Here is a 286,497-nt window from a genome sequence, read left to right on the forward strand (position 1 = left end):
TTCAAGTGGGTCTCCGAGGCAGCAAGGGGTGGGAGAAAGCAGCTGTAAAATGGGCATCATACACCAGAGACAGGTCTGTGCCCCTAATTGTATTGGTGCGGGGGGGACCCCTGGGAACACTGCCCTCCTCAGCACAGGCATGGTTTGGGGCAGGACCTGGGATAGGGTCTCAGCAGGATTTGGGATGGGAGCTCTTGAAACACTCTGGTGATTCAGGCAAATCATCGCCTAATGATGACACATCTGTAAGTCAGTTTCTCTAAAAGTCCCTTGTAGGGGATGCCTGCTATCCGTTGCTAGATTTTTCTCTCTTTCCTTATATAACACGCAAAGACAATGGAATTCAATCTATCTCTTTTTTTTTTTTCTTTCCTTTTGATTAGATTAGTGCAGAAGAGGTTGTTCCAGTCTGGCACCTCTTGCAGTTACTGTGATTGTTTTGACTATAAAACACCCGTGTGATCCGTACATGCTTGAAATGGTTGCTTTTAATGAAAACTAAAAATAATAATACGAAAAATCTTAAAAAATTCCAAACAATTCACTTCCAGGCCAAAAAAATAAAAAATCTTCTCATTCGCCAAGGTCTACCTGCTGGATTTGGAAAGCACAGCACAAAACCCACCTGGAAGAAATCAAATGAGAGGCAGGTTTGCAATGGGGATGCAATTGCCGTGAATATAATCACAGAAGCACATAATCTTGGAGGTTGGATGGGATCTCTGGAGATCACCTAGTCCACTTGCTAATCATTAATCACGTTCATGTATTCACAGTCCCACAGAGGCTCAGTGCAGTCTCTTCTCATAGCTGGGATGCCCTAATCTGGGGTCTGCAAGAGGCAACTGATTTCCACTGATCTTTGTATTGTCTCACCAAAAGTTTTTTTGTACAAGTGTTTTAACTATTTTCCAGCTAACAGTGCCAGGAGGTCTGGGGACCTTCCTCCTCCATCCTGGCCATGTATATATCTCTGTTCCTGACACTGCTTTTGGTGAGGGATGGATGAACCTCCCTGGGACGGATGAACTTCATAAAGATGAATGGATGAATCACCCTCAGCTCTAATGGTTTGAGGCATTAAGTGGTTCTTTGTGGGGCTGAGCAACATTTAGACCTCCAGCCACTTCCCTGCAGCTCTGCAGGGGCATGCCAGTAAGAGGATGGGCTGAGGGCTGCCTACACTTTAAATGTGAGGTGTGAAATGTCCAGGGACCCTCCGGTCACTCCCAGTGTGAGCTCACCCCTCCATCCCTTTGAGGGAAACCGGTTGACCTTCTCACCCTTTACTGTGCACGTTTCTCTAACCAGAAATTATCACTGAGCTACTGATTGCGTTCCATGAAGCTGAAGACATCACAGAGCCTCCCAGGAGCCAATGGAGGAGGACACCTTGGTCCCACCATCACTCCAGCAAGCTGCAGCAATCAGGCTGCCTGTCCACTCCCCAAGAAAACACATTTATTTTCTTGCAGCCCACAGTGCTGCCAGGATGGTTCAGGTTGGAAAAGGGCCACCACGGTCAGGAGAAGACCAACAGTTGCCAGGCAGAGGACCGGCTCCTTTGCCAACACCTGCCTTTTGCAAGCAACACTTTTTCCAACAGAACCCTGTAAAATATTTTTTAATGAAGAACCGATAGGAAATTTTGTGGGGGAGAAAAAAGCCTAAACTTTTCTGGAAGTCTTCTTAGTCATTGCCTTTTTCCATTTGTAAAACTTTCCAGATTAAAGCCTCACACCCCACTTTTTTTTTTTTTTTTTTTTCAGCTAAAACCAGCTTTGATTAAATACAAAAGCAATACAGCTGCTCAGCTCCTTGGGCTGCTGAGCTGGAGCAGAGGACCTGGCTCCCCATGGTGCTGCTGCATCTCATGGGCTTTTCCAGAAGAGATCCTGGTGGCTGGAAGCCCAGCAGGATGTGGGGTGGCTTGCAGCGTGAGCTCCATATATGCACATGTAGAGCACACAGGGGAAGGCTTGTGGGGAAGGGGGGGGGGGGGGTCTCCTTCAGACGTAGACATATCTTGCACTGCAGTTTTCTTTAAACTGTGGGGAAGTTGGATTAGGTGAGGAATTCCACAATTTCTTAGCTTTTCAAATAACATGTCTGCGATATCACTCAGCCTGACCTGTGCTCCCACCTGCCTCGGGAGCTCAATTAACCCTTTGCCCATTGATTTCAGGGCTTCGTGGAGGGCTGGGAACACACTGGCCACACACACACTCAGGCTGCCGGCACACGGGATTAGCACCTCTGATGCTGACAGCAAGCAAAGTCCACCCTGTTCAGAGTCTGCCCTCCATAAACATACACAGGGAATGGAAATCTCTTTAGACCTTCCCCAGCTCTCTCTTGGGCTTATGCCCCATAGCAGGTATGGAGATGTTCAGGATTGTGCCTGTGCTTCCCATCACTGTGTCATTCCTCTTAGGATCTTCCAGATGCTGAAGCACACCAGGATCGGTGTATCCCAGTCGGAGTTGTCTTCAGCTGATGAAGAGATGTGGAGACAGCAAGTGAGTCACCCCGAGTGGCATCACTGAAATGGGGACAGAAATAGGGGTAGCATTTGAGTCACCTGCCATTTGGCTCTACCTACTTAGCCAAGAACTCTCTACCCCCTCAGCACAAAAATACATGCGTGCACACACGTGCTATGTGAGCCCACTATGTGCTCTTTTTAAAATCTATATGTATATTTTTGTGGGGGTTACTTGCCTAGTAATTAGCAATTAGCTTAGGGTAGGCACCCTATAAAGTCTCCTGCTCCAGGAGCACTGGGACATCTACAAATCCCTTGCATTTCTGTCCACAGACCTTTCCTCCATGCTGGAATGCAACCAGCACCATGAAAAAGCTTTCCCTATCACACAGGATCACACCATACCTATTTGTACCATGATACTACCTGGAGATCCCAACCCCATCTACAGACCACTCCTTGAAGCTCAAATGGCCAGCAGGAGACCGTAGAGGTGAGGCTTTTGAGTATGCGTGGTACCAATGGTTATCATGTCCCAGAAGCTCTCCCCAGACCATCCCTACACATTTCTGACCTTTAGGGGGTGCACTGCAGTCCCTCACTCCTCTGTCCTGAGGTGAACATCCCCTGCTAGGTGGGGATGGTGACACCACCACCACCTTTCCCTCTGCCCTAAGCCCACCCTGCCTGGGAACTGGCTCAACACAGCATCCTCTGCTCCGCCGGCGCCGTGCTGCTCTATCGCCACATTTCTCAGCGGTAGAGTATAAGTATAAACATTTCCAGGGAAGTGCACTTAGTGTAAATTTGTTTGCCAAGAGCTGTTGCCTCCCCTCCTGGGTTATGACTGTGAACATTTTGGTTGAGCCAGAAAACAAATCACCTACCCCATTCAGTGCACATCTTCTGCTTCCCTGTGAGGGTGCCTGTCACCCCTGGCATGGGCAATATGTTTTGGGACATGTGTCTCCATGTTACCTGTAATGGGAACCCTACTGCAAAGTCCCATGTGACTGCTTCCAGCTGTAGGTATCAGTAGGCTCAGTTCCAGCAAGGTCGGTCCCAGCCCCTAAGGAAGCAAGGCAAAAGGGAAAAGATGTATTCTCACACCTAACTGATGGATGAGGATGCAAAACACAGGGAAAATAAGTGACTTGCCCATACCTGTGGCAGAGGAATGCTGTTCATGGGTTATGTGAAACATGCACAACCTCCTTGCTCCTTTTCCCTGTATGCACAGCCACCTGCCCATGGGATCATGGTCCCATGCCCTTCCTTCTTCTGGGATCTTCACTGCATCTGCAATCCATTTCTCCCATCACAAAGCCCCTTGGCCTGAAAGAGTGATGGGGCAACCCTAGTTGGGGAAGGCAAGCAGAGGTGGTCATGGGGATCCCCAATATGGGAAGCCCTGGCCCTGAGAACCTCCCAACCCAATGCTCTGCCCCAAGACAATGCGAGCTGCAAACAAAGACCCACACTGAGGCACAGCAGCAATGTGAGGGGAAAAAAAAGGAAAAAAAAAAAAAAAAAAAAAAAAAGAGAGAGGAAGAAATGCCTGAAAGATACATAGCTGGGATTCCTGAACCCCTCAGAGGTATTCGGGCTTAGCCAACAGGCTGGGTTTTTTTTTTTTCAAGGTCATTAATTACACAACAGAGATGTAACTGCATCACTCCACCTCTCCACACTCAATAAGGGCCCCACATATATTCCCTACGATGCATCACTCTCTGAGAAGTAAAGGGGAGCTGCAAGTATGCACCTTTAAAGCACATCCGAAATTCATGAGCTGAACTGGTTGGGAGGGAAGGAGGTGGTGGCAGAGCTGGAAGGCTTCAGAGGGGCAAGGAGAAGATCTAAGGACCCATACCAAAGCACAGTCAGTGCATGGACAGCATAGGGACTTGCTCCAGAATAATTCCCTGTATTTGCACAATGTTGTGAAGAGCCAGTCTCATCTCCTGGAGCTTGGAAGAACCAGTTGTGCCTGCTGGAGCTCTCATTGGTTCTTCAAGGAGCTTGTACTTCTTCCTCCGTATGACATTCTTGTGAGCCTTTCCATGGAAATGTTTTCTTAAAAAAAAAAAGGGGGGGGGGGGGGGGAGGGGGGGGGAGCAGGAAATTGTGATGTGCTTAGCTGTGCTTAGCAGGCACAGACCCACAGACCCATTCTCCTTCTGCTACTGTATTTGTTGAACATTTTTGACATGAATAATCAGACAAAACTTGGAGCTTTCCAGGCTCCCTCTGCTAAAAAACCAAAACAACCAACAAGAAAACAGAGGAGGGGGGAAGCATTCTTCCTTGTCTACCCTATCCCACCCTTCTCAGAAATCCCTTTTAGGTGCCCACTCTGGCAGATAACCAAGAGATGCTTTCCCTTCCACAGAAGGTGGGGAGAGAGAGATGTGTCTCCTCTCTCCCTGGGATGACCTGACCCTCTAGTGCACCCAGCCCTCAGCCTCCTAGCTTTGGACATGCTACACACAGTGCCTTGAGTTTTAAAAGATGCTACAGAAATACCAAGTCTGTCCACTCTGAAGAAATGCAAGTTTGTCCTCCATATAAACAGGGGTGGAAACACCTATGCCTTTAACTGCTGTCACAAATTCTTCTGGCACAATGCAATAATATACCTCTGAAGAACTTCAGTTCTGCAGTGTTCAGCAGCATCCAGGTCCTTAGGGTGCATCTACTAGCAACCCTCGAGTACAACGAGTGCCCCAAGGCATCAGCAGAACAGGGCAGGATTTGCTCCAAGAGTCTCTTTTCCCCCTGAACATGCCAAAAAGATGAGCCTGCCCATATAACAACTCAGCAGCAGACACAAGGAGACCTGAACAGACCCTCCTGGCATCTACTCTTGTTTGCTCCTTGCTGACCATGGGCCCCAGGTGAATTATTTCTCCCACTCCAAGTTCCTTGACTTCAATTTCATGCAGGGACCTTACATATATCACATCCCCTGTCGCCAATGAATCTCTCCTGTTAAAACAGTTCCAGTTGCCCCAAGATCAATATATTTTAGCAGCACACAAGGACACTGTGTTATTGCCAATCTCCTGGGCTGTACAAAACAAAAGGTATCGCTTTCTTAAAGCCACTGAAAAACACTCTGGGCCAACTAAGATTACTTCTCTGCCATTAAATGGTTGCATTTAGGACTCATCCTGATCACCGTCCATTCTGTCTTGTGATGACATTTTCTGCTAGTCTTCAAGGACAGGAGATGCCAACTCAGGAACCATCCCCACCCTCCTGTGGTCTGATATCAGTAGCATAGCCTGGTTTCTCCCAGTTGTCCTCACCACTGACAAATGTGAATATGAGGTGCTTTACAAATAGGGGTACTCTCATAATGCTGCAGGCACCAAGCATCAACAGTGCGACTCAAATGTCAAGAAATCCCCTTCCTGCTCATTGGAAAATAAACCAAAGAGCATCAGCGGGTGCCTTGGTTCAGCTGGGATTAGGTGATCTCTCCCATCTCTGCTTGCAAGGTCTGGCCTGGCCCCTGCTTTCCTGTTCTTTCCTCCATCCCTGGATAGCTTGAGGCCCCTGACAATGTGTAGGTGGCCACCCAGATCTGCTTGGGTGGGCTCCGATGGTCAGTGTTATTGGGGGCTTTGCAGATGGACATCCCTTGGACATCTCAATGGATTCAGGTGGAACCCAAAAGCTTCCTATGATGCTGGGGGTGGAAGCTGTGTTCCTCCCTTCTTTCTCCATCTCTGCCTCTCTCTGCTGCAGGTCCAGCCATGCCCTCGGCTCTCCTTGTCCTCCTCCAGCTCAGGCCCTGCTGTCAGGCAATGCCAGGGGCTGGAGTTTGGGGTGGAGGCAGCTATTGTTCCAGCTATCTGCAGTGTAATGTTCCTTATGACTGTATTAAATGAAGGGCGGAGGTCACACATCCCTAGTTTAAATTAGGTTTGGGCTGACCTTTAACAATATTACACTCGTGGATCCTCTCATAACTCACGGCATAAACTCCCTGAGGGTTTTACCACCTCCCTCTCTCCTTCCTACTGTAAGGATGCCCGAGGCTTAATGCTCTTCTCTCCTATTTCGCTTTGATTTCTAATCCCATCCCCTTCTCCCCCTTCACCCCCCTAAATACAGATATATTCACTCCTTTAAAGGTGGGGGAAAGAACCTGTTCCTTTTCTCTTCTGGGCGACAGCTCTTTCTTTTGTGTCTCTTTCTTCCCTTCCCCGCCCCCCTCCTCTTTCTTGACACAATGCACTATTTATTTGCACTGAAGGATAACTAAGAAGCAATTAAAAGATCAAAAGGCACAAGCCCAAGTAGACCCAAGTCGGCAACTTGTGGGGTGCATTTTGCTGCTGCCGCCGAAGCTGCACGGAAAGGCTGCCTTGTTTGTCCCCCCAGCCAGAGGGACACCTCTCTTAATGGGTCACCTCTTCCCCCCTCAGAGCGGACTTTTTTATGATCGCTATTTTTCACCCCCATTGTTTGCTATTGCAGTTGTTTACTGGAAAATCACTTGTTTTTCTCAGGGAGATTAACCCCCTCCAAGCTTTCTTTTGTCTCCTTTCAGGAGGTCCTTGCGCTGGGCTGGGGGAAGGGAAGGGAGCCGACTCCTTCAGCTATTAACAGGGGCTTACAGCCCCCTGCCAAGGCTGAGTCCTTCCCTTTGATGGGGTTTTGCTTGCAGTGGGGAGAGGTGCTTGATCTTCCTCAAGGAGATGAGTAGAAAGCGAGGACCCGTGGTATGGATGTTCTAAGTCCTGGGCATCTCAGAGAAGCTCCTACAGCCAAACGTGGGCATCAATGAAGATGCCTCTTTGTGGAGAAGATGCCAGTGGGACTTCTCAAGAGCCCTTCTCTTTGACAGCCAGACCAATTCTTCACACTAGGAGCTAAGATCTAATGCCCACACTGGAGCATGCTGTGCACACAAGTGCTTTCCCAGCATCACGCTCCTCTCCCAGGTGTGCTGGCTGCTCACCACGCAACACCAGGGAGTCTGCTGGGCACAATGCGCAGTGACACAACCCAGGGACAGCCTGCAGAAGAGAATGATGGTGGGCAGGGGAGGACCTCCAAAGCTCAACAAGAAGGGATTGGTCCTACCCAAGCCTCACAATTTCCTTGGCATGTTTATGGCAATTCCAGCTGCTCAGAGAGGCACCAAGTTCTCTGTTCTCAAAAGAAAAAAAACCAAAAACACAAAAACACCGCACAAACATGAACATTTAGTTTTAAAAAGAGTTTTCTCAGCATGTCAGTGAGATTTGCTGAGCCCTCACCCCTTCGTGCCACTGCCTACTGCGAGCACTACCTGCGATGTGCAGCCCGCAGCGCAACGCTGGCAGCTCTGCCCCTGCCTGCTGTGGGTGGGTGCGCGCTTTGCGCTGCAACTCGAGCTGTGCATCCCTGCAAGCTGACAGCCACCCATGCGGTGCCTAGGATGCGAGTGCTCCAGGACTTTGCCTTTGCTGCTGGTGGAAAGCAAGTAGGGTCCTTGCAGTCAGCCCCTGGGGCAGCCACTACCCAGCGGGGCAGGTTTTGGGGAGGTGAACTGTGCACAACGCAGCCCGGTGTGATCACTGTGCAGCTCTGGTGGTGGAGCGGTGGCTGCAACGCGGGGGGAGTTGAATTCAGATCACACGCTGCTTCATGGCAAAGCCTTGGAAAAGTCCTTTTGGCTTAAAAGCAATTGCTTGCACAAGCTGGTGTGTAGCAGGGGCAGCCCAGAGAGCAGACGCTGCTGTCAGGAGGTGCTGTGGGGTGCCAAATCCAAACGTCCCCACGCAGCATGGGCATCCATGCTATTCCTAGAGATGTGTGCCGAAAAAGTGGGGCATGCATCTGCAAACACAGGGGTGTGTAACGCGGGGAAGGGCACCGGTGTGAACCTGGGGGGCTGTGCTCCAGCACCCCTGCATGCCTGCAACTGCCATGCAGATGTTGTGGGGCCGGCACAGAGAAGCCACCTGTGCCCTCCGTGCGGTCAGAGCGGGACCCAAAAGCAGGGCTGGTACGGACAGATCCCGCTGCTTCCGATCTCCCCACAGCGGTTTCGGTTCCCTGGAGGGTAGGGAGAGACGGCGCAGCACCTCGGGCAGGGGTTGGGGACTCAACCCCCAGCCGCCCGCCCTCACCTGCCGGGGGAGTCGGAGGATGCGCGGCCCCCAGCCCACCCAGCGGCCGGCAGGGGTGGGCTACAGCCCCCTCCCGGGCGGGGAAAGCCTGCGGCTTGAAACTTCCCGTCGCTCCCCGAGCTGGACTTCGCAGGGTTACGAAGAAGGGAGGGAGAAAGAGGGAGGGATCGCTCTGCAACATTATTGGCTGCGTGGCCGGGCTGGTGCTCGCTGGGGAAGTCAGAGCATGCCCATTGGGGGGGTATAAAAGGGGGGCAGCTAAAGCGCCTTGCCCGTCTCCTCGCTCGTGGGGCAGCCAGCCGGGAGCAGGGAGCAGCGGGCAGCAGGCAGCCGGCCCCTCCACCCCAGCCAGGGGACGCAGTCAGTAAACACCACAACAACCAAAAAGTGAGAGCCACCCAAGGGGCAGTCAAGGCAGGAGGAGAGAAAGAGGAGGAAAAAAAGGAAAAGGGGGGAAAACCAGAAGGAAAAAAAAAAAAAAAAAAAAAAGAGAAAAAAAAAAGAAAAAGAAAAAAAGGAGGGAAAAAGAAAAAGAAAGAAAAGGAGAAAGAAAGAAAAGGAAAGCGCTCGCCTGCTCTCTAGAATAACAAAATACCTGATCGTAACAAAATAACATCCTCCAGACCAAATCAAGCAGGGACTTGACATACCAAAAGGCAAAGCGAGGAGAGAGAGCCAGGGAGCGGGGAAGGCGAGCCAGAGCCGCGATCGCTGCCAGGGCCGGACAGCAGCATGGCAAGCGCCGGGGCACACACGGATGAGCGCTGCCGGCAGCCTGCCTTCCTCCCCGGCCCGCCGCCGACAGAAGTTGAGAGCGGCAGCGGCAGCGCCAAGGTAAGCGCCGAGCCGTGCCGTGCCGCGCCGGGCAGCGCCGCGCCGAACCGGGCAGCACCGCGCGGTGCCGCGATGCCGGTGCCGTGCCATGCCGAGCCGATCCGAGCCGCGCCGGCTCCGCCGCCCGCCCGCCCGCCGTCCCCACGCGTGTCGCTAGAGGGACCCCGAGAGCCGGCCCGCGCCGCGCTGCCCGCCGCCGACTTGCGAGCCGCGCTGCGGGGGTGCGGGGCAGCCCCGAGGGTGCGCTTGCTCGCGTCCTCCCCGTCGCTTGGGTTGTTTGGAGCGCGGGCCCGCGGACGCCGCGCACCTGGCGGGGGGACGATGGCGGCGGGAGCGCTGCGCGCCCTTTGCGCGCCCCTCTGCTCGCGGGGGGCGGCGCGGGGCGGTCCCGCGTGGGGGGCGGCCGGCAGGAGCGCGCGTGTGCGGGCAGCCGCGATCGTGCGTGGGCTGGGCTGGCCGCGGGGCCGGGGCTATGCGAGGTCGCGGCGCTGCGCGGCCCCCCGGCGCTGCGCTGCGCGATTTTGGAAGCGGGGAGACGGGGCGGCGCGGCGCGGGGAAGGGACGGGCCATTCCGCGGCTCCGAGAGCGGGGGGAATCGCTAAACTCTTCCGAAAAACAGCGCGGTGCGTTCGGTCTCGGAGGGATAAAAATACGGAGAGGAAAAACAAGAGAGCGAAGCCAAAATGGAGTGAGAGTTAATGGTTGGCATGGAGCCCTCGACTTTGTGTGATTTTTTATTTTTTTACTATTATTATTTTTTCCTCTCAATTGCTTTTCCCTACAGTAATTGTTTTAAGAGAGCAACTTGGAAGGATTTAGCACTCCATTGAGCAGTGGGGAATTGGGGCACACGAGGAAACGCAGATTCCGCACAACCGTACCAGCAGATGTGGCCGTGGTGCGCTGTGACAGTCAGGTTGGGGCGGGCACCTGGAGAGCAGCGCTGCCTTCCACCCTCCCATGGGAAACCCACGATCAATTCCCAATGCCGGGCTGAGCTTGGGAGGGCCCAGGCCTGGCTTTCTTTGTTTTTATTTGTTGTCAGTTTGCGTGTGCGGTTTCTTCTTTCGCTCCGTAGGGCTCAGTGTGTTGGGTTGGTTTCTCCTCCTCCTAGCATGATTTACAGCGGAGCTGAGGAGCCTGGGTCATGGGTTTTGTAGGGGTGACTTTCTGCTAAGGACATCTGGAGGAATAAAACTGACTGACACTTCTGATTTGAGCTCTGCTGAACTGTTTTGGACCCAACTTGACAATTTCGGTGGGGGTGAACGAGTCAGAGCTGTAAATCTCGCTTGGCGGTGTCGACACCCACACAAGTTCACTCAGCCTTTCAAAGGGGCTATCCCGGCTCCTGTGAAAATTCATTAAGGGATAAAAGATTTGACACCGCGGGTCCCCTCCCACCGCCGCATGAAATTGGAGAGCCTGAAGGCGGCTGCGTGTGTGTCCCGGGGCCCTTTCTGACAGGTGATCCTTTTTGCAGCCTGCCCATGGGGCTGCCGCTTTCACTGAGACGCTCGGAGGTGTCGGTGCGTGGCTTTCCATTGATTCCTATAGGCTTTGGAGCTGGCCTCACAAGGAAAAGCACTTCTGTACATCTTTTCTTTTTTTAAATAAAGCAAACACAGCAGGTGAGGTCTTATTTTTAGAGGGACTGAGGTGCTGGTGCAGCTCCAGAATCGCATATGAGTGCTGGAAGTGGCCCACCCTATCCCGCCTGTGTCCCGGAGCTGACCTCCCGCTCCTCTCCAGCTTGGCTCTGCTTTTTGAGGCTGTTGGGGATATCGGGGCAGGGAGATGCAGAATGAGGGGATCAGGAGGGATGGGGGAAGGAATCTGTGTGGGGGCCACGGTGTGGCTCCAAAAGGGTTAAGTTGTCTGTGCCAAGACATAAAGCAAGTTCAACGTGTTGTGGGAATATCAGTTGCCAGTAAACTCCAGTCACCACAATTTCTGATTTAACAGCTTAACTTGCTGTTAACTTTCCCTGATACGCTCCAGGTTTTCGACGTGGAGGCAGAAAGGAGAGAGGAACAATAAAGAAAGAAGTTAAGTGAGGCTACTAAAATGGACTTAAATCCCTTCCCTGGGTCCTGCCAGCTGTCTTTAGAAGAGTTAAGCAAGATTGCATTTCCTTTTTTTCATGCCATAAATCAAACGTTTCTGGGCCGCATACCAACATTTGTGCAATACTCCCCAGCGGGGTGAGTAAATGGTACTGAATACCCCATTCACCTTTCAGAGCCTGATTTTTCTGCAGCTCCGGCATTGCTGGCTATGGGGCACGGGCACAGAAAGGTGACCCCCGGCACGGGGCTGCTGATGGGGACAAGTCGTGAAGACAAAAAAGCAAGGGCTAAAAATAGAGGCGGCATTGCCAACCTCAGCCATATAAGTGTCATACGAGCCAGGTGCCAAGAATGGTGAGTTGTGTGGGGTTTTTTAATTTATTATTTATTTTTTCAATCCCAGTGATAAAAGCTGAGCAGCAAAACGCTCCAGCCTAGGTGGGTTTTATCTGCCTCAGCGGTTGAAAGTTTTGCCTCTTTCAGGCTGGGATTATACCCTTTCTTTTAGAAAGAAGTTTTGCAGCCTGGGGGCTCCAGGCATAAGGATTTGGGAAAGGTCAGGTGCACATGGCTGAGGCAGCAAGAGGGACCTGGGATGCTCCAGACTTAGACACAGCACATGGGCTCCTCTCCCTTGGGTACCATGGGCAGCTCCTCCACCCCAGCTGCCCCAGCTGCTTTCTGCCTGCCAAGGCACCTCCCTCTCCATGCTGGCCCTTGCTCTTTGGCTCTTGAGGGCATCACTGTGCCCGTGGGCAGAGCTGAGGGACTTGGTGTGACATGGTGATGCCTGCTTCCTGCCTTTCGAGAGCTGTGCCCTAATCCAGCTCAGCACCATGCTCTCTGAGGGATGTCTATGCCGTGCATCGCATCCCCTATCCACTCACAGCAGTAAATGCTCCATCTCACATTTGCAGGCAAAACCTGTATGGCCCCGTGCACACATTTCAGTATGCGAGGGATGCTGTGTCTCCAGCTGCATGCTAGGATGGAGATGCTCTGGCTGCGGGTGTTGCTTCCTGCACAAGCGTTGGGCATCTTCTGCAGCAGAAAGACGTCCAATCTTCCTGCTTTTTTGGAAGGGCAATGGAAGATAAGATGCAAAGTGTTGCTTTTCCCCCGGCCCTGCACACACCATTGGGTTTGGACTGAAAACTTTTTGCCATTTTAGATGCTCCACAAAGAGCAAGATTTTTTATTTTTACTGTCCAAATTTTGCAGACTGGGCCATCTGTCAATTCCCTCCTACATTGTTCTGTTCATATTAAATTGTAACGAAGGCCAGACTGAAGGAGGAATTAGGTCAGACAGGAGGTTCAGTATCCGTTTTTTGGGAGATGTTGCCCAAGAGAGAGGCACTGTGGTTTGTTTGGCTCAGCACAAGCCTGGATGTGAGGGATGCCTGAGCCTTCCTCTGAGATTTGGCAACTGGGCCTTTTGAGCACACTGTGGCCTCTTGGCTTCTGACTCCCCAGCAGCTGGACCACAGTCACCTCTCCAGCAGATAGTGAAGCAAAGCAAATCCTTCAGGCAGCTTCAGGCAGGAGGGCAGTTCCACTGCAGATCTGCTTTGGGCTCGCTCCCGTCACACTGGTGCTGCTCCAAGGGAACCCTCTCCATAGCTGTGTCACCACTGGTGTGACCTGTCACAGGGCTGCAGAGAGGTGCCCAAACACAAAGAGCACAGTGGGTGTATCACTGCATGTCCAGGGCAGTTTTCTGGTCCCAGACATGCCACTGTGGACAAGGGGAAGAACAGGAGTCTCCTTGTTTGCTGTCCTGGTTGAAAGTGTATGCAGAGATGCATGACATCCCTCTGTGCACTTACTGAGGGATGGCAGTCAGTATGACAGATTCAACTTACAAGGGTGAAACTTGGATTGATGTAGCATCCCTTTTAGCGTTGCAGGGACCTTATCCTTCAGAACTCCAGCACCACACTGTTTCCATTACCCGTTGCATGGGAAAGGCTTTGCAATAAATATGAAGGCTCAAAAGGCTTTGACTCCTGATGCTGGACGGAGCATAAGCCATTGTGATGGAAGATGTATGCGCATGCAAGGCTCAGAGGGCTTCACACTCTTGCCCCAAGGGGGCTGTGGAGGCACAGCACTGAGTACCCAATAGTTGAACTGCGAAGGAAGGGCTTATGACAGGTCTTCTTCAGTGTGGTGTCAGCACTGGGTCCATCACTATCCTCATGGCTTCGTCCCACATTGATAGCAAGAGGAGGGCTTCTTGGTTGGCATTTAAGGCTTGGACAACCAGTAAGAGCTGGAGGCAGGCAAGGCTTGCACCTGCAGCACAAGTTTTGCAGTAGTTGGTGTTCTGCAAAGAAGCAGAACATATCAGGTCTCCTCGGCATCAGATATCACCCTGCTTACAAAAAGCTTGAGCTAGGGGGTGCTGGGGCCACAGCAGTCCTGCTGCAGATGATGCACCCCAACGAATCCTCACCATAGCAGGGGCATTGCTAGAAAGGGGGAGGAGATGAGGTGGTGGAGTCCAGGCACATCCCCACAGTGCCTAGCTGGGGGGCAGAGAGTAGTCTGGGCATCACACATACATGAAAATAAAGGAAAAAGAAAGATAGAAAAAGAACAAAACCAGCATGGGATAAACACAGGCTTTTTGGGAGAGGATTGTGTTGCTGATGCTGCCATGACTCAAGCAGTGCAGTTGGTGCTGTGATGACAGTCTCCACTACTTTGGAAAGGCTTAAGACTTGGGACCTTGGCTTCATTCTGACACTACTGGAGTCCTGTGCTCACAGCATTTGGTGGCAAGGGTGGCTTTATTGCTGGCAGGGCCCCAGGGGAGCTGGGCTAATTTCCTGGCTGTGCTGCAGACTTCCCCTGTGACCTTGGGTGAGTCATTTAATCTATCCCGGGCTTCAGCTCCATCTCTGAGCATCCCGTGGGGGTGAGGTAATATTCATTAACTGATATTATTCTCGAGTTGCTCAGATGCTATGGTGATGAAAATGGGAGGTGAAACCCAGGGCCTTGGCTGAGCATCAGTGGGGAAAGGGGATGCTCTACTTGAGTTTTAGCAGCTGGTATGGGTAAATGCAGTTCTGATACAATTCCCCTCTTAGTTTTTTGCTGTCCTCTTGGCCACCGTGGTTATCTGGCTGTATAAATGCAGTGACGCTCATCGCTGAGGGACAGCATGCAGATGTTGCATCATGCAGTGCTGTGGTAGCATCCTCACGCTGATACCCCAATGGACCACTCTGCTTCTATGTTGTGTCTTTCCGGTTCCAGTCCTCACCAGTAAACACAGCTTGTGCAATCAGCTCTGTGATTGCCTGAGCAGTGCCTTCTCTGTGCGCGGGGAGAAGGCCAATATTTTCCCAGCCAAAGCCAGCTTTCACCAAAAGCAGGCAGAAAATTCCTTCATTTTAGCTTCGGGAAAGCACGTGCTCAGGTAGGACATGCCAGCCTTCCATCTAACACCCTGCTTCTTTCCCCAGGTGCAGAGGATGTGTGCAGCCAGGCAGATGCTGCTGCTACTGCTGGCCTTCCTGGCCTATGCATTGGATTCAGCTGCGGCATATGGCACGGCAGAGACCCTCTGTGGTGGGGAGCTGGTGGACACGCTGCAGTTCGTCTGCGGGGACAGGGGCTTCTACTTCAGTAAGTGCTATGTACTTATAGGATGCTCAGTACCCACCTCATGCTATGCCAAGATGATGCATGTGGAACTGGGTTGGGATGGGAAGGATGAGTTCTCCACCCCAGTGCTTTTTAAGGGGATATTGCACATGGTGAGAAGAGGAGCGAGAAGAGTGATGAGCTGAAGGATGGTCCAATGGGAAAGCTGACTCCTCTGTTCCATGCTCAGATATGGCTGGGCATTGGTGATAAGTGGTTGGTACACTGCTGATGGGGGGTAGGTCTTCAAAATAATGAGGATTTCCACTGAGCTGGGATTCTGGCTTGTTCTTAAACCCAGGCAGGCTCTGCTTGGATACATTCACTGGTTTTGAGCTGTTCCCACCTCTCTCCCAGGTAGCCTCCTGACTACTTGCTGATGACACTGATGTCTGACCTTCTAAACAGCATAGCCAGTGCCAAATCTGCAGTGTTGCTGTTGTCCACAGAGTCCAGGGGTCCTTGGGGGTGTTGCCTGAAACATGCTTTCCTTGAGTGTTTTTGAGGCTTGGACCACAGGTATTAAGAGCACAGGAGCTCAACTGGTAGATGAGGAAGAGTAAGGTGATGGATGTTTGTAATACATCAACAGATGAGGATGCCTTAGGTGTGATGCCTTCTGGTGGTGATGTTACAGTTTTCTCCTTGCATGGGAGAGGCAAGAGCCCATGTCCTGCAACCCATTGTTGACTGAACTCCATGATATACTACAGGAAAGATGCAAGGCAAAGCAGCAGGGAAAACAATGCAGGTAGCAGCTGCACCTGGCATCATTGCCTCTGCTTTGGAGAAACTTACATTACAGTAATATACAATCACTCTTGAGTAATGTAGTGAGTTACTTTTTAATGTAGTGATCTTTGAGAGCCATACTCCCTCTATTCCCAATCTAGCATTTACAGGGAGCAAGATGCTGCAAGCTTTGATGAAGACCCTTGTAACACAATGAAAAGAGAAGCAATGACAGCAGAATAGTAAGGTCCTAGGCTGCAACAAGTAAGAACTTGCTCAAATGCAACAGACATAGACACTGAAATAAAGAATCTGCTTACCTTCAGAGAGACTCAGGTAGACAGGGATCTCCAGCAAGATCCTCTTACCTCCACTGCCAGCCCTTAAATGAGGTCTGAGAAGGGGTGGATCCTGGCTTCACCACTTCCAGTCACTCAGATACATTGCATGCACCTGAGCTCCCCTGGGTTGGCCCTGCCTTCCTACCAGGTGCTCCATCATTGCTTCTTGGCTTGACTTCACATTTCCACTACAACCCTATACCTAACCAGACTGGACTGCAGTTGGCTGAAGGTTACTCCATCCATAGGCTGTGCAGGGACAGGCTGCATGGTTCAGCTACCACTGGGCTTCAGCCTGTCACTTCCCACAGGTGGTGGCATTGCAGGTGGCTTTCCTTCTAGTCAGGCCCTGCAGGTGATGGTTTTGTTCTGGTGATGTAATGTTTCTGGGAACACAGTTCCTTCATCTCTGAGCCCAGCTAGGGGTTTGCACTATAACTGTCCTTCCTCTCCTCATCAACCACTTTTCTCCTACTACTAAGCCACAATGGGGTGAGGGGACTGGGTTTTGCCTTCCATATCCATGGCAAGCTCCCATCCCACTCTCTCTATAGAGGAGCTCCCTCTTCCTCTCACTGTAGAGGAGCATCCACCTCCCTCCCCCTTGCTTCTCTTCTTTCCTCCCCCTCTCTGGGGATGAAAGGGAATGGGGCTTTTGTTTTACAGACAAACTGACCTCCTTTCACCTCGAATAACCCATCCTCTCAGTCCAAAATAAAAACACTTTTGAAGGCAGAAACATAGCTTTGCGCCAAATGACCAGTCTGGTGCTCACAAAGGGAGTCTTGCTCTTCTTTTTTCACCTGCCTCCTTCCTTCTTCTTGTTAAATGTTTCTGGAAAGTTCAAGCACCAGGGGATGAAGGAGACCCTCCCAGTCCCATATCTTCATCTCTTCAGCATCCATCAAGGCTGCAGTGAATGTACATTTGTTACTGGCTCTACTCGATGAAGGTCTTGGTCATCCCCAGCCCACCTCTTTCTTCCCTCTAGCTCCATCAGTTGGTCCAATGAAGACATTAATTCTTCTGCCCATATTAATCATCACTCCTGACCTCTCCTGGCAAATGTCATCCCCACTGCACAGACTCTATAGGGCATATTTATGTTTCACAGTCCTGGTTTATGTATTTAAAACTGAGGCTGGGATTGTCCTGACCAATTCTCTACCTGCTGTTGGCATGAGAAGTGCTACCTGAGGACAAACCTGTGCGAACAGTGTGTTTCATACATGTGGTAGATGTCTTTGATGGCCTTGTCTCACAAGTATAGGTGGCTTTGCATGTTGGAGAGGGCTTGCTTCAAGCAGATGCTTGGTGATCCTGAGAAAAACAGAAATGGCATGCAAATCTGCCACTGTTTTTCTGCTGCAGCAGTGATTTAAGCTAAGGTGTAGCTTCCCTATCCCAAGATGCAGCAGTTTGCATTTGGATGCAGTGTGTCTGCAGTGTTTTGCACCCCTGGTGTTCCAGGGTGGGGAAGTACACAGAGTAGACTGAGGAGGGTGCACCGTGATGATGGAGATGCCTGTCTGTCCATTAGCACAGAGCATGAACCCAGCTGCCAGGTGCCCTTGAAAATAACATGACGGCTGATGCTTGGGGCTCAGTATGTTGAAACTGCCTACCAGATCCCATAATGGTGGGTGTTTCATCTCTATTGGCACCCCACTGTAAGGCTTTCACTACTTAGACCTCCTTTAAGTCTTGAGGTAGCTGTTTTATGTGACTTGTTTGTGAAAGAGACAACACTTTGCATGGCACACCCTTGTGGATGAGTGCCACTGCTCCCATGGCAAGCCCTTGCCACATCCCCAGTTGCACCTGAGACCCGCAGCCACCAAGCACTGGGGCTGCAAAGGAAAAGCTCCAAGGAGGCTGGAGCCCTCAGCTGCAGGCACTGCATTGCTCTCCCTTTTCTGCAGCAATCCCCATGGATGTCTTAAAAGGTTTGCAGGTGCTGGCAAGGTGATTTTGACCTATGGCACAGCCATGGGGATGGATGCTGAGCATGGAAAAGAGAAATAGGAAAAAAAAAAAAAAGATAAAAAAAAGGGCAAGAGGAAGTCCCAGCGGCAAATTTGTTGTCATGAACCATCGGCAGGGAAGGGAGAAGGGGCTGTGGGGGGAGAGGCGTCCGACTTCTCTGTAAACAACAGCTCCTGTTTCCTCCTTTCCAACAGCTGATAAGAATTTAGCTCTTTGCGGCTGCTTATGCTGACGGGGCACATTCTTGCGTGCCGCCGCTCCTCCGAATAATACTAGGAAAAAGCAGGGGGGAAAGCGCAGTGCCGGGGCTAGGGGAGGGCCAGGCTGGGGGCACTGGGACGGGGACGGCACTGCACAAAGGCCCCCTTGTTGCTCCCGACATTCCTGCGTCAGGGGTGTGGGGACTGTTTGCACCCAAAGTCCCCTTCCACACGGCTTGCCGCCTGACGGACCGGAGGAGAGGGGAACTGAAGGTGAGGACATGCCTTGGTACCACAATCCAGGGACCCTCCTATCCCACTGGGTGCCCCCACCCCTGGGGTGTCCCAGGAGCACTGCTAGGATGCTCAGCAAGTCCCGTCAGGATGCTTGACCATCCCTATTGGAGTGCTCACCAGTTCCCACCAGGATGCTTGGTGCCTCCATCAGGATAGTGTGATGCCAAAGGGCACCAGCAGGCAGAGTTTTTTGGTGGAGCACAGTTTTTCAATGAGCACATCTGCTTCCCAAGCCCCCTGAGAAGGCCAGGAGGAAGCACGATGTCTTCGGGGAAGGCAGTAATGGCAGAAATGGGAAGTGGATGGGGAGCAGAGGAGGAGAAATGCTTCACCCCCTGTTTTGCCATGTCCTGGCTTTGGCAGTGATGCTCAAGTGAGATGCTGCTGGTGGGTGAAAGCCAAGGAATTCAACCTTTAGTCAGTGCATAAATTGTGCTATGGAACAAAACCCTTTCCCCAATCCAGGTCAGCAGCGATATCACTGTTAACTAGAAATATGCTGGCATCTTTTCCCCTGGGTTATTATCTCCAGGTGCTTTCTGAGGCCAAATCCCTGTTTGTTATGTTTGTCTGTTTTTTTCCTTTGCAGCAGTGTTCCCATAGAGGATGGGGTTGGCATTTGGCTCGATGGGTACGGACTATTATGTAATGGGAGATGTGCCCCCCCAGGGCCTTGCAGGGATGCTGGCAGCTGTGCCAGCAAGGGGAATGGCATGTAAGGACTTTATGCAACAGAGCAAGGGCACTGCTGAAGGGCAAGGGACACATCCATGGGTGGGCAAAGCAAGGGTTGCCAATAGCCCAGGGCTGGTTCTCTCAAACAGTGCCCTTGGTGTGGGGTGGTTGCATTGGTTTTGATGCATATGTATCATATACATACAGCATATATATAGAATCATAGAATTATTTGAGCTGGAAGGGAACCTTAAGAGTCATCTAGTCCAACTCCCCTGCAATGACATCTACGGTGGGCATACATATGTGAAGAATACATGCAAATAGCCTCAGGTTGTCTACCTTCCCCCCTCTCTTCTATACACTGCCACCCAGATTGCCTGCCCTGGAGTCACGTGTATGGCAGTGGGCACCCAAGTCACCCACCTGCATTGCAAGGGACGGCCCAACTTAGCATGCTTGCTGGCAATGAGCATTTTAAGGATAGAAAAACAGAAGCACTCCCAGCAGTGCTTCCATCATTGAGCCTTTGCTGAGATTGAACCATCCTTCTCACCTTCCTATCTAGCTGGCTAAAGGTTGCATCTGAAAGTTTTCCAGAGAAGTAAAAATGAAGAGTTAAAAATAAAATAAAAAAAAGAAAAAGGAGAGATAATTGCCAAAATGAGAAGTGGAATGGGGAAGAATGTGGAAAATCAAGCATTTAAATGACTGCCAAGGGTGGGCTGCACAGTATGAGTCAGTTGCTTTATTGCGATGCACCCGATACTGTGTTTGCTTTTGTGACCTCAGTACAGGGTGGTGATGCTCCAGAGCAGAGCAGAGGGCTCACTGCAAATGGAGCGAGGGCTGAGTTTGACAGATAGCAGGTGCTGTGCTGCCAGGGCCTTTGCTTTTGCAAAGTGTGTTGAGGTAAGGTCACAGGGTATTCTGCATGCTGGTGCTATACACATAGGGCTGTACTGCACATGCGTGCTTGCATTGCACACATGGGGCTGCACTGCACATGCAGAAAATGTTTTGGCTTTGCATCTTGTCCTGGGGCACTTTGGGTGGCCATCCGGATGGAGTTCCCCATGAGGAAATCAGTCAACACCTTGCAAGCCAAAGCCTGAAAGTCTTGAGTGCCTTCATGTGGAGCACATGGAGGGATCATGGGTTGTACACAGGGTCAAGGAAGCATTCCCTCAGCTGGTCTGTGGTACTGGGTCTTGTTTGCAACCCCACTGATCCTGGCCTCTGCTCCAGTGTGGGCACTGGTTCTCTCCTCTTCAGCTCTTTGCCTTGGCACTGTGTATGAAGGCCCAGAGAAAACTGTCTGGTTTGGGACTGTTACACATTTTGGAAGTTGCTGTTCCCAACCACTTTTGTTTTGAACCCAAAATCCAAATGTACCCGTTTATTTTCTTTCAAGAGGGGAAGGAACAAAATGAAGCTGATCTGAGCTTTCCTTCTGGAGTGTTTTGTCTATACTTAAATACTGACATGGGATGCGCTTGGTTGTTGCTGCACTGGACACTGGTTTTTGCATCCTTCTGCAGGAAGAAACGGGAGAGGAACCCTTATTAAAAGATTAAGTTTAATAGCTATTCTTGGCATGCCGTCATGGGCCTGTATTCTTTCTGCAGCTGTCTACGAACTGTCCCATCTGGTAAAATTTAGCCGCGTTGGTTCGCTTCACCTGCCCAAGCGTCAACACGGCAGAGGGAGGTTGGCAGCCGCAGTGCCGCGCTGCTTCTTTCTAATAAAACTCTCTTGCCAGGATCAACATCGCAGACATTTGTGGTAATCGGTGCGGCGTCTGCATCCGGACTGCCGCCCGCGCTGGGCTTGCTAAGGAGCAATAGGAAGGGAGTAAATTACAGCAATAGAAAGTGCCTTTAATTAGTGTCGTGCACACACCAGGAGCCCCGTTAGCATTGAGAGCGTTTGTCTAGGAAAGTCATCATGGGAAACTCAGGCATTTTGCAGGCATATGTTGAAGGAGATGAGTGTTTTGGGAGAAGTGCTGCTAGTTTTGAAATACAATGATCATGAGGCTATGGAGGTGCCAGCTTGGGACCCAGCAGTCTGTAGTCACTGCAGGAGACACGCCATCAAAGCAACGGGTAAAGGGTGACAAAGCTATGGTTTACATTGATGGCTAATGCTCAGGACTCTACCCCTACAGGTAGACCAGTGGGACGAAATAACAGGAGGATCAATCGTGGCATTGTGGAGGAGTGCTGCTTTCGGAGCTGCGACCTGGCTCTGCTGGAAACCTACTGTGCCAAGTCCGTCAAGTCAGAGCGTGACCTCTCCGCCACCTCCCTCACGGGTCTCCCAGCCCTCAACAAGGTAGGGCTGCACTCAGACTGCTAGCTACCTGAAGCAAGAAAGAGGAGAAAAGGGAAGCCATCAGTGGGGAAGGAATGCTGCTGGCTCTATGATCTGCTGCTTCTGCGGTCAAGGCAGCGTGCAGAGCCTTGAAGTGTTTATAGCTGTTGAGGAGTCAAAGAAATTGCAGAAAACAAACTTCTAACCATTGAATCATAGAACGGTTTGAGTTGGAAGGGCCCCCTAGTGATTATCTAGTCCATCCCTCTGCCATGGGCAGGGATAGATCCCACTCTTAGATCAGGTTGCCCAAAGGCCCATCCAGCCTGGTCTTGAATGCCTTCAGAGAGCAGGAACACAGAGCTCCTCTGGACAGCCTGTCCCAAGCATCTTGCCACCTTGCTGTGGAAAAGTTCCTCCTTATGTGCAGCTTCCTTCAGCATAAAACCATTGCCCCTTGGCCTGTCCCTACAGGTCCTGGTAAAAAGCTTTTCTCCAGCTTTAGCATATACTACAAAGCTGCAGCAAGGTCTCCCTGGGACCTTTTCCAGGCTCAACAACCTCAAGTCTCCCCACCTTTCCCCATAGGAGAGGTGTTCCAGCTTGCTAATAATTCTTGTGGCCCTTCTCTGTCCACAACCTCCTTGTGCTGCAGACTCAATAGAACCTGTAACATGGGCAACCAGCAATGGGTAGAGGAAGCCCCAGGGCAGTGTTGGTAACCCACCTTGTGTTGACACTGTGTTGTTCTCCCTTCACCAGGAGAGCTTCCAGAAGCCATCTCACGCCAAGTACTCCAAGTACAATGTGTGGCAGAAGAAGAGCTCGCAGCGGCTGCAGCGGGAAGTGCCTGGCATCCTGCGAGCCCGCCGGTACCGGTGGCAGGCAGAGGGGCTGCAAGCAGCCGAGGAAGCCAGGGCGATGCATCGTCCCCTCATCTCCTTGCCCAGCCAGCGGCCCCCGGAGCCGCGGGCATCCCCTGAAGCGACCGGCCCCCAGGAATGAACTGTGACCGGCCGGCTCGATTTATGATCTCCTGGGGAGAGACTGGCGAGACTCGGCCCCCCTGAGCCCCTCCGTCCCCGAGCCGAGGAGCGGGGCGGCAGGCACCATCACGCTGCTCCGGCCCCAACCAAACAACTGACACAAGCAAGGAGGGGATGGCAGCAGCTGTGTGCAGCGTCCTCCTTTTGGGGTGGGGGGGAGGGTTGTTTTGTTTCCCAGGCCTGTTTTGTTTCCCTCACGCACCCAGTATTTTTCAAGCCTTGTACTTACGAAGGGACTGTTGGGCACTTGAACTTTTTGCTGCCGGGCGCTGTGTGACATCCCCAGTGCCAACACTAGAAGACAAAAGAAAGAGCAAGAGGGAAAAAGGATATGAAGTTAACTTTTCTTTTAAGTTTTTTTTTTTGTGTGTTTTTTTTTTTTTTCCTCTCAAGAAGAAGAGTCCATTCCATGTCTTTCTTGACAATAAAGTGAAAAGCAAAAACAAATGGGGAGAAATGTTGAGGGATGTAACTTTTTTGCCTCATTCCCACCCAACTTCTTTTTTTTTTTTTTTCTTTCTTTCTTTTTCGTTGGTAACTTTTCTTATTTTTATAACTTTTTTTTTTTTTTTTTTTTTTTGCACCTTTAAAAAGAAAATGTAACTGAGATGAAGTTCCGAGGAGATCCATCTGCATTTTTTGTGTGTGTGCTTAATTACAAGATTCCAAATCGACTTGCACCTTTTTGAAACCATCGCTGACGGGAGAAAGAGAGGAAGAGAGAGAGAGAGAGAGAAGAAAAAGGAAAGGGGGGGGGAAAAAAAAGAAGTGAGCTGATGCTCACTTTAAATGGAGGAGGCGTCTGCATTGCACATTTGCCACGGATTTAGTTGATTTATATATATAATATATTATATAACTTTTTTGGCAAAAAAGCACTATTTTTATGGGACATTTTGTGTAGTATCTGAAGAGGGATTGTAATGTTTAAAATGTGTTATGGTGCTAAAGTAAGTTGGAAGGGAAAAAACCCAGAAATAGCAAGGGAGGGTGGGGAGGGAAGGACAAGATAGCGAATACTGAACTTGAAATTTTAGCTTTTCGTTTTAGGAAAAGTGTGATAAATGTGTTTCTTTTCTCTTCTGAAATATAGCTTGGTCATGACCATATGAGCTAGTTGGCTGTCACTCATGTACACAGATGCACGCACACACAGAAATACATCTACACGCATTCTTTTTTTTTTTTTTTTCTTTTTCTTTTCTTTTTTTTTTTTTAAGAAAAGAACAAAAAACAAAAAACAAGACGATTTAGACTAAAAGGGAACTGTTCTAGATACAAACCGTTCTGAATGGCGAAGGTATTGCTGGTTACAACTCCAGGCTCTGCTTCTGCGTGGACCCTGGTGAAGATCAGCTTCTCCATTTTCTCAACCCCGACGGCTTGCTCGCTGTGCGGAAGTGCCAGCCCCCTGTCCCTCCGTCTCCTTTTCCTTCTCTTGCCCCTTGCGTCCTTCTTGCAGAACCCCCTGCCCTCCTCCCCTTGCCCCATGCCCAAGGCTGTGGAGGATGTCCCTTTGGAATGATGGGGACCCTCTCCCCACCGTGGGGCAAGCGTCCTCCCCTGGCATAGTGGCCTCCACCAGTGCGATGGCTCCAGTCAGCATGGTGACTTCCATCAGCATGGTTACCTCAACCAGTGTGATGGCCTTGGTCAGCATGATGGACGGTCTCCGTCAACATGGTGGCTTCCATCAACATGATTTCCTCAATCAGTGTGATGGCCTCAGTCAGGATGATGGATGGCCTCTGTCAGCATGGATGGCCATCATGAACATGGATGGTCTTCATCAACATGGATGGCTTCTTTCATCACGGTGGCCTTTGCCAGCCTGGTGACCTCCATCAGTGTGGTGGCCTCCTTCTGCCTGATGGCTGGGATAGATTCACAGGCAGGGAAAAGGCAAGTCTCTTGCTTGAGGCTCAGGACTCAATGAGCAGATGGGTTGGAGAGGCGGGCAGAGGGCTGTAAAATAGGTTGGTTTTTAAAATAATATATATTATCTGTCTAGGAACCATAAAAAGGGGGGAATCAATTACATCTCCCTATGATATACTCTCACTTGCTAATAAAATGGGGACACTCTGTTAACCAGTTCTGTACTTACTTTGTCTTATATATCCATACATTTAAAACAAACAAACAAAAAAAAAAGACTACTTGAATTGTATTCTATTTCGTGGTTTTGAGGGGAGGGCTAGGGGAGTCTCGAGAGAGGGAGGATTTTAATGTATAATCATTTTGTTTGTTATTACCTTGCAATGTTGAGCCATGAAGCCTTTGTTTAAAAAAAAAAAATGGCACTGCAATACACAACAAAGAAAATCTTTTATTTATTTTATTAAATATATATGGAAAAGAATGAAAATTGGTCCAAATTAAAGGGGGGGGGGGGGGGGAGAAGGGGGGAAGGGAAGAGGGAGGGGTGGGAAGGCAGAACAAAAGCAACGATTGAAAATAATTGAGCTTTTTGGGTTTTTTTTTTCTTCCTTTCTATGTGTCTTTTTTTAAGAGAAACCTAATTTTTATTTTTTAAAAAGAGAAGTAAAAAGCTTTCCTGGATGCTTTGTACCAAAAAAAAAAAAAAAAAAAAAAAAAAAAAAAAAAAAGAAGAAGAAAATCTGTTAAGCAAATAAATATTCATCCAGAATATAAAGCCTGACTTTTTCTTTTAGTTTTGGTTTATTTTTGCTCTTGGGGTTGGAGTTGGGTGGGGATGAGGCCACACCAAACAACAGGGGACTTTAATCTCAAGTCCTTTCCAATTCATTGCAGGTGTAAAAAGTTTGGGTCTGTTCCTGTCCCCACCCCAGCACCTGTCACTGACCTTCAGGTTTTTTTGCAGGAACAGATGTCCTTCTGTGGGGTGAGGACTGACCTGATTGCAGCTTCTGGTGGCTGCTAATGGAAGTTTTGTTTGGTGTATTTGTTCCATTTATGCTGCTTCCCCCTCTTCCCTCCACTCCCCCTCCCCTCTCCCTCCCCCCCTTCCCCCCCCCGCATAAATCTTGGTCATGGGGGACATTCGGAGTTGGCTTAAAAACAGTTGAAATTCCAGCCACATCTCTTGCCTGCTTCCACAGCGAGCAAACAACTGGGGCTGGGAGCTCCATAAGGATGCCAATGCCATTTCCAAGCACTGCATTGATGCTGCTGGAAGTGTCCTCAGCTTTGAACAAAGCACTCAAAATTCCCTCTATTATGCAAAATGAAATGAGTCAGGGAATTTGGCACTTACACAGGTGCACTGAGCTCTCTTCCTTCCTGGGATGCCATCAACCTTGACACCTTCTTCATCCTGGTGCTTGTGGTGGTTGCATCAGTGGGACAAATGCACAGAAACACACTGAGGTTTGGGTAGTGAGGCCAGGGATGCTGGCAAGGACTGGGAGTACATCTGTCGCTGCATATCAGAAAGTGGCTGTTTTCCACCCCAACTGCCATGAGGCCAGAGCAGAGTGATAAATCTGGGCTCATTGTTTGGAAAACTGGGAAACTGTTTAAAATGTGCCCTCTGGCTCAGCGAAGAGCACACTGACTTACAAGGGTAGATCCAAGCAGCCCCAGGAAGCTCTGAGCCTGCTCTTGTCCAGCAAAGTCCCTTGAGTGGGTGAGACCGGCTGTGATGGGACCTTTGTTTCTTCTGAAGTTCCTCGAGTTACTTCTGTTGCCTGCAAATTTCCACTACAGGTCCATAAATAAATCACAGACATCGCTTGGAAATCCTTGGGGGGCATTTCCACAGCTTGGAGTGAGTCTGTACACCCAAAAACCTCCAGCTGGTCCCATCCAGCGACTTCTTGTGCTCTTCTGACATACACAAGGATGGAGAAGCAAAGAAGTACGTCAACAGAGAAATCTGTAATGGTGATCAGTGCCCCAGGAAAAAATCACTCCCTTGATCTCAGTGCTATTGTTGAGTTCTGCAGAAGGCAAAGGGCAAAGGACTTTTGCATAAGGCATCACCTCAGAGGGCATTTTTGCCATGAGATCCTCAGTGGGATAGAGGAAAGGAGGGAGTGTGCAGCCTGCTGCAGGGATGTGGCCACAGCCTTTTCAAGGTGTGTAAATCACTGTCTTGGCTTATTCTGGATATGGGGAGATTTGGGGGAAGGAAAAAAAAATACTAATTATGTACTTTTCTTCTTTTCCCATTCTTCTATGTTATTTCTGAGATCAGCTTTCATTTTTAAATCCAGAAAGCAGCTGAGCTGTTTTCTTAGTGTTCAACGAGTAGTGCCAATGCTGTCAGGATAGACTGAACCTACAGACTGATTTCTTTGCTTCCTTGTTCCCTCAAAGCTTCATCCATTTCATCCTTCTGCTCTGAAAAGCTCTTTTTCTTTGGTGATGTACCTAGTTGCACGAAACAAAGAGAAGAACTGTGTTTGTTTATTATTATTATTATTGTTATTATTATTATTTTGTATATATGGTTGTCCACTGATGTTTTATATGGCTGTGAGGAAGCCTGGGAAAGGCACTGATGCATCACTGACAGTGTCACTTGTCTGCACTCAGCAACAGGCAAGATGCACACTACCCAGGTTGTGCACCTATTGTACTTTCCGTTTGTAATACATTATCAATAAAGCAAATCAGCTATAAGAACCTTTCACATCTGGTGTCTTTTCTCTCCCCGCTTTGCTGCTGCACTCCCAGCTGTATGCATCCCAAGGAATGCTTTGCTCTTCAAAATCATGCCAGCTTTTACAGAGAGCCCTGCAAGATCCTCTTTCCCTGCCTTCTCCTGGTATCTGCCAACACTGATCTGAAAGCTAAGGTTTCCAGCCAGCTAGGTTCTTGCTTGGCAAAGAGAAAGGACACAGAGAAGGGAATCTTTTATTCTTCTATCAAAATAAACCAATACAAATGCAACTTATTCCATAGTTTTGAGGAGTACTGCAGTGGAATGTTAGAACTGGGGGAAAAAAAAAATGCACAAACTCAGTGGTCTTGGCTTTGACTTGTCACAGCTTAGTCTATGAAGCAGCCACTTGACCTCCAGTAATGAAGTGAGGGAAAGAGATTTTCAATGAGACATGGCTGGAAACATCACTGGTGTCATAGACACAGAAACATGAACTGTAAGCACATTTTGGATACAGATTTCGTAATTTCATGACAGGAGCACAGGGACCATTGAGGGTATTCTTCCAGCTTCTAGGACAGATTATGTCCCCATCATCCTCTCTCCTAAAGAAAATCATCTGTAATAGGAATTTTTGATACTCGATTATCCTTTCTCAAGCCACAAGGGCATGCTGATAATGGTAATCTTTGTATTCTTCACAGCTGGGGCATAGCTGCAAAGGGAGGGAGGCGATTAGGAGAATATTAAGTCTTCATCTTCCAAGACGTTGTTGCTTCTGTTCCTCCTCCCTCTCTCCTCTGTTCCTCGTGCTTAGCAAAGAAAGCGGCAGGAGTATTATTTCTCAAGGCCTATAATGACGTCAATACGTGGGGTATTTATTTATGAAATTGAATCTAACAGTGGGGGAGAGAGTAGTGGAGGAAGATGGACGCGCAGAGCCAGCAGCTGCCAAGCCAGAATAGAGCTGCAACCTCACAGTATTTTTCTACCCTTTTTCTGTGGGAGGGACGCAGTGTCCAGAGCTTCAGAGGCCCAGGAAAAGCAAAGAGAAGAGAGAGGAAAGGCAAACTTAATATTGGGAGCAGAGGAACGGCAGTAAGGGGATGTCCTTAAAGACACAAATAGCCTGTTTTTGATGCTGGGATATTCAGATTTAATCCTTCTCCAGGAAGGGTAGCACCGCAGACACCTGCCCTCAGGAAGGCTCTGGCCAGGCCTGAGCAGCCCTTTCCTCTAAGCCTGTTCAGTCTTCGTAGAGCAAAATCAGAGAGGGTTGAAATTCCAGTCCAGGGACTTAATTTCTCCTTTTGACTTCCCTTCCTCACTTGCTGCTTCAAGCTCAGGCAGCAAAACAACTATCTAGGAAGACCAGCATTAAAGTTAACATGAAGATTAAATTGTCCCTTGCAGTCAGTGGCAAGCAGCTCTCTAGACTAGAATCCATGTCTGTTGGTATCACCATGTGTTCAAGCATAAAAGGTGAAAGCCAAAAAAAGAGAGTAGTTTCTTCTCTACAAACTCAGGAGCAGAGCATCCCTAGGGGTTGCCAAGGAGCTTGAGGAGCACAGATAATAAAGTCATAAAGGTTGGAAAGACCATAAGATCACCTAGTCCAACCATCAGCCCATGCCTATGAAATGATGACTATGATGATGTGACAACTTTGGCTTCAGTTCCAACAAGCACTGGCAGAAGACATCTTTGGGCATCTCTCCCTTTGTTTAAGTGAAAGTTTGGCCAATAGGGTACAGGCTTTGGTTTCTCTGGTAGGGTTTGCCTCCAAAAGAGAGGAGGAAGCAGACTGAACATCATCCTCTGTGAGTAGGCAGTCCCTCACTGTCTTATAAGTTATGCATGGAATTGTTCTCTCATGGATGGGAATAGAAGAGGATGGCTTTTGCCCTTCCCAGGTAGCATAGAATAGTGATAGGAAATGAGAAGAGGGAAAGGAAAACTCACAAATACAAGCATAGAAATCAAACAGTGCTAAAGGAGCCACAAAATCTCAAGGTTGATTGTCAAAGCCCCAGGTTTCCTGGAATTGCCTGACTGACTTCCTATCAATGAGAACAAGAAGGTGATGCCCTGAGAAACTGCCCCCTGCAAAAGCTTTGTTCACCCCTGCCACTGTTTTATGTGCCCTTGCAAACAGCACCAAGGTATCATCAGCCAGCCTGGAACTTATTGTTTATCCAAAATAAGGCAAGACAGACATGCTCTGGAGATCTGTTTACAAGTCAGGCTATCTCCAGTTATATAATGACACAAGCCTCGCTGCCAGCAAATTGTTGCTGTGAGCAGGGGAAGACAATTAGATCGCCTCTCCGGGCAGCGAGCGCGGACAATGCAGGCTTTGTGCCACCCGGCCACCAGCCCCGGCATCTGCGGCATGTCTTCAGAGGAAGAGGTGGCCTGGGGAGGGCTTGGGGCGCCGGAGCCGGGCTGAGAGCGCCTTCCTGTCCTGGCAACGAGGGGATGACAGTAATGGGTCGTCGCGCCGCAGGGCAGAGTGGCTCTGACCCCTCGGCTGCACATGGGATGGGAAGCTTTGGTGTTTGGCTTCCTATGCTTCCTGGTGTGCTGATGGATTTAGGCACTCGCTGAAGCTCCTGGCACTGCTTGCGGAGTCAGTGGAAAAAATGTAGTATCAAGAGATGGGAAATACCAAAGCCTCTCAGAAATGCACTCGCTTAAAAGGGAAAGGTGGTTTCCGCGTGAAACTGCATTCCTATCCTCCATGGATGGAGAAGGGAGCAGGGCTTTAGAAAAGTCAGGAGTGCTGTAATGAAAGCTGTGATGAATGATAGCTTGTCTCTCAGAAATGGGCCACAACCTGTTTTTGGTAGGAGCCTGGGTAACCTGATATTGTCAACAGCCGTAGATTAACTCAATGAAATTGTCTGCAAGAGGTTAGGGGAAGAAGAAGTGACTGCTGTCTGCCTGTTGAATAAGGGCACAAATAGCTGCATTTGCGGGGAAGTATTGGCAAACATCAGTGAACCATCAGTGTTGGAGGAGCCGATGGCCAGGGGGGTAGAGGAAATTTCTGCTGGTACTCGCTGGGACAAGGCTGCCTGTGCTGGCCACTGTCATTCCATCCTCTACACTGCTGCCCATTTGCTTCATGACAAGCAGACTGTTTAAATAAATATACTGTTACTCCAAATCATTTGGGTGATTCCTGCTTTCCTGGGAACATGTGCCTCACAGGTTCATGTTATGTTGAGAACATAGTAGTACTTCTTGCAAAAGCTGTGTGTAAAACCACAATGCAGGTAAACTGATAAATCCTCCAGCTGCAGAGTTCTCTCAGTGTTAGAAAGCATACCTCACCTGCATGGCCATTGGACAGTATATTGAACCAGTCAACCTCCAGTCCATCCACATGGCAAGAAAAACTCACCTTTTGTAATGGCAACCACGTACCTGTCTAAGATACAATACTCCTCTCAGCCCAGCAGAAATAGTTCCTTCTGGAAGTGAGTCATTTTTCTTTATCTTTCAAACCACTTCAAGCAATTTGTCTTGCAGACTTTCTGACTACATTTACATAAAATGCATCCTTCCTTTCTTTCTCATGCATGCATGAAGTTATTTTGGATGGTGCTCTCAGAGGTCACAGTGACACACAGCCAGTAGTGAGCACGCAATGCTTCCAGTAGGTACTCAGCAAGACTTGGGCAGGTGGCAAGTTCCTGGTTTCTTTGGGTACTTAGAAGGGATTTACAAGCCAATACGATGAGAAAAAAGGGCTAAAGTGCTGGCTGCTGCCAAAGCCTTCACAAGTTTGCTTACAAAAAGCAGGTTGTAGACATGAATAACCTCACAAGACCCCTGGAAATGAAGCTGCGAGTATGGGTTACTGGCAAAGTTAGGAAGGTGCAAGTGAGGATGGAAAAGTGAAGAGGCTTCCAGGAATGGCTTGTGCAAGTACGGCATGGTTAGGAACAGTTCCTCCCTGAGACTGGAGTGTAGGCTATTATTTATATCCCTATAGCTCTGCCAAAGCATGCTGCTTGCAGCATTAGAGCTGGAACTCGGGCTCTCAGCAAGCTGGAGGCTTTCATTCATAACTACAAGATGCAACAAGACCCTTTGGAGTCTGAGGGTGAGCAAGGCCATGGGCAAAAATAGCACAAGTTCTCCATAAGATCTGTCCTGCAGCTCAGTTTCTTACCATGTAGAACATCTTCTGTATCTTTAGGGTACAGAAGAAACGACTGGGAGGTACACGAAAGAGGCCTCCAGGCTTGTGATGCATGGAGCAGGATGGAACAGGTTGTGCTGATCCTTCCTGTGCAAGAATGGGCAGCATTATTAAAACTAGGACTCAAGCTGAAAATCCAATAAAGAGAGATGGCCCTTAGTGCAACAAGTGCAACAGGTAGAAGAGCTGGGGGTCTTCTTACCAAGGGATGTGGTGGATATGAGATACTTACAGGGATTTAAGATGAGTACACTGCAGAGAAGCCTACTGAGAGTTACTGAAAACACAGAAAGCATATCTGGCTCAGGAAGTTCCTGAGCTGAAAATAGTTGGAGGCTGGGGGGGGGGGGCAGTGAGGGGAAGTACTGTACACATTTGCCATTGTTCTTACTCCTCCCTAGGCTTTGACTTGTGAGCTCGGTTGAGGACTTGATGTTAGGTTAGATGGACCTTTGGTCTGACATGATAAAGCTGTTTTCATATCCTTATGCATCTTTCTGTGAGCAGCACATTCGTCAAAATTATCTATGCTTAACATGATGTTATGATGTGGAATACTGATAGCAAAATAACAAAATTGCAAAACCATGACAAACTTTATATTCATAAAGGATGATTTTATCCTGTTCTTATACGATCAGCTCCAAAAGGTCACCACCTTCATGCACCCTCACCCACTAGACACCCCTTGCTTCAACTTGCCTAAATGAATTGGTGGATTATGACCAGGGAACTGTGTATGGAGGTGAATACCGCCTCCAGTGTACTAGAAATGAGAGCAGCAACATTGAACATTGCAAAGTTTGTGTCAAGTGGGATCCACAAATGCTCACAAAGGAACAGAAAGAACACTGTATGAAAGTTTGCCAGGACCTATTGAACCAATAAGAGGTCGAAGGTGACAGTTTCCCAGATTGCCACATATAAACAAAGAAATGAAGCTACTTACCTTTAGAAGTCTTCAGACAGCCACTGACAACCCTTAAATGAGGTCTGGGAAGGGGTGGATCCTGGCTCCACCCCCTCCAGTCACTCCGGTGCATTGCATTCAGCTGAGCTCCCCTAGGTTAGCATTGCCTTCCCACCAGGTGCTTAATCACCAGTTGAGGCCATGACTTAGCATTTCCACTACAGCTTCCCAGCAAACTCAAGCGTGTAAGATTTAATTCATCCTACCTGGGATCTGTTTTAAAAGGTTTATTTGCAGTTTCAAGAGTTTGAGCTATTCTCAGCTCTCTATTCCCTGAAAAGTGGCATTTAATGATGAGTCTCCAAATAACAACTGAGCGGCCTGTTTTAGCTTTCTCTTCATATCCTTCTAGCTGGTCTTTTGAAGCCTCCTGTCCTGGGTCTCCCACTCTGACTCTGAGAAACTGCTGAGAACCAAGAGCTATTGGGATGCCAGGGCCCCCTGAGAGATAGTTTGGGGAAAAAACAAACAAACAAAAAAAACCCACCACCACCAACAACATAAAAACCCAACATTATTTAGAGCTCCATTATCTTGCCCTCTCCAAGCAGTTAGAGAGCAAAGCATGCATGGCTACACCAGGAGCTACCTCCTGAGAATCCATCAGTTGAAGACTTGGTACACTTCATAGCAAGCCATCTGTTATGGAACAAAACATCCAGCTTGGTCAATGCCCTCTGGGGTTGGCAGTCTCTGATTATCAGCATGTTTGCAGTACTAGAGGAATTACTTGATGCAAAATGACTGCTCTCACTTTGCTCTCCCTTTTGTCACATCAACTGGGAATCCCACTGAGGAAGATACAAAATTAGCCAAGAGCCACCCGGAGACATATCAAAGTGGACTGTGTCGCGACGGGTGGAGTGGGATTTTTGCCTCCAGTGACATTCACATTGTTCACACTCTTTTTACATTTTGCTGCTGCTCACATAATCACAGAAGCTATTCTTAGCCACAGGGAGCTTAATCTAAAATAATAATAATAATAATAATAAAAAAATTAAAAAAGAATACAAACACACATGAAAAACACCTCTATGAACCATTTCTAAAACAATAACTTGTGGCAGGGAGGGAAAAGGGCTGGCCTAAACATGTAGCCCTCTTCACCAAATAAGGATCCTTGTAAATGTGGCTCCAAGTGCTGCAAGGCTTAGGAAATACTGGGAGGGCTTTGGAGTGCAAGAGTGAATCAGCACGGCCATCACGTCACACCCTCATGAATAATACCTCTTACTTCCCCTGAATTGTGCATTGTGATAAAGACCTAGCTGCCTTTTTTGGTATTCCAGTGTCTGCCCAAGAAGAGCTGGATATGAAATTAGGTTTCCTGTACCTTAATAGATTAATTTAGTTTGAACTAAAAATGAGGGCACATGTACTGTCGGGAGCCAATAAGCCTCAAAAGACATATGTTTCCTTTCTTTCCCCCTTCTTTTGTGCTTTGCTAGTTTAAATGTCAATTTTAACTGATTTTCTCCAAATTTTACTACTGTAACATCTTCATTTGGGAAGATAAGGCATGCTAAGTGGTGGATGTCTAATGATATTGCATTTCAGCAAGGCTAGACCCTGCAAAGTCATGCACATCAGCTGCTGGCTTTGCTCCATGTAGTGCAGCAAGTACATGCAGAACCAAAGGTGACATCTACACTGCTCTCTACTTTGGTTCTTGGGGCATAAGGTGTTTCTGTGGCACTGGAGAAGTATTAACTCCTTTCATTGCTCTTGAAGTTTTCTGTTTTAAGAGCTGTACTTGCCCAGAATTCATGAGTTCTACTGACCGTTTTCTGACCATGGGAAGGAGAACACCCTGCTGTTACTATTTCAGTGCATCTCGTGGCAGAAAAGAGGCAGACTGCATCATCTTATTTAGTGGTGGATATTACAGCAGAGATCATGGGTGACAACAGACAAATAGAGCCAAGGAGAGAACTGTGCTTCCAGTGGGAATTCACACACATTGCAAATTCCTCGTATGGCAATGTTTCCTTTTCCACCAGAGACCCATAACATGTTTCCCTCTCACACAGAGGACACAGACAGGAATTTCCATGGTGACTGTCAAGACAGCATCCTTATCTAAGGGAAACTTAAGATAAAACTTTCTGTGGAAAAAGTCTGTGACCTGGTGAAGGTTGCTAAGTGTCTCAGACAGCCCTGTCTGAACTTTCTGAAACTTCCAAGCCCTGTGTTGTTAAAAGAAGCCTTCACATTTTTACCACTGGATGAACACTGCCCCTCTAGTGCTACACATATAGGGCTGTGAAAGAAAGGTAATAGGGACACTGAGGACAGAGAAAAGGAACCCTGTCAAAATCTTTCTCAGATCCAGATGCCTTATTGTCTTCCTATCTTAAAAACCATCAGTTCTAGAAAATTCTGTCAGAATTGGTATAAAACTTTGATTCTCAGACAATGGTGTCTGCCATAAGGTCCTCCTGGAGTTTCCACACCTTGAAGGGAACAGAAACCAATATTTGTGATGATTTCAAGGCTTGTTGCCAATTTTTCTACCATCTCCTTTTTCACGTGCAAATCCCTACCACATTCAGTAGCTCAGTAGTACATTTGGCAGCTGACAAAAGGCTATATTCCTGCCAAGCAGAGTCTTGAAATCCTACATATTAAACACAAAACTTGTTTATCACACCAGCCCTGTATTTGGAAGGTGGCATTAGCTAATTCATCAGGCCTCATGGCACAGATTTATCATAGAATCACAGGATCATTTGAGTTGGAAGGGACCCTTAAAGGCCATCTAGTCCAATTCCCCTGCAATGGGAACTGCAAGGAAAACCTGCACTAGACCCATCAGAGCCCCATCCTGCCTGACCTTGGGTGTCTCCAGGGATGGGGCATCTACCATCTCTCTGGGAAACCTGCTCCAGTGCCTCACCAGTGCCTTTTGTGTAGGTTCTCCAACTGCACTCATAAAAAGCTTCCGTTACGCTGCTCATGTTATGACCAGCAGCATCTATCACCTAGTGCCACAGGTAAGGGCAATGCAAACAAATGGCAAAGCACTCACTGAAGAAGCATCTCCAGTCTTCTCAGGGCCATGCCATACATTTACGTCTTGGCACTTTCTCCTCAGAGATGGTAAACTCAAAATTGTGGTTTGTAGTAAAACGTGATTTCATGCTGCTAAGAAATACACCATCAGACTGTATCAACTTACTGCTTCAGACAGTTATCACAGAAGATAAAAAGGCCCAGCACTTGTGCTGAGTGCGGTTTTGGCTGCCTTTGTTATCTCCCCTGGTTTCTGTGCTGGAGTCCAAGACATTTTTGTGGTCACCCGCAGGCTGTGGTGCTAAGACCTTGGGGGAAAGGTCCCTCCACCTCTAGGGTGCCCCAACATAGTATGGAGCACAGCAGAATCCTCTGCCTGGTGCTACCCTCACTGTCACTGCCTCTCTGATGCTGGAAGGAGCTGAGCTTCCAGCCCTCTTGTCCTCCTTCCTTCCTAAAGAGGAATTTCAAAGAACTGTGTCAGGAACACCCTGGAATTTCCTAGTGATTGCTGATAGCAGATGAAAGCCACTGAAGAACAGCATCAATGATTATGATGATTAATGTTTCTTTCCATATGAATACTACTGAAAGAGGAGAGCCAGTGTGCCTTGAGAGAGCAAAATTCCTTTGTCTCGCTCATCTGCCCCTCTCAAAGACCTTTCCTTTCCTTTTTTTTTTTTTTTTTCTAATTTTTTTTTCTTTAAATCCAAAAATGGCTCATAAGAAAGTAAGTCCTCCCAGCCTCGCAGCTTGTGTTGCTATTCTAAGCATGTCCTCTGAAGGCTGGTCAAAGTTAAACCGACAATTTTTCAGGTCTTTTCCCTCCTCTTTATTCCTCTACACCCCCCCCCCCCCCCTACCTCTAAGGGGACCCCATTTTAATTATTATTTAGGAAAAGACAGCTGCTTCCTGTTTGTATCATTAATTTATTTTGTTTCCTGAAGGGAAGCTTTGGTGAAAAGAATCTGTGGATAGCTGGAACGTCTCACAGAATATCACTGGCTGCACGGGCCAAGGTTAAATACAATAGCTAGGTTTATTTTTAAATGATTATTCTTTTTCTTAGTTCATGCCAAAGCAGAGTCAAAAATTCTAGCACATGTAACTAAGCTTTTACAGTAAATTCTGCCTTACATACATAAGTCCCCAGAAGGGAGACAGGCATTCTTAGTTACAACAAAAGCTCAAACTCTGATTTCCCCCCAACTATTATGAAAACCAAGGCCAGAGGGAGATGAGGTGTGGCTCCCTTTCTCCGATTTCTCAAAACCTCGCACTCTGGTAAACTTGATATGCTAAAATCAGGTCTGACCATCATGACAGCCTTCCACAATGAGATGATTGCCTTGGTGCATGAGGGGGTAGCAGAGAATGTTGTTTATGCCATTTTTAACAAGGCTTTCAGTGCTGTCTGCCGTAACATCCTCACAGACAAACTGATGAAACATAGATGACATAAATGGACAGTGAGGTGGCTCAAAAGCTAGCCGAACTACTGAGCTCAAGTGGTTGTGATCAGTAGCATGAAGCCCATCTGGAGCCCATTCACTAGTGGTGCACCCCAGGAGTTAATACTGGGGCCAGCAGTGTTTGACATCTTCATTAATAACTTGGATGATGGGTATGACGACACCCTCAGCAAGTTTGCTTGTGATACAACACTGGGAGGAAAAGTTAAAAGAGCAGATGGCTGTGGTTCCAACTCAGAGGGACCTTAGCATATGGAGATATGGGTCAAATCCATACATCAAACCTCATAAAGTTCAAAGGGCAATGAAATGGGTAGGAATAACTCCAGAGCACCGCTAGGAGCTGGGAGCCAATTGGCTGACTACAGAGTTGCTTTACAGAAAAAGACCTTGGGTTCCTGGTGGGCAATGAGCTAATTGTAAGCCAGCAAAATGTCCTTATGACAAAGAAGGCCAAGAGCATCCTGGGCTAATAGGAAGGATTGAGGGAGGTGATCCTGTCGCTGTCCTCACTCAGCACTGGAGATCTAGGTACAGTTCTGGTTGCCTCAATACATAGCATAAATGTGCTGGAACGAGTTCAGCAAAGACTCAGAAAGATGATTAAGGGATTGCAGTATCTGGTGTGAGGAGAGGATGACAGCTGAGGCTGTTCATCCCAGAGAAGAAAAGGCTTAGGGATGGTCTTACCACTATACATAAATACCTTACTGGAGAAGGAAAGATGGAGTCAGGATCTTCCCAGTGATGTCCAATGACAGGATGGCAGGTGGTGGGCACAACTGGAAAGAAGAGAAATTCCATTTAAATACTAAAAAAATCTTTTTCTTTGTTTTGCTGTGAAGGTGGTTGAACAATGACAAAAGTTGCACAGAAAGGTGTGGAGTCTCCAGTCTTAGAGATAGTCAAAACCCAACTGGACATGGTCCTACATGATTCAATCTGGATTGAACCCAGAAGTTGGAATATATGATCTCATGAGGTGTCTTCCAGCCTCACCTATACTGAACCCGAGACTGTGACTAGAGATCCAAGAGCAAACAAGGTGCAAAGCTCTTCCAAGTCAGTCTCAGACTTAAGTCATATGACCAATATCATCAATGAACTACATGAGGAGCTGTGAGCTGCACTTTAAACAGAGGTCTTCTGGAGAACTTTCAAGAGCATTTAAGACAGACCATTCCCAAGCCCTGAGCAACCACCCCACTCAGCTCCCATTCAACATCTCACATTTTGTCTGTCTTGTTCTTCCCATTCATTATAGCAGAGAGGCACCCACTGGCCCTGGCAGCCTCACTGCTGTCCGGCATTCCTGCTGTGAGGAGTTATTTGGCACTAGCACTACTGACCTTTTCACAAGACCAAAGATTACAGGAGGTTTTATTTATTGCACATGAAGTAACCCCTCATCCCCCATCCTGTTTTTCCTGGTTTCCTTTCTTTCGTTTGGTTCTCCCCTTCATTAGGAGCTTTCACATGCCAAGCTGCTTTGATGGAAACCACTACTTGAGAAAGAAAAATTGCACATACTCTTTCTTCTACTCCCTCTTCATATAGCTTAAAATTGAATAATGACCTTTTTTCCTTTTCTTTTTTTCCCTTCTTTTTTTCTTTAAAAGAGTATTTCAAACAGCAAAGTCAGCCATGAAGGGTAGGATATGCTAAGATATGCTCAAAAGGATGGTAGAGAAGCTAAATAACAGTGGGCAAGCTTTTAAATGAAGAGAAAGCTACAATTTAATACTCACACTTTCACTGACTAAAATGACTGAAAAGCTTTCCACACCCTTCCCTTGGAAAGCAAGCTCTTCTTATAGTGAACACTTAGAAAAGTCAAAAACTACTGAAAAGCAACCTTTTAAGTAAGATATCACATAAACATATTTTGATCTATTACATTACATCTATACATATATTGATCTATAACATTATTGACAGTAAATTGGTGCAGGACTTTTGACAGAAACCGATTGCTGCACATAGACTTGCATTAAAAAAGGTAGGGTGAGCAATGCATTCAGCGCCTGAAAAGGCACGTCCTCCCGTGCTGCAGAAATGTGGTACCCCTCAGCTCTGCATGATGAGCAGAATGAATGAGTGCTGCAACCGCATGCAGAATTAATAATTCTGTCACATCCCAGGAAATGGTTCTTTCCCCGGGAAAGAAATAATATTACATTGTGCACTAATGAGCAGGCAAGAACCATCATTTGAAATTGTGATTGAATTTGAGGTTCGCCCCCCGGGGCTAACTGCAACCAGCTGAGATAGTTTTGCAGCTCGCATCTCACTGGTTAGCACACGCACCGTGTCTCAGTCATTTCCCACCAGTGCATGAGTCCAAGGCTGGGCTCCCACCACACGGCTGAGGCTGCATTAGGCAGAGCCCTTCAATTATAAAAGACTTGAACTTCCTTTTTATCCAGGAGATGGGTGGGAGTCTTTTGATGGTACCATTTCCTGCCGGAGGGACAGAATTGGGAAGAAAAATAAAACTTTAACCTCTTCACTCAACTATGGAGAAGATAGTCTCGCCATTGGGCAAGGTTTATTCTGCTGGGAAGCTTGGGCTATTCCCATCCCGGGTATAACACAAGGTCAACAGCAGCAGTCTCCAGGAATATTAATCTTTCACCCCTCAGACCGTGCCACGGGTAATTAATCACTTGATTGCATAACTTCTTGTAAGACAGGAAAAATAAGCTGCCTTTGCCAGCTTTTTGGACAAGTTATTTCACATACATTTGAACTTTCTTCCAGTACTTGTTGGGTTTTGATTGCAATGAATGAATCGCATCCAAACCCTTTCCCGGCCACAGAGGAGACAGACAGCATGGAGGCGCATTATGTCCCAAGGTGCCATCAGGGAGCGGGACACTCCTGCTGTTGTGGGGGGTTCCCTCCGACCTCCCAGGAGGTGGGAAGGTCCAGCTTTGCACAGAGCAGCTTGGCCTGGGGGAAATAGCAGAGTACTGCGTTTACCCTGCCTTTTACATCTGCATGTAATTGAAAGCAGGATCTGGCCAAGATGCCGTTAACTCCGGAGAGCTGGAACTCGCTTAGGAGCAGGGAAATCCTGAAGTTTAATCCTAGAAAGTTAAGTTTCGTGCTACAATCACCTGGGACATGATGCAGTGATGGGCCCAGCTGTGGGAGAGCTTCAGGCACTGGAGCTCACGTAAAGCTGTGAGAAACATTGAGCTAAATGCACTGCTAGAGTGGCTGAGCATCAGCTAAACCCACCTCCTCCTCCATGCTGTGGGACTCATTCTTCCCTTATTTGTTAAACAGGGATGAAAAAAAACAAGTTTTTAAAATTATTATTTATTTTTAATTGCTCTAAGTCACATGTGGTAATGAAACAGAAAACAAGGTGCCCAGAGGCTACCTCATTTCTCAGCTCATGTGGACAACAGCCAGCCCATTCCCAACCCTGAGTTTCTGACCTCAGGAGTGCTCCCTGGTGCTGGTGAGCCCTTTGGCAGCCCCAAGCATCCCACTTGCCTCCTACAGTAAAAAATCAGACAGAAACTTTACTTAGGCTTTTTGGATTGCCCCAGCTAAACAGTTGGTGAAGCTTCACACTCCCCTTCACACTCAGATTTCCTGAAGTGAGTTAGCCTGAGGCTGATGGTGATATAGAGGGGTTCAGAGGTAGTCACAAGTTAGGACAGTGCCCTCCCCAGTTCTGAAGTGAAGGGTTCTTGGTTCTGCATGAAGAAGAAAACTGGAAAAAAGTTTATTGGCCACAAGGATCAGAGCTGGTCAGGGCTGATGGATGAAAGCGCTATTCTTTAACAGATCTTGGAAAAGCAGTCAGGAAGCTCGGTTTGAAAGTGTTCCTGTGAAGATCACTTTATCCTTTGGCTCTACATAGTCCTTTGGTAAAAACAGAGAATCATTTCCCCATTTTAAGTGTTTTAAGATCTTTGCGGGAAAGATGCTAACAAAGCCGATAGCTTAGCACTGTGTGTTATTAAGTGTTGCTGCCTGCTACAGTGTCATGGGTGACACAGGGAACAGCACAGGCAAATGCAGCTTTACAAAGCCACACTAACTGAGTAAGGACAAGTGAGGAGAGTGGAAATCCTGTGAACAGGTTGTAGGCACATTGCACCCGCTGCTGTGTATGGGTTATGTTTGCATCTCTGCTTGCCGTGAAGCAACCTGGTGCCCCCCAGTGCATTCTCACACTGAACAGAGCCTCTCACATGCCCACAGTATCAGAGACCACCAAGAAAGATCCTGTACCTTTTCGGCTGATGGCTCTGGATCATGCTTTGTGTTGAAAAAGCATCTATCAAATGTGCTGTGATGAGAGCTCTGACATCTCAGCTGTACTTGCTAATGCATGCTCCTCAATATGCAGTGTGTGGCTACAGGCGGCTCACGCTCCATCTGGCCATAGTTATAGGGCTATCAAGAACAGGTCATCCAGATGAATTCCCTCCAAATCTGGTATTGCACCAATGTAATGACATGACGTTGCTGAAATACAGGCAAATTAAAAACAAGGCCAGACGCAGCTATTCCCCAGGTACCATTCACATGAATAAACAAGATAAAGCCTGGGAAGAAAAGCTCAGGAAATGGTTCTATTTACAGCTTGATCACAAATCTTCCAAAAGCAACTGAGCCAGCTGGACAACTTACTATCTTCAACCACTCTCCTGCTGCCCCTCTAGATTGGTTAGCAATGAACTGAAAATAACCACCCAGGCTGTTGAGACAGCAGCACAAAAAAAGATAATAACTTCCAACAGATGATGGTGAGATGAAGGTAAAGACAGAATAGAGGGGCAGATGTCTTCAACTGAAGGACAACTAAGTTACAGCAGGCAAGTAGATGATTTAGAGGCAGCAGCAGGAGAACCAGTAGGAACCAGTTCACTCAAATATGTCACAGCTCATGGACCATGAAGTATTCCAGTTTCCATCTGTGGAAACCCATTGCCAGCTCAGCTTCCTGCAAGAAGAGTCCGCTTAAACTGAAGTTTAGCTTGTCCTATGACAGGCAATGCAGAACCAGCTTAGGTTAGAAGTTAGAAGTCTCAGAGCAGCTGCAAAACTTAATAAGAAATAATACTTCCGGTCTGCCTGATCAGTACAGAAAAGCCTTACCCATCCTCTTCATAGAATCATAGAATCATTAAGGATGGAAAAGACCAATAAGATCACCAAGTCCAACCCCAACCCACCCCCGCCAATATTCCCCTTCGAACCACATCCCTCAGTGTCATATCTCCACATTTCCTGAACACCTCCAGAGACAGTGACTCCATCACTTCCCTGGGCAGTCTTTTCCAATACTTCTCCTTCTTCACTTCTTCCTCTTGCTCTACATCTAATGGCAGGGAAGAAAAAGAGAAGCAGCATAGTCTAATATGTTGGGAGCTCTCCTTATCGTGAATAACTACGGCAGATTTAGGACAACATTCTGCCAGAGACTGGTGCTAATCAACAAAGCTGTATTAAAAGGAAAGACATTTTTAGTGGACTGATTCAGGAGGCAGACATTTCAGTTCATACAGTTGCATACTTGCACTTGGAGCATCCAAGTTGAGCAAGCCAACAGTGTTCTCTTGAGCAAAATTCTAACTGACTTCTGAAGATGCATTTGCTGATCACTGTTGAGTGAACCCCTGTCCTTATCTTGACTTTTGTCCAGCGGTGGATAAGTGTGGTTTTCAGCAAGGTGTCCACCATCATCAGACCCCCTTGCCCCTTCTCCAGGTGTCTGAATGTCAAAGCTGGGTTTGGATGAATTGCCTTGCTAAAGTCAGAAACAATTTTTTTTTTTTTTCCCCTAAATGATTAAAAATCAAGCATTCCATTTTGATAAAGGTTAAATCACCCTAGATTTTGTACACACTTGTAAGAGTGTGAGAATGTGAAAATGTGGGCAGGAATTGTTGAGGACAGTATAATTAGGAAAGTTTCAGGTTGCATAATGTCTGGAGTCTGTAAGTTAATATGGGACTGCTGCTGCCTCATGCATTACAAATTTTCCTGAGCAACTTTGTAAGGCATTGGTGGGGTAAAGGAAGATTTTGTTTTTCCTATTTACAAAGCAGTTTAACCAATGAAACAACTAAATCAGTGGCTTTGGTGGGACACCCACTGCACATATCAATGTCCAAGAAATAAAAATGTCTCTGGAGCTCCTCTTGTAAATAAGATGAGAGACCTGTGAGTGCACTGGAATGCTTGTTTGTGGCTGAAGATTAAGATATAATACTGCATTTATTGATTTTGTTCTTTGTTCCCCTCTCCATCTCAAAGATGGTTACAAAGAAATTCCAAACTCTTTAAGTTATAGATGTCTAAATATCTGCCAAATATTTTCACTGCTACCAGTTTAGACAAAATATTTCGAGATTATTTCCATTCCAGACAACGTGAAGTTGGAAGTGAGTGCATGAAGAGCAGAAGTGTTTTAGTTAGGTGTCCAGATCTTATTTTCTTTCTATTCTTGTCTGCTTTGTTAGAGCTTCTAACACAGTATTTGTCCTATTCCTTCCAGAGTCTTTCTTCTCTTGGAGATTTTCACATAAAAATTAGGAATGAATAACCACCAGCAAACTGGTAGCACTAGACTGCGTGGAATCAAAATGGTTTTGCATGTAAGTAGAGGAAGGATTTTGATTGGACACTGAAGACTTCTAGAAAGTGAATGTGCCCATCATGTCAACATGAACATCATTTAAAAGAGCAAAACTGATAGAGCAAGACCTTCAAGAGTGTGTTGGTATACCAGAAAAGTGGTATTTTGGTTGTGATTTTCATTGCTAGTTTCCATTCCTAAGGCAAAACCTACAGCGAGCAATGGAATTCAAGAAGGTAGAAGAGGATTTCCAGGAACATGTGTCTTTCCAGGGATACCTATTAATTACCTTAGCTCCTATATATTCTAGGCCAAACAGCTGTAAATAACAACAAAAATAAAAATCCCTCATGGAACTTTGCTCAAAATGAGCCAGTTGCTGTGAAGACATCAATCCTCTGGGCTGGATGGGTGAGCTATGAATTTGGCTGCAGAAGTTCAGTAACCAAGAAGAATCAATATTGTTGTTGGGAAGCTTTCAAGTTGCTGGCTTGGTTGGAAGCAGTGGATATGCAGTGTTTCTGTTAGGTACCATTAACCCTCTCATCTGCCACACCTCAGGCTACTCCCACTTGAACTGGAGGCACAATTTGCAAGGCAGATGGGGCACAGCTGTGCCAAGAGCATAGAAGGTACGCTGTACTGAAAACTGCCTCGATAGTTTGGCCATGGTATTAGCGTTTGGGTGTATAAGGGTCTTCAAGTGATTCCACTGGCTTTGCTGGACTAGTATTCTGCAAAAGGAAATTTAGCCCACCAATACGACCTTTACTGAACAGCTGCTTCCTGTCTCCACCACTGGCTCCAAAATTGAAAAAAAAGCAACAACCAAACCTGTCTCTTGGCCCAGAGCTTTAGGTATTCATATGACAAAGTCAGTCATAAAATTCCCATGATGCCAATCAAGGGGAGCCTAAGATCTAACCTTAACCTTGGCACTGCACTCCCACCATAACACCCCCCCATCACTCCAGGGTGCGGTGCCTTTAGTTCCAGCTCTTTGCATGCCAGGAAAAGTAGAGACATGAAGTGTAAAAATAGATATTAAACAGAGGACCATTGTTGCCATTGCATGATAGCAACCTCGCCTCTCTGCTCTTGCAGCAATGGCGCACACTGGACACACAGGCTGTCTTGCAGACTTTCTTGAATCACTTTATAGATTGGTTGTATGTTTTGTGGAGTGATATGTACACTTTTCCAAGAAGAAAGTTTTTGTTTTCAGAAGTGCTTCTGAAGCCTATGCAAGACTTTCTATCAAACCAGGTTCTTACATACAAGCTCATACTGCTGTTCATGCCATCTGTCAGTCAACCCAACATCTGTAACATGAGGGGGAACTTGATGTGCTGGCTTTCAAACCCCAGATCCAACCTGAGAAGTTACCTTCAGCAGATGACTGCGGGGCTGACCTTCACCATCAGGCACTTGTCATCCTCTAGCTATGAGATCACAATCAACATGACTGCAAACACACGTGAAAAAAGAAGCTTACAATTCTTTTCAGGTGCTGAGAGAAGCTGAAAAGTGACCAGTGAAAAAGTAAAACTTCACTTGGCCAACGTGTTAAAAATGCTTTCCTGCACAAGGAGACTTCATACAAGGGAAAAGTAAAGTTGCAGCTTTCTAGAAATGGGACGTAGCGTTTTATAATTCCTTCCCCCTGTTACTTTGCGAAGCCACCCCACCCACAATTAACTGCTGTCTGACTCACTCTTGTGTCTCGTTTGGAAAGAAAGGCTTTCCACCAGTGGGGGCACCTGGTCAAGAACATGACATTCAGGGTGGTGTTCCATCTTTACACTTCAAACCACTTTAAGTAGCTTTATATCTATGACTACAGGGACCTTTGCTTAGACATATGCATTACCAGTGTAAGAGACATGTTGTCATATCCTTGCTGTAAGTAAAGAGATCAGGTCTTCTGGAAAATTAGTCTTCTTGGGCCAAGCTGACTCAATGGCAATAAGACATCTCTTCTGTATCAGTTCATTTGCCATGTTGTGCTCCTCTGGCAGTGTTACCCTCTACTATTCTGGGAACACATATTTGACCTTTGTTACAGGGGTTTATTGTCAACATGTGTCCACTGGGAGCCTCAGCAACTTCTTCTATTGTCTATTGTCTTATAAACAGTCTTATAAAAGCACTACCGGAAAGCCAATAATGCACCAAAATGGAAATTGCTGGTAACTCAAAAGCTTAACTTTCGACTTCTGCATCTTACGGTGGTAGAAGAGGTGAGACACAGGGAAGGGATGCAGCCTCCTCTCCTCTGTGTCCCTAAGCCTCAACATATAGCTGATTCCACACTGTGTGAGCTGGGGATACTAGTCTTCAGTGGCTTCAAGCGGAAAATAACAAAAAGAAGAGAGAAAAGCTGATGGGAATGATACTTTGCCGGCTGACTCTAAAGTGAAATGAATTTTCTTCTTGACCAAAACTCCCAGTTTGTGGCTGGGCTATTGTGGTAAGCACATAAAAGATGCTTTTTTATTGTTAACAACATTGAAGTGTCTCATCCTAAGACATGAATGACACAAAACCATTGGAGCACCTTCATCCAAGGGAAGGCTGATAGCATACTTAGGAAATGTCCCTGTGAGACCAGTTTAGTAGTCCTCAGTTTCATTTCCAAAATGCTATGTGCAGAGTCTGAATCCTCTCTGACTTTTGAGATGGTCCCACCACTTCCAATTTGTCATTCTGGCAGGCAAACAAAGTACATTTAGGGAAGAATCAGATCTCCTCTGTATGGAAAATTAAGCAGCTTCCAGTACCCAAGCAACAGGCAGGGATGGTTCAGCATTGACAATTAATGGTTTTTCCTGGTCCACAAGGCTGGGTGGAGCAGCAGGAAAAAAGAAAATGGGATAAGCAAAGACCTGTATCAGTGCTGCTGCCAGAGACATTCTATCATCTTTGGTGGTAGGGCAGGGGAAGAGGATATTGCATTCCTCAACAGTCATCAGTAGGTTCCAGAGCTAAGTTGGCTCCAGCTGGTAGGGTATGGTGTGCTGCCAACTGCTAATATTAAGTCAGGATGAAGTGAAGCTGTCAATATGACTGGGACTAAACAAGCTTGAAAGGAGCAGGATAAATAAATAAATAAATAAATAAAAATACGTGAAGAGAACAAATGAGGAACACAAAAGAGATACTGTGGGCTCTTCTGTGGACTTTTCTGCCCTCAGCAAAACCTTTTTCATGCTTTGACAACCATCAGTGCCAACACCATCCAGTGCTGAAGTAGGTATCTGCTTGATTGGTGTGTAAAGCACTATTTTCACAAAGGGGCACAGAAAGAACATCAGGGCATGTGCTAAGATGGATACAGCAGATCTATAAGGAAGACTATAGCATAAAATAATTTGCAGGCATCTGAGTTCTCAGAGATGGTATTAGTGATTGACTGTCCATCCCAGCACATAACCAATCTCTGAAGTACCACTCACCCCTCAAATACACAATTGTTTCTGCATACAAAACACCTCCAATAAATTAACACGATTAACACTCAGACATTTTCTAAAGTACCTCTTTTAGCCGTCATTAAGAGCTGAATTTTGGAATTACAAATGACCTGTTCTTTACTAATCTGAATGTGATGTTGCTTCTCAAAAGTGAGGTCAAATTTCTTAAATTGGGCAATTGCAGATGTGCCCTGAGCAGAGAGAACCATTATTAAATCTGAAAAGTTGTGGTGTTGCCAAAGAAAACCAACCAACCAACCAAAACAAAACAAAAAAAACATGAAAAACCAACCAAAACAGTAAAGAAAGAATAAACTCTAGATAAATCTGTATCATCATACCCCAGTGGACCTTTAGAGATGGAAGACTTCATTTTCTCCCTAAGCCTAAATGGCAAGAAACACACCTTGTGGGGCACATTCCTCTGGAAAAAAAAATGACTTCTTCACATCCAGCCTGAGAGGAAATGTATCTCTGTTGTGCTATAGGTGAGGAGAAGGGGCACAGACATTTGGAAGAGAGATACTGCCTGGTTTCAGGACTGCTCCCATCCTTATGACCAACCTTTCACGCTCCATTTAGTGGGTACTCAGCTTTGGCTCCACAACTGCATTATTCAGCCTATAGTCTCTCTGCTCTGATTTCACTTCTCCTTCAAATTGCATTGCTATTAAAACATGGAAGTAAAGCAGCTGTTTGGACCCTAAAGCTTGAAAACCTCAAGAGTCACAAATCTTCTATTTATGCCTTTCTTATGTGGTCCAGACACATTTTTCAGGCTTGTAGCATCGTCTGAGCCCTGTTTTCCTTTATTTTGCCTCTGAAATTGGCACTGAAGACTGTTTGCACTATGTAATCGAAAGGTATATTTGTTTCTGCAGCAATACATCTCGCATGGAAAATGGTCTCTCTCATTTCTTCCCCCTGTAATTCTCAGAGCAGCTTGGCACTGTCAGGGACAGGTGCTTAATAAATGCTGATATACAGCAATTTCACGTTATTGCGCAAAGCTGAAAGTTGTTTGCATACTAATATAACAGAGGACTACTACTGTGCTTCGACTAAACCTTGGATTTATTAACATCATGCAGGCTGGGAATGTGAATGGCTGGCAAACCTGCATGCTTGAGCATCTGTAGAAAGACATCATGAATTAAAAACCCTTATTCCATTAAGAAATGATTTTAGAAATCCGGAGTACAAGTGGAGAGTGCTGGTTGGCTACTGGTGATGTCAGACACATGTCAATAACATTACTTAATGGGTTTTCCTTGTCTTTATTCATAAGTTCCACTTCTTTGCCCTGAAGGGTAATTATTACACTTTTTGGGTGGTTTTGCTCTTTTGGCCTTTGGCCTCATGCCTCAGAAAGCCACCCAGGGTATCCAATCTCATAGAAAGGCTTTGTGGCCAGTTGTGTTTTCTGGAGTAAGGACTTTTTTTCCTAACTTAACTAAGCCACGTAAATGTTTCACAATCTCTTTGGTTTCCATCGGTCCTACAACGTCATTACCCACCCGAAGGGACAGCTACGCCCCGTGTCTCTGGCAGTATTGGGAGGATGCTCATTTTTCTTGGAGGAAAACAACATGTAAGAGATCATCTTTTAGGTGAAAGGACATTTTGGAGAAGCTGTTTTACTTAACATTGCACATTTACACCATTCTCGGGTCTTGAACCATATTGCTACCGGCACTGAAATTTACCTGTTTTAATACTTTGCAGCATACATTTGTTGTTGTTGTTGTTTATTCTGAAGCTGAATGACAAGACTCTTTACACATGCAATTTCAGTTTGCTACAGATTTGAAGCTGATTTTTATGCCATATTATAACCATATTTATTTAGGTTCCCACATTCTGTCAAAGTCTGTTTACACAAAGAACATTTGTTTTCACTACTGCTTGCGAGGAATGAATATAATAAGTGCCAAGGGATTTTGAGAAGTTGAGAGAATTAGTATTTGGAAACAATACATTCAGCTATTTCTTAGGGGGAGATTCGTGGAGCACAGACACATTCTCCACTAAATCTATCAGGATGAAGTAGTTCTCATGGAGACAAAGCATATCCAGCCTCTTCTCAAGTTTCAAGCATTTTATAAAATCAAGCGAGTTGCTGGAAAAAACAAGAGCATTTCTTTCTCAGAGAAAATGGATAAAGTAGGTTAAGATAATTTTCCTTGTTGAAATGAAAATCCAAAGCCTGGCACTGAGAACCAGCATCTGCCTGCTGCTGAGCAGCATCCTTTCTTCTTGCACTACATCGCCATGATGTGTGCTGAAGGAAGAGTTACAAGCAAATTACTTGTCAGAGGTGGTTTGCTGTAGCTTTAATGCACTTCCATAAATTTCAGCACACACTGGAAATGGTAATTCTGATTTTAAGACTATCATAAAGCATATTTTAGCTCACTGAATGTTGCTTGCGGCTCTGAATATGTAGGGATTTGCCTCAGCAGTTCAGTCTCGAAGGTTGATATTATGAACTGTCATAGATAATTCCAAAGCTTTGTTTTTTCAAAGGAGGAAAAGTTTTGGAGGAAGAGGATCCACCTATGCCTTGTTTTGTGGTATTATTTAGAAAATACACAGATCAACTCCTAGAAAAGAAATACTCCTCTCATTTGCTATTGGGGTGCAGTTTGAGTGATGGGCCCCAAAATCAGCATTAGCATAGCCGGCTGCAAGTGCTGACACTTCACCAAAATCCATGCAATTTAATTTTAGGTATTCTAATACCCTTTACATTTCAAATATTCCCAGGAGATTTTCTCTGCTCTTTAGAATAATGTATGTAATTGGTTGCTCCCTTCTTAGCAGTGTTCTAACAAGCTAGAAACACGGGGATATTTCCACAGAAGCACAATTAAAATGAAAATATAAACCCTTTTCACCAAGCCTTTGACGGCAGATTTCTTTTGATGTAAATGTACAGTTGAATTGGTACATTTAAGCTGTGAGTGAATACTGGAAAACACTTGTAATCTCTGATCTGCATGAATGTCTCCTAACATTACTGCAACATACTGTAATACATTTGTGCGCATTCTCATCTTGGTGGTTTAAAATTTTAAAGTACCTAAGCATCAGCCACACAAAAATATTTCTAGAGGTTTGTTGTTAGAAGCTAAGCTAGAATATATTTATAATCCATTTTGTTTCTCTGCCACCCATCACAAGCCCATTTTTTTGTTCCTGCAGAAACTACCCCAACATATGAGAGACGTGGACCTGTTGGAGCCTGTCCAGGGGAGGACCACAAAAAACAACCCAAGGGATGGAACACCTCCTTTACAAAGACAGGCTGAGAGAGCTGGGGCTGTTCAGCACAGAGGAGAGAAGGCTCCAGGGTAACCTGATAGACACCTTTTGGTATCTGAAGGGGAGATACAAGAAGAAAGACCCTTTAGCAGGGCCTGTGGTGACAGAACAAAGGGAAATGGTTTCAAGCTCCAAGAGGGTAGATTTAAGTTAGATATAAGGAAAAAATCTAGAATAGTAGAATCATGGAATGTTTTGGTTTGGAAAGGATACTTAAGATCATCTAGATCCAAATCTCTGCTATTGGCAGGCCACCTGCCAGTAGAGGTGGGAGGTGAACAACTCTCAAAATCTTTGCTACAAAACTAAGCTCAGATGCAACCACTTCTGATCATGAAGACACTGTGTTTTTTAAAGATGTTCAGAGACCAAATGAATCTGGCAATGCATTGACTTCTACAGGCTTCATAGAACTATAGAAATCATTAATGTTGGAAAAGACCTCTAAGATCATCGGGTCCAACCATCAAACCATCCTCACCATGTCATGTCCCTCAGTGCCATACCTCCTCAGTTCTTAAACACCTCCAGAAACAGTGACTTCACATTCTGTTCCAGTACCCCACCACTCCTTCTGAGAATAAGTCTTTCCTAACCCCCAGCCTGAACCTCCTCTGGCACAACTTAAGGCCATAATCACTCACCATTACTCAGGAGAAGAGGCCAACCCCCCACCTTGACACAACCTCCTGTTAGGTCACTGTAGAGAGCAATAAGGTCTCCCCTGAGCCTCTTCTTCTCCAGACTAAACAACACCAGTTTGCCCAGCTACCTCCTCGTAAGACTTGTGCTCCGGACACCTCATCAGCTTTGATGAATATTTATGATATTCAGCCACTGTTTCTGCTGCTGCAGGAAAGCATCAAGGAAAGTTCCTCTCTGTGCTCCAGCTCAAGACTTGTTCTCTCTCCTAACACACTCGCCTGGGCAATAAATTAGTGACAGTGAATACTTATCTCATTTTCTAATGGATAAGGAACATATACATTTGAAGGGTTTCCATTATAGGGTAAGAAGCTGGCTATGGCAAGCCTGCTTTCTCTGTGCTACCACTAAGCTTGCTTGGCCATTGTGCAAATTTAGAGATGATGAACAAGGAGGGAGCTGTGACCAGTGGGTACTGCATGGCTTCTTGTGGCCTTTGCTCCAGGGATTGCATTTAATGAAGTTTCACTGGGAAAACACCATCTCAAGACTCCCACCATCCCTGCCCTCCAGGATAGCCACAGTCCCCTCCCAGCTGCTGGCTGTTTATCCTACCAAGGGTGCAGAAACAGGCTGAAAAGCCTGGCTGGAGGAAAGCAAAGCATCAAGCTAAAATAAGAAAAGCTAGTCACAGAGAGGAGAGAGGCAGACACCTCTAGGTAATAATTCTCAGCATGGCCTAGAATAAGCTAAATTGAGGCAGTCGGGAGGCGTCCCCAGAGGTCTGTGCTGCCTCACTCTGCCGGCATGGAGATACAGGAGCAGCAGCCAAGAGGTTTTATCACTGGGCAAACCTAGCTTTCGCTTCCTTACATATTGCCAGAGGCTGTACTCCCCTGCTAGAAAAAGGGAAAGAAATTCAGGAAATCCCTTGATGGTGCATTCTCCAACCATCTGTAAAGCTACAGTTTCAGCTTCCCAAAATGGGGCAGCGATGCTCCAAGGTTTTTTTCTCAAGGGAAGGATGGGCAAAGGAAGTGCAACCACTTCAGTTTTTGGTAGGATTATTATTATTATTATTGTTATTTTTAAAAGGACAGTAAGTGCAGGAGCAGGTGAGAAGCAGCCTGAGCAGAAAGAAGGGGAGAGCGGGCCTCTTGTGACACTGCTGTTCCTCGAAATTGGAGGCAGCCACACCTCTTCCCGCACACAGCCAGAGGCTTCCTTCGCTTCCTGTTATTAGAAAACCCTGGGATGCTGCAGCAAGAGGCAGTCTTGTTAGCTAAGAGTTGACAGAGAAGGAAGTAAGAAGGATCAGATGCAATGCAAAGTGCTTTTTTTGTTGTTGTTGTTGTGGTTCTGATTGTTCTCTGGAAATCTGAGGCTACTTATTAGCTCCAGTTCCTCATTTAAGAGTGTATGGAGCATCCTATACTAAGGCTCTCTTGTTGAATACATCACATGGGATCAGTTTGGAAATGGAGAATTCAAAATTTTCTTCCTTTTTCCCTTTTCTCTCTTGCTGGATATGGACAGGACCCAAAAAGTGAGGAATGGGTGGGAATGGACAGTGGCCCAGTGCCTCCAGGCTGAGGTTGCTGCCATGCTCAAGCTGAGACCATTCATCTCATCTCACTTGTGGGCTTGTGTGAATGAATGCCCAGGGAAGCTGGGGGTGGGAAAGGAGGGAGAGAAATATCACAAAAAGAACTACAGGATGAATTTTCCATCTTTCTAGTTTTTGGGCAGAAAGACACACCGCACAGCCCAGAGCAGGGGAGCCCTGCAGAAGCAGGATTACACAAAACAACCACAAATTGCTAGAGGGGAAAATTATTACTGTTGCTATTATTATTACTATTATTATTGCTATTATTATTACTATTATTGCTGTTATTGCTATTATCATCATAATCATCATCGTTATTATTATTAATGAATAACATCGATGATGATGGACTACCCCTTCATCGGGTCAGTGGGAACCCCAAAGCTTTTTGTTGCATACACAAACAATAGCAGTGATGTTCTGAGCCCAGTAGCTGCTGCAGGGAGGGAAGACCCCAGCCCCATTCCCCCCGAGATGGGGCTGGGGGAGATGGCTGGGCTCCCTGGCTTCCCCCACCTCTCTCACTCATCGAGCGGCTGCTGAGCCCGCTCCTCCCTGTGGCCACACATTATCATCATTTATTCATTCCGTGACCTTGAAATCCCTCTCCCTCACCAGAAAAACAACGAATCCCCATCAGAAGGGTGGGCTTGACAAAAGAGAGGGGGAAGGAAAGAAAAAATAAAATAAAATAAAAATCGTGCAACCTCCCATGTTGCTTGTATTAGGTCAGATGGGAGAACTTATTTAATTAGTGACTTTTATAGGGCTTTATTTTTCGATGCCCAGTGGAGTAGTTAAGATTGGTAATAAGAAAGAAGTCTGGTCCCGTGCCAGTCCCCCTAAGACAATGGTGCAGGGAGGAAAGAGCAGAGCAATATATTCGAATGTTTTCAATGCCTTGGGGTTTCTTTCTTTTTTTTTTTTCTTTTCTTTTTTTTTTTATCTTTATTTTTCAGTGCCATGTTCTAAAACCATTTGAAGGGTGTGCACGGGGGCGAGGGGAAGGAAATTGTTCAGGGCGGCCCAAGGGGAGGATAACAATGAATAATGGAATGGCGAACCCAGGGAACTGCTGCTCTACTGTTGCTCTCTGCCATTTCTCCACAGCTGAGGAGGTTTCCCTGAAGGAGAACTGCTCCAGCATGGAATAGGGTGTCTGGGGGATGGCGAAGCACGAGGTGTTTGGGGTAGATGGTGGTGGCTCCATCAGGTGTATGGTCATGGTGAAGAGGAGTTTCCATTTCGCAGTTCACACGGGCATTGTAATGCTGGGGTCCTTGCCTGATGGCCTTGGACTGTGCAGCATGCATCCCAAGCAGCTCAGGGTTGCTCTCCCAGGATGACATGCCGTGCACATAGAGCATAAAGCAAACCAGATGCTGTGTTAGACACTGAACAGCTGCGGGGTTCTGCTCTCCTCGGGCCCATGAGCTGTGCTATCCACTCACTGCCCATTGATAGGGGAACGCCGGCGCCAACGGTCTGGATGCCAAGCCTTTGAAGGACATTCATAGGCCACCAGCTAAGACAGTAGCCTCACCAGTGGCCAAAAAGCCCCATGCAGTCTGATTGCTCAGTAGCCAAACTTCGCTACTTGGGAGGGGAGTCAGACAGTTTTCTGACAGCAAGAAGAATAATGTAACATCGTTCAATAAATTCCTAGCAAAAGTGAAGGGAAAAAAAAAAAAAAAAAAGAAATAATAATAATAAAAAAAAGAAATAAAAAATTGCCGTCCTGTTGAGCTTTGTCCTTTGCAAAATGAAAAATATGGCTGTTTTGCTCTGCTGGAGGAAAAGCGGAATCAGCTTTAAAACTGACAGCAGATTTGGCAGGGTGCCACAGCCCTTTTGGCTTCAGCTTCCTTCCAATAGCCATCTCCCTGCCAATTTGGAGTGCACGGGACACAGTTACACACCTGATGATACCCTGAGTAATGGCCTTGGCTTGCAGCTATCTGGTCCATGCAGCAGGGAAGTGGGAGGGCAGCCATTTATCAGAAGTTTTCATCTGAACGCTGGTGGCTCCCCTGGCATGGGAGCCAGCACTGCATCGTGCAGTAGGGATGTAAGCGTGTCTGAAGGACACATGGTGGTCTGATGGTCAGCAGGGAACTGGCGGCAGAGAAGACCCTGAAGGTCAGGGCTCTGCCTTGTTTTGCTCATGTTCAGGCTCAGAAATCACTTCAGTGGCTCTACCAGTATCTCAAAACTCCACAGGAAGGCAAAAAAGGGGAGATTTAGATGAGATGTTAGGAAGAAATTCTTTACTCAGAGAGTGGTGAGGCACTGGCACAGGCTGCCCAGAGAGCTGTGGATGCCCCATCCCTGGAGGTGCTCAGGGCCAGGCTGGATGGGGCCCTGGGCAGCCTGAGCTGGTAGAGGACAGTCCTGTCCATGGCAGGGGCTTGGAACCAGGTGATCTTTAAAGTCTGTACCAACCTAAGCCATTCTATGATTCTATGAAAACAGACATCCTGATATCTAAAATAGAGGTGAACTCATACTGCAGGTATGGTGTTTGGAAATCATGCAGGAGCTCATCCTCCTAGACACTCCGAGCTCCTGGGCTGATCTCTGCAATATTGGCTCAGCAACCCACTACCACAGATCCTTCCCCTTACTATATTAGAGATCAACAGGGCAAAGATGTGCTTGGCAGAGACATGGGAAAGTTGAGCACACTGCCCTGCTGCAGCAGCTGAGAGGCCGGGGGGAGCTCCTGTACAAGAGCCGAAACTGTAGGAGCATGCCCTGCTATCTGTACAGTTATTTGTATCAGAGCGCTGACAAGAAGAAGCTTTCAGCACCACAGCTTGGGCAACAATATTTCTTTCCTCACTTCTCCTGCCTTGATATCAGTAGGAGACTCAGACCTCCGCAAGGGCATCATGAGATAGAAAAGACAATTAGAACAAGTCAGAAATGGGAAAGGACATGTCAGAAAAGCCATTATCAATCCTTCCCTTCATTCCCTCCACATTTTTCATGGGGAAAAAAAGTTCCCTCTACAAAAAAGAAATTTGGAAAATTTCCACCTATTCTACTGGCTGCATCCATGAGGGTATTTCTGCCTCTGGCAGTCGCTTCTGCTCAAGCCTTGCCGTGCCGCTGAGACATACGGCTCCAACGTATGGCTCCGGTATCTTTCTTGAGCAAGGGCTGGTGTGAGCAATACAGCAGGAGGTGCTACAAATAGGCAGAAAGTTTTGCAGAAACATGGAGTGGGAAGACTGTGCTGTTGCAGCTGAAACCTGTGCACGCTACATCTAATGCAAACAGTGCTCTGCTTCCAAAAACGCACAAAGCCTGCAGCTAAAATAACTACTTTTTGAACTTCTTAACTCCTCCCATCTCTCTGAGCCTTGCTGTACTCCTTTCCCCAGCCACCTGCCTTTGTCATTGTCAATAACCGGCAGCAATTAAAAGGAGACATTTCATTGCCTGAGGTATTTTGGGCCAGGCTGAGGTTTGCGGAACACGCTGGCAGATGACAACAGCCATGCTGAAGTCCCCATGTTGCTCGTGCCAGCATTACGAGGCCTGCTGAGAGCAATGTGCCTGCACACGGCAGCTGGAGGCTGGGGACACCCAGCTGGATGCCAGCCAGGCTGCAGGGATACCACCTGGCAGCTGCTCCTGAACCAAGAACAGAGGGAAGAAAAAAAAACAGGGGAACCATGGCTGGAAACCAAACCCATGGGTGAGCAGTTTTGGTTGTACTGCCTGGAAAGAGAGAGAGGATTTCTCCACCAATGGACATGACACACAGGTCTCTGTGCATGGTCATTGGCATAGGCTTACACCTCTGTGCATAGGCTACGCAGGTAGATTGGTGTGTGCTCTGTCCCTGGAGACATTCAAGGTCAGGTTAGACAGGGCTGCGAGCACCCAATCTAGTGCAGGTAACCCTGTTTGTTGCAGGGGATTTGGACCAGATGGCCTCAAGGTTCCCTTCCAACTCAAATGATTCTATGATTCTATGATTCATGGGACATGCAGAAGATGCATCTTCTTGGGTGTTGGGGGCTGAAACTCTATGACTTCCCAGATTGATGGGAGGATGGGTCACCAGGGGGTGGGACAGAGGCACACAGCCTGTAGAAGTGCCTGCCACCCGCCCAACCCATCTGAGCTTCCTGCAGAGGTACCTTTAAGGCTCTGGGCCTCCGCCTGCTTTAGTCACGTTTTAAAAATAGGACAGGAGGCTTCTACTTCACTTAGGTATTTTGGAAAATTTTACTCAGCCTTTCTGCAGCTCCTGTCGATCCTTCTCAGCATGGTGCTGAGACACAGACATGGCATGTACGCAAATAGCACACCTCTCTGGCCCTCACTCATGTCCAGAGACACTGTGATGGGCTCCCTGGGCGCCCCGTGGAGAAGAAGGAACTGCCCTTCCTCCCTGCACCCCAGCAAGAAAGTTCCAGGGGTAAAGGATGCCTGTCTTTGCTGAGAGAAATGCCCCCGCGTCCTCTTGGTGCCAACCAGGATACCAAGAACCCCACAGCACCACATGATTGGTATCTCCTCCAGAACATGCCTGAAACTCCAGGGTAGAACTGCACACCAGAACATGAACATAATCATCCCATGCAACACTACATGTGGTTTCAACCCAAGCACATCCAAGAATTTCACCTCTCAGTCCCTGCCACAGCCATGAACACTGACAGCAGATGTCCATCTCCTGCAGAGATGTGGCGTAAGTGTGGTTTCCTGCATCACAAAGTCTGAGTGGAGGAGACCCAAAGTCAAAGCATTTTGAAGCTGAGGGATGTGGCTGGGATTCAGCAGCCTGATAAAGAATCAAGATACTTATGCATTTTACCCCCTGCCAAAATGACTTCTGTTACCTTTGCTGGGATAACAGTCATGTAGATGTTCCCAAACCTTCTCTTTCATTTATAATTTACCTATGAAGTGCTTCAACATGAGCAGGAGACCACAAGCCCCATTCTCCACCCATAAAGAAATCTACCTTGCGGTAACATCCTGCACACACTGACTAAATATCAGACTTCATGCTGTCAAATATAAGATTGCAGATAAGAAAGAAAAGTACAGTTCTGAGATTCATGTAAGAAACCCCGATCTGAGGCTTCAGCTCCCCTTTGACAGCTCTGTCAATGATAGGAGTTTAAGAAACCTTCAATTATCTCTGGTAGCTGATGCATGTTGGAGAGCAGAAACTAGTAGCAAACAAGCAAGGTGGACTTTTCACCTCATCACTTGTTTGAAGAGCAGTGAGTGGCCAAACCTGTGTCCGAAGCCACCCCTCAGGTCTGAAGTGTGGTACCAGAGGAGCTCTCCCTCTAACAGGAATCCCACAAGGCCACCCTCCTGTTATGCCAGTGCTCTGCAAACACAGAGGAAGTCACAGTCCTGGCACAAGGGCTGTACAACTCAAAAGGAAAAAATGAAAGAGAGCAGAAAGGGAGACCAGATTGTAGAAATAACGGGATGTGGGTGCTTTGCTGATGGGTTGGAACCTACAATCTTCCCTGATTCTGAAGGAAGACCCAATGCAGCTCAGCAGTTAGACATGGGATAGGCACAGTGGGACAACTGATGGTACGTGTGTTACCTACTAGCAAGCAGGAAGCTTTGGTAGGACATGCAAGTATAGTGCATGGCCCAAGACCCCACACAGTACCTCTGAAAGATGTAAATACAGGATGGGCAGGTTAAAACTTCAAATTGCCCCCAAAACCTGCCCTGCAGACAGGTTGTTGCCAGCCTGGCTGCTTTGTCAACAGGTTGATCTTATCTATTTGCTCCCCCAAGTTTCCCTTCTCCATCATTGCTGTAGCATCTGCCCCAGCACTGCAAAGTGCAGGGAACTGGCAGGGCAGAAGGATGTTTCCTATTTGGGCTTTGTCAGATCAGAAAGCTCTGCAAAGTTCAGCTCAGACAGTCCTATCCAGATTGTAGGGACTGTTTGTTCCCAGTTTTGGCAGGGTCGTGAATGATGCATGAATAACAGCATCCCTTAATTAGTGTAAGATGCTGTACCAGGTTAAAAAGCACTCTCTGGTTTTGTTTTTCCTTGGTGTATATGTGTATTCCTCTTTAAAGGAGAAGGGAATGAAGAGAAAACGTAGCAGTTGTGTTTTTGTCAGTTGGGGCACCGATAAGCCCTGTTCTGATTGAGCTGGTTGTGAATCACTGGAGAGTTGTACCCACACCAAACAGCGTAGCAGCCAACCTGATGTCTGCTTGGCAGCTGGGCTGAGGAAAAGCTTCTTAATTACTGCTTTTACTGCCTGAACCTTAGTGGCATAAAGAAAGAAAAAATGCATCCTTTGTTTCCTCTGCATTTCTGAGGCTGGATGCGTAGGTGTGCATATATGTATGTGTGCACCTGCGCGTGCACGCACACCCCAGCATACACATGCTTTGCTTTGGCCATTGGGGGAAAGCAGGAAGCTTCACCACCAGCTTCATTTTCCTTTGTCTGTCTGACTCCCTCTCTTTCCCCTCAGGCTGTTTTTGTCCGGGGCACTCACAACGTGCGCATCACACTCGGCGGCAGGAACGCTGTTTCCATTGCTGTGACCGCAGGGACATCGCCTGCCTACCCGCCCTTCCTCCCGCGGGGTTTCCCCTTGCTCTGCTTCTGCGTCCCAGGAGCTGCAGTGTGTCCTCAGCCACCCCCAGGCTCTGGGGAGGGACCTTCCCCTTCCTTGAGGAGCTGGAGGCACCCACTCCTTACCCAGTGCCACTAGCACCAGAATATCCACCAGCACCACGATGAGCGCTGCTGCCCACCCCGCAATCCACAGACTAGCCCTTCTCCTCTGACTCATGCCTCTTCCACCAAAGGATCCATCCAAGCTCCTTCCTTTTTCTCCTTTCCCCAATGGAGCCAGCAGAGAAGGTGATGCCGATGCAGCCAAGCCTCAGGTTGGCATCACGGCTGATGTGGGCACATCCTTTAAAGCTCCTCTGCTCATACAGGGCACATCTGTGGCACCGGAGGCTGAGGAGCAGAGTGGCACCGGGTCCAGGACCGGTGTGGAAAGAGAAAGCTCTCTCCCACTGGGTAACCCGTCAGCAACTGCTATTTCAGTAAACATATCATTTTGTGCTCAGTAAACACACATTCCAGAGGAATGCTCTCATTGTTTTTTTGCTCTGTAATGCATTAATGAAGAAATAAAGTTTAGGTTGTGTAATGGTGACAGCTTGAAGTCATTTTGCCTAGTGTTATTTCTCTGCGAAGGCTCAGCTCTCCCTGGAACGGGAGGAAGAAAAGAAGACCAGATTTCGCCTCGAACTCACCAACATGTGCAAAAAAAATCAAAACACGACAGCAATTAACTTCCCTCCACATGCCCCAATAAAACTACCTCTCTCGCCCGCTCTGAGCTTTGTCACGTATGGGGCTGTTTATGGAGGAGACAATACAAAGTGGGTTTATACAAGGCTCTTGTTTTAATTTTTGTTTTATGTCCACTGGAACCCTCAAGTAGTGAATTCATTTCCTGATATAGTAAACATTTCTGATGGCCAGGATTCTTTCTCTTTTCCCAAATGAACACAAACCCCTGCTCTAACTCACCAGCAGCGCAGTCTATACAAACAGACATATCAGCTACATTTTCAAAGAATGCATCTTAAGCGCACAGCTATGAAAATAAACAAACAGCAACGCTTTCACCAGAGCCTTTCCAACCCTGCTGCAAGGAGGAAGCAGGGACACTTCTCGCCCTGAAATTTGCTCAACTCCTCAATGGCATGTGGAAAAACTATCAGCTTTTCACCATATTCCAGGAAACAATCCCATTCTTGCAGTTGCACACCGACTGCTGCCTGCTCCCTGCTAACCAATCTACACATCCCCTCTGATTTGTGACCCCATTTGCACTATGCAAATGTCTTCTGACAGCTCTCTTTTCCTGTCATTAAAACAAACAATGGCCCCTGTAACCAAAAAGGAAATCAGTAACAGGCAAAAGCAGCTCTATTTCTTTTCTTTTCTTTCTTTTCTTTCTTTTCTTTCTTTTCTTTCTTTTCTTTCTTTTTTCTTTTTTTTTCTTTTTTTTTTTTTTTCTTTTTTTTTCTGGGACTGACCAGTAATTACCCTGAAATTAATTTAGTAATTACCCTGAAATATTCACCAACCTTTTCCTCCCACAAATTATTTTACCCATCAGCATATCTGATACAATTCCTCTCCTACTAGGCCTAAAAATGAAAAACAAGAAGAAAAAAACCTCTGGTCAACTACGTAAAAAGCACTTGCCTTTTCTCCTATCTACATATCTCCGTACATACTCATATAGACTACACAAATATGTCTAAAACAACAGGTTTGGGAGCTTTGGAAATCATAGAATCATTAAGGCTGGAAAAGACATCTTAGATCATCCAGTTCAACTGTCTGCATACCACCAGTACTGCTCACTGAACCACGTTCCTTTGTAACACATCTACATGTTTCCTCAAACACTTCCAGGGATGGTGACTCCAGGAGTTCCTGGTCTGCCAGGAATAATTTAAATACTCTTCTAAAACTAGAGAAACATTAAGCAATTAGAAGGTATTAGTGGCTTGGAGACGATGCATATAGGGAAGAAGACACTCCTCTCTGCTGTCATCCATCTGTTCTGAAGTGCCCATCCTCCAAGAACCATGGGTATGTGGCACTGAGGAATATGGCTCCATTGGCATGGTGGGGATGGTGGTTTGACTTGGTGATCTTAGTGGTCTTTTCCAACCTAAACGATTGTATGATCATTATCTAAATATGCATCTAGCCCAAAAAATGCACTGGTGGTGGCCGCCTTCCCTGGGGTGGCTGGGGAACCTAGTTTTACCCCCCTGTAATACACATCTGTTCTGATTGATTTCAGTGAGAAAGGGCTGCATTCAGAGCCTTCAGGGTGCTTACCCCCAGGAGCTGCTTTGTCTTTTGAATAATGCAATATACATAATCACTGACTAGGCCAGCTTTCCACCCCCATCACACCAGTCCCGTGCCTGTAGGGCTCAACTGAAGTCAATGGTGTTAATGTTGACATAAGACCATGATGATCAAGTGGGAAATTAGTCCCATAACTTGATTGTCTTCTACAAAAATTTACTAAATGGCCATAATGGTTTTGTTTGTGGTACGTGTTGCTCACTCCTGATTGCACTTCTGCCAAGTTGTATTTTCAACTGTAAACACTGGCCTCTCAGAAAATTTGAAGTAAAGAAAAACAGAAAAGATGTTCAAAATAACGTTACAACCTAATTTAATTTATCCCCTGGTAATTGCATTTGTAGGAAATGAACAATGCAAACAAAACAGAACCCGAGTCCTTCCAGCCATTGCAATTGCTTGCACATGCCGATACACAGGCTGTAGCCAGCACACAGTTAAGTCCCCGGCCATAGCAAGGCTGTGCAGCTGGGGTTACAAAGCCTGAGCATAGCTACAGGTCACTCCTCAGCCCTGTGCTGTGGATTCCTGCCCATCGGAGCCACCACTGGAATGCGAGCCCATGCTCCTATTGCTCTTCATTCCATGCCACCCCCACCCACAGTGCTCCCAGTATCCATGCATCTGCTTCAGACACCCACTCTGGAGGAAATCTGTCAGGACCACCGCTCACCAAACCCAATTAGCAGTGCAATTGAGTTCCATCTCCAAGCCCTGCTGCAGTAAGATATTTGCACCTTCACTAAATTTTAACTGTATCCAAGTAAATCCTGCAGAATTTGGGCCTCTGCTTGCAAAAGATGCGGAAACATTACAAACAAGTTCAACATTCAGCAATTACACGAATGGTTTTTGTGGCCATTTGTAGGTCTTGGGTTTGATTGTTAACCACACAGCCTGACTGTGTTTCAAGTATTTGATATTTGCCCTTTTTCTCCTTTGTGCTTTCTCAATGAGCTCATGTGTGTGCCGCTGTTTATCATGCAGCAGAGTTTCTCCACTTTGAAGAAACTCCAGACCCACAAGGAACTCATGCAAACCCCTCTCAGCACATATGCACATGAATACAGATTTGCATGTTCACCTTTGCACGAGTCTCTGCAACATGTCCCCATCCCATGAATATTTCAACAACTGCTGTACCTGCCCAGTCGCTGGCCAGCAGCAATCACTAGGAGGATCACTGCTGCTGCCAAAATAAACTCGTGGCTTTTATTTGCAGGAGGACTTGTAAACAGCATTTTTCTAGTGTTCACCCAGTTCTAAGTGGAACTCCCTGCGTGATGAATGCTGTTTACAGCACAGCTCTGTTTGTTGTGAAATGGGGGAAAAAAAAGGTAGTTTCTTGCATTTCCCTGCCGCACGCCAGTGCTGTGTGGAAGCTATAGCCCTATCCTGACACCACTCACACATAAAGCCATGCTCTGCCATGCTGAAAGTCCATACAGATTTTCATGCCTTCCGAATAGAAAGCTGTAAGAAAGGTAAACAGTGAAAGTCCTAATCTGGCTGGAGAACCTTTGGCACCTTCCCTGCCAGCTTCCCCATGGCTTTGCCACTCATGGAGCTGTTAATGGAGAGACTCAGCACATGCTGCAAGCAGTGACGAGCTGCATGTGTTAGTGGGTTCAGAGGCAGGGAAAGCTCATCCCTTGAGTAGGGGAAAAGCTGGAGGCTGAATAGGATCATGCAGGAATGCCAGCTTGATTAAGGCCACTGCCGTGAGAAATCCAGAGTGACTCTCGCAGTACAAATGACATCATTTCTGATTTCTGAGCCCTAAAGCTGCCTTTGTTCCCATCGTTTGATGCAGCCCCAAGGGCTGGTTCTCCCCAACAATGCTACAGGCTGGAAGGAGAGCTGGGGACTACAGGGCCCTACTGTGCTGGGAATCCTTTAGTCTCCAGCCTGCAAAAAGTTACTGACTTAAGAGACAATTAAGCACTCTTTTTCCACTTGAAGCATGTTTCCTTCCCTTTTCTCCCTTTCCCTTTCCCTTCTCTTCTTTTTATTTTTTTCTTAGAGTTTTCATTTTTGTTGTTGTTGCTCCCTTATTACAGGCAGATTAATTTGGATTCTAAATTAACCATTCCCCTGCTTTACCTGCTTCTGCAACTGAGGTATGGCTTAAACACTCTTTTGACACAGTCCCTCGAAAATGGGTTGCTCCACAAAAGTCAATGAACATAGCGTGGGAAAAATGCATTAATACTTCCACTGGTAACAGCGAGGATGGCTATAAATAAACCCCCTATTACAGTATTTATATATTATTACATCATGTAGCCACTTAAAACTGAGAGCAATTGGAAGTGTTGAATAATGTAAAGATAATCGCCTCTACATTAGTTCCACTGTCATTGGCATTATGCAGTGCCTGGTGACATCGCCGCACTCGCTCCTTCGCCCAGTGTTGCGTGACATCGGTGGAGGCGTTGGAATATCCACGAGCCCTCTGCAAATGACACACAGCACTTTGCAGAGCGCATGCAGCTCAGCATTATATAACAAGGTCACTTCCCTCGAGAGTTTTGTCAGTGTGTGCTTTTCTTTTGATGATTTCATTCAACTGAGGTGTCCATTTCCTGCAGGAGGTTTGCTTTCAAACAGCTGTCTAGGTGTCCATCGCACCAGGTATCAGCAACCTCACACATGCATAAGGGAGATTTGCAATGTGGTGGCCAACCACACACCCTACGAATCACTTCATGGTGTGCTGATGGAGCACATAGGTTGGCTCCTGCCTGCTTTGGAGGCTTCTCCACACAGGGATACGGTTGAGAAAATCTGAAAAATGAGATGCTCAGAGCTTGGCAAGAGTGCGTTAGAGTAGTGAGAGTCAAAATCATGTTGCCTGAATCTGGTTCTAGGCCACATGCAGGACTTCCTCCTGAAACAAATCACATTACTTAAAAATCCTAGTAAATCATACAAAAGTGTCATAATTCATTTTGTTGTTGTTGTTGCTCTTCCTCCTTTTGTGGGGGAAGGGGGAGAGGAGAGGAGCGGCTGGATTCATGCTTGGCGTGGCCCTGCTCAGACTGTGGCTCAGTTTCTTGCTGACTATGGGTTCCAATTTCTTCCGTTTTGATGAGCTTCCTCTGAAACCAGCCCAGCAAAACAAAAACCCTTTCTCTCAAGATGAATGCCTCACTGGTGGTTTTCATTGCAGGGATACCCATCTCGATTACATTGTGGTCAACAGCGATCCATGCCTCGTTGATCGTCACTTGTCAAACAAGCTCCTGTGTGGCATTTAGGACCAAGGACGGAGGAGCATCTCCACCACAGTGGAGCTTGGAAGGGGCCGTTCCAAAAAGCAGTCATTACAGATGTTGAGAAATCACTTCTCTGAGCCTTGTCCTCACATGACATATGACCAATTTCTGCGCAAAGATCTGCAGTCAACTTTTATTACAGTTCAGATTCAGCTGCTTCTTTGATTTATCACAACAATGCGCATTCAATATCTTTCTTCTGATCTGGAGGCCAGAAATATAACTCTACTCATATGTTTGTATTCTTAGAATTTGGGATTTCACAGATTCAGAAACTCATTCATAGATTCACAGGGTTTAAGGCCAGAAGGAATCATGAGAACATCTGGTATGACTTCCTATATTTCAAAGCCATTTGGTTGCAGCACATTAGCCCACTACTGAGTTTTGCTGCATCTTCCAGAAAAACATCCAGCTTCAGACATACTCAGATAAGGGGATGTGAACATATCAAAAGCTGGAGACTCACCACCTCACTTGATTTAGAAGCTCACAGTAATAAAAAAAAAAGTGCCTTCTTTCTAGCACACTTTTGTTCAGCTTCATGTCTAGCAATCAGTTCTGTACCTTTCCCTGCTTTACAACTGAACAGCATTGCCTGGCAAGCTACTTTGTGCAAACTCTAGAGGATTTTTTTGACTGTCACTGGGTCTACACATGAGAAACATTTGTAAGTCAACTCAGAATACTCTCATTCAGAAGAAAGATCAGAAAATGGACTTGTTGCTGCAAAACACAAAGGTTTGTTTCTTGATGAAACAAAGGTAGTGACTCGCCTTGCCAAAGGGTTTCTGAACACCTCACTCATCTCCCTACATAAGTGCATTGTACCTTCCTACTCTTTCCCCATCCCATTTTGACACGCAGATGGAGCTAGACCCATGTCTCACACCACAAAGTCATATCTGCCAACTCTGAATTAGTTGTGCAATCTTATTCTGCATTTTTCGTGTTTTTCAGCAGCTATACCATTCTGCTATTCTGTGGGACTCCCTATCTGAAAGGACTTGACCATTGTCACAGTTTGTCCTTCTGGCTATCTGCAGAGGACAGACTTTTCTCACTATTGACAATTTACACCACAAGCCTTTTCTTTTCTTTTCTTTTCTTTTCTTTTCTTTTCTTTTCTTTTCTTTTCTTTTCTTTTCTTTCCTTTCCTTTCCTTTCCTTTCCTTTCCTTTCCTTTCCTTTCCTTTCCTTTCCTTTCCTTTCCTTTCCTTTCCTTTCCTTTCCTTTCCTTTCCTTTCCTTTCCTTTCCTTTCCTTTCCTTTCCTTTCCTTTCCCCTTTTTTCTCTTTGTCTTTTTTCAGTGCTATCCTTCCTTCTTTCTGCATGGGCAGACATTTTAATGCTACATTAATAGCCTTCTGAAAGAGATTCATTTCAAATTCATTTTCTGAACTCTCTGACTTTCTCCTCTCCACCTTTTGGAATCCTTTGGGATTCATTTTTTAATGTATTTAATAAATAACAGTGGCAGAGCTGGGAAGAAGCAGATGTTTGTCTCACACAGAGATCTCCATCTTCCACAGTACATGAAATACAACCAAAACTCTCTCCAACTCCCCTTGAATTCTTCCCACTACTCTGCTGCCTCTGCCAGAATCCAACACCTCAGAACACAGATTTCCACCACCTCCACCTTTTGACTTAGTCTTGAGGTTAAAGTTTGAAGCACATGTATTTATCATTCGCCTTATGTAGATAATCACCTTGACTTCTGAAACGCCACAAAAACCAGAAAACCCAACATGTTAGCTTTGCAAAGAGTGGTAAGATAAGTAGTCATCCGTTTATTCCTCTCATTTTCATTCACATGCACATGACTTTTTATGACTGTCCCTTTATTCATTCACAAATAGCAAGCAGCACCTAGAACTGTGATGCCAATAGGTGATGTGGGGCAGCTACACCATGCCTATCTTGCATGCACAACAGTGGCAACCAGAGCTGGAGGAAGCTCTGGGGTTCCCTACACAACAGATGTCAGTGCCATGACATGAATCAAGGGTACCCAAATGCAACGTTAAGAGAAACAAGTCTTTGTCTCATTTCCACTGCTAGAAGGAGAACACTTGGACAGAGTCAGTCTTCCTGCCTGCAGAACAGGACAGGACTTGAAGCCCATGAGAAAGTCTATCTGGAAAATTCTGGATGTTTCTGCAGATCCACCTATCCACCTCTTTGTTTGACACTTGCACAACCCAAGTTGCTATTATACCATCCCCACGTACCTCCTATCAGTTTTACAGGTGGAAAGATGGGGCATCAAAGCAAAACAGAGGCTTTAGTCACAGGGGTAGCCTCTGGTAAAGGCAGGATTCCACTTCCCCCTGCCCATGCTGCCTCTTCCAGTCTTACAGCAGCCATGGGAGAGCCAAAGCCAAGAAGAGCAGCCAGCCCACTTCCAACGCACTTTGGTGTGGGTGCATAGGCTCAGCCTCTCCAAAAGAACAAAATAAATAAATAGATAGAGAAGCAGATAAATAAATAAATAAAAGGGATATAAAATTGCTGTGAAGGAGCCAAAAGTGTTTTTGTGTGTGTGTGTTTTTGTATTTTGTATTTTTTTTTTCTTGGCCTTCTCGCTACTTCTGTGGGAACCCAGTGGTATTGTTTCCAGAAGGCTCAGTCTCTGTCACCCTAGTCTTTGGCATGTTTGGGGACACCCTTACTACTTCCCTTTCCTTCCCTGCAGAAGAGTCCAACACAGCTTTGACCACAAAGCCCAGGAGGCCTTGGAGTTTGTCTGAAACAAAAGAAAAAGATTGCGAAAGGCGGTGGTGTCAAATAATGCTTCCATTTAGTAGGAATTTTGCTCCCCTTGCATTCCCAGGCAGCACCTGCTGTGTGAGGCTCTTGGCCAGCTCCTCTGAGCCTCTGTGGTAAAACAAACAAAAACAGCAGGGAAAAAAATTCCTCTTTATAACGCCTGTTATCCTCAGGCTACCTTCCAACATGGCCTCACCTCCCCATGTTAATGGTAACTCTCCCGGGAAGTACAATACAGCAGGGCCAGGAAGCCTTGTGCAAATGGGCAGTTGAGCAATGGAGGAACAGGCCCTGTCTTACTGAAAACAAGACAGTTTTCCTTATCTTCCTTCATGTCTAAATGCGGGAAGGTCCTTATTAGCGTCCCAGCCCCCCCAAAAAAAACAGAAGGGAAAGAATAATGACATGCTGTTCTTTGCGTGGCAGTAGCAATTGGGAACTCTCTTGCAGTATGGGAGAAACAGCTGGAAAGGACAGGGGTGGGTGATGCTGGAGATGTTAATATCACACTGCTCAGCCTTCCCATTGCAAATAGATGCACGCTGATCCTTTTCATGTGCTTTACTGTATCAGGATTGTTTGGAAGTTGTTTTGTACCTGGGAGCATGCAGCCAGCCAAGCTTGCTGTGGCTCAGTAATACCTAGTGCCCATCCCCAGCACTGTTGCACTGCTGAAGGTGCAAAAGGGACCTTCTAACATGTGGCCTTCAGGAGATGGGCTGATTTCTTACAGACAAATAATGATATCCCTGTCACCTACTCCCCGCACGACCTCTGCTTGCTCTACCCATGCTTTACGGAGGAAGAAAAAGCCTTTCAGGACATTGGTTTTGATACCTTTGCACCTTTCTAGTGAAAGATACTCTATAAATGGCTCCTGTTTCTTTTGCAGTCCCCCTTTCTGAGCAGCTCTGGTTGATGCTCCAACATGCTACTAAAAGCATCACAGAAGAAATTCAGCTGCCACCCAGAGATTCCCACAGTCCAAGTGTGAGGTATTGTTTCACTGCCTAGGTAGAGGCCTTCATTTCTGAACCTACACCATGAAACATCACTTGTGTACTGGCCAAATCCAGCAGTGGTGATGACAGAGCTGCAGCCTCTCAGGCATGGCTATTTCTCACCAAGATATGGGACAACTCCTCCAAGCAGGCAGAGCTGTCCATTATAGGATGACACAAATTGCTCTGCAAGCCCCTGCAAGTTGATCACCTGGACTACAGTGGGAGTTTGTTAGCACAGACCTACCCTGGAGGTAGTAGATGTGTGGCAGGATGAATAGTAGATGCTTGGTGATGGCATTTTCATTTCCAAACAGAAATCCAAGTGGGAATGACTTTTGAAAACCAGCACTGAGCTGCAGCCAGAAGTTTTAGATTTGGTAAGAACACCAGTAATTGACAGTGTGAATCCAAGCAGCCCCATCTGCCTGTGGCAGCTGTGACGCTTTGCTAGCACTATTTGCTCACATTTCCTTGAAACCCTCCTGTGCTGTTAACACAATCCTAATGATTTTGGTGCAGGTTGCGTTGCTCATCTGTCACTTCATTTTCTGCAGCAGAAAGCTTAACACTGGTATTAGCGCTGGAATTACCATGAGTGGCACAGCCAAGGAAGCTCCTAAGCCACCTGCCTGCAGGAGTAAACTTCCTGTGCTTGCACTACCCTAGTACACATGTCCTACATGCAGGGATCTCCACCAAACAGGCGTTATCTGGTCACAATTCCTTTTCCTGACCCTGTTCCCTCCCTCTACACGCCTAAATCCAGCCACGGCACATTTGCTCTGCTCCACAGCTCAGTAATTTCAGGCTAGAGTTAGCATTTAACCAGTCAGAATGGTGCAAGCCCGTATAATTACTGCTGGGATTGTGCTGCGTCGGCCCCGTGTAACGAACTCTCCTCAAATAACCCAGCTTGAATGTCAGAGCTCGTGCTGTATTGTGTTTCACATTCTGGCTGTGGGAGCCTTTCCACAGCAGGAGTCAGGGTAACAAATCCCTTGCTCTTGCGGGAGGGCCCCATAAAATGAATGATGCTGGATCTCACGCTCCTGAGGAGGTCTCGCCTGCTTCAGCCCTCGCCACACGGAGCAGGAGTGGCCAGAGGGAATGGAAGGAGAGAAAGGATGGATTCTGCTCTCCCCCTAAGTCTGATTTCTCACATAGATGCTTAACCAAAAAAATAAATGAATAAATAAAAACAGAGTGAACAAACACCCAGATTGAGCTTGCACTGAATGCATCTAATGGAAATTCTGCACAAGTACTACCAGCTGAGCTGCAAGAAGCACAGATCTCAGTACGTCTACGGCGTGGTGACAAACAGGACAGTGTTCCATGCACTACTTGTGCTGTGCCAGGCAGCCCTCCTGGAGCAGCTGCAGCCCCCTGCACCTGCCCCATCAGACAAGAATCCTGCACTCCCCACTCCTCCTTGCAGAGTGAAGCCGCTCCCCCAGCTATTGCCCGTCTCTTGTTATCTTGCTTCCCTCCTCAGCCAGTGAACTGTGAAGTGGCGGTGGAGAGAAAAATGAACTCTGACCTCATTTTCCCCCCCTTACAATTAGTCAGAACTGTGCTTTTTATTTTTATTTTCATTTTCCCCTCCCCACTTTCTAAATGATTAATAAGACAATTTGGTCCCTAGCTTCTGCAGTGAGGAGAGTGTGCTGACAAAGCACTGCGATGCCTCTTCCAGGTCACCCGGCAGCAGGCCATGTCTTTATGAAAACAGAAAAATTGGAGGGACTTATTTGAGGAATTTGGAGACTGAGACGCAGGAATTTAGCCCTTCAGACCCTGGCAACTGCCTGTCTGCAGTGGTCTCTGAGCACCAGAGCCTGCCATGGAAAAGAGCAGTGCTTAACAGCAACCTGCAAGCTTCAGAAAGAGAGATTTCTCTCTTATTTTCTTGCATTTATTTTAAATACACACCCACTGCTCTTAACCTGCTCTATGTGGTGTGAAACAAGCTGGGTCTGATGGCAAAACACAGCCCTGTAACCACCCTAGGCAGCAATCACAGAAACATCAAGGCTGGAAAACATCTGTAAGATCATCAGGTCAACCATCTATCAGTCAACAATACTGCTCACTGACCACGTCCCTCAGTGCCACATCTCCATGGTTCCTGAGCACCTCCAAGGGTAGTGACTCCACCACCTCCCTGGGCAGCCTGTGCCACTGCCTAACCACTCCTTCTGAGAAGATTTTCCTAATATCCAACCTGAACCTCTCCCTGTGCCCTATTCCTGACCATTGCACCTGCACCTCTATGTGTACCTCTTTTGAGTCTCCCAGGCTCCTGCTGCAGTGGAAAGAAGAGAACTAAGGTCAGATGGAGCCTGTTTCCCTGAACAGATCATCTTGTGCCTGTTGCATGGTGCATCGATTACCTTGGCTGAGAGACAGTACTGGGGGCTCATCGAGTGGAGAAGCCACCTGCAGAGCCTCAGAAACAGTGGCAAATGTTTCATTTCACCTCTGCTTACCATCCATATGGATTTCAATACTGTGACAATACTGTGCCTAAAGTAGTCAAGTACAGGGATTGAGGCTCTCGTGGCTTTACCCAAAGAGCACCATCCCTGTAGGGTTCTGATGGCCCTGGTTCCATTAGCCAGCGCTCAGCCCTGGGGTACAGGGCTGTGTCAGCCCACTTGCCCTCTGCCAGCCCTCTGCTCTCTGCTCCAAGGCTGGCCATTTCCCTGCCCTTTGCAGGAGGCCTCCCTGCTCCTTAAATCTTTCTTGGAAGAGCTGTTATCTGTCCAGATGTTCAGGAGGGGGAGGCTCCAAGAGGAGCCTTCTTCATTACCTCCAACAAACTCTCCTTGCTCCAGCAAACGCTCCCCACTCCTCCCACCACGCAGGTGCCACAATCTACAGGGCTGTTCAATGTGGCCTTCAGTGTGGCTGCAGGAAAGAGAAGCGGCAGCCGCTGCCCCTGGATCTCCAAAGTGCCAGAGACATCTCACTAATTCATGGTTGCCGCTCAATAATTCAAAGCTCGCGTACAATCGTTTATTAAATGCTAGTTTTTAACCATCATTATGAATTTTTTACTGTAGTACCTCCCAGGAGCAAGTCCAACCAGGCTCCCGTCATGCTCTGCAAACTGCAAGCAGCCAGGGAGGCTGAATTCCTTTCTCTAGGAGTTGACAGTCCAAATAAACAAGGCAGACAAAGGAGAGGAGGGGAAACAGAAGCTCAGGGGAGGTGAAGTAAGTTGTCCAAGGTCACGCAGCAGGTCAGTGCCAAAGCTGGGAGCAGAGCCCATGTTGCCAGCCCCTACTCTTGGGCCTTATCTCCCTGGGGAAGATGAGGTGAAAATAATTTATGAGACAAAGAGCTTCTATCACATTCCTCCTGGCACCACGAGGTTCTTCAGTTCATGCAAATAAAATACAGACAGACAAAGAGGCAACTGGGCACCAGTTGTAGTTTGGTTTTCTAGGTTTTTGTTTCTCCACATCTGTAATGTTAGAAGAATTCTTCACAAGCTCAACTAACCCACCATCTGGGCAGAGTATTGGGTGGAGTGAGAGCACTGATTTGGCTTACTGGTCTGGAGGTCTGGTCACTGGGTTTTGGGCTGGAGGTTCCCTCTCTCCCCTGAGGAATAAGAAGAGCCAGCAAGGAAGCAAAGCAGGATCCTTTGGGATGTCTGCTCTTTGCCTGGAGCAGAACTGTTGCGTATGGTGCTCTCTCAGTCCCAGTGGAGGCATCAGAGCTTTCATGCTCCATAGCTCACATTTCATCTCTTGCTAAAGAAAGGGTCCTACTATGTGCTGCATCCATCCAGAACAACACACCTCACCATGAAAATGCTATCAGCCAGCTCTCCCTTTACTTCCCCAGGCCATCGACCTGCCTGCACTAGGAGGCAGTAACCTCCCCAAAACCCATCTGCCCTCTCTTCCTGCACTGCTGTACTGACCATTCAAAGCTCAGGAGGTTCTGAGGGCATGACCAGGACAACAACATCACAGGAGTGTACTGTAGTAATACAGGGTTAGAAGGGGAGAAGATAGATAGCCCAAGAGTCCCTAGATATGCTCTGTGATGTCTTTGTGTGACAGAACACTTTTATCAGTCCTCCTCAGCACTCTGCACAATAAATGAGCAAAAAAAAAATAAAAAAAAATAAAAGCAGAGCAGTTTAGCAATGGACCTCCAGAAAGTCTCAGTGCTGGCCTGGAGGTTAGGCTATTAGGTGCCGCATCTTACTGGGGGCTGCCAAGATGGTCTGACACTGCCTCACCTCCACCAGGCTCAAGCAGAGGCAGAGATGTGGGCAGAAACTCATTCTGTCCTACGTCATGCTACATCAGGCTATTTTTCCTCATCCTGAAACGTGAGCACAAAGCACAGATTCCAATATATTTCCTGAAGCAATGACCTGGAAAGAAAAAAATGAATTGCATCCTAGCAAAAACTCAACTTTTGTTTAATTAGTTAATTGACCATAAGAAGGAAAAACAAACAGCCAAAAACATTTGACTGGAAAATCCACAGAACTCTGTTAAGAGTCCCAAAGCACGTGGTGGCCCTCTGTTTACAAGGTCAGACCTGAATGTACCTGCAGGCTTTTAGTCTAATTCTCGATTAGCTGGTGAAGTTGCCCTGCCCCATTAGCTCATCTCTGACAGTGCCAAGCACTCTGATAACCCTTGGTTAATGTGAAACATGAATGTTCGGCTACTTGGTGCAGATTAGTAATGAAAAGTGCTGGGATCATAATCTTCTGTCAGTGTAATCTGGCCTAGTGCCACTGAAGTCATCAGAGAGGCTTTTGACTGATCACCTGTGAACGAGAGCTCCTGGCCTGGATACTTGTTTGAACCTTGCCCATATGTTATGTAGGCCTGGAAATGGCAAGAGTTAACCAGAATCAGAAAGACCGGTTTGAGCAGGGTCAGAAGTACTGCAAGGCAGCATTCCTCAGGGTATTTCGGTGTCTCTACCTCCAGAATCAAATCCCAAAGAGGGCAGAGGAATGCAAAAGTTGGAAAAAATGCTAAGTGAACTTTTCAAACTCAACAGAAGGGTCAAGCATGGTTTGGTTCCAGCCTCAAGTGAGGAGTGGGTATGGACCTTCACCTGTGGAGCAAGTTCAGGTGTACTTGGTTCACATATAACGTCACGACTATCAGCCAGAAGGGACAGTGAGGCAGAAGGCTGAATCTAATCCTCACTAAACATCTGACAGCAACAGGAAAAAACATTTGGTTTAGCAAATGTGTGGCTCTCAGCAGTTTCAGTTCGGCAAAGGGCTGAGACACCCATTGCAGAGCAGTGTCATGGATATCTTCCTGCAGCCCCATCGTAAGTGAAGCGCCTGTGGCTGTAGCCACGCTGTTCTGGGGTACCTGTGGGACACAACCCCTGCTGTTAAATTTGGGGTGCACCGAAGGGGTTAATGATCCCTAGCAGCCACACATAGGGCAGGTCTGTAGGATCTGACATCCTCAGCTCAATTATCTCTGCTGCCAATGTGTGCTTTCAGCAAGGAGATATCTTATATCTTCAAGAGACTACAGGGATAAATAAGAAGAAAAGTGAGGCTCTTGGGTACTATGGAGGTAAGGGGAGGATGTCACATAGGTAAGAAGGATGAGAGTTGTGCAGAAATGTCCATTTGTCCATTTCAAGGCAAGGCTAAAGGCTCTTCCCATTCATGCGCTTCTAAATTCACACAGAAGTCCCTTAGCAGGAAAGCCAGTGCCTCTTGGAGGTAATGTGAGGCGCTGCTTTACACAGAGGAATACAAGCAAGTCTTTGGGATTGTTTCCCCTCCCTTGTTCGTTCTTCCCACTACTCGAGAAAGCCTGATTTAGCTTGAAACAGCAAGCAAGGACAGAAAGAGAGTTTAACCATTAATAAGTGTGGACAATAGTTAGGAAGGTAGCTAAGTCCCCTGGTTATACCTAACCAGCTGGCTTCTTGTCTCTCTGACATTTTGTTTTGGGGTGGGTTTTTGTTGTTGTTGTTTGTTTGTTTGTTTGTTTGGTGTGTGGTTTTTTTGCAAGCTGGCCCTGGCTAAAGTCTTTTTGGAAGTTAATGGGACAGGGGAGAGTCATCTCCTTGGCCATGTCTTGAGCCTGCAGCTTTTGTGATGTTCACAACATATAAAGGTCTCATCCTTTTGCTATCTGGCCATGGCCATGCAGGGAAAAGGACTACTAAGGACTAAAAGGACTACTTTGCTCCAACAAAACCATCCACGGGACTTCCCCTGTTTCTCAAAGAAACCTCTTCAGTAACAACTCATGGTCCATACAGCAGTGCATGTTTGTACTGAAACCTGTCTTTGTTCTTCAGCCATCAGTTTAGGATCCCCAGAGAGTAAAAGAGAAAGGAAAAAGGTGCTCTGATAATGCTCCTAGTTTGTGTCTGAGTTGCTAGTTTTCATATAATAACAAGAATAGAGATAACATCTGATTCATTGGCCAAATCAACAATATCTAACAGGGATAATAGCCAGAAACAGGGGTTGTGGAGAGTGGCTGGCAACTCCTTTGGGGCTTTCACTGAAACTGGCATTTTGGAGGCAGTGGTCAGAGCTTGCAGCCAGAGAAATTACTTTAACAAGTTCGTGCCCACTTCTTCTAGCCTCTTGTGTAACATGCAAGTGGCTTTGAGCACTGACATAAACAAGTTTTCACCAAGGTCAGCACTCCCAAGCTCATGCAATACTAAAAGAAGGAACTGCAGGCCCACCAGCAGGGCTTCCAGCTGGATCCTGACCTCAGCATCTTTTTGGTAGGTGACAGCTTAAAAGTGGAAAAGACAAGCAAGGGAATATGAATGCACCAAGAGCCACCTGAATCCTCAACTCAGATGTGAGCTGAAACCCATAGCCAACTGTTTCAGAAATTCCAGCAAAGTTCAGAGCTCTGACACGGTCCATATAGTCTGGAAACTCTTAAATAAACATCCTGGCTTCTGAATTACATAGAAGACTGGAAGCAACCTCACCTCTTGCTCAGATACCACGTGAGATTTTCAGTTCTGCCAGGTAGGGGAAAAAGCCTGCAGGCTGCACGTGGCTCACAAAAGCTCATAATGCAGCTCACCGCCTGCTCTTTGCCATCATGGCAACAGCTCTTCCCACTGAGTGGCCCACCTGAGCATGCACCATGATTCAGCAACAACCAAACCACCAATCTGCACACATGCTCTATCTCTGTCCCGCAGGTCTCAGCCTGCTTGGCAGCTGAATCTCAGGGAGCAGGGTTGCAGTTGGGACCAGGGCACTGGTCCCCATGTCCCCATGTGTGCACTGCCATGATGTGCAACGCGACGACAAAGAGATCATTGCTCTCTAAATAATCAATATGGCAAGTGGGAAACACTGTTTCCTAACCCTGTGAAAATCACCAAAACTGGGGAAATGCCAGGACTGGGAAAACTTTATCAAAGCCATAGTTAAAATGAATATGTCCAGAGATCAGCAGAAAGAAAATATTATGTTTCAGTGTTGACCTTTCCCAACTTGTTTTGTCTTTTTTTTTGACTTCACATTCACTCTGTTTATAACACTATTACTGAACCTAAAATACTTTCAGTGCAGGATTCAACAAAGCTGAAACAACCGAGACTGTTTGCATTTGCTGCTATCAAAACTCAGATTTTTCTTCTTCTGATACTTTGGCTCTGGGGTAACTGGTATTTTCAGGCTAAAATAGTGAACTGTTTTGATGAACTACGTTGGAGAACAAGTCCAAAGAAGGGTCTTGTGGCTCTTACGCTGCATCAGCCTGCACAGAGGCACATAGCTGGCTTGTAGAACAGCCCCCCTTGCTATGCCTATTGCCATCTCTGTTACTTACTCCAAAAAGGACCCTTTTCCTGGCTGGAGCAGACAGGTGCTGTGCTGCTAGGGGGAAGTAAGGGCAAATTTAAAGACACACACCAGCCCTTCAGCCATGAGGAACCTGTGGTGGGATACTGTGGGCTGCAGGATGTGCATGCCAGCAAGTCTCAGGTTCACTCTCCTTCCCTGTGCTCAGGGTGAGGGTCAAGGAATGCACTGAAATACCTCTTTTCCCCAAACCGTGCCATTTTCTGCTGCCCTGTATTCCCATCTTGATAAACAAAATGCAAATAGCACAAGCCAGTCTGATCGCTTCCTCCCTCTGACGGAGGAATGAGCTCAGCAAGCCCTGGTGTCTCAGCCAAATCCCGCAGGGGTAATTTAATCGCATTCCTGCTCTGTCTGCCTCAGTTCCCCCACTTGGCCATGTTATGTCTCCACGTTTCCTGTTGTGGCATCCTTGGCATTCCCTGTGGTGCTCACAGCTGCATTGCTTCTCCCCATACATCACTGCCCAGCTACCAGCCCCATGAACACGTGTGCTATTGGAGACATGGAGTGCATTCCTAGAATAGATAGGGAAAAAACATTTGGGTCTATCCTGACCAGGAGATGATTTGTGTGTTGGTGTCATACCAAGAGAAGGGAGTCCTGGGGAGACACTTAGATTTAGGACTGCCTTTGTGAGACGGATGGAATCTATGATCCAGGAGGATGACTCCCTCCTGGTGAGGTTTGCTAAGGAGGTTTAGTGAGAGTCTGAGAAAGCACAAAGCTCACAGGTGTTGGAGTTCATTGTAAAAAAAGCACCTTCTAATGAGCAAATTAACAGCACATTCCCCAGGCCTCATCAGCAAGAGTTCTGCACGGGACCCCAAACAATGGAAAAATCTATTTTAGGAATGTTCAGGGAACTTCTCAGGATGTGATTTACTATTTTTCTTCTTGATGCACTGAAATTTTGTACATTACTGCAGGAAGTACAGTGTCTGCTTGGTGCCCATGGTGCAGATACTACAAGACTGAAAGACAGTGGCTCGGGATCTTTAGGGGGAGTTGCAAGGAATGAGATCCTCTTTGGAAAAATCCAATTGCAGCCAGTATCAGTGTCTTGCCTCACTGGTGGGAATATATTGAACACAAAAGGCTCGATTTTCAAGATAAAACCAGACTGTGCCCACTGTGGGTCTCATTCACATAAGCAATAGCTGACTGCAATCTTTGCAGGCTGTTCTACGCCACTGGGAGATGAGGTGTCCTCGTGGGGCTGCAATCCACCACATCACTTCTGCAGTTGGGGTGTCAAGCAAAGCAGAAAAATGCTGTCCTTGCTGTGATGGAGAACTGCCTTCTTTTCATCCTATTTCTGATTGTGGGTTCTGAACTCTACCCAGTGTTCATAGAATCACAGAACGGCTTGGGTTGGAAAAGATCTCAAAGATCATCTAGCTCCAACCCCCTGCCAAGGGCAGGTTACACAATTTGCCTGGAGTTTTGGCTGAGTCCTATGAAATGATAAAATATTGCTGCACTCTGCCAAGCAAGTCATGGGTATCTTCCTGACACAATTCATTCACTCCATACTTTCTAATGGACGCCTTCAGGGTGAGATTGTTTTAGATTTAATCTCTTCCAAAACATGGATTTTTGTTCTGGAGAGCTTAGGATCACAGCAATGTCTATCAAAGGACCCTCTGCATTAGGGAGCCCTTCTAATAATGGATGCAGTGGAAGGAGGCAACCCTGCACAGAGCAGATAGCTGAGCTGCAGTGTGGATGGTCAGAGCTTCAAAGAGTGATGGGAAGGCTGAGAAGATTTACACCGAGCCTAGGGAACTTTAGGTTCTGGGAAAACTTTGCAAATAACCTCTCCAATGGATGTAAGCAAGAAGTCCTGCAGGAACTGAATGGACTTTCCTGACCTTGGCTCCACCAGCCATGTCTCCCATCACTATAAAGAACTCTAGAAGTGATCACAAAACTTTCCACATCCACATCACAGGAGCAGCACTGAAACAGACAGGACAGAGTTTTGGGGAAGGGAAGGGAGGCATAGGCATAGCTTGGCCTGAGATCTGTTTGATATTCTCTGTTACCATAAATCTAGCAAGACTAAATTAGCGTTGCCACAGGAGTCTTCAAAAGTAACAGACAGTTAAGAGACAATGTGTCAGCTTTATGTTAAATATCAACATATACTGTATAACTCCGGTACGAAGAGAGGCGCCAGGACACCAAGAAGGCAATGTCAAGCCTTCACAGGTCAGAGACTTGGAGAGTTGGGATGCGTGTGCATATCCCTCATTTCAACTTGCCAAGTACAAGATAAGAGAGTTTGGATGTGCAGCAGTAGTCAGCCTCTGGTACTGGACTTGAAGCTACTTAAAACAATGCTGAAGATGTGTAAAGAGCTACAAACAAGCTGAAGAGGACAATAAGTTTGTATATGACTCATACCAGAATATTTACATCACACTGATAATCTCTTTGTACCTCATTTCCCCCACTGCAGAATTAGGATAAGGGATTGCTCTTATCTCGCAGGTAAACCACAAAGATATGCTCATTAAAGGCTGTGTAACATTTCTAAAGCATGCAGACCCTACGGTGAGAGCATTGTGGGAACATGCAGAAACTAAAGCCAGAGTTATGACAACATTTTCTAAGTGGGAGATATTCTTCTTGTGACAGTGTTTATTTACTACGACTTTTATTTCTGACATGCCAATCAAGTCACTTAATTATTGCATTTGATGGATGCTGGGGCAGCACAGCCACAATTGCTCATTGTGGGGCTGATACAGGGGTCATGGGCTTTGCTAGGCTTGGGATCAAAATGCGAAAGAGCCCCCATCACATCCATCAGTAAAAGAATCATAAATTTACTAATTCGTCTTTGGTGTTGGCTAGTAGCTGGTGCCACCTTTATCTGTTTCTTCTGAGAAAACAAGCCCATCCCCACTGCAGCACAATCATGCTGCAATATGCCATTAATCTTCACAACGTGAGACAGAGCTTATGGGGGCAGCCAGCTTTGTGGGGTGTGTCAGAGGCCCTGCAACACCCCCACTTGCCTGAGTGGGAATGGCTTCATGGAAGTGGCCAGGTGATGCTGCTGAACCAGACCCAGAGAGCCTGCCACAGCTGTTATTTCAATGATAGGAGAAAAAAAAATAATGAATTGGCGTACCAGGGCTCACCCTTAATCCTTTAAAATTTAGTATCCTGTCTCCAGCACTAAATAGCCCACAGTTCAATAAAAGGGCAAGAAGAATCCAGGAGGGATGCTCAAGAAAGAGGCCAGAAAGAGGCTCTGATCCTAGCTGTAAATGCCAAAATATTTGCCATCAGCACACGAGTGTTCCCACTTTCCCTGCCCCACGTGCAGCACAGTGGGGCTCTCCTTCAGCCACTAGTCTGGGGCTGGCAGTGCAGAGCTGCAAAGAGTGAGATGCAACCACTGAACCACAGCCTGGAGATGGGCAGATAGGGGCCAGGAGGAAGCAGGAGGAGCAGATGGGATGTGCAATGGGAGGCCAGGGGGTGACCAGAGAGAGAGGGAGCAGTGTGGACTTTATTCTCTGGCTGCCAGAATGTGAACATTGAAATCTCTACTTGGATCTGGATTTGTTGACACAAAATCAACCGCCTGGATGTGGGGGGATGGAAGAGATTTACCTGCTGCATTCCCAGTGCTGTCTATCTCAGGAACATAACTCTACAGAGCAGTTGTATTGTATCAGTCTGTCTCTTATCTAATGTGTAACCTCCTGGACTGAAGACATAATGTACTGTCTATCCTTTCTGAGATAAAAATAAAGCATATAAAAACACACACACACACACAAGACCAGGCCAAAAATTCCCTTTGGGGAACATACTGTGACTAGATAAGAAGGTACTAGCTGGCACGTAGTTACCTCTTCTTTTCCTAACTGGGACACCCGGAGAAAAGTTGGAGCTGGGGCTGTTAGGGGGAAGAGGCTGCAGGGAAGCAGAGCCCAGGCCAGGCTCCCAGGTCAAGCAGAACCAACTGTGCTCTGCCTTCTGCTCCTTCTAGGTTCCCTCTGTATTTCCAAAACAACGTAATTGACAGTGGAGAACGACATCTTTCGCAATCAACATAGACAACAATTACATGGAAGCTGAAAAACAGTAAGAGCCACACCAGTGCTCCTTATTAGTATCTGATGGCTGATGGTTTGGCAACAAGCAAGGCAGCAGTAGTCCCCAGGCCGTGCCCTTATACCATTCTGCCTGCCCTGGAAGATGCTGACAGCTGAGAGGAACAACCCAAATCTGTCCTCAAAACAGCACTGACACTATCAGAAGCAGCTCCGCAAAACCCCACACCTTAGTCATAATCTCTCTGTTTTTTCAAGTAGCAGCAAAATAAGCCACACAAATTTCTCCCTCCCTTAACTCTTCTGGCCACTGACCATTTTCTGGGAGAACAATGTTTAGAAATCCAGCAACATTTGATTACATTTTCAGTTTGTTCCCTTTTGGACACGATGTGACAAGCCCAGTTGCATCCTGCCTCCGCCATGGCACTTTGGTACCATATCAAGGATGCGTTTCTATAGGCACATGCATGACAGAGTTGGCAGGAAACCATCCAAAGTTTGGCAGGTCTTGGTGAGGGCTCTTTGGAAACATCCTAAGGACAAACTGGCTCAGCCAGTGTGTAACACATACATCCCAAAAGAGGATATTTCATTTTTTCTTAGGTGACAAATAGGCTAAAGTCCTGGTTGGAGTAACAAGCTAAAATCCGTGGGAAGCTCGAGTTATTTTACTTAGCCATTTTCTAATATTCCTATGAAAAAGTTGGTTTAAATTTCAGGAATGAAGAGACAAAACATTTGGTTCAGAAAATGTCAATATTACATATTTGGACATTTTCTGTGTTGTCGGTATTTTTAAGAAACAAAACAAAATATTGAAATTTACACTGGCTTTGCCAAAAATGCTAGTTCCATCAATATGACATTTTGCAGTAGGAAACTGCTTTATGCCATTTTTATCCCCCTTTTGGCAAATGCTTGCACACAACTCTTCAGTTAACGAGCGGTCATCTGAGTTATGCTGGGAACTAACATGGTGTGCACACGTGGGTCTTTGCACATGCAAAAACACCTCCGGTTTTTGCATTGGGAAAAGGTGCTGAACACTTTTGCCTGCAACTTGCTGGGGCTGACATCTGTGATGCCAGCTCCATCCCTGGTGCTACCCAGTTCTGGTGCTGCCCCATAGGAAGCAGGTGGTCAGTGGACCCTTGGCACGGCCAGCTCCATGATCCTGCAGTGGGCTGTGAGAAAGGACAGCATGGAGACAATCATTAACATGGGCTGCACTGTGGGCACCGATCTTCAGACCATTGACTCGCTGAAGCGTACTTCCCCTGGGAACTCTTAGTCCTGGCTAAACTGAGGCAGTACTAATTAGAGCAGGCAGTAAATATATTTAACATGCTTATGAACATACATCTAAAGCTGTTTATACATGTTCTTTTGGACCAGTTAGCAACAAGAAGCTCCTTACAGCTGTTCCTCCTTCCCTTCTTCCTTCTCTCTCCATGCCACTTCAAAAATAAAGCTTACTGGCCTCACCTAACCCTTGCTGAATACACCTGCTCACTCCCGGGTCCATCGGATCTTGTGTCCCACCAATTCCACAGCTTGTTAGCTTCCTAAAGGTGCTAATAATGTAATAGGAGCCAGGAGGAAAAAGGTTTGCACATTTCCTTATTGCTGAGGAACTGGTATCTGGTACCCAGTCACCTTCGTCACCACCAGCCACCTTCGTCATCAGGCTGGAGTTTTGCATACACAGTGCATTTAACTGGCATGAATGGCATGCTGAAAGCTATTGCCCAGGCAATAACAGCACTGGGAAACTGCTATCTAATGAAGATGATCTCAGAGAACCGGGCCATGGCCACAGGGACAGTTTGCAGGCAACAGAGAACCCAGATTTCACATCTCAGCCCACTGCCCTACCCACATGATAGTTCCTCTTCCAAACTAACACCACGCTCCATTTGGTCTGTGTTGCGTGATCAGCCCCACTAGCCACCTGGTACTTTCCTGTTTTCCAGATAGGGACTGAACCTTTTGTAAGAGAACTGAACAACAGCAGTTACAAAGTAGAAACAGAGTTTGACCTCAGAGCAAAATCTTGTTGCTAATTTCCATAGCGGCCCAAGACTTTATTTCACTAAAATAAGTAAGGACTTGCACTGGAATTTGGTCTCACTCAAGATCAGAAAGATTTTCTCTCCCAAGTCAGGACAAAAACCCACATATGCCTAGATTCTCTGTGAAAAGAAAAATAAAAAAAACTCTTCATTTCAAATCTGGTCAAGACAGGTTGAATGTCTTTACTTCGTACTTCACACTATCTAATGCTCCACATTTTAAAAGTTATTTCAGGATATAAAAAGTAGGACTAAAAATGTTTCAAGACTTTGGGAATTTTAACAGAACTGCCTTCTCTGAAACAAAAAACTGTTCCTCCTGTGCTTCTCCTACCAGCCCTTATGTGAGTAAGCACACGGCACGAGAGAGGTGTTGGAGTGATGGGCCAATCAACGCAAGGCTCACACTGGCCAACACCAACGCATATGTCCACTTCCCAGTGCCAGTAATACAGGTATAACCAGGGAGCAGCAGCAAGGATGCATTTCATTCCTTAAGGATTGCATCTCCAGAGCAAAAGGATCTGGAAGAGGGAGAGATGCATCTCAAGCAGGTGAGAGGCATGGACAGGCCTTCTCTCCAAAGCTTTCTCCTACAATGGCAGCTGCCAGCTGAGCTGAACACCAGCTCAAGGAAAGTCACTAGGTGCTAAAGCCATGGGTCCAAGTTCCACCAACCTCAATAAGGCTGAGCCAGAGCACCTGGCTAAAACCCCTCCACACACATACAAACACTCAAAAAGGCAATTCTCAGAAATGGGCTCGGAGAGTATTTACTCAGAATATTTTAACGCTTAATTCCAGTGATCCCAGTGGCTTTGTGAGCATATCTTGCTAATGGGGCAGTTCCAGGCTTTATCTGATCAGCCCTCTTCACCTTTCCTCACGCTTGTACAGCAGAATGGAGCCTGATTAGCTGGATGTGATGCAAGGCCTCACTTTCTGCTCTGTAAAGTAGGAAGCCCATGGCATGGATAAGAACAAAGACATGCTCCTGTGTATATGACTGGAAGGGTAACAGCAGGCCAGGACTTGGTGTAAGGTTCAGATGTGCTTGAATGAGCAAAAAAGGATGATGCCGTGGTCAAAGTGCAGGACCAGTCACCTGCATTAACTTCTTGGTTTTGTCACAGATTGTTGCACATCTCAAGAGCAAATAAAGACCTGCACTACCACTTCAGGCAGGGTCTTGTCCTTGGCTTTATCTGTACAAACCCCCTGCTTAAGGTCTCAAGAATCCGGGAGGGCTCCCTCTATATTCACACAGTGCCTCTCAAAGGAGTGAAGACTACAGTCATGGTTCACATAGCCACAGCACAGTCCACACTGAAAGAAGGAAATAGCAACCAGATCAAGGTCTTTACTAAAAAGAATTTAAGCCATGCAATTCCACCTGACTTCCAAATAAATAATATCCTTTTTGAAACAATGCTTGAAGGCCCTCTGGATGAGCAGCCAGCCAGAAAATCCCACCCAGAAAGAAGGCCATTTTCACACATGTGCAAAGGGGTAGAAAAAGGAAGGCAGAGATGAGAAGTGAAGAGGATAAGCAGCAATCACTTGAGATGACTAGATATAGCAAGAAGGGAGTTCTAGATGAGACAACCAACTATGCTGAATAACAAGTCCTAAGGGGGCGGGAAGAGACTACCAACACAGTATAGAAAAGGAGGTGGCATGTATGCCACAGCAGACATCACAGCCATACTGCAGGAGCACCGCCACGATAAGGAAACCATTGTCACTGATAGTGAGTGTAAGCAAAGTGCAGTCTTGTTGGGAATCTAGACATTTAGTAAAACCCATGTATTCATAGTCATTATTGCCTTTACTTATAAATTTTTCAATTATTTTTCTTCTACTGGAAATCTGAAAAAGCCTTAAAATGAAAGATCTTCAACAGCTGAAAACACATCTTTCATTTTCCAATGGAACCTGTAAATTTCCATGGAAAAAGTCAACAAAAACAAACATTTTGTCATTGACATCAACATTTTCCAGGGAGGAGGGAGAGGAGAAGGGGAAACATTATTTTTGACAAGGTCTACTGATTGGCAGAGCTCTTTAATAAATAGATCAGGCCAGAGTGCAGGACTCCAGTCCACATGGCAGAGCTGCTGGTCCTTGAAAGGCTGATAGAGATCTTGTTGGCTGAGTTTCCCCCTGTGGTTGACAGAGCATTAGCTAAAGACAGGATACAGGCAACCAGTCCTGCTGAGAGGGACTGGATGCCAAACCAATGGCTGGCAAGATCTTTAAAGGCTTAATGACAGAAGGCAAATGCTCACATAGAGACCTTAGCAGTAGAGAATTTGTTAGTTGGGTAATGGCAGACCAGCCACATACCGTAACACTAGTTTTTTCTCAAGGAGTGAGAAAAAAAAATTAGGAAAAAAAAAAAGAAAAGAAAAAAAAGAGTAGCTCTGCTCTGTAAATATTTCCAAGGTGGCTATAACCTTCCTCCAAAGAGGCAAATCCAGCGTTAAACACCAGGAGAATAAATCAACTACAAAGACTGGCAAAAGGCTGAGAGTCTAAATTACAGCAAGCTCAAGAGGAAGCAGGGGGCTGCTCAGAGAGAGCCAGTGAGAAATCCAGCACATCTGGTAGGTACAAAGCAATGCCCTCTGGGCAAACTCAGTCCTCAGCCCACCCTATGCTGTGCTTAGAGCTCAGCAGAGAGGGGTCTGAGGGAAATCCGGCTGGGAGAGAAGGGGGAAAAACAAAAGCAGGTGAATGAATGAGAGACAGCAGCACAAGAGCGTGCAGCTGCTGCCTCCGCTGGCTCAGGGGATGCTCACCCACACCCATGCCTGCTCTAGAGCAGGAATGAGGGCTGGACACGGCACGTTCCTAGCTTGGCCAGCAATCCCACAAACCTCGCGTGAGAATGCTGGAGCAGTCATGCGCGGTTCTTCCATAAAGCTCAATGCACTTCGACAGTGCTCGACTTTGCAGGGCTCCCTGGGACCTAAAATCAATGTGGAGCATCCTTAAAGCTTCCCTAAATGTCCATGGGGAGGGGGCAGGTCTGATCGTTGGCTCAGAGAACAAGAGAGTCTGGAGAAGAAAATAAAAGTAGCGTGCAGTCGATTTTCCTGTTGATTTGGAGAGACTTGCCAATCAAGCGTCCCCTGGATGTATAACAGGGTGGGTTGCAGCCAAAAAACATATTTACAAGAAAATGTCCATAAAAAGAGTATAGGGCCTGAATGTACATGCAGAGACACTGCACGGAAAGTAAGCAGGAAATCAGGGCAAGAAGCTGCAAAAAGAAGAATCGGAAAGGTTTTGTTTAAAAGGAGTTGGAGACTAAAGTAGGTCAGGGACTGATAGAGCTTTGCGAGGATGTACGGAGGAACAAGTCGCTGGCACTGCAGAGAGTGTATCTCTGCTGAACCCACCTGGGTGTGGGGCCACCAACAGTGGCACGATTGGGCTTCTCTGGAAGTGTCATAGCAGTGTGGACAATGGTAGGGTTCACACAGGTAATTTCTTGGGGTTCAGTCATACACCTGTGCCAAAGGTTTCCCAGCACAGTAACACCTTACTTTCCTTTTGAGTTTGTAGGGTCTCAGACTAAACTTTTGACCTCTGTCTGGACTTAGGCTTGAGTTGGTCAGTATGCAAAACAAGAAATCCAAACACTGACTCCAAACACCCCCAGTTTCTATCAACACTTACAAGTACTCCAACAAAGTTTGAAGTATAAGTTCGAGACTGCCATTTGTAATTTAGCATAGAAGAGGGGAAAGGAAGCATGCTTTGAGGTGAACCTGGATGGAACAGAAAAAAAGGGACACATATTCAAGCTGGATCAAACCTGGTGGTCTTCTTAATGCAGTACCTTGTAACCAACAATGGCTGGGAAGGTGCAGGATCCCTGAGGATAGTTTTGTCCTAGACCCCTAGGAGAGCAAGCAGTGATGTTTTACATCCCTTCCACTTCTCCCTAAAGCCTGTGTTGGTACAGTGACAAACCTCTGCCACTCAGGCTGGCGTCACCCATCATGGACTGCCATCAGAAATAGGTTCACCCCCTGGTGCCTGTCCACACCAGCAGAAGGGGAGCAAGGAGGGAGGCTGAGGCACTCAGCGCTGCCAGGATGAAGCCAGTCAGGGTCAGAGTCCAGCTTGAAAAGCTCATAAAGAAGCATTTATAAGTTCTCCAGAGTGGATTTAAAGCTGGCTGTGGATACAGTGACTAAGGCTGCGATCCTCAAAGGTATTTAGGCATTTGACTCCCTAGGCAAGCCAAACCTTTGAGGATCTGGGCTCCTGCACAAGGGCTTTCTACCTAAACAAGCATGAATAATAGTTTGGGCAAAAAGCAATGTCCACGTGGCCCTTGAGCCAACCCTCCAAATGACGTGCTCCTAATTAATGGCTTAGATGCTCCAGGCAGGTGGGTTTGAAAGTCTCCCTGGGCTACTTGAGTTTCTCAGGCGTCCCAGTATTTGTGTGTCTCTGTGTTTCTGGGAACATGCAGGGAAACCTGGAGACTAAGAAAAGACCAGTTCAGCTAAGGGATCTGACCAAAGAGCTGCTTCAGTGCAGGACTGAAAGCGTATCTTGGGGGTGGGAAGAGCCTACAAAGCACATGGGAGAAGGAACATTTCAATTTGAGGTGACTACTGCCTCATTTGGTCAAATGTGCTGCTTGACTGGAGTTGACACATCCCTATGGAACATTTCAGCTTCAACCAGTTTTATCAGGAAGCTTTTCTTGGGGAAGAGGACTGACTGATGCTGTTTAGTTGGTGTTTAGGATGTTGGCCACACTTCAAATCCATGTTCTGCCTGATTCAGAACGATCTCAAAAACCTCTGCGAGCAGAAAAAAAAAAAAATGAGGCTGGGAGGTGATGGTTTGAAAACACTGCACTGGAATGTTTCAAATATGTCAAAACCTTTTCTTTCTTATTCTTTTTGAAAATAGGAAATTCATCAAACCTGACACTTCCCATGAAGAGTTCTGGCTCTGATGAATCGGTATATTTGGACACCCCTGAGCCCCCCGCCCACTTCCACCACCATTTCAGCCAAATATTCTTGGCTGGTTCTAATTATACAGCCATATATTTTTATGCACACATACACCCAGCGTGTCCACGGGAAGGCTCAGTAATCACAGCTCGGATGGGGAGGAAAATGTTGATAAGACCTTAGTTGCTCCACAGTGCAGATGAAAAATAGTCTAAAAGAAACAGTCTGAGAGTTCTTTTTTCTCCCTCGCTCTCCACCTCGCCCTCCCAGGGTCGGCACCAGAAGCTGTGCAGATGGCAGCCACATGCACTGCCACTCTGGCCCAATCTCACCCCTTCTGCACTTCTCTAGTGCCCTCCGCAGGCTTTGCAGGAGCTCACCTGCCTGCCTGGCTGACAGATACCCAGGGCTCAGGTTGGAAGGTGAGAAGTGTTCTCTGCAACTACCTGAAAGTAGGTTGTAGGGAGGTGGGAGTCAGCCTCTTCTCCTGGGTAACCAGAAGCCACTGCTTCTTGTTTTATCACTAGTTGTGCCGGAGGAGGTTCAGTTTGGACGTTAGGAGGAATGTATTCTCAGAAAGAGTGGTGAGGCACTGGCACAGGCTGCCCACAGAAGTGGTGGAGTCATTGTCCTTGGCAGTATTTAAGAACTCAGGATATGTAGCACTGAGGGACGCAGCCAGTGGGGCAGTATTAGTGGTAGGTGAACGGTTGGACTAGATGATCTTAGTGGCCTTTTCCAACCTTAAGGATTCTATCATTCTAAGTGGTCCTTTCCACACCTAACGGGAAGTGAGGGGATCCAAAAGTCCAGGGGAAGTTATTTACTTGATGATGAATTTCATCATCAGACTACAGGAGATGCTTCAGGATGCATGCATAACCCTGAAAAATGCTGAGAGCACCCGTGAAATGCAACATGCCTCAGATCCTGGGGTCACTGAGTGTGCTCAGCACACAGCAGAACATGACCAGCATCTCTTCGGATCAAATCTCTGCCTAAGGGCTGGTAGGAAGCGTTACCTGAGCCCAACTCCGTCAGCAGAGTTTCACTGAGGCTTCCTATGCCACATTCACCCTTAAAGGAAGGGGAGTAGGGGAAAGGGTTCTCTCTGAGAATGATGAAAAGGTTAAAGTCGAGAGCAAACAGGCCACCCAGCGCTGCCTTTAACCCTACTGCATCAGGAAAGAGCTGAGAGTCAGCCAAATCTACCAGTTCTAGGAAATTTCTTGAAAAAACTAACAGACATACACACAGAAAGGTGGTGGAGGGGAAGACCAACCTATTTTCACAAGAATCTGTCCTTGATTAGAGCAGCAACATGGCAATGGGGAAAGAACCGATTAATCAGCAGCGAGTGCAGAAGAACAAATACAAAGAAAAAAAAGCGTATTTGTTCAGGGTGTGATAGAGAGACTTCCAAAGCTCATGGAGACAATTGGAAATTAAGTCTATTGAAGCAGAGGCATTTGCCACTCGGGGTGAGGAATCAAAGGGCAGACCCAGGGAGGGAGGAGGGTGGGGTGGCCACCCCCGGGTAACCAGTGACAGACAGACTCGAGCGTGTGACCTCTCATAAAATCCTTCCAGGGGGCTTTCGCATATTGTCTGGAGCATAAGCTGATTTCCACACACAGAGGTTCCTAATGAAGACATCCTTCAGGAGGCAAGGGGAGGAGATGGGATAATGAAAGCAGCCTGTTTGCCAAGCAGATGCTTCCCCCCGCTCCAAAGGTGACATGGATGTATAACGGGTGATGGGATAGGAAAACATGCAGTTCTTCTAACTAAAGGACTGCCACGCCAGATGCATTAAATCCAAACTCCCCGAGGCTGAGGGCTGGAAGGAAGGTCAAGGGTCTGCACAGTCCTGGCTTCTCAGTGCAGACCAGACCTGGGCAGCTCCTACTGGCTGGTTCGCCTCTGCTTCAGCAGCAGTTATCATCTGCCTCAAATTGACCTGGCCAGAGTTTGAACCAGCCTGAAGAGAGATTTATTAACCCTCCCAGTCGGAGATCAATAAATAGCTTCCTCTCAATGGGCAAACTGCCTGGAATACAAAAACACAGAACGAGCCCACCACCAATCTGCTCCCACCCCCCTCCAATGAAAGGATGCTCTAATTCCCAAAGTGACAGCAATTTCTAATTTCTATATCGTTTTGAAGCCAACTGTAATATTCACATCTAATTACAAGGCTCTGGATAGCTGCCATGAAGAATATGGCTGTTAACAACATGATTTCTACACTTCTCTGGGGTCATTTGGAAACTCTGTGCACTTACACTTCCCTTTGCCTCTACCAAGCCTATGCTGGTTGCTCAGATACACCACACTGTAAAGAGCAAAGCACCCATCGGGTTCATGTAGGGGAGCTAAGAAAGATGCTCCTGAGGTATGGAGATACAGTGAATTTCACCCATTCAGCTCCGCCAGGGAGCGATACAGTTCAAAGTGAGGCTAAATGAATGATTAAAACCTGCAGTTTGGTGATTATTTTAATTGAAACTTCAGAGGAAGAAAGGGGGAAAATATCTTCTTTTTTTTTTTCAGTCAAAAGTTAAAAACACATTTGGTCTAGAAGGCAATCTGGGCATCAGTGAAAGGCAGGGAAAAGAAAGGACCGATGCCCTAATAACCACGTGCCACAAGACATTTTCTGTTAGCTCGGCAGACACTTCGACTCGAATCTGGATAAGTCACAAACACAAAATTTTCATCCAAATTTACAGTGTCTTTTCAGATTTGCTGGTCATGCCCATAAACCGGAAGGTGCCTCTTGTTTTGAGAAGACCTTGAGCTTCCAGCATCCTAAGGGCTATGCTTGAGATCTGCTCACCCTCTGCCTCACAGTTGCCCTGGACATTCACTGCCAGCCACGGAGGACCCTCACAGAGGATTTCACACTGAGTCACCCCAACTTCCAATCTCCCAGTCCTTTCGTGACATTGTTATTCTAAGGCTCCAGGGAGACTTCACTGTGGCCTTCCAGTACTTGAAGGGAGCTTATATACAGGAGGGGGAACAGCTGTTTACACAGGTAGATAGTGATAGGACAAGGAGAAATGGTTTTAAACTAAGATAGGGGAGGTTTAGGTTAGGGGGAAGTTTTTCACACAGAGGGTGGTGATGCACTGGAACAGGTTGCCCAGGGAGGTTGTGGATGCCCCATCCCTGGAGGCATTCAAGGCCAGGCTGGATGTGGCTTTGGGCAGCCTGGTCTGAAGGTTGACGACCCTGCACATAACAGGGGGGCTGAAACTCGATGATTATTGTGATCCTTTTCAACCCAAGCCATTCTATGATTCTGTGATTCACTGACTCCCACCTCACATCGCTCTGTTTACAAATGCTCCTGGTTGATTTGAGGCTCCTCACACAACTCCCTGTCCCAAAATATACTATACTTTATTTTAGAGATGTTTAAGAGCTCTTGCAGGTGGTAGCCATCAGGAATAGCTCCCTGTTACTCACTCCTCAGAGGCTATGCAGGGGTGTGACAACACAAGAAAACCCTCCCTGGTAAATCAGATCACAGCTTCTGACAGTCAGCGTTTTAAGACATACCCTATCCATAGCTAGAGCTTGGCAGGAAAGACTTTCCCTTTCTCATAAGAGATTTTGAAATTTCAAACAATGCTCCTCTCCACATCAGAAAAAAAAAAAAAAGCAACTGGAAGGAAACACTGCAAATGTTCACAGACCATTAGGCAAATAATAATAATAATGAATAAAAAACAGTACAGATAAAAATAATTTCCAATTACTTGATTTGGACTTTTCTCTGTTTCATCTCTTTTCTAGTAAAATATTAAGTCGAATTTAAAAACGAAATGTTATTTCAATGTTAAACAATAGATAAATAAATAAGCAGTGCCAAGCCTCTAATTAGTTAAAGAAAAAAAAAAGAGAGAGAAAAAGAGAAAATGGTTTTAGAAGACTTGTAACCTTTTCATAAGCTGGAAAATCTGTTAAAATAATCCCTTTTCCCATAATTTCAGTTTGCATATATTTGCTTCTTGTGGCAGAAAAAAAACACTAAACACACATATAAAATCATTTTTCCAACCAGTTCTAGCAATGACTTCACGGTTTGCAACACTTTGAAAAGTGAGATACATCCCAAAATAACTTCTGACCTTGCTCAGACCCTGAAACTGGTAGGATCTGGAGATTCTGGCCAGTACAGAGGAACCAGTGGACCCAAATGGGTTGACTGGGAAAGAGAGATGGTCTGAACTGGACCTGAGCAAAGTGCTTGTGGCAGCAAGGGAAATGTACCTCTTCTGTTCTGAACCTGGCTGGTCCTGCTGCAGAATGTATTCATCCACAAGGGATGTGGCACAGAGTGGGGAGTCAAGAGTGGCTGAGGGAACCTCAAGCAAGCCTCAAATTCAGCAGGGGCTCAAAGGAAAGCACAGGAGCCAGGACTTGTCTTGACACTGGCCATGGTGTAGTTTAGCAGTGGATAAATAATGCCACTGACAAGCAATATCCACCATCATTCAAGCATTTTTCGTCTGTGTTCAGTTCTTGATGGGATATATGACACTTTGTACATTCTGAACATCAATGCGATAAGGGTGGAAGGGCTAAGAAAAAGAAAATGGTTGGTGGATAGCGTGTGAGACAGCTGCTTTGTTGATGTAAAGGGGACATTGCCAAATAGCTGCTGAGGGATGGGACAGTGGTGTGACAGTCATTTCTCCAGCAGAGCTGGCAAATGAGGACAGAACATATCCAGACTTGTACATGAGAGCTTCAAGGATTCATTAGCCCTGACATCTTCGGCCAGAAATAGAGGGAGGCATTCTGAAAATCACATCCCTGTCGACAGGTCACTGCTGTACCAGTCCGGCTCCAGCACTTGCCTCTTCCCTTACCACTGCCCTGTTCTTCGACAAAGCCTCACAGAACAGCACAGAAACACCAAGGCTGGAAAGGACCTACAAGATCACCCAGTCCAACCATCCACCCATCACCAATACTCACTAAACCATGTCTCTCAGCACACCACCCAAACGTTCCTTGAACACCTCCAGGGTTGGTGACTCTACCATCTCCGTGGGCAGCCCATTCCACAGCCTGACCACTCTTTCAGAGAAGTAGTATTTCCTAACGTCCAGCCTAACCCTCCCCTGGCGCAGCTTGGAGCCATTCTCTTCAGTCCTATCACCAGTTACACAAGAGGCCAACCCCCAGCTCACTACAACCTCCCTTGAGGTAGTTACAGAGAGCAATAAGGTCACCCCTGAGCCTCCTCTTCTCCAGACTGAACATTCCCAGCTCCTTCAGCCTCTCCTCATATGGCCTGTGCTCCAGACACCTCACCAGCTTTGTTGCCCTTCTTTGAACACGTTCCAGGGCCTCAATGTCTTTCTTGGTCGTGAGGGAACCAAAACTGGACGCAGCACTCAAGGTGTGGCCTCACCAGAGCTGATTACACAGGGACAATCACTGCCCTGTTCCTGCTGGCAACACTGTTTCTGATGCAAACCTCTAACCCCTGGCCATTGTAGACTAGGTATCTACATGTCTCCTTCAACAAAAGCACAAGCAGCTGGAATCCAAGCAACAATTAACAGAATACATTTTGAGGCGATTTTACTTGGAAAATCAGATCTAATGATTGTTGCAGCTCCTTTTGGACATTACAAATGATCAGGGTTTTAAAGTATTCCATGTTTCACTTACACAACTTCTAATTACGCTAGTAAGCCTTGTGACTTCCTGATGAATGCACAACACGTACCTAGTAAACATTTTTTGGGTGGTTGGTAGAGTGTTCTGTCAACTGCCAACCTTGCTGGAGGCAGGATTTCATAGAAGAGAAAGTGATTAAGAGACACATTTGGCAAAAACACCAAAATTTCTGGGGTCATTTTGCATGTTGACTGCTCAGTAGAGACCACAATGAAAAACAGGAAAACTCCAAAACCTCATAAGACCATAAATGCCGTATTACATAAGACTAAATGTCCAAGTAGTGCAGTATTCTTGGCCTGACAGTAGCCAGTAGTGGGTATATGAGGAAGAACATAAGCAACAGGGCATGGACAGATTTTCAGCTTCTAGGAAATAGCATCGCAGAGACAAATGCATGTTGGGTCCCTTAGAGAAACCAGGACACATTTGGAAACCTCTTGCCCCGCAGAAAAAATCACCCAGGGAAATATGCCCTGTGGCAGCAAGGAAAACACTATAAAAGACTTGGAGCCAGACTTCAGACAACCACAGGGCAAGGCTTTTCATCTAGCCAATGCCTCAGTCCCCACCATGAGACAGAAATGTTACACCACTATGGAACAGAGACAGTAAAAGTATGTCATGATTGTGAAGTCCTGAGGTACGAAGGGCAAGGACCAGATGATGAACCAGGTTGTACAGGTGTCCCCTTTCAGTCATTTTCCCTTTGGCATATGGATTTTAGCCCCAGTGTTGTGGGAGTGTTGCGGGAGTGTTGCTAAGACATTATTCATTACACATATAACTTGCAATTGCCATCAACTGTATGTTATTTTAGCCATTATTTTTCTTTTTAAGAAAGATAGACACAGTTGCCCCCATCCAAGCAAGGGAAGGACACAAGACTTCTGCCATCTAGTCAAAAAGAGTCAGCCATGCTTGCACCTAAACTGCTAATAACCTGAGGCTGAAGCTCATCTGACAGGATAATTCAACACTGCACAGTGAATAAAATTCAGAAAGTTCCTCAAAGCACCTGAGCATATAAAGGGAAAAAATATCTGAAAAATGCCTCCCAACAAACATTTAACCCTGCTTGGATATCAGTTATTATCACACGAGACTGAGTTCATCCTATCCAGCTCTTTCCTCACAGAAAAGCATGATTCTTGATGCTTGATTTGCTCTTGGTGGGGAAAGTTGAGCTGTGAACACCATGTAGATAAAGGAGGAATCTCAATGCCATAAGAGCCCAGCCATTCTGTAAATTCTGCAACACTGCCAGACCCCTTTTCCATGAAGAAAAAGGGTGCTAGATTAAATCTGTCCAGCTATTACAGGAATCTCAGATCTGATATAGATAAAACCTAGCATCACTTTTTCTTTATAGGTGAACTATTCCAAGTGCTCTTAAACCAGCAGGCTTCAGCATCCCAAAATGCAATCCCTTTCCTGAGCATGCCTGGGTTAGCAATCCAACTTTGTGGTAACTGCAGAGGGGATGAGAAGAGCCAAGACCTCCTGAAAACTCCCAGACAACAGCTTCATTGTCTGAAACTACAGCACTCAAGATTTGAACTTGAGCCTTTTTTGAAGATGCTGTGGACAGTTTCAGTGTATTTGTCTCAATACAGCTGAATCAGAAGTTGATACAGATGAGATCAGACAGTTTAGTGATACCTTCCCAGTCTTAAAATCTATGAACTTATAGGAAGTGAGTATGAAGAAACTTAAAAGAACATACAGACATAGAATCCTCTGAGTTGGGAGAAATCCATAAAGACGATCAAGTCCAACTCCTGACTGTACATAGGACCACCCCAAAATCGGGCCACATAACTGAAAGCATTGTCCAGACAATTGTCAAGATCATTTGAGATGCCACGGTCAGGCACTGCATGAGACTGTTTTGAGGTTATGGCCATCTGAAATAGAAATCACATTCCACCACGGATGCTCTGGCCTCACCAATAGAAGACCCGGAAGAGGACAGACTAAAGGTTATTTTGATTGTACCTGTATATTTCCTACTTTTCAGAAGTTTAAATTTGCATTAATTTTTTCACTTCCAGCTAAGGATTAATCCTTCATGCATTCTGGAACAATACAAGACACCATTAGGCAACATTAACTTCCCGCTGAAGTTTTTGGCATGTGATGCCGTATGCTCTAATCTATTTGCAAATTAAAAGCCAATGCTTTGCACACTTCAGTGAAAAGCCAGAGGCAGCCTGCCCCACTAGAAAGGTCACCAGATTAGGACTCAAGGGAACTCTTCAAAGTTCTGCCACTGATTTACTGCTCAATCATCTTGGCCAAGTTCTCTCTTTTCTTTGTGCCTCTCATTCTTTCTGTTTTCTATTGAGGCTGCAAGTTCTTTAGGGCAGGAGCAGCCCTCTGGTTACGTGCTGGTCCTCTGCCTTGCACAGCAGGCCCACCCTCCTAGCTGAAGCATGCCTACTTGATGCTACTGAAACACAAAGAATTCAGAGCTTTAACATTTTAAAGGAGTTTGGCTTTCACTCTCAGGATCTTCGATCTCTCACTTGCTTCCTTGACATAAAGCTGTACAGAACAGCTGCCAGTCTCCAGGTAAGTGACAAAGTTCCCAGTCAAAGGGTTAAAAAAGTCAGCTTCAGTAGATAAAGAAGATGTAAGAGGAACTCAGATCATATGGCAAACCAGGTACTAGTTAATCAATAGTATTCAAAGGTGAAGGCCGTATGAAGGAGCCAGGAACCATTGCACAAGATAAGCAAAGTTTAGCAAAAAGCAAGCCTGATAAAGCAAAGCTTTAACTATTTTCTGTGAAAAGTTCCACCGTTCCCTTAACCTGGCTCTGGAACAGGGACCACATACACTGATCTTCTCTGTGACTGACTCATGCACTGAAGGGTTCAGTGGAAGTTTTGAGACCAACATATAGACAATACCTCTTTATTGGCCTAGCAGTTCCTATATGTTACATATAATTCCCTTATTCACTGGACTCTCGATCCAAACTCTTCTGGTAAAAGGGCTTGTGGGCAGTTTACTCTCTGTCCAATGACTTCATTGCAAAGGATTTTTTTTTCTCTGTTGAGCTTGCCATGTGCAAGTTTTCCTTCCTCTTGTTTCCCTCCTCTTGTTTCCCAGTTTCTGGAAATAATTTGTGGCTTGGAAATGGAAATGTCCTCATAGGCTTCAAAGAGCTTAAAGCTTGCCATACCAGATCAGTCCATTGGATCCATTTAATCTGCTCTCCTCTTTCCAGCCATGACTAACACCTGGTACTTCAGAAGACAGCACAACTTCATAGTGACAACAAGACAGTCCAGTTTCTGACACAGTCCCTTCTCTGAACAGATAAGAAGCTGCTTACTCATCATTCCCACTTCTGCCCTTGACTGCCCTAGATTTTCTAGGAGTGTTCCTCAAGGAATCAACCAAAGGGCAAGCAGAGATTGCCCCAAAAGGACAAAGAGAATTAAGGGGGCAAAGTACATCAACACATATCAAAAAAGGGCTTCACAAAACATAGCACAACAAACACAGCTCAGCCCCTTCCAGGACTGGCTTGGCTTGCTTTCGCTGTTCAAAGAAATTGGCAAGCAAATATTTATTGTAAGAGACAGAACAGAAGCCATAGGGGAAGTACTGAAATCTGGGGATAATTCACAAAATCCTGGCCTGCATTACGGAAGGAAGCTAGGGTTATGCTTCTTTCGTTTGCACTTCTTCTGTTATTGTTGCTAGCTTTAAATAGATAAAAACAACTTATTGATGATCACATCTCATTTTCAGCTAGCACCTTTCCCAGCTGCTTTTAAGTTAGTAGGAAGCAAGTATAAGAGGACATAAACACTTTTTTTGGCAAGTTCATTCACGTCAAGGTGGCCTTGTGCTTCACAGGTATCCCATATACTGCAGTAAGATTATTTGTTCAATAAAGTAAAATTCGGTATTACAAAGATAACAGATTCTGCCTCTTAAAATACTACAATTTTCCCCAGAGAGCACCGATATGCTGCTCCAGGCCTGATGTCTCCAATATGGTCATGGCAAGTCTCTTCCCACAGCCAACCAAGAGTGGCAAAGCCACATCACTGGACTTTGCTCTCTCTCTGGAGTCTTGATGTCACCTTGACAGAAAGCCACCAGACAGACTGCCTGCATCCACCTCTACCCAAGCTGGCCTGCACTCCCACATAGAATGGGTGTAGATACCCAATGGCACCATTCTTGGAATAAAGGAAACCCCAAGCAGATGACATCTTCCGGAGGAGAAGACAGAATGTGTGGTGTTACATTGCCATCTTGTGGAGAGCTCCCACTGGAAACAAAGAAATAAAGATGGCTGACTAACGAGTTGCGGCCCTACTGCCACCATGACGTTCTTCAAGGACACCCATTGAGAGCTCAGGCGTGGCTACACATAGCCACACTGAGGCTCAATAGACCACTATACACTGTTATTCCTTCTCCAAGTGGTGGAGTCTGGGACCTTCATGAGAGGCCTGAAGGTCCTATAGGTGGACATCATTGTCCCATTGCTTTACTGCCTGGATTTGCAGACTTAGCATTAAAAGCGTTCATGGACACAGCTGATGTGAAACAAGAGGCTGGTCTAGGCCTGTCTTCAGGATTAGGAGGCTGTGTTGCCACAGCTGCCACTGGCTCCTGCTGTGCTGCTATCTACAAAAGAAGAGCATGGCTCAGCTCTTTGAATCTGGGCTTCCACATGCTCGAGGAGAGAATGAAGGAAAATGCATTTCCTCTTGTTAAGTGCAGAAGAAGCCTCTGGTGGCAATGCTTTTTATATTAGCGATGTCCCCAGAGAGGGTCAAATATACAAACCCACAACATGCTCCTCCTGTTTGTATGATGGAGTACTGTGCTGACAGACTGGAGGAGAATTACTGACAAGTGCTACCATGTGGACTTTTACAGTGATGCCTTGTATTGATTCCCATCTGGTGATGATGTGCACTTTTGCGATTGCATTGACACTACGCTCCCTCTTAAGAATCTGCAGACTAAGTTTTTGGAACGAAGAGCATAAGAATTGTTTATTATTTATTCAGCTCTAAGGAGGTCTGTGACTTTGCAGGCCTTTACAATTACAGAGAAGGGAAAAAAAAAAAAAAAAAAAAAAAGAAAAAGAAAAAAAAAAAAGAAAAGGCAAAAAGAAATCACAGGTCCCTGCTTCAAGGCCCTTAGCAAGAGAAATTAAACGTGACACAGTAAGGAAGGCTAACCTGGAGAAGATGAGTATGTGAGTTCTAAGAGCAACAACACATGAAAAGCATGACATATGGATAACACCTTATTGTCTGAGCACCACTTCTGAGAACAGCACTGTCTCTGGAGGAGGGAAAATACATCCAGAACTGATTAGAAGGAGGAAGTTGTCCTTCCAGGTCATCGACTGCCAACCCAACTCTGCACTATCTGGAAGTAAATAAACCTAATCCCTCAGAATTGGGGAACATGGCAGATCACGCTTACAAGCATTTGAAGTGTGGGCTGAAGTTTTCAAGACCACAAGAGAGAACCATAGACTTTGAGTTCAAGGAAATGTGATACCTCCTCAAAGAAAGGGTCATGTTTTTTTGAAATGCAAGATATGGATAACTACGGAGATGCTGGCCAACAACAACCAGACACAAATGCCAACATCTCCCAATGGGACCAGAGGCAGTAAATTTGAGCTCCATATATTTCTGATGGGTCTTCTGCTAAACCCCAAGTGCCGGTAAATTAAATGTACTTTAGAATTAGACCTACAGAGATGCAGCAAAACCACTCTGGTACTCAGGTGAAGTGCAGACTGATACCTTTGTTTGGACAAAGCTCCATCTGATAGTGGCAGAGGTACAGGCAGAGCATATTTGTTTTTCTGCAGGCCATATGATTTAATATCTCATGAGATCATAGTTAAGAAGCAAATACTTAGCACTGTGTGGAAACAGTAAGGCATACATTAGACTAACCAAAATGTTTCAGTGACAGATCTCAGCTACAAATAACGCAGTCATTAATGGGAAGGGTGTTATACAAATGGGATCATTATTAGCAAGGTGCTTTAGGGAAGTGGTTGTTAGTTCAACAGTGTTTAACATTATCAACAACAACATAGAGAATACAAAACCTGTGATAGTGGTATTTGCAGATGATGTACAGATAACTAAGATAGTAAAGAACAAAGAAGACAGGTTGAATCAGGGGATATGTGAATTACCACCTGCTTCAATTACCACAGTCTAACACAAGCATATCACTGAAGGCATGTGAAATGAATCAGAGCTGGCAATGAAGGCTGAGATCCAACCCTACTCATCTCCTGCCCCTAAAAGAGAAATCCAAACTAAGAGCCTTGTTGACTTCAGCTTCCTCAGTGAAGAAAAAATGGCACCACAAGGAAGAAAATCTGGCTGAAGCTTGAAGGGCTTAATCTCAGGGTGAAAACATCTGTCTTGCAAAACACAGGTTTAGCAAACAGCATAAAGAAAGTAAAAAAGAACCAAATCAGCATGAGATTTCAGGGCAGTGTTTTGATATGTAATATTATTCACAGGTGTACAAAAAAGGAATTTTTGAGTAGAAACAGGGAAGTGGTTTTGCCCCCAGGTCAGACACTATTAAAATAATTAGAAGAATTGTATCTTCATTCTGGGCATCCCAAACTCTGGCACGATATGGATGTCTTAGAGTTCAAAGTAAAGCCACAAGAATGATCTTGTGAGAGAGAACAAGTTTTACAATGCAGTGAGCGAAAGCTTTCAGCTGAGTTCAGTCAAAATGTGACTGTATACTTCTACATGTAAGTACTTTCATGTAAAAAAGATGAATACAGCAGGATATGATTTCCTATCTGCACATGTAGTTTAACACTAGAGATGCAACGAAATCACAAGCCATTTGGAATTTGTCAGATGCAAGTGGACATTTTAGCACTCTGGCAGCTATGATGACATGAATCTGCTTGGGTTTAAGAGCACGTCCTTGGACAGTTATTGTGAAGCATTAAAGGCATGGTAACTCACTATCTGAAGGTAACCTATTCTTGGACCAATATACATTGTAAGATATTCACTCTATAGCAGCTCCCAAGAAGGAATCTGTAACCTATCTATGCCAGAGGAGAAAAAACAAAGAGGCTCGCCATAGTCTATTCCTACTTAGGGATCAAAGAAAAAGAATCCTCAAATAGAAATAGGAAAAGAGATAAAATAAACCTGCACATCTGTACACCAAAGCAGTAAGATTCACTTACTGAGAGAGATGGGATGGACAGCTCCATTATGAAAGGCTTAAAGGCTTCTGTACTACCACAGGAACTTCACCTTGTCCTGCAAAACTCTTCCAGGATGCCTAACTTTGACTTGTGATTTAGATACCCCTCCCAAACAGTTAAATAATGTCTGTCTGAAGAAACAGCTCTGAGGAACAGCAACTCTCTTTTGTCTGAGCCAAAATCTAAAGGCAAGTGGGGCATCCTTATGATTACCCTGGGAAAATTTAGCAGTTTTACATGATTTTCTCTGCCCTTATGCTGCTTCTTAAGCCCCTCAAGACTTGGGGGCCTTTCCAATTCTTCATAGCTAAGACTCCAGTTTTCTTCCAGATAGTCACTACAAAACAGTTCCACAAACCCTACACATAAATCTGTGCAACCTTGCAAGTCGATCATGCGGGGACAACATGAAATAAATGGAACTGAATATCAAGTCGACACAGAGGAGATTGTACTTGAGTGTATTATTCATTTCCATATTTAATTCATTACATTCTCCCATCTTTTCCTTTTTTTCCCCTTCTCAATTTATATGAAGTTGCAACACATTTTCCAGCCTGCTGTGTTGGAACACTGCAGCATCAAGGGATTCTGTGGTTAAATGTAAGACCTTGTTGTCATACTGTGCGCTGGGTCTTTGTCCTCAGGAAACTGACAGCTCCATGTTAGATAACAACTAGTAAATCATCATCTTTGCTACGGTGTTCAGGAAACCTTTCTTTCAAGGGATTAACAACTTATCTGGTCACCCATTTCAGAGGTCTCCTCCTAAATCTCTGTCCTTCCTGATACCACCATTTTTTTAACCTGCTTTTCAAGTTGGAAGAGGATATTTGTCTGAGCAGGGTGTGAAAGACAGAAGAGGAATAGATCAGAAAAAGATAGCTTTTCTGGTGGAAACCAGAAGCCAGCCTGATTTTGTACTTCAGCAACAGTCATTCATTATTCTCTAAGGATTAAACTTGCTTGGAAAGCCCAAGGGAGCAAGCTTACACTGGTTGGTGGCAGGGATCAAATAAGATGACTTAACACAATGTGTTTTCTTTCCCAGTCTTGATTCCCATTATTTTTTAATAAGCCAATCTTGAATGAGCTAATGAAATTTCCTTTCTCTGTTTTCTAACTCTTCTCTGAATTTACCCTAAGCATTAAGGGACTGACCCACAGTTTTATCTTCTTCCCTTGGAGAGAAACCATTTGACTTCTCCCCTGCCTGGGAGTTGGTGACACACCTCTACTTCAACCCTAAGCAGTTTCTACCTCAACACAGCTGAGGTTCCACTTGAACACTGGTAACTTATTTGTATTCATTTGTGTATGAAGCAACACAGTCCCGCAGTGGCACGTTGATGCATGTAGACAAGAAAAACAAAATATTTAATCCTAGCCAGATGAAAGAAAGGAGGAGAAATAATGGAGGGGGGAAAAAATGAAAACCAACAAAAAAAGCTTTGAGTTCCTCCACATCATCTCTTGGTAAGTTTTTCTTCTGAAGCCAGATGTTTGACAGATGACTTCAAAGTGAAGTTGTGCTTAACACCCCTAGATAGTCTCAGCATCCTGCCCCATACATTTTTGTTGTTGTTTGGAAAACTGCAGTAACAACTGGATGGGAGTCACCATAGGTTCATAACTTCACTGCTGTGAAGTTGTCCTCAAGACACAGAAGTCTGAATCTGAAAGCAGAGTAGGCTGGGCAGGAGAGGCAAGTCTGAACAGAGCCCTTTCATTGCCCTTCCTCTTCTGGAAATGTCCATAGGTTTGATGTTCAGATGGTACAAAGTGGGTGACAACTAAGATTCCTATCACCTTACAAATGATGTCATTCTCTGAAGCTTTTTGTTGTTGTTGTTTTACATTATCTCTGATGTTCTTTTTTCAAAGGAGAAGTGCTAAATCTCCATGCACTTTGCAAGGCTGCAAATTCTAGTTAGATCAGTTGAGTTGTGATGTATCAGTTGTGATGTTTCATTTCAATAATTCCAGAATGTTCTGCTTTGTTCTCAGAACTTAATTTCCCCATGGTTCCAGACACTGCCAGTTCTCTGCCACTTCCATTACTTCTGAACACTTGGTCACCCTCTTTATAGCATCCAGTCATTCCTACATGTCTTCCTAACAGTTCCGCTCCTTAGTGTGAACAACCATCACTCTGCATATATCCCCTTGCCCTCCTCTTCAACAGATCCCCCACAATCTTGTTTGAGGGAGCAATTAATCCAAGCCCACTTGCTCCTGCAGACTGCCCTGCAACACAGTAGCTGTGATTCACATCTAGTCACCAGCTAGTGCAAGTAGGATCATGAGATCCATGAGCGTCCCACACATTGTGAAGATGCAAGATGTTGGTTTCAGGAATAAGGACCCACAAAATTAATATTTCTACCCAGCACTGTATGGTGAACTATCACTTGGCCCACAGTAAAACAAGAGAACTGAGAAAACAATAGGACAACCCAATTTAGCTCTAGCGTTAAGGAAAGAAAGTACTCCTGGTCTTTTCCCTCTATTCAATCTGCTATTCATCCTAAAACAAGCAACTTTTTGAATCTGATGCATATTCTCCCCATTTCTGGTCTTTTCAGGGCAAATGCTATTAATTTGTACTTGTCATCTATCCAAAAGGCATTTCAGGGTCAGGAAACATCAGTGTAGTACCAATGTCATCGTGGAGATGGGAGGAACAAGAAGCAGTGGAAACAAAGAGGTCATGGATACTGTGTCTGAGATGAAGCAAGGATGGAGGTAGGAAAGAGAGAAAACAGGACAGAAAAGGGATGGTGGAAAGCTCTCTCAAAACAACCTGAACAGGTCTGTCCATACAGCCAGGGAGTGACAAGTGAAAGCTGCCCTATGGCCAGCCAACAGCAGTCACCATCCACGAAGGAAAAACACCACTAGATACAAGGTTAGAGCATGGATTTTGAAAGGGGGGGGAAGGAGGGGGGAATTCCTCTGCCCGCAATACTTTTTAAATTGCAAGATACCCTTTAATTATTGGCAACTGGAACCAGCAAAATATTGAAAAGACACACACATTTTGTTACAACTCCCTACCTTACTTTCAAAACATTCTCATAACTGTCTGAAAAGATACAACAAATCACTCTGAGAATATTAGGTGACAGTGAAATAATTATGACACAAGACTTGTTTCTAAATGGAATTCTTCCTCTTTTACACATCCTCAGTATTAGTAAACAATGTATTTTCTTGCTCGGTTGCTCACACAGAGCAAACACTGATCAAACCTGATTGGTGAATCTTGTTTAGCCTTTAACTGACCCACATACAGTTTACTGGCTGAAAGTCTATCATGAAGCAATAAAAATGTTACACAGGATCAGCTGTGCTTAAGAGCTTTGTGAAAGAAGCATATTTTGCAGGAAGTACTTGAAAGATGAGATAGAGATTGTTTAGCGTGCGAGGGATTTGCTCCAAAGCCCACTGAGGGTGATGGAATGACTTCAATTGATTCCAGTGGTCTTTGGATCAGAATCAAGAAGGGAAGAACTAGTGCCAGGCACAAAAGGGCAACATAAAAGAAGGCAGAAAATACAGAATTCAAATTCAAAACTAAATATGGTGGGAGAAGTCCTGGCCATACTGAAGACCTTTATTTCCCCCCATAACTTCAAAGTGTTAGGTCTCCTCCAAGCAAATTGTTAAATGATACCGTTACAAATCTATTGTTCAAATTATCTGCAGTGGTGGAAGGTCCCACATCCAGACATTCTCATGGCCACGATGAGTCATAGCACTTGCTCTTCAGCAACCAAGGAACTATGCCTAATTAGAAGAAAAATCATCTAGTGTGCCTGTGAGGTGGTGTCCCTGATGAGCCTGTGTGTGCCAGCTGTTGTGTTTTTCATCTGTCCCATTACACCGACATACTTGCTTAATACAGACCACTACCATCGGATACCAACGGCTATGGCTAATCGGCATATGGTTGTTTCTGATGAAAAGCTTTTCAGATCAGAACATGTCAATCCATCGAAACCCAAGACTTTTGATGGGGGATGTACTTAACCAACTCCTCCAGTTTCAAATTCCAAGTTTGTTTTTAAAATTAAGCCACTGGCAGTAAAAGGCTAAAAGACGAAGAAGCCGATATCAAAATCAAATGTTTTAGCTGATGCTAGAGGAAAAAAAATAAAAAATAATTCAAAACCTGGGTTTTCACTTTGTGAAATTTTTTAAATTTTGGCTGTTGGCCCGAGTTTAAAACACAGGTTCAGTTAAAAAAAAAAAAATTACTGAAAATGTTCACAGGATAGGAAAGCCATTTCCTGCCAACTCTATATTGGCTTACAGTTCTGACGCATGCAAGCTGGGTTTGAGTTAGCAGATTAGGCCCATATCCAAAAAGGGACCTAGGCACTTAAAGTGGGACTGAGGTATGCGAGTCCCAGACAAAGGTTCTCAGTCCCTGGAAACCACTGAGTTTTCAGAATTAACAATTCTACTTCGGAGCGTACCCCAGAGCACCTCAGACTCAACAGGCACCTCCACCTTTACCTCTCACCAGCATTTCCCCAACTACCCTTCAGTGTGCCCACTGAAATCGGGGCCCTTCAGACATGCGACAGCAACATCGTTTTCTTCCAAAAACACAAAGGGAGGAAGAGGTGGTACCACCTTATCGTACAATAACTCAGTGGAGTTATTGGAGCACACACCCAAGCAGAGTGAGGCGATTTCCATCTCCCGCCTGCCCCGCAGCCCAGCCGAAGGCTTCCCTCTCCTCCACTGTCCTTCAATCAAATGCAAGAGGGAATGAGAAGATGCCCTTTGGTCTCCTCTGGCAAGCTTTGTTTAAGCACTTGATCCCGTTATTTTCAACGCAGAAACACAGAAATCCATTTTAGAGGAAAGAGAAACCCAAAAGCCACACAATTTTCTCTTCAGGAGAGGTTTTTGCATTTAAGGCATTCCTGTGCTCTCAGCATTACCTTATCCTGTCTCAGGCAGCTCCACAACGAACACTGGCCCTTCTGCTTCCTATCTATCCCCTTTGGCAGCTGGTAGCCCCACTGAGAGGACTCAGTCTGCCACTGGTCCACGGAGGCCCACAGCCTCACTACTGCTGCATACCCAGAGCTTGTTTACATCTCCTCCTTTCTTTTTATCTTTTCCACCCCCTTGCTTCCCTCCCCCTCCCCCTCCTTAGTATAGAATGTTTTTTAAAAACAAGTGCCTGCATTTGAGCTGCTGCAAACTCTTGTTTCCTTGGAGAAATGTTTGTGCTTTTTAACTTAAAGAATTTCCGAAACATATAGGAAAGGAATTTCATAAACTACTCGTTGAAAAACATTCCATACATTCCCCTCTCATCCAGAGACACCCGTGTGTGGTCTCCGACAAGGTCAGGTTTGGGGCTACATAACGGGGACAGAGATTCCAGCGCTTGGAAAACAACAGATACCACAGAGCATGAGGCGGGGGGGGAGGGGGGAGTTGGGGGAAGACCTCATGACTCTCCTGTACTGGAGGATGGGAGACCACCGGAAAGCCAACAGACAGTAAACACCACACGTCGTTATCCCAGGGAGGAAAATCCCAGCAAGAACCTCCTGCAGATCTGTTGAGAGAGTGACATCAGCCTCTGTGCTGCTAAGGGAGGGAAAGAAAGAACGGGAAGTCAGAGGTCCCCAGTTATTACTTCACCTAAGAAAGATAAAGACACCCAAGGAGGTCCTTCAGAGGTGGATTAGATGCCAAGCACAAATACTGCAACCAGGTAAGGGAGATGGGATGAACACCCTTGCTGCAGATGGCCTTCCCTCCATGTTGAAATCAGGGACTATCCCTTGGGGGTGCTCTGAAGTTCTAGGAATGAGTGCTCTGCACATCTTCAGTTTACACTGTTTGCAGGAACCATAACGTTGTTATTTCCAAACCGAGTAATCTGAAACATGCCAAAGGCACCATTCCTAATCCTCTACGATGGACATGACTCATAGCAGGTCTTAAAACAAAATTATCCAAAGAAAAAAAAAAATACATAAGGAAAATCATCTCTTGGAGAAAGTCCTTCTCCAGTACCTGATGAAATGTCAACAAGATGTGTTTCATTACACAATTTTCCACTGAAGTCCTCATGCTATAATTGATTTCTGAGTTTAGATCAGCTGGAGATGTGTCAACTCACAGGAGGTATTCTAAGAAAGTCACATATACAAGTAAGTCTAAACTGAAAGCCTTTTAACTTTGAGGAAATCGATAAGCAAGTCCACGATTTTTGCTGCCCTGCTTATCTTGTATCAGTATGCACATTAGCACAGGTTATATACAACCAGTGGTGCTGTGCAGTGAGACTATTTCAGTTTGGTAGGGTACTGCTATTTTCTTAGGGTTTGTTAATAACCACAAGTCTTGCTCAATGTAATTGTGATCCAAACCTTTTTTACCTGCTCCCCATGTCATTCATGCAATTAAGTAAATCTGTCCTCCTCAGTCATCATTTACAAGACTTAAGCCTAGGTTATTTGTTCTTGCTTAGATCTTGCTCAGTTTCTCAGAATCATTTGAGTTAAAAGGGACCATTAGAGGCCATCTGGTCCAGCTCCCCTGTCCCCTGTAGGGATACCTAAACTAGATCCAGTGCTCAGAACCCCATCCAGCCTGACCTTGAATGTTAGGGACAGGGTTTTCACCACCTCTCTGGGGAACCTGTGCCAGTGCCCCATCACCCTTACTGTAGAACAAACAAACCAAAACACTTTCTTCCTCATACTCAGTCTAAATCTCTCATCTTCTAGTTTGGAACCATTTTCCCCTTCTCTTATCACAAAAGACCCTGCTAAAGAGCCTGTCCGCTTCTTTCTTACTGCTCCCCTTTAGATACCAAAAGGCTGCTAACAGGTCTCCCAACAGCATTCTCTTCTCCAGGCTGAACAGACCCAGCTCTCTCAGCCTGTCCTTGCAGGGGAGGTATGCCATCCCTTGGATCATTTTTGTGGCCCTCCTTTGGACACTGCCCAACAGGTCTATGTTTCCTCTGTATTGAGAGCTCCATATCTGGTTCCGGGTGAGTATGTGGGTGGAGGAGCTGGTGGGGAGCGGGGGGGAGGGAAAGGGAGGGAATGGAAGCTTAGGTGGGAAATACCAGCTCTTCAGTCACCTTTACAGACGTATCTTCTTGCAATAAACTGACCACAAACAATAGACTTTTTAGATTACTGTAGCAAATGACTAGGAATGAGGAATAGCCAGAAACAAACATGTGTTGACAATATTACAGTTGCTTAAATCCTTTAAATTTCAGATCCTGAGTCAGAAGAATGGAAATGCAAGGAATAATTACAAATATCCAACTTCACCTTGTGCATCACCTTGACTGGATGAAGCAGGTAGAAAGTTCTGCTAGTGAAGCACAACTGTTTGCCCTCATTGATGCTGCCATAGGTTGTCTCTGCTCCCCTGCTTGTTCTCTTGTAGCTCTTTATAAATTCAGACCAGCTATTAACAATATCCATTAGCTCCTCCAGAAGATTATCTCAGCTTTAGCAACTGGAATGCAGGGATTAGAAAAAAAACATTCCATTTTGTTTTTAATAAAAGTATATGTTGATTTAAACCGATGGCTTTTAACATCTGTTTTGCAAGTCTTTGTGGTAATAACCCTCAGAGATTGTTGGAGTGAGAGATAATTTAGTAGGTAATAAACATCAGTGACTTCATTAATAAAATATTCTACCATGGACATCACAAATGGGAAGAAGTGAGACATCCACCTGCTTAATAACTACATTGCTGAGACTGAAACTCTGGTTGTTGGCACAGTAGATGACCTGGTAACTTTCACCCAAACAGCAGCCATGGCTACTATATGCAGTGGAATAAGGGCTGCATCCAGGGCCCATCATGAAGCTTTTTACTACCACCATATGAGGCACTGATTTTGAAATGCCTTACCAACACAAAGATGTTCTCAGTTCCTGACATTGCTTTAACCCAGCTGACAACACTTTCTTGGAGTGCTGTGTGACTGTTAACTGGAAAATGGTGACATAGATTGAGCAGAGAGTACAGAAAGCCACTTTGCCAACTGCTGGGTCACTCAAGCAGGCCCAAAGAACCACAGCTCCTGGCAGAAGAGCTGAAAAACCTTCTGTAGGAATATTTTTTTGTCTTCCTCCACAAGGAAAGCTTTTGAACGCTGTTTCCAGCCAAAACCAAATTTCTTCTGGAAGTCGTTTTATTGATCATTTGCGTGTGTTGAGGGAGACCGGCTTTTAAGACAAAAAAAAAAAAGTTAAAAGCCTCCTAAAAATTTTCCAAGTCAAAAATGGTAACAGGGAAGGAGAGAAAATCATTTTGTGGATGAGGTTATCCTTCAGGCCTTCACAGATCCAGAGACCAAGTGATGGGGAATTGCCCCAGGCCACACAATGGTGGCCCTTCACACCAGCTTTTCTTTCCCTGCAGAACAATAATGATGGAAGAGTGCTGTGCACTTGGGTCCCAACCCAATATGAGATCTAGGATTGCATCTCAGCAGTTTGGGCACAGTTTTCATACACTGCTCCTTCTTCAGAAAGGGACAGAAGCTCTAGGGTGTCCTCCTCCAGCTTCAGCCCTGTCACGGAAGCCAGCCCTGCACGTGCAGTACTGTAGCAGGCATCCCAGCTCAATGCTCCTCAGCAAAAAAAAAAAAACAACAAAAACCAAAAAAACAGATGAAGGGAGAGTGGTTTGGGCCAGAGCGTGCTGAATTAAAAGCATCTGAAAAGTTGTCCTTCCTTGTGGCTTTGCGGCAAGCATAAACATAACAGCTTGGGAAACTCTTTTTGGGCTGTGCTGAAGGATCCCTTTGAGGCTTCCTGCCCGCAGCAGTTTCCTCTTCAGCAAAAGGCTGAGAGGGGCCTCTCAGTGCCGGCTCACCCAAGACACTGACTGCTCTTTGCTATCTGGGGTCAGGGAAGGGTGGCGTAGCAGGGTGGAGTTTTCCCTTCTTTCTGGTGACCAGGACCAGATGCAGGTTCTCCTACAAACCTAGAGCCATGCAGAAGAACGAGCTATGTAGCGATGCAAGGAGAAGGAGTACCTGCCCACACCCCCAGGTCTCTTTGGATGTGATCTCCAGCCAGTGGGATAGAAGACATTGATCTTTACTAGGAAAAAAACAAGAATTACCTAAGATTGATGAAGATGCGTTAGCATGACTGAGACCAAGTAAATTACCTGAGAGAACAGGATGGTTTATGCTTTCACAAATAAGCTCACAGACCAGTCTAATGGCAGCGCTACCTTGATCTGGAAAATCAGACATAAAATATGATTCCCATGAGTTCCCTGGAATTACATCTGTTTTGTTGTTGTTGTTTTTTTACTACAAACCTAGCATTTTCTCCCGGTGAAGACAAAGCCAGCTTTAGCCATTAAGACTACAGCTAGAGAAGAGAATGAGACAGATCACTTCCCTGGTTTAGCAAGATGTGACAAACCCTCAGTGGTCTCACTCCTTAGGAAAACTGTTTCCCAAGATGTTTCATTTACGTGCTGGGTCTTTGACTCGTTTGTCACACAGCCCTCAGGAAGAACAGGCTGTCCTTTAACTCAGAGATAGACCTATAGAGGCTGCATCTGAACTGGGTGGCCGACTTGTGCTATTATGCATCCTAAAGTTAAGGTGATCGTAGACATGCAGAACAGAACATGGCTGTAGCAGACCCAGCTGATTGTTTCCACTCCATGACCACAAGGTTGTGTGGAGAAGACTGCCTTCACAGAGGGATGAGGCACGGACCTAAATCCTCTAGTTAGGACAGTGTTTATCTAGCAAGCTTGTGTCCCTGACCGTCCTTCCCAAGGTTCTGGGCTTCCTAAACATCACCACAGACCACCCTATTGTAATATTGTCCGCTTTCCATGAAAGGGCAGTTGGAACACATAATGACTAGCAGAAACATTCTTTATCCATCAAAGTTTGATCCACTTGAGGATAGACCTAGTGTTACTCATAAAGCTGTCAAGAACTGTCCACAGATTTTATCAGGTATTCTAAGCAGGAGGAGTCACTCCTGAAGCTGTCTGGGAATGATTCAGGGAAGGAAACCCCCTCAATGGTTCTGATTGACCATATTCTGACATTTCAGAATGTGGAAAAAAGCATCACTTTCAGCAACAACATCGAGCATCGGTTAGAAGATGTGATTTTTGTTTGTTGGTTTGAAAAATTGTTTTGATTCTCTCTACAAGACTAAACACTTATTTAGCCATTGAGACCACGAATAAAATGTTGGTAAATATAGGAAAGATTAACTTATAACTTCTTTTGCCAGTAGCTAAATACCACAGCCGTTTTCACTATGGAAGTTATTACCAGGCAGGTCCCCAATTGCTCCTGTTAGCTTCTGCACTCAGCAACACAGGAAGCAACAGCACAAAATCCAAAGATATTTGCCATTTTACCAAGCCATTGAGAAAAAGTCACTGAAACGCAGCATTTTACCCCTCAACTACTCAAATTACAACTAAGCTGCCAATTTTCTTTCTTGATACCTATTGCTTTGCAACTGTTGCTTCCTTCCTGTTTCCACAGGGATGATCCCAAAGCTACAGAGACCCCCAAGCAAAGGGCAAGGTTGAGGCCAGACCCATTTCCTCAGCTCCCTGATGTGCTAACCTTCACACTTTACAGAAAGGAACCTACATCCAAGCAACCTATTTGCAGTTCAGTCAGTTACAAACCACACAGAAGAGAACAATAAAGTGAAATGGTGAAGAAGTTGTCAGTAACAAAGGGAGATCCACAAAAAAAACACCAACCCTTTGTTCTTTCAAGTGGACTGGACAAAGACCTTTGATCCAATATAACTTTAATGAGAAGGATGCCTTGGCTGTCCCCAGGCACACAACACCGCTGCTGCTGGTGGACTAAGATGCCTAGGGACACACACCACAAAAGAGAGAAGGAACCTCAGCAAACAGCAGTTGAGGAGGACATACAGTTTTGCTGCTTCTTTTATCTCCTCTTAACAGCCTAATTGGAGTGTAATGAATTTGGGGTTGGTGTTCTCTGCCAAACTTGCTTCTTTGATGTGTTTTTGGCCTCTGTGCTATAAAAATGTGATGGAAACCAAAACCAAGATATTACACCTCCATAAAGTGTCTCTGGGTTTACCATAAAATTCCACCGTTTGTTCCAAATGGCCAAAGCCACTAACAGGCCCCTGCTAGCCAAGATGCTTGGGTAATGAATAAGAAGCAGAAAGAGATGCCACTGTGAATCAGAACTAAGAATGTGTGCTAATGACAACAGAGGCGGATTCCAGGCTGTAATGTGGAACAGAAGAGCACTGTGATCATGATCCTCTAAAACTGTGTCCAGAAGGACCTGCTGGTGACATTTGAAAGCCTGCAGTGGGACAGGAGGATTTGGCAAGGTAGGTAGCATACCTACATCATGCCTACAGAGCAAATTGAGCTGGTCACACTACCACTGACCAGGTCACTTCTGTGCATAAGCACTTCTTGTGCTACTCAGAAGTTCAATTGGATCACAATTAGAAGGTCAGTGAGGAAAGCCATATGTGTTTATACCTGAAGAACCCCTTGCCTGAACATTAGTCTTTCTCCCACCTTGTGAATATTTTTCATCCTTATCCTGTGAGTTGTCCTGTGATAGAAGATGCCCACCATGCCATTTTCTAGCTCTCAATTGGGCTTTCCCATTAGCAAATATTAACCTGAATGCATACAGCTCTAACACACCCACTGCACTGGTTTGAACTTTAGGCTGCCACCACTGCCTGCCACAGCCCTCTGCCAGAGTCACCATCCTTGAGATGAGGGCAGAAGTGTAGATAGCATGAGGCTCTGAAAGGTCCCACACTGCAGAGGGGTCCTCATCACCTCATTTAAATCCCTCAGGTCCATGATACATGTCCCTGGGAACGCTTGAGAAACCTGCTGATGCTTTATGATCAAAATAGCAGAGGGCTTCACACACAGTTCTCTTCATGCAAATACATAAATCATGGAAAGTTGCTTTTGAAATTGCTCCATTAAATACGCACGCTCACCTGTTTCTATTCAAACATCAACTAAGCAAGTTCATGTTTGATGAGCCAACTTATCTACCCTGAAACTCAGAATCCAGAGAAAAATGCAACTCATATCTGTTTGCCTGTCTGCAGTGGTCTTGCTGATGATAAATAATTATGTGTGTGCTTGGAAAAATTCTGGACATTGACAGTTCACTTGCTTGCAGAGTGAGTATCTAGGGCTGAATTTCCACCCTATTTGAAGTAATAAAGCCACATCAGTTTTAGGGAAGCTGCCGTCAATTGACAGACACTGGGAACATGGCCCTCAGACTGATTCTTCCTAAAACAGGACTCACCCTGTAACTGCATGTTTGAGACACAGGCTGCTGATAAGATGTGCTCCTAGTTAAATACAGCCCTCGTTCTGCTATGATTCACATTGAAGAGTGGTTAACTGGTGCAGCTGTTCTGGACAGAAGCCTGCTTTTCACAAGAAAAGCATTTTTTGGACTAGGTGTACTTGCATAGCTTTGTCGATAAGCAGACTGTATCCTCAAATCTCAAGACAAACTATGGTCCCAGAGCTGACACTAGAAATGGCGACAATCCCTCTTTTTACCCTTCTGTGACTGCTTTCACCTTAGATCCATCAGATGCAAGCAGAGAGGCATTTTCTGCCTTGCTCATTCCTGAGGTGAGAGTCAGAGGAGAAACCAAGAGGCTACACAGCTGAATATTAACCCCATGTCTCCCCTGAGTCCCAGTGTCTTGCTCATTGCTTCCCGGGACTGTCACTTGCCCGGGGCCATGAGCACACCAGACCATACACGTGCAAGCAGGCGTACACAGCTGAAGGGCTGGAACAGCTCCTTTTACTGAACATCTGGACTTACACATATAAACTACTCAACACTCTCATCCAGAATTACAGAGTCTTTCATATCTTATCTCTCAAAAGCCACTTATCAGCCCACGGCTTTCAGACTGCAGCCTCTCCTGCCTGCCAAAGTGGAACCCGGCCACGCACAAACATGAACAACAGCAGCCCCTCTCTCCTCTCCCACGCTGAAAGCTGCAGCTACTCTGATGGGGGCTTGAACTTCAGGGACAGTGGGAATAACTCCATCCTACCCTACTGCCTTGGGCTGAAGGAGGAACTTTAGCAGAGTTTAACCACAGGGCAACAGATCACTGGTGAAAGAATGCCTCCTTACATCTCAGGTTGAAGAGGGTGACAAGTTAACAGTGCATATTTATCTTTCATAATGGTGATGGACAATAAGGAAATATTCATAAGCAAACACCGAAGCACGTTACATTGCTGCAGCACTCAGAGGCGTAAGGCATATATGTAGCCACCATGTGCTAGATGATGCTCAAACACAGACTGAAAAGACAGGTTTGTGCCCATAAATTGACAGTCAATAATGGGAACTAGCCTGTATTTTCATTTAGTAAAGGTTTCTTTCTAATAAAATATCCCTGTTGTTTCTATCTCTAACAAAATGCTCAAGACAAAGCCCCATTAGTGGGTTGACATTTTGCAACCTTAGTGAAGGAAGAAATACCTCTTTATTGCTTCTGCTCTCCCATTTCCTTTCAAAGGAAAGAAAGGAGCAAAAGAGGGAATGCAGAAAAAACTTTTCAGTTTCATAACTAGGAAAATACTCTGCTTTTAGCATTCATTGAGCAAAACTCTTACTCCTCTCACACCCCCAAAATTTTCAATTCTTTCCATTAAAATTCTGAAACAAAATGGAAAGTTCTTCCTCTGTGTCATAAGATACGACATCACCAGATTCTGCATTAAGCTAAAAACCCGTATTAATGCTGGAGGATGAGACAGAAGCTTAGACATTGCTGCAACAAGAACCACAGCATCCCTTTCCTTAGCAAGCAAATGGTGCAGGGGCCACGTAATATGGGAGGTGGACAGAAACGGGGCTGGAAGGAGAAAGGCAGTGACATTACTGTGGGGAAAAATATAAAATAAACCAAGATCACTGCTAGCTCCAGACTAGCCAAGCTAACACTGTATTTCTCGGCTGTATGGACTGCACATGGGCCGTACATGTTTTTGTTCAGTCCAAGAGAGGTCTGTCGCAAGAACAACTGTCTCTGCTGTTGTTATGAAACCAAAGTTCAGGCACAACTCTCAGCCGACGGGTCTCGTTCCAGCGGCCGATGATACAGCCCAGAGAACGAAGATAAACCAGATAATCAGGCACCCTTGGGGAAAACAGTGGAAATAACATCCTCAATAGTAGTGGCAGAAGGAGAGGGTACAGGTGCCGTGCTGTGCCTTCCCAATGCGTCCCCCAACCCACATGCACTTCAGCCCCATCAGGCAGTCCTTCTCTGGCAAAAAACATGCTTTCAGATGCTGCTGCCAAACCTCAGAAATGTATATTGCTGTTCTGGCTATGTTCAGGAGGAAGGGGAAGGGAAAGCAGTGCGCAATTTTCAACAGTTTCTCCTTGGAAAGGGGCCCCCTAATTTTCTGAAAGGGGCCATGGAGGAGGAGGAGAAAAAGAGAGAGTCTCTGTCCCACTTTAATCCCTTTTCCCAAAGTAGTTATACATGGAGAATTCATGATGGAGTTCCCCCTTTGGGCTTTGAGCCTCAAATCATTTCATAACACACAGAGCCCATCTGAAACCTTTTGATCACGTCACTTCTGAGGTCGCTGTGTTTATGGGTGTAGCCGCGCACACAGGCGGGTGGGACGGGGAGCAGAGGCACCGTGCACTCCACACACCATGCCGATGGACAAAAACAGTCCCAAACACAACAAAATTTAAAAAAAACAGATTAAAACAAAACACACAGAATGAAATGACTGCAGGACGAAGACCGTTGATACTGCTGGTTTCTGTAATGGGAACTCAGCACATTTCCATGCTGCTACCATGATGGCTCTACTTGGGACCTTGTGAACGGGCTATCGCACTCAACCTAACGTAGTGCAAGGACCCTCCGTTTGTTCAACTGGCAATTACCCAGGCTGCACAGAAGGAAGCCAAACGAAGGGCTCTGCTCAGCTCAATGGGCTGCTTTGACTTAAACAGGTCTTATTTCACCCCTTTGACACTGCATGCTAACTTTACTGTGGGGGGAACTGGAGTCTTTGGGATTTCGGCTACAACACTCTATAGACTCAATTCCCAAAAAATACTATTAATTGTTCCCGTACTTAAGTAATTTAGGATCCCATAGCTCAGCCAAAATCATTCAGCTGACCAAGAAGAGTAGAATCCTCCCCTCAGGCTAATAGGAATGAGGTGTACAAGCCAAGATCCTCAAAGTGATCAGATCTTCTTAAAATCATCAGTGTTTAGTCATATTAATATGAGCCTTCAAGGCTCTGGACCTAAACACCAATGCCCTAAAGAAAAATTAAGTGTCCAGGAAAGTTTACAAAGGTGACTGCTTTTCTGGGAGTCAAACAGGGATATCAGTCCATTGGCAAATTTCACTCACCGCTGGTTATTAAACCAGTACTTTGTTGGTTTAATTAAAATTCATGGTAAATAGATTTATTTTCTCCAATGCTCTGTATGAACATATTTAAATGCGTTTACTTCCATTTAGCTAAACTTGGTAACTGACTCTTCTAAATGTTTCCACATGGTGGCTTGGATTTTTTTTTTTTTCCCCCCAAACTAAATCAATTTTAAACCAATTTTCGTTACATTGGTGGTTTTGCATGTCCACAAGCCCTGCGGGCCTCTTGGATTGGAAAACCTGGCATGAAATCCAGCCCAAAAGGCCAAGTGCTGAAACTTGATGAAAATGAAACCACCTCAATCTATAGGGGAAGCTGTCTGCCCAGGCTGTGAGCACGTTCCTGGGGCATCAGTCCTACATGGATCGGGGGCAGACATGACCAAGACTTGCCTCTGGACCACTCAGCCCTCAGTAGGTCTGGAATTTGGCAGCATTGAGATCCAATCCTGTCTGGTGGAAAGCCCTTGAAGAACAGCCCTTGGGACAATCAAAATCTGATCAGGAATCTTTTTTTTTTTTTTTTTTTCTTTTTTTCTTCATTTATTTGTTTTATAAAGTGGCTTTAAGCTAACTGGAAACCTGGCCCAGGGCTTCTACAAACCTGGCCCAGAGCTTTCCTGCAATTCAGCCCAGGTTTACAAACTTGGCTGGCGTTAGGTTTATTGCACCTAGTTTGGGGCTTTGCTGCGAACATTTTGCGGAGATCCAGCTCTTGAAATTAACTGGGCTCTGCTGTTTTGAGCCTGAACCAGTATCCCTAATGTTCATAAACTCCACACCAATTTATTTACTGTCATGCAAAAAGTACTTGAGGGTCGGTGGCTATATTTTTAAGGGAGAGGTCACTTGTGTGCAAATAATAAATCATTTCATTAAATCCAAATGCATGAATTGATGAGACAAAGACTACTTACTGCAGGGCTTTGACTTATCAAAGCAATCTTTCACACTGCTGAGGAGTCAGGTTTGCCACAGTCCTACATCCCTACTCATGGTGCCTAAAGTAAGAAAACCTCAAAAAGTCTTGGAGGAGCACCCAACACCGAGATACTTCAAAAATAGAGGTGATAGCTTCAGAAGAGACATTTACCCTGAGAGATAACAGCTGAGATATTCTGCCTCCTGAGAGTCTCAGGGCAATGATAAGAGCCAACAATGCTTTTGGTTTCCAACATTAACACTTCTAATACCTCTGCTGCTATGTAAAACTAGAAAAGAGTAGGTTTATTTACTGTTCAACTGGTAGTTTTTCCCAAAAAAAACCTCAAAAATGGTGACCACTCAAAACAGAGCCAAGCTGGCTCTTGTCAAATGTTCAGCATGGCTCTTATTATTGAGGGGAGTGTGGTCGTGTTGCAATGATAGTGGCTAGGGAATCGGGCCACTGTTCTTGGCTACCCTGCTACCCCACTGTGTAACCTAGGAAAGTCACGTCTCGCCTCCACAGCTCCACGTTCCTCACTGCCCCGTGCCTCTTGGCTATTTAGGCTGCCAGCTTTATGGTCCAAAGTCTGTCTCTTACTATTCTAACTACCACCGTAATTACGAGAATTTGATACATGTTGCTTTCCAGCGCCCCTTCCCACAGTGCTTTGTTGGAACAGCTCCCTTTGTTTGCACAAACAGTGGGGCAGAGATGTGAATTAAAATGTTTTCTCCATGGAGGTTTCCTCACTGCCTTCTTGGGGGCATCCTCACATTTGTCACTGTTACTCTCATTCCCATCCAATAACCTCTGGGATCACTTCACCATTCACACATGCACACAGCTGGGACATAACATCAACCTCTGCTACCCCTACCTGGAACATATGTGTGCTACAAGGGACAATCTGCCCCCACCACCCAAAATAAAAACCCTCAGCATCCAGCCCTGAAGGGGTTGCAGTATGGTGCAGCACAGTTTACCAGGGATAGTCAATGCAAAGACAGACACATGAAGCAAAAAGAGCCTGCAGTATCAGCAGGAGTTACACAAAGGGAAAGAAGTGATATAACACTGGTGAGATGAGTCCACAAGGAACTGGCAGAGCAGGATTAAAGCTTAACACCAGCTGGCTGCCACATTTACTGGGACATGTTGCCTTCACTCTTTTATAAGGCTCTCTTATGGTTTACATAGATACACACATATATATTACATATATAAAGGCTAAAACATGGACACATGCATACTAGGCAGCCAAAGCATGAGTGTATATGCATATACACATCACCTCTACAAGGGGCATGACAAGTAGTGAGGAGAAAGTAACAACGTGCACTCACAGTGTCTGTCTTGATCTAACCCACCAGAAACTGCCCAATTTCAACTCCTGCAGGTTAAGTCAGCACAATAAGCTGAGATTTCACGCAGGCACAACAGGCAGATGATCACACTGAGATACTGTCTATCTCAGCTTCTTCTCAGAGCTTGGCGTCGTGTGTTTTATCAACAAATAAGATGTCTCTACTGCTGCCAGCCCTGCTGAACCACTGTAGCTGCAGACAAGCAAGCTGTGTTTGCTTCTCTTTCATTTGTCATCAACACAATAGCCAGCCAAGTCCTCAATCTAGCATCTTACTTGTTGGTAACAAACAGGCAAAAAAAAAGGAAGCTGGACTTCAGCTGGCTGCACTGATGCAGAGACACAGATAAAGTGAAAAAGTCTCAACATTAAAAAACAAAAAACCACTGAGAAAAATATATCATAGGGAAGCAGGAGTTTAAACAAAAACAACTTCAGTTTGGTTCAGGTGGTCACTCAGCGCTTTCTGCTCTTTAAAACAGTGTTGCACATACATGCTCTTCCTTCACCAACATGCTGTCAAGTCCAGCTTGACACAAGATTTGCATGCAGTTTGGGAAGGTTCTCCCATGTATTTTCAGATAGCAGTAATCTTTTCCACTCCCCCTTACCGAAAACAGTGAGGAGGAAGCCCACATCCCCACCACATCCAGCGCCATCCTGAGGTTTGGTGATACTTATGAAGCAAACAATATTCAGAGAGTAAAGGAAAGCAGTCTCTCCTTTTTTACCATTACTAGCTCATATTTTGCTGCTGTCTGATCACAGGATAGGAAAAGGCAAGACTGCCACAGACACTGAAAAGCACATCATGGATGTAGCCATAGTGCTTAATGCACTCATTTAGCATGCAGGGGCCAGTGAATATACAGTACAACTCCAGGATAGAAGAGGGCTCAGATTTAGAAGACAACTTGGTCAAAAGGAGATCAAGAAATCTTTTATGGACGTTTGGCTCCTGCATTCAGGGGCCATTTCAGCTTTGGATCAAAGCCCCTCTGTTAGCAGGGCACAGAGCTCAGAGCAGATCGCAAGGGGAAAAAGGCAGGAAAGGAAGATGAGAGAAACCACCAGCAGGAAGATCTCTGGAGTATGACAGAACATTGCTGAAAAGGAGGGACATTTCTGAAACACGAGCACAGAGATAAAATCTATTCTGAGGTGAGGGTCAGCTAAATGTGTCACAGCACAATCTGGGCACACGCAAAGCAGTCTAAATAATAAACAACATATTTACCAATGGCCTCATACCAATACCAATTTACTTCTGAGCCACATTATCTTGTAAATCTCCATCATCTGCCCTGCACACAAACTACCCCAACACCAGCGTAGAACTCTGCAACCTACTTTCTGAGATACCATCTGATTAGGAGCCCAGCAAAGCACAGCAAGGCTCAGGCTTCAAGGTGCTTGACCAAAAATACTCATTTCCCAACTGAGAAATGCTTCACAAGCTGCCTCAGAGCTTGGAGCACGTGAAGCAAGGGAAGGAAAAGGAAATACAACCACAGAAGCTCACAGAAGCCAATACAATCAGCCCTGGGGTTGGGGAATCCCTCCTCATACATATACACACATGTATATATAACCATGCTAGTCACTGCTATGGCAACTAACACAACAAAGATATCCTTTTAAAGGCCCTGTGGTAAGGAGGAAAAATATTTTGCTATATATATATCGCTGCCTATTGACGTCAAAATCATTTGAAATAAACTAACCTTTAAGCTCGGGTGGCTCCGGTCGTCATTTCTCCTCTGCAGGTACTGAAATTACGTTCACGTCACAATGAGCATCTGTTACCTAGTGTGGAAAAAAAAGTAACCAAAGAGAGCTGAGTCAGAAAGTTTTCTATCAAGTAGTCTCCCACACCCTCACCAAAGGAAGAGGAATTAAAAAAAATAATAATCTCCTAAAAAAAATCTACGAAGGGCTGAATCCTGAGGTTGTCATTTAGTCACTCTTTGGGCAAAGCCCATGCTGATGTCAGAGGGAAATTGCCAATTTTGGTAATTAGCGAAAATGAAGAACCTGGAGTCAGCTGTGACAATTTAATTCAGCTGAATATCCAAAGAGTTCACTGGAAAAAGGCAAGCTGAAAGAGCTGAGTCTGGGCTGAGTTGCAAAAATAGAATGCTCCAGATGAGAGTGATTTTAGGAACTTTGTTCCCACAGCCAAGAGCTGTTCTACCTCTGTGCATGTCTATTATAGCCCTGCACCATGGGCCTTCAACAAGACCTGCACTTTTTGCACTAATGTCAGCAGTGTAATTATTTTTATAACGACACTAATGAATTAGCTCTGCTGCTATACATCCAAGAAACACAAGTGAATGGCAGAGTGGAAGGGTGGGAATTTAGATGTTAATTTGCAGCGGTCTGCTTGAATATATCTTTACTGAAGGAAAAGCCAACAAGAACAAGTAATGCAGCCCTGTAAGTTAAGAGGATGGATATTGGTAGTAGTTCATACATATGAGGAATGAGGGTATCTTTGGCATTAGACAGCTCTATGGTTTCTTCCCCGGTGCGTAGGATCAACAAACACTGCACCTTTCACCTCCTCCCACGCAGGAGATGGAAATCCACCCTATCCTGGTGCCCCAAAATTACCCTCTGAGCTCCCCTTTGGAAGAACTAGGGGAGATACTTCAAGTCACTTTTGGCTTGGTGAGGATTTTAGCTGGCTTGAAGGATACTGACCTGCCTGCACACCCCACTACAGCAGTGCAGAGCACAAGCTAGGCCATGCTTCTCTCACAAGTATCAGGTATATTTCAAAGAACAAGCATTTATTATAATTTCTTGGTAGTAAATCTCTTACCACGGTGAGCTTGAACAGATACAGCAAAAGCAATGAGTCACTTGAGCACTGTGGGCTGTTACATACTATTAAGGGCAAGTTTAGGTTGCATATTAGGAAGAACTTCTTTACAGAAAGGGTGGTTAGGTACTGGAATGGGCTCCCCAGGGAGGTGGTTGAATCGCCATCCCTGGATGTGTTTAAGAGCCGTTTGGATGTGGTACTCAGGGATATGATTTAGCAGAGGTTTGTTGTTGTTTTTCTTGTTTCTTAGAGATAGGCTACTGGTTAGGCTGCAGTTGGACTTTATGATCTTCAAGGTCTTTTCCAACCTGGGTAGTTCTATGATTAAGTCAAATGCAGTCCCACAATGAACCCATTTGCAGTGTGCTACTGCATTGATTTTGGTCTGTTACCCTTTCTTTTTTTGCCTTTGGTGCATCAAGCTTTAGCCTACAAGTAATTCAAGAGGATTTGAGTCAGGCTTACAAAGGGGAATCAGCAATTTCATATTCTTCCAGAGGCTTAGGAATTTCCCTTCTTCTCACACCTCTCCTGCCCATGTGCCCAATTCACCTCTGAGCACAGGGAATCAGAGGGTTTGAGGGCTAAGATACGTGAAGAAACCACTTTCAGTACTGTGGTTCCTTAGTTATGCATGCTTATTATGCCTCTACAGCGTCCCTGTACTATTTAGAACCTAATGTTACAATACACACCATTATGGTCTCACATCTATTATTCCTCAAATTATTCTGCAACCTCTTGTACCACCAGCCACCTCAGCTCTCCCTACAGAATCCTCCTGAAGAATTTTGCCTACAAACTTCCCTTCATGGCTCAGCCTGAAGCCTGGACTTGTAGGCAACACACAAAAGAGCCCCCAGTTATCCCTCAACACCTTCCAGCCTCTCTGCGTACTTTCTCTCATCTAACCAACAAAAACAAGCATGCCTTTCTAAAGGCCTCATCCTTTCCGCATCTGTCTATACCACATATCTCAGGAACCCAGCATACTAACATTTCTAACTACAGACTGACTCAGCCCTGATTCATAACTGCTTTCAGAAAAGCACCTCTGCCTTAGCACCATCCCTCAGCCTTTTCCTGAAAAACATCTTTCTCCACCACCGTTCCTACCTCCTTCCTTCCTAGAAGGTTGTGCAGAAAACCACTCTCCTTGCTTCTTTCTCCTTGTATTAACACCAGGTGCCAGCCCCTCCTACCAAGCTAATGAGGTCCAGATGGGTTGTGCCCCGTAACTGTGTTTTCAAAAGAGGATCTCCCCCCCAATCAAGGACAGCTGTGGAAAGCAGGTGCATCTGAGACAGGTTTCTCTGAAGCCTATGCAAGTATTAGATGGCTGCTGCACACAAGGAAAAAAAAAAAAAGACAGTTGGTGGCTGAACAAAGCAGTTGGATATTTTACCAGGAGTGAAGTACTAAAAATACGATAAGCTTTTATAGTACTCCATGCTCTACCTAGAAAGCTATAGGATATCTGTAGGACGAGTCAGACAGGCAGCCTTATGTCTGACAGCTGTTAGTCCTGAACTGCTTGATCTACTTGGCAGGGAGAAAAGCTAGCTCTGATACCACAGGCCAGAAATCAGAGGAATGCCTTTTTCTCTACCCACAAAGAAGAAACATATAAGTAATATGCTCTAATGCAAAGATTGCACAAAGAAGGCTGGCCACAAAATAACTTACAACTGATCTCAAGCTGAAGACCGAAACAGGTTGCTTTGAAGATGCCTGTTGAAGCCCCTGGTTGCAGCCCAAGAGTGGTTAAAATCCAAAAGAAAAAGAAATAAAGAGGGGCTACGGGCAGGCATGGATTCAATGCAGCCATTTGTCAAGAGAATTGAAGTTGAAAGGCAATGTGGAGTTCAAAGCCAGAGTCCAGCAAAAAAAAAATGGTATGCAGAGCTGCATGCTCTGCCAAAACAAGGCTGAACAAAGGCTTGGAGGGACAAATGCTGTAGAACAGCCACTGTCATGTTTGCTTGGGGTGGGCAGCTGCCCCTCTGCCATTATGGTCTGCCCCAGGGCTTTAGTAAGGGCAGTGCTAGCAGAGACAGGCAGGCAATGAGCCACCAGCTATGGACACAGGTGATGTAGTATCTAAAATATAATGGAGGCTGTGTTGCCTGAAACTGGAAATATTGTTAGCTTAGACACCTGTGCCCAGAAAACAGTCCCTTATGCTAACAAGGGTGTACCTTTTAAAGACGTACGCAGACCGTATGCATACATACGTACCAACTGGCTGCAATGAGGAAAAGAGCACTGTATCAGGATCAAGATACTTATAATTCCCTTGGTTTTATTGATAGAGAACATGAAAACAACTGAGGACCCAGTTGGGACTTTCCTTCAGTAAAAAGAGAGCCTTAAAGGGAGATCTGAAGGTAATACAAACAGCACACTTAGAAAAGTTCACTTTGTCTAAAGGCACACAAAAAAAGGTGGAATGGGTAAGTTCAGTCTGAGAACCAAATGGCAGATGGAAGGACTAACTTGCTTCATATCAGATAGAAAAAGATGGAACCCTCTGCTTGTACACACTAAAGCATTAAATATGCTAGAGGACAATTATCCAGAAACCTTTGAGGATATAGTGTATGCTGATTCTTTTTTTGTGCTGGATGTGTCAGCAACGTCTTGGCAGGCTGTGGGGAAAAAACACGGTGTCTATAGAATTTCAAGGTTGTCACAGATCAGTAACCTCAGTTAAATTCTGCTACAGTCATCTAGAAATGACCCCATCTCTTCTTTCATCTTAAGAGTTCTTCTAGTTTCATTCATTTGTTCCCTTGTCTTTCTCTTTGTGGTTGTCCTGCAAAGGAAAATACCACTTCCTTCTATCACCAGCCTGGGTCTTTGCTGTGGAGGTTTGCCAGGGATGTCAAAAGGGCATTGGGTGGCAATGCACTGCCATAGACAAAAAAAAAGTCCTGTAATGCAACGCTGAGGACCTAACAGGAAGGCGAGACATTTAACCATTTCTACACATTGGTTTTATGAGCTCTGCAAATCCAGGTCCTCCCTGGGTGTGTGTCAGTTGAGCTGGCTAGACCCTCAGTGGATGTAAGTTGCCATAGTTCCATACAAATAATCTGGAAAATGATACCACGGTTGGCGAGCCGCTAGGGTAACAAGTACACCACAGGGCAATGCCAGCTAATGCTGGCTGTGGATCTGGTCCATTAGCTGTACTGGTAGTATCAGCTTATGTTAACATATTTGTGGCTCTGGTAGACCTGGAAAAAAATGACATTTCCATGCATTTGATGAGAAGTGAAACATTTGATGCTTTGGTCTCAAGTTTTCTGCTGTCTTCCACAAGAAACAAAGGACAAAGTTTCACAAATGCCCTTCTCTTTTTTCCCCCTTTTGGGGCAAATATAGGAAAATGTGTTATCTGTGGAATTTCAGAGCCTGTTCTTTAACGCAAAACACAAAAAAACACCAAGAATAGTATTCTCCTGGAAAAGCAAAGATTAAACTTTGCCCAAAGCCAAAATAACATACTTGATCACTATTCATCATTCTGCTCATCTCCTCTGTATTCTATACATCTCCAAAAGCCTTGGTGAGACTTTGAAGGGCAGGTGAACATTCCAGCGTTCTCCACAGCTTCCACCAACGATACTTTCCTTTGACACTCTCTGTCCTTCCATTTTAACGTTTGCAAAGTGGGAATAGGAGCACCTCCCTCCAAAGAGGATAGATTGAGGATGCTCAGCTTTCAAAGAAGAGCCATGCGCATTACTATAGGTGTATCCTATATCACCATTATTTACCACATGGAGGTCTGTGAGAGTGGTCCCTGCTCAGCATCCATCTACAAGAGATGGTATAGGCACGTGTGCTCTGCACTATAGGATACCACACAGTGTTGCCAGGTCCAGCTTACTAGGAGCATATTTTCTCAGTGTGGTGCTGCACACTGTGCTTGCATCCTCTGGGTCCTAGCACATTTGCAAGGGGCTAGGGACCTTATGCACCACACTGGGCTCAGTTAACACTTGCTGTTTGGCATCAGCTGAGGATATATGTGTGCAGTGTTTTCTTCTGTTCTCCCGGTGCTTGTTCCAAAGCCAGCCCCAAACAGTCTTTGTGCTGGAGGCAGAAGCAGAGGGTTTAGCAAATCACCTGTGATAGGAGACCCTTATTCTTGAGCTGTAGGTGAACTGAAGACATGAGTCTGCCAGCTCATCTGTACAACATGCTGGTGGCAGATGGTATATAAACATGTTTTCTTATTACTCAAGAAGGGAAAACAGTTGGGAAAGCAAAAGTTTCTTCTGCTGCTTTTTTTAAAAAAAAAAAAATAAAAAAAATAAAATTTAAGTTAATGAATGGAAAAAATCAACAAACTTCTGAAATTCTTTTTGATAAACAGGATTTTGTCTAAAAAAAAAAAAAAAAAAAAAAAAAACAACAAGAAGAAGAACTTGGCAATGCTGAAGGCTGCTACTTCTCATTAGGACAAGATGATGGTATGGCAGGAATGCAGGACAGAGGGGTGCAGATGTGTGAAAGCATTTATGAAAAGACACCCAGGGATTAGAGAAGAGCCTGTTCCCAAAATGGGTTGATCTGAGGTAAAGGAAACCTTTGAGTTAAGAAGAGAGTAAACCCCTTTCACCCCCCAACTTTAATAATGGATATAAACAGTTTTACGGTATTTCCACCAAACAGAAGAAGAAGGAAAAAAAAAAGGAAAAAAAAGGGTTTCTGTAACACACACATGTTCCCCATTAATTAAGAAGACTGCTGTTAACAACACGTTGCGCCAGAGCTGCCAAGAACTGTCAGACGAAGGACAGGGAAGCCCATGGCAGAGGCAGGCTTCCTCCCGGGGGGCCAGTAGCTGAATCCCAGCTGGGCCAGTCCTGCATGGTCATGAGGTGCTGGGAACAGCAGGCAGCAGAGCTGGGGGCACAGCAGAGCACCTCCAAGTCCCAGCTCGGGTTCCTCCCCCTGCCCCTTCCAGCTACAGACATTTTCCACAGAAATGCTGGCGATGTTCACTTTTGGTTGAGACTTTAGGACTATTTTTGGCATTTTTAAAACATGCTTAGGGGAGGCTCCTTCTCCTTTATTCACATAAAGGATCTTTATTTTTATGTATGAAGGGACACTAAAAGGGGTGAGGAGGCAGGGCAAGAAGAGAGCTGCCTTACACTTTGATGCAACTGTAAAACAACACGAATTTACGCCCAAGCTTCTTTTCACCTTAGCAGGCTCCAAATACACACTTTGGTGCAACACAGACCATCTCTAGCATCCTGGTTTTCTTCAGCACAGCCATCACTGGGACCAAGCACTGAGCTCTGGCTCTCAAACATCTCCCACCTTCACACCTCCCAGGGGCTGGGAGCAGCTCCATCCTCCTAGCAGACCTTGAGTCACGCATCCTCCAGGCGCCCTGGGTGCCGGCTTGGACTCCCCGCTGGATGTGACCAAGGTTGCACACTGTTATGTACACACAGTACTGACTCATGGCGGGATGAAAGTGGGGTCCTGAACCATTTTTTCCTTATTAAACGGATGTTGGAAATAATGTCGCAACGATGCAATGAAGTTCAACACGGGGCCTTACAGGAGGGGGAGAAGATCTTATTTTAAAAGAAAAATTATTTCCATTGCACTTACATACCCCAAAGATTCCCAGGCATGGAGAGGTGTCCACAGGCCCACTCCACCAGCATGCCCTAAGATGCTTGTCTCCAGGTGGCCAAACCTGCTCCCTCATGAGGATGCCAAGGATGTAAAAGGCCATCCATCAAAGTCTCCTCGCATCTCCTGGCCTCATCAGAGGTTGGTGATGATGTGCTTGTTTTGGATGTGCCTCTTCATACTCTGCAGGAACTGACAGGGATTAGCCTCTCCATCCTGTCCCACCTCGGTGAGTCATCTGAATTTACTTACTGTTCTTTGTCTCCCAGTTTGGGCATCCTGAGAGGCTGCTCAGGATCTCAATGACTGGGTCTCAAGGATCTCAATGACCCATTAGTCTGGGGGCTTCCTTGCAGACCTCTTCTGCTTTAGGGCCCTCTTCAGCCTCCACTCACCCCAGGAAACACCTCCATTACAAGTCTCCATGGAAGGAGCAGGCAGACAGGGATGGCTGAAAACCTGTCCCTTTCAGTAACTTCCTTTCAGTGAGGTGGTGGCCCTTCTTTTCAAACTCCAGCCCTCCCAGTGATGAGATAGAATAGAATCATAGTATCATTATAAAACCTCTAAGATCATCTAGTCCAGCTACCACCAATATTGGCTACTAAATCATTTCCTTAAGTATCACATCCACGCATTTCTTGAACACCTCTAGGGATGGTGACTGTCTACAGCCTCCCTAGGCAGCCTGTGTCAGTGCCCAACCACTCTTTCTGGGAAGAAGTTTATCCTAATATCTGACCTGAACCTTCTCTGGCACAACTTGAGGTCATTACCTCTCATCCTGTTGCTAGTTACCTCCCAGGTAACTACTGATAAGATGCAGGGCTTTTAGAGTACACACCTAAATCTCACAAAGTGGGCCATCAGAACTTTAAAAGCACAACACTGTCAAACATGAGGATAAGTTTTGTGGACCAGGACACGGCCCTTCTACCTTTCCTTTTGAATCCCTACTCTGGCTTTAGGAAGCTTCATAGATGCGGTGATGCATGTGGTGATACTTGGGGTTACACTGTTACACAGACAAGGCAAGGACAACAGAAGGGCTCTATTTTCAGATGATGCTAAGATTGCTTTTCTGCTAATGGTTTTACTGGTTGATGTCTTGAAGGAAGAGTGGAGAAAGACCAGAACCATCAGGAGTACTGAATGACTACAGCATAGCAGACACTTTTTTTCCAGGTTTTAAGTCAACAGGAACCCTCTGACAGTGTGAATTTAGGACTTCTGGATCTTGGTGCACACTGGGAGAGCTCCTTGCATCACCTGCTCTGAACTCCAAGGCATCACAGTGCTGCTTTGCAGAATGGATTCTCTGGCTTACAGTTAAAGTTCTTCAGTTTGGGATAGTTTATCTTCTGGAAAATATTGCGGGTTTCTGTAGAAAGCAGGCAATTTTTCACTTACAGACACCTAATACTTTAATTAAAAAAACTTCTCTAATGGGGAGAAAAAAGTAGCCTAAGTGATAACTTTCAACTATGTCTTCAAATACACCTTCTCCTAACGACATCTGACAAATCCAATGCACCAGTTGGGATGTGTTGCAAGAACCAACAACAGTAACAGTTTGATGTCTGCCTTGGTTCAGCCCCATGTGGGGAGGAGGTTTGGCAGAAAGCACAATTGTCACGCGGAAGCCTCAGCAATGAGTCGTCTTCTGGCTAATATTCCTCCACTGCAACGGGAAGTCAAACCAGCTAGTAGCCACAGCAACAGCCCAGGATCCTGAACTATCACTATGGTTATTTCACATCACTTTGGGGCTACCCCAGTTCATCCTGCTATCACTCAAGACATTATTTCATAGGGAGTTTATTAAACCAGCGCAATTTGATACATGAATAACACCCACTTTCATTTTAGCAGGAATTGTGTTAACTGCACTTCTGCCTGTAAATGTAGAGAGTCAAGCCAGGACAGTGCCATGGTGTTAAATAAAAACAGACAGACCATAGCCCTTGGGTGCAGAACAGCTGTGTACCTTCTCCCCATTATCCCACCTGCAGTACCTGTCCTACTAAGGCCAGCAAGTGGAGGCTACAGTATCCATAACCCCACAGCTCTCATGTAGAAAAGTTACAAACCACTATCAGCTCTCAACACTTAGTTTAGGAACTTGACCACGGACAGAGAGGAGACCAGAAATGAAACTACAAGAAGTGCCCAAGTTTCTAGCACACCATATTGCAACGGTTCACCTGTTGTCTGCTGGAGCCCTACCACTGTCCCCAACACCGAGACAAGAGTCTTCCCCCAGCACTTCTGGGTGATGCTTTCAACCAGTTTTCCTTCCTGACAGCACTCACGCCAAAAAAGCCACAATGCTCTTGAACTGGTGCTTCATGCCAGTGCTAAAGAAGAGGAGATTCATTTTCACTGCCATTTTTTACTCTTTCAAAACATATACCAGGTGTCCTCCAGTGCCAAATTACTAAATATGACTGTTAAATCTGTACCTGTTCTGACCAAGAAAAATATAGGTTGCTCCAAAAGTAATGCATTCCATTGGTTTCCATGGAAACCACAACAGATTTAAAGAACACAATAACACTGTTTGACAGAGCAAATTCTCAGCTACAAAACACTGTTTTTTCAATACAGTTACCACCATTTTTGACAGCAATTGTTGATAGGAAAATGTTGCCCACACAATCCACCTTCATTGACTCAAACAAGTGGAAGACAGAAGATGCAAATCGGGACTATATGGTGGGTGTGGTAGGGCAGTCCAGCCAAAACAGGCAGTGGGCTCCATGGCCTTCAAAGTGACAAAGGGCACGATGTTATTGTGCTGCAGGAAAAAAGGCTGTCTTCATCTCTGGCCTGACTCTGGAAGTTTTAGCATTCAGCTCAGTCAACATCATGATGGTCAGAATTGATGGTTTGTCCAGGTTCCAGAAAGTTCAGAAGGATCACCCCTTTCCCATCCCCAGAGACAGTGACCATCACCGTACCCACTGATCAAGATGCTCATGGTGTGACAGCTAATACATGGTCACCCAGAACATGCCTCATCTTTCAGAGCTGTTGCCACTGCTGAAATCCACCACTGATTGGTCTCCATAAATGTTCACCAAGTGTTGACAAGCATCAGCAGATGCCACTTTTTCTGCACAGAGGAATTCAATGACAGACCTTTGTTTCATCCACACTTCCATGCCAGATGCTATTCTGTCAGACTGCCCCTCTGCTGCCACATGGCAAAAACATGTAGTGGAATACTAGTTGGAGGGTTCAGTCTATACTGCCATACCACCACATCCACCTCTGATGAAGCAGGCCAACATAATAAAATAGGAGGCATTACTTATGGAGCAGGTCTAGTAGAAGGAAATACAGAAAACCAGTCCCTTCCAAACAATAGAAATCAGCAATTTCAAAGGATGAGGAAGCAGATCCACGTTTCAGAGAAATTACTAATGACGTATTCTGCAAAATCAAACCCTTTAAAGTGCTTCTGACTTCAGAAACATTAAAAACAAAAAGAAAAAAAGATGGTGTTGGTGCTTTCCAGAGTCATCCAAATTCCTTCACAAAACCAGTCAAGGTTAAAGAAGAGAAACAGTGTTATTCTAATTGAACAAAGCATTATATTTTCATTTATTTATTTATTTTACTACAAGGTTGGAAATGCGGTTGTAAAAGAGCAAGAAAACCAGAAGCCTCAAGTTTAGAATTTACCTTGTGCTAATCTCTCGCTCCTGTTTCGCTTAGGATTTTTCCTGAGGTGTTCTTCCACCACACAGAGCAGCTCTCAAAAATCCCTCTCATTTGATTACTACTGTAGGAGACCCCATTTTATTCTGCAACCTTTCTTTTAGCAGCTAGAGAATACACAGGGCAGTGATATTTCTACCTACGCTCATCATTTCTCTTAGGAAGTCAGAAAATGCAGCTAGCAGCTCCCATTATAAATATCATATGCCTAAAGATCACTTCTGTGTGCAAACAATTTCAGTTCAGTTTCAACTACCGCAATTTCCTCGCTAACGACTTCTCCTGTTTGCATCCATCTCAAATGCGAAGGCTCATTGGGGCACAGCGTGGGCTGCTGATTATTTATCTGTCTGATCAACCCAAACAACCTACCCAAGCAATTTTCCAAGGGCTGATTTCTCAGCAGCTTGAAGGCACGGTTTTTCAACGTTACTCGCCCTTCTGCCTTCCTGCTCCTTAGCGAAGATGTTAATTCAGAGCAGAGCTGGCAGCAGTCCCCTACCACCCCAGGGGGTTCCTCCTAGCAGCATGCAGGCAGTCATTAGGCTCTGACTATAGTCTGTCAGCCCGTCCAAGTCACTGGTCCCTCATCCAAGCCAAATGGTTATGCCACCTCATGCCAAGTCATGCCATAAAATAACAGCAGAAATAACTAACATTTTAAATCCCCAAAGGCAGCTACCGCATCAGACTGACTGATTAGAAAATAGATGCTAAAGCATCAAGAACGGAGCTTGAGGCTCCTGCTCACAACAAAGGAACAAAAAAAGTGCTTAAGCCAGGTGCAGGCTGGCTCATTTCAGGTGCCTGACTGATATGCCTAACAGGATCTTGTTTAAGCAGAATAATTAGCTGCCTTTGCTGTGACAAACTACAGGTGAGGTCCATTTGGAACTCAGGTGGCATGAACCACATTTCTGATACCTTTCTGGGTATCTTTTTCCATTGCATGAGCAACCTCTGGGCATTTAGGGCTAGAGGAATGAATCTGGGGTGAGTGAGACATTGATTTGAGCACCGAGCTTTTTAAGAGACTGGGAAAACAACTTATATTTAGCACAAGGGCATGCCATGTAGGCTTCAGACACTACCACTGAGAGCTGAAACCCATGGAAAGATGTACCCACTGAAAGAGGAAAAAGAGGAAAAAAAAGAATCTATTAAAATTATATTTTTTCCCTCAAATTGAAATATGTTTTCTTCTTTTTCTTTCTTTTTAATGGAAACTTTTCCCAATGTCTGTAGGGTTTCAAAAGCAAGGAGGGTACTCTTGAAAAGGGATTTTCTGGTAGCAAACCACTTCTGTAACAATGTGCACATAGCTCTCCCAGGGATCAGTATGATTCAGTGTTGCTTGAAATCACTAGTAGCTATCTGTAGCGGGATGGCAATATTTGGGTTATTTAGACTTCTTCTGAATATGGATCATTACAAATAGCTCATTATGGAGCATATAAAATGAGGTGGTAACTGGATAACTTGACAACAAATTATTTTCACTACACACAAGTGCACGACAATCTATATTGGAAAATGATAAATTAAACTATTCATATGCCCTGAATTTGCTGTAATCTCTCAAGAGGGGAAAAATCTAGGTTAAATAATGGGCAACTAAACAAAGACATATGTTCAATGTGCATCACAGATCAGCGAGGCAATGAGTCGCTGGAAACACCGCAACAATAGCTTTTCTGGAGCTGCCAGCTGAACTGAGAAAGGCAGACACTCCTCCTTCCCTGATAAACCTTCTCCGAGACCCTTCTCTCCTTCCACTGCAGTCAGGCACAGGCATTGCCAGAGCCACAGGAGGAAGCACCAGCCTGCTCTCTGTATAGGTGCACAGACTGTTCTGCAGCCCAGATTGCCAGGGGAGCAATCTGGCAGCCCCCAGAGCTGGGGAAAGGTCCCTCTTCCATCCCAGAGCCTTCTCACCAGGTGCTGGCTGGACATGGGGCAGCGGTGGCCAGGGCAAGCCGTCCCTGAGATGCATGCGTGGCTCTGGCTCGGCTCTTTGTCTGTGCAGGAGGGGGCCGGCGGAGGGCGAGCCAAGTCAGAGCATAGCCAAGCGAGAATGTTCTGGCAGCCCTTCCTGGCGGCCTGAGCAAAGTTATTTATCACTTTGTGCATTTTCCTTCTCATCTGTGTACAGCCGGCTCCAATGGCTCAGCTTGCGTTTTGCCTCGCAGAGCCAAGCCAGTCCCTTGGCTGTGCTCTGTCTTGGCTGTCCATTCACGCCTTCTGTCTCCTCCAGCTCTGCCTGGAGCAGAGCAGGAGCCCAAATTAGGGGCAGGGATCTATCACCAAGCAGGAGACTGAAGCACCAGCAACCAGCACCGATGGCAAGGAGCACGCCTCTGCCCAAGGCCGGTGAGCATGCCTGGCTGAGGACACTGTGCACGGTAGCTTCCATGCTCCCAGGCAGCCTCTGCTGGAGACCTCCAGTGCCTGCTGACGGCTGTGAGACATTTTCTTCCATTTATTTCAGGGATCGCGCCTTCGTGCTGATTTTTCCAAATCAGGATGTAACAACAGTAAATTTCCAGCAAATTTTTCCAATTCTATAGACTTTATTTTTCCATAATGCTGGTGTATTTTGCCAAAATGCCTAACATGGGCGTCTAAATCAGGCTTGAGCATTCAGATGCTTACAAGGGTAACACTTGGTAAGGGCACACCACACTCCACTAAGCACTAAATATTGGAAAAATATATAAAAGCAAACTCCATCAAGTCTTATATCACCACAGACGCAGGCTACAGCCCATCCTGTGTTACAGGATTTTGCCAAAGACAGAACTCCTGAATTCAGGTGCCATCCCTCTCCTCCTTTCTGAGTCTCCCATGTGGTTTTCTCTGGAGCTCACACATTCAGCAACAAAGTTTTTAGAGTAAGTGCGAAATCTGTGTTTGACTTTGCCAAGCTTGGGGCAATACAGAGGCTGGTTTTTATACTGAACTTTGCTCTCCAGAAGTTAATGGACAATTCCTATCTACACAAGACTGGATCTTGCCTACCTCGCTCTATCAGAGCTGGTCCCAAGTGGTAAAACTATCCCAAGGTTTTGATCAGATACTTCTGACTGACAGATACGAATTGGAACAAAGCAGGGTTGAGGGCACCACCTGGTCTGCAGCAGCTTCCCAGAAGCTCTCATGACAACAAAGTGAGTTCAGCAGCAGCTTCCCATCATGACCCCCTATTTGCATGCTGAGAACTTTCCAAAATTGGCTTGCAATTTCTCAGATTTGGTCTCTGCCTGAAGGTAGAAGAGGAAGTTGAGTAAAATCCCTTCAGACCTTATGAAACAAGAAGGGAATGAAAAATTGCATTTTCCGATTGTAATAAAAAATCTAACCTTTTTTTTTTTTCCCCCTCTGTAAAACTGCTTGAAATTTGAAGAATGGCATAGCTATAATTCTCATGACAGGCCAGATCCAAGGCAAGCTGAGGTCAACAATTCATGGCTGATCTCCCTTGATTTTGCCTGGCTCTGAGGAACATCCTACAGGTAGGCAAACAATTTGTTGAGAAAATTGTTCAGAACAGTTGTGCCTATTTTCTACTTGGGAGTTGCTTGGGAACAGGCTCAGATTGTTTGCAATGTATCTAGGGCTTGGATGTACTCACCAAAGCCCAGCTTTGCTCCATCCTCCTCAATTTTTATTTTAGATCCTTGCTCCATGAATAATCTCCTCGAAGAAAATATCCACAAGCAGACGAAAGGACATCTTTAGGTAAAGAATTTGTAACTAAATCATTTATACAATGATTGGGGTTTTTTTTATAGCTGGGTCACAAGCAGATGATTTATCAGCGTTACGCATCTCTTACACATACCTTGCTGTATCTGAGGTCCTGAAAGCCGTTAACCTTAAATGCCTCACAGATAGAGTGTTCCTACATTAGGGCTTCACCCAGTGAAGCCTTTGGTTGGCAGAGGACTCACCAGCCCATCTCCATACAGCTCCCACCTCTGGGCCATTCTCCCCCTTGGTACTAGACCTTTAAGGTCATTCCTTGGTCCCACTGCTTTTTTAAATTCTACTTCAAGTGATTTAATTCTGCTATTTTTTTTTTCGCCAGAGGAGGATGTAGAAAAACAAACAAAACATGGTACCAGTGCGAATATTCACAATTAGTGACAACACTCTAAAACAGGAAGGTTGTTTCTTGGGGAGGGAGACTGGTGTTATTTTGAATGAAGGAAAGAGTGCAGAGATCTTGCAATGTTTGCTATAAATGGGTTGTTATGGTGAACATTCCTGTCAACAAGTTCATTAGCTCAGAGATCCACGAGTGAACAGAGACCAAAAAATGTGTTTAAAAATTCAAGAACAGATTAATGGACAATATTTTGCAATCTTTGTCTAGCTTTGCTTCTCACTGAGAATTAGTAACTTTACTCCAGGCCAGATTCAAAGAGTCTTTACTCATGCAGAGCAGCACCATGTTTCATGAGTAACCCTGGTGATATTTAAGGCTGTTTGTTAGAATAAGACTGGAGTCAAAGTAAGACGGTGGGAGGCATGGGCTGAATCACCTTGATTAATCAAGAGTAAGATTATTGTTTTTATATGTGTATATATAAATAAACATAGCAGGAGTAAGGAGGGATGCCTATAGATTGACAGGCGTATGGGAGAACTACTTTATACAGCAGGCTCCTCTTTTAACAGAAGAAAACACCCCAAAGTTACTTAACATCAGGAAAAGGGGAATTCACACCTTCAGAAACAATAGAAGATCAAGCCATTTTGTGGGTTTTACTCTCAACAGTTCTGGCTGCCTCCTGTGATATTACATAAGGTCTATGCTGCTCTTCATAGAAATGATAGATGAAGTTTTCAGAGCTGCCCAAACGCCTTGAAAGCATATGGTCCATTTTCCAAAATAATAGGATCCTTGGGATTCTAAATCCCACTGAATTTCAGCACTTCTGGGAAAGTTCTCATTAGCTTCTAAATCAGGACATATTTTTTCAGTATGTTCCCCGTTTCATTTTATCTCAGGACTCCAGCCACGACAATACATCAACAACAACATCGTCAAAACGTAGCGCTAAAATCAAAAGCACCGTTGTGTTTGACTGCTCTGTGAAAATGCCTCCGAGACCCACTGCGGACTACTGACATAACCAGCGAGGGAGGAAGGAACCAATTCAAAGCTCGCTGATGTAAAGGAAAGTCCACTCATTTCTATGGCCTTGAGTTGGACTTGGATCAGGCCTTGGAAGAATAAGGATGACATAAAAATAACATGACGCGTGCCAGATTCACCAATATGCTCTGATGTTTTGCCCGGCCCAATGATGCAAAGCAGATGGAGCGTACTGACAATTCTGGCCCACTTCAATCAGTTATTCCGTCTCTCGTATTAGTTTTCATCAGGCGTTTTATTCATGGCATAAATACATTTATCTCATTAGTGCTTCTGCTACAGCATTTCAGAAGAAAGATCACCACTTTTTAGCATTATCAGAGAAAAAACATGCTATACTTTCTCACTTTTTCACTACCAATTTGCAACGGGGTTTCTAAGACGCTTATTAGCACATCCCTGAGTTTTTCTGTGCTTCCTTGGGGCTTATAATTGAGTTTCATTGTCTTTAACTGCCGTAATCCTTCTGCCCAAACAAATCAAAACTGCGCAGTTCCACAGTTGTACCCTCAAATAAGACATTAAGACAATTATTTTGCAAAGTACTCGCACTCACCTTATAAGTTTAAACAGATGTTTAAATCATATCAAAGCTACCCCAAAATAAGCATTTATGTATTTTACTGAACCGATGCCAGAAGATGCATTTAACAGAAACTAGCCTGCTATAAAAATTACCCTGCTCTGTCTCTACCTCTCCTATTACTACAGAAAAAAAGGGTTGAAATCCACAGGGGAATATTTACACATGAAATGTTTTTGCACTCGGTGTCTCAGCAAACAGAAAAAGCATGCTTTGTCTAACACTATATGTCAGCAACAAGGGCCTAATACTGAGTTTTTAGCATGCATGGTTATTACAAATACAGGCATTAATGTACATTAAAAGCTACCGAATGACTGAGAACTTAAGTAGATTGGATGGTGTCCCTCAAAATGAAATAATCTATATTTGGCTGGTAATTCATTTCTTCTGAGAGGGTATTTGCTTGACTCTGCACATATTCCTCATTGCAGAAATAGCTCGGGTGATTGCTGCCTGGCTCTAACCTCTAGCCAGCTAACCCGGGAGTAAGCGTTAGTGCTGAAAGGCCAAATCTGAGTTTCCATATCCCCACTGGATACATCTCCAGAAAAATGTCCCAAACAACCTGGATAACAGCTGCACTGCTCAGAGCTTGCTCACTGGCACGGGGATCTGACTGTATCCAAATTCTCCCCCTGAAGAAAAAGGATTATAACACTCATCATATCTCACTTGTCATCTGTCCGGACTGTAAATGGATTTGAGGCAGGAACTGTCTCTCTCTGTCTACAACGGCCCCACCACAGTCAAGTTCTAGCCATGTCTGAAACATCACACATCATAACTCTTCCTCCTTTGGACTGAACTGCAGTTTTGCCATGTTTAATTTTGTCCTATCACTTCTAACATTATAGCACTTGGCCATACTTCCTCTCTTCTCTGTTCTGTTTATTTGTAGAAAGGAAGAAATGCCACAGGATAATGGTTTTGTGCAGGCTTAGGCAGAGTCAAGATATTGCTGGAAAACAAATACCGAGAAAGAGCTGAGACGTTTATTTTCCTGCCGGGACTCAGTGATGCTGAGATCATGTCCTACCACAGCATATTTTGAAGTTGCGGCACCAGTACCACCTCTAGACCCAATCGACCAATGAAAGCTCAACTATACAGCCCTTCAAGTAGGTTTGCAAGCCCTAGGCTTGGCTGTTTCATACAAGATGCAATGAAGGTGCAGTGGGTGAATGACTGAAACTCCCCTAAATAGACCAGCAGGGTCCAAGCCTGCTTTCCTTTACTATGTGAAGGAATGGACCACTGGCAAGGGACAAGGATGTGGTGTTTCTGTATAAGCTATCAGCATGACCACTACCTCAAGGAGCTCATTGATTCTGAAGCAATCCATTCTTGAGAGTGATCTCCCAAGCTATCTCTACAAAAAGTCCTTCTTCTGGCTTCTACCGTGCCTGGTCCCACTCCTAGGCACTATGGAAAGGAAGAAGATGTCTAGGAAAACACCTCTGCATGAGAAGGGAGCTATGCTGCCAACCCTGCTCAGTTTGAAAGCCAGACCTTGCCCCAGCTGCTTCACTGGTTCCTGCCTTACACCACAGCCATGTGTGTTTATCTACCTTGTTTATTTTTGATGGCAGAATATATATGGCATGTTTTGTATGACCTAGGGTAAAGCAGCATCCTCCAAGGCTCTCCATCCAGACAGGCCAGTAAAACAACTATCCGCAGTTTCCATGAAGACTGCCCAGCAGCAAGAAAAAAAGCACTATCAAGAGATCATTCAAAAGCACTCGGAAACAGCCACTGGGGCAGATTTAACAGGCTGCGATATAGGGTCTGTAAAACACGTCTGATGGAGCATTTTACATCGCTTTAAATTTGGAATTCTTTGGAGAGTGTCTGAGGATTTTTGAGAAGCAAACACAATCCTCTTCCTCCATGCACATACACATAGACACAAAAAACTCCTTCATCGCTTAGGGAGTTGGCATCCTGAGGCTCTGACCTCAGCTCACTCCTCAAATTTATCAACAGGTACAGAATCAGTGCACACTAAGCAATATTTGAGAAGTGGGCTAGGGTGGGACTTCCTTTCCTCTTCTTTCCCTTCCTTTCCCTTTTCCTTTTTCCTTCATTTCCCTTAATTTCCTTCCTTTCCCTCCCCATCTAGGGTATTCAAGTAAGCTGGGATGTGGCTTGGATAGGATCTAACAAGAGCTCTCAGCTCACTAAAATGAGGTGCTGTGGTGGTATCTTAATTGGATACTTGGAGTTCCTTTCCCTGGGGTAGATTCTCAGAATACTTTGAGGTTGTCTCTTTGGAAATATATAATAAAAAGGTATTTTTGCTGCTTTACAGTTTCTTCACATCCCTGCCTTTCAGTAGCCAAGTGAGAACTAAACCACCAAGCAGGATAAAACCCCAAAGAGATGGTCCAAGTTGCAGTAGATAGAACAGGCAAGATGTTCAGTGTCAGCAAATTGGTGCAACTCCCTGGCAAGAATAACCTTCTCTGAGTACTTCAGCTGGAGGACATACCCCCACTATCATTCACTTCTAGGACTCCAAAGCCCCCAGACAAACCTCCATGCTACCTACAGAACAAGCCAGCAGCCAAATATCCATCCTCCATTCCACGATATTTACTCAGTAAAATTGAAACAAATGGGCTGAAGAGATATTTTGACTAATTTTCCCAGCTCGCCCTCAGTTATTCCCCTGCACATCCATTCACAGCCACTCTGAAGTCCTCCGGAGCCTCATAACTCAACCTTCTCAGCTTTCTGTGCTCACATGCTGGTACAACATCTCCCACACACTCTCTATGTACTCCAAATGCCTGTACTTAAGTCTTGTCAATAGAAAGGAAACTAATTGCATCTCAGTGCTCAACATGCTATTAGCTCCTTCCCTGAACCAGGGATCCCCTTGACCACAAGCAGAGTGCTTACAGTTTTAATCTGGCAGCAGCTGCCTTAAATTATGTACCACTGCATCTAAACCAACTGCAGGTTGCTCTGCCTAGCTCAATTTACCAGACATTAAGATGCAAATTAGCAACTGATCCTTAGAAACTTGCCCTCCTCATAAAGCCACATTAGTTGCTCCTATCGCTGCCAGCATGCACAGCGGGACTGAGGCATGCTGCTGAGCAGCACAGACCTCTAGCAATCCTGCTTAGATCTTGTAGTTTATTATACAGTCAGAGATATGCGACTTCTTCAGACAAAACAAAATCAGAGCCAAAACTTCACTTAATATCTCCAAAAATCCAAATCTTTATTATGAGTCAAAGAAGATTGACTAATTCCATTGATTTTAAACACATTCTTTGTTACTTCCTCTCTGCTGGAAGCAGATACACAAAGGGAAAAACCCTTCTGATATTCTTGCAGCCTGACCTAAGCTGTTCTTACAAGATTTCCAGTTTCTGTTCTGGATCAAAGGCATGCACTATGCAGGAGCCATCAGCAGGGACAGAACTCAAGACCTCGAGCAGTAAAACCACATGGTTTGGGGTTGTGTTTGTTTGGTTTTTTGCTTTTGGAGTTAAAGGGCTAATATGGGTTAAATCCTTACAGATTCCTTTAAGTACTAGACTTGAGACTGCCAAACACCATAGAGACAAATGAACATAAGGAAACCCAACATGCTGACTGATAGACATGAACACAATATTACATCAATCTTCAACAAGTGGACTTTTCACTCAAGCTTCTGGTCTGGGATCTTGTAAGTGTCTAGAATTGGATGCTAAAGCCATGCATGGTCCCTAAGAGGTCAGATTACTGTCTTCACTTTATAGATGAGAATTCGTATGTACCTGTTTGCAATTACAGCCTTGGATACCTCCCTGGACAATGCTGAAATCTGTACACCTTCAGTTTAGGCTGTGGATGCCCCATCCCTGGAGGCATTGGAGGCCAGGCTTGATGTGGCTCTGGGCAGCCTGGCCTAGTGGTTGGTGACTCTGCACATAGCAGGGGGGTTGAAACTAGATGATTTTTGAGGTCTTTTTCAACCCAGGCCATTCTATCATTCTATGATTGTTGTTCTCCCCATTTTTTATGTTGCTCACCTAGACAACAAGTTCTCCCCCTCTTGTATACAGCAAGGGATGAAACAAAACTTTCATGTCAGCTGGAGCCCCTTGGTGCTATTAATAAAAATGATAATAATGAGGGAGGTTTGCAAATTAGCAACCCTTGCTACAAGCAGATACACCCAATTTAACACAAATCATTACAGGCTCTTGCCTGCTTATAGTGGCTATTTTAATCACTGGTGACTAATGCCTGTGAGGGCTATTCCAAGGTTTGACGTGCCTCAAACACAAGGGAAAAAAAAAAAAAGGGAAATCTTGTGGGGACCAGAGGGAGGAAGAGGGCTAAGGAAGAAGTTGTCTGAAACCAAAGGTTCACCTCTAAAAAGCGGTCAGTTCATACCACCCATTTTGCTGCTGTTGCTGCTGGGGTCACTGACTAATTCCTCTTAGAATAATAGCATGATTTCTCTTCTTCTGGTGTGAAACAAGAAAAACAGCCCCGCTCTGGAAACGCAAACAAAAGCTACCTGTCCCTTCTTTGGTTATGGAAATGGAGGTCAGCCTTTTTATTTTGAAAGGGGACAGAGTAAAGGAGCTGGAATGCTGCTTGGCACACCACCCAAAAGGAAATCTCTGCTTAAATATTTGACAGGAAGAGAAAAAAAGAGAGGACAGGAAACAATGCAAAGGGAGGGGGTGGGAAGGGACCTTCTGCTCCATTGCAAGTGCTGCACTGGGCAGAGGAAAAGGGCTGCACAGCAAATGTAGGGAAAGCTCGCTCTGTCTTTCCAGAGCACCTTTCTAAGGAGTAAAGGAGATTTCCTGCTGGAGAAATGTTGACCAAAGCCACCAAGCACTGAATCCCTCAGATAAGCCACACTGCTCTTTTTTGATGGAACAGCTTTAGGTTTACAAGCACTTGTGAACATCTGACAAAATCTGGATCATGTTGTTTGAACACTGTGAAAGAAACACTTTCTCAAAAAGTTCAGAAAAATATAACATATATACATATGTATATTTGTAGGGGAGAAAGAGCAACTGAAACATAAAACTAGCAAGTTGGACACGTATGGTATGGAACATTGAGTCATCGTTATTATTTATATGAAGTCCATCAGATTTGTAATTAATGTGGGCATCCAGGACTTCATTGTACTGCATTTGAACAACCGGTAGCAGAAAAGACCTTTACTCAGGACACACCTGGGTACAAAGCTACCCCCGAGTATCTACTGCTACTTCCCTCAGTACCTGCTAATTCCACCCATGACAATGTAGGAAAACCAGGAACTCTTCAAGACTAAGGTGGTGGAGATACAGCTGAAGAGGTACAGACTGTGTCCCCTAGCAGACAAATACTGTAAATGCTAAAACAAAAAGAAAAAAGAAAAGAATAAAAATGCAGCATACCATCCCTGGTATTTGAGGGCTAACACGCATGGCAGCTTAGCTGCTTTCAGACAGAAAACATGGGGAGAATGATTCAAATCCTCTCGTTGGCTTTTCTATTACAGCATTGCTAACACATGGATGCCTTACGACACTGTAAAATATTTACGTTCACTCAGGTTTAGCTCTCCAACGTTGGAGGCTCCAAACAGGACTGATCATAAACAGCTCCTTATTTTTGTTGTTCTGGATTTTTTGTTAGCTTGTTTGTTTTGTTTAACTAGGAAATAACACTTTTTGGTTTATTGCTATTGTGGCTACTGAATATTACCACCAGAAAGCCAGTCGCCTTGATGCCACGGCATCAAGTCTTCTATTCAGTATGCGCTTGTTTACCAATGTAGCTTCATATTGTTGGCTAAGATCTGTAGACCCCTGGTGTGGCTACAGGAAATATTCTAAAGTGTTCCTTTCTGAGAAGTCTGCAGCATAATAGCCATCTCTTTCCACAAGGTTTCTGCATCAGCTAGTTGCATTAGAAGCGCTTTCTCTGTCTTTTCCCTCCTTTCCACCTCTCTGTCCTTCCCAAAGGCATATCTTGGAGGTAGCAAAAATTTCACCTCTTTAAGAGTTGGTAGCTAGAAACTGTCTCCATCCATCCTGAGTTGGAGCCAAACTGTAAGTCCAGCTTTCACTCTTGCAGCTCTCGAGTTATTTCACTTGGCTATTTTCAGTTGTTACTGTCTCTATAACTCTCCTTGAACAGTACAGCTGACAGTAGGCTGCCTACATACAGTTGTGCTTCACAGACCAGATGCAGACCCCTCCTAAAGAGACAAAACTGGAAGTTTTTTGAGTGGCCCTGGCTGTGAAAGGCCCCGTGTTCACCAATAACCTGGGAAACATGCCCTACAGCTTGCTCTGGCTTGCAACTTACCAGGTATGCCTGGATACAGCACCTTTTGATGTGTCACTATCCTGGCATAAATTTTCTAGAGAAGCTGGTGTGGTAAGAGGTAGCATTTATATTTTCTAAAAGAGCCTTTTGGAAACCTGGTCTGTATTTAGGTTCAAAAGGGTCTGATTTGGAAAGCTGGTCTTACTAATCAAGGAGAGCAGTGGAACTTTTGCCTCCTTTGATATGAAGTGTGACTTTTGCAGGTCCTACAACCTCGAATTTTGCCGTTCCATTGAGGCCTATATTCTGCAAAGTGATGATGAGAACTTGAATTTCCCTCTTTTGTCACCCAAAGATGCAGAGGTTCCTTGTGCAGAGTTATATCAAACCAGGAGTTTCCAGCTCTAACTCAGCTGAACCTTCAAAGCTGCCTAAATGATTTGGAAACCTAATTCACATTAAACTTTATGGGAACTGGACATCAAAATTCCCTAGATGGCTTTGCAAAACGCAGCTGTAACTAACTGCTGTGCAGAAAGGTTTGGGGAAAAGATTCTGATCTAGAAAAGGAGAGAGCTTTCAATGCCAAAAAGCTTTTGCAATAGATCCTCCTCACATGGAATCCACAGGGCTGATTCTAGGCTACCTCTTCAGTGAAGTAAATGGAGCCATTTTACAACAGCTAATCCTCTCTGTGTAACTCTTTATGCACCTGCAGAGGTTATAAACTAAGTGGGAAAAGGAATTTCTTCTGCTGAGATTCTAGTAATCCCTGCCACTGCAAACTATGGGGCTGATAGATTGAATAAATCAAAACGACTGATGAACAATTCATGCCCATTGAAGAAATTGTCACATTCCATCAGTGAGGCTGGTAAAATCTGTGACCATCTCCGCCCTTATCAAGCCTTAATTTCTTCTTCCTGTTTTGGCAATAATTTAACGTTAAAGGTCACAGAGTGAAACGCTCAGAGTCAGGAAGCGGAGGAGTTCTGATTTGATAACAACAGTATTTAGCCCCACGAAGCCCCACTTGGTATTTTCTCCTTCTTTGTTCCTTTTCAAGACCACGATCCATCTTCCACTGAAGACAATGGGAGTGTTTCCACTGAATTTAATGAGACTTGGATCAGGCCCTAAATGTCAGTATTACTCTATTAATATTTATGCTGTTGGAAGTATGTCAGAAAATATACAGGATGTGCAAAGTGGCTGAGTGAGCTGTAAGGATCATAAATTTTCCTGACTTAGTCATTTCTTCAAAAATCCCTAACATTTCTAATCTAACCATGGTAATAATAAAATAGCAGGATTCTAACCTTCTCTTCTTACTGTACAAACTGTAATCTGAGTTTGCTCTTGAGCTTAAAAATCATCTCCTTCACAACTCCCATCTAGCTCATGTCCAGCCTCTGTCAAACACACACACACACACATATGCATGAACATATATAAATTATTTTGGAAGTTGCACATTACGTGATCAAAATTAAATGACTTAAAACCAATAGCCTTCATGACTTATAGTGCCTAAAGAGGCTTAGCTTAGCAGCCTTCAAAGAGGGGAGCTGAGCAACTAAAACTGTCATTGCAAGGCACCCACAGACATGACAAGTGGCAGCTACTCTGAAAAGGTTTCTCCAGGCTGTTTTCCTTGGGGTTTCCTCTTGACGTGAGGAAAGAGTCAGCAGTGTGGCAACAAGGGGAGCCTGCTGGCTTGCCATGGGAATGACTGTCAGCACAGGGTGTGTGGCAACCACAGCGGTCAGACCCTCTTCAGGCAGCTGCTCCAACCTCCTCATTGCTGGAGAAGTGATGGGCAAAACAGTCCCAAAGGCCTGGAATTTCTGTTTTCCTTGACTAAGCCCCCAGCTGGTTGGATTCCTCCCTGCTTCGCCACCCCTTCCCAGCGGGCAGTGCTTGCCTGAGTGGGTGGAGGAATGCGGACAAGCTCACAGCATAATAGTTGACTGACCACCAGGGCTGTAGAGTAAGGTCACTGGGGAAAAACAGGCACTGAAGAATGCGTCTGAGCTATGCCCAAGCTATGCGGGAGGAGGCTTTGTCTCCTGTGGCACACTGAGCCCAGTCAGTGCCACAGACAGGATGGCAAGGGGCAGGGAGAAATGACAGGAGACACTCTTAGGGACAACCTAGAATGGATGGCTGCTGGATGCATCACCTCCTAACCCTGTTAGCTACCCACAGGTTGGCCTAAATTGAAGGACAGTGTGAAAGAACATGGAAATCACTTAGAAATAAGCTACAAAGAAGACAAAAAGATTAACACAAGCTAATTCTGCTATACTGCTAGACATGCATTGTTTCCATCCTCCAGATTAACCCACTCCAGGCTTAGAAACACACTGAGTTAAGAAACAGCATCATGATTGAGGTAGGAGGGGACCTCTGGAAATCATCTTGTCCAACATCTACTCAAGCAGAGTCACCTACAGCCAATTGCCCAGGACAACACAACGAACTTCAAGAGAAAGTTCTTCAAAGTTGCCTGGCTGTCTGAAAAAGAAATCCAGGAGACTTTCAACATCCACAAGACACCTGTGCATCTCTAAGCAGTTATCTCAGGGAAATAGGGGCATTGCCACGTGTTTGAAGAGCATAGAAGTCAAAATTGAGGTAAAGATCTCTATAGCCTCCTCTCAACAACATCAGAAATAGAACATGAACACATTGCTATGCTCCAGCTTGACCCTTCAGCCACTTTGATCATTCCTTGAGATTCCCTCATTTCTTGAATCTCTAAACCTTTAGCTATCCAACCCTGAAAACACAGTCCTCGGAGAAGAACCTGGCCTAGCTGGGAAGGGTGGTATTACAGGCAAAGCAATCAGAAAATGTGCCTTTGTACATGCATGTGAATAAATTCACACCTTCCCAATTAAAACCCCTCTCTGAAATCAGCATTCTGACCAGAATGGCCAATTTTTTTTTCCTATCCAGAATTCAGCAGCCTAAAGGGTAAATTTCTCCTTATGTGCACTTAAACATGAACACCAAGCTAGGTTTATCCTTATTTGTTGTTTAACTTGCCCAAGGAGTACCTTGGTTTACTAAATGAAGTAGCATCCTTTCTTATGAGGGAGCAATGATATTGCTGACCCTGCTACCTCTCTTTATGTAGATGATCACAGCCACAGTAATAGTCCCACAACAGTTCACCTTATCTTTGAGGAGAAATACCACAGAAAACAACTTTTCCCACTGGATCCACAAATAGAGCACTCTCTAAGGAATCCTAGATGTAAGGGGAATATCAAAACAACCAAACCAGAGAAAATCACTATGTCCCTAACTCAATATCCTGCCTCCACAGTGACCAGCATAAGACAATCCAAAAATGACAGAAAATCCACAGCTGGATGGATTATCCTTTGTATCTAGGGGGTGATCTCTTCCTAGGGGCAGTTTCCTCTTTTCCTGTGAAGCCAGCAGCCCAACTTCTCAGCTTGAGCCTATCAATCTAAAGACCCAAATCTGAAAGATCCATTCCTGGAGGGACATTTTTGCTGGGACAAACATGACAGTCTCAAACCATTTCTTATGTTGCTAAACAGCAGCCTATGCAAAAACAAAATCTAAGGACTGAAGCTGGGATTTTCAACAGAGCACAGACTATTTCTTTCAAGATGCTGGGCAGCTTACAACAGCACGGTCTCTGAAATTCCCGGTCCATAGGATGAACAAACAAAACAGGCTTTTGTACAAAACCAGCTATTGTGACATTACTTCTTATTTTTCAAAGTATAGCGGAGCAATTAGTTCCGCAACTCTTCTGGACGGGTGTTTTATCACTCTGGTGATGGGTGAAAGGGCAGGAAGCAGAGGGACAGGATGGAATTTGGAGCATGACCCAAGTCCTGTCAGGACACAGGGGAGGGATGCTTCCCAAAAAAGAGATAACTTTGCCATGGGGGGAAGTGATCCTCCTTGCCTTCGTATCCTGTGGATACAACCTTCCCCCCAAGCACAACGTCTCTTACAAAAATATGCATTGCAGCCTTCTCCAGTCTGCTTCTGACTTCACTATGGCACAAAAGCTAATCCTTGATGATCCGAGTTTTACCAAAAATAGATCTACCCCTGCCACTCAGACGATATGTGTGCAGTGGAAGTTAGGGAAGAATCACACCCGGTATTACAGTTTGGCTGTAGATTTCCTGTGGAAACAGGAAGATGAAGAAGAAGTATTTCATGTGATGGGATGTATCACAGAAAATACCAGCTCTCATGACTGCTAGAAACTGAAGACTGAAGTAACGGCCAAAACAATACAACGGTTCATACCATTTGGGCGCAGTTTTTCCTTCTTCTACAGAGTCAACATTTCCTTTAAGCAGAAAAATCCCAGATCAATTCTCCTTGCTGCATACCTGTTAAACGGCACCAGTGCTTCAGAAATGCAGGCTTTGGTAATTTTTCCGCATTATTTTTCATGGAAAAGAAAAAATAATTTTATGGATCTCACTTTAGAGCACCTTTACAAGAGCTTAACTCTGAAAGGATTAAACATGATTCAGAAGTCTTGGCTAGAACTAAGTCAAACTTTGAGAAGTTGCTTATATGACTTAGGTTAGTATTTCAGATCCTACAACAGTTTATTGCACATGAAAAATATCATTCCCCTTCAAGTGTTCTATTTAAATAAAACTGCCATTTTCAGCAATAATACTTCAGAAGAATTTGTGCTGAAGGCCAAATAAGTCTTTTCTATTTTTTTTTTCCAGCTGTTTTGGAGCTCTTCCACTTCAGCCATTCACTAAGTATTCAGCGAACCTCCTTGAAGTCCTTATCAGGCCTGAAATTATAACACAACTATAAACTTGAGGATCTTTGCCTTGTTTTCAGGCTTATGTTGAGACGAACTCCATGTTTACAGTTAATCTGGACCACCAGTAGTTCTTTCAGACATTATTTTTGGTTATGAAAAATAATATGCAAGGAATTTAAACAAAGGTGATATGTCTGCAAATGACCCTCAGCATGATCTCATCTCTCAGTCGCTTAACATCTGGGAACAGGAATGAAGTCTGGCATCCTTTAGCAACAGATCAGCAAAGAAGACAATAGATAACATTTGAAACACAAGCATACCCTCTCAAGCCTGCCACCTCTCTTGCTTTCCTGCCTCACAGAAGTCAGAAACAGACTACTTGCCATCCAATAACTCAATGAAGCAAGAGTAGGGACGTAAGCAGTCATCTTTCGGTTCAGACATTAAGGCAAATGGTTAAAACCTAATTTTACAAGCACTAACTACAGAATCCAAAGTGGCTATTACCAACATCATCACAAGCTCTGTTACAGTTAGGGCATGGTTTTAGGATGTTCCTATGAGGCAACTGGAACCCCTGGAGCTGTAGCCCCAGAGTCATTAGCTCACAAGGGAATTCCCTGCCAGCCCTTGGCTCTGGCAGCCAACCTAGCACATGCACTGGGGACATAGTTTCCCTTCTCAGCCTACATTTGATGTTTTAAACACTGCAGACCAGGGATCGTCTGCTACTTTGTGTAAGACTGAAAACACTCAAGACAATAGGATACTGATCTCCTTGGGCATCTCAAATCTATTGTAGTACAAACCAAAAATTAATGTTTTCCTGCTGTTACTGAGACCCTGCTTCCATTCCAGGCTTGAACCTGGTTAAGCAGGGGCCTATGAAGGTAGAACAAAGAAGAAAAAGCAGGAGAACCAACTAAACTTGGTATCCAACATACTTGATGAATCCAACAACCTTTTCCCATCACTACGGCTATACATTAAAATGATATCCTCTTTGTGACTAAGTGCTAACATTCACGCCTTCTAATTGCATGCCTCCTCATCCGTTCAGATTTTTCATTTCATGTATTGAAAATGTATTATCTTTGAGATCTCTACCCCTTTTTTACATTAGGTTGAAACCAGACGAAAAGTCCTGAAGAGGGAGATGGAAGGACAGATATACAAGCAGGAGTAGAAGTTCATGCAGAATACCTCTACACAAAGCTCATTTCCTTATAAAACTGGGTAAGAAAATATCCAAAAGCCTCTCAGCTTTAGGAGTTAGGAACATGCCCACTAACACACACAACAAGAAGCTACGTCCTGCTGTCTCCTTCAGAGACAGCATTGGGGCACAAAAAGCTGATGCGAATATAAAAAATAAAGAGTGGACTTACCAAGGCAGGCTGAAAGTTCACAGTTCAGTATCTTGTCTCCATCAGCAGCCACAATAGGCACTCAAGGAGGAATAAACTCCAGCAGACATATTTGGTACTTTCCACTGGTGTCCTCTTTCAAAAATCATTGCTCAGCAACTTCTTGCAAATACTGCAGTCACTATGTCCTTAATCTCGGTGGATTTCTCTCTGATGCCCTTTGAACTCATGTAAACCTGTAAGTGACAGACAGGTTTGTCAGGAAACAGGCTTTTCAATGGGTTTATCAAAAATAAGGGGCAGTTATGAACTGTAGGTCTTTGGCCTGCTCAGAAAGGAAGCAAGAGCCATGTCCCATACTGCTCCCGCCCTCATCACGCACAGTGGCAGAGAGAAGTTGAGATGTAGCTCAGAATACGGCAGTCTCAGTAACTCTCAAGCTGCACTATTTCAAGAAAAATTAAAAACAAAGTCTTTTAAATCCTATGCAAATCATGAACAGAAAACAAGAGGCCTTGCCCTTTTGCATTTTAATCTTTCAAGATGAAGCTAAACTGGTTCAAAGGTTCTCATCCAGCATAGGCTGCATCTATGAGGGGTTTTCCTGGCACAACCAGGTCAGGCAAGAACGTGATTCCCTGCTGCACTGGAACTCAGAAAGTGGAATGAACAAACCCCTCACATGGAACTCTGGCTGCAATTCGGTCAAAAGGCAGATATTGGTCCTGAGTGGGTGGCTGGACGCATCTGTTAGCTATCTGTTTGTTATCTAGTCTCTCCCCAGACAGGGCCCTGACCCAATTCTCACCAAAGCCCACAAAGGTGGCCAACCTGCTTTAGGAGCTGGATTGCACCCAATGTCCAGCCAAGGGAATGCCACCAGCTGTCCCACAGCCCAGGGCTCAGTGCAAAGCCATCAGGCCTCCTGCATTCTTCTCCAGCTTAGCAGGCCATCCAGCACCAGCCCTGGCACTCACACAGCTGCTCAAATCAGATATCACCATCCGAGCAAGGCATGATTGTCATCGGCCCCTGGCACCTCGACCTCTCCCTCCCAGCAAGCCGCAAGAGCATGCCACATCTTGTGCCCACATTTTCTTTCCTAAGAAAGCCCCAAGAGGCTCCTTTGGCACAGCTCACATTGCTGGTGAACAGCTCCCTCCGGCTTCCATGTTTACATCACTGTGGTTGTTAATTTGAGAGAAGCCTTTTATTTTAGACACCCCCCACCCCCTCTCCCTCCACAGGGGGGGAAAAATGTGACCTTTAAGATTGTTTATACCAATCAACAAGAAGGCCTTGCGCTGCCAGATTCCAAGAAACACGAGACAGACTTCGAGCTGGAAGAGGGAGGGGAGCTGGGCAAGGAGAGGGAGCAACCCAGGTCAGGAGTTCATAGACAGGATAAAGCAGAAGGCAGTGCGAGGAGACGGGTAGCAGGGCATGCCCTTTCCATTCAGAGGCAACATGGGCATTGACAGCCTTGCAGATGTCATGCAGCAGGCCAGAACACTGTTCCTGTGTCCCAAGGTGGTAGGAGAAGTGAGACAGTTGTGAAGGATGACCTTAAAGAATTATAAAATCATTAAGGATCATCTAAGATCTCCTCGTTCAACCATCTACCTGTCACCAATATTGCTCACTAAGCCATGTTCCTAAATGAGGGTGCCCATTTCTTCCTAACAAAACCCTCGGGGACCTTCTTCCAGCATTTCATGGAGAACCCGGAGACATCCAGGACAAGTCAGGGCAAGCAGAAATTATTGCAGTCCAGTTCTGCAATCCGGTGCCCACTGTGATGAAGAAAGTGGCTTGACATGACAAAGAGGAAGATGAAAATATTTTCCCACTGTTGAATGCAGAAGAAAATAAATAAGTAAATAGACAAGCATTCAAATCCAGGAATTTCCTTTCATTGCCAGCATTAGCCTACAAGGGAGTAGCACCACAGATTTTTTCCTACCATTGTGATGAGCCAAACAAGCAAAGGTTGTGGCTTCGGGGATCCAAACTTCAAGCATCCTAACAAGCAGAGGAAGCACAGTTTGCTAACATGCTCCACTGGCATGAAGGCCATGGGTGCCTTGTGCACAAAATGCCAGCACAACAGATGGGAGAACTCCCCTCAAGTTCAAAGGCAGCCATGCCTTCATCCCAGTAGGTTCAAGACCAGGAGAGAGCCAAGACATCGAAGGGAGGAAGAAAAGAGGCGAAGGATCAAGAAAAACAGCAGGAGGACAAATGTGGTGGGATAGACAGAGATGCCGTGATATAGCACACCACTTTTAAGCAGTTGGCCCAGCTCAAGGCAGGGGTTTTCAGTATGGAGGTATGTTTCTTCCTTTGAGCCTGCTCCCTAAACAACACAACACAGTGGATGTGAAGTTTAGCCCCAAGGTATCTGGCACAGAGTCAGCAGCTTGACGGTTTCAGACACTTTTTTGTGGTCAAAGCTCTCTATGAACCTATATATTTACAGTTATAGCACTAAGTCTTGTTCTCATTTACACTTATCTTCTCCATTGACTTACACAATATAACCAGAGGTGGTATTTGGCCTATGCGTTGCTTTTATTTCTTTTGTTGTCTGCCTAGATATATTATTTATGACCCATTAGATACATTTGTTTGTTAACTTACAAACCTCAGAAAATATTTTTCATGAAAGACTGTATTTTTAAACAACCATGTCGCCACTCCTCTATTAGCACTTGAGGATTAAATAAGACTGTGAGTAGTTGTTAAATAACAGTTGGTTACTGAAACACATGTACTGAGGTTTTGGTCTTCCCATTATTGAGGCTAAAGAAGCGATGCTTTTTACAACCACACTGATGTTGCCCAGCTGAATCCTTATTTCAAGGCACATTTCAAATGTCGAATTTTAAACCACTGCATGGATTTCTCACCCATACCTTCAGCAGCTTTGGACATGCTGCGAAGGAGAAAAGCAGATGGATGTCACAGCTGGTTGTGCAGAAGTCAAATCCGATTCTCTTTTAAAATACAATTAGTTGGTTGGTTTTTGACTTTGGGGTTTCTCTCTCTCTCTCTCCCTATTCTTTCTCTTTTTAAAGCAGTTCTACCGCATACTGATTTTTCTGCTGGGTCATACAGCATCTAGGATTTGCTTGCTAGGACAATTATCCCATACAAGCTGTGCACAGCTGCACTGTTGGTGGAGTTACAGTTGTACTCACTTTCCTTGCTTGACCAAACTACCAGAAGTCTACTTGTGAAAGTGAGCCCGCAGAAACATCTGCATGCTGAGATCGGTCATGTCATCTCTGATACCTAAATTCGTACATCTGCCAACATGCTGTCTGCAATCTGAAACACGCTCCTGTTTCATTCCTGCATTGTCTCATGGATGAAAGAAAATGCCAGGGGAGAAAGAGACGGCTTCCATATAGCCAGCAGTTGCTTGCTATTCCCTGGGTCCTGTTTTCAATATAAGTATTTGGTTTAGGTTATTGTTTCTCCTCCTTCCTCTTCATTCATTCAAGCATTCCATCTTGCCATGCAATTGGAGCTATTCAGCTCTAAGATAAAAAGGCTGAAGATGCTAAAAGACCAAACTGGGTTGCTCACTGACATGGCCTGAGTCCGGCTTCGTATGATTTAGCAAATAGTAGTTCCTCTGAGAAATTATTCTCCATTCAGTTCCTCAGCAAATGTGTCCTGATTGGATACAAATGAGGAAAATGAAATGCAGATGATTCCCTTTTGGCTGCAGCTCTGGGGAAGCCTATGCAGAACGTATATCTTTGGTCAACTGTCTCCTGATTTCTGTCAACAGATGCGTTGTTCCTTCCTACATACATCTGCAAGCATCACCCATCTTTCCTCTGGCTACTGCACCACCAAGACAGAGAGTAAAGGAAACCGGGCATCTCTGTCTCTCTAGTTTTCAAGGTCTAATTATGACAAAAACTGTTGAAAGTCACAGTAACCTTGTTCCAGGAGTCAGCTCATCCTTTGGAGTAAGAAATGCAGAGTCAGCCTATTGCCAAACTCCATGTACAGAGCTTCCCGTTTGCTGGCACTGAGTCTGTAGAAGTGCCTATGCAGTAAGAAACACCGGGCACAGAGATTTAGCTGGAAATCAGCAGAGATCTTGTGAACTGCCACTTCTGCTTCTCTTGCTATTTTGACTTCTCGCATAGCATTGTGAAGTCAGAAGGAAACAACGTAAAAGGAAAGAATGCTCAAAAAAACACAGACATTGACACAGCAAGAATTGGGTTCCTCTTTGTTCTCCTAGGCACTAAGATATCAAACCCAAAAGCATATGCTTGCTATTTCAAGACGTCCCCTGGAAATTTTTTCCTTCATTCTATGGCACTTGTCCATCATATCACGAGACAGTGTGTACCTGCACCAGAGAAAAGATTATCACAGAAAGGCCAAACACTATCTTCTGTTCAGTTGTTAACCTATCAGGCTAATCAGCAGAAAGCACTAGAAAAACTTCCTTGTTCAAGCTTTTTTCCATAAGAATAAACAAACCATATTCCTTCTCTATGGAAAAAAAAAAAAAAAAAAAAAAAAAGGCCTGTTGAAATAAGCCAGCCTACAGAGAATATTACATAAATAGATAAAAATAGATGAGGCTAATAACAAAACTGTTCCCAAAACAGAGAGATTGAAATCCCCAAAAGCAGGACAAGGGCTTCTGTGGACTCCAGCTTGGAATTTACCCCATTGTTAAGTTTGAAAGTATCTCGCACACCATGAAGATGGATGGACCGGCGTAAAGGTAGATATATCATCAGTCTGGTCCCTGGCCAGAATCTCAATCCACCTCTTGAAACCTAAACCTGAAAAGGACTAATGTAAAAATCTAATGATATATCAGAGCTACCTGATACCTCCGAAGCTCTGAGAATCAACAATCTTTATAGCCAGAAAAGGGGCTCAGAGCTGTACTTTATTTGTGACCATACTCTTAAATGTCCAGTTTAGGTAAAAGAGTTTATGATTCCCAGGCTATGATGGATATCCTAACTGCAACCACAGCTGTAAAGACACAGTCAGGATTATTTTGAGCATCCATCACCCACCCAACTTGAGCCTTGTGTCTCATCTGTCATCTAAGTAGGGGGTGCAAATCTCATTATAACCACCAGAGTGAGTCACGCATTACAACTTCTGTGCATGTCCATTACACTCAAGAATAACCTCCCAGGTCCTCCAATGGGGATGGCAGAGATGGATGGAGATCTCTCTTTGATCTGGGGGAATTCTTCCTCTACCTCCAGTTTGTCTCCAATTGCTTCCAAGGTCATGCTGTCAGACAGAGACAAGCACCCTCCCTTGCATATGAATCTAATATCCCCTCCTCCAAAATCACCAGTCTGCATGTGTTTGCTGTTACTTCCAGATGCGTCACAACTTTAAAGCAGTGATTTGGGAGGAAAAAAAACATTCAGAGTTAGCGGAGCTGAGTCTCCCTTCCCCTCCTTCCTCTTCCTTCAGCATCTGTCCAGACTGTCTACACTGTTGACACCAAACTGTTCAAGGGGACTCAGTATTCACCATGGAAGCATCTGCACATGGAAGGATTAAAGAAACAAAGCAAATCTTCCTCTCCCCATCATATTTAAATCCCCTCTTTCAGCTCCCTGACTCACAATTCACTCCTAGAGATCTCTGGCTAAAGCTCTGCTAACAGATAACTAACAAGCAACTCATTTGGTGTCCTTCCCCACTCTGGAATGAAACGGATGTCTGAAAAACAATGGAAATGATGGCACTGACTGGAACTAGATTGCCTTGATAGATGCAGCAGCACGTACAACATTAATATATCTTAATCCTACTGTTCTCACTCAGGCAACCCTGACAGAAGGCTTGAGTTCTGTACTGCAGACATCTCTAGCCCTGGGTCTTTCTTCAATAGCCAGACTGGGGGTCTCTTTCAGTGGCTGGTCATGTGGATAGTGATCAACAGGAGTACAATGTCACTTCTGTGGGGTCCTGCAGGCTGTGAATTTTCCCCTGAAGAGGACAGAATGAGGAGGGAGAAAGGAGGCAGCTTTGTTCACATGCATAAGAGTTCACCCCATAGCTTGAGCACTGTTAGCACAGGAAAGGTTCGCTCCTGATTTTGGGAGTCATTCTCAGAGCAGATCTCTCCCTCCATCAGCTGGAAGTGGCCCACCCCCTCGGTACCCTGTGCTGTGGGAAGTTAACTTAGAAGCCAGCTTTGCCATCTGTGGACTACCCCATGCTGGGAGAACCCTCAGCTGGGGAGATCAGTTGTCTTTCCAGAGCAGTGCAAAGAAATCAGAGCGTGGGAGAGAACACGGACCCAAGAATCCTTCTAAGTCCTTAGCAGACTTCTTCATGCATCCCTCAGACTCCACCTCTTTCATCTGAAGTACCTAAATGTGTCCGTATAGTGATGTCTGCTGTTGACATCAGTGCAGACTCACAGAGCAGTCCAGCTGCTGCCCTCAGCTGAGTCATGATTCATGAACAAAGGGGATTTTGACCATTGTTATTTTATTATTTTCATTATTTCATTCATCATCTTAATCTCCCCCTCTTACCCTTGGCGAAGAGAGAAAGAAAGACATACACACACATACACACACACAAAAGAAAAAGAGAAGGAAAAAAAAAAAAATAGAATGAAAAACTGCCAACATGGTCAACATCTGGAAACTGATTTCCCAACCCTAGAACAAAGAGCCTTGAAATTGTGGCTCCAAGTCTCCTGTTTGTGTTCTCCCATTATGTAAAAAGTCCAATAATAAAATCTAATAGACAAGAAACCCAAGAGTCGGCAAGAATAATTTGGAATTTATTAGCAAATGAGATCCGTTTGGAAGTTCATGTAGAACTGTACATTGGGATTACCAAGCTATTAAATTATACACAAGGGCTTGAGAAATCTGCAGGAGAATGACAGCTTTTGGTTCCAGACAACTTATCCTTATAGATCTGGCTTGGCTTAAATGACTTCTTTAATCCTGGCTAAACTACTTGTGCCATTTCTGTTCCTTTCCACATTCAGAAATATCATTATTACCGAGGTTTAGTGCTGTGCAGGAATGGGGAAAAAATTATGGAGACACAAAGAGAAAGCTAGGAAAGAAAAAAGGAAGAAACGATTTTGAAATCATCATTTTTCAGCGATGGAAGGGGGAAGAAGCAGTTCCTGAAAGAGTTCAGAACATCAGCCATTTTTAATAGGAGGAAGTTTCTTGAAAGGGGTTAACAACCTAAAACTGACATTTAACAAAAAAGATTTTGCAAGTCACCAGAAATGTTCATGTGGGAAGAAATATTTTCAAAAACATTCAGTTTTTAATTAAAACAAACAAACAAACAACAACAAAAAAAACCTGAATGCCCATAGCATTTCAATAGAAAAATAAAATCATGCATTGTTGAGAAATGGCACAGTGCACCCCACTGGGATGGAAAGAAATGCATTATTAGTTGAGAGCCATTGAGGAGAGGACAATTATTTGAGGACCTCAAAAGAGGATGCTCCTCTGACCTGTTTGATCACATACAGACATGCCCAAGACCCACGGGTCCTTCAGCTTCTTTCCCTCCTCAGACCCTCAGTTTGAGTCTCCTGAATAGCAGCCTGACACACTGGCACTACACAGACAAAGGATTCCTCCTTTAACTCCAAGCAAAAGCGGACTAGGAAGAGACACCATAACTAACTGAGCATGAATGAGGTTACAGTGGCCAACGACATGTCTCCCAGTCACAGACCCTTTTTTTCCACCCCCTCCTCCCTTTGATGTTTCTTAGCCGTGCTTATGTTCAGCGTTGAATCACTGGACCTAGCCATTCATCTGGGCCCTTGGGATGTGTTAGAAGGATGGAAAGAGAAAGGCACTGCTTCGTAACGCCTTCCAAGTATGAGGGAGAAAGGATTCCTGGAAAATCTGGTTAAGACTGTCCAAAAAAACTTCTTCGAAGAAACGTGGCAAACTGTATATAGCTATTTATGATGGAGATGGAAGTTGGACTACCCCTGAAGACAAGCGGTTGCTGCCCAAACAGAGGTCTTAATCATCATTCCAGTTAGTCACTGAAAATTAAACACACCATAAGTAGGTGGGGGAAAAGGGCTATTCCAAATAAATAGCCTCATTATTCTACAGGAACTGTTCTAGCTCATATATGTTTACCTACACTTGCATTTTAAAAGAAGGCGTTGAGCCAAACCATGGATCCAGAACTTGAATTCTGAAACCAGACTTCTTTCTCCATGCATGGAATTGCTCAAACAAGAACAGAATTGGTCAAGACAATGTTTTTCTTTAAATGAACAGTGGTTTTTCTTCAAAAGAAAATTAATTTACGAGCATTTTCCTCTCCCCTCCCTCAAATTTTTCTAATTTTTCAGTTAAAAAAAGAAAACAAGACGACTTTTTCAGCTTTGGTTTTAGCTTTGTTTTCCTTCATTCTTCCTCCGCTGCCTCCATTTTTCATGGCCAAACAAGACAAAAGCAAACGAGAAGGTGAAGGGGTAATAAAGAATATTTAAATGAACAAAACGTTTTCATTTACGTCTCAAAAATGGAACTTCTGAAACTTTTTCCATTTCTTCTTTGAGATCGTTTCCAATTTTTTGCCTTGCTTGCATTTTTTACTGTCAAATCAGAAAACAGAACTTTTTAGGAGTGCTGTCCAAAAGCACTTTTGAATTACTTGCAGGAAATACTCTCGGAACGTGATCTGCACTGCTTCTGCCTCCCTTCACACATCCTACCCACGCAAGAAATAGTTTTGCTACCTACAGATATGCACAGGTCAAACACAGCCCAGGTGTAGTACAACAACTCAGCACACAGGCTATGTATTTTCTGCTTTTTCTTGGGCATTTTAAAGGCCAAAGATCTCAGAGGACACACATGGGGCAAAGCAGTCCTCTGTGGGGGCAAAAGCAAGGTCTATCCCTCCTCCTCACAGGAATCAATGAGAATGTTTGCCTTTAGCACATTCATGGAGACAGGGTCTTGCCCAAAGTGCATACCAAGGGAATGAATCTCCCAGAAATATGAATTCTCTCTGCCTCTTACCAAAACATTCATAGTAAGACCAGGCGGCACTCCGCAGCAAAACATTGGCAAGAAGAAATACTAATAAAAGACTAAGACACTAAAAACACCAAGAAAAACCTCCCAGAAGAAACAAACATAAGAACACGCTGCTCATTCAATGAAGAAAAAATGCTAACAAATGAATGCTGTCTCATGATGATATTGAACTATTTACAGGAAGAGCGCGCAGAATTTTGGCTGGCAAAGGAGAAAACTATCCATCACAACTATTTTCTGCGCAGAACAAAGGGGAGAGGAAACAGAGGAGGAAAAGTGGGGGTATGAGGCGAGGGTGAAAGGGAAAGAGAACACAGACAAAGGAATTGATGCAAAACAAATGAAGAAATGGGAGGGAATGAGACTAGAGTTAACACGAGGAAGCCTTGCTGCTCGCTGTTTACCTGTCTGTAGCCTGTCACTGGCATAGACCCACATGCTTCCCCCTCTGAAGCAGTAGATTAGTAAGTCTGCCATCAGCATGAACAAAATGTTCTTAGGTTAACTGGGGCAAAGTGAATGCAAAGAATATGCCAGTTCCTGTTATTAATTTGTTCTATATTCCTGTCATTATACATGACTACGTGAGTTGATTTCACAGCCCGAGCCTTCCTCGCCCAGTAGCCCCGGTGATTCATGACACTTTCTGTCAATGACTTCATCATGTTGCATGGAAAATGCTCTGGAGATACACGTGCATGTGCAGTGACTCACTTTGACTCCTTGGGGTGACATTTGCAACCTGAGCCAAGTCTGCCAGCAAGACAAAAGGCATGTCTTGTGAGGCTTCCAAGCTGCACCGGTGGGTACTGAAGGATGGAGCTCACAGATGCAGCTAACAGCTGAGCGCACAAACGTACACAAAAGCACAGGTTGGCTCTTCCCACATCTGGCACTGCAGAATGCAAGGCATGTAGTCCCTTCTGATGCAATAAGTAAGGAAAACAGAAGTGCTCTGCACATTTCTCGAGGACCATGTGAAAGAACATTGAAGTTCTCTGGAACCAAGACAATCCTTTCCATTTAGAGAGAGGAAGATACTTCTGAATCAAGAGTCAGCAGAGAACAAAATGTTGCAAAAAAAATGCCTGCATCAGAAGAGGGAACGCTACATAAAGCAGCAATCAGCCATCACTCAGGAAGAACACGCAGGACAGACTGCAAATCTACGAACATGGGATATAGGAACCTTCAACCTATGCACCGGAGCAGCTCACACACAGGCCATTTCCTTTCTGTAGGTACATTGGAAATAGAACAAATGACTAAAAAGATGCTTTCTCCTCTTTTCTAGGAGAAGTAGGACTGAGAAGGTGCCGACCAGATTTTCCCCAAGTCCTTCTGCAGTCCTTGACTAGCTCTTCCTTTAAAAATACAAAAATCAAAAATAAAAGAAGGATCTTGGAAGCGGGTGTAGCACAAACACAGTTAAGCATTCTGCATGAAGACAGAATGGTGCACTCAAAGAGATGCCCAAGACGAGCCCTAAAGGAAATGTTTTGAGGAGACATCTTGTGTGATGAGTGGACCGAAGAAATCACTGCAATCCCTCTTTCTAGTGATTTGGTTTTCTTTTTTTTTTTCCTGATAGAATATAAACATGAAGGAGCAAACAGCATGTCATTTTGTTTTGTCAAAGGAAATCTGAATTTTCAGTTTGAAATGAGAGTCTACCCTGATATAAAACTTGTTTGTTTGTGAAGTATTTATTCTGGAACTCCACGTGCTTCCTTCAATGTGAAAAAAAGAACGATCTCCTTTTCAATTCAATGAGCTACAAACAAGAAAAGTTTTTGGATTCCTTCCATCTCCCCTGTCAGTTCAGTCACCAATATACACAACCTCCATTTATTTCTAAAGACAATGTACCTGCTTCCATACATCCTGGAACTAAGTCACACACAGGGGTCTGTCAGCTGCCAAGACAAAAAGCCTTCTAGCAAAACTGTAAGAGGCCACAAGCAGTGCCAGGACTGTTCTTGTAGGCCTGCTACTGCATAGCTTGCAGTTGTCCTTGCCTTGTCATGTTGTGGCTATAGGAAAATGTCTCCTTCCACGTGACTTTGAACCCACTGGACAAGAAATCACCACTTCTGACCATAGCACCTATTTGCTCATGTTTTGCCAAACTAGCCATGAACCAAGGGCAATGCTCAGGCACTTAGTGGAACCTTAAATGGCACTGTAACACTCTCACGTGTTCACAAGGGCACATGAGAAGGCATACCAAAGCCAGACTCCCCACTGCTCCCCAGGGAACACTCTACTCACCACAGCCAGGCCCCTTTCTTCCTGCATCCTCTGGCCCTGCCGTAGCAAGTGACACCCATGCACATGCCAGGCAAGCCATGCTGCTTCCCTGGCTGGAGCTACTTGTTACCCTAGATCAATACCAAATTAAAAAAAAAAAAAAAAAAAAGAAAAAAAAAGCACTCCCTTGGGCATCACACATTGCATTCCAGTTCCTCTCCAGTCACTGTTTGTCCAGTGTTTTAAATACATGAAGCATTATATAAATGCTATTATTATAATGTTCCCCTCCTTCCAATCAACTCCCCTCACAGACCCACAGACATTCCCCACCTCCCGTTTTAGCATGTCCACGGCACCAGAAAATACCCTGTTTTCATTTACCCTGCCCTTTGCCACATGATCCCAGCCTTCAGAAGCTTTAAATAGTCTGCATTATTATGAAGGCTTGTTAGAACTTGTCCCTAATCACTCCGGGAATAATCCTTGATGGCTTGTTTCAGCCCATGTGTAAATGTCTCTGCCACAACAGGGCTCAGGCCTGCTCAGGTCCCCCCTAGAAGGGAGTTTGGTAGGGCTCAGTGCCTGATATGGGATGAATAGCACGTTGAGGGGGCCATGTCCAATGCTAAGCCCTTGTTGTACCTATAAGCTAAAGCTATTTTCAGTGAAACCTTGAAACCTACTTTTCATAAAAGACTGGTTTGACCATATTACGTGTTGATGGATGTCAGGTAGCAGAAGTCAAACCGCCCTTTAAAAACAAGGCCATGGAAAACAGTGCAAGCCATTGCCTCCCAAAGCCATGCTTGCTCCTTTGATTGAAATGCCTTGCAGTGCTTGTGAGTGCACATGAATTCCTGGCTTAGACACTGAAATCTAAGTGCTCTCTCTGCCAGGACTACAACCCAGCCCTAACCCATCCCAGGGATTCAAATAACAAAAAGGAAGAGAGAATTCTACTGCGTAATAAATCTGCTTCTCAAAGCTGGCAATTTTGATTTCACATCTCTGTGTGTGTATGTATTCCAGCTGCAAATGTAGAGGAAAACAAATCACATGGTAATATGAAGGCACTGAGCCTAACCTCCCCAAAGATGGAGTATCAGATAGGGCAAATAAACAACCAGATAATTATTCACCTGGGGTCATATTAGTCCAGGATGAATCTTCTGGTGTTTGGAAATTCATGCATTCACATTATGTGTTGACAATGTCTCACCAGTTATGTTCTCATGACAACATATGCACTAAAGTGGGAAGCGAGAAGCAGCTGAAAAACACCTGCTAAAATAATATCATGACAAAATGCCGTTATACCATGGCTCAGCACAGAGTCTGCCCAAACATATGGTATTCATGTTTTAGGACAATCTTGGAACATTTTGCTAGGCGTCCCACCATCTGTAAGACACTATGGGATGTCTTCAGAGGAACTAAGAAGAATAGAGAGGGTTTGGGGGCCTGTCTTTCATTTCCCAAAAACTTCACAGGTGTCAAATGAGAAGAGAAAGACTACTTGCACTCTTTTGGAATCAAAAGATGTTGATCACTGCATCAGTGAGAAGGTCTGGGGATTTCAGTCCACATATAATGTAGAAAGGCAGAGCTTTTACATCAGTTCTGTTTATTATGTGGACTACCAAGAAGACAGTGCTTGACAAAGCACTAAAAGCCTGGGTGAAGGAGGGCAGCAAATGGACGGAGGTACTGTGTGAAACCATATGGACTGAACCAGAGAGAGGTGTTGAGCCTTGAGATGCTGAAACAGAAAGCACAGAGCATGTTCTCCAAGGTGCTACATCAAATTGCAAACCAGGGCACTAAGCAGGGCAGCTGTGCCTCCCCAAAGAGGCGTAGGCTAACAGCAGTGCTGAAGCAGCAGTTACAGAAACTAAAGTAGTGATGTGCTCAAGGAAGCAATTTTCTTCATGGCATGCAGGGACATCAAGCTTGGAGATGATACAGTAAGTGGGTCCCTATAAAAAAAACGTGCGCCAAAGTAAGCCCTACCTCCAGCTGGACTGCATGATGCAGAAATGCAGTAACGAGCAGCTATTCCTAGAGAAGCACTTCTCAAAGAAGGGCCTGAGAACACTGTAATTTCAGCCTTATCCAATGGGTGTCCAAGCAATCGCTCAGAAGTATCTCACACTATTTTACTCTGTAGGCCTTGCTGAGATGTCCAAATTGGAAACTCAGACCCCCTGGAAGCTCCAAAGGCAGACAGATGTTTTTTGAACATGATTCATGGCCCATTGGGTAAGAATCCAGCTCCTGTTCTACTTATGTGGTCCAACCACTCCCCTGAGGTGCCTTCTCCACTTCCTCATCCACTCTAAGCACTTTGGCGGCCTGACCCAAGCCCCTCGCTGAACAAGTAATATTACACAATGATGGCAAACCCCGGAAACCACTACGTAGCAAGCAGGGTATGAGCCCAGGGGAAATGTAAAGAGAACATCAGATAGAGAACTGATGATGCCTTGCCACAGCTTTGCCACTCCAACAAGTAAGCATGACATTTTATTTTCTTATTTATTTGGATGTTGGTGAAGTCTGGCATTCATGAAAGCTCGAAGAAGGGTAATCAACCTTATAACTAGACGCGCATATAAAGTACAGTGTTGGTCTCAGTAGGAAAGAGAGTAAAAGCACATTTAGACCAGAAGGAGTCAGATCTTAGAATTATAGACACAGAATCATAAAGGTCAGAAAAGACCACTAAGATCATCAGGTCCAACTGTCCAGCTATCACCAGTTCTGCCCACTGATCACATACATCCCTCAGTGCCACATCTCCATAGTTCTTGAACACCTTTCTGGCATGGTGACTCCACCACCTCCCTGGGAAGCCTGTTCTAATGCTCAACCATTCTTTTGGAGAAGTTTTTCCTGATATCCAAATTTCTATAGAGGTGCTACGAACAGAGTATACAATAACTGGAAACAAGACAAAAAACATCCTTCTGAGCTATGAAAGACTAAAAGTTGTTGACTAAACCCATATAAACCGTTAAGATAATCATGGCTGAAACTGAGCTTACAAAAGAGCAGTTTCACCTCTGGATGCATTAAGCACCAGTTGCCATTGCCATGCAGCTCGTTAGTTATTAGCCATAGTTAACTACTGTGTTCTTGGCAGGTTATCAGCCAGGAAAGCCTCATTCTCTGCAAGCTTTAAAAAAAAGCCAAAAAACAAACACAACAAAACCCATATAGAAACAGTAGAGCTAAAACCTAGCAGGATTTTGTACATGAGACATTGTAACATCTTATCAGGCCCCAGACGCATGAGATCAGAAATGCCAGCTGGAGCCCACAGAGCTTATCTGCGCATTCAGAAGTGTAGGAAGAACAAGAGCCAGAGGAGTTTTATTCTATATGAATCCATGAATGCTGCCATTGTAGATAAGGAGCAAAGTCCTTGGTTCCACTAAGTCAATGACAAATCTCGGTTTGACTTCATTTGGGCTGGGATTTCCTGCCCAGCATCCAAGTGTAAAAACTGTACTAAGCACAGGAAACAGACAGCAGAAACTACTGAGCCCACACAGGGCTCCCGGCCGTGCTGGCTTCAAGGCAAGCACACACCCACCTAGGTTAGATGGGAAGGATTGCTGTTCTGCACTCAGCCCAGGCTGCTCTTCTGAGGTTTAGTGTCAGGATTTTTGAGGAGGTGGAAGCCAGGTCTGGTAAATCAGAAGGTCTTACTATGAAGCTAACCCCAACTCACAGCTCATTTGTTGTTAGAGGCTCTAGGGTGACACAGGGCTCTCCCATAGGGAGAGGGGTGGGCAGGAACCCACAGGGGCAGCATCAAATCCCAGAGATACACCAAGAGGAAAGAGCCACCAGACCACGTCCAAAAAGAAAACATGCAACAGTTTGCAGAGCACCAGCCTACCATCTTACAGAAGGCACCAGCTCATGGGACAGAGGACAAAGGCTCACAGCCCTGTATCACACAGGTGGAGGCGCACAGTATCCCCATACGCTGGGAACAACCTTCTGCACAGCAGGAATGGAGTTCTCCACTTTCTTTTGCCTGCTTCTCACAGAGCAGCAGACACCAACACTCCTGCAGCAGTCACGACAGCAAGAGAAGCAGAGGAAGGAGAGATCCCATAAGGGTGCCACAGGTGCCACACCAGGGCCACCAGCATCTTGGAGAACCTCCTCTGCCTCCTCCCGGCCATCTTGGTGACCTCCCATACATCTGGGCTCAATGCCTCCCAGGATGGGGTCTCCACCAGCCAACCCCACCACAACTCCAAAGGACATGGAAACCTGGTGCCATGGGCAGAGAGGGTCAAGGGCTTGTTTTCACCCTCCACCAGTGCCCCCCTCCCTTTGGCTGGGTGTGTGGGCTTCTTACGGTGCCAATTAAGTGCACGCTGGGGCCGGGATGGAGGAGCGGCGCGCCGAGCCCCCGTCTCGCTGCCTCCATACTGTCACCTTCCATTAAGCAGCTGGCGGCTGGGACAAGGGGAGGGAAAAACCAGCAGTGTGTTTGGTTTGCTGTTTTTGTGGGCACTTTACAACTTCAAAGGCTTCTCTCTGGTTCACAGGGGGCAAGGGGCAGAGGTCAGTAGGCACAGTTTGACCTCCCTTTCACCTCCTCCCCAAAAGGGAGAGACACACACACACACACAGAGAGAGAGAGAGAGAGGAAGGAGAAGAAAAGGAAGACAAGATCCTAGCAAACACTTTTATCCTCTAATCTTTCTTCGCCTTAGAGCTGTGGAGGCTTTGTCCAGCAGGCAAAGTGCCCTCCAGAGTCTGACACGGCGGGCTCTTCTTCCTCTCCCAGTAAATAAAACAAAAACAGCAGCACCACAAAATAGAGGGGAAAAACAAAAAACAACAAAACACATACTGCTCTTAGGGGTGGGCTTGTTTTGTGGGGGGGTTTTTTGTGTGTGTTTTTGTTCGGGTTGTTTGTTTGTTTTTTTTGCCCCATTTAGATATCCATCCATTGACATATAAGCCTTTATAACTGCATATGAGAGAGGGAAGCAAACAGGCAGGACTGTTCAAGATCCAGCCTGGGATGTTGAAAAATACATTTTCTTGTCTTTAAAGACAAGCATTGTTGCATTTCTTCATTTATTTTTACCAGTGAGGTCGCTAGCCCGGGGGCACTGAGGAATAAGTTCGAGTTTCAGAAAGCTCTCCACAGCTGGTGATTATATCCCTTGCAGTGCCTACAAAGGCATTGGGAAAGCAGCAGAGAAAGTAAACAGTATCACTTCTGGGGACGGAGAGGGAGAGGAGGAGGGGGGCAACGCAGGAGGAGGAGGAGGAGGAGAAGAGAGGCAGATGAAATTTAAACTGGCAACCAGCCCAGCCACCAACTTAAAACAATACAGCAAGAGGAAGCCAAAAAGGAAAGAAAAACAGAGAGGGGTGTGTGTGGAGACACGCTGTGTGTGTGAACGTGTGTGTCAGTAAGAGATGGAAGGAGCGCAAAGCAGAGCAAGAGCACAGGGAGGAAGGGATGGGGTCAGGACCAAGGTACCAGGAGCCATCTCTGGGGGTCCCCTACAGTGCAGGGCAGCTTGTAGTGGGCACAGTCACCATCCCCAGTGTAAATGCATCTGCAAACACGAGTCTGGCAAAGCAGAGCTGTTCCCTCTCAAGAATTATGAGGAAAAAAAACCAAAAACACAGGGTCTAGGAAACAACAGTTCCACCCATGCCACCTCTTGGCATCCTCATTCCAGATGGAGCAAGAAAGTAGTAGGAAGGTCCAGACAGAGAGCCAGTGGCCGATGCCCTGGGCTGGCACAACTCAAATCTGCCTTTCAGTTGACTCTGGGAATCATGCTCTCACCCAGCTCAGGACAGTTTTTAGTTAAGCTAATGCCTTTCTCAAGTATTTTGCTTTGACAGTATGGGAGAAAATGCAGAGTCACAACTGGGTGGTGTTCCAGAGTTTCAGATGTTTTGTGTTTACATCACAGGGCACAAACTAAATGAAGCTTGGTCCAAGCCTGCATGAGCCCTCCTCACACAGATGGGTCCTGGATGCTGGCCGGGGCTCTGGCCTCACCTTCCAGAATAGGTCTGGCTATGCTACATCTTCTCTGGTCATGTTGACCGTGATCTCACTGGAATGAGGTTAGTCATCTTAGCATGGGGAAGGGAGAGGCAAATTTTCTGCAATATGCATGCTCCTGGGAACAAACCCTCCTTTACAGATGTCTATATGCAGACCTAGGCAGAAATGCAATTGGAAAGCCCATAAAGACAGGCAGTGTACCTTAAAAGGACCAGACTAGCCTGCTCTTTGGGTCGCCTATGCAGCTTTCTGCTATTTTTCCCACCAGGCAGAGTCAGGCATTGTGTAGGTCAATGCGCACTTCTTCAGTAATCACTCTCTCCTCCCAGAAACACCACTGATTTTAAGCCCCAAGTAGGGCTCTCACTTCACCTGACTAACAGCCCCATGTCTCTGCTTCTGGCTGAGCTCTGACATGTTGGTAGTTCTTGGTAGGATCAACTGGTGAAGTGCAATAAACATGAAGTGCTAACTACTCAGTGCACTGCTCCACTAAAGTAAAGTAATGCTCAAATGCTTCAACCACACAATCTCTTCATTCCTGGTGCTGTTCCATACCCAGGAATGAGACATTTCTCCATATGGCCCAGTCCAGAACCAGGGAAGGTAAACAACACTGACAAATGTAACAAATAGAATTGCACGCTATAAAGCTTTCTTGAATTCTCCTTGCCCAAGTCATTGTGAAGATTTGGTATGGATTCAATTGATCTGGCAGCTCCTCCGAGGACTTCTTGCCCCCTATCTCCTTGACACTAATTATAAGAAAACAGACATAGAAAATCTGCAGTAATTTCATCCATTACAAATAACCCTTCCATGTATAGGCTGATGATAAATAAGATCCTTGGGATCCTAATTAGAGTGGCCAATACTTTAACATTTCTAGAAATAAGTTACCGATGATTCTGAAATATAATTTCAGGTTTCTACAACAGACTCTACTGATCATGCACTCATTACTCACAGGTACTTTTGTGCTTGAATGATGCATATGTTGCAAAATCTGGTTAGATGTCAGGAAAACAAATTCACATTTACAGTTAGTCAAGCTCCAGAAAAGACAGTTCAGAGAGGTTGCAAGGTCTTCATCCCCAGTGAGGCTCAAAATCGGGCTGGACAAGGCCCTGGGCTCAACTGGCCCTGCTCTGAAAGGCCTTGAAGGAGATGACCTTCATAGGTTCTTTCCAACCTATATTAGTCTGATCAGAAGGTTGACATCAGAACCTGCCTAAGATTCATACAGAACCTCACATCCAAGTTCAAATGTCAGCATGGAGGCACCCCTGTTCACAGAATCACAGAATCGTAGGGGTTGGAAGGGACCTCCAGAGATCATAGATCACTGAGTCCAAGGAGACTCCACAACCCCCCTGGGCAGCCAGTGCTCCGTCATCCTCACCATAAAGAAGTTCTTGTGCACATTTGTGTGGAACTTCCTATGCTCCAGTTTCTGGCTGTTTCCCCTTGTCCTGTCTCCACCAATTGCTGAAAAGAGTCTAGCCTCACCACTTTGCCCCTCACACCTTAGATATTTATAGACCTGGATCAGGTCCTCTGTTGTGGGAGTTTCCAGTACAGATATTGCCACCACTACTTTTTGATGAAAACAAAGTCAGTGCACCTTGCCTGCTTCCCAAAGGTAACCATGCAGTCAAGTTGAAATAAGAGATCTGAAAGCATTAAGCCTCCAGGTGTTGAATCTGTGAACTCTTGGCCAGTATAATCATTCTCAACCACATCCAGGCTCTACAGAGTGTGGGTCAGACAGCTGAGCCCAACAGACAGGCACTAGTAACTGCCACCCCAAAGACTTGCAGGTATGCAGATAAATACAAGAGTAGATTACCAACTTCATCTCCATCCAAACTTTGATCAAAGCCGATCTCAATCCCTAAAGGACAGTTCCATTCCAACAGTAACAGCAAATTGTCTTGGATTCAGCCAAGTGGGCCCACGTTTACTTTTTTGCTAAAAGCACACTGAGGTCTTTTTGGGAAGGAGGATGTCAGGTTTGACAGAAAATGCTGTGTCTTCACCTACCTGGGCACATGGCTAACATATATAAAGATCACCATCTAGTGGCTTATAGGCATGATACCATCTGTTTTGTGTCTGCAACTTTGATTACCAATAAAGTTGTTGTTACAACACAATACGGTGACTCTTACATTCACCTCCTGAGCAAGATAGGTACATATATAAATACAGACAGACAAGTTTCTAAGGTGTTTATCCATCCTTCCCTGAACAGGCACTGACCCCTTTCCTCATCTTTTCTTCCTCACCCTTTCCTTCAGCTCCCCTAAATAGGATCTGAGCACACATAAGGGATTTGCATCTTACTTGAAGGTATAGAAGCTAGATGTCCAGTGTAAACTAGTCAAGACTCCTATGGCAGCTAACACAAGGAGTCAAATGCAACAAGAGGTTGATGCATCGCATCCTTTTGTGTAGGACAAAGCACACTGTGAGAAGACCTGACTTTTCTACAGACTACAGAGATACTTCAGATAATTATTTTAGGTTAGATCCCAAACATTTGAAGGAGAAAGGCAGATAGGGTGAACCAGAGCCTGGAAAGAAAACAGTTACCCAGCAAGCACAAAGGCTCCAGGAAAACTTGTCTGGTGAACTTCCCACGGGATAGTTTATGTCAGCTTGCTCCCATTTGCCTCATTGTAAAATCCTTCAGGTTGAAATATTCCTGAAACGTTCTCTCACATAAAGGAAGATCTGCAAGATCTGACAAAACTTTTGTTTCACTGATACTGACCTCATGAGCTGCACTCCTTGTTCTTTGAGAAAAGATGGGTACAGTCATCATTACAGGTGCTTCTGTGTAACCCTACTTGACTCTGATGGTCCTAGTGCACAAACCAGCCCAGAAGTTTCTTTAAGTCTACTGCTTGGCCACGCAGACCATTCCTAAAACATCACACATAAACATTTATTTAGATACATGTCTAAGGGATTAGGTACTAGAAGCGCACGGGCCATATATTTTAGTAGAGCTGAATGCCACTAGTTAAGGTCAGATTTGAAACTAACAGAGGTCACACTTCGGTTCTAGACTGCCTCCTCCAGGGACTCCACAGAAATGGTCCACTAAATTTTTAATCAATCCCATACAGTTGCTTAGTAACAGTACCAAATCATCTATCTAAAGAGCTATTTTGATACACCTTCATGTCATGTTCCCAATTTTCCAGGTTGCACATGTGTCAAAATGCATGCTGCTTTGCTCTGGTGAGAAAAGAAATTCTTTAAACGGGCAATCTGGAGCAGGACGTATAGACTTATATACAATTCTTTATACAACATCAGTTATACTTCAAATTTCTAATGGGCTCCATCAAAGCTTTAAGCCTACTTGAAGCCCCATGTGAGCAGCTGGCACTGATCTGCTAAGTTTGCATCGCCCAAGATGTGAATCCAGCTATGTACTACACAAACCTGTGGTTGGCTGGAGATAAAGGAGCCAGAGTTTCAAAATCCATATTCCTGTATCAACATACAAGATAAAGAGACCTGTGATCTATAAAATACAAGAGAAATCACTTAGAGAAGCCCCCATATCTATAAGGCATTCCTGATACAGATCTCCAGGTGACATAACTACATCTATGCTAGTCAGCTAGACTCCTGTTATAACCTCTGGAAAAATCAAAGTCCTATAGAAGGAAGTTATCTTGGACACTTGATGCAAGTTGGAGCAAATGACCCTTTGGAGGTACCCAGGCCCTTCTCCTTACAGAATAGAGAGCTTAGATAAACAACTTCAAAGGTTGAGGTTAGAGAGGAACTCCATGCTTTGTGTTTTTAAAGGGATATAGTATCTCTTCGTGGTCTTGAGATCTAATCAGTATGAACAAGGGGGTTATGCCACAGTTCATCGGCATTTCCAGTGGCCTCCAGGGGGCTTTGCATCCGGCCCAAACGATAGACAATTTTCCATAATCTCAGCAATAGCTTTTGTGGGACTTAAAGTCAGGTCCCCTGCAGACCAGAAGTTAGATTCAACTCAGTAGGCCAAAAAACCACTGCATGCCTTTAGCTAAATTTGGCTGCTGAAGGGCAGCTCTAGTGGGGTGAGGCAAAGAAGTGCTATTTTCCCTCAGGAAAGCTAGCTTTATTTTCTAAAGGTTAATGAGAAATAGAAGAAAATTAGGCTAGCCAAAAGAATGAAAATAAATATTTTTTCTTCTTCTTCTTCCCCCCTCGTTTTTCAGAAAAATGCATGGCTTTGGTTTGTCTGCAGGCAGTTGCTTCATATCAATGTACCATGTGGTGACTCAGACATTTTGTTATTATAATCCAAGCCAAAGGGGAGATCTATCTTATGAGATCCACGTCTCCCCCTTGTCTCTCCATACTGTATGTTTTCCTGGGTGAGGGGAAACAGTCAAAACTTTCAAGAGAGTTCACACTGTCTTTTGGCAGGTTGTATGCTGCTTTTTTTCTTCATCTAGCATAGCTAAGGAAAGCTAGGTTTACAATAAGCTGACATGTTGCTTCAGTGGCAGCATTTGTCAGTCCCATAAAGCAAGGGAGTCAGACAGGCCAGGAAAACCTTAGAGCTCCTAGCAAAAAGCTAAATAGGACTATAAGGAAAGGGGCTTTGGTTGCAGCATACAGCCCCACAGCTACAGTTGTTACCTTTTCTCAGCTGGCAATCAATAAAGTGTTCAGATGCAGAAACTCCAGTGCACTCAAAATTAATGAGCAGAAGAGCCAAAAGTACCTGAAAATGAGACTGCTCCTCTTATATTTCCCCCTTCTACAGAAGCCTGCACTGCATTCCAGTTGCACCATAAGATAACAGAACCAAAATCTCATTACGTATCCTGAAAACACTCCACAAGGAGCTGCAGAAGTTGTTAGCAATGTGAGAGCGATGATGTGATCCTGAGATCCAGCCCTCCAGCCTAAACCCACAGTGAGATGCTTCTGCCTATAATTGATCTGAGGCAAGGGAAAAATCAGGGTTCCAGCTAACAAATATGCTTCCAAGACACAGGTCTGCCTTTTGAACTGCCTTTTGAATGCCTTTGAGCATTACGAAGACCCAGGCTACAGGGAATACACTTGAAGTGTATTGGGTAGAGTAAGTAGTTTCAGATAGGCTAAAGACAAGAAGTTTGACCGTATCTGAGTGGTGCACAAGCCAAAGATGGTTAACAAACTCTCAACCCACAGACAGGTGGAACGTTAGAGCATTTAAAGTTTAAGACAATCATTGGATCAGAAGACCTATGGATTGGGTCCAAGAAACAAAGACATATTCCTTTGAATAGAGTTACAAGTGTTTCCTAAGAGAATGCCTTAAGAATTGTTTGATCTACCAGATGTCTGTGGCACTTATCACACACCTTCCCAGGCACAATGTTTCTCTAGCACCAAGAGCACCGTCCTGTTCTGCCCAGCCCATTCTGAGAGCCCACATGTATGTGACTAAAGAGAAAGTTGAATAACATTCCATTTTCCAGCCTTAGGAGCCCCAGCTCTCCCAGAGGGAGGAGGGGAAGAAGAGAATAGTACCCATTGCATTGCTGCAGGGTTGAGCTTTTAAGCATATACCCATACAAGCCAAAGATGTAGGACAAAGAGTAAAGGAAAAGTTTTGAATAATTCCAGAAGTCCTTCCACTACCTCACTTCCAGACAGATATGAAGTGACAACGCCCTAAAACAAAGAAACACAAATGAAGAGAACATTATCAGATTACTCAGAACAATTCCCATTTTTAGTAGCCTAGAATCCATGACTTAGAACAGCCTAGAATTCAGATCTTGATGAATTCTCAAAGCTGCTTAACTCTTTCAGTGGTGCCCCACGTACCAATATGACTGAAGAGCCTTACTGAACAGGAACTCAAAAGCATCTCTTATCACAACCATAGATAGATTTGAAGAAGAGAGCAGATGAATTAATAGGCATAGCACTTGCTCTAAGCAACATCACTACAACCTGAGAGAGAGAAAAAGCCAGAGTCCAGACCTGCCAAACTATTTGAGATTGAATATGAGCCCATATCGTGACAGTTAGTGAGAGTATAAAGACACAGAAAGAAATACTGTATGTTTTAATAAACTGGCAGGAGCAGATTCCACATTTCAGCGTTTTGGCAGCAAAACACGGTCTGTTCTGGGGCTTTATATTCAAATCCTCATTGATTTAAAGATACAAAGTATCTTTACTAACAGACTCTCAGCACTAGGAGGACAATTAGCAAACCTCCTGATAATATTGTTCTTGCTGTCCTTTGTGGGAGCACACATGCCCCTTCCCCCCACACTGCTAGCATTCAGTCACAGCTGTTAGCTGAACGAGCTTGTAGAGTCATATGTTTTCTGTTGTGTCTATTCAACTTTTTGTACAGGAGAGCTTATTGTGTTTTTAAAGCCAGTCAGTCCTGCCCTATTTGGTGTTCAGTGCATATTCTTGAACATCCTCTCACTTGAGGTTAAAACAGAAATCACAACAGCTTTAGGTATAGTAGGAAAACTATCAGCATCCATGCAGTCCATCCCTGATCAGGATGGATCAAACTAGGTTCTTGGCATGCATTCCCTGCTCACCTTCAGAATGGTATCCAGCAGGAGACAAAACAGACCACAGAACACCAAGCACACACACCAAGATCTATTCTGATGAATCAATGTGAGCATATAATAATGCTACAAGTGATGCAACTATGAGCAGAGCTCAGGAAAACCCCAAAAAGTTGGATGCTCACATGAAATGTTCTCCCCTTGCCATAACTCTTCACATGCTAATGAGTGGTTTGACTATCACTCAAGTATGCAGAAGACACATTCACAATAGACACAGATGCAGAAAGACAGCAGAACAAGAACTTGATCCAAGCCATGGCAGCCACCAGCAATAGCTGCCAAAAGCATACCAGTCCACTGTGACGGATATTGCTGTCACAGTCCATGTTAACAGCTCATGAGAAATGAAGATGTTAGTGAAGAGCAGTCAGTATCACTCTATCTAGGATTGACTTCGGCTCGTATATCATATTAAAGCAGTTCCTCGAGGAACTAGAAAATAGAGTAGAAAAGAATAGAAACCTCTTAAGAAAAATTAGTAGAAGTCACAGTGCAAAACATCACAAATGCATAGCAAACCACTCCTTTAATACAGCATGCTGCACTTGCATGAGATAGATTTTTCTTCACTGAAAATCAGTTGATATGTGGATAAATGACAACACAAACCACAAGGCCAGAAAACCAAAGATGTTTCATTTCAAAAAATTACCAATCCACGATCACTTAGCCCTTCTATAGCTTCCTGGCTTGTGAACTAAAAACAAGCAATACAAAAAATGACTGAAATCTGAAGTACTACAGTCCTTGGTACTAAAAAGTTTCCAGAGAAACCAAAGACCTCACAATGCACCAAATAAGCCCGAAGCCTATAGAAAAGCCTCAATGCTAGAAACCCGTAATTAAAATCATTTTGACCAACAAACATTCAGTTTTAATCCATGCTGCTCTTACCAATTTCTCCATATAAATATAGCAGTACCTTTACATATATAGGCAAAGTTATGTTCCTGAGCAAGTGAACACATTCAATAATACTTAATTCACTTTTCTTTCATTTATCCCAAGACACTCACTTTCACACACAGAAAAATCAATTGAAGATCCTACATTTTGTTAATCCAGACTCATAGCATTTAACATAGATACATTTCAGCTGTCTCTTACTGATCCAACTGCATACCCCAAACAGACCAGGTGTAATCTTAGGACTAATATACCATCCACTCAAACATGTTTTCACAGCATCAGCATTTTTTTTCCTGTCTGCTCATTCATTCACCCACTGATATTTATCTGTTATCACATGCTTACTTACCTAATTTTCCTTCCTTTTTCAGGGTATGTAGTCTCTTCACTGTCCAAGCTTCTCTGCCTCCTCATTCCTTCTTAAGATCCAGTTCTCAGCCATCACAAGCTACACCTCTATTCTTGTGCACACTAGTTGTTCTTCTCTTTAATGAAATCCCTTCTGTTTCTTTCTTTACTTCACAAAAACTAACCTTTATTTACTAGCAGTTCCCTTCCTCCACGTGCTCTTTGTGGTCTCCTGCTTGTTGAGAGAACTGCATTGCATCTCTGGCCCCTTCTATGCCCAAGCACACCAGCTGAAGACAAGCGGTCTCAGCTGCAACTCCAGGCTTCAAATCCTCTCTGCCATGCACACCAGCTGATCCAGGTTTACATAACGTGTGATACAGACGCATCCCCTACAGCCTCTCAGAGTGTCTGAGCAAACAGGCACAGGTCTGGTACGCATCGTGCTCTACATGAGTTTCAGTACTGGCTCCAGGAATGAAGGGGGGCAAATGACAGCAGTTCTACCTCCACTAACAGTTGCTGTGTGTGGACCAGTGAATACAGCACCTTCAGCCAGTGAAATCACCAGCTCAGATCCCCTCTGTCATTTGGAAGTTCTGAATTAGATAGATCTTCTTGCTTACAGAAATGAAGGGAAATGACTGCTCCCATCTCCATGGTCTTCTTGACTCATATTCAGAATACAATATTACCATCATTATCAGTACTTCTGGAAAAGGAGAAAGCAGACATGCTGCCTTCAGATTTCCGGAATGACCCACAACTGTTGGCATGCCTCTTCCAAGCTAAGAATTGATGTATCAGAGATCTGAGTATCAGTAGGAGCCAGAAGATATGAGGTGTCCATTACCTCACAAAGACCCAGGAAGGAATCACAGGGAAAGGATGACATGATGAAAACAAGCTCCACAGAACAAAGGCACATGTGTCAATCCACTCTACAAGAATATTTCAATTCACTTAATCACAACATCTTGCATTGCTCAATGTAGAGAAAGGATGACGAGTATACAAGGAGGATAAAAGGGAAAGGTGGTAACACAGCTGAAGAACTGAATTAATGGAAAGGGTACAAGAGAGATCTAAAATAAGCTGAGAATGTCAAAGAGTGGCCAGCCATGATGAATCACAAAAAAATACATTATAAAAGAATGGCAGATCAGAATGAATGTAAGAGTTAACAAAAAGTGAGGTAGTTTCTAGAAGGAAGTTCGCTACCACGTTGCCATTATGCAAGTGCACCAAGAGATCAGATTCTCCACTGACACTACACCACTGACTCCAACAAAACTGTACTAATTTGCATTGCTTATGAGATTGTACTTAGCCCTCTATTTAACTATCTTTCCTTATGACATAATGTTTACTGGTAAAGCTCTGCTGAAGCCAATAGAGCTGTTAGGTTATAAATTTACACAATGATCCAGCCTAAACCTTTCTCTTTTTATCAAGCAAGTACAGAAAATGCACCACTGTTGATGGTGAAGGGATGATCTGAGGAAATTTCTTCTTGTCTGGTATGGTTATGCCTGTTCTTTTCTCTATGTTAGGGTAATTGCATTTCAAGTGAAGGCTTTCTAGTCGGCAAAAGGAGGTCCTGCAAAATGAGTTAGAGAAAACCACAAGTTTGGCATCGGTACCAGCATCCTTCTCTGAATCCTCATGCCGAGTCTAGCTGTCTGAAAATTTTGTCTTGAAAAGTAGCATAAGATTTCTTCACATGCCTATGACAACAGCTGAAAATATTTTACCTTAGTCCACCACATGCACAAAAATCCAAGTAATGTGGAAATAGAACCCTTGGTAATAGCTGCAACACCTAGGGACTAAAGGATAGTGGGCAAGTCCATACTACCTCCCTGTGAAGGTGAGCAGCCCTTTACATACAGAAGAAGAAGGCCAAAGTTGTGCGCAAAAGACCCTCTTTGGAGTGGCATCAAATGATCTGAAATTCCACCTGGCCACCTAGTAAAAGCCTTTTCATTGACCAGAGTCGGAACCAAGCCCTGTGTGATGGTGCAAGAAATTTTTACTTGGCACCTTCCATTTCCCTCCTCCTGCCTTCCCTCAATTCCTTGATGTCAGTACTATGGTGGTGACACTGGAAGCCCAAAGGCACTGTGTTTTGTGATCCTTTTCTATCAACACCAGTCCAATTTGTTTAAGCGGGGAAGAAAGCTTGACAACCTGAAAGACTCACAAGCTACTCAGCTACCACAAAAGCAATGGAAGAATCTTCAGGAAATAGACTGAGCTGACTTAGGAAGGCAGTGGGCGATTTCTCAAAGGAAAACAAAGAGGCAACAACAAAATCACAGTTCACGAGAGAAGAAGCTGGGGTAAAATTATTGCAAAAATACAAAATTGCTAGTGTTAAGCATGCTGTGAATCTGTTTACCATGTATTTTAATCATGTAACTGATCGGTCTACTGTAACATACACCACATGTCGAGATAGATGTAGCAGATAAAAAATCAGTCTGATTTCACACAGTAAAAATGTGTACATGCAAACAGAAGGATATTAAAAGGGTTTCATACAAAGCGTTTCTTCTTATCGTTTTAAATGCATATCCCACTTGTTCAGCCCAGTTTGAAGCCTACTTGAACATTCTGGGACTGTCCCAAATCCCATACGGGTCAAGAGCTCACTGACTCCAGTGGGTGTTGGATCAGCTCCTACGAGATCCAAATTCCTGTAAGGACTAGTGTTTCAGCGCGGTTGGGTCTGCATTCCATACAGAATACACTGGAGTTACACCATCCTTACAGTGTAGCTGCAGTGTAATCTTAGAGCCAAACATCTACAAACAGGGACTCAGAGGAAAATTAGTAGCCCGGGTAACAAGCAAGTACAAAATACAGTGTATCTGTTGTCCACCTCCATCGAGGTCCCTGTGAAGCATCACCAGCAATATTCAGCTACAGCATTTTGGCCTTTCTTACCCATTCGAATCATTAATCATTCGTCCTAATTATCTCGGTGGTATTTTGTGCTCCTCCCCCACCCACGCCGCCTGTCTGTTTGTGGTATCCATCTGTTGTTCCTAATCATACACTTGGACTGTGAGATCTCGGCAGAAAGGGCCACTTACTCATGACGTGTGCACAACATTTCAGGCACTCCAACCTCAGCCACCAGCAAAGACCTCGCACTGTCTCACCACAAATCACAATATCTAATGCTGATAGGCAGATATGCTGCACATGCACAGATACAACATACAAAACACATATACATGCAGTATGTATAACTGCGTGTGCATTAGAAATGCACGCATACACAGCAGAAGTCTAATAGAGAAAGAGATATGCCTGCAAGTAAGGCAGGTGCCACTGAGAGCAGGAGAAGGAGAAACAGTGAGGGTGAGATGGAAAGTTTCAAACGTGAAATTTTAGCAGAAACTATCTTCTGCCCGCTCACCCCCTCTAGCTGCAGCCCACAGCCTTGCAGGACTGTGCACAGCAGGAGCCTCTGTGTTGCTGCACAACACAATTGCCTGATGCACAGAAAGCACCTTTCTACCTGAGATACTGCATGGTGCACAATGAAGGGGAAAATCTAAGGTTTCATGGGATCTGGAGACAAGCAGTAAGGCTTAAACTGACTTCCATGTGAGCAGCATGAAGGAAATGCTGGATTTTGCAATGCCTACCATACATAGAAGGGAATGGCAATGTCAGCAAGACTGAGCAAGTAAAAGTCTTCCCTTGCTTTCAGCTACTTGTCATTTCAACACCTCCTCTTGCTTTGTTGGATATAGTAAAATAAAATAAAATAAAATAAAATAAAATAAAATAAAATAAAATAAAATAAAATAAAATAAAATAAAATAAAATAAAATAAAATAAAATAAAATAAAATAAAATAAAATAAAATAAAATAAAATAAAATAAAATAAAATAAAATAAAATAAAATAAAAATGGTTTGAAACAGTCCTGAAATGCATTTCAGTGGAAATTGTACCTGTAATGGAATATTCAGTGGGAACTGGCCTGGAATTAATGATCAGACAAAAATTTCCAGCACTAGTTGCCTGCTACTGATACCATTTGCTTTTATGTCTGGCTTGGCTTGCTGAGATGCATTCTGAGTTTCCCATTATCACAGATGCATAGAGAACAAGGCAAAGGTAAAGCAACCTTCTCTCCTTTCTTTCCATACTGCAGATCAAGCAGATTCTCACCCATATAGAATCTGCCAAGCTCCAAGATTTAAGTCCAAACTAATATTTAAGCAAAGACAGACAAAGCCTAGGAGGCACAAAGAAAGCCCTTGGGTAGACCTCTTCTGTTCACCAAAGAGGAGATGTTCCCACAGGTAGGGCTACGTATGCCAACTCCCAAACCCCATTTCTCACCCAGACATACGCAGGATGAGAATATCAGGACTGGCATGACAGGCTGTGATTCTGCATCTCGGGGGGGGGGGGGGCTGAGCATGCCGGCAGTGCCTGCAGCCCAGACTGGTGGGTCTTTGGGATGTGAGCACTCTCCATCACCTGTGGCACTGTCTTCTGAGACAGAAAACAGAGGGATATGTTGGCTGGGACAAAGAATTGATTCTTCCACAAAGAGATACTCTGTGTGTTGTGAGAACAGAAGACTTGACTCCGAAGAGCTGTCATTCTCCCTCCAACACTGAAGTCACTTCAACAGAGATGGACCAAGGGATAGGAAAAAAAAAACAAAACACAAAACACATCAGGACAAGACACATACAATGTGTCTGGTACATTGCTAATGACTATCATCTGGGTGCAACAACGGTAGGATGAGAAACTATTTCTTAACGCACACGGAGCAAAGGAAGCCCCTTAAGCAAACATACCAGCAGAACAATTAGATGGTTAATCACAACATTGGCCATGAGAGGGTTTCTCCATTTTCGCACTTCAAAGGAGCAGTAATTAATAAACAGTGTTGCCTCTTCTGGAGAGATGAGTCAGCCCCCTGCCCACGCTGGGGTTATCCTCACTGCTGCTGCGGCTGCTCTGAGCATGTGAGCGTTCCCTGGGGAGCAAGAGTGCCTCATGGAGCTTGCGGTGCTGTGCCAGATCACATAGCACTGCCCTGTAGGGCCTCCCCACAGCGCGCTGGGAGGGCTCCAGGAGCTCTCATGCAGCATAACTACATATCTATCTACAACAGCTGGAAAAAGAGGTTGTGGTAAGGTGGGGGTCAGCCTATTCTCCCAGGTAACAGTGATAGGAAAATAGACAATGGTCTCAAATTGCATGAAGGGAGGTTGGATATTAGGAAAAAAAAACATTCTCAGAAAGAGCTGTGATGCTTTGGCGCAGGCTGCCCAGGGAGGTGGTAGAGTCACCATTCCTGGATCCCTGGCATTCAGGAACCATGGAGATGTGGCACCGAGGGACATGGTCAGTGGGCATGGTGGGTTGGGGATTGGACTTGGTGATCTTAGAGAGTCTTTTCCAACCTTAATGATTGACAAGTGTTCCCAAACTCCAGGTGAGGACAATGGAAGAAAAGTCGATGAATCACAGGAGCTGTCTGCATTCAGCCCCAAAGTAGCACTAGCAGCAGATTGAAAGGCATCAACATTTACCAGTAAGTCCATGAGATGAGCAGACCTTTCTGCTTTTTATCCAGACTGGTTAAAGACAACATACATACACAGGGTATCAGAGTAAACTGGCAAATGATAAGACTCCTTTCAACAATAGCTAGCCCGGACATAATGAACACAACTCTACCAGGAGGTAAGCCTGAGCAGTTGAAGGGCTCTTGACATAAGTCTCACCTTCAGAGGGAAACACCTGAGCTTACGAAAGGCTCCCACTTCTCCTTTACCACAACGACATATGCACATCTGTGCTCTGCAGCACTCTCCACTTTTTCCTAAGGCAAGGTGAACACCAGAAGGATGAGAGCAAAGGAGCCCAGGCAGAGACAGCAGACGAAAACACAGAGTTACTGTTGTCTATCTCAGGAGAGACACCAAAGAGCTGCAATAATGTCAGGGGAAGCAGTTCCATCCCACCAGGAGCAACAAGTCTGTCTGTGTTAACAGGCAGAAGTAAACAGCTGGCTCTCCAGAATGCATCACACTGCAGTGACACTTACTCCCTTCAGCTCTTCATTCACTTCACCATGTTTTTCCTCTGCTGGAGCTTCAGGTGGGAAGAAGCAACCACAGAAGAGTAAGCTTTGCACAGCAAGGCCTCTGCTCCTTTTCTGAGCACTTGGCATGATCTGTTTGTAACCAAGCTTGGGCCAGAATCCCAGCTGATACTTTAAATTCAGCCTCAATAGATTTCAAATTTCAGACGCTTTAAGCAGTTCCCTGACACACTCACTCCACCTGCATTTCAGCACTTTCTCTTGTGTGCTGTATATCTGATTTTTTTTTACACATTCCTTAGCTTTCCCAGTGGCAGCTATTGAGAAGAGGATGGTATTGTGGTGAAGGAGGACACCTGATCCTTGGTAAAGTCTGCAAACACCAGACTAGCTTGACAACTCCGTGCATAATAATAATCACATTCTCTACTTAATGAGAGACAGATGAAGTGGTGTGCCATGTTCTAGGAGATGTTTACAGGACAGAGAACATTGGAACAACCACATGGCTGCAAACCAGGCAGTGATCTACATGAGGAACTTGGTTTCGGCAGTCACCAGGACCAGAAAATAAGCAGTCTGCAAAAAACAAAAAGGATGCAAAAATCCTTTGGTTATGAGAGCTGATGGAACATTTTACCTAGCCAGGCTGCTTATTTCTCCAGGGCTTCAATGGCATCATTAGTACACTGAAAGTTTATCAATTCATTGTTAAGGAATCATCCAGGAAGAATTTTACTTAACACTGTGAAAGCTCTTGCACTTCCTTTGTGTGTCTTATGCTTCTGTCATATCTGTCAGATAAGGACTTCTGTCTTACAATGATCAGCACAGAGCGCTTGGTCTTAGCCTGTAGGCTCTCTTGTGATGCATCACTCAGATGCACAGCACTGAAGAGGTTAACAGATACTGGCCTTTCCCCGGTGACCACCTTTCACAGACATCATAAGGGGAGAGAAAAACTCCCAGGAAAACAAGGACTCTAGAGCAAAAAGCCAGTGAAAGTGTAGCACATGCCTTTGTTTGGGTGTCACCCATCTACTGCTTCAGCCTTTCACTGGGGTTCCTCTCACAGCTTTTCAGAGCTGCAGTCATCTGAGGCCTCATTCCAGGCTCTCCTTTCTCCTGGAGCTCAATCTGAGGGCAAAGAATGGAAATTCAAAATAAATAGTAAACAAAACCAAGCTCTCCTGTGTGTACACACACACACACGCTTGTTTAGAAGTTCCTCAGCTAATTTTACTCCCTGTTTTCTGCCCAATCTGGAATTATTATTTTTTTCTTCTTTTTGTCTTTCCGTGCCTCGGTAACAAGAAAAACAAAGGACTGGAGAAAAAAAAAAAATGTATTTTTTTAGAGAAGTAAAAACTACTCCACAAAGAATGCTTTGTCCTGTGTCATGGACCTGCCCAGCTCTCCAACTCCAGATTCAACAGATGAGGCAGGCTGGTCACACCTCCTAATAGATGCTGATCAGGTGGCTGATTGGAAAGAATCTTAACCATTGAATCTGGAGTGAGCAATAATAAGTAAATCTGTTACTGGATGGTTCAAATCAAAGCCCCAAACACCTGCAGAGTTTGGCTCTAAGTTATGGTCAGATCTGAGCTATCACAGGAATTCCAGTTTTTCCTGGCCCAAAACTTGTTGGCCATTTACAGAATGGAAACAGGAGTCAAAACCTGACATCAAAAGATGAAGGAAAGGAGAGTGAATCCTAGGCAGGCTCCTTTAAGTTCTTGAAGCCGGATTCCCTGCTGGCAGAAACCTAGCTTAGCTGCAAGACAGTCAGTGGAACTACACGGATTTGACCCAACAAAGGATTTATTTATTTATTTTAATAAAAGCAAAGCACTCCAAGATAACCTGACATTGAATAAATTGTAATAACTTCAGGCCTTCAGCTTACGGTGAGAGGACAGTCCCACTACCCATCAGAGAATTCTAAGTCCTCCAGCAAGTGCAGAGATGCCTGACACCTGTAGTGCCTGCTTGCTGCACACCATCAAGGAACACAGCCCTTGTTGTGTTTGCTATGGCTTAAGCAGATGGCAAAGAGATGAGCTTTCCTCCAGACAGTTTGAAAACTTCACTTTTCAAGACATTTCCTTAAACATCAGAAAGGAGCAAAGAAAAATACAGTCGTGGTACTCGAAGACCTATAAGAAAATCTTTGCCCACAGTATTAAACCATTCCCTTCAGGAGAACACAGAGCAATGGAAGGCCTTGGAGGCAGCTATTCTTATGCCAGGACAGTGTTCCATCACATCAGCTTGCTTCCAGTTTCAGCCAGAGGTCACAGCATTCTGATACCTCCTTTTTCACATCACCTGAAGTCTGTGCAGTGCCAGGTAATGCTGACAGCCTCCACATCTCCTGTATTATTTGAATGAGGAGTTCTGGAAGCAGAAGAAAATCTCTAAGGTCTGACTTCTTAAAAAAAACAAAACTATACAAGGTGACTCTTCTTATATGTTATGATGTTTGTGTAGGTTTTAGACATTAATGTACAGAGCCAAGAAGCAAAGATGTTTGGCTTTGAGCTGTCACTGAAATTAAAAGCACAAGCAGAGCCAGCAAAGCTGAAAATAAAGACAAATGGAGCATGTAATATTTTTTTTCTTGAAGTAATGGGCAAACCAGCAACATAGCAGTGCTACTACTGTAAGTATTTCATGATGCACTTTACTACAGATCTCCATGTTGATAGATTCTTTCAAGGTTTGGTCTATTACCACCATGATCTTGCTCAAGAATTCTGGAGGAAAAGTCCTAATCAAGATCCTTAAGGTAACTCAGCCATGCAGAAGTTATCAAGAGTTGTTTTTTCAGTAACCCCAATTCACCAGAAGGGAAACTGAGGCAGCAGGCAGTAATACACAAAGCGGCAGTAGATGAGAACATCTCACCTCAGACTTTCAGCTGTTTTGCTCTGCCTACCAGACAATGTTGGCTCCTAGGTAAATAATGAAGCTGTCACATCCAAATGTTATTTTTAAACCACAAGCATTGGGTTTGGCACAAACTCTAGCAAAGCACAGCATGACCAAGGAAGTCCTGAGGAACAAGTGCCCTGCACAGATGGAGCTGCTTTGGGGAAACCTTGCTGTTCTGCTGGATTTGTGTAACGGGTTGAACAGGAGCTCAGTCTCCAATCCATCAGCTGCATGAGAGCATGGGGAGAGCCTGATCGAGGACACAGGGGCTGTGTGCAGGGCTGGCTCCATCAGCCATCACCTCCTCCACCCTGGCCTCCTATGGCCCTGGCCGTGCCGGCCAAAGCCATAGGAGGGCAGCAAACCCCTGGCAGTCCTGGGGCTTCATTCCCAACAGAATCCTCTTCCAGCCCCTGGCCTTGGGCAGCCAGAGAGCCCAACATAGCATCCTTGGGAAGGTCAGTGAGGACTCCACTAGGGAACAAGGACCTGTAAAATCTCTTTGCATTGGCCATGGGTGGCCATCTTATCTCCTCAGCCACAGAGCTGTGCGTGTATGGGACCACTAGTAGGGTTAGCAGGGTTCTGAGAAAGCAGGTGGGTTGTGTAACACATGCTGGTGTGCAGCTCGCAGTGGTAAAATCCACTTTCACATAAGACTGCTGGAACTCTTCTGCGAGTTAGTGGATGTGGGCTCACTGAAACATTTGGGGCATATGGGTTCAGCGACACTAAGCACTTCCATAATCGCACTGGTAGGGTAGCAGTGCAAGGACAGCCATATTGGCTCAAATCAAGGATCCATCTACCTCCACATCCAGCTCCCATGGTGGCCAGAAACAGAAATGGAGGAAAGAGCACAAGAAAAGAGCTCACAAGAAGTTCCTCCTAGGATACACACTGCTTCCAGCAGAACGCTGCTCAAGTAGCTTTGTGCCCGTGTCCACACACTTCCCTCCCCTGGCTGCAGCTTTGGCACAGAGCAATCCTGCCTTCAAGAAAGGGAGCCAGACGATGCATTTAATCCATTGATGCAGACAGAGCTCAGACACAAGAAGCAGGTGAAACTGCATGAAAGTGAACACAACCCCCTTGCCAACTGTAATGAGTTAGCCTTCAAATGACCCTGAATCTCAGGGCACAGACTTTGTTACAAGATCCACACTAAGGATGCCCAAAGCACAAACACTTATGCTCCCAATGAAACTCACAGCAAACTGCTTTCCTGATAGGTAAGGCAGAACAGCAGGAAGACACACTCAAGGTAAGGCAACTTACCTAACATCCCCCAGTGGCAAAGCTGAGATCCACTCACAGCTATTCTGACTTCTCCCCTCCCAGGAGGGATCCACACTGTTTTTTTTCCTGCCTGACTTTGCTCTTCTCCACCCAATTGTCCTTACTAAAGGAGCTTCCTACAGTGCCTTTTAGGCTGCTGTCAGGTTTAGATGAACTCCACTCCATCAAATGGGCTGTCCCTCCCTCTCCGTGCTGTTCCTGTGTATTCTCTTAACTCTGATTTCCCACTGAAGTAAAGAAGGAACAAGTAAAGCAGACAACAGAGTTCTTTTTGCTTTCAGCTACCTCCCAGGGGGAAAAAAATAAATGAAAAAATCCTTACTTCTCCCTCTGCTCTCCTGAAAAAGAGCTGGTTCCCTTCCTTCTAACAATTCTGCTATGCTTCAGACACAAGGAAGTAGTGGACAGGTGACAAATGGGCCCACCCTTGTTTGTATTTTTCTCCTTATCTGGTGGAAAAAAAACTTGGTCCTACCCATTTCCCCCAAGCTGCTCCATCTTAAAGCAGAAGTTTCCCTTCTGTCAGCCTCTGTGCATGCTCTCCAGTTGCTGCTCGCTTGCACTAATTGCATCCCAGACTAAACAACCCTATCCCTGCTCACCTGCCAGCTCCACTCCCGCCTGCTGAGCTCAGAGGGAAGCACAGCTGCCGTACCAGATCCCGGTGCTGGAATGGGCTTCTGGGGAGGGAAGGGGAAACAATGCCATGCAGGGGAGAGACAGGAAGAGGCTTTGGGAGCAGGTTGAGAATGAAGCCTTCTGCATATTTTAACTATGCAGATGTCCAAGTTGAATGCAGAACAGAAGGGAGACTGCCTGATCCCTGTGGTAAACAAGCCTTGCTCTGCAATCAGTGCTACACTACATCAGACTGAGTGACTTCTGCGGTCATTTTTGGTTATGAGGATCTAAAGGTCTGGGCAGCATGGAGGCTAATAGTAGGAGCCCATGCAGTAAGCTTGCAAAGCATTTGCCTAAAGGTACCTGACTCACAGTTCTCACAGACTTAACAAGCAGAAAACTGCCCTTGGAAATACTAAAACAACAGATCCCTTGCTCTAAGAGGTCAAGGGTAGACCTAGATAAAATCTTCCCAAGCATTGCTCCCAATGGTGGGGAACAAGGCTAGTTACCTGCTGGATGCACAGGAAAACAGCCTCCAAGCAGGTATGACTGCAACTATATCTGGAGTTCTGGTCCAAGAAGCTTATTGAGTTCTTTTCTGTATATTCTGAAACCGGGTATGATTGCAGAAGGGATAACCACAGCTTTCCTTCCCTTGCCCCAGTAACACATCACACACCATCCCTATTTCCTTCATAACCAGGTTGTTTTAAAGGAAAAAAATAATAAATAAAGCAGAATTATGCCTGAGATGCATGCTGCACAAAGTTACCTCTGCAGATTCAAAATCCTGATTGAACAGTGAAGGCTTTCCACAGGTGACAGGGATTTCAATTCCAGCCTCTAATATTTGAATGATCCTTTCCTGAATGGGATTTTGTTATGGTTTGAGCTAAGGTAACATCCCTGGCATCCCTGTCAGCCTGAAGTCGCATCAGAATTACAACCGCACCCTTGATGGTGCAGCAAGACCTTGCCTTTGTTGTAAGTAGGCTTAGCTAGGTACAGCACTTGGCATGCTTCTTCTCAAGCACCAGCTATTCAACAAATTCATTACACAAAGGGGGCTGAAAGGAAAGCACGGGATGGTTTCTTCCAGGGCTCTCCTTTGTAACTACCCACAAAAGAACTCTGACAAAGTCAAAGAGAGAGATAACAGCCTTGACAGCAGCCATTTCCACCATGCTACAAGTCACATGCACAGAGTACAACTTATGAAAAGCATTCAGTAGCACCTGCCACGTGAGAGGAAAGGAATGAGACCTACTGAATGCAGACCCTCTGCTATAATGCACAGCAGTGAATTGACAAGTCAGAGGACAGCATTTAAATTAGTTGTAACACCACAGCAGGTGAACAAGGAACAAGACAGCCAAGTGGCACAAGACCTCCCCCTGTGAGGAATATCGTTGCAGGCAACAGCAAGTAGAAAAGAAACTTGGCAGGACAAGGGGTGCTCCTGAGCACCACTGCCAGCCTTAAACTGTTTGGGCCCTCTTGTTGTTAATGGGGCCAGAGCAATGCAAAACAGATGCTCCAGAGGTGAATTCCAGCTGCATGGCAAGGGGACAGACTTAGAGAGAGAGGAAGCAGCTGTGTCTCCTTGTTCAGCCAGCAGTTCCTTGTCCTCAAACGCCATTAGCAGACAACTAAGTACCCACTGCACAGAGGTGGGGATGATGGCTAGAAGGGGCAGCAGCTGCATGCAAGATAATGACAGTGGCAGACACTACTAAAACCAGACTGAAAACATAGAAAGGTTTCAGTCTGGAGGGACCCCTAAAGATCATCAGGCCCAACCCTGTGCCATGGGCAGGGACATCTTTCACTAGATCAGCATCTCACTGCTCTCATCAAGAAATATTTCCTCCTTATATACAGAGTCCAGGATCTCTGGAGATTAAACTAACTCCATCCACCAAAACATTGTTTTTGTCACAGAATCACAGAACAGTTTGGTTTGGAACAGACTTTAAAGATTGCCCAGTTCAAACACAGGCAGGGCTGCCCCTCAGCAGATCAGGCTACCCAGGGCCCCATCCAACCTGTCCTCGAGCAGCACTGGGGATGGGGCATCCACAGCTTCTCTGGGCACAATCTGCATCAGACAGTTTGCCCTGATTCTCCTTCCTGCCCTGGATGGAGGTAATCCATCCATGGCTGGCTAGAGAAAGATGGAGGAAGGGTGGGGAGCCCAAGCACCACAAGAAACCCATCACTTCACACACTGCACCAACAAGAACACCTCAGCAGTGAACCAAGCCAAGCCCTCAGCCAGCAGACAGCCTCTCCTCCTGCAGGATGAGCCCAGAGACACACTGGAAAGGACCTTTCCCCCCCCCTCCAGCTCCCCATTTTCTGCAGATAGACAGAAACAAGGTCTTTCCTACTCAATTTCCCAATTGGTTTTCCATGCTCTAATTCTTATTGCTCACATGGACACCCACGGAGAAGTCAATGGATTAGTTATTAAAACAGAGGCAGAACAGATCACTCCAACACTTAAATAACTGCATGGCAAGAGCCCTCATGGAAAACATGACTTGGAACATAACAGAAAAGGGTCCTTTCTGAGAAGTTTTTGATTCTTGCTATGAAAGAAATATACCCTGGGTTTTAGTCAATTGCCTATAGCAAGGGGTGTGCTAAGAGTGTTCCAGGCATTGTTATAGGTGGGTGTCACCTGTTCCACACATCCAAAGATCATGAATACACTCAAAACACTGAGAGACTGTCTTTACATAATCACAAGCCTTTCATTATTAAAAAAAAAAAAACAATGGACAGACAGACCTTTCTTTCTTTGCCCACTGTTTTTCCGAGGTTTTCAGGTTTATACCCTCAAATTCTAAATGTACAAAGGTGGGATTTGGTGATTTTTTTTCTCAGCTCAAACTTACAGCTCTTCTATAAGTCCCACAACTTCAGGAGTTAAATCTTAGGAGAAAGAAACAAAAAAAAAATGAAGAGAACCAAACACAGGTTAGATAGTAGGAAAAAGAACAAACCTCAAAACAAGTTGTCAGGCATTGGAACATGCTGCCCAGTCAGGTGGTAGAGTCCCTAGTGCTGTTCAAGAGCCATGGTGATGTAGCACCATGGGGGGTGGGTTAATGGTTGGACTTGGTGATTTTAGTGTTCCTTTCCAACCTTAATAACCCTATGACTCTATGAAAATTACCCAAGACTGACAATTGTGACCAACCACATCTTGCATGATTAGAAGCATGGACACTGCATCCATCACTGGATTTGGCTGTGCCAAATTTCCACTAATTGTGCAATGGCACCACAGGTACTTGGAGTCACCAGGCTGGCCTGCTGTCATTACCAGACAGCTCCACCAAGGGAGCAGAACTGACTCACCTTATGCTGGTGTAACAAGCAGAAATCCATCCTACCCTAGGAAGCTCTGCTAAATACTGCAGGCCACAAACAGGACCCCAGAGTGTCTTTAACAGGATTAGCATTGCTTGAACTTCACAGTCCATCTTCAAAAATTTGAAGGCAGAGCATTGTAACAAGACCCTGACAGCATGAATCAGTCAGGTGATGCTGCCTTACACCATAGGTGGAAGATCTTCCCAAGGAAAACAAAACATAATGGTACAGAGCCACTGCAGTGATACCTAAGCCTAGCATCATCTGCAGGAAAGGAAAGAAGCTGTGGCTGAGCTGTTTGTGTTCCCCTTTGATCCCTGCCTGACTCCCCAGGAGTCATCAGGAACCAGGAATAATTTATAATAAGCTTTAGGCTGCCCTGATTTATTCTGGAAGCTGAAACCAGGTGCAAGGAAGTTAAATAGCCAGCATTTCTTGGCTTTTGCTGGGGGAGTGACGCACTAAATGTTACAATTCCCCGGTGTGGCATTTTTTAGGCTTTGTCTACAATGGGTAAAAGGAGTACGACCTAACATTAAGACAGCATGTAGAAAGGGATCAGTCTTTTGCAGGTAGGATGCATCAATCCTTTACAGGATTACTGCAGACACTGGCCCTGGACTGCAACTCAAGCCACACTGGTATATTAGTAACAGAAACATAAAAAGCACAAGAAAATTTTGAAAATGACAGAAAAACAATAAGTTTTCCAAACTGAAGAGATTGAAGATATTTCCCCCCCCCCCCCCCCCCAAGTACTTTCAATTTCCTGAAACAACACGCAGACAAATGGACAACACCAATTTAGTTTCGAAAAGCAGAACTGCAGAAGTTATTCATTATCAGTAGGACTGATTGGAAATTCAGCCGCCGGCTTGGTGTTTTGTTGGGTTTTTTTTCTTCCACTTACAAATTGCTCACAAACGGATCCTAATTTTTCCCAAGTGAATCTACAGCTTTCAAAAGTATACCCCTGCGGGTGCGGAAGCCCACAAGCATAATGGGTCAGCAGTACCTAACTCCCTTTGACTTCTCTGAATAACTCAGCCTTCCCCAGCCCATTGAACAAAACCAGCTGCTCTACTGGAGTTACTCGCATGCCTCCTACTTAGATTTTCACTTGCACATCACTGCTCATCTGCCCTCCACAGTTTGATTCTACACCTTGACTGGGTGACCAAAGGCTTTTAAAGTAAGAGGACAAGCAAGGCTGAATAATGAAGAAGTCACTTACAGTTCACATTTTTTTGGACAAAACAAGGTCTTGTGCTAAAGTTTGTGAAGCCCTTTAGATTCATAAACATTTTCCCTACTGCTCAAAGGTCATCTGAATACTCATAAATAATCAATAATATAACTCTTTGGAGACCAGCAAAGCCAAGTCAAACTGAGAGTTTGCCAGCACCTCCACAATACTGTTTATTCCATTAGTGCACCAGACCCTGTGCTGGAGCACTTGACTCTGTCCCTTCTAAACGGAATGAAAGAAGCTGAACAGAAATCAAAATCCACTTGAATGAATCAGAGTCCCACGTGATGACTGTCCCCTTGCAGACCACTCTGCAGCATGCACTTCCATCACTCTGCGTGTGAGATGTCAAACCATTCAGCTATAAACCCACTAGATTATGAATACTAGCATCCCGTCTCAGTGGATTTGAGGATTTCTCTCCCCCCCCCCCCCCCCAGTGATGAAGTTTTAATTCAAGCCTAACTCCATCAAAACAGCAATGTTACTCATTGTTTCAGAAGCGAGTGGGTTTGATTCCAAGCATGCCAAAAGGCAGAGGGAGGGAGATAGCAAGGAGGAACAGCTAAATCTTTTTGCTTCTCTCCTCAGCACCGTTGCGAAACACTTCTCTGAAACACAAGACTCGAGTTGCCATGTTTTAAACAAACCACGGTGTGTTATTGTACTGAGCTTCTGAAACGGGGAATGCAGGTAAAGAACTTTTGGATCTCTCAGATTCTAAGGTATACAAGCTCTGAATCCTTGTTATCTGTGCCTTCTCTTTTTCACTTCTATTTTTCTCTCCTCTTGTTCCTTTTTTTTCCTCTCCCTTCCCTCTTCTTTTCTCCCCCCCCCACTCTTTTTATCCCCTCCTTCTCTTTTCCCTCTTTTATTCTGCATTCTCCTTGCTTTCTCTTTTCCCTTTCTTCTTCCATTCCCCATCCTATCCTAACACTGGAAAGCAGCTGCAAGTTGAAACGTCAAATAAAACATACTGAAAAGCTCCCTTATGTATACTGCCACATTTTTCATTCTCAGCTTTTCATCAAGGATACAAAACAAGCATTCAAAACAAAAAAGCGTGTGCAGATGAGTGTGCATAAACACATCCGTGCACAAACAGCATGTGAAAACACACGAAAAGCATGTTTGCATGCTGTGTGCTTCTGCCTGCATATAGTGCTCTTTCTTTGACAGCCTTAGGGAAATCTGCAAGCTGGCTCCTGCAGGTTAGCTTCGTCCATTACAAACCGTGTCAGGATGAATAATGGGGGCAGGAGGTTCTGCCAGAGGGTCATGGAACAGCAAGTGCGTAGAAAGGCAGGATTGTCCAAAGGCTGCACACGGTATCAGCCTGGGTTTGAAACACAGTGCCGGACAGAGACAAAGATCAAGTTATAGCCTCAGAGGCCAGCAGAAGCACAGGGCCTCTTTCTGCCTTCGTACAATAGAACGGCTAGCAGCCAGAAGTGAATGACTACGTCCTGGTATACAGATGATACGCTATTCCTCAGACTTGAGGGTATTTTTCCTGGAAACCTCTTTCCTATGTATCTTTGCTCCAGTTAGTGAAAGATGAACACATTTCACTCAATACTTCAAACCGCTAGAACGGCATATGTTTGGGACTGCAGCAGAAACCTTTCTTGGGCCCAAAGTTTGAACATGAAAGGCTGGAAAAAGCAGTAGAGAAAAAAACACCAAGGAAAGGTTAGCACAAGAAATAGAGCAGAGAGAAAAATCCAGATGAAAAAATACATTCACTCCATACAGTATTATACCCACAAAGGATGTTATATGCCAGGAGCTGGAAGCCCTCTGTGTGCCAAAATCCAGGTCATTCACGCAGCAGTAACTGGTTCCCCTGAACATGGTCATTGTGACACAGCCAGTTTTTTCCACAGGACATCCCAGATCATTCTTCCCTGGTCCCCATCCAAGCCTGAATTTTTCTGCCTGTCTCCCACAGCCTGTCCTTGTTCTGCCTCCTTCTGCACAGCTGCTTCTACAACGGAGTTTCCACTTTTCTTAGACAAGGTTTTGCTTGAATTCTGAACTACTTCTTAGTACCCTGATGATCCTTGCCTCATCAACAACTTCAGCTGCTTCCCTTTCTTTCCTATGTTTTTTTCTATCTCCTAGTCCCATCCTTCTAGCTCCTTTCCCAAGTGTAGACTCCTCTTCCCTACTGGCTTTCAGCAGTATCTCAGGCCCCAGATCTCCTGCAGGTGTTCCCATGCCAGGTTTCTTGTCTCTATTTGCACCCTTTGCAATCACGTTCAGCTCGCAGCATTACTCTTGCATTTTAAATCTGGTTGAATCTCCTCCCATCCAACAGCCATGATGATGACAGGAGCCTTTTCTTCTCATCTCTAGCCTGACAATACCATGAAAGTCATTAGGAAGGTTCATGGATGAAATACATCCTCCTGCTTTTTGTATAGGCACTGCAACAGTGCATAGCTCAAATGGATCCATCAGAGAATTTACCAAAGTCTCACCACTGTAAACGATCCAAGATTGTTTTTCACCCCCTTTAAAACATATTACAAGGCTGATTTCTTCATTTTTACTTATTTTTTCCCCAGACTAACAGCAGCAGGCTCTTCCTCAGCCTCTGAAGTTGTACACAACTGTTCTAAGAATGAGGAGTCTACTTTAGACAAGCTTTTTAAACTGCCATGTATGTAATTCATGCCACTCCTACTTTTAGATGGGCTGATTGAACATCCCCATCTTTCTCCAGAGACCATGGAGGAAGTTCATCTCAGACAAACCAGACTCTCAAAAGACTGTTTTGTCTTATCTCATTCTTGAACACAGATGAACCATTTCAGCTGATGTGATCCCCCTCAAGATCTCAGCCTGAGTCATATGCCTGGCACCAAAAACACCAGTGAAGATGGTCAGCAGTTGGCAGAGTTGGTAGCAACTAAGTCTAGGGTCTTTCAATATAAAATGCTGAGCACATACAAAGAGGTACTAGCCCTGCTCTCCTCATCAAACAGAACATGAGGAGGCAGCACTACCCTGCCTCCACGTTTATTTGTTCTTCAGCATACAGCATGGCAGCTCTCTCTTTACAGAGGAGAATGTGGCATGCAGACAATTGTGTTTTTCAAAGTCATTGTCCCTCTTGAGGAGAAAGGAGGAAGGGGGGTTGTTAAGTAACTTGGAATTCAGTTACGATGAAAAATGTGCATGAAAAGTGACTTTTTGAAGCCAAAAACATCACAGGATTCAACAAATCTTCCAGTTCTATAGGATATACAGATATGTATCATTCACAGTAACATTCTGCAGGCTCCAGCCTATGCTGCATTACCAGGCAGGCTTTCTGATAAATAATGAAGGAGCTGCTGAGTGTTTAAAACAGATTGCAGCAAGTCCTTCCAGGGCAGCCTGCAGAAGTGCATTGTGCATCTGCATGCTTGGCATGGAGAAAACAGCAAGCTTTGTTTCTCGTACAAAAACAAAAGATAGTAGGACCAAGGAAGTGATGCTCTCCCTACCCCAGTCTAGGTTAAGTCAGCACAACACTGAATCATGCCTTCCGTGCATAAGTAATGAAATGCACAGCTGCAGACTCAGCCCTGCCTTCTGTTTCACTGGATGCTTAGTAGAGTTCCACACTGAGCCTCAGATGCTTTGGGGGTGATGAGTTTACCAGATATTTGAAGTTGCTTTGCAGCATTGGCTCATCTGCAACACAGGGACAGGCCAGGAGAAGACTACTACTTATAGTCTATTCAAAAAAAAAAAAACAAAGAACAAGAAAGCCCACTTTGGAGCCATTCATTTTTGGACATTGCACCAGGAACACCACAGTGAGACATCTAACCGGGCTTCTGAGTCCCATCCGCTCCTTTGCTGGGAGCCAGAAGTATCTGGCTCTTGTAATCAGTGGGAAATGGAAGAGAATAAGTTATACACAACCTGGGAATCCTGCAACATCTTAGATGCTTCTGGATGTTACCAGACCAACTAGATAGCTTTACAGGCACTTTGCCAAGCTGAGACAGACCTGGACTTCAAGAGGAGCTGACCCATGAGCTACTCCAAGCCTTCTTACCCCAGCAGTGGCAGCCATAGCTGCAGCAGGAAACCCTCCTCTGAAATAAGGGATACCTAACGCTATTACAAGGGAGGGAGAATAAACCAAGTCATCTTTTGATACTGTCTCACAGCAGGTTGGTGGTACTTCTGCCTCACAGGTACAGGACAGGGGCAAGAGGCTGTAGCATTGAAGGTCCTGAGAGCAGTGCTGGGTGAAAGCCAGGGATAGGGGTGCTCACAGGAAGACAGGCTCATGGCTAGTGAAAAAGCTTTTGATATACAATATAGCCAAGAAATCCCCTCTGGAGGAATAAGCCTGCTCTGTAAGCAGCTTTCACATAGCAGCCTCAGCTATACCTTCCTTGGCTACTCCAAAGCATTTGCCTTGGAAGATGTGACCTCTAACAATCAAAATACCAAACACTTCAGGTTTTATTGCAAACCTTCCTACCCTGGAAAGAGCTGATGAAGGTCCCATTGTGCTCCTAGGCCTGTGAGCTCCAAAACTTCATGCCTGTGGCTTAGTGCCTATAGTAGCCATGCTCTTCCACCTCTCCCCACAATCCCACAGGCCCCCGGAGGAGCCCTCTGACTCATGGCAGACACTTCTTTTTCCCCCGTTTTCCCCTGCATAACTTGCTTCGTGACGTCCAGAAGGGATTTTTACCTCCTGGCAAATAAACAAGGCAGCTCCTTAGGGCAGAGCTGCCAAGAATTCAGCAAGAATGGGAGGCTGCACTGCCACATCCCATTGCCCACACTACAGACTGATTTGCACCCTGACTTCGGGAGAGATGCAAAAGGAATAGATTACCATTGCCTTGTTCACTATTTAGTCACCCAAAAGCAAGCAAGCTCAGATCTTTATTCACCATCCTGTAGGGCCCCCCCGGAAAGCACTAGAGCTGTGCGCTGTCTTTGTCCTATTGTTTGACATCTTCAAGTCTTCCCAGCTCTGCTCAGGCTTTCACCTCCTCCTACTCTTCCCTGTGAGGAATTCCCATTACCCATGACCAGGGCCTGTGCAATAAGCCAACACATTTTTTTTTTTAAGGGAAGAACAGTGTTTAAGTCCATTACCTTACGTAATCACTCCAAACTCCTCTTTGTTCAGATCTTGGGTCAGGATTTCACAACACTGGAGCAAGGAGACTTTTATCACCTCCCTGCAGGTGAGCTGGCCCCTCACCCAGTTTAGTGGGGAAAAACAACTCAGCAAGGGCACAAAGCACGGGCACTGCCATGAGTGTCACAGGTCACAGTACTGAAGATCTCCTCTGGGTTCTGCCCTGTCAGAGCACATGATGAACAGGAGGCAGCAGGACGTCCCTCCTCATCATAGCTTCCTTCCAGCGACCGCCCTACCCAACTGGAGTAGCACAGCCTCCATACAACAGGCTGACGGGCAAAGACTGACACCCCAACCTGTGATGCAGGCACCCATACCATTGGGAAGCTGCTCCTCTCTGACAACAACAACAACAACAAAAAAAAAAAGGGTCATTTTTCTTCTCTCCTCCTCTCCCCCCTCCCTTTCCAGAAAGCCTTGGTTTCATCCCACCGTGGAACGAAAACAAATGTTCTAAACCGCAACATTTTTCACGAACCGGAATTTCTTGCAGTCTGGCCAGCCCTGGTGGATCAATACCAGGCATTTCTTTCCTCCTCTGCTCTGGCCTTTCCCTTCCAGCCTCCCCCCCACCCCACTCACCGAGGGGAATAAGGGAGCCAGAGGTGTCGAATGGAGGAGTCAGGAACACTCCAGCTCAGTTTTAAAAGGGGCAGAAAAAACACTGGCGTCAGCCGGAGCACCAGGGCAGGCACTGAGACCTTGTTTTGGATTTTGCAGAGACTGTCCCTCGGGAGAGCTGTCTTCCCCACTCCCAGCCTCCCCCTTCCCCCTTTTTCTTTTTCTTTTTCTTTTTTTCCTTTAATGCATGGTTTTGTTTGTAAGTTAAAAGTCTCAGGATCTGCAGTCTTTGAAGCGTGGTCAGCCTGCCAGATGGAATTAGTCAGTGCCTTTCAGTCGGAAATCCCAGGCAGATGAAGCGGGATGGAAGGACAGTGTTTTTCTCATTTACCAGGAAGCCCTCTGTCTTGAGCCCCACAAATTCAGCCAGAGAGCTCCACAGGACCCCAAAAGCAGACAGGGCTCAGAGCAGAGAAGCAAGCAGAGGGCTGAACCTTCCACATGAGTAAATCGGCGTGGCACTGCTGAAGTCAGTGGCCCCCAAGCAGATTAATATTGATCAAGATCCAGCCCAGATGTTTTTGCTGGTATTTGCCTGAAGCTATAAGATGTCAGCAGAGTCTCCTCTGCCTAAAAGCAGTGCTGAATTTGGCTATCCCCACCCCTGACTCATACCATCTTTCCATCTCTTCCCATCATGGCCTGTCTTCCTATTCGTGGACACCTCAAGGTGAGCGCTTCTCCTCCCAGGTGGACAGACTCCTCCTGCCATATTCCTGAGCACATCTTTGCCTTCCTCCACACATCCTCTATAGCACGTCCAAGCTCAGGAACCCAATTACTATCTTTGAAGCTTTACCATTCTATTTTCTCCTCTCTTCTGAGCCTGCCATTCATCGTTCCCCTGTCTCTGCTAAAAGCTTTAGGTCATTCCTCAGGCAGTCCCCTGAAAAAATTACACTTGGAAAACATCCACTTATTTCCACATCACCCAAACCACCACACAAGAGGAGAGTTAGCACTGCTTGTTCCAAACATGCAACGTATGGATGACAGCTCATCATAAACACACAGTGGCATCCGTAGATGTGGGAAGAGCACGCAAGTGCTACACTGGAGCTGGCAGCCTCCTTGCAAGAGACCAGTGCTCATCACTTTCCAGCTGAGAGCTTGGCTGCATTTCTCACAAGGGTGGAAATGACAGAAAAGCTTGCTGTGAAGCTCTGTAGTGCTACTAAAGCAACCACTCAGACCCATGCACAGTCTGATTTCATTTTAGCTTTGGACTCTCCAAATCTCTACCTCAACAAGGTGGTTCAAGTAGCACACCATCAAAGCAACCACAGTACTGGGGAGAGCGTTCAGGCAATCGGATGCAAAGACCATCCAAGATCTGGTCTGACAAACCTGTGAGAACTCATGTTTCAGAATTCTGGCTAAGTCAACATACCATAAAAAGAGTCCAGATGGACTAGCACTTCAGATTAATAGCAGTGCAGTGACAGAGATGTGATGGCCAGCTATCACTTGCTATAATTGCACGGAGGCCACTTTGCAAGCTCACTGGGAGCTGCATGTTTTCATGTTAGACTAAGCAAACTCTATCAATTACATCACGCCACAGAACACTCCACCAGCTGAAGCTACAGAAGCATTCTTCCTAATATTGTATAACCAAACAGTGAACTGGGTCTTTCCTTACCCGTGAACACTGCTCCTCACAGAAAAGGCATTCCAGGGGCCTGTCCTGCCACCAAAACTTTCATGTGCCAGTGGCAAATGGGCAGAGGAGACACAGATACACAATAGTCCAAAAACTCTGAAGCAGGTGTTCTCCCTGACATACTGATATAGGTTCATCTAGAAAAGAGGCATGTCGCTGCCACATGAATCCCTGAAACCCAATACCACTCATCTCAAATAAGCTCACAAATCACATCTCACAATCTTCACATCTCAAAATGCTCACAAGGATCAAGCTTATCCCCTCAGGGCCAAGCCAAGATCAGAGACCCCTCAGTAGTCAGGAGAGGGGCACACATTACACCGCTTTATCACGAACAGAAGTGGACCAGGAGAAACAGAATTGACTTAATTCACTGGAGATCTAGTCCCATTACTTTATGCATACTTAAGGGATGTAGTAAAGCTGCCGACATGGCCCAGAGCTGGGCAGAATATGAGTAACTCTGGTTCAGAGGAAAAAGCAACAAGAAAAGAACCTAAGAGGTCTGAAACCAGGAAAACAGGCTTGTTTACAAAGCCAAAAAGAGAGTGCAGCATATTCTGAGGCCAAAGGAATTATTCTTGCAACGCTACTTTGCCTTGGCTACCTGGCCACTCTCACATAAACAATGGAGACACACCAAGAAAGCAAGGAGACTTCACAGAGGTTATAAAAATATCACTTGTGTAATTAGACTGAATCAAAACTCATGACTTTCTGGTTGGAAGGAATGCTTGTGTTTCCCCTCTCTTTCTCTCCTCCTTCTTTCTCCCACCCCCCCCCCCCACCAAAAAAAAATAAAAAATTTAAAAAAAAATTAAAAAAAATCTAGATAAACAAAAGCCCTAGGATATTGGATAGTTCCTTGCATATTGTTTTAAAGGCAGAAACAACAACAACAGCAACCACCGTGGTCAGGAGGAGTGCCTGAGCGGCACTGCAGAGCCCCTGTTTTTCTGCTTGCAGGAGTTGTTCTCACCCTTGCTCTGTCCTGAGCAACGCCTGGCTGTGCTTCCTGTCCCACAGACGGGATACCATCGTGTCGTTAAGTGCCTCAGAGCTTTTCCCACCACCACAGCACTGCTTTGTAGGTGGGTCACCTAAACAACTGTAGCAAATTGCATTTAAATTCCTACTTCTCTCCTAGACTTCATGAGCGATTCACTTACTCCCTCCTTATAGATGCGTAACTGAAAACAGAAGAGGGAAAACAGCATTATAGGCTCCTCCTTCTTGAACTCTGCGAGGCAGGGACTGAGAGCTGCCTTGCACAAGAAGCCCACAGACCTGCAAGAGGCTGCTTTGTAATATCACCCCCCACACCCACACTCACGACAGCTGCTAATATTCACCCTTTGAATAAGAAGCATGCGTGTTGCCAACTTTCAGCTTTCAAAAATGTTGTGTGTGGCCGTAGAGCAGAATGATATAGGCTTCAAAATAAAAAGCCTTAAAACAACCCAAAAGTATTTGGAGTATTTTTCATCTGTTTTCTCATTTAGACCCTTGAGGCTTCATATTTTTTAAGAGAAGTTGTTTTCTTCCAAGATCAAGAGAGCTGGAAATGCTAGTTTAAAAAAAAATAAATAAATAAATAGAAAGCTGAGAATCTCATTAAGCCTCTTGATTCAAGGAGCTCAAACATAGACCACAAGTCTCAAGTAAAATCCACAAACATCGCAAGCTTCATGATGATATTCATCATGAGACGGCAACATTCAGCAAGCACAAGATGATAATTCCCACCTTGCTGGATCTGGTTTGATTTTGATCCAATTTCTGGGCAAATGAAATTATTCCCTACCATACAGCAGAGGGGTATAACCCTATCTATCTGTCAATCACTTTTAAGAGTCTTCAGTCCTGGAAGTTCCCTGAAAACCAATGGTTCAACAGAAGGGGAAAAGAAAAAGAAAGCAAGTAATGGTCCTAATGAGAAAAGCTGCAACAGGAGTCCCACACTTATCCCTTCTGTTAGTTTGCTGCTGGTCAGTCAGCTTGTTTGCACCCAGGTTACATTTTTCTCAAGCAGTGGTGATGGATACGGGGATCGGGGGCAGACCTGCAGGAGAGGAAGGTGTGCACTGATCAAACCACAGATCCTGAGAGGGAGGAGGTACATGATCGGTTCTTTGAGGGGTTCCAACCAAGACAGTGAGCAGATTCAACAGGAAGTTCCACGAAGATCTCAGCCTTGCATAGATGCTCCTCTTGCTTTTTGCCTCCTATTCTATGCCAGGCAATCTCAGATAGTGAAAAGAAAAAAGCAAACAACATTTAGAACAAAGACCTTACTTTGTAATCATGGCAGCAGAAACTCTTCTCTCTAGGAATAGAGCTTTGAAATATAGCAATTCCTTCCCTCCTTTGTACATTTGGTCCTAAACACACACTGAAATTATGCTGTGTTGCTTTACGCAGCATATAGAGGCTTACTGGTAAAGGAATCTCACTGAGGGACATAGGAGTCACACATTTCATTTGGATGATTGTAAAAAGACATATCACCGCTGCCTTCTAGAGGTGAAATCAAGAAAAGATAGCAGGGCAACACACTACGTCCAAGTATTAAAATACAAGCAGTCTTCACTGCTCTCAAAAGGTGTTGATCCAATGAAAACATGAAATAGAAGTCAATGGATCGGCGTGGAAAATATTATAGCAGTCAAATAGGCTGCTCCAATAACACTACCTCTACCCACAGGTATGTTTGAAGGAGATGGGGAAAGAAGGGAAAAAGAGAGAAGGTTCTGTGCTGAATATCTGAGAAATTTGGGCTTGTTTGGGGATGAGGGTTTCTTTTTGCAGAAATCCCACCCACTGCCAGGAAGCTGCACAAGATCCACAATGACAGAGGCTGCTGGGTGATGGAAATACCCTTCATGAGCCACTACAAGCAACTACAGGGCCTTCCAGAAATCACAGCAAACTCAAATTCGGGCCACTTATATGTAACACAGTCCTGGCCCAGCTGCTTCTCCATGCCTGAGGCAGAGCTGCGATCAGCAAAGCTGCACTGTACCTCTCCTCCCTGAAGATCACCTGCTCCACCTGCTTCCATACTGCTTCCTAGCCTTTTATTGAGGGCACACACCGTAAAAGGGAACAGGCCCAAAACTCATTCTGACTTAAGAACTTGGTATATGAAGCTCTCTCACTCCAAGGAGCAACAAAGCCAGTTGAATAGGTTGTAGTGGTCCCTCTGTTTCTAGTCCCCCTGCATGCATGCTGAGGTCCACATAAAGCCAGACACCTTACAGCACGCACCACGTATTTTTCAAGAGGACAGCTAAACAGCAGCCCTACAACAACCTTCTGAACTCACAGTCATAAAACAAATCTAAAAAGGGCAGATGGTTGTGTGCAGCAAGGAAGCCCAAGATACTCTGATAGTGGCATTTTAGCAGGACACAGACCTGCTGCGAGATTCGGATCTAAAAAAGCAATGCAATAACTCACCTTGACACATCCTTGCCTTGAGAGCTAGTAGATATGACAAACTTTATAGCATGATGCTGCAATAGCTCTACAGCACATTTGTTGCCTCATCCCATGGACAGCTCCCTCTAACATGATCCATCCCTTATTTTTACATGCACCAAAATACACCAAATTCCTTCCCTCCCCCTCAGAAATCCAGAGCTGGCCTAGCTCATTGCCTCCCTGTTGGACAGCTCAGTCCTGCTGAGCTCATCCCCATCAGTGCTGGGGAGAGATGAAACTAGATGCTGGAGTTCTCTGGCTGAAAGCTGGTCTTCCTCCAGGTCCCCAAGAAATCCTTTGCGGTCACAGAGACGTCACCACTGAGGTGGGCTCTACCTCAGCCCGAGGAGGATTGTCTCTGGTTGTTATTAGCTGTACTGGGGATTTGAAGGACAAGGAGGCATCAAGCCAGAGTCTACTACAAAATGCAGCAATCCTACATTTGTAGAACATGCATCTGGCCTTCATTAGTTCTTAAATGGTCCAATGTGGGTAGAGGAATCGGAGTTGGGGAGGGGAGCTAAAGAACTGCATACTGAATGGGGCAGTCACAGGAGACATTTGGGCTTTTTTATTTTGAAGATGTTTCTCATCAGGGAGCATTTTATCCAACATGCGCACATTATAGCATCAGCAGGACCATGCGTAGGCCTACACGCATTTGTGGGACAGATGTTCTCCAGCAAAGGCTTGGCCTTGAAATTTCTCATAGTGGCCATTCCAAACACTGGGATGAGAGTTGAGCACAGACAGGCCAAGGAAGGACACCATGAATACAGCCATGAAGTAACACCCAGGCTATCTCTCACCCCACCAAAAGGAGGCAACCAAGTTCAGCGTGCCAACACCCTTCCAGAGCAGACCTTAGAGCACAAGCGGGTTGGAGAAATCAGATGCAAACATTCACTAAATTTTTCCAGGCATCCCTATCATCTCTCAAAGCCCTAAATTACCATTAACAAGTGAATAAACAAGTGCTTGACCAGACATGCTGCCTATGCTTCCTCTAGGAGGAAATTTTCTCCTGCCTCGAGGACACAGGGATGGCAGATTGAGCAAGAACTTAAGCTGATGAGGATCAGAGTCCATCTGTGAGCGTGGCTATGAGAGTACATCAGAGTGATTCAGAATGTATGAATATCTAGCTAGGTGGATCGCTGAGCACGCAGCTGAGTGTGTTTGTGTGGGCTGCAAAGCACATGGCAGAACAGGGTGCAGGCAGCCAGTGGATAAACAAGTGTGTCAGAAGTGAAAGGACACAGTAGGGAACTAGTTCAGAGGAATGAGTGAAGAGCTGTGCCAAGTTCTGCCTTCCATTAAACCTAGGATGTGCTATGGCTTTGCTGTGGCACAGCAGTATAAAGATAGTGGAGGGGGAAAAGGGCCTCCATCCCATATCTCCTGGGAAACATCTGATGGAGACACTTGCACTGATTTGGTGTTCCGAAACAGGGCAGACCTTCTGTTGACCTGACCTCTGAATGAGCAGAATGGGAGCTGCGGGAAATGACACTGTAAACAGGAAGACTTGAGATAAATAAGAGACGGTGGGGAAAGAGATCCACTTAAAGTGGCAGTTGTATTTTAGCTCTGGTTCCCCTCTCGTGCTCTGCTAGAATTAAAGGCCCCCACCCTTCCCTGCTTGCCTGCCAAGACAGCACACGCTTACAAACTTACAACTCTTTCCTAGCTGATGTACAAGTCTCAACATGCCGCTGTTAACCTCACTGTTGAAGCTGTCCAGGAAAATGGGGAGAACTTGCATCTATGTGCTCCAACAACCTGAAGACGGGCTTGTGTTAGGTGAGCTAAAGACACTAGATGCAACATCAAACTGCATAGTGACTCACTCCCAAATAGAGGTTTGTTGGACAAGATGCTGAACAAACACATGATGTAAGACAGGGCCTCACCATAAAGATTTGGGGCATTTAGGGACAAGGAAGCACATGAGGGAAAGGTGACCATCTTCAAGAGATGTAGCATAGAGGAACAGAGAGAACAAGAGGGAACAAGCCCTCTCCTGGCTCCACCCCAGGGAGGGTGGCTGTAGGAGCCAGGCCACGGATCGGAATAGTCCATCTTCTACAGACTTAGATCTATGTGGCGAAACTGGTACAGCAGCTCACATTTTAAGCCATTTTAAAACACAACTAATCTACATTCAGATACTGAACATCCACAGTTTTCTGCTCCTATTCCTAAACAAACGCTGTATCTATTCTAACGTACTAACAACCAATAAAATGAAAAAGGAAGGGGCGAGGATTCTTTTGGTCAGCATTTTTGTTGCATTCTCATCCTAGGCAGAGAACATCCAGTTCTGAGATTTTAGCCCTGCAATTTCTGATCACGCCTGTTGGCAACTGACGTCCCCTCGCTCACCTCTTCCCTGATCTCTTCCACTGGGGGAAGCAGTAGAAGGCTGTGCCCCACATTCCCAAACCAAAGCACAGACCCAACACAGGACAGTTCCCATGTAGAAGGGATCAAACTCATTTACCTGGAAAAAAAGCGTACACACCAAAAATCCCTACTCAGTCTCATTACTGCAAACCATTTAAATAGGCTAGCTAAACAAAATACAATTAGGTTTCCTTTGGCCAGCCTGGGACATATGGTATTCGTCAGCCAGTCGTGTTCCTCTCTCAATTCTGGCAGGAGATAGGTAACTTGTTCCAAGCAGTAAGAAAGCTCCTGGAAAGTCAGCATGCTGAGCAAACTTTTGGAGGGGACCTAGCCGGGGATATAATAGCTCACACAGATACAAATTTGACAGCAGTTCTTCCACATCATTCAGCTAGACTCCAGGTTACAATGACTCCGGTTTCAGTACATTCCTGGTTTGCATTGTTCCCCATGGTATTGCATCTGGGAGTCCTCAATTGCACACACAGCTCCAAGAGCTCCTACCAAGCAGGCAAGGAAAGGTGCATAAGGAATAAAGATTCATGTGGATTTGGGCTCATAGAGAAATCCTGAAATGGCAAGTTGCATCAATGACCAGTACACCGAGCCCTTTATAATGCCTTTTGACACAGAGCGATAAGGGCTGCTGCTACCCCAGCGTGGACCAGTGGGCAGTTTCCAGCAAGAAAACAGCAATAAATGTCACTGTGCTGACTTCTGCAGAAAGGAATAGCCTCTGAATTTGGTTATCTACCAGAAAACTGCATGAGGAATCTGGCTCAGCACTAGGAATATTTTGCTCAGTTGCTGTCTTGCAGTTTACTTATTTGTTAGGAAAGAGCTGATTCACATAGAAGTTAGTCCATGATTTAACAGGGGCAACTGGAGACCTTGCTGTGGTAGAGAAATGCCTGTGAAACATCTGTCCCAGCAAAATCAGTTTTGTGCATAGGAAAGGGAAGCTGATAACGGGCTATTGGGGTTTATTCCAGTAACAACACAAGCTCTGACTGGAAGTGAAAGAAGTGTTTCCCACCATGCATTGCAGGCCTGAGTAAGAGTTTCAGCTGCTTGACCCTACATGGTTCATCCTTGTCACTGCCAGGGCTGCTCTGACATCTCTTGCAAAGGTTTGTGGAGCTTATAGAACAGCAGGCAACACACAGCTCTCAGGGACTTTCCTGCCACATCAATTATCCTTTAGAACACCTTGACATCCCCTGATGCTCCTCGCAATTCTATACCCTTTGTAGCAGGAGGTATTCTCCGTCTTTCATTCCCAGTGTTTTGGCATCCAAGATTTGGCACTGCTAACAGGCTTCTGTGTGTCCTCACTGCATCCATCGTAGAGCTGCCTGTCAGATTTACCAGCATTAAGTGCACTGGGAAAGCATTTCCCACTCTTCTTGTTTGCAGCTATGAATCAGCAGAACTTGCTGCAATCACCAGCAATGTGCTGGAGCTGAGGACCAAAGGGTTTGCAAAAATCTTTGATTTTGTCTCTTGAATTCTTAGCACCATCACATTTAAGCGTTCAGCTGCAAGCCACAGATATGGCACATCTTTGGGACTACTTGTACTCACTCATCTTTTTCACAAGCTGGACTATTAGATGAGTTACTCTTGCTCCAACTCGAGATTAATAGATGGCATTCTCCGCTGAGGTTAATGGGTGTAGCACACTGCTCACAATCACTTCTGGCTTGCATTGCACTGACGCAGCCAGCCAAGTTGCCTGTCCTTTTCAGGGAGGAACCAGCCGAACTGTACTTCCAGGAACTAGAGAATCCACTGTGGCTTCAGCCTTCGAGAGCATCATCCATCACCCACCCTGGAGCTTCACAGCATGAGGCAACAGCACATCACCATCCCCTCCACACTACGCACAGCAGAGCGCGGCTCACTTTTGTTCTTACCCACATCACAGAGACTCTGGTGGGCCCTGGTCATTGAGGGCCATTCATCTCTTTTTGCTCTTAAGTCTTGCATGGCAGTACCCTCTCCTGGGCTTTCCTCATCCATCATTGCTGGCAATTTCATCCCTGTCTCTTGCTATGCACTTCCGCCCCATGCCTTTGAATTGGCATTTTTCTTCTCCCTCAAAGGAGCTTGTAACATTTACTGCATGGCATTGGAATCTCTGGACTGAACTGAGTCATGGTTCAGCAAAATTAGTCTGGTTATATCTTCCTCGCAGTAGGAAGCTGGACATACTGCAGCTGTCTTTCTGTCTTCCTGTTTAAACACTCGCATCTTCCTGTGACGCTACCCTCAGTGGCAGAGCAGCTGGGGCGCATGGCTTCCAACACAGCCAATAACATGGCTGCTGCCAAAGGTTGCGTGCAGTGCTGCTCAGAGCAAGATGGGACTTCACAAAGTTTCCAGTCATTAAGCAGAGTTACAGCATTTGGCTCCTTCAGAGTTACAGCAGGCTCCTAGTATCTCTCATTAACACCGCTTTACTACTGCCCTTCTGGGAGGCAAGAATGACATTTCCACCAGCTTCCACAACGAAGCCTTCTAATGCAAGCCCTGTTCATTGTTCCTGTGTGCCCTGCTCCCAGCTACGTGACTCAGCCAGAGCCCCAGCAGACCACAGCACCCTTTGGAGGGCTGCATTTAGCACACTGGGACTCCATGTATTATTTAGGTCACTTCACACATCAGAAAGTATCATGCAGTATTTTAAAGGTCTTCAAAACCGTGCAACAAATCAACAACAAAACCACACATACACGAATCTCAAAGGGCACCGTTATATTGCCCAAGCCTGCATCGGCTGTTTTCAACCTGCTGTGCATCTGAGATTCCTCTCCTATCCCGTCACTTCATTGAAGCCACACAACTTTACACGAAAGAGCCCAATGCCAAGCATTCAGGACCGTGCCCATTGGCACAGCCCAGAAGGGCATGCTACACAAGCTGCTCTTTCATAGGGATCTGCATCTCTGCAGCAAGTGAGGTTTGTTTCCAAAGATGAGCATGTGCAAACACATGCCACACTTGTTTGTTTTCCCACAGGCATTACTCAGTCATATCTGCTACGGGAAAAGCATTTATATTCTGTGAAATCACCTAAGCACAAACACATTTATGTACACAAGCAGAAGAATTTCGGAGCTTGCATTAGCCACTTGTAAATGACTGTACCCACCTCACTTTAAAAACCAGCCCAGCATGCGAGTCAATGTAAGCATAATAAAAAATAATAGGAAACAGACAGGCAATAGAATTAAGAGCAGCAGCCAGCTGGGATCTTCTAACCAGTGACATCAAGGGATTGCTGAGGTAATACACTGATGGGTTTTAAATTAACTGTAACCACTCAGGAAAAAGATCTAGGCGTCACTGCGGACAGCTCAATGAAAACATCTGCTCCACACACAGAGGCCATCAAAAAAAAACCAAAAAGAACCCAAACCAAAAAATGCTAGGTTCAATAAGATAAAAAACAATACCAACTATGTTATAAACGCCACTACATAAATCAATGACATTTTTGCACGTTGAGAAGTGAGTTAAGTCTGCTTCAGAGCAGGGAGAGCAGAAATGAGTCCAGAGAGGGATGCCAAAAGTTGTCAGGAGCACAGAAGGGTTCTCAAGGTCATCAGGAAGAAAGACTAAGGGCTGGTTGCTTCAAAATGGGTTATAGTAGAAGTGCACAAAATAACAAGTAATGCAGTACAGGTTTTCTCATCTATTCTTTTACTAAAGAAATACCAGCCACCCAAATACTCCCCAAACTATGATTAAAACAGGAAAAACAGCTCAGCAGAGCTTTGCAGGTTGCCCAGTTAACACACGGACCTCAACGCTATAAGATGCAAGGATGAGATTTGCTGGTACCCCAAGCGCAGTCTGCCATCCCTCATTGTGCTGCTGTGCCATGAAAACCAACAAAGCATGTATGATACATACATGCCTTCTGGCTCATGTGCCTCAGTTATTGAGCTCCTCCTGGGGCGAGGAGGAGATGTTGGGCAACCAACAGCAACGAAGAAAGCCAACAGGGAACATGAGACAGTAAGACTGCAGGGAGAGGTTAAAGGATTTCTTAAACATGCCCGGAAGAACATGGAAGATAAAATACTCATAACAAATGGTAAAAATGCAGAGGGGCACCATGTGCCGTTTCCCCCCTTCATCCCACACAAAAGAAGGGAAATCACGATGCTGCCATCAGAGCATGCATCATAGCACATACCCCAGACCCTCCGTGGGCACTTGTGACTCAGCAAACACCTCTGTTAGGGCAGAGGCTGCAGATCAGTATGCTCAGTTTGGGCAGTTACACTACCACAGTGGCAGCAAGCCTCTTCAGATGGATTTGTGATTGCTTTAAGCATCAGTCCAAGTTGACCCCCCTGACAAGAACAAGTACATAGACAAGGATGGCATAAGTACCCTTAGGACCATTGAAACTGAGTAACTTTCCCTTAGCACTCAGGGATTTTCCCTAGGCTCTCCCCAACTGCAGTAAAGAGCAATCCCAACGAATCTGTGAATGCATGGAAAGCATTAAAGCATGACAACACACAGTCCCAACCACCCTGCCCACACAACTTATAGAGCACAAACAGCTCTTCTGTGCATCACTGTGCCTGTGAGATGCTCATGGCAGGGCTTCTCTGAGCTTACAAGGGGCTGGCAATGGCCTTTTTGTTTCACTGGTACTGTAGCTGTCCACACAGATCTCAACTGGAAACGTGTCACCAGACACACCAACATGCAGATATATGGCTTCCCTCCATCTACCCAGGAAGTACAGAGGGTCACAACAGAAATAACAAAGAAAAACCAAAGGTGAAAAACCCCCAGCCTGCCCATCACACAAGCCATTCTTCTCCACTCCTCCGAACCCTCATCCCACCTGCCCTTCTGCCAGCAGGGAACCCCACTACCAACACACCACACACAACGTCATAAAGCCACAGAGTGCAGCGTTAAGGAAGGCTTTTCAGTGCAGCCAGCATTTCAAAAGGCACAGTACATGCTGTATGCTCAGTGCCGTCAGACTCCGAGCCTGAATTCTCCAGTGTTTTAGGAAAAAGGTAGGGCGAGAGGGAAGTGTGTGTGGGGGGGGGGGAGGAGAGGGAGGGAGTGGAGAGGGGAAAACAGACCAAGCTTTGTGGAATTAAGAGTGTATGCATGACTGTATAAAAGAACTTTTTTTTTTTTTTCCCTGACCTCAAAAAGACAATATTATTTTATTATTTCACACAGACCTATTTCCAAGAGTGGCCAAGCTATTTCTACAAGCTATTTCTACATGAACTGGTGCTTGGTTGAAGGAGAGGCTGTAAAGGGGAAACCCTCTCTCCCAAGTACGACATGGAAATTCCTTGACCTCAGCTGCACAGACGATCAACATGTATGCAATGGGCCAATAAAAAAAAAGGCAAAAATACCTAAATCGCCAACACAGATGAGGGCAGGTGTGCAAGGGAGAAGGCACAGCCTCCTGCTTTTTCCAGGCAAAAGGCCTGATTTAAAAAAAAAGAAAATAAAAGAAAAAAAAAAAAAAAAAAGAGAGAGAGAGACGTGCAGCAGTGGGCAAAAGAGGAAAGCAAGGCAAAAGCAAAGGTAATGAGACATTAGTCAGAAAAAAGCAAAGCCTTAAAAAGGCAGGCAAACAGGTTCTGATTCATACTCTATGGTCTGAAGGTAAAAAGGCAGGGTGACCGGGCAGGGAAGTCTGAAAAAAAAATATTTATTTTAGGCCACGTTATCATTTGTTGCATTTCATGGAAAAGGTTGGGTGTTCAGACTGAGGCAGACAGGCTCATCATTAGTCTAGACCAGGTAAGAATTAAGAAGCAACTACCCACAGACCTATAGACTATGCTGAAGCTGTGTACATTTCCACAGGAGGCCACTGAGGAAACTACCACTCCTGCCCAGCACTGGGGACATGATAACCTGCCATCTCCTTTAACAGTCCCCAAAGAAGCCACTGCAGGTTGAAGAGCTGCACAGAATCAGCCCACCAGCATCAACTTCACAAGCTGAGCCTCCATTTTCTTCTTGGAGGACTGGATATCTACAGCTAATGCAGCTGAGGCCTCAAAAAACAAACAAAAAACAACAACAAAAAACACCACCATAAGATCGGGGCTGAAACCTTGTGTTAAGCAAACCACTGTAATTTCTCCCTGTGACAGCAGCAGACCGGTGTGGTTCACAGCCCCCTCCCTCATTCTGTAACAGGACAAGATGTGCCATGCAATCAGGCCTTTTGTTATGTACGTGGTCCCAGGGTGCTTCCACAACACACAGACCATTCTCTCCCTGGGATAAACGTCAGTCAGTCAGGTTCTCCCACTGCCAGAATCATTTCTCTTTCTCATGGCCCATTCCCAAGTTAACAGCAGGGAAAGAGAATTGCAAGGGCTGGACCACAGACCTTCTTAAATTCCAGGCAACCCAGACAGAGCAGAATGGACAACTCAAAAAAAAAACAAACAACAACAACAACAACAAAAAACACAGTGGTGCTTGTAGGTCAATTTAGGTGCACAAACTGGGACAAGAATGCTAGCTTCTCGAGTTCTGCCATAGCTGCAAGGCCCAGCTACAAACCTTATCATAACTGTGTGCACATTTAGGAGAAGTAACCATATTCCATGCACTTCCTTCATTTTCAGTGTCCTGAAAATCCCCACTTAAACATTCAGTCTTTATATGACAGTAACACGCACTGCACAGAATAAGTTTGCTGGTGGTTTGATACCATACGTTATAAATCAAAGTAACCAAGTCTAACGCAAACTAGATCTGTGCTCTGAGACATAAAATAGAGCCTTATCTCAGCCCACCTTCAGCAAGTCAAAGAATCATTAAGGTTAAGATCACTAAGATCACCTACTCCAACATCAAACCCATTCCCACTACACATGCTAAACCACATCCCTAAGCACATTACCTCCATGTTTCTTGAACACCTCCAGGAGTGGTGACTTCACCACTGCCCTGGCCAACCTGTTCCAGTGTCCAACTACTCTTTCCGAGAATTTTTTTTCCCTAATATCCAATCTGAAACTCCCCAGATGAATTTAAGGCCATTCTACCACTGTTATGTGGGAGAAGAGGCCAGCCCCCACCTCGCCACAACCTCCTGACGAGTCACTGTAGGGACTGACAAGGTCTCCTCTGAGTCTTCTCTTCTCCAGTCTGAACACTCCCAGTTCCTTCATCTGCTCCTTATCAGACCTGTGCTCTAGACCTTTCTTAGCTTCGCTATCCTTCTTGTAGTGAGGTGCCCAGAACTGAACATAGGACTCGAGGTGCAGTCCTCATCAAGGCCAAGTACAGAGGGGTGATCGTCTCCCTGCTCCTGCTGACTGTTCTATTTCTGATGTGTTCTAGAGTTCCATTGGACTTCTTAGCCACCTGGGAAAACTGCTGGCTCATGTTCATCTGGTTGTCAGTTAATACCACCACCAGTTCTCAGAAGCCTCATCAGACCACTCTGCTGCTCATTAGCTACAGTTTTACAAACTCCTTGACTTCTCCAGGGAAAGAGAAGCCCTTAAAAACCAAAAGTGACACCGAAGGAACTTTGTTAACGGTAACCGAGTCTCCCAACACAGGTTTATTCAAACACAGCACAGCTGGAATATTTGGCCTTTCTTACCAGGCACCTAGATACTCATAGCTATCAACCTAGCCTCTCCTCTTGCCTCTGGTTGCCTGTCCTAATGTTTCATTTAGGTCATTAACATTTCAAGGACCTTCAGTGCTCCTCATCTAGGACAGAAATGTATTTATTAGGGCAAAATGAGCAGTGTATATGAATTAGAAAGTGAGTCCAGTCTTCTCAGCTAGGGCTGGGCAACCTTGTTTTGCCTAATTTAGAGGCCATTCAAACATTGTGGGTTTGAATGTTACTGCATTAGTGTTTCACTTAGGAAAAACTGCGAAAAAAAGAGGTGAAGAGAAGGGAAAAAAATCTAATGGAAACATAAATATGGTATAACGTATATGGGGCACCCGCTTGTGCCAGCACAGACCTTCTAAGCCCTAACACATCACACAGACTTCCCTTCAGATAGAAGTTACTTCAGAATACTTAGTCACCACAGAGAGGTGGAACAAGCCAGAAGAGATGGGTACACAAGCCAGTGACACCTGGTCCCCAGCACTGACCTGTCCCCATTAATGCTTTTTGATCAGGACCACATAATTCAAGAACAGAGAGCTCATTTGCAAAGCTCCAGGCTCCTCAGACCACCTCTGTTGAAGCACAGCAATCCTCTGCATCAAGCAGACATGTTGCAAGTTCTCTATACATCCCACCATCAGTGGAGATAATTATACATCATTTCCTTCTGTCACTCAGTAATTTACATTTGCATGAGAAGCGGGGGCTCCTTCCACAAATATGGTGACATTCTATCAGTGGCCAGGTAAGATTAAAACCTCTTGGTTCAAAACCTAACCTTAACTGAAAGCAGATGTCACTTCCCCAGCCACACCTCAAAAGTGGCATTAGGGAAAGATGCAAGACATCCTTAGAGCAAGGAGTGAAAACAAGTAGAGGACTTGTAGAGAAAGAGAGGAATTCTTTGATGACGAAACATAAGACACTGCAGAAAAAAAGGAGGCTTTATTCATTCACCTGGTCACATTAAGCCAGCTCCTCTGTCACAGAGGAATCAGAGTGGTTCAGGCTGGAAGGGACCTTAAAGATCATCTAGTTCTAAACTCCAGCTGTAGACAGGGACACCTCCCACTAAACTAGGCTGCTAAAAGCCCCATCCAACCTGACCTTGAACACCTTTAGGCATGGATAACCCACAGCAATTTGTTCCAGCACCTCACCACCTTCGCGGTGAAAAATTTCTTCTACAAACATCTAATCTCAACCTATCCATCTACTTATACTTTAAAGCCATTGCCCCCTACCCTAAAAAGACTCCCTGACACAGCCCCTCACCAGCTTTCCTATAGGGTCTCCTTAGGTAGTGAAAGGCCACAACCAGGTCTCCCTGGAGCTTTTTCTTCTCCAGGCTGAACAACCCCAACTCTCTCAGCCTGTCTCCAAAAGAGAGGCATTCCAACTCCCTGTGCATCCTCACAGCATCCTCTAGGGCGTACTCCAACACAGCCCCACTTCAAAAGCCAAGAAAGTGGCAAAAAAATACCCCACAACAAATGAACAGGTGGAAGCCAGATCTCCAAAGAGATTTTTTTTCATCTCATACTAGATATTGTTTAAAGTAGAAAACTTAAGAAATAAAAACATGGAGAATTGGTGATAGATTCTACTTACCTGCTTACAAGCCAAGTCCAAGGCCAGAGCACAGCTTTAAGCAACTGGCAGCAACCCCCTGCCCTCGTGATGAGATCTATCAGCCCAAGAAAGACCTAATTCTGACAAACAAACAAACAAAACCAAACAAAACCAAAAACAAGCCATCAGCCCTTCTCCCCAGGCTTTTTAAATCCCCAGCACCTGGTTGCATTCACACTCTCCTCATCTCTAAGCATCTTCAGCTGGGGCAGATGGGTTGTGATTCCACCCCAAAACCTGCAGTCTAGCTCCCCACCACCTTGTTACATATTACATCATCCTTCTGTCCTAATCTGCTGGATGCTTTCAAGGCTACAAGGTTGCCACACGATGTCAGTGGGGCTGCCCTGGCCCTGGCCCTGCCTGCTGAACTGAGGAAGTTGTCATAAGCCCCGTATGGCTATGATCCCATGCAAGAGGAATCCCTTTTCTTCTCCATAGTATCTCTGACCACCCCCCCACCTAATCTATGTTTTTTTTTCCGGCCCCGTATATGCTTTCCAGCTCGTTTCCTCTTGCGGTTCTCATTTCCCGCTCCTAGGAGGTGAGCTCATGCGTTTCTCAATTACCAGCCAAAGAAAGGGAGAGGGAGAAAGCAATCTTATGGAAACAGATGAAGTCATGCCTATATAATGCTGTACTACAGCTCATGCTCATGGAGCCGTGATACAGACATTGCTGCCCCCAGCCCTGGCAGGGACACCCAGCTTCCCAATCCTACAAAGCCTTCAACTCAATCCTTTCCCTCTTTGCTCCAATGACACGTGGGGACAGCGGAGCACCTTCGCATCTCATCCCCCTTCTATACCCCTGTTTGGATCCCTCACCCTTCTGTCCGCTCCCAGCCATCCCCTCGGGTCTTTGAGTCATTCACAGCATGCCACTGAGCAAGTCAGGGGCGAGCCCACAGACCATGTGTGAGGCTCCGGCACCACGCACTCTGCCTATGGCTCTGCGAACGCCGGCGAAGTTACACAAGGGAAATCTAAAGGTAATTAAAAGCATAATGTAAGGGGTTGTTTAGAAAAGGTGGTGGGGAGGAGAGAATAAAATTAAAATAAATAAAGGAGTGTTTTAACGAGTGCAGCAGTGAAAGCAGGATTAGAAGGGCCTGAATGGCATCTCTATTTCCCGTATGGAAAGGAGTGCTGCCTAGTGCAACCAGAGCTGACAAAAAAAATTAGCTGGGCCTCAGGCTCAGAGAAACATTTGGCAAGAAAGGAAAGAAGGTAATTGCTGCAAATGGAGACTAATTCAGGAAGCAGCCAGCCCTACACAGGGTCGGTTCTTTTGCAGCTAGAGTGCTGCGGATGCTATGTGAAGTCTGGGCTGAAAAAAAACACACTGAAATCTTGGGAGAAAGGAAAAAAAGACAGAAAATCAACAAATCTCTCCTTCCCATGTCTCACACATGTTCAGCACTTCTTTTCTCTTCTTCTTACTCCCAAAGGATGCCAGGGATCCTAACCAGCCTTGCCTTCTCCAGTCTGTCTGATGGCACGGAGGGAGGTAGGCAGCAGCTCCCAGAGTGGGGGCACATCCCTCTTTCCCCATTCCCCAGGAGAGGAGTTGGCTGGAAGGTGAGGCACGGGGCACGGAGGATGTGTTTACTCTCATAACACCCCTGCGAGGTGGGGAAGTCATAGCCTCATCTGACAGATGAGGAACAGAGGCAAAGCGAGATTAAAGGATTAGCCCAAGGTCACGCAGGAAAAGTTTGTAGCAGAAGTGGAAATTAAACCCAGGTCTCTTGGTCCAAAATCAGTGCCTTAAGCACAAGACCAGACTTTCCTAGAGCTGGTCAACCTTTTATATTTGATAGTTTGTTTTATTTTCAAACAGAAAAACAGTTTATTTTCTAAATACACATTTTCATAGAAAAGGGAGATGGAGGAGCTCATTTCCTGGAGGGAGGAGATGCTTAAGATCTTATTTATTTCTTTTTAACTTAACTTCTTTCAGGTTTTAGTGTTTCTGATGGGGGAAAAAAAAAAATCCTGCAGAAATTTCAAAGCACGAGAACGTTTCTTTTCATTCATAATTCATCATGGGAAATACTTTTCACTTGCCAGCCAGTTCTGCCCTGCCTCTCTTTGCTTTACAAAGGCATTTTTATTATTAATATTTTTTAGTAGTCTCTACTAGCTTAGAGAGCCTTCACCTTCTAAATGGAGGCCTTTGTTGGATGACAGTACCATCACTAAAAAGAAAAACAAGGAAGCACAGTCAACAGTTCCCTGCCTTGACCTATTGAAGCTGCAGGTCCAAACTCAAGTTAGACCTCAGCTGCTGTAGACTCTGCTTCTCCAGCTCCTGCCCAGGTGATTCTTGTCTGCTGCTGGCTGTGACACTGCCTGTTTTGTTCCATGCACTGTGGCACTATGTCCCATCCTTCCTGAAACATATCTCCCTTTTGGGTCTGGAAGCCCCTTTGTCATTCTCCCTCGTGTACATGGCCAGCTGTGACCCATGGAGGTGCGACCTCACACGTTACCAGCCAAGAGGCAGACAGTAGAACCAGGCAGGGAGCACAGACTTTAACACAGAGCCTCTCTCCAGTTAGACATGTGAATTCAGCCCTCACTGAGGCCCCTAGGAATTTACCATCACTGTCCAAAAATGGGAGGCTTTCGCCCCAAGACACGTAGCAGAGTAAGTCATACGAAGCAAATGCGATCAGAGGTTGGCATACTTAAAGGTGACTTAAGGATCCAGACACCCGATTCTCATGAAAATAAATGGGAAGCAGTAGGCAGAAAAGGGCTGGCTTATATTCATGCCAACCAAATGGTTAAAATTAGCCACGATCGGTAAAGAATTATGAAGAAAATGTGGAACACTTACATAAAAGCTGAGTTTTGCTCAGAAACAAAGATCTCTTTTCCTGTAATTGTGTTTAATGATCTTTGAAGTACAAGAGGACAATCCACAAGGATGACTACCACCATCACACATGTTCCTGTGACAATGTGGGAATTAGACTGAAACAAAGACTAATACTCTATCCTTACAAGGCAGCTTCACTCCCAGCTTGCTCCTCCCTTTACTTCAAGACTTACACAAGCAGAAATACTTCTTGTATCAACAAAGTTGAAGTACACAGGCTGCTCCATAAGTAATGCCTCCTATTTTATTATGTTGGCCTGTGATTTCAGAGACGGATGTTGGTGGTTATGACAGCAGAGGCTGAATCTTCCCACCAGTATTCCGTTATGTTCTGTTGCTGTATTACAGATGGCAGCAGAGTGGCAGTCTGACAAAACAGTGCCTGATACGGAAGTGTGTTTGAAGTAAAGGTGTGAAATTGAATTATTTCGTGTAGTAAAAATGGCACCCACTACCGTCAGCACTTGCTGAACATTTATGAAGACAAACCAGTGGGTGTGAGCACACTGAGGCAGTGGATGGTGCATTTCAGCAGTGGCAACAACAACAGTGGGGCACTTCCACTGGTGCAGACTTTTACCAGCGTGGCATGCAAGCTCTTGTTCATCACTGCATAGCTAACAGTGGTGACTTTGTTATAGAATAGTGTTTCATAGCTGAAAATTTGCTCTATCAAATAGTGTCATTGTGCCATGGAAATATTTAGGAGGCATTACTTTCAGACCAAACTATGCATTCCACCAGAAGGAAAGAAAACACATTTTAAACTTATGATTGCTACCAGTCCAGCTTATTTCATGTCCCGCACAATGGTTTTGGTCTCTTCTTCAGCCCCTGGCACAGCTGAGGGTACAGGGCCCACCACAGATGCCCACCACTTACCTGTGGGCTGAGGAAGGCTGACGTGCAAACAGAGCTCTGCTGGCTCTAACTCACCTTCAGGCACCAAAGTCTGCATTCTGAACTCCAGCAAACCCCACAGGTCCAGAGAGACAAGCTGGTGTTAATGTACCAGTCTTTACAGTATTTTGGAGGCCAGGTATGGATCTAAGACAGAAATACTTCAAGTGAAACTTCTCAAGCCCGGAGCTGGTGTTACAAAGGATGAATGCAGTTTTCACTTCTTTGTCCCAACTTCTGGGTAAGATGAAGTGAATTCCTGGAAACTGAAGGGTTTAGACACTAGAGTTGTAGACTTGGAAAAATACTACTTCTGGCTACGATGATTTATTTATAGTCGCAATTAAGGACAAAAAGGCTCTTTTTGCCTTTTTGAGAGGGAGTATGAATTGGAAACAAGGCCAAGCCTAGAAACATAAGACTATGGGGATTCCCAGAGCAAAATGAATCAGGGGATGGAGTTGTTTTCTATTTATTTTTTTTCCAACATTGTTATCTCTTTATTGGCTTATCTGGCCCAGGACTTTGCAGCAAGTATACTTTCGAGCCCTCCCCCTAGGCTTTGGAGCTGGGCCAAAAACTGAAGTGAGTCTGGGGATGGATCTTGGCTTGCGAGATCACAGGCCAAGAAAGGCTGCTCCACACCTTACAGCTGGAGCCACCCTCCTCTTGGCCACAGAACAGGTAGTGATAGCTTTGGGATGTGGCAGTGGATAGAAAGATCAGGGCCTGAAATCACCAACTGGCCTGGAGAGTAAGAAAGTGTGAGAAGGCAAGAAGAAAGCCAGAAGTCCTTACATCAACAAAGAGAAGTAGATTGCACACGGCAGGATTCTCCCCATACAGGACTTTGATTTACAGTCTGCCAGGCTATATATTATTCCTGCTCCTAAAAGAGTGGGTGCGGTACAAACTCCCAGACAACCTTTTGAGCTGGAACTCTGTAGATGTCTCTTCATCTTTTAGATCCAGTTTCTGGCTCTGCAAATATCCTTGTTAAATGAAAGATCTGGTTCCAGTTAACACAACATTGGATAACATAGGATGGGGGCACTGCAGGCTAATTCAGATGGCAAGACAATGTAAGGGAGGTGCTGCCCTAGTGGTTAACAGACCTTTTCTTTGCATAAACCAACAGCTTGAGGCTGCACAGGACCTCTGAACACCACAGCCTCAAAAACATTCTCAGGAACTTTTTTTTCCCTAGGAAAAGTTTTAGAAAAGCTATTTCAGCTTTACTAGAAGAGACACTGAAATCACCTCTGCTTGTCTGTCCCTCTGTCTGGGCACTCAAACCTCACCTTCCTTCCCTGGACTGCTGTGAGAGTCCTAGACAGCCTGCTGGGTCATTAACATGTCCAAGTGCATTCAGCTAAAAGAATGCTACAGGTTCTCTGCTCAACCTGCATTCTCCATGTTTACTTACTACATTCCAGCCTGGAAAAGGCCACTACTCACTGTTTATACACACTTCCTCCAATCCAGGTTTTTCAATCTGTCATTATTGCCTGACTTCCACACAGCGACAGGGACCTGCAATGCACCATCTCTATGCTGTTTATGCAGCTGATCTCCACCAGCAGCTGCAGCTCAGCAGCTGCTCACAAATAAAGCATTAACACCAATTCTGATCCAGCATTTCCTTGCATAGAAACCAATGTGGGCTCCTCAGTTGTGCTGAGCTGAGCACAGGTGAAGCAAAGCCTTTTTGGAACACGGACAAAGGCAGCAGCAGTGCCTCCCTTTGGTAGTACACTGTGTGCACAGCCTCCTGTCACTAGGCAGGACAGCCAAGGGCTACCAAAGGCAACAGCACCAGTGTATTCCTCTCACACTGAAAACTTTCAGAGAGGGGTGAGGTAAAGGGCTGCTTGTAAACTTTCCAGGCTTCTGTGGAGTGAGCAGTACTCACCTGTGCCTATGGTACATCCATGAGAGTTTAAAATCTGAGTGGCCATCTAGCAACAGGTATCACAAGAAGCATGGCTAAAAGCAGTTGCAGAGGGGTATTCAACCCAAACTGAGGATGAAGCGGGACCTGATGAACATTAGCTTATAAGATTTAGAGAACTGGCTGAAACTATGAGGAATTATCTGTGCCTCCATTAAACATGATGCATAACAGAGAGAACAAAGCAAACTTCATACCTCAATTAAGTAAGCTTTTGGAATTGCATAAGGAGTAAAAGTCAGGTTAGCAATCATTCCCAGAAAAAAAAAAAAAAAGATCTGCAACATAAATAATGAATAAATACCACAAACATTCGTAAGCACAGAAGATAACAAAGCAAAGACTTCAGCTAATGTGGATTTAATCAGAAACAAATTACATCCAACCAAGCTAATTTCCCTCTGTGACAGCCTCGTGGATAGCAGAAAGGCCGTCAATGTTACGTGTCTTGACTTGTAAAGCTTCAGATGCATAACATCCTCAGAAGACATCAAATAAATGGTCTAAAATAAACCTTCACATAGCAGATGCAAAACTGACTGGTAATATAACACTTGGACACTAAACATCTATGGGTCACTGTCAGAATAGAGGGATTAACCCAGTGGGGTTGTATTGTGTTTGTTGTGAGTCCAGCTTTCTTCAAAGATTTCTCTAACAACATGGGCCATGAGATAGATCGCACGCTTGTAAAATATGCAGCTGCTATGAAGCTGGGAAGGACTGCCTAAAGACAGGGTTAAACTCTAATCTTGGCAAAGTAGGGAAATTGTTTGGGGGGAAAAAAAAAAATTGGAGCCCATTCAGTAGAGATAAGGATAGAGAAAAACTGACAACATCCCTCAGAAAAATATGGAGAGAGTTGAGATGGACTGCAAGCTGGACATGAGTCAACTCCAGTTTGTTGCTACAAAGAAAGGACGCTGTCCTAGGCTGTACAAACATGAGATCAACCTGTAAACCACACGGAGCAAGCCTTCTGCACTGCTCAGCATACAAAGCCTTAGCTGGAACAGCCCATCTAGTCTCAGGACAGTGAACTTTAGAAAGGATGTGGACTGACTTGAAATTTTCTATCTGAAAGCTACAGGAGGGATCAAAGAAAACTCAGCCTGCAAGGAGAGCTTTGGACAAGCTGGGGTTGTTCATCATAAATTAGAAACTCACCAGGAGGCAGGACGCATCAAGAGGCCCTGAATTTGTGAAGGGCTCTCCTGCCTTTCTAACACTGGGACTGGACAACCTCTGGCTGGGAAACAGCAAGTGATCAGTGTGAGCTTGAGGAAGGCAAACTGGTGGATTCCATGGTGTGAGCGGGAACGTTGGGGCACTGCTCACAAAGAGCAGGAGCTAGTGCTACCCTTTGCCTCGCCAAGGCCATGCAGAAATCCCAGTGGAAGGCAGGCTCTGCATCCTATGAGTGCAGCGTGGCCACAGTGCGTGAGACCCTGATTGGAAACAGGCCGCTCCTCACATCCCAGCTCTGCTCCTGGCGATGTGCGAGAGTTTCCTCATTCCTGGATGGTCTCCTCATCCCAGACGAGAGAGCTAATGTCTGGGGAAGACCTTTAGTATTCATTACAAAAATGTTTCCATCCCTTCGTTGGTCTCTTCTCACTTCACCAAAGCCTACAGACAATAGTATGTATACTTCAAAAGCACCCACTGTTTGTCCCTGACTGGCTCTGGCACTGCTTTCTCAGATGTTTGACTCAGCTCCCATTGCCATCAATGGAAAAGGCTTCCACTGATGGAAAGCGGTCCGCTGGCTTCAGTGGGACCTGAACAGAACCTCAGACAAAGCCATGACAATGACGTGCGAAGCCCACAGCTTCCATAAAAGTGGCTCATTGGATTTAGGAGTAGGGGGAGAAATACAAGCGGAAGAACATTACTCTGGAGTGAAATCATGCACGGCAAGACTAAACTGCATTGCTCTGGATTTAGGAGCAACCTCCCCTCCCCATACACCCTAAAGAGCAGTGGCTGCTCTCCTGGGGAAAGGATGAAACGTGGGTTTGGAGCATGCCATACTCCCAGCTGGAGGGAGAGAAGCGTCTCCAAGCACAGAGCAAGGGGCGTCTCCAGTGCTTGTAAAGCCTAGAGGAAGGTCCAGGCAGTGAGAACAACAAGCAGCAACTAAAACCCCGTGGAATATGAAAGGCAGAAATAAGTAAAAGCAGATGGAGTTGTGCCACAGAGGGCTCTTCCCTCACATTCCCAGCATACCAGGAGCAGTCACCTCCCCTGCCCAGAACGGCTCTGTCCTCATTGAACTGGGCAACTCTGCTCTCAGCTCCGTCTGGCAGCCCCGGTCCACAGGGAATACTAAATTTCACAGCACTGACACACACGTTGCAGTAGAACTCTTAACCACCTCCCTCACCCCAAAGCAAAGCCAATGGTGCTGAAGACTCGGTGTGGATAATGCACAACACAGATATAAAAACAAACGGGTCAAAAACCATTGGAATTTCATGTTATGCCATGTTTTTTCAGGCAAGTCTAAACCTCATCACACACATCCTGCCATCAATTTAGATATTACTTAATTCAGAATTTTGCATGAATTCAGCTACACCAGGGCAAAAACCTATCTGAATAGGATGCATTTGGCCTGAGCTACTTCACGATTCACTCAAAGAATTGTGCAATGATTTAACTGATTTAACAAAACATCCGCTTAACAAATGCATCTTTGTATATAAGCCAACCCTAACTAGCGCCTGGTTTGGAATGGGAAGACATCTCTGTATGTTGCAAACCCTGGTGTGGTTCCACTATAAAGATGACACGGCAAGCACAGATCACATCTGTCCTCTCATTGAGATACTGGCGTTACTTCATCATGATGAGGAGCTGTATTGCTTTAAAAGTAGTGGCCCAAATACAGTGATGTGGGGGGTTTTGCACCAATTCTCAGAAAGCAGGGACCAGCGGTTACATTAGAACCAAAACAACCATGCAACAGTGGCACTGGATGATTTTGATTTCACTTGCTTTCTGGAAAATATTACGTTCAAGCCAGGCCAATAAAGGCAATCCAGTACCCAAGGCATTTTTATCATTCATTAAAAATGCCAAATTGTCTTTCCAGTTAATTTACTAATATAAAAAACAGCACATTTTCATTACCGGCTAATTAGAAGAGGTCTTACTGGGTCTGTTCCTCAAGCCGTAAGCAGGAAACAAATAGAAACGTCTGGGGAACACCAACAAGGCCTTCACAGATTCAATATCTGCTTCCATCACAGAAAGTCTTCAGCAGCATGGGAAGCTTGGACTTATCTTGCTGGCAGTCTATGGCAGTCCATGAAGAAGCAAGTGCAATCTAATTAATTTCGTGCAAGTCTCTGGCTAGCTAGAAGCAGGGAAGCTGTGCAGAGCACTGCACAGATCATTTGCCAGTATAGAACTTTCCCATCATCGTGATTTGGTACCATAAGCAAGAAAAGTACCCTGTGAGAACAAAGCGAAGTAATAGAAATAATAGAAAGAAACTAATTCTTAATGCTTGCAGATTAAACCTGCTTCCTTTCCACCATGCTAAATTCCTGCACATTTTAATAATTTGGTTTTCTGCTGCCAACACAAAGAAAAGGCAAAAAAGCAGATCATATGCAGGACAATTCATGTGATCATCACCCTGCTGATTCATGCATTACCATTTTATGGGTTGAGATGAAGAAATGAGATGAGACAGGATTTTAATTTAGCTGATCCAGAGCTGACTGTTCTTTACGGATGCCTGGGTCAAGTTGCAGCACTACTGCACGTGAGGGCATTCGAGACACTGTTGCTTGACCTGCACTCTGTCATGGAATAAAACTTTTGGTGGAGCTGAGGCATGTTGGGGTAGTTCTGCTAAGCTTTTAGCCCAAATATGAACAGCTACCTGCCTACCTGGCCAGCTGCAACAGCAGCTTTACTGTAATCTAATGCTATTGGTACATGTGCTTTTTACCCCCACAAAAATAAAAGAAAACATGCTTGCATTAGTATCAATAAGCAAAAATGCAAATGTCAGTCATAGGCATCACAATAAGCTGGGTTTCTGTGAGAAAAACAGCAAAGCATGACCAAGCAAGTGTAAAACAATCAAGGTGGTCCTCCAAAGCACAGGGCCAGAACTAAGCAACTGCAGCCAAGAGACAGTAATTGCACCATAATGCACCGTCTGGATTGTTTTATTGAGATTAGGAAATAACATTCTGCTTAAAAATAAAGAGCTGCTCCACAAGGACACAATCACAGGTATGACATCACCGGTAACCCCCACAGTGTGTGTGTTAGAGGGAGACAAGCTTCGCCATTTTTCATTTCATCTGCCACTTCAGGCAATAACTCATCTCTTAACTCTGGCTGAAAACTCACAATTTTACGGGAACCACAAATCAAGACACCGCATATTTTAAAGGCTGACAGAATTATTTTCTTAATACTATTTCTTCTTTGATTAACACGCCTTCTTTCGCAAAGAAAAGCGAAGAAAACTATCTTGTCTGATGTGAAACAGATAGGTAGTCACAAGGAGTCCTACAATAATATTTGACAGTAGTGAGAGTTTTGCGTGTGTTGTAAGAATAGGTGGAGAAAAGGAGGGGAAAAAAAAAAGAAACCAAAGAAATGTACAGTAAGCCATAGAAAACATGAGAAAAATGATGTTACAGAAAATACAAGTCAGAGGAAATATTTGAACAGCCAGAGAAATGTCATCACACAGTAATGGCAGCAGTCTACAACTGTTCACAGCACTGTTAAACCAGGAGGTGTAACAGTGACCCAGTTAGGCCAAATGACGATAGGAAACTGTACCTTGGATAGGCCCCATTAAAAATAGAGAGGTTTGTGTTGCATTGGACTATTCTGGAGTTCTTGAGCAGACAAGCAGTGAAACAGGCTGTTCTGGGCTTCTGGGCTCCAGGGCTCCAAGTGACAGTGAACAACATGTGTTAGGAGGGTTGAAACAAAATCAGAATAAAAGGAAAGAAAATATATTTTAAAAATCCTTCTGGAAAAGCAGAGGTCTAGGCAAGGCTTTCCTATGTATCTGCCCATTCATGCAAATCAAGAGGAAGTCAGGATCTGTTCTATGGCTTCTTTAATCCAGTTTTATCTATCTGTATATCTGCCTCGCCCCAGAAACCTCACCTAGAAAAAGGCAGGTAACCTCTTCAAAGCTATCTTTAAGACACTTTTCAAGATTCTATAGTAAATTCAGGCTATACGGTACAACTAAATGGCAAGTAACATACTCTACATAAAAATATCTCCCTTCTGGAAATTGCATCCCTCCACCAGAATACAAAAACACAAGTACTTTCAGAAAGCTCAGCACTCTCTGAGGCTGAATCAAGCCTAAACCACCCAGCCTGCAATTACAGGATTTCTGCCACTCCACACTATTAGTGGCATTTGGAGCAGTCAGAGCAAAGCAGTTACCAGGAACATCCAGTAGGTGGGAAAGATCAGGAATGGCAGGTGGTTTTGGAAAGCTCCTTAACATATAGAACTTGGAGAAGGATGAAACATCTGCCAGCCTGAAACACATTCCAGAATATCAGCTCCATCTCCTGTGTTGTTGCTGTACAAAGACACCCAAGCCAAGAAGGTACCAACCACAATATTCACATGCTGCTGCCACAGGCAAAAGGAGACATGAAGCTCTGATGATGCTCACCAATGAAGGGCATGAACCTCATCACAGAAGGGGCAAACGTGTGTAGTTTAGAAAGTTCTTAGCTACTCTTCCCTTCACAGTGAGTAGTGGCAGACTTGTTAGCAGTTGCAGTACTAGTCTATGGCTATCTGCAACACAACGCATAGACAGAAAGGCAGGGGGAGAGGATGTAACCTCTTTTGTATACAGATCCATACAGTAAACCAGACTGAAGATGACATCTTCAGGGAGAAGACACTGGAGAGTATTACCATAGCAGGAAGGACAAAAGCCATGCAATATTTTCCTCATCACCACATTTTCCTCTCATCACATGCCATTGCAGTTACAGTTTTCCCCACAGCAGAATTTCTAGCAAGTGTTGGCGGTGATGTAGACAGGAGTGTTACAGTCACACAGATTTACTTCAAGAGAAGCCAGTTCTCGTGCTGGAAAACCCTGTCCCATCCCACACACAGAAGCAGTTACAAATGTTCAGCATACGTCCTAGTCTAGGACACAGCTGGGCACCAACAGGTGCAAAGGCACCAAATACCACCATGCACCAGTTTTGGTCTTTCCCATTCATCTAGATCCCAATAACATACACCATGCTTTGCAATGCCTTATTCCCTCCCAAAACACATGCCATTTTCTCCTTGGTTACCCACTGTGCTGATGCACACGCCCTCTGCTTGGTTAGACAAGGAACCACTTAGTCAAAGCAATGAACTGAAACATTTTGGCAACCTGTCTTCCTAAGCCAAGAGCCCTGGCTAGTAAAAGAAAACTAGCCCAAAACTTGGAAGACAAACAGATATTTAAGAAAGATCACATCATTTCTTACCCAACCTTTCTCCTGGGATCAGAGAGTACAGTTGTGAAACATACAGAATTCTGTTTCCTTCTTTCCTAAGTTTCTATCTCAGGGCTTAATTTTTATTGGATGGTGTTGCAAACAAGGCAGCGAGGGGGCTTCAGGAAACAGCTCTACCCCTGATCCTTCAAAAACAAGTCCAAACATTCTTCAGTCGGTCTTTGGAAATCATCTGAAGCAAAGGGGCCGACTCTGATGTGGACATGGTTAAAAGCTGCAAGAAGCTGCCTAGGCTGGAATGGCACCTACAGGCTTAGTGTATTTACATTAATCAAGATTCAATCAAAGGCTTATTGGCACTCTAGGTCTGCGTGCCTGCATTACAAATAGCAATAGAGATTTCTGGGATGGTTTAGTCAAGGCCTTAGCATAACTTGCAGCTACAGTACAAAAATACGTAAACCATATAAGGTTACATACTTCATTAAATGTTAGCAATATGCTTAAAACTAAAACTGTGGCATGCCCTTTATATACAATTTTGATTGTCTATAATCCGTGTCAACACAGCTGTGCTACAGACCTCCTAAGTCACAGTCAGCAAGTCCATCTGCTTCACTGAACTGTGTCTAGTTTTCAAATAATGGCGATTCCTTTAACATTTTATGAATCCTGACTGTGAAAACTGCCTCTTGCGTGAGCCAGTGTCAAAATCTGACTAATGTTGCAAACTGTGTGGTGCAATGTGATTTTGTTGGCAGTTGGAGAAACATAAAAATGTTAAGATACTTCGCAAAAGTTTCAAAAAGGACTCACTGAATAAATCTTTTAATCTCAAGTAGCACGTACTTCATTACATCAGCATTTTTCAAGGAATGTTCCTATTGTCAATGAAAATTAGCTCCAAGAATTTGAAAGCATAAGGACTTAACAAGGGAACCAAAATCCCACAATTACGGCTTTTGTGTCAAGCATTCTGTAAAATACCAGACTTCTGGAAATCTGGCTCTTCCTCTTTACAAACACAAGCCTTTACTGCCCCAGTACGATCAAAGCAGATCATCTTTACAGGAAGACTGTTGATAGCTCTCAAACAAATGTCATCATGCCCGTCTGTTTTGCCCTGTACTGAGGAAGCTTCAATGGAAGAAGGACAGAATAACATCCCAACACCGGTGACAGGACTAAGATGAGAGGTAATGGCCCCAAGTTGCACCAGAGGAGGTTCAGGTTGCATATTAGGAAACATTTCTTCTCCAAAAGAGCGGTGAGGCAGTGGCACAGGCTGCCCAGGGAGGTGGTGGAGTCACTGTCCCTGGAGGTGTTCAGTAACTGTGGAGATGTGGTACCGAGGGATGCGGTCAGTGGGCACAGTGTGGATGGGGTGGGGATTGGATTTGGTGATCTTAAGGGACTTTTCCAATCTTAATGATTCTGTGATCTGTGACTATGCCTAAGGCTTGGGACCTTAACTCCCACAATATTCTCCCTATGTAACCTACAACAAGAAGAGTTTATAATGCTGCTCTGTTACTTTGCATTTTCCTCAACAATAGTCACTATTCAACTTATTAAGGAGATTTAACTGTATGAAAACTTTGAAGAGCTGACGATAAGTTGTTTCTGATTAGAAGGCACACAAGCATCAATTTCATATATGAAAAATTTTTTCCTGACTTAGTGACTGAAAAGCACGCTGGCCAACTTCCCAACACCACCTTTGACTTCATTTGAACATTATCGCTTGCTTTCAGAATAAATCCAGCAACTCTCTAATCAAAACTTATTTATCCAAAGTTAGCAAAAAGCTATAACAGAATATTGCATAGAAGCAGGTTGCAGCTTGCCTTATAGAAAAGTCAGCATTTCTCCTTAACAACAAGAACTTTAAATAACCCGGTCACATAAGACAAGAGGCCGTGTAGCTGCTGCCACTTAAAATTACCCTTTATTTTAGAAGCTAAACAAATCTAACCTACGTGCAGACTCAGCAATGGCCATGGGCATTTGCTCTGCCTGATATACAGGCACCAGCCTGTGTCGTAGGTGTGCTCCTAGAGACATTCTGCTGCATGAGTTACTGTCACACTTCTTGAACTTTACTCTGTTCCTTGCAGGAAGTCTTAGACATTTATACCTCCAATAGACAATTTTCTCAGTTATTATTTCAAGCAGAATGAATAATATTTAGCCAGCTCACTGCTCAACCAAGGGAACCAAGCAAAGCGATGTGAGTGAGTCAGCAGCTAGGGCTATTGCTCATAAGCGGATGCTGAGCTTACACCCCAGACCAGTGTAATGCATGTGTGGAGGCCTGGCTCCCTCTGCCATGTGCATAGTAGGCTGCTTATTACTAAAAGGCCCTTTCTGCTTGCCAAGAACTAACCTTCAGGGTGACATAAGGCTTTCTTTAAGTGTGAAGGACAGGGTGACGCTTCACAGCTTGGGAGGAGGTAGGGATAAAGAGGGACCATCACTCACAGAGCATCTCTGGGGTGTTTTACTCACCTTTCTGCTCTCTTCCTAATCCTTGCGCCAAGCAGAAAGGATGAAGTGATGAGTGAGTGCTCCGTGCAAATCTAAACCTCCCTAGCCCTCTGCTGTTCTCCTTAAAAAGAGGGGGCAGAACAACCCAAGCAGAGGCCCTTGTCTCTCCCCACCCAATGGACTCATAACAGGGAGACATCCCAGACTCCAAGCCGTACTGGGACCAATGTTGTACTTGAAGGAGTGCAGAGCCAGTTACTCAGGCTCACTTCCCAGCACAGCTGTCAGGTGTGCCGATACAGCTCGTCACTACATCTGCTCCATCAAACACAGAGCTTCGCTGAAGGCAGAACCAGACCATTAAAAAGTGATAATTCAGGAAATAAACTGTTTAAAATGGTCCACACCTCTCCCACTCTGCTATTCTACTTTCTCCACCCTGCTCCCATGGTAATAAACCCATCTGTAATTTCCCTTGCACTGATACTTCAGACATCTGACGCAAGGATCTTGTCACCCAAGAAGATTCCTGCATGAGTGCCTCTATCTGAGGTGAGAGCACCCACATCTATTGCAAACCATAAAGCCCCCTCACCAAAAAAGCTTTTCCAGTTCTCAGAAAGACAGTGTACTTGAAGTAACTGAAAAGACCTTGACCTGGATGCAACAGCCCAGTGGTACTGCTCAGCCTGGGATCAGAGAGACGCAGAGGCAGCGCTCCAAGAGGACTGTACTGTGAGCCAAGATACACACTGAGACTTGGGACCTGTTTTAATTATTGTTTCATTTCTTTCACTGCTCAGGAACATGTAACAAGCTGAAATGTGCGTTGTGCCTGTAAACATTTACTTTCTTTCGGTCTTGTGCAATGCTATGTCTCATTCTCTTGGATGGTGCCTGGAATGCAGGAATAGCCATAACACATTGGCTGAGCAACCACTGACTTAGCTGTCCGTCTCCGACAGTGACCAGGACAAGCTGCTTCAAAGGAAGTTGCTTGAAACCCCATACTGGGCAGTTGTGGATTAGGTTGCCTCTGAGGGACGTTTCTTCTCTTTGCCACACAATTTCTGCTTGACTCACACCCTAAAAATCAGGAAAGTCTGCCTATCCAGCCTCCAATTTGTTTTCTATGCCAATTCATGCAGGCAGAGTGCCTCTTACTCACACGTTTGCCAGGACGAAAAATTCCTCTTGGTGGCAAGCTGCATGGGGTTGCACAGGTTAAATGTGTTCTGCACCAAGTACCACATACCTTGCACAGTCAGACACAAGGGGCTGCAGCTGCCGCAAGTCTGATTGCACACAGACACAGAAATGTGAGTCAGACCCAGTGGGCCCCGAGGTCTCTTTGCCAGGCCAGATCACAGATGCACTCTGGCCCTTTGTACCCACAGCCTGCAAGTATATGGCGCCTGGGGATCCTGCCCCTCTCGCTTACCAGAACAGTTGTTTTTAAACAGCGCAGGAGAATGGGCATGCACACCATCAGTGACTTATGATCTTCTCCAGGCCTTCGGCAGAGAAATTACCTCGCAATTTTGGCAAACCTCAGCAGATGCACAAGAGGCCAGCTGGGGTGAAGAGTCGATGGGTCCGGGAGCGCGGGGGCCTCCTCATCCCTCCGGCAAGGCTGCCTGCCTCCTGTTGAAAAGGAAGGGAACCTTTGCCCCTTCTTCTCAGTCCGCAGGAGCATCTGTAGGACTGAAACCAATCAAAGCCAGCTGTGTAAAATGAAGGGAGGGCGGGGAAACACTGATTATTATGACTAGGAAAAACACTATTAAAAAAAAATCAAGAAAAGAGAAAAACTGATCCCATATGGGAGGCAAATGAAATACAAATGCAAAACAGGCCATTACGCAGTGTCTGTTGTAAGGCTGCTGCATTGGGGGCTGCGATGTGTCGAGATGCCGTTCCTCTGAGACCTCCAAAGATGCCCCTTCTGCTCTGCCTTGGACCACGCAGGGCTGCGACCAGCACCAGGGCTGCTGATCAACAGCCCTTGCAGACTGACCAAGAAGCTGTTTGACTCCCTCACAGGCACACATGGAGAATAACCTCAGGTCTGCCAGACCTCATCATTCCCACCAGCCTTCTTCTGCCTCAGCTGATTATTCCAGGCAATTTCTCTACTGGCTTCTCACTCCTCTTGAGATGAGTTATTGCCCTCCTCCACTCCCACTGGGTTGCCCACACAGCTGCCCTTTTGTCATTCCACTTCTCACTCTGCACTTCCCCTTCTTCATCAGATCATCTCCATCACCCGCTCCATCTGCCCACCCAACATGTGCCCTTCAAGCTGTTCCTGAGCTACAGCCAAACCCCTACAGCCAGGCTCCCTGGGACAGTCTTCAGCAACAAGGAGGCTTTAGGGGTGCAGGAATCAAGCACAGTCCAAGCTCATCCCTTTTCTACTCCCCAGGAGTGAGTGAAATTCTCATCCTGTGCCAGCCATATTCCCAGACTCACTCACAATGTTCCTGGATCAACAGGGCTGAAAGCCAGCTCTCTTTTTCTTCTCATTCCTCAGCTGTTTCTTCCACTGCTCTCGAGGCACAAGGACAGCCTGTGCAACGGGTGCTCACTTTGTTGATGGTGCTGGTGATCATTCATCCACAGAAAGAAAAACCAGAGGACAGCAACATGACTTCTCATGTCTGTGGGCTGTGCTCCCAAGAGAAATAAGACACACCAGATCTTGAGGGACAGATGGTTAAAGGGTGGCTCACTCTGCCCTGCTCTTGAGATTCTGTCAAAGACTCAGCCTTTAGTAGAGTGCTTTTGGTTTTTAAGAGGCTCCTGCTCATATATGTCTGAATGCTTATTTAAAAGACAAGTAATTTCTCACTTACAATGCAGAGAAAATACTCAAAAATCTTGACCTCAGAATTCAATCCACAGAAAGAGAACGGAAACCCTTAAATAAATTCCAAAGAAAAGCCTCCCTTTACATTTTTGGAGTCCAGCTCAGCTACAGTAAGATCCCTATATCTGCTAATATGAAGGCAGAAGATTCTTCAGCCATTCAGATGTACTGCTCTACAGACGTTCCCACATCTGGCTTCTTCATCTACTCTGTGCCAGGACCTGAGCAGTTTGTACCTGCTTTTTGAGTACCTTCAAAGCACTTATCTTTGGCGTGTGGGTTTGGGGAAGAAACAGGAAGAGAGAGCAAGCACTTATGACATTACACTTCTCAGTATTAGAGTGTTCCACAACATGCCCAGAGCCACAGCCAAATGCATTAGACCACAGCACTCCCAGATCCTACTCAAGAGTCTTCATAATTCCTCTTTAAAGGCCAAGAAAAACAGAGCAAGCAGAAAACAAATAACAGTGAGCAAGCAGGAGTATTTGTCCCTTACTACAATGGCCTTAAGCAATCGGAGAGGTAGGGCTGATGAACCTTTAATTACTTGTGCAATAAGGACCTCTGTTTCCAGCATTCCTTGGCAGGCAGGAAGTGGCTGGAGCAGTCAGGGACCTGTTATGTTCTCCTCTTCCCAGGACTGAAATCAATACAAAGGCCCCCTCACCCAGCTGGTCGTGAGTTTCCAGATACATTCTGCACAGAGGTTGTTTATAGTTATTAAGAACAGTGAAAAGAAAATGCAATAAACAGCTCTTTCATTGAGGAGCTGTTACTGAACGGCATGTCTCCACAGCTAAGGTGTTCAAAGCTCCCACACTACTTCTTCCTGACAGTTCAAAGAGATACAAAACATAAAAATAAAAGCAAACTAGAAAGCCAGACTTCAACCTCAGTATACTGATATTTTGTTTAGTGCAGCATCCCCAACAATACAGGGAATGCTTCTCACTATGGACCCCTAAATGGTAGCCAGACAGCAGGGCTGTTGGGGAAGTGACCGTCCTTGCAATATTTCTACGACACAAAGCCAAGGCAGAAGAAGAGATTAAGGAACTGATCCAAACTCCAGAGTTTCCTTCTTACAAGGGAAGCTGACTCTCCTGATTCACAAGCCACAGAAATGACCTTTCCTTTCAGGGAAGGGTGTTCACAACTGGCAGCTGAAGAACGCAGAAGGTGTAACACCTTCTCACATGGTCTAACACACAGCTAGGCGTACTCTAGGTGAGCCAGCTGCCAAACTTGCCATCTTTCTCAAGCTCTGTCTTGGATGGGATTCTGAAACATGACAGAAGCTGATCCAGAGGTCAGAAAAAGAAACCCTGCAAGAGACGGCTCACTGGCAATTTTTATTTTTATTTCCCAAGGAAATAAGTCTTTTCCTATCCCTACTTCCATCCACTGGAGTCAGCTTATGCCTTGACACGTGTGACACATGTGACACTGACGACTTCCCATAATTCTTGTTCTTTTAATATTACCATTAGCTCTTTGATATCTTGGTTATCCACAGAAACAGCCAGAGTGTGTCTGCATGCAGCAGTTCTTGGCCTTGACATTTTGTGGTAAAGAATTGCACAACACTAAACAACTCAATGTTGAGTGAAAATAATTCTGTAACAGTTTCTATCTTGCCCTCTCTTTTGTTTCTATGACAGTCTCCACTCACAAACATGGTAAAGTGAGATATTTCTTGATAGTCCATCTCTAATCACATTCCCTCTCATTCTCTCCTCTTCTAGAATGAAAATTTATGGGTTTTTCAATCACTTTTCACAATTAGTCTTATTTTGCTTCTTCAACCACAGTCACAGCTGGCTCTTCAACACCCCTTCCATTTGGACGCAGAATAGCACACTACGTGGTGTCCCAGGGATCCTTTACAACACAGAAATATGTTCCAGGACATCAGGCAATTTTCTTATGGGTTAAAACAAGAAACAGACAAAAAAATCACAGACTGTCAACTCAAAAAAGCAGACAAAATCCTTCTGCCAGTCAGCATTTTATCCTCTCTGCTGCGCACCAAGGATGTAGAGAAGAACAGACCGGTGCTAGAAAAAAGGTGCTTCAAAAGCAAGACTGAAGTTACAGGCAGACCCATCTGTTTCTGATATTTCATAAGCCAAAAGAGGGTAAGAAAACTACAAATGGCAGAACACAGGATTACTCTCAAGTCTGTTCCATTTGAATTATCCATCATTTTCATCAGGAATTCCTGCACGTTGCAGTAAGCTGTCCACTTCATGAGCTCTCAGTGCTCAGAACCTACAATACACGCAAAAGAAGCATCCCAGGGGACATTTCCATTTGTCAACCTAAGGACATTCAACTCATGAAATGCACAGTTCTGGAAATGTCCCCTTTAAAGAACTACACTGCTAGGCCAAAGGCTGAGTCGAGCTTATCTGTGGGAGGTTGTTAATGGCACAGCTGAATTCACCTCAGTTTTCAGGGCCAAATTTATTCAGAAGGGTTAACAGGAAGGTGATAAGACTGAGCTTGAAAGCAACCTGCCAGTAAGGACCCCACAGGCAGATGGGATGAATGTTTCACACTGCAGAACAGACAGAAGACATTCAGAGCCTTAATATCTGGTCAAAGGGTTTCTCAAACCCCCTCGCACAACCCTGTAGAGATTTACCCAATGAACCCTTAATAGTGAGACCCACCTCTGAAGCTGTGGCACAGTTATACCTGCAGAATCAACAGCAATATCAGGCCCTATGTGGACAGGGCAGAAAAGTAAATGAAACAACCCACAGACTCCTTCAGTTGTGTTTCATAAGGCCTGGAAAGTTCCTCCCCTTCTCCTCCCCTAGCCCCTTCCATAAAAGCTTTGCATGCAGAGCAGCGTCTCTTGGGTCCCTCATTCTCTTGAGCAAAGTAAACAGACCTCCCGTGCAGCAACAAATGAACAACAAACAAACAGAGGGAGAAGAAAGAAGAAAAAAGGAAAGAAAAAAAAAAACAAAACAACAACAACAAAAAAACCCACTGCCCATGCGGAGATTTTTTCAGTATGCTAAATTTTTTATTTCAAAAAAAACACAAAAATAATAAAAATAAAAATATTTAAAAAAATAGAAAATAAGAAAAAAATTAAATGTACAAGCTATGCCCCAAGGGTGACCCTGCACAAAGCTTTCTGGCAGCTCCAATGTCCTCCAGTCCCCCGCACAACACCGCAGCCACCTCGCCTTTCCCCACGCTCTCCCCCCGATGCACGCGCACACATACAGAGCCCAAAGAATCCTGGCACCCAGACGGCTGTTTCTTTTTCAAGCATGCCAAAACAAGCTAAGCTCCTAAATCCCTTTTAGAATCTGGCCCTGTGTGGAAATCTGTTTGCCTCCATCCTATGTTTATTTTCTTTTGTTTTCAGGTTTGTTAGCCCAAGGGCAAATGTTGTTTCTAGCACCAGTTTTGGTTGTTGGGTTGTTGCTTTTTTTTTTATTTTTTTGGTATTTATCTTTCAATCAAGTGTTCCTCCTTGCAGGGATAAACAGGATGTTTAGAGACTCTGGGTATGATGACCAGTCTTTGACAGCTGTTGTGACACACCACACACTGGGTTTGCCATGTGTGCAAGCATTGGCACAGCTCGTCTGCAGCAGTCTCTGTTTGAGGAGAGGGGCTGACTGACCTAGGAAGCCCTTCACCAGCCCTGCACTTTCAGCACAGGCTCACTGAAAATGCATCATGATCCAGAACAACTCCTTGGCCTCTCTCTCCCTTAATAAGGTTCTCACTTGCCCACTCCACGGTCATTCTGTTTCCAGAATACTCATTTCCTTTGCTTTGCTGCACCTTTGCTTGCTATGCTAAAGTATGCTCTGCCTCTCAGGAATTACTTTTTTTCAAGGTACGTACAAATGGACAACAGTCAAAATGCTTCTAAACCACACACTGATTCAACAGAAGGAGCTTCCCCAGCCTTTTTTTAGACAAGGACCTCTTCCAAGCCTTGAATCACTGACACTGGTCTGACTCTTAATCCCAAAACCTTGGAAAAATGAAGCACTGATGGCATTATGTAAGGGCCAGATCCCAAGGAAGACCTACGTACCCAGAAAACTACGTGTGGCTTCAAGATCCTTTCTGAAGTACTGGCTACCACAGAATAAAATGCAGTGCCTAATCCAGTACTGCACAAAGCCCCCAAAGTTGTAATCACTTTCCATTCCTTACACTTGCTAACAGCTGAAGGCAGGAAAGCTTAAGAGACTGATAATTACTTACTTTTTGAAACTGAAACGATTAGTTTTGTAGCAGACCGTAAGCCATAGAGTACTCTCCTGAGTTCTACAGCTGGGTGTGCCCTCCACAGCAGCACACACTTTGATAAGCCATACTATATACAAAGAGCTAAATTCTGTCTAAACAGCCATAAGTCACTCTAAAAGAAATGGCTGAGCTAGGATGTCATCTCAGCTATTCTAAAGCCTTTCCCATTTAAAGAAAATAATATTTATAAGAATTACCTCTCTTCTCCACAAACACGCACATCTTAAACAGTAATGCCCATTTTTTCCTATTACAACCGCTTTAAGAAATGCACAGCTCAGATGACAACATGCTGCTTGGACCCAACTTATTTTAAGGAAATTTAACTAGTCCTGCAATGCTTGTCAAGTTCAAGCCTTGCAACACATGCCAGGTAACATTCAACATGGTTTAGTGGGAGCTATTAGCAATAGGTGAACAGTTGGACTGAATGATCTTTTAGGTCTTTTCCAACCTTGGTGATTCTATGATTCTAATCTCAAGTTTCTAGCTTATGCACAGAAAACGCAGCACGGAATTTTATGGTCTGTGCTATTCAGGAGGTCAAAAAGTATTATGATATATACTCCTTTTTATCCATGGCACCAAGAAGTACTGACATAGAAGCCAAGGCTCATGTCTGGAAAGCTATTCTCAAAGAAGTGTTTTAAACCGGACTCCGAGCAGACCTTGAACTCTAATTCAGGTGAAAGCAGCATTGTCAGTACAAGAGCCTGATGGCTTCCAGCCCTTCTAGGATAGTGCTTGTTTTGTACACCTTGCCCTGATTCACACAGTAAGCAGGCATCCCCTACCCTTAGCTCTCTCTTCAAGCCAATGAAAAGGCAACTGCTGAAGAAGCAACAGTCTGTCTTACAATGTGAAAATTCAATAATTTTCCAGATGTTTTTTTCATATAATTGAGATAACCTGAACAGATCAGGTGTTCTCTAGTTATGAACACTTTTTCACAGCGAGACAACTTTAGATCAAGCAAGCATAATTCTCCCATTGTTTCATCTATTCAAATATTTAGCAACAATGGGACAACAGTGGATCAGACTGTTGAATATTCCTCTTTTGGCAGATGTGTAATTAGGGAGTCCCAGTATGGAAGCAGACATCTGAAGCTCCAGATTACCCATTCTCAGTCTTTTTTAATGTCTCCACGAAAGTGAGCCATTTACCCTCCCTGCTACTTGACTTTCCACTGTACAGAACTATTTGCTATGGAATATTTGCTAGATACACCATGAAGCTGTATTTGCTTCATTTCTATCATTTATTTTACTTAGCCTTTTCTCTTTACCATTAGGTAGCCTAACAGAGAGGGAATGATGCACAAAGACTGGCCACTGATCTGCAGGATGTAGTTTATATTTGACACGTGGTGGCTTATACACAGAAAATGGAACTCTGAGACTAAGCACTTACCAGTTGAGCTGTACAACATGCCTTCCTAGTTCAACCTCTTGAAGAGAAACATTTGCATTCTCAGAAGTCACGTAGAGAGGCTCAGGTGACAAATGGGTTATAACAGACAGGAGTTTTCTCACCTGCCACCTGTGGACACCCACGCTTTTTTTTACATAGCACCCAACTGAGCAGGAGCTACAGTGCCAAACTCATTTCAAAGCTGTAATGTCAAAGAAGCTACTTTACGAAGTCACCGTCCCTGCAATTCATTTTGGTTTGATGTAAAAACAAATAAAATAAATAAATGCAAGTAAACAAAAAGCAATTGTGTGTTCCCTCTGAAGCGTTAATGGCATGGCTGCAACAACTCTCATCATAGCTGGGTGCCTTTCTCCACCAGAGTGGCCTACGCAGGCAAGTGCGCATCCGTTGATTGTTCCAGCACGTTGCTCTCTCTGGGGGGCTGTGCACGTACAAAGTGGAAACGTCTCCCCTGCACATCAGAGAAGCCAGCAGCTGCAGAGCTGTGCATGCCAAGTGTGGGATATGGCTTCTGCACTAAAGCGAACATCAGCATCAACCAAGTTTACGTTGGTCCTTGGAGAAGTTATTCACGTGTACATCTGAACTCTTGGCCACAGGTATGGTGACAGACATTGCCAAGGACAGCTTGACACCACTGAAAGCAGGGCTACATGTGACCTCACAGGATTTGCTGATCCCTTGCATCACCCAGAACATCAGGATGTGCTGGAACGAACACGATTTAACCAACACAACTACATAATTCTGAAACCTCACTGTCTTTCCTTCATCACTCATCTGCTATGTTTCTCTGTTCATGGCACAAACTCTGACTTCATATACAAGTGTTATCTCCATTATCTTCTAACCCCTCTGTACAGTGTGGGGGACAGCACTTGTGAAACACTATGTATATAAAGATCTAGCACATCCTCTGAAACACTAGTCAACAAGGGACTGGGAAGGACTTGTCATCTTCATAATCACACTTCCTTGGGAAATCTGAGTGCCAAAGCAAAGGGGACCTTGAATCTTATTTTTTTTTAATCTTACCTTAATTTCACAGGTATACTGTTATAGAGATAGCTGGTAACGTAAGTTCTTTCTCTTAAGTTGCTTGAGTATCTGACATAATTTGGTTGTAGCAACTCCATATAGATATGGGTGTACTCATCTCTCTATTTCTTCCCTTTTGTGCCACTCCAGTCAGAAACCTGTTTTCACAGAATCACAGAATTGTAGGGATTGGAAGGGACCTCTAGAGATCGAGTCCAACCCCCCTGCCAAAGCAGGCTGAACATGAGCATGAACATGAACATGTTTTGAACATGAGCTAAAAATTAATCACCCAAGGAGAAATCAGATTAGTAAAGCATGGTAGACCTGCCCTGTAACTTTTAATACTTCCTCAGTCTAAAACATATTTGGTACTGCAAATAAACTACTCTCAGCCTAGGTTCTCAATGGCAGTACAGAAGCTGGTGACCCCAACCTTGCCTGAGGACCACAACACAGAAGGCAGAGAGCCTGGTGGTTAATATCTCAATTTGCTGTTACACCTAACACATCAAATACACCCTCACTTATCCAGAACTACCACATACCTGTCTGTTTGCTTGTTCAAGTCTCACCAACCAGCCAGGCAGTTATATGGCAGCACTAGATGAATTCCTGTCATTTCACTGTCACCTTGGTAAAGATGGAGTTACCTAAAGCGGAAGCTAACAGAAAGGAAAGTGATGAAAAAAACAAGCAAATTCTCTAACACCACAGAGTAGGAGCAAAGACTCAGACCCAGTATTGATCAACTTCAAACTGAGGTGGAAGTTTGAAAACTAGCCCATTAATTTAAACAACAAAAAAACAAAAGAAAGGAAGAAAGAAAGGAAGGAAGAAAGAAAGGAAGAGGAGCTGGGGGGTAAGTTAGGAAAACTACACAGCAGAAGAGAGACCCTTTTACTTAGACAAATTCAGTCCTCATACTTGAAAACTGCAGGCCAGCTCCTGATTTAACCTGGAGTTTTACGTGTCAGTACAAAACTCTTGAAGTGTTGGCTTTGCAGATATGCCAAACACAAAAACTTTTTTCAGTGAACTCAGTATTTTTCCACATCTACTATTGTAACTCTCCTGGCAAGCTAGGAGTAGCAAATCCTCCTTTATCTCTCTCCTCTCAGAGTGCATCTCTCTGTTTAAGCATCAGCTAACTCACACAGATCATCACGCACAATCCCCCTTGGACGCTAGATAAAGATGGGGGTGGGAGAAACACTGAAGCTGTAAGCAACAAACTGCAGGAGACAGACTGTTGTGCAGAGAGGATGTAGTAGGGGAAAAGAGGCAACTAATGAACAGAAGGGGGTGCATAAAATCTTATTTGGATTGTCTCTCTGGGGAACAGCTGTTTCCTTATAAACATCTTGCTAGCTGTCCAAACAAGAAGTTCAGACAAGAAACAATAACGGAGAGCACCCGAGTAGATGTGTTCAAGGAAAGGGCTCATTCACAACCCTGCCAATTGCTCCAAGTGGCAGAATTCAGAAGCTGTGGAAACATGAGCCACACATTTAACCCTGCACATGCTAGCATTATACCTAACAGCCAGCAGAAACACATCCTTCCTTCCATCCATGATAAAGTCCTCCCTAGATCTCTTTTCTCCCCTGCTGTTCCTGACACACCAGCAGAATATGTTACTTGACAAAGGGAAAGAGAAATTATCCTCATCAAAGCAAGGAGAAACAGCTGCAGAGCCAAGAAATGAAAAACCTAAACGTGGCAGCCTTGAAGGACTAAAAAAGTTCTACCACTGCCCTGGCACCAGCAACTTGGAAGTAAAGGGAGGTGCACCAGAAAAGTAAAAAGAGTCTTTTTACTAGTTCAGAGCACAAAACAGTCTACACTTGCAGAATCTTTTTTATGCCAATACAACTGTGTCTACACAGGACTCTTGCCAGCACTGCAAGGTAGCTGTGGGCAGGGGAAGGAATATTAGCACAACTGCGCCCTTAAATGTTCCCGGGGCAGACTAATCACAGAAGGCAACTACCTGCAGTGCACAACAGCCAGCAGAGACTGTGCACTACCTTTGGCCATTTCTTGAGGCTTCTGGGGATCTCACACACACATAGACCAGTCTATCTAAAAGACCCTATGTCCAAAATACAGCATAGCCATTAAGGAAGGAGTAAAATCAGACCATGCACACATCTCCAGGAAAGGCGGTAGCTTTGGAAGGAAGGCAATACACGGGACAGCAAAACACAGTAACTGAGAATAAGGGAAGCGCATGTCCTGAGCCTGCAGTCTAATTATCTACAATTTTTTGTTCAACCCTCAGCTGTCCTGTCATGACTTTCATACACTCTATTTAGTGCAAAACACACTTATCCTGGGAAACAAAACACCTCCTACTTCTACTCAAATGACCTGTGGAAGGAAGAAGAAAGTAAGTACAATGACACTCTCACAGTCAGAAACAACAAGCAATTTCACATTTCAGAAAGTTCAGAGGAAAGATCTGATGCAGTCAGATTTATTTTACCTTTTTATTTCTTTAGGGCCATTTTGTTGCAGTTGAGCTGAAACTGCCAGGAAAAAAACAAAAAACCACTAGCAAGCACTGCTCAGGAATAAACCCTCAGTCATTCTGAGAAGAGTGCAAGTTCTACTGATTAAAATCCCTCTGGGCCTAAAGAAAGGCAGCTGGCTTCTTGCATCAAAGTCCAAACCAATCAGGGACTCCGCCTCGTCTGGGGTCACCCTTCTGGCTTTGCTGCTCTTTCTCCATGAACTGCTTCCTGAAGTCCTCGAAAGCCTCACCTTCTTTGTCTTCTTTCTCTGGAAACAGGTTGGGAAACTGAAAGGTTTTCCCTTGACCCTAAAAGAGAAAACAAATAGTCAAAAAGGCATTCCAGCCTTTCTGCAACAGGTACGACACACATAATTACAGTGAAAGACCATCCTGAAATTTCTGTTGGTGCAAAATGGTACCTCTTCACGTCTCTTTCCAGTGCTCTCCCTCCCCTGAGAGACACACATATCACTCCCTATCAAAAACTAGCTTTCCTCTCCTTCCTTGTGAGGAAATTAAGATACTGGCGACTTTCTTTATGGAATGAATGGTCAGGAGGCAGACACCTCTTCAAAGACATTGAGCCAGCTCAGATACATTGCGGGAGTCATATAGTAAAAGCAAGATTAGCAAAATAAGCAGTTTTGTTAAAGTCACACACCATCAGGGAAATACACGGCAGAGCAAGAATTCATTACATTAATACTTGGGATACAAGTGGTGGTTATAGTTGTTTAAATCTCGCCTGGGATCAGAAAGAACAGATCTAGCAGCTGTTATTGTAGGGTGTAATGTGGGAACACAGAATAACAGATATCAGAGGTCTCTTATCAACTGCAATAAAGTCTACAGTGTAAAATAATTACAGCGGGAACAATCTGTCTAATCCATCACTGATGAGATTAAAGTGATTACATTTGCATCAGTCATTCTGCCTAAAAGACAAGTCATTTTAGTGTAACATCATCATCAGATCTATGTTTCCCACTTGGAAAATAAACATTTGCTTGGTCTCTGGTTTTTATCTAACAGCAGGAAACCATTATTCTGTGGAAATGTTCTATCCCATTAACATTATCTGCTTGCTTTTTAGTGGTGTTTGCACTAAGCACAACTTCATTAAACTCAACAATATCAGTCCTTCCATTCCTTCGCATTCCATATGGGACTTTGCATAATGAAGCTCATAACTGATAGCTCATAATTCATAACTCTAAAATTATTCTCCAAAACACTTACAAATCTTATCATGCATTAACTTGATTGGCAGAATACTACACAGAAATCTCAACAATAGCATTTAGTTGCCTTGGATGAAAACAGTTTTTTCAGATCATCTACTCTTTACGTTTGTGTAATAAACGTAACCGAATCCGAAGCACAATTAAGAAACAGCTCCACAAAGGAGATGAAATAAGCCTTCCACAACACAGCTATCTATACTACATTCTGGGATCAGAAAAATGACATAATTAAATTAAAAAAGAAAAAAACAAAAAGCAAAAAACAACCTGCCACTGTGTCCCTGACCCTGTTGAACGTGTGTTACGTTCCATTTAGCCATATACACTCAACAGGGTCATTTACAGGTGTGAAAGAATTTAAACCTCAAGCATACGTTTTGGAAAGAAAAACCATGACTTATCCCAGTTGAACTTCTCCAGACTAGAATCTAGGAAATATCAACTCATACCCAGCAATGCTCCAGTTGTTTTCGTAGTGCATACTTCTTGGGGGTTTCCTAAGAGCCTGACCATACTACAAAAACAACAAGGGAGCTGCTGTGTACATTGCTCCTTCCTAGATTCTAGCCTGGATAAGATCAACTGGAACAAATCATGGTTTTCCTTTCCGCAACGTACACTCGGGAGTTCCAACTCTTTTGTACCTTTCAATTAGCAACAGGTATGCTTTTAATAGCTGTCCTACGACAACTGAAGCACAGTTCCATATGAGGTACAGAAATAGGTGTTATCAATGTCCTTAAACAAACCCAAAGCTGTAGCCTACTGAAATTCTTCCTGCGGTGGGATCAACAGCAAACACTCTTGAGGCCAAGGGCTGCCCAAGATGTGAGCAAGCCAAAGCATTTGGAAAATAATCTGTTTACATTATTAAAAATTACTGTGTTTTAAACTGTACTGCAAGCAGGTTGCTCAACCTCGCTGTACCTATAGAACAGATAAGGCTCTGATTCTAAGGGCTCATCCATCCTGGAGAGGAAGCCATTTTAGTTAAACACATTGGAAAACAATTCAGAATAACATGGCAGTCATACCACCTACACTGAAAATGTGAGAACTGTTCATACTGGTAACACTGTAGTAAGGGGTTCTTGTTATGCAGCACTTCCATTCTGGTATGCTTCCAACACCAAAGCACTCCTCTTATTGGCAAATGAAGGAAAGCTGTCCTTAAAGCATACTAACAACATCCATGGTAATTCACTAAGCATTGCAGAACAGTTATTATTTTTAAAAGAGGGAATCAAAAATTAAAAAAGATACGCAAAGAGGGTGTAGTGAAACCAAGCAAACCTTCCAGCTGTTTATCAAAGCCCTCACGGTTCCCATTTCGAGGCTGGTGAAAGTCAAATATTGAGCTGAAAAATGTCAATCTGTATCTGGAGTCTTTTAATAAATCAAAATCAGCACAGACAAGTTGGCTCTTTACAGCCCTTGTCTTGTGAAGAAATTCTGATTTTGGCTGGCAGCCAGACATGATTCGAAACAGCCAAGACATTACACCCTGAGAAATGAAGGTTGATAAATCTTAAGTAACAATACTATGCAGTAATACTGCGCTGTAAGACTCTGCAGTGATGAAAGCTGTATGAAAAATAGCTGTAGTGCATGCTCAGTAGCTAGTTTTGAAAAGAAGACTGTATCTTGGGTATTTCAAAACTGCAAAAATACCAAGAGGCATCAGCTTACAGAAAGTGTTGAGAGTCTATCCAGGCATATTTATATTTGGTGCATCTTCAACACGGTGCCAGAGGCCACCAATGTTGCAGCTCATACGCCACCTTCTCAAAACAATGCCTAGCAAAGAAATAGAGCGATCCTCATCCTTTACGCAATCCTGCTTCAGATATACATACTCCTTTGACAAAGTTTTCCCTTGTATACAGCAGTCACCTGCCAGCCATACAGTAAATGAAAATCTAACCAAAATAAAGCAAACAACAGAATTTCTAATTACTTCATCGGAGCAAGGATTTACAAGGTTTCCAAACTGTCAGAACAAGAACTAGTGGCATATTCAACCAGGACGCGTAGTTCTGTGTTTTTACTCCCAAACCTTACCTTCGTTCAGAGTTTTACCTTTTGGAAGCCATTTAATTGAGGTCTTCCCTTACACTGATTTACTGAAATTCATAATCTGACATGGACTCTAAAACAGCTACGATTTGGTCTTTCTTTCTGTGCCAGTGTGGTTACCTCAGTCAGAAGCACAGGGAAAGTGGGAGAAAGTGAGAACACCTTCCTATCTGACAGATGTGCTAAAAGAAAGCACTGTAAAAAAGACAGATACTGACCAAAACAACAACAAAAACAACAAAAAAACAGGCAATTTTGCTCAGATAATTTAGTTTATCTTGGAATTGGATGGTGAAAAAGTCGTTTTACTGACACTGCAGCAATGTGAGGCGCTATCTTTGCAGTCCGTCAGATAAGCTCTCCCTCCACATCCCCTCATAAAATGTCTTAAAATGTTAAAGAATAAATAAATAAAGCAATGAAGTCATGGAAGCATTACAAAAGTACCTAAGAAAATTAGGTCAACGTGCTGTTTTTACATGTTGGTATTCTCCATTTAGGGTCTTTCCAGGGACCTCCCTTCTTCCTAGGAATTCTAAGGCTGTACACAACTAAGATGTGTGGTCCTGTGTTAAGATTTCAGAATTGGGACCCATTCAACTTTTCTGATTCACTACTCCAATCTTCATTTCAGCTTTACCCAAATGTAAAACTGATTTGTACACAGAATCTTTATTCAATCATTACATACTAATCTTATCTTGTTATCTTTCAAGATAACAAGTGACCTAAACACTGAAAATATATTTTTAACTTACATTTCAAGTCTTAGTGGTCACAAAGGGTGAAAACACACCTTGCTCCCAGAGTCTGTAGGAGTTCCAACAGCAAGTGGTACAAATTGCCTCCATTCATTTTAATGGGAGGTTAAGTGACCATAATTAGGCCTATGAAGTCAAGTGTTAGCCTTTCCAAGGCTGAGCCTCATGTCAGAAAATTGCTGGAAGGATTATCCAGCACAAACTCACTTGTACTTTTCTGACCTTTGAGTCCCTTCAAAAGTTTAGGAAAAGGAGGTCAGCAAAGATATTATTGTGTAGGAATGACGCAGCAAACACTGCTCATGTAAACAACTGCGAGGTCTTCTAAAGCACTTACTACTGTCCTTCAGAATTAGCAGAAAAGTGATGTTTATAGTATCCTTAACTAAAAAATGTTGGACTCCCAACAGCACGGGACTCGGTCCAGCAGTAGCAGCAAATGCAGTTAAGTTTAATAATCCAGCACATTTCAACAATTCTCCTACTATTGTGCGTGGTAGCGTCTGAAATTAAAATGTATGGAAAAACAGCATGCAGAAACAGCTTCAAAACCCACACAGGAATGGTAGAGCAAACAGTGCATCCAAGTTTACTCTGAATTCATTACATGTCACATCTGATGTGCAAATGGGTTAATTACTAAGAATGTACAGGACACTGTAGGCAAGGTCTAAGGAGAAAGCATTTGCAAAAATGTTCCCACCGGTGCCATCATTCATGTAGCTAAATAGGTGTTAGTCCTAACGTTGACAAGGTCAGACTCCTTTTTACAGCCATCTCCATTCGATTTCTCAAAACAGGTTTAATTAAAAATAGGTCTGGATTCCAGAGGCTTGTCTACAGTTGGGCTCCCACGGGTGCTAACACCTGCTGAGCTAAACAGTGAGAACAGTGAAGGAGGAGGAGGGGATGTTGTTGTTTTTTTTTCATTTCCATGATGTTGATGTAACTGTAAAGCTTACCAGTGACTTCTTTTATTTTTGCAGTTCTTTTAAGTAACATTAGGATAGTTATAATTTCATCAGACAAAAAGGGTGTTGCTTTAGTTACTTGGCTAAAAAAAAAAATAAATTAGAGTTAAAAAGTAGGATTTAATAGCAAAAGCAAAAATCTCTAACTTAAACCTTAATCACATTCCAGAAGGGGAAAAAAGGCAGGCTGAGTCTGGAATGGCAAGATATTGTTGATCCACAGCCTTCTATGATTTGAGGTATTTTTTTAGTGTGAAAATATTATGCTTGGACTGATGATGTATTTGTCCAGTTACAGCCTGAGAATAAAGTAAACAGCTCTGAATCTCCAAGAAATAGTATTTGGAAAAGAAAGGACGACAATTCTTACATGTGGAGCAGCTGGGGCACTATTGTGACACTTAAGGGTGTATCAACTACAACTTTCCACCTTTGAGACACCTGCAGTAAGTTAATGGATATGCACATTGTGCTGGAACACATAAGGTGATGTTTTATGAAGCGATCAAGCAAAAACAGTCAAGAAAAATACACTCCATTTTGTTCAGGTAAACCACAGTAGAGCAGCTAGTGAATCTCGCTGGGAAGTGCAATACTTCCACCTAGTGGGCAACACGAAGACTAACCCGAGACCTTCCAAAAACAGTTATTTTTCCAGTCATAAGCAGTTTTAACTTGAAACTGGATTTATGAGAGAAAACACAGCTGGTAAAAATGGTGGGAAAGCCCTGCTACTCTGACTCACTGCAGATGCAAAATAATTCTCATTAAAAAAGGATTTTACAGTGGTTACCAAGCTTTCCTAAATTAGGCAGATACTAACAATGGACTGCATAGGGCCTGTTTTGGCCTGAATCACACCGTGAATGAGAATGAAGGCAAAACCTTCCATTACAGAAACAACACTAGCTTTCTGGCCTCGCCCAGCACTTAAAGCTGGTGTGAACACAAAAGTGGGAGCTCACTGTCTGAGACACAAGAAATAGCGATGAAAAGCAAAAGAACAGATGAAAAAAATCTAAAGATTAGTATCCAAAGGCAACTACAATAGAAGGAAAAAATGCAAAGAGCCCAGGGATGAGGTGAAGGAAGAACATGCAGACATCTACTCAAAAGGTCTGTTTCCTCACCTAGGATGCCACACTATAAGAACTTAAAGGTGAACCCCTAACTCCATTCATGGCACAGGTGAAAACACATTCTATAAAGACCTAGAACGATACTGTTGGATATCAAGAGCTACTTGCTCTTTCAGGAACCAGGAACACTCCTCAGCCACAGCACCACAGAGGTCTGCACAGTGCAATTTGCCAAGCAGACAACATAGAGGCTAGAGAGCAATTCCTAGCACTGCTGGTGTACATCTGCTTCCAGTACTACATCAGATCACAGAATCACAGAATTATCAAGGTTGGAAAAGACCTAAAAGATCATCCAGTCCAACCATTACCAATACTTCCCAGCTAAATCATATCCCTCAACACAACATCCAAACGTTTCTTGAACACTCTCATGGTCGGTGACTCCACCACCTCCCTAGGCAGTCCATTCCAGTGCCTGACTACCCTTTCCGAGAAGTAATATTTCCTAATGTCCAGCCTGAACCTCCCCTGGCGCAGCTTGAAACCATTCCCTCTAGTTCTATCACCGATTACACGAGAGAAGAGGCCAACCCCCAGCTCACTACAACCTCCCTTCAGGAAGTTATAGAGAGCAATGAGGTCTCCCCTGAGTCTCCTCTTCTCCAGGCTGAACAATCCCAGCTCCCTCAGCCGCTCCTCATAAGACCTGTGCTCCAGACCCCTCACCAGCTTCACAGCCCTCCTCTGAACACATTCCAAGGTCTCAATGTCTTTCCTGTAGTGAGGGGCCCAAAACTGAACACAGTACTCGATAATTCTCCATTGCACCGTGGTTACATATACGATGATGACAACTAGACAACTATTCTGATCTCAGAAATTTAGCCTGAAATAAATGAACATGGAAACTGACTCAAATATGGCTTTACACAGAAATACATCTTGCTTTCCATTCGTTCCCCCTGAATCTGCCTGTGGGTTACAGACTACTCCCCTTCTCAACTGGACAAATAGAAATAAGACTGTATTTAAATACAGTCAAGTAAAATTGGAGAACCGACTGAGGTTCACCAGAGATGCACATCTGCTTCAGTTTTGGGAAACAAGACTCCAAAAGCACAGCCATCACCACCAAGAGGCTGTGACAATAGAAAGTGCCTCCAATTACCTACTAAGGAACATCAACCAGAGAAAGTAACTCGTAAGACAAAATCACTCCTGACATTCAATTCCTCAGCTGTGTTCTTAATACATTAGTCATACCTAATCTCTTGCAGACGAAAACCTTGCACAGACAATAGCCTTCCCTCCAAGAGGGGGAATTTGTCCAACAAAACAGACTCTTTCTTGAAAAAGGAATGTTTTCTTTGTCATCAAAACACAAACCCTCATCCAGAGGAGGTTGCCTTCCACTCCAGCACAGTAAATGTCCTCATATAAACACAAAACTTTCTATCAACGCTGCATTTCATGCTGTCCCTTTATAGATAGGGGCTGCCTACAAAAAAAGAGTTCTCAATTTTCCCTCCACACCCCTTCCTAAAAGGGGCTTAAAGAAAAACTAAGACCATGTAAAGTCTGAACAATTAAAAAATAAATATTGTTATTTCCCATTGTCTGCGCACCTTTCATTTCATCACAAGTCCATGCAAATTCTTACGCAGTCTTTAAACTGTAAGACCACACAATGTTCCCCCACACCAACTCAGTGTCCCAGAACAGAGTAATACTGAGGTTGTGCAGCCAACAACAACTTTGAACTTACGGTTTTACAACCATAAATAGCATTTCTTTAATGTAATTTTGGTACGTGAAAGGTTTTTCTTTCATGGGTGGCATTTCTTTTTCCCTTGTAGCCAGGTAAGCCCAAGAGAATTCTGAACTATAATGAGCTTCTGTTATGAAAGAAACTCATGAGAACATGAAGCTCCTTTTCCACTGGGCAACCAACATACATTTTAAAACCCACTTTAGCCACAAAGCACACTTACTAGACATGACTAAAAGCTCCTCAGGGAATATGCCTTAGTCTTCTCCGACATCCAAAGAGCTTTAATAAAAAGTTCCCCGTCCTTACAATATATTCTTTTACTTACTGGACATTTCAGCAATCAACCACACAAGTCATGAACTTTTCAGAGTACAGGGTCAGTATGAAACTCACTGGCAAAGCAGCACCATATGACATCAGACCATAACTTATATAGAAGCCTCAGACAAAAACGGGACTTGAAAACTAACATTTTGTTTGAATTTGTTTTTCAACTAAGTCATTTAGATCAGCAAATGTCTTTATACATTCTGGAACACATTAAAAAAACACAAACAAGTCTACATTAGAGGACTGGAAGAAATAGTCAGCCAACTGGACAATTCACTAAGCATTACTTCCAGCTTGGCTGATAAACAGCTCCTTCTTCTTTCCCTGCAAGCATCCATGTTAACTCACCAGCTGTACATAGGCAACCTTGTAATCTGGCTTCTTCACTCTCCGATTCCTATGGTCTCTCTTGTTGTTCGCACCTGCAAAATAGAAGAGGCCCATCTATAATTACACAGGACTTCCAAGTGCTTCACCAACCTTGATTTTTTGTTAAGATTCCTCTTACTCCTTCAATATCAACATACATATTACACAGCAATACTGCAATTACTAAAACGTACTGAAGCTGGTAAACACTGCTCACATGTAAGCAGAGGAGAGACATCACCAGACTCAAACTCCTGACATGCTTTCATGGTCACAACACAAAGCTTGCAAAGCAGCAAAGTGAAAATTCTTCTGCGTATAAGGCCAGGAGAAACAAACTATCTTCCCAACATTAACAGCTTCAGTTGTAATGCAATTTCACTTCACTTTATGCAATTTGTGTTCAGAAGTTCATTTTACACCGAGCACACAAGAGGATTAAAGCTCCTGAATTATGAAACATCCTAAACCTTTCCTCTTATATCCCTTACTATATACATGTTAACACTTCCGTAAGTAGTGAAGAACAAGGTCACAAGGACAAGCAAAAAGATTTTTCGGTGCTGTTGGAAATTGAGTGTTTTTGGTATTAAGACTTCAGTTTTTAAATAGACATATTGCAGATGATCTTTGTTTTCTTTCTATTCTTTTATGTGTTCTGAGTTTTACAACCTCCACTTGATCTTTCAGTCTCCATTTTTCACAATTACAGTTCTTTTTACCATATGACTCTTTAAAAATTGCTCCTGCTCTTGAGATCAGAAACACATCGCTCAATTCCTTTCCTACTCAGTGAATGAAAAAGAAGAATCCAGCCTAAGATGTCCTAACCAACAAGTCATTGTCTATGTGATTAATGCACTGCCTGCTAATCAAAAACACAGGACAGAGAAGTTGTATTCCTGACTTTGAACAGCACACAAAATGCATTCAGAGAAGCACTTTGGAAGGAAGTGTTCAGATGTGAATGTGATTGTACATAATCCTAGCCTAGCTCAGTTAGAGAAGAGTGCACCAAGGGTGAGTTTGGCATAATTAGGAATGGTTTTTTGCTGTTTTTTCTTTCTTTTTATTTGGGGTTATTTGGGGGGAGAAGTGGAGTTGTTGTTTTGATCACTTTGTTTCTGTGTGGTCACTTTATGGGGGGGGGGGGGGGGGGAAGGGGGAGGGGGTTGTGTGTGTGTGTGGTTTTTTTGTTGAGTTTTTTTGTAGCAATGGGTTTTTGGTTTTACATTTTATTTTTTGTACGAGTGCAGAGTAGTGAAGAAACAAAGTGAGTGGATGCATACAAGTGTACAGCAGGAACGTGGTAACTACAAGGGGAAAAAAATCGTAAAGATGTATTTCTGATATTATCTACTTGTCTAATTGAGTATTTTTTTTCCCTCTGCACACTCTGGCCTTTGTCAGACCATAACAACTCCTCTCTGTGCAAGTCAGGTAACCTCACAAAGCAGCTCCTTCTGCAGTGAGTAAGACTGGTTTTCACAGAGAAATGCTACCAACTACAGAAGCATTTGGCACAGGGCAGAAAACAGTCAAGAATTTTAAGACTTTTTAAATTAGGTTTTTAAAAGAAAAAGCTGCTGTTGGAATCTAATCAAAGCATTCGAACATGAAGTGGTACATCTGAAGTGGCACATACTGATTTTAAGGAACAAATAAACAGATGAGCAAGGAGAATGTAGCCACCCCTTTGAACTGCTCAACTGCACTTACCGTACTGTATCCTTGTCCTCACAGCAGCTACTGGCACATTATAGATTTTCTCAAGGTAATTCTTGATATCCACTTTTGTCATTCTAAGCAAGAAGACACAGCATTTGGGGGGAAAGAAAGAAGCAGAAGCATGAATATTTAACTACGGGAAAAGAAAAAAGCGAAAGTATAAATCTTTAACTAAGCTCAAAACAGAGCAAGAGTAGACATAGGCATGCTGATAGCATGGAATAACTCTGCCTACCCCTTTAACCAAACCAATGTAGATTCCTTGCACATTAGTATAAACTCAACATAAATCATAAACTGCTGGAGCAACTCATAACCATCGACTGCAACGGTTGTAAACACTTTATTCTCTGTAGCGCCAGCAGTAAAAACGTGCGGGATGTTCTGCATTCAGTTGCCTTGGGAGCTCTGCCATGCAGAAGGCCCTTCCTGCAACCCCACGAGGCGCACCACCCGGCCCCTCGTCCTCGTCCCCACAGGCGCGGAAAGAGCTGCTGGTTGGAACAAGCAGACAGGGGGCTGTCCGCTCCCGGGGCCGACGTGCCGCCCCCCGCTCGCACTCACTCCATGGAGACGCGGAACTGCACGGTGTCCTCGGGCTGCGGCACACCAGGCCGCACCGCCAGCATGAAGAAGTTGGGGCGGAAAATCCGCAGCTGGGGACCGCCCAGCTGGTACAAGGGGTACCTGAGGGGAGAAGACGACCTTCTAAGCAACCAAACTGCACCACTACACCGCTAACCCCATCCCCCACCCCACGCCGCCCAGCCCGCTCACACAGCCTTCTTGCAGCCCGCCGCCATGGCCGCCGACCGGCCCGGAAGTGCCCGGAAGAGACCACAGAGCGGATTCCTGCGGGGCGACGGCCACCGCTGGCGCCCCCTATGGGCGCGGAGGAGCGGCGTGAGGGTGGCATTCGGCGTGATCCTTAGCGGTTCTACGTCGGAGCTCCTCTCAAGGCTGCCCTCTACAGGCACAGTGGGGCTCATTCACAAGCCCGGCCCGTGGAAGGGGAGACACCGGTTGTTGGGGGCCACCTTTTACATAGGTTAGAAAAGAATACTGAGACCACCAGCCTATCCCCACTACACATCTCCGAGGTTCTCATACTCCTCCAGGGACAGTGAGTGCACCACCTCCCTGGGCAGCCTGTGCCAATGTCCCACCATCCCTTCCCAGAAGAGATTGTTCCTAGTGCTCAACCTGAAACGTCACTTCTCACAGGGATGGCCGTAAACGGGCTCATTTTTACCAGCCCTGCCACCCCAGCAAGGCCTTCTGACATCTCCTGGATGTCTGTCCTGCTGTCTTCATGACGGCGCTGTGATTTTCTTTTCCTCGCTGGTCACTGCAGCATGTATGTGAGCCAGAGAACATAACCTGGCACTGAAAGTTTCGTATGAAACCAGGTGGGAAAACTCTGGTAGGTTTCCTTCCAATGAGGTGCCTCCAAGGCTGGTGAGGAGAGCAGCTCTACACAACAGCTCCACATTCGTTAGCAGCTGTTCTGTGTCTCTGGCCCCATCTGACATTTACATTGAAATAACTACTGAATTCGTTGGATTTCAATGCTGTATGTTGATTAACTGCCTCAACAAACATCTCAGCATAATATTGTAGTTAAAAGTGCTCTGTGCTGTGCTGTGACATCTGCATTTAAGAAATGGCATCTGCTGAAAGCTACTACTTCTGCGGATTCATTCCCCCGCACCCAAGTCTTTGATTCCTCTCATCACTCACATTTTTAAGTCTGCTTCAACTGCACTGGCTTCCAGACAGGCATATAGATTATGAGCTCCCTCAGAACAGAGTTGAGTTTTCTTATCTGCCTGCATAGCAGCTGTATACCTGGCCCCGAGTCCTGGTCCTTGGTTAATGATACTGAACCTCATTCCCATTTGCAGAGCCAGTTCACATCTTACTGCATAAGCATTTAGTTTAATCCTTAGTTTCCATTAAGTAAAATACAAAACACCATTGCAGAGAGCTGTTGTTGAAGTAGGTACTGGTTGCGCTTTATTTACAAAATCCAGAGATTTGTACACAGCAATCTACAGGACAGCATAGGGCTGGTGTTAGGAGGATAAAGGACATGCTCAGCAGGAATTGAAGATGCCAGCAAGGAGTCTCCCCAGTTCCACAGGGAACCTGCTTCCTTTTGACCGAGGAAGCCACCAGACCCCTCCAGGAAGAAGAAAAGCAGCAGCAATAGCCAACACAGACTGATGTTGCAATTTTAGTTATCGCTGAGGCACAGGAACACAAGTAGTTTGTGAAGGAAGAAAAAGGAGACCAGCAGGGTTTTGACACATCACTAAGGGCCATCCTGCCTGGTTCTTTACTTCCAGCGCCCGCCAACCTTGCCTTTGGCTCCTGCCTTCTTGCTGCTGCAATACAAAAGGCAAGAAAAACATGTCAGTTTGAAGGAAGCAGTAGGGTGCTCTGTGACCACTACTCATTTCTGACTCTCAGATTAGCATTGAGCTGCTTTTACTTTTCACATGCTGGGCACACCCATTATAGAGCACATCCTGAGGAAAACATTGTGGATGTTGTGGAATGATTTTCTACTTCAGAATCTTAGTGAAAGGCCAGGATGTGCATTCCTGGCAGAGGTGGACCCTTCCAGATTCCTGCATTAGCAGGACAGAAGTCCAAGCAACCTCAGAACTAAGCAACAAGACTGCCCTGCCACAGATTTGAAGTCTCCTGAATTCAGATTCGCTTTGATCTGGTTTTGAATGTGTTTCTAGGGAAAATTTTCTTCTCATCAGGGAGCTCTTGTCAAGTTCCCCAGTCCTAGCTAACTGGTAGCTAAGATAACAAGCTGAACAGTCATTTAAATAGAACTAAAAACTGTTTCACTGCAGCACAGGCAGAGTAACTTCTTTCTTAGAGCAAGTCTCCAAAACAATTCAAAGTTCTTAATGCTCCCAGTATTCCAGTCTTGCTCACATTGTGTGTGGGAGCAGTCCAGCTACAGCCTCCACACAAAGCAGATTCTCTCCAAACATCATCTTCTTGCATACAGAAGAACAATCCTGCATGCAAGTCACTTACCTTCTGACTGAGAAACTGGCACGCCTGGAGCCACAGAGGGACCAGGCATGAAGTTAGTCAGGTTAGATTCTGCACTGACTCTCATTTGTAAGACCTTGGTTTTTGTGGCACAACACAACATCGAACCCATCTCACACACACAGGACAGCGAGGCTGCTTCTTGAAACCAAAGCACATGCAAAATGGAAGCACGTCTTTGACATGGAAGAAGAGAGACCTGCTTTGGAACCAGTGATTTCTCCAGAGAACAGAGAAGGATGAGGAAGATGCATCTGGGGAGATTTTTGTAGCACTGCCCCTCCTGTACAAAAATGCTAGCTGTGTTTATAGAATGATGTAACACAGTGACATAGACAGTACATATAGTGGATACTTTACCTTAAAACCAAGTTAGACTTGATCTATTTGAAAAAATGACCATTTGCATGAGAGACAGTTGAAAGTTTTCTGCTTATGTTAAATTCATCTTTGTGTTGTTTTTCCAACTCTCCCACAGGTTCAAAATCCAGTATAGGAACTCTATAACTCCTCAAATGAAGCCAGAGTCCTTTTATCTCCACAGGCGCCTGTAATGTTTGATGTTACGCCTAACCTTTAGAATGTTCTTAAGGAGATTTAATAAAAACCTGTAGCAAGAGGATCACTTGATCCTCGTATAACATATCAGCAGACATTGCTTTGGAATGCTGTGGCCTGTTTTGGATAGAAATTCAAATACAGAGAAATCTCATGAGCTGTGGACTTCCTGGTGTAACCTTTTCAAATATTGTCGTACTGTGCTGAGAATGCATCGTATCTTTTGAGAAACAGTTGTGCATTATTAATACAGGTTGCAGTGCCCCTCAAAAGAGCAGTGACACCCAGACAAACCACTGCAGCTTTGTGCAGCTGCACATTCTGTTGAGGCTTATCAGTCTAGAGGTCCGTATAGAAAATCCCACGAGAAGGTCCAGTCTTACGTTTGGCACCTACAGGCAACTGAGCTCCCAGTGCTATGTTCATATGATAAGGCAAGGTTGTGTGATGAGGTGGGGAGGCAGTGCCTGGTCAGTCCTATCAGCCACAGCTGTCAAGAGAGATCATAATTTCATCCTGACATCGCTTTGCTTAGGTTAGGAAACACTGAGAAGACCAAGTCCCATCAGTGCAGAGTTCTCCTCCTTTGCTTCTCTGCAGCTGCTCCTTTATGTCTTAACTCTTCTACATGCTCTAGCTCCCAGGTTTCTTCTAGCCCTAGCCTCTCACAAATTCACTGCAAACATGTAAAGTAGTTAAAGACAAGAGACCCAGAAAAATCAGATTAAATAGAAGTCATACGAAGAAGGAAAGTGGGAAAGGAGATGAGTGAAAAGAACTTACAACAGTATAATCCTGTGATGTTAGTTTTGTTACACACCATTCTTAGCAGTCGCTTGTTTACCCTTTGTAAACAAGAGTCGTATTTCCTTGTGTATTCAAAGCATCTCAGTCAGGTGTTTGAAAATCCCAGCAATTAGCAGATGGAAACTGTGCAGGCATAGCATGAAGAAACATGATTTTTATTTACTAGCTGTTACGTTCACTTCATTTTGCCCTTCATTTTCTCAGCGTGAGGCAGAGTGGGAGTTACCCTTCCATCTTTAGCCTCATTTTGTTGCAACAAGAAAATGTTGTTGTTGAGGCTGAAGTGACTACTTTGAACACTTAGAAGATATCCCCAGCCAGGAGCTAGGAAGGGGATATGGGTACTTACTGTTTCTGAGCCTGATCAATCCGGTTCCTGAGAGTGACAATCTGAAAACAACACACATGACTAGGGTTTTTAGGGATAAAGAAACTTTGTTCCATCACAGAGAGGAGAGTTTTACCTGCTGAAGTGTTGGGAACAGGTGCCTGTGATAGGGATTAATACTTTGAAATAAAAGCTTACTCTTTCTTGAAGGAGAGAAATGCCACTCCTTGGCAATAAACCTTTAAGCCAATTTCACATCTCAAGTGAAGAAAGAGCTAGAATTTTATAATCCTATCTAGTAAACTCTCTATCCACACAAATTAACCTACCATAAACTCACACATCAAACTGCAGGCAGATGAACTGGAATGAGCATCACTCTGACCAACTGGAAAGCTCTTTCATGGCCTCACCCTGTGTATGAGCTGATCTCACCTTCTCACTCTTTCTCTACTCCTACATGTTAGGAAAAACATAAGCTTGAAGTCTGGTAGATTTTGGATGGGGACATCAGGAATGGAGGCCACAGATTCTACCAGAACACCTTTGTTAGGTGGCAGAGCAGGAGATGAGAAGCCTGCAGAAGTCACCACCTTCTTAGTCACTCATCTAACTCTAAGGGGGCTGAAGATGGCAATATTAAGGAGAGCTTCAACAACCACAGAAAGAAAGGTTGGAGTAAGGGCTCTGAACATCTTCTCAAGCTCTGTTGGTGACTGCAAGCCATTGGAGCATCTGTCGGACAAGATGTTGTCTAACTTTGTTTTGCCAGGGGTAGACCTAGATTTCAACCTTACGCATGGAAAGCAAACACCTACCTTTTGCAGCGTAAGCACATTCGGGCCTGCCTTAGCATTCCAATCTGGCCCATAGCCCTGGACTCACTATGAAAATCCCAGGACCTCCAGTGCAGTGAAAAAGCCCCAGAGAATGAGAGTGTGACAGGGAGTCCTCTTTTGCCCCCTCACCTTCTCATCTGTAACCAAGCCAAGGTTCTACCTAGCTTTTCTCACTGGCCAAGACATACACTTTTCCTCCTGCTTCTAGTATACTTCAAAGTTTTGGACTGCCTCTGCATGTCCAAGAACCAGTAACCCAGCATTTGAGTATTTAAAGCAGTGTTTGATATTCCCCACATGTAAAACAAAAATAAAATGTCATACATTCAGGTTGGCCCAACAACTGATATTTCCTGGGTTGTGTCTTTCCATGGCAAACAGACAAAATAAGAGACTGAAACATTAGCAGGAACAGGACAATACAAGGAAGGAAAGAGCAGCTCATCAGCTGCTTTTGTACTTACTCATGGAATCTGAAATATCTGCTGCAGCAGTTTAAATTGTTTGTGGTAACTGGCTGTTTTCCACAAATGTGGAGGAAAAGCAGCTCCCTCTTCAGGTTGACCCAAGGACTTGAGACTTACCTTCTCTGACAACCTTGCCATAGTGACCATTACACTCACTCTCCAAGGAAGCACCAAAGAGCAACGGATTCTAGAGCCAAAGAACAGCTCCATTTCTGTGTGTTCCGATTCCTTCCTTCATCTCTCCCTTATATCCTCACTCATCTCTCCCTCATTCTTTGCTCTTTTCCCTTACATTTCTCCCCCCTTTCTTTCCCTGCTGTATCTGCCCTTATTCTCTCAATTCTAACATCCCAGCTGTGCATTTTCCTTCTACTTTGCCATTATTTGCGCTCCATGGTCTTGATTTTCCTTACTGGCTACCCCTGTACAGACATCTCATTACCATAACATGTAACATCAACACACCTGCCACTGTCATATTTCCTGCTGTGTCACACTCAGCTGACCTGTTATCCTTAAGCTAACCATCTTCAATATTTTGGATCTGGGTAGCCATTAAGCCAGGAGGTGAAGAACCTTCCCACACTCCATACCATTCTTTTCTATGAGGACCAGGATACTCCTTGTGCATCCCTAAGCTTCTGCATCTATCTCAGGCGTGCTGTAGCGATTCCCGCATGCAGCTAGAAGCAGAGGTTTGGACAGAAATTTGACAGATTTGTAGAGATGAACTGAATGGGCTACCTGCTCAGTTCTTCAGCTACAACCCTGTTAGATCCTGACTCTTCCCCTAAATTACTTCATCTCTTTCCAAAGATCACAAAGGGAGAGAAAAAGGAAGTGAAGGAAGTCACACAAGATGCATTTTTCTCTTTTCTCTCTGCACTTGGAGCCAAGTGCCAGTTTCTTTCTGGCACCTGACCTCTGACCATGCTGCAGGCTCATGCATTTGGTAGCCTTTGCTGCTGCTGTTACACAGGCAAGTTCATTGTACTTACAACTTGGAAAGCTCCTGCAGCCTGCAACGTAGTGTTAAAATCTAAGAGAGATTGAGATAATTACATTGGTGTTGCTCATTCCCTGTCAGTGTGTGTCTGTGTAATTGGAATCAAAAGTAAAGCAAGACGGAGTGATCCAGTAGGATTTTTCAGCCACTGAAACCTGGTGTAGGTAACTTATTGTAAAGGAAACCTATCCACTTTATGTTACCATATGACAATGCAGTCAGTTGCTCCTGTCTGGAGGCAGGTTTCAGTAACTCCAAAGAACTCAGTCCAAAGGGAATCTGTCTGGGACAATATAAAACTTAAAACATACGGGTGTGAAATCAAAGACACTTAAAAATATTACTTTGTGATGGAGGTGAATGAATTGAGACTCTGATTTTTTGTACCACTGTTACCTAGAAGATAAACAAGAATGAACAAAGTGTGTTTGAATAGGAGCATTTTCCATTGGCACTGGCTTTCCAAGAGGGCACTGAAAGCCTTGAGCGTAATCTATTAAATTTCAGCCTAAAATGTGAAATCCAGTCCAACTACATCAGGGGGACTATAGTTCCAGGTGCATTTCTGCTTAAATAATCCAAAAGGTCATTGAAGAATCAAATGATTTTGCCGTTGTATGGCTTTTGCCAGAGGATTCTTGGAGATTTTAGTGTTTTGGAGCTGGTATCATTAGAAAAATGGCTTTTCCACTCACCTCATATTTTTTCCTCTTTATTTGCTCAGTAAAATCATACTTTTCAGTCTGCAGCTGGTATAACCAGTCCCACAGTTCCTTAGCCTTGTCCCTGTGCATTTGAGGGGAAAGGGCAAGAGGAGAAACACGTCACATCGTGTATTTTCTACAATTTTCACATCACTAATAGTGAGAGACTTTACATTTTGTTCAATTCCATTCATGCATTATCCTGGCAGCTTTTTCTGGCCTCTGAAAGCTACTGAACTCTGAAAGTTAGTAGAGGTCACAATTCCTCACACGAGAACCTTTTAGCCTTCTACTCTTGCATGTACCCAACACTAATATACTTCTGCCAGATTTAGTTTTCCCCCTAACTTGTAAGGATAAAAAAGAGTCCAGGGGAATTAGATGAAAAGGAAGAATGTCCAAGTGCCTCAGAGATGAGCAGAGCAGCTGCCATTGTGCAATCTCATCTGCTTCAGGGCTGAAGTTAAACTCCAGAGTCCAGGCCAACAAGTGAAGACTGCTCAGCAGTTGAGCACACAGCCCCCAAACCTCCAGCCTCAGTGCTATTCTTACTCATAACTTAGCAGCTCTAACTACCCTGGGAAATTTCAGTGGATTACACTGCAGTAAATGAAGGTAAACATATTACCTCAGCTTGTCTTCATTAAGATGGTCAATGTTCAAGGGCTTGCGCCTCTCGGCCAGAACCTTCTTCTTTGTCTCTCTGGCTGTTTGCTTCTTCCCTCTCTTCTGATCAGCCTATTTTCAGAACATCAAGTCATGTCAGACTGCAGAAACGCAGACTGAACAAAATAAGTTCATTAACAGAGCATGTAAGACAAGCTGCTAGGGATCCATAAGAGGAAAAGTCAAGTTTTCTTCTCAGCTTATAATAAAGACTCTTTCTTGTCAACCCAGTGGTTTTACACTTGGTCCACGCATTTACCTTTGCCAGATAGCTGCTGTACGAGGCACCCATAGAAGACAAAGCCTTCTTCTTCTTGAGATCATCCTCAGCTTTTCTCTTGGCATCTTCTTCCTCTCTGCGTGCCTTTTCCTCCTGCAGAGTGCAAGACATAGAAACAAGTTACTTTAGGGGAGATTCTGAGCTTCTCTAGCAACCTGTTGTCACTACCAGGACTGTGATCAGACAAGATATATGTGAGTACTGGCAACTCCCATGTCCTGCCCTTGCTTTAAGAGGATGGCCATCTCTTCTCCAGACCAAGATGGACAAAACCTGTCATTTCCTTCCATCACTAGAAATCTCCTCCACCTGGGTGCTGAAACAAAGGGAGACGTGACGATGCTTACCGCAAGCCGTGCTTGACGCTCCTTCTCCTTCTCAGCCCGGATTCTCTGTTGCTCTGCTCTTTCAGCTCTGCGCTTCTCCTGCAAGAAGCAGTGACAGAGGCTTGAACTCAGCCCCGTGGCTTCATTTGCCTCTCGCGGTCCCCATCACCAAGAGCTTTGGTACTCAGTGAGCCATCAGGCTCCCTTGCCAGGATGTGCAGGATGGGGCTGACATGCAACCAGGTGCAAAATGGAGATGAGTGAGAAAACAGTTGTGAGAATAAGCAATCTGGGGGTGACATTAATCATTTCTATGCATGGCAACACTACCAAAGTAATAAGATTAATGGTTTAAATTCTCATCTTTATCTCCCATCTAGCACCATGGATGAGCAGTACAAGGACTCACAATCCTCTCCTTAAGGGCAACCAGCTCTTCTTCTTCCTTTCGCCTGGCCTCAAAGTGGCTGTCAATCAAGGCCTGCAGTTCAATCAGGTCTTTGTTCTGCCTCTTCTTTTGGATGTCCTAGAAGAGCAGCAAAAAGCTTTCAGTAAGGCAGTAGTGCACTAGAAACACACCCTGCAGACTCCCAGCATTCTGCCAACACACACACAAACAAAAGCAGAAACAGTGTTGCTGTTATCTATGGGCTAGATTCAGCAGGTGTTGATGCAGGTCAGAGACATTCAGAGGCTCGTCCAGGTGGTGACCAGAAGCCCAGAAGGGTACAGAATCCACAACTTCTATTTCACTGCATAGTTTTATCCTTTGCTGTGCTTAGCAGCCTCCTACGTACAGAGTTCAGCCAAAGGACTGGGATGCAAACCTTACCTAGGAAATGCCCCTGCATTTCTGAGTAAGGCAGACATTTCTGCAGAAATTTTCAACACCAGCAGTTTTTCAGTTTCATGTCAGCTTTCTGGGAAAGAATTTGGACTTCTGTTGTTAAACTTTTGCTGTAATTTCAGGTGGAGTTTGTCAGCAACAGTTGAGCATAGACCTGCTTTATTTCATTTTACAGCAGTGGGACAGGGGATCTTAGAGATCCTAAACTTCTTGCTCCTTTTGCTCCAAACATTCAAGGAGTAAAAACCACCAACCAAGCAAGTAAATAAAGTTTTTGTCTTGGCCATATTAGTCACAAATGTATCCAGAGGCCTTCAGAGAGCAGAAGGTAGCCTTTAATGCAAAACACCTGAAAGCATTCATTCTATTCTGGATAGTATCTTCAGCTGTGTTCAGTACAGATGGAGTTACATGGGTTTGAACATATGTATAGCTCAGGTACTGACAGGCAAACGCATACAGGCTCAAGAATACTCACATCAAAATCTACTTTCTCACCCTCTGGTATTTTAGGAGCAGTTAGCCTGCAGAGAGACAAAAACAAAAAGGAAAAGGAAGGGAAGGAATAGGAAAAGGAAGGGAAGGAACAGGAAAAGGAAGGGAAGGAATAGGAAAAGGAATAACAGAAGGGCAAAGGGAAAATGGAAAGGGGAAGTAAGAGGGAAAAAAGTGAGAAAAGAGAGAAAAAATGAATTTTCATGTTAGGAAATAGGCATGTCCTGAACTGATCTGCCCTTGAGAATTATGCTGACAAAGATAAATGTTAAGAGAGATGCAGAGGTGTGAAACTGCAAGTCAATTGAAAACTAATCCAGAAAGCACTAGAGACCTTTGAACTTCATGGAGGCTTGTGCAGAACAGGGAGTCACCCATGAAAACACTTTCCATTCCCAAAATCTACCCCCTACTAGACAGAAACACAGTGGCCCACAAGGCTCCTTGTTCTGGGTGCTTTGCAGAGTGGGAAAGGGAAGGTGCTGAAACCCAGAGCCAGAAAATCCTTAGGAAAACTTACTTAAGCTCTAGCCAGCCCAGCCCAACGTTTGCCATCCCTCCAGCAGTCAGCAATTCTAGATGGAAGGGTTGCTCCCAGCTACAGGCTCTCACAAAGAATTTACTGCCAGGACACCTCATTTCCACTGGAAGCTGTGGGATATGGGCAGTTTGTGATTTTCCCAGCTCCATGAAGAACTTGTTTGAAGATCCTGGCCAGTAACTGTTGCTAAGGTGCCCCCTGGCAGGAGCAAATGTCCTGAAAAGGGACTCAGGATGTTGGATGAGGGGGAGTTCTACAAAGGCTTCTGATGGCCATTTGTGTAATAGACACTACAGGCTTCTGCTGGATCAGAAATATGATCACAGGGTTTTGAACTTCCCTACCCTTCATACTTACTTTATTCTGGGCTTCTCCTCTGTATTTGGAAACATGGAGCAAAACAGGAAGGGAAAAAGAAGGAGAACAGTTAGAACAACAGAGATCATGCCAGCTGCTAAAGTAAAAGGAGGGAAGGGAAATTCAATCTTAGGGGAAACATCCCAAAGAAACTGGTTAAATCACAAACACTTCCAAAAGAAACATACAGGCTCACATACCCCTTCTGCTAGGAGTGAATCTGTTTTTATCCTTAAAAAAGAATTTGGCAGAAGAAAATCAAGAGATTGTTTAAAAGTCCCAAACGTAGCATCTGGAAGGCAGCGCTTTCATGTAAATGATGAATTATTTTTCCTCAAAATATCCTGACCAACTTCTAAGGAGGACAGCTGGGCATTCAGGTGGAAGAAAACATTGCCTGTTTCAATCAGTCCTTCATTCACTGAAGTTTGCTTGAATCTGTAGTGGAGTCACTGATAAGATAGGCTTGGCCAATTTACATTAAATGCCTCACATGGGGGCCAGGAGGGGAAAAAAAAAGGCTGATGCTATGTATTTTCTCTGTGCCCATGGATTCCTAAGCTTAGGACATGTATCTTGGAGATACCTTGATTCCATGAGGAAAATGTTTCTCTTCCATCAAACCCTGCTTGGAAAAGCTATCCTCAACCAGTGAGAAAGATTTCCATTAGTGGTAAAGGAAATAATCTTTGCATCACCAGGAAAGGTGTAATGCGCTGAAAGGAGGGCTAAACCATCACAGAGACTGACAGTCAGAGGTGTCCCCCTGCAACAGGTGACCTTTTCCCGGCTCTCAGAAATGTGCTGTCCTAAGGAGTTTCTTGCTTAACATTTGTGCTTGCGATAAATCCCCCTCCCTGCTATGCCTTTTATACTTTAGTTATTAGCCCCAGTCTGATGCCAATAAATTCAGCACAGTTATTCTCACAAATAGAAGTGAATTAAACCTACGTATTTATTCTGGAACAGTCTCACAGGGGCTCAGATTGACTTTCATAACCACATGCTACGTTTGAACTTTCAGGGATGCTGGATTTTGTTGTACAAGACTTTCCCTGTTTTGGTTCAGTGGGAGGAACAGAGGTAAAAAGCTCACAGACTATTAAACCTGGTAAAAACAGGCAGCTTTGTAAAGGAAAAATGAAACCTGCCTCCCTCAGGAGTGGTTATCCATATAGAGATACAGAAAGATATTATACTACCTAATAGAATGTAATATATTACATTATTGTATATGGCATTAATTTCATCAAGTGCTCATTTGCATCTGCTTTGGGACTGACTGGGGAAACTGGGAAAAGGAATGGGAGCAGAGAATAAAATAAATAAATAAATAAATAAATAACAAGTGAGAAAATAGCAAAAATTGATACTAGAAAATATTCAGTGGAGATGCTTGCAAGGATATCGGATAATCAGAGATGGACAAAGTGACTGGAAATGAGCAACTGAGAAAATTAAGGGAAAAGATGTGAGAGGTGAATAAAGGAGATCAGAAACAAAGCTTTCTTCTCTCTCACGTATCAATTTTAGTAATGAAATTTTTGAGGTAGGCACTTTCCTCACATACTACAAGAACGTTGCCCTCTAAAACGTATTTCAGCAGAGGCCTCTAAATGCCAGAGCAATGCTAATAAAATACACAACATGTAATTAGAAAAGATTTAGAGCAGCTGTATAAAGGAAACCACAAATCACTCCTGAAGAAAAATAAGCAAAGAATGTAGTTCTGTGTTTCTCCAGTTATTTTTTAAATCATTTTGCTTTTCAAATAGCCAGTGAGCTTATTAAAACATAAGTTACAGTGTTCCAGTTTTGATTTTCAAACTGGACAGTGGAAGTAGTCACGATTAACCAGTCTACCAGGGATGTTAATTCACACAGGATTCCCTTCCCTCATGACACAGCCAGGTAATTCCCATTAACACTCCTGTTCAACTGAAGGCTGTCAGTTAGTAACACTTCAGGGAGAGAAAAGAGGAGAGAAAACGATGGATTTTGTTTGTTGACCTTGAGTGCCAGGATTGACATCTGTCTGTCAATGACTGACTGAATTTGGCTTCAGCTTCCACCAAATCAGCATTTTAAATGTACTTAAACCAACAAACAATTGTCAAAAATAAATAAATGTATGAATAGAAGGTTGGTTAGTTCTCTTGAAAAATATATATATATGTAGTTAGGATATTTAAGGTGCCTCCAGCAAACCAGAAAAGGGGAAAATGAAGGAACAGAAGGATTTATTTAAAAATGAGCAGTAATTAAGATGTCCTTTGCAGCGCATGATCCAGCATGGTCCATACTGAATGCACCAAAAGGAGCTCAGAGATGTGATTTCTTTCGAGATACCCCATCTTTCATGAGGAAGTTCAAGGAACTGGGCCAAAATTGGTGGAAACACAGGAACTGTCATAGCAAACTCCTGTTCTTGGTGGCGGATTTTGGTTGATCTTGTGCTCATTCTGCTCACAGAGCATGGGGCTGTGACAAAATCCCCATATACACTCCTGCCTAAAGAAGGCAAGACCACTGGAAATCCAAGTTCACTGACGTGGTGATTAGAGGTAGAATCTCTGAATTTCTGGTTTCCAAAAGAGTTGATTCAAAGACAACAGATACCACAGTAAAAACATCCTTGCGTTCTCCTGTTCAATCTGTAAGATGTTCCCATCACACTCCTCTTTATGCAAATCCATCTGACCTGCCTTTGCTTCAATCAGAAATCACTAAACACTCTTCTTTTCCCCACTGCTGAGAAACAACATCTCTAACACATAGCGTGTCCTTGAAAAACAGTATGCTATTAAAAAAATAAGAGGAAAGAAAAAGAGGGAGAGAAAGAAAGAGAAAAAGATCCAATTTTTTGAAGTGAAAAGTGATGTGAGAGGCTCTGAAAGGTCCTCAGAGGATATCCCTAAAATTAAAAAACAAAATCCTGAAAGGTGAGCAAGAAAATTAAAACAAACAAAATGAAAAACAAAAACAAAACAAGAAATCACAGAAAAAGAAAAATCGTTCCCAGTGGTGTTGGGCTTCGTCTTTGGGAAACAGCTGGCCAAATGTTCTGGGGGCTGAAGCTACACAATTTAGCTACTTCAAAGGCTTTCAGAGTCCACAAGAGTCTTTCTACACCATTATAGTGATTTTGCATTTGGCTCTGCGGGCTGAAGTTACCTGCCCACATGCAAGAGCAAAACTGATCCTTCATAGATTTGGTCTTTCGCGATTCTCATTCCTATCCATGTGTTTCAGGGCCTATTTAACCAAATTTTTTAAAACGTACCCTTTTAAGCAACAAATGATTTGTCCCATTAGTCTGAGTAAATTTATTTGTATTCAATTTGTGTTCAATCCTGAGGACAATGTTAAGTGTGTGGTTGGAGCAGAAATTTAAATATCTGCAGATTCCAGCCCGAAGAGCTTGATATTTGAGGCTGGATGAGATAGGCATATCCACAGAGGGCCCAGCTCCATTTTTAGCCATGCCAGTGGAGTTTAAGAGAGACTTAACTAATTATTTGGATTGGAAAGTCATGATAATGAGAGATGCAATACACAGTATCTATCTGAAAAAGTAGAACAAGCTTCTAGATCTTGGGTTTTACCACCTGCTACCCTAGTGGGGGTATACAGAATTCTTAAGAGTGACTGGATATACAGTGAGTGACTCTTTGCAGCAGAGCGGTTTTGGCCCAGTTCCTGAGTTTGAAATCAGGTGAGGAACAAAAACAAACAAACAAAAAAGAGTGAGAAAGGGTTAGAAAGGTGATTTTGTTGTCCTAAGACAACACCGAGCTACCATCATAGTATCCGCCTTCTTCATCAGCTGTAGATGGAAGGATAAAAGCAAAAGAAAAGAAGCACAGTAATCAATCCACAACCAGCACTGTTGTCCTAAAAGCAGCTGTCCTTGCTCCCTCCCCACTACGCTGGGAACTTGGGGCTCTCTGGAGATCAAATGAAAAGAGGGAACAAAGAGAGAAGGGAGTCTAGCCTTTTACAACAGCCATGCATAAATATGAAGCAGTAGTAAAATGCAGTACATTTGGAAGATGTTTTAGCCAGAAATGATTGTGCTTAATATAGTGCCTCATCCCACTAGGAAAAGGCCAAATCATGAACCAGCTGAAGTTTATCTACAGAGCTGCATTACTCATTTACTGGCTCACAAAAGGTAAAGATATGTCCTGTAATATACTCCACACTACATTGCCCAGCACACCTGGAAATAACAAATTGTAAACTGAACTCAAAAGAATATCTTCATACCCCCTGACAGAAACTTTGATTTTCTATCTGACACTGAAGTACTGTGTTTCTGGTCTCCAGCGTCATCCTATAAGGAGCTCAAGGGCAGGTTTTATGAGAACGGGAACAAAGCATATACGCCTTCACATAACCATTCCTGAATGTCTCTTATGAAAGCTACAGCTTTAGTTATGTAGAAGTAAGAACAAAGCAATAGTTCCAGATTCAGACTCATTCCCAAACCCAACAATGTTAGGCTTTCTTGCATCCAAACAGCAGCTAGAAACTTACACGAGAATGGGAACAAAATATCCAGGTCCCTGAGACATCAGCTACAGATTCACTCTTTCACCTCTTTGTCTCTTAATTCTGACCTTCCAGAAGGAACAGAACAAACTACATCACCCTTTGTGAAGAATACCTGAGCCCTGCTCAGCCACATGTAGTGGGTCATTATTTAGTCAGGGCTTTATATATATACGTGTACATACCCAAGGGATATACTGACCCACAAGCTCCAAAGAACAAAGAGCCTGAGGTCACTGTAGTGAGGCTGAGACCACAGGATCCACACTGCTGTACCTATTTTGTGGAGCCTTTTTTGTTAGCAAGCATACAACCCTTCTCTCCAAGTTTATCCAAAGCCATCCAGAGAATCTGCTTCCCTCCCATGCTACCTGTGCTCTTGAACAAGGTCAGTGTTTTCAACACTGTTTCCCCAGCTCTGAAAGAGAAAAAGGGTGAGAGTCTTTAGAGGTATCATCACGTACCTTCTTCAGGGGCTTCTTCTGCATCATGGTGTGAGCGGCGATGGAAAGACGGGTAATGGGAAGAAAGAAAAAGGAAAAAAACAGACAGATATTTAAAGTTCTTGGAAGCCTGAGGAAAAAACGAGGGAATGCATGAGGGGAAAAAAGTGATTAGTGAATTAAGGCAAAGAGAAAAGGTATCTGGAGAGGCTGCTGGGAGTTAAAGACACTGTAAGGTTAAAGTAGTAGTAAGTAAGTAGGGAGATTAAAGGAGAAGAAGGCTGCAAGGGATCATTACAGTTAATATTTGTTTCTCTTGCTTTGTTCTCTTCTGCCAGCCCAAGACTCCTGTTCACACACGCTCACACCTGTGTTGCAACTACACAGAGTAAATCAGAAGTCGTGTCACATACCCGGCTCATGAACTTCATGTGTGAAGTGTCATGGAACAAGATGCGATAGAAAATAAGAGAATGAGAACGAGAAACCTGTTATTTCACAAAGCAAAAGAGCTTTCGAGCCAAAGGGGTGGAGAAGTAGAGAGGAAAAGGGAATGGCATTGAGAAGTAAACCTGAGAGAAAGTAAGTTAATTACATTTGAAATAGCATGTAAACAGAAGACACGGGAAAGGAAAGGAAAGGAAAGGAAAGGAAAGGAAAGGAAAGGAAAGGAAAGGAAAGGAAAGGAAAGGAAAGGAAAGGAAAGGAAAGGAAAGGAAAGGAAAGGAAAGGAAAGGAAAGGAAAGGAAAGGAAAGGAAAGGAAAGGAAAGGAAAGGAAAGGAAAGGAATTTGGTCAAGTGAAATAGATATATGATAACAGTGCAATGCTTTAAACAAAGCACTTAAAAGCATTTGATGCATAAAGCACAACCTGACAGCACAGTGTACCAAGGTCTGCCTTGGTTTGAAATATGCACATGAAGAAAGCACTTTCTAGGCACTGTCAGATCCATCCTATTCTACAGCAGCATTCCAGCCTCTTCAGGTTAACATGATGTGTTTAGTAACCTGCTGAAATACCTGCTGTAACTCATCATCAGCACTCAGCTAACTTTCAGAGAAGCTCGGTTCTCTGTTATGGATCAATGGCCCATGCCATTTCCTTCCTCGAAGACAATCTGGATGGTTGAGTAAATTTACTGCTCTGCTTCACATCCATTTGCAATGGAGATTTTCAAATCGGTTACTTCAGAGGAAGAAAATGTTGATTAAAGTCTGTGCAGGTCTACAATTCATTCCTCTAACTTCAGCAAGGCAAGAACTGATTAGAGGTGCAGATCTGAAGGGCGGCTTTTGATTTCCAGCCATACATGCACTGCTGAATATTTTGCAAAGCAGGTATAAGAAAAAAACCAACAATGCAAAATCTCTCTGTATTTATGGTCCTTATGATTAATCAGTGGGTGAAATTCTGCCCTGAGATTTGAAATGAAGCTTTCACTGTAGGCTGAAATATTCATTCTCATATCACAGCACAGGATTTAACCCATTCCGCAAAGATGCATCCTGCTGATCTATCCTTTCACAATAGCATACACGTTGCCCAGTTTTTAATAACGTTTCCAAAAAAGAGAAACAAACAAAAAAATATATCCAAAATGCATGCAAGGTGCAAGTTATCATTAACAGCTTGGTTAGCATCTCCTGTCACCTTGTATTCAATTCCTATGCATGCTGTCCCAGCAGGCAGGCACTGGGGAAGTTTAGAAGTTAAATCACATACCTGGAGGGGGGGCTTCATTTAGTAGGAGGTGTCAGGGGAAAAGGATACGAAAGGAAGATAAAAGAATTAGAAGTTATTCAGGAAGGGATCACCTCAAACTTTGGTAAGGCCAGGTTGAAATGGGTATCTTTCACATACTAGGTTATAAGGAGAGTGTTAATAAGTGTGGAAGAAGAGAGCATTTATAGTGGGGTGAGAAGAACACAGGGAGGGGATGTCATAGAAATGAAGGATAAAAGGAATTTGAATGTCAGTGGATTGCAGCTATTTAGTCATGCAACTGTAGAAATACTGGACAACTTCAGTATCACCCATGACCCTTAAGTTTAAATAAAACAGTTTCACAAGTGTGCACTGCAACCTGTTTCAGCTGTATTTATGCCCTTGTGGGAAAGTAAGCATGAGGGTATGACAGTGACTGCAAGGAAGTCTTGTTCTGGGTGCATCTTCCCTTTTCCATCTGAAGTGGCCCCGTCTGAGATCAACCACTGGCAGATCTGGGGCTCAGCTCCACAGAAAAGGAAATATTCAGGTCTATGCAGTGTTTCTCCTAAGCTTTGGGCAAGGTGCTACTGCAGGTTCAAGTAGTTATATCTGTTTCCTACAGGGATGATAAATTTTAGGGGATGGATTGATTCTTCATGACTCTGATTTGCTTCAACATCTTCAAACTGCTACGTGCAGAATTGCCTCAGATTAACACATAGGGATTTAGATATCACATGCTCTGTTGGTTAGATGGAAAACACCAGTGAAGTAAAAGAAATAGAGCAAGGAAACACAACAGCAATAGATCTGATCTCATGCAGGACCCAGGCTGCGACAGCTGAGATGCATGAGACAAAGGCAGCATTAAAAGCACAGAATCCAGAATCTAAATACTAATAAAGCAGAGTGAAGAGCTGCCAGAAGCTCTCAGTGTGTTCACATCTCCTTTATAAACCTTCCTCTCGGTTTGTTACAGACAGATGTTTCCAAGGGAAAAGACAACAAGGGAAGGCTGTAGGTAAGGTCTGACTTAATCGAATCTCATTAATAATTCGTGCAGATTCCAGGCCACTAATTGTGTTAAAGACCAACACACAGGACCGGGAAGCTGCTCAGTTGGCTTAGGACTGCAGGGGAAGGAGGCGCAGAGCATGCAGAGCAGCTGGTATGGCAGAAAGGTGCCCCAGTTTGGGCAAGCCACGCTCAGAAAAGACTTAGGAGCAGGTGAGAATGAACAAATACAGCTAAAATGAGAAGAGTGGGATGGGAAATGAGATGATGCAAGAATAGGAAGGGGCTGGTAAGCAGCACACGCATGAATGCTGAAGCGTTAAGTCATGCAAAATCAATCAGACATCCCACCCAGCCTCAAACACTGAAGGACGCTGAGCTGGTCTCCCTTGGCAGACAGCAGAGGGGAATAGCAGAGATGGGCTGCACTGAGACATGGCTGATCTCAAAAAGCTATGCAAAATGGCACAGAATCACTTGCACACTGTGGAGGACGCTACAGGTTCAGTTTCTGCTCTTCCACAGAATAAACCTTGCAACTTTCCTGTCAGCAGCCCAAGGAACCCTCTGAGTCCACTCAGTGGCCATCGCTACAGCTGACACTTTAGAATACTGTTTACAGAAATGTTATTACATTTTTCATGCATCAGTTAGCTCTTCCTCATTATTATTCATCACAGGGTAGAGGGAAGTATTACTGATGGAAGATGTAAGGAAGCTGAAGTTACAGTTTATCATTAATATTTGTGCTTTTATCTGGTTCCTTCCACCATCTTTGAATTCCTGAGTATAATATCAGAGTTACTGACGGGCTTTTCTCTTTTTTGGGGGGTGATGCTTCCGCTTTAACCCATTTCAGAGCACAACCCAATTGTGAAATGGCCAATCGCAATTGAATCTGCAGCACTCAATAACCCTTCACATTCACGCAGAGGAATTCAGAAGTCACATACCTGGTTCATGGACTTCTTTAAGAGGGAAGTAGCAGGTGAGGAGATGCAAAGAAAGACAAGAGAATTAGGGCAGGAAAGAGAGGATCATTAAAAAAAGAAACAAACAAGTTGCAAGTTTTTTAGCCAGGGTGGAAGGGGTTAAAGGGGTAAAAGTCATTAATAAGATTAAAAGAGAAATATGAGGGGAAATAGATGTCTATCAGAAAATTGTGGGGAGGCAGGAGGGAGGGCGTTGGGAGATGAGGTGAAGGTAAATGATACAGTTGTGTTAAAAAACACGTACCATCAGTTGGCACACAGATTAACTTGTATTAAAGTCAGGTCCATTACCCATAGGTTTGAATACGAGAGAAGGGCACAGAAAACCCTCCCTTATTCATGTATATAGAAATCCCAGCTCCTGCAGAAATCGGTGGGCTTGGAGGAGCTGGCACCTATTTCTCCAGTAGCCAGGATTTTACCATCTATAGGGGGCACACCAGTGCAGGACAGTGAACAGAGCACATTCCTGCTCTCAGACTCATGGGATGAAGTGTGGGCATCCAAAGAGGGGCTGGGAGGGGCATATAAATGTCAGTGGAGTCAGGCTGGTGGGCAGATGCTCTGGTAGGCATGATGTATTACCATTTTGCTAATCACACACTCTGCCTTGCCAGATCTGCCATTTAATACACGTTATAAAATCAAGTGCAATAGACATCTTGATATTCCCATGTTTGCAAAGTATGTATTAACCCATGAAAATACCAGTAGTAGCGTAGTGGTGATGGGGGGGAAAAAGCAAGCAAACACTTTTTTTTCCCCCCTGAATGGTCATTTTTTTTCTATAAATACACACTGCAGCCAAAATGCTGCTATTTGTTCCAACCCTTAGAAAACCAGGTGTGATGGTGTGTGGCCGGCTGTGGCTCAAGACTTCAGGTGAAAATGTTTCTATGTCAGTATGCTTCTGCAAAATTCATGTTTGTTCCTATGCAGTGACTGGGGCAGGGGACAGGAGGGAACATGATGCTAAGGGATGTGGCACTGCATGGCTGTCCCACATCCCACCCTGCAGGAGGAGGTGCTCTGAGGAGCACAATCCCTTTCCCAACTGGTGTCTGCACACACAGCCTGTTTAAGGAAATCAGAGCATGAGGGGCAATAAAAGCAACACCCAGCCCAACCCAGCACAGCATGCAACTACTGGAGAGACCAATTGTTGCAATAGCAAAAAAACCCCAGATGCACTCCATTAACAAGCATGCATTACAGGACCTTCTCTGCTCAAGCTGTGGAAGCCATTGGTGTGGACAAAGCTCTTAGCTCAATATGAAAAACACATGCTCTTCACATCTTGATCAAACCCCCTGCCTTCCAGCCAGGAGGGCTGTCAGGAGGCTGTCAGCAAGATCAGAACAGCAATTAGTACTTATTACAGCTTGTCCTATGTGAGTGAAGCAGCTCCCAGCAATCATGCAGAGGATATTTTCACATCCTCTCCTCTTCAGCCACCTCCAGAATTCCTGCATGTTACTGCTCCAGACACAAACAGGAATTCACAAACGATGGCACATACCTTCTTCATGAGCTTTAGTGGGTGGAAGAGTCACAAAACAAAAAGCAAAGAAATACAAGAGCATTAGGAACAACACCCATACAACAACCTTGCACCCATACAAAATGAAGGGGAAGGGAAGTCTGAGAATATGTTGTATGGAAATAAAGTAATATGGATAAAACAAAAAAACACTAATGAAAATGAGGACACTGATAGAGATAGTAAGAAGGGAAAGTTGATTTAAGTGGCCATATCAGATGTCATTTGTCTTAAATGCAGATTTCTGCACTTCTGGATAAAACACAGAATCTCACACTGTCAAAACTCGGCCAGGCTTATAGCAGAATTACAGCCTGAAGCCAATAGCTTTTTGGTAGCATGAAGCTGCACTTACTATCATGAGATGGTAGCATAAGAACTCCATTGCATCAATACAGAGAAAGCCATCATTCACAATTTACAAAGCTAAGAAATCTAAAAGCCATTTCCAGTTGCTCTTTTACAACAGGTTTTAAAGCTAAGAAATGGGCATGAGGAAAGGCTGCCATAGGAACACCAGCTATGGGCACACCAGCAAGTTGGCCAGAACTTGGCCCAACACAGATGGAGGTCCAAAGTGTTGTGCAACCCAAAGAGACATAGCCTCAGAACAGAGGGTACCCAAATTGCCTATGAACTTTATGTTTCCCAGCACCTTAATACTTTGTTTTCAGGCAACAATTACTACACTGTATCATATCAGTAAGACATCAAGGGTCAAGTCAAAACATGGAGGGAGTGCAGAACCCAACACAGCTCTAAGTTTAAATCTGCACTCTTCTGTTTATTTTCAGCTCCTGTTTCCCTTTAACATCTCAGGTCCTCTTGGCCACCTCTGAGCTTGCTCTGTACAACAGGAATTTGGGAGTCATCTCACATACCTTCCTCATGATGAGCTTTAGTGAGTGAATGAATCACAGAGCAGGATGCAAAGAAAGATGAGAGTTAGAAACTGCAAAACAACCTTGCACTCATACAAAACATAGGGGAGGGGACGTTAGAGAGTATTGTGTGGAAACAAAATAGCATGGATACAGAAATCACTGCTGAAATTGCGGGTACAGGCAATCTGAGACATTATGAGCATAAACCTGATTTAAGTTGCTGTATATGACATCATTTATCTTAAACACACATTGCTGCATTTCAGGATAAAGTACGCAATCTCACACTACCAAAGCTTGCCCAGGCTTACAGTGGAATTAAAACCTGAAGCCGTCAGCTTTTTGGTGGCATGAAGTTGCACTTACTACCTAGAAACTCCATTGCATCAACATGATGAAAGCTATCTTTAATCATTTGCAAAGCTATATAATTGAAAAATACTGGCCAGTTGCTTTATTACACAACAGGCTTTAAAGTTAAGAAATGGGCATGAAGAAAGGCTGCTGTAGAAAAACCAGCACAGTGTTGGGCACACCAGCACACTGGCCCAATACAACAGGACATTCAAAGTGTTGTGCCTTCCAAAGAGACATACAGCCTCAGAACAGAGTGTTTCCAAGCTGTTCAAGGATTCTGTGTTTCCCTGCACCTTAACACTTCATTTTCAGGCCACAATTACTGGAATATATCATCAGGACATCAAGTGTCAATACTGAACAAGAAGGGAGTACAGAACCCAACACAGCTGGAGGTTTAATTCTGCACTCCTGTGTCTATTTTCAGTTCCTGTTCCCCTTTACACTCTCATGTCCTCTTGGTTACATCTGAGTGGACCCTGAACAATGGGAATTTGGGAGTCATCTCACATACCTTCCTCGTGAGGAGCTTTAGTGAGTGGAAGAATCACAGAGCAGGATGCAAAGAAAGATAAGAGTGTTAGGAACTGCAAGACAATCTTGTTTCCATACAAAACAGAGGGGAAAGGATGTCTGAGGCAGTATTGCGGGGATATGAAACAAGGATATAAAAGTTGCTAACGAAATTGAGGGTATAGGGAACTTGAGAAATTATGAACGCAAACCTGAACTAAGTAGCTATATGAAATGTCATTTGTCTTAAATGCACATTACTGCATTACTGAATAAAGCATATAGTTGAAACCAGCATGCAGTGGACAAGTAAGTCCTTTACATCAACATGAAAAAGCCATCTTTAATCATTTGCAAAGCTAAAGAATATAGAAATCATTGCCAGATGCTTTATAACACAACGGGTATCAAAGTTAAAAAAAAAAAAAAGGGGGGGAGGGGGGGGGGGCATGAAAAAAGGCTGCCATAGGAAAACCAGCCACAGGCACACCAGCAGATTGGCCAGCACTTGGACCAACACAGATGGAGGTGAAAAACCTTGCACCTCCCAAAGATACCCACGCAGCCTCAGAGCAGAGGGTATCCAAGCTGCCTATGAGCTTTATGTTTCCTGGCACCTTGACACTTTGTTTTCAGGCAACAATTACTACACGGTATCGCTAGGACATCAAGGGTCAAGTCAAAACATGGAGGGAGTGCAGAACCAAACAGCTCTAAGTTTAAATCTGCACTCCTCTGTCTAATTTCAGCTCCCATTTCCCTTTGACATCTCACACTATTTTGGCCACATCTGAGCTTACTCTGAACAACAGGAATTTGGGAATCATCTCACATACCTTCCTCATGATGAGCTTTAGTGCGTGGAAGAATCACAGAGCAGGATGCAAAGAAAGACGAGAGAGTTAGGAACTGCAAAACAACCTTGCACTCATACAAAACAGAGGGGAGGGGATGTTAGAGAGTATTGTGGGGGAATAAAATAGCATGGATACAGAAATCACTACTGAAACTGTGGGCACAGGAATCCTGAGATACTATGAACAAAAACCTGATTTAAGTTGCTGTATACGATATCATTTATCTTAAATGCACATTACTGCATTTTGGGATAAAGCATGCACTTAATACCAAGAGACTGTGAACAAATAAGTCCTTTATATCAACATGATAAAAGCCATCTTTAATTATTTACAAAGCTAAGCAATAAATAGAGGCCAGTTGCTTCATTACACAACAGGCTTTAAAGCTAAAAAATGGGCATGAGGAAAGGCTGCCATAGGAACACCAGCTGTGGGCACATCCACAGGTTGGCCAGCATTTGGTCCAATGCAGATGGGTCAAGTCAAAACATGGAGGGAGTGCAGAACCCAACACAGCTCTAAGTTTAAATCCACACTCCTCTGTCTATTTTCAGCTCCCATTTGCCTTTGACATCTCACACTATTTTGGCCACATCTGAGCTTACTCTGTACAACAGAAATTTGGGAGTCATCTCACATACCTTCCTCGTGATGAGCTTTAGTGAGTGGAAGAGTCACAGAGCAGGATGCAAAGAAAGATGAGAGTTAGAAACTGCAAAACAACCTTGCGCTCATACAAAACAGAGGGGAGGGGGTAAAGAATAAACTTGATTTAAGTGGCCACATTCGATGTCATTTGTTTTAAATGCATATTGCCTTCCCAGTGAGCTACTTTAGGTGGGAAGTACCACAGGACAATGCAAAGAAGCACTGAGTGATGCACATTAATGCACAGGACGAATAATCTATCAGGCCAGAAGGAATAGTTTAATCCCAATAAGGGATGAACTAAGGGCAAGTAGGAGCAGGATTGAGACACAGGTGAGTGGAAATTAGCTGCACCACATGAGAGGAGCAGCCTACAGCAGAGGAAACATAGGGACCATAGATAACACAGTGACCATGTTCTGCTCCTCTTGCCCCATACTTCAGTTCCTCTCAGTTCTAAGGAGATGATGGGAAGGTGTAAGGAAGGTCAAGGTGCATACTTTCTTCATGAGACCCAGCAGCTGGAATGAGGCATGGAGCCAGAATGGTGAGATGGAAAATGAGCAGTTAGACTAAAGGGTATGTGAAAGCAACAGGGGAGTATAGAACACACAGGGTTGTGAAACAGAGAAACATAAATTGGAGACAGGTGACCAAGGTGTGCATGGGTGCAAGAGATGTAAATCCTTCACTCCTGCACTCTGCAGAAAACACTGTTGTCTGCTCAGAGATGATCTGCTCCTTTTATAAACAGGTTTACAGGTTTTTCATACGTGCCTGTAGCACAAAGCTTTGCAAATGCAAAGGGAACCAACCCACCCTTTGGCTCCTCATACTCAGAGCACCAAGCCCCAGACAAATCAACTACAAAGGGTGAGTTTCTGTTCCAGCCCCTTTCCTGGTCCTACAGACACAACACACCCTGCAGAGAGCCAGCCAAGTTATTTGCCAGTATCCTCACAAATATAACTAATAACACCATAGAAAGCAGGCGTTATTATTTATATTATATATAATACTATATATTATAGTCTATAACTTATAATATATATGATATACTATATATAATATTACATATTATAGAATATGTACTGTGTAACACATGGCTACGCACATACCTTGCCACAGATGGATTTTGGCTTTAAAATCCATCTAATCACTTTCTGCCAAGCTACGCAGGAGAAACCAGTTGATATGGGATGTAGACTTTCAGAGCTAGACCTCAGCTGCTCTTTGGCTGGTATCATCAACACCCACGGCTAAAAACCAGCCTCAGAGCCACATATCCCACACTATTCCCTCCCCAAAACCAGTGGAGGTGTTGATGGATATACAGCGTGGTGGGACCCCAAAATTTCCTGACACCCTCCTAAACCATTTGATCCTCATGTGGGAATGCAGAGGCTCAGGGAAGTAAGTGTTTTCAGGTGAGGTATCCCTTGTCCCAGCATCCTTCTCTCGCCTCTTGTTTTCTTCTACCCTGAGCCTTGCAAAGAGCAGAGCTGAGATGTCCTTCCACATACCTTCCTCTTGGACCTCTTCTGTGGGTGGCAGCATCATGCAGCAAAGAGAATGAAGAAGAAAATTAAAACAGAAATATCTGATTTAAACATTCCCTCAGGTTTTCCAGTCATCCAAGGTAGAAATACACAATGATGAAATTACAGAATGAGAGAGTAATAATAATAAGACCTTTTATGGGCGTGTTATGGGGTTCTAAATGTTACTGAAATGGGAATATGACCACAAATAAAAACCTCATTACAAAGTCACCCGCTGTTTTATCTTTATTAGAGCTGGTTGAAGTTTCCTAAGGCTCAGTTTTGATGAAATTTTAACCACAAATAAAATTTCTCCATTATTATTATTACTATTTTAAATCCATGTTTCTTAAACAGTTACAGATTTAGATTTAACACTCCTCAAATTTTGAACCGTTAAAGAAATTCATCTCTGAATTTCAAGAAATGGATGTTAATGTCACAGAGTCCTCCACCACCTTTTTTTTTTTAACCTAAGATTTTGGAGAGAGGATTTAACACCTCTGGGACAAGAAAGTCACAGTGCAGTAAAAAAGATAGATCGAACCAAATAAAGATCTGTTTCCATATGCATATATAACTACACACTTGTGTGTGTGTGTGTGTATTTACATATATATGCACATGATATATGTGCATCTACATAGAAAAGACCCAGTTTCCTACCAGCTCAATAAGTGACATCAATAGCTGTCATTGCATTGATGTCTGTGGCTCAGGACCACATCCCAGCCACCAAGCGTGAACTGTTTGCTCTGCATTTATTTGCACACATTCTTCCTCTGTACCAAGAGAGAAAGAAAGCAGAAGCCATGTCACATACCTGTTTCATGAGCTTCAGATGGCAAGCGTCACAGAACAAGAAGCCACAGCAAACAGGAAAATGGAAACAGAAAACTGTTAGAAATTGGTATTCTAGTCAGGCAAGACCTGGAGAATATGTGGTTAAAAAGTGATGGGAAGAAGTTATATGGGTTGCTTTGGAAGACAGCACAAAGGTCAAGCAAAGCTGGGGAACAATGCAAAGATACACATCAGAGGAGGTGGTCATGCAGATAAAGAAAAGTAGGATGATAGTCACCTGCCTTTTAATTTCAATTATTACCATATTGAAACTCAAAAGGAGACAGTAAGGGACAGAAGGAGAGAGGGAAGGAAGGAGAGAGGGAAGAAGCACTTCTCCTTTTAGGAAGGCTTGTCTGTAGGAATGACACCCTTTGCTCACTCTTTGGGCATTTGACAAGATGCAAAGAAAGATGGAGTATGATCAGCACTGACACCTCCTCAGCTCTACCCCTCTGGGCAGCAGCCACTGGAGACACCTCTACAATGCATTTGACACCCACACTTGCTGCTCTTGGGCCCTTGATCTCCTTATCTCCCTGGTAGGGAAGCTGAGGGAAGAACAGCTATGCCTTAGATATGAAACTATTCTGAGCAAAGCTCCTTTCTTTTCCTATCACTGCTGATGGGAATTACTTAAAGGCAGCAACCTAAGAGGAACAAGCTGCCCCAAGATGGACATTTCTGCAGATGACAGAGTCTCAGAGGTGGGCAATATGGAAAATTCCACCTCCCAGAAAAGGCTTTCACATGACCTTTTAGAAAACGTCTTGGACACTGAAGTGAGCTCTTAGAAAGAAAACTCCTATGGATGTGTCCCAGAGTTTTGCCCTCATTTCATTTCTAGATACCATGGGAAAATGAAGGATGACAACTGACAGCTACACTTGCCTGAACATGTCAGAAGTGCCCAGCGAAACCAGTGATACACCTCCAGAATCTTCCCCTCCCTGCTGGCTGCAGACTGATACAAATCAGGTGAAAAATCTCAGGGGTGTGAAGGGCTTTTCATACTCCATCTTTCCAAAGCTTCCTCTGTGTCTTTAGCAGCTTGTCAAAACACCTTTTGCCAGCTAATGGTGCAACTGAAAGACGACTTCTTCGCCAGATTATTCCCTGCCTCACCTTTTCCAGACTCCCCAGTACCCTGTGCCTGGTGCTCCGGAGGAGCCAGACAACCCAATCTCCTTTCCAGTTACAAGATTCAGCTTTATCACCATCTCCTGTGGCTCCTACAAATATCATGTTTAAACACAACATGTCTTCAGATCATGATCCCATCTTGGCCATGTTTTGACTGGCAGATCAAGTGTTTCAGATCACCTTTAGTGGCAAGTGTCAAAGAGAGGTGTAAAATACAGACAAGAAAAAGGCAAAATCAAGAATCCAGAAAAGATCAGTTACATTCCAAGTGTTTTGTTACCTTCTTCTTCATATTCCTCTGCATCGAAATATAGGAGGCGGGGGAGAAAAAGCAGACAATCATCAACTTTAGCACCCAACACGCAGCCAGCAACAGGTGACACATCAGTAGGACGTCACCCATGATAGAACCCTTTAAGTTTCACATGGATATGGGCAAGATGCCCTCAAAGGGGTCACTTTCAAAACAGAAAGAAAAACAGCAAGCAAGATGCCCTTGAGAAAAGGGAGCTATACAATGGGGGGAGGGCAATATTGTATTGAATTCTTTCTTGGGTAATGGAAGCTCAGGTGCACAAGCATGCTGAGGGAAAGAGGTATCAGGGAGGTCCAATGAACATACAGAAAAAAAAACAAAAACACAAAAAACAAAGAAAAACATATTTGTTGCTGTGTTGCTTGCATACATTGTGTTTCTGACTTTAAAACAGAAATAATGTATACAAAACCTTCAAAATAAATTGCCAGCAGATGGCAGTGCCCCTACAAAAAAGAGCAGCATCCCCACACAGTCAGGACGTCAGGTTTGGGCAGAAATCCCAAGGTTTGCCCGCAGCACACACAGGCAAACACTGACTAGCAAAAAAGACTGTTACAACAACACATATTTAGACATCGTGAAAAGCTAATTGCAATGGTACATTGCAGTAAGAGACCAATGATAGGCAGAAAGGAGAAGGTAGACACAGTCAGTGAATGCTACAGACTTGCACAGAAGAAATTAGAGATTTTGGACTCACCCTCTCCTTGCTCCCTGTGAGAAAGAAAGAAAGAAAAAAATAGTTATTGAAAGTACATTTTTCTTCCACTCCATAATCTTGCCAGGCTATACTGAAGAAATCCAATGCACTTCTGTTTAAAATCTATGCTGTTTCTTCTTTCCTCCTTTCTCCCTCTGCTCTCAAAAGAGACATTTCGTTTTAAGACAATTAAAAGTCAATTTACTAATGTTCCTGATTCTGCTGGTGCATATGGAGATATGTCCCAGCATAATGTTACCATCATATGATACGCACAAGGAAACACTCTGCAGAGGCTGAAAAGGCTAATGGACTTCAGCCCCGGTGCACTGTGCATGATGGCCTTCAACTCTAGAGGCCATCTAGAGTTCTAAAAATCTAGGATAAAGCAGATGCTGTTGATGTTTATTTCATGGCTGTTATCACCTCATTTTCATGTTCCATCCCCATTCCCCACCTCTTCTCCCCAGACTTTCTTGCACTGCTGTCACCTTGCCCAAAACCCCAAACCTTGAACCAGGCATGCCTGGTAGAGTCAGACAGGTTACAGCCAAAAAGAGTCTGAGCAAGGGATATGTTGGATAGATGTTGCCCTAAAAAGCATTCAATTTCATCTTTGGAAGTTTTGTTGTGTTAATTATTTAAGATTTGGCTGGACATAATGGCCTTGAAGTAAGGTAAGAGAATAACTGGCCTCTGCAGGTCAGGACTTAAAGCATCCAATCCCATAATTGCCTCAAATTCCCCCTCTCTACCTATTAACATAGAAATGGCAGCTGATCTCATTGAATTTGGACACGTTATTCTGAACTTGTTAAATCAGGGCAGAAAGCAATACCTCCACCAGTCCGTGTTTCATTCAGACTCCGTTATGAATAGCACCATGGCCACCAAGGATAAGTGGTGTTGGGTCAAGGTATCAGGAAGACTTTCCCTCCTGCATGAACTCCAACAGACCCTTTGTCACCTAGAGCCCCTTCCCTGCTGCTCAATGCCTTGAGGCTATGCATGGAGTGACAGCTGCTTCCCATCTCCATGGGAATGCCCTTGGGCACTCTGTGGACCCAAGCAGAACAGATGAGCATGCAGGCAGCTAGCTCTCTACTTACACTTCCTCGGTATCAGACATGTTGGCAGTGAGTTTCTAAATAAAAGGGGAAAAGAAGGAGAAGAAAAAAGTGTTATTAGTGAGAGAGCCTCCTAAATAATTCCAAAGCAGGAGCAGATGGGTTGACATTTGAAGATGAAAAAAGCCAGGCATCTGCTTTCCCACACAGCAGCCAATCCCCCACCAACACTGCCATTTTCGGAGTGCTACAGACCCCTGCCAGCCAGGTCAGATGAGAAGGAGAAATGGAAAAGGGGAAAGATCAGCTGGCAAGACACGCCTATCAACTCAGCCACCCTGGGGGGGAAAATCTGGACCTGGCTTTGGGTTACAAAACCTCCAAGGCTCAGTGAGATGGGCACAGACCTTGTCCTCTCACACCTGTCTGACATTTCCATTACTTCAGCAAGATCAGAGAAATTTTGCCTTCTTTTACGCTACTGCAAGTGGAAAGATCCCAGCTTCAAAGCATTACTCAGAGCTAGAAAATATAATAGTAATAAAAAAAACAAACAACCACTCCACAGATATATCCAGAGATAACTAATTGTCAGCACACAGAAACTGTCATTAGGGGCATTAGGTAACAGTGTCTGGCTTACACGGTTGATTAATACATGAACAATGGGCTACTGGTTAATTTAGGATGAAAACTGACCAAATGCATGGTTAGGCAACCTACCTCAGTCTATCCAGTTGTACTTATTACAACACATCTCACAGAATGTGGCAGAAACAAATCCATCCACGGCTCATAACACTCTTCTCTGGCTTGTGTTTGAGCACATTGCAGTGCAAGATCTCCCCCCCCTTCCAAAAGTCTGTCCTGAAGTTGGGTGCAGGAGGTAGTCAGGGCCCCTCCAGACTTCCTCCAAATTGGCAGCAGGTCTTAAAATACAAAGCCAGGCCACTCTTGGCTGGGAAGCCCAAACCGTGACTTTCACAACTTCATTACTCAGCTGATATATGAGAGATGTCTTGAAGGAGCAGGTGGACTGATTTAGGTTCAAAAGGAACAACTGCAGCTCAGAAGCTTTCTATTTCAGAGGAAGGCAGTAATCCCAGAGGCTCCAACTCTGCCCTATAAGGGATCCTTTCCATTCCCCAGCAGTGACCCTGAACACCACTCTCTAGCGCTACTTGTTGACACCAACAGGATTTTAAAACCTCATGTTCTAAACAGGCTGTATTTTCAACATCCCCATATACTTTTATTAATATTTACTTATTTCTAAGAACTCAGTATTGCCCTGGAAGTCATGTCAGCAATGGCTGTGTTACGAATGGGGGGATGGCCTACTGCTAGATCACATAAGACCTGGGTTCAACAATCTCTTATCACAAGGCTGCATTTAACTGGTAGCTATGATTGCCCCCCCACCCCATATTGGAGCAACCTCAGCTCTGCAAAAGGCTTTTAGAATCACAGAAACTCTTAGGGTGGAAGGGACCCTAAAGATCATCGAGCTCCAGCTGCTTGCTTAGGTATAACACCACCTCTTGCCTCTCTTTCTCTACATCATCCAGTCTTCAGTATTAAGGCTTCCCCTCACCGTCTGCAGAGGGGCTAGCAGTATGATAGCTTTACAGTTTCACTTCAGCCTCCCAAAATTATTTGAGCTAATAGCAATAACACTTAACAGCATGTTACTGTTGTCAGTGGGTTGGTGGAGATTGTCCTGGCAAAGGCCCAAGGAGAGAACCTTTCAGATGACCAGCTGTTGGCATCTACCAAAGTATGTGATCTGTAGGACTCAAAGCAACGGCCAATCCTTCCCCCATGCATTCTGCTTTAATTTGTAAAGGCAGACTTCATTCTTCCCAAGATAGAACAAAATAAAACAAAAAAAAAAAAAGGAACTGAAGAGCTTTGGGCTAAACTTCCCATTTCACTGCATGGTACAAAGAGTGATACTGCTCTGTGCTGAAGAAGAAAATAGCCTGAGAGCCCTACATGTGGATGCAGAGTGAAAATGTTTGTTTGGTGTGGGGTGGGCATGTAATGCAGGGCATACTGTTCTTTCCAAGGCAATTGAAGTCAACAGGAGACTTTGCAATCAAGCTTGCTATTAACTGTTATTGGAATGAGCTCATCCACTCTCCAATTTAGCTCTCAGGACTTCTTGCTGAGGGTTGTCACATTGGTACTCCCCTACGCTCTTCCATATTTGTTAATCCAAGTGCTGTGACAGCGAGCGGGACTTGGCATGGCATTTGCCCACATGCTAGGAAAGCCAAGCTAGAATACCAAGGTCTCTGACACTCAAATGCCCCAATTCAGAGGGGCTTTCCAAGCTCCTGATAAAACAAATCAATAACAAGACAAGGACAAAACCACATAACAAGAAAAATATCCTGGGCAACTTGAGAGCCATGTATGACACAAGAAACGATTCTCAGTTCCTGCACCATCCACAAAGCTAACCATGTCATCGAAGCAGCAGATAAAACAGATCCCTATTTACCTCCAAACGGGACTGAAGAAAGCAATCTGCTATGAACAGTATACATACTTTTTTTTTTTCCACTGAAGGCAATGGAAAATCTCCAGCTGGCTCAGGATTGCCCTTCAGTGGAAATTACATTACAAGCAGCAAACGCAGCCTGAGATTAAGGCTGTTAGCACCTTGAGGCAATAACTGGTTTTTGTTTGTACAGTGGCAGAGAAAAATGGGGTTTGGACTTGACTGATGTTTAAGGATGTAATAAAATCAATTAGTTAATAATGCCCACCATCTGGGAGGAAAGCAAAATACGGCTTTGCCAGCCCAAGCTTCCTGCCTCCTCTCACCCCTTCAGGTAAAAGCAAAAGCTTACCTTTTGCATTTTATTCAAGCTAAAAACCCTGAATAACTTCATTTCTAATTTGATTTGCTTATGTTATTCATGCCCTAATGCTTGTTCCATTCAAAAATGAAATTAAGCCACAGACACTCACTTACTTTTCCAATAAACACAGGGATGTGGCAGTATTATTGCTTGCCCTCCCAGCTGACAGAGGTAATGCCTGCTTCCTCCTCAACCCCAAATGGCCAGGGGCCATCTCAGCTCGTCCTCTTTGACCTCAAACTCTTCTGTCCCTGGCCAAAGGAGCAGAACCATCACGTCCCAAGAAGCATCTTAGCAGCTGGGAATGTGCCTGCCTGTCTGCCAGCTGGGAGGAGGAATGGGCTCCCTTGCACCCCAAGCCCATCCTTGGAAATAAACCACCACCAGCCATACAAGGGAGGCAAGGTGGCAGGAGCTCTATGGAAGGGAGGGAGGAATAAACTGGCTGTGGATGAGCAATGGAACAGCAATCAGACAAGAAGCAGGGTTCAATCCACCAAAGACATGCTTTCCTGTCAGGGGCTTCTGCAAACACATCTATTAATATTATTTTTGTAATAATAGATTACCTACACAAGTATATATTTATATATATTACTTCCATTCATCTGCCCCCTCCTTTATTTCTTAACTGCTCGGTATTTTCCAGCAGTAAGTGCTTTTCTTACTGCTGGGATTGAGTAGTGGAGCTCAGTTGTTACCCTATTCTCCTCCAGCACTAAGCAAAAAAAAGAATTCTTTCACCAAAACACACCCTTTAACCTTGTCCTTAGGTGCTGTCTACTTGTTGTCTGAAGATGGCCAGAAGCAACAAGGCTAAAATGGAGAGATCAGCTGCGCCCAACTGATGTCCCTGGCCCTTTTTCCATCCAGTCCCCATGTGCCTGGCCTGGCAGTCACCCAGAGCCCCCTCAGCACACTGGGGATCCTCCATACCACCCACACCTGGGGTCAGGCCTGCAAGGCACAGGGCTTAGAAGCTGTACTTATGGCAAACATCCTATAGCCACACTCAATTTACTCATCTACCTCCTGCAGAGAATGCTTCCCTAGTTTTCTTCTTTTTAATGCAAGGAGTGGAAGATTTCAGTGGCTGCTCTTCTGCCCTCCATCTCCCCTACCTTGGCCATCCCTTTCTTCTAGACAAATCAGTATTTCTGTCTTGCTGCCCAGGAATTTTCCTGGACGCTACATATACGCATATGCCTTCTTGACCCCAAACAATGCCGCTTCATTCCCAGCCTAGGATTTGGAGGTGTCTCTTCCCCTACTGTTCACCCTCGCACCCGGGTCCCTACAGGTGACACCAGTCTTATATGATACCTCAACAAGAGGGGTAAGGAAAAGTGCCTTTCCCTTAGCAGGGACACTCAGTCTATGCAGGATCCCAGACCTCACAAACCTCCAGTCCTCCCCTTGCGATCATCCCCTATCCAAACCACAGTCCCATTGCATTTCCCAATGGGGTCCCGCTTACCTGGGGGTGTGGAGACAGGCACAGAACTCCCTGCAGAAGGGATGGACTGAGATCTGCAGGCGTCCCAGGGTGCCGCTGCTCTCAAGTTATAGTGACATTCGATCTTCTGCAGGAGCCAATTGGCCCCCAGCCCTCCGCGATTGGCAGGGAAGGGAGTGGGGCAAGGAGCAGCTGGAGGGATCGTGCAGATGATGCTTAGATGGGAGGGACATGTTTGGAGAGAGAAAAAAAAAAAAAGCAAGGTTTGTGTTTCTAAATTTACACTACCACTAGGCAAGCAAAGTTTAAAGAGGGGTATCTGAGGCAAAGGCACCGCAGAAATGAAATGTAGGGCTGTTGGAACTCCATGGTGTGTGGTTGTTGCTTAAAACATAGTTGTGGCACACTGATTTCTGCAAGCTCGGTACACAGCAACTACCTCTGCACCCCCAGCCAGGCAGGGGATCTTTCTGTCACCACTGAAGTGTGATTGACTTTATTTGACCATTCCAATGGTAACCAGAGGGTGCGTGAGAAGTTGGCAGCATATAGCACATCAGGTTGCATGCATTGACACTCACGCATGTCTTGCCAAGGGTCCTGCAAGCATTAGCACTGGAGGAGACCTAGACCAAAATGCAAGAATAGAGCAGGAGAACCTCACAAGAGTGTGCCTGATCTCAAAACCTACTCAGAGCCTTTTCAGAGTGATAAAAAATAAAGTGATACTTCAAGTGAAGACATCCTACAGCAAGCCTGGGGTGTCTGAACTTCCCAGTCATCCCAATATGAGGTCAAAAGCCTTTAGATGCAAAGAGGGCCTCAATGGGCAGTCCAGGTGTATACAAGGCTTTAGCAGCTGTACAGACACACCAGAAAAGGCTCACAGAACTTTGCGTGACCCACAGGTCAGGGTTTCCATTTCACTGCCTCTTGCAGCTTCAGCCCCCATCCCCTCCTCCCATCTCCCCTTGGCAAGCAGCCCCTGCCACACAAACCGTGCCCACGGTGTGCCTGGCAGATGGAGCACCCCTTTCTCCCAGCCTGTAGGAGCAGAGAAAACCTTTCAGAGCTGCAGGACAAGTGATATTTTTGGCTTGGCTCACGGATCGATTCCTGCCCTCTTTCCCTGCCACTTGCAGAAAGGAGTCCCCGCGTGAGGATGTAGAGAGCAGCTTTTAAAGACGTGGAGTAGGGCGCTGCAACCTCCCAGGCACCAGGTAACCTGCACGAGCAAAAATCCCCTTACCCCTTCCCTGCCTCCTGCAACCTGGCTTGTGATGATGCTTGTGTTACCATTGGGTGGGAAGGGGACAGTGCCATCAGGTCTGCACCCATGCTCAGTGCCTAGCTTTGGGCAGGAGGAGCCTGGCAGTGGCAGAGCCCCAGCAGCTCCCGCGTGGTGACTGTGACCAGGAATCACAGCCTGCATTCCTCCATACACAAATGCAGCCAAGCTAGCTTTAGTGCCATATTTTGGGTGTTGGTAAGTATTTTTGCCATCTTGCACTGGCTTGTTCCCATCGTGTGCTGTGCTGACTGGGCATGTCTCCAAGAAATAGTGTATTTGCCCAAACTGGCAGCAGAGCAAGGATGTACTGGAAGGGACTTCCTCATCAGTTTCTCCTTTGATATCAGCTGTAGAGCCTGTCTGGCAAAGGTGCCGCCAGCCTCCTTCAGTTATCTGTCCTTCTGCATCATTCTTGCAGCTGAAAGTACATCTCCATTCAGATCCCTCAAACCAGGGTGTGCTGACAAAGCTGCATAAAGGCAAAATTAGTATTGACAGGCTGTAGGGTGGACAAGCAGCTGCGTGTTCTGACCTACTGCAGCTCTTGACTTCCTACACTGTTACTGGGTTGCAGGCATTGGGTCTTGGTGCCACGCTTCATACTGTGCAGCTCCATAAGCATAGAGACACAGGAGAAAGATGCAGACTAATGGAAAATAAATTGTATGCAAACTTTGGTCTCTGAAGCACATCCTTAGATCTCATATGCATGTCTGTGCTGGTGTGGACATGTTGCTCCAGACAAGCACCCACCTTGGTGTTATGTAGCACATCTACACAGTCTTCCCCATCACCTGGATGCCTGTTACTGTCCCCAAAATATGCCTGTGCATCCCATGGGTTTTCTCCACCAGGAGTGCTCATGTCCATGCCCACATCCTGTCCTGGCTGCCCTGAGCTGTGCACTATGTTGCCAGTGTCAGCCTAGACTGACTGCAGGGACCTGTGCCATTCACCCCCTGAGACAA

At 44.7% G+C, this 286,497-nt stretch overlaps 3 protein-coding genes and 2 long non-coding RNA genes across 5 annotated transcripts; 1 reads left to right on the top strand and 4 right to left on the bottom strand.

Annotated features, from left to right (window-relative positions):
* Nucleotides 1-3,392: 3,392 nt before the first annotated feature.
* Nucleotides 3,393-9,403, bottom strand: LOC140253357 (uncharacterized). Its single transcript, XR_011903833.1, has 3 exons — nucleotides 9,264-9,403; nucleotides 3,650-3,820; nucleotides 3,393-3,554 (listed from the first exon to the last, which is right to left on the bottom strand). It is a non-coding gene; the product is annotated as an uncharacterized lncRNA (long non-coding RNA).
* Nucleotides 8,898-25,131, top strand: IGF2 (insulin like growth factor 2). The gene is made up of 4 exons (XM_072338870.1): nucleotides 8,898-9,447; nucleotides 14,992-15,154; nucleotides 21,574-21,740; nucleotides 22,482-25,131. The coding sequence occupies exons 1-4, from the start codon at nucleotides 9,346-9,348 to the stop codon at nucleotides 22,722-22,724; spliced, it is 675 nt and encodes a 224-aa protein (XP_072194971.1). The 5' UTR covers nucleotides 8,898-9,345; the 3' UTR covers nucleotides 22,725-25,131.
* Nucleotides 25,132-27,040: 1,909 nt separating this feature from the next.
* LOC140253356 (uncharacterized) lies at nucleotides 27,041-148,936 on the bottom strand. Its single transcript, XR_011903832.1, has 4 exons — nucleotides 148,843-148,936; nucleotides 120,135-120,216; nucleotides 37,731-37,806; nucleotides 27,041-27,121 (listed from the first exon to the last, which is right to left on the bottom strand). It is a non-coding gene; the product is annotated as an uncharacterized lncRNA (long non-coding RNA).
* Nucleotides 148,937-239,104: 90,168 nt separating this feature from the next.
* Nucleotides 239,105-250,363, bottom strand: MRPL23 (mitochondrial ribosomal protein L23). Its single transcript, XM_072338335.1, has 5 exons — nucleotides 250,264-250,363; nucleotides 250,051-250,173; nucleotides 249,478-249,560; nucleotides 247,738-247,811; nucleotides 239,105-239,460 (listed from the first exon to the last, which is right to left on the bottom strand). The coding sequence occupies exons 1-5, from the start codon at nucleotides 250,287-250,289 to the stop codon at nucleotides 239,299-239,301; spliced, it is 468 nt and encodes a 155-aa protein (XP_072194436.1). The 5' UTR covers nucleotides 250,290-250,363; the 3' UTR covers nucleotides 239,105-239,298.
* Nucleotides 250,364-251,481: 1,118 nt separating this feature from the next.
* Nucleotides 251,482-279,974, bottom strand: TNNT3 (troponin T3, fast skeletal type). The gene is made up of 14 exons (XM_072338827.1): nucleotides 279,955-279,974; nucleotides 278,846-278,859; nucleotides 278,107-278,124; nucleotides 275,823-275,840; nucleotides 265,804-265,821; nucleotides 260,786-260,804; nucleotides 259,871-259,916; nucleotides 258,955-259,071; nucleotides 258,567-258,644; nucleotides 258,199-258,312; nucleotides 257,902-258,011; nucleotides 257,265-257,355; nucleotides 254,279-254,319; nucleotides 251,482-251,873 (listed from the first exon to the last, which is right to left on the bottom strand). Exons 1-14 carry the CDS (start codon nucleotides 279,972-279,974, stop codon nucleotides 251,825-251,827), a joined length of 753 nt encoding a protein of 250 aa, XP_072194928.1. The 3' UTR covers nucleotides 251,482-251,824.
* Between the last annotated feature and the right edge of the window lie 6,523 nt (nucleotides 279,975-286,497).

This window comes from Excalfactoria chinensis, chromosome 5, assembly GCF_039878825.1.
Source record: "Excalfactoria chinensis isolate bCotChi1 chromosome 5, bCotChi1.hap2, whole genome shotgun sequence".
In the NCBI taxonomy this organism is placed as follows: Eukaryota; Metazoa; Chordata; class Aves; order Galliformes; family Phasianidae; genus Excalfactoria; species Excalfactoria chinensis.

What these genes read in the sequence shown, in the direction of transcription:
- IGF2 (XM_072338870.1), top strand. Translation starts at nt 9,346, where the DNA reads ATGGCAAGCGCCGGGGCACACACGGATGAGCGCTGCCGGCAGCCTGCC. An exon ending in GGACAGGGGCTTCTACTTCA is followed by an intron (nt 15,155 to 21,573) that starts GTAAGTGCTATG and finishes CTACCCCTACAG; the next exon opens with GTAGACCAGTGGGACGAAAT. An exon ending in GTCTCCCAGCCCTCAACAAG is followed by an intron (nt 21,741 to 22,481) that starts GTAGGGCTGCAC and finishes TCCCTTCACCAG; the next exon opens with GAGAGCTTCCAGAAGCCATC.
- MRPL23 (XM_072338335.1), bottom strand. Translation starts at nt 250,289, where the DNA reads ATGGCGGCGGGCTGCAAGAAGGCTGT. An exon ending in CAGTTCCGCGTCTCCATGGA is followed by an intron (nt 249,561 to 250,050) that starts GTGAGTGCGAGC and finishes CTTCTTGCTTAG; the next exon opens with AATGACAAAAGTGGATATCA. An exon ending in AGGTTGCCTATGTACAGCTG is followed by an intron (nt 239,461 to 247,737) that starts GTGAGTTAACAT and finishes TTTCTCTTTTAG; the next exon opens with GGTCAAGGGAAAACCTTTCA.
- TNNT3 (XM_072338827.1), bottom strand. Translation starts at nt 279,974, where the DNA reads ATGTCTGATACCGAGGAAGT. An exon ending in AGCGTCAAGCACGGCTTGCG is followed by an intron (nt 258,313 to 258,566) that starts GTAAGCATCGTC and finishes TGCACTCTGCAG; the next exon opens with GAGGAAAAGGCACGCAGAGA. An exon ending in ATTGATCAGGCTCAGAAACA is followed by an intron (nt 251,874 to 254,278) that starts GTAAGTACCCAT and finishes TTTGTATTGCAG; the next exon opens with CAGCAAGAAGGCAGGAGCCA.